Source organism: Melanerpes formicivorus, unplaced genomic scaffold (genome assembly GCF_026170545.1).
Source record: "Melanerpes formicivorus ecotype bairdi unplaced genomic scaffold, bMelFor1.0.p_v2 SCAF_72, whole genome shotgun sequence".
Lineage (NCBI taxonomy): Eukaryota > Metazoa > Chordata > Aves > Piciformes > Picidae > Melanerpes > Melanerpes formicivorus.
Window position 1 is genome coordinate 1,084,076 of NW_027142424.1, and position 257,382 is coordinate 1,341,457.

Here is a 257,382-nt window from a genome sequence, read left to right on the forward strand (position 1 = left end):
ACCCCATTCTGTAGCACTGCCTGGGGTTGTTGTGGCTGATGTGCAGCACCTGGCACTTGGATGTGTTCAGTCTCATGCCCTTGGACTCTGTCCATCTGTCCAGCCTGGCAAGGTCCCTCTGCAGAGCTCTGCTACCCTCTAACAGATCAACTCCTGCCCCCAGCTTGGTGTCATGTGCAAATTTACTGATGCTGGACTCAATCCCCTCATCCAGATCATCAATAAAGATATTGAACAGGATGGGGCCCAGCACTGATCCCTGGCTGCCAGCTGGATGTGGCACCATTCACCATCTCTGGGCTCAGCCCTCCAGCCAGTTCCTAACCCAGTTTTTTAACCAGTTTTGAACAACCCCTCACAAAGCCACCACAGAGACACTCTTCTGGCTGGAATCCTTTATCTGCACAGGCAGAGGGAAGGCAGGAGCAGTGCAGGAGCACCCCTCCTGTCCCATTCCTCCAGGCATGCTGTGCATCCCCACATGGGATCCAGGAGCACATTGCCATCTAGAGAAACATTGAAGAAATGTCCTTTGTGATCATCCAGTCCAATCATCAACCCAACACCACCATGGCCATTAAAGCATGTCCCAAAGTGCCATGGCCACAGGTTTCTTGAACACCTCCAGGGGTGGGGACTCCACCACCTGCCTGGGCAGCCAGGAGAACATTTGCGCACCCAAATGCACATGGATGTGCAGGTACCCTCTCAGAAGGCTCAGCTTGGAGGTTTCCACCTACCCCATGAAGTGCCTCCAACAATGCTCACACCCAACCTAGGCACCCAGAAGGATGGGGAGTGTCTGGAGAACACCAGCCCCATGCTCACCACCTCACCCAGCCCAACCACACTGTTGTCTTGCCATGCATGACAATCCATGCTCCGTGCTGCATCCCTGTCCTGTGCCAACCACAGCTGTGACCAGGTGACAGTGCAGGGACAGAGGAGAAGCAGCAAAACGAGAGCAGCAGCAGCAGCCATGAGGCAGTGTGAGCACCTGGGCAGTCTGGCTGCAGAGCGAGGTTTGTGTTGGAAGGAACATTCTGAATACCCTAAGCACTTCCCACCCCATCCTTCAGCAAGCCAAAAATCACTCTGATGGAGCAACTTCTGCCCCAGCTCTTGCTGCTGTCACACCAAGTGCTCAGGTACACCTCCTCCTGGGGGGCTGCCACTGAGCCTGTTATCAGGGGGTTTCATGCAGCTGCACAACAAGTTGGACAGGATGATCTTTAAAGGTCCCTTCCCAACACAAAGAGGGCAAGATGGGGACACTTGCTGCTCCAAGAAGCACCCACAGATGCACCCCAGTTTTTAGCAGCAAGGTCCCTGAGGAGTGCACCCACGTAGAACATCCCAAGCCAGGGCAATGCTTGCACCACCCAACCCCACAGCCCCTACCTCATGCCAGCGGTGGGCTCCGACTGGGCAGTCGTGGTAGGGGGCTCAGTGCTGGTGCCCCCTGCCCCGGCCAGGCTGCTGCGCCTGCTGCCCACCCTGATGGCTGTGGCCACCAGCTCATCGTCGGAGGAGTTGTCCTCAAAGGAGCCCAGCACGAACTTGGCCAGCGACGGCCGGCGGAGGGCGGCAGGGTTGTAGACAGCGATCAGCTCCTGCTGCACCCCCAGGGACCTGCCCGCCCGGAGCGGGCTGCTGGGGGCCGGGGGCCTTGGACAGGCCGGGGTCTTGGTTACAGCGTCGGCTGCTGGCTGCTCCCCTGGGGGCTGCTCCAGCTTCGCCTCCTTTTTAGGCTGAGGGTTGGACATTTTGGCACAGACCAGCAGCAGCAGGAGCAGCAGGAGCGGGATGGCCAGCAGCATTCACCTGCCCTGGGGAGAGGTGGGGAGATGCTCGGTCAGGGAGGACCCAGAATCAGCTGGGACCACAGGAGCAGCCCCCCCAAGCCCCAAGAGCCTTGCTCTACTGGTGTGTGTTCCCCAGCACACCAAGCCAGGCCCTCCCAGGTTCGACTCCAGGCTCAGCCAAGCCTATTTTTACTCCTCAAAACAGGAGCAGCTCTGGCAGGAGGAACTATGGTTTCACTCTGCCGTCACGCAGACCAACACAGCACACACACACACACACACAGAGCACCTCCCCAGCTGCTCACAGCGTCCCAAAGATGGCAGCAAAGCCACCCCCTGAGCCCCCTCACCAAGTGGGGTACCTCAAAACCCACCCCCCCAAATCTCTACAAGCAGTTAAAGCTGGGGATGGTCCTGAAGGAAACTCACCACAGCCTCCCATGCTCCTTTAGCCCTGGCCACTCACCATGAGTGCAGAGCCCTGTGGGTCTCCCCCTTCTCTGTCCCAGCTGTGCCTTGCCCAGTCCAGGGCCGGTCACGCTGCTCTCAGTCACTCCATCCCCCCCAGCACGGTGCCAGAGGCCGGGGTGACGGCCACATGGTGGGGGTGCACATGTCCCAGTGTCCCCAGTGTCCCCTCACTGGTAGCTGCCTGAGGGTTGCATCCTCACACGTGATGGTGACGTCAAGCAGAAGTCTTTCCCTCCTAACATGCCTGGCAAGCCTCTGCTGGAGGCAAGGGTTCAGCATGGCCAGCCAAGACACCCGATCCTTGGGGGACAAAGGTGCCCTGGCTGCATGCCTGGTCACGGGATGAAGAGAGGGACAAGCTCCTGCGGCTGTGCCTCCCCTAGGGGGAAGCCCCGGGGAAGAGAGCAGGGACCTCCCACCCCCACCAGCAGCCAGGGTGTCAGCCCCTGGGCTGTTCCCAGGGCTGGAAGAGGACAGCACAAGGTAAACAAAGTCAGTTTTATTTAAAAACCCATGAAGTAGGGAGAGAGAAAACAAACCAACCAACCAACCAAGCCCAGACACAGCAAGTGTCCCTTGCACCAGTGTCACCCACGGAGCCAACGCCAGGGAAAGCTTTACAGGGGTCACTCTACACAGCCTGATGTAGTTTCCAAACAAAGAAGGCACTTGAGGTCCATGGCAGGAATTACCACGTCAAAAATGGGGCTGGAATCCCCACAAGTGTGAAGTCCAACCTTGCCTCCAACCTGGAAGCACCAAAGGTTCTTTACCACAGTGGCCCAGAGGCCTTGGTTTGCTCCTGGGAAGGCAAAGCACAAAGCTTCTCCTCATTAAGAGCTTCAATAATTTGCAACCATTGACCCATCAGCTGGTTGATCTTGGTGAACAAAGCTTCACTGCTGCCACCAGCAAGGTCCCATGAAGTTCATGGGCATCCCACCTCAGCTGTCAACCAAGGGATTAACACAGCCACTGAGACTCTCAAAAACTGAGCTTTGGGGTTTTCCTGTCTGAAATGCCAACAAAAACCTCAGAGCATGACCAGAGCTTTGGTCACTGCCCACTCTTGGTGGGGAGGGTGAGATTTAGCCTGAAATGAGGAGGGGATGGAGACCCCAGGTACCACTTACCCTGAAATGGTGAGGGTATGGACACCCCAAGGGCCACTCCTGACAGTGTATGGTCCCAAGAGGCCAGAGTCTGACAAATCCAAGCTAAACCCCAAAAGCAACTCCCTTTTCTCCTGCAAAATCAGCTCCAGAGCCATAAATAGGAGATCTGGATTTGCAAAGGAGGTAAAAAGGGAGGAGGCTCAGCAGGATGTGGACAAAATCCCAGCTCCTAGAACTGCCATTCCCTCCATGAGAGCCTGGAAAGATATTCCCAGTACAGCAACAAACACAACATACAGCTCTTGTTTCTTGGCTGCCAACTAAGCTGAGACCTGTTCAAAGAGCAGAGAAGATCCTCACACTCCAACCTGCTCTTCAAAACAACCAAAAAACCCCCCAAAAAACAGTCAATAAAAGAGAAGATCTCTGAAAGTTTGGTGGCTGCTTCCTTGATCCACATCCCAAGAGCAACCCTCAGGTCAGCAAAACTGGTTCAGAACCGAGACAACCCCCCAAGCCAGGGGCTGGTTTCAACCCATGAGCCCCCCACCAAGCAGGTCCTGCAGGGAAGTTCAGAGGGCTCTCCAGTCAATGGGCTTCTTCCCAGCCTTCTTCAGCAGCTCATTTGTCTTTGAGAAGTGCCTACAGCCAAAGAAGCCTCTGTTGACAGAGAGGGGTGAGGGATGGACCGTCTGCAGGACGTGGTGGCGTTTCTGGGAAGCAGGAGAGGAGACCACGTTAGACTTAGCTGCTCAAGAAATGTCTGGACATGGCAACCTGGGGACATGCTTTAGTGGCCACAGTGGCCTGAGGTCGATGGCTGGACCTGAGGATCTTAAGAAGGCTTTTCCCACCCAAGCCATGAGTCTGTGATTTGCATCCTTTCAGCCCTATGGGCATGGCTGGCTGCTCTGCCTCACCATGCAGCTGGAGTTTCTTCTCTCCACCTCCTCAGCCACAAGCCTGAGGACCCCAGACAACCAGCCCTGAGGACCCCAGACAACCAGCCCTGAGGACCCCAGACAACCAGCCCTGAGGACCCCAGACAACCAGCCCTGAGGACCCCAGACAACCAGCCCTGAGGACCCCAGACTTTTATCCCAGTGAGGAGAAGTGGGTGGACCACATGAACCAGCAGTAACAGCCTGGCCCTCTTTCAACTGCTGGAATCCCAGCAGCAAGCTTTATGCTTATCCATGAGGCTTTTCCTGGAAGAAAAGGCAGTTCTGTCCTCATCCGGACACTCCTCCAACAGCAGAAGGCTACACTTGGTCCACTTTGGTTGCCTAATTGTGCCAAAGGCTCAGCTGGAACACAACACAAACCTGCCCCACAGAGCTCAAGCAGGGAGAAAAGCCCAATCCTGCCTGGGAAGTGCCCTCTAGTGTCCACCCAACTGGCGAAAAATAGGAGGGAGAGAGAAGAGAGGAGGAGCGACCCATACCCGGTCTATGGAGCTGCCTTTCTTCTGGGCATAGGCTCCCCACAGCATGAAGACCACCCCGTGCAAGTTCTTGTTGAGCCAGGACACCACCACGTCAGTGAACTGCTCCCAGCCTCTCTCCTTGTGGGAGGTGGCCTGGTGAGCTCGCACCGTGAGGACGGCGTTGAGCAGCAGCACTCCTGGCAAACAGAGCAGCAACACAGAGCATGGAACCACAAACGGGGCTGAGACACTGGAACAGGCTGCCCAGGGAGGTTGGGGATGCCCCAGAGGTGTTTAAGGCCAGGCTGGAAGGGGCCTTGAGCAACCTGGGCTAGTGGAAGGTGTCGCTGCCCACAGCAGGGTGGGTGGAACTAGGTGATCTCTAAGGCCCTTTCCAACCCAAACCATGCTATGACTCCTGCTCCCCCTGGGAAAACAGGAGTGCAGCCCTAAGGTTATCAAGCACTCACAACTGATTCTCTCCTTCACAGATGGACTCTTTCCAACCATGGGTCTGCTTTCTAGATGGGCTTTTGAATGACATACAGGAGGTGCTGGAACATGTCTAGAGAAGGGCCATGAGGATGAGCAGAGGGCTGGAGCTGCTCTCCTGTGAGGACAGACTGAGGGAGTTGGGGCTGTTCAGTCTGGAGAGAAGGCTCCAAGGAGACCTAATTGTGGCCTTCCAGTATCTGAAGGGGGCTGCAATAAAGCTGGGGAGGGACTTTTTAGGCTGCCAGGGAGTGACAGGACTGGGGGGAATGGAGCAAAACTAGCAATGGGTAGATTCAGACTGGATGTCAGGAAGAAGTTCTTCCCCGTGAGGGTGGTGAGAGCCTGGCACAGGTTGCCCAGGGAGGTGGTGGAAGCCTCATCCCTGGAGGTGTTTGCAGCCAGGCTGGATGTGGCTGTGAGCAACCTGCTGTAGTGTGAGGTGTCCCTGCCCATGGCAGTGGGGGTGGAACTGGCTGATCCTTGAGGTCCCTTCAAACCCTACCAATTCTATGGTTCTATGACATGTTACTAGAGCATCTATTAACCCACCTTGCTTGGCCCAGCCAGTCAGATCACCATGACCAGGGTGGGTGAAGCCCTCGATATCTGTGGACAGCTCTTTGTAGATGTTTTCTAAACTGCAAACACAAACACCAGAAGATTTGAAATAAACACAGTTAAAGGCAAGAGCAAACAACTGTGGCTCCTACACCAGGCAAGGAGAGCACTGACCTTACTCCTGTCTTTTAAGAAACAGGGTAACAAGGACCTACCTTCTTGTGTCTGGTTGGAATCACAGAATCATTCAGGCTGGAAAAGATCTTTAAGATCATCAAATCCAGCTGTTAACCTGTGAGGTCACCACTAAACCATGGCCCTCAGCACAGCATCTCCATGGCTTTAACACCCCTCCAGGGATGGGGAGTCCACCACTGCCCTGGGCAGCCTGGGCCAGGCCTTGACAACCCTCAAGGGGAAGAAACTGCTCCTCGTGCCCAACCTAAACCTCTCCTGGTGCAACTTGAGGCCACTTCCTCCTGCCCCCAACCATTTGTAAACAAAAGAGGCTTTGCCAGCTGAGTGATGTCATACCTGGGAGGAGGTGGAACAGGCTTCTGAACACTGAAACAGAGCCCATGAGCTTGATTAGGTCCATGATATGGATCTTGTCCCAAAATGACAACCTTTACCTGGAAGCAGACCTTTGTTAGCACTCAGTTTTAATCAGTATTAGTCAGAAGAGAGAAAAAAACCTCTATCACCATCAAGTCAAACCATCAGCCTGAGGCATTAAACCATGTGCCAAAGTGGCAATGGGGACCACCTGCACCACTGGTTTGGTTTGCATTATGGTTCATTACAAATCAATTCAACAAAAATCCCCAAACAAAACCACCAAGAGATGTGTGGGATCCAAAATTCCAGCACTCTGTTACCCTGGAAATGAGATCAAAAGTCCAGGTGAAGTTCAAAAGGAAATTCTGTACCCAGTGAGGGCAATAAAGCAATAAATCCCTGGTTCCTTATCAGAGATGAAAGGGAAAGCTGGGATTTAGGAGTTACTTGAGAGAAACAATGGCTCCCACACCCCACAGGACTGCTGCTTACAAGGCTGCATGTCAAATAAACATGTTTGTGCATCCAACCTGATCCAAATGCACCAACAGCTGCAGAGATCTCCCCCAGATGTCCTGATCTGAGCTACAAAAGGAGTATTTCTGATCAGTGCTGTGAGTTCCCAGCTCAGTGAGGCAATTGCTGCAGTTCAGGGCAGGGCTGCACAGCCAGGAGCTGAGTCTAGCAATGAGGAGCTGATGGGGAGAGCAGAAAGGCTCTGGCTGAGACTTGCTCCTGGGCACACCAAGGGCACTGTCACATTTCATGTCCCACCTAGGGGGCAGGAAGTCAGAGGTGGCACCTGTGGGGAGGACTGGACAAGACCCTAAACTGACCAACAAGGGATTCCATCCTATGAACAGCATCTTTAGGAGAAAGCTAAGGGATCCCCAGGGTCAAGCCTCCTCTTCAATTGCCAGTGTCCAAGAAGGACTCTCTCTGTTCTGCCTTCAATCCCAATTCCTGAACCCATGTCCAGAATCCAGCTTCTGAACTTAGCTCTCATCTGCTGCTGACTCCAGTCTGGGCCTTCCCCACCATCAGTGGTGCTGTGATTGCCATCAGGAGTTATTGGCTTGCATCCAGTTGTACATGGTTATTTATTAAGCTGGGTTAGTTTCTTTCCCAACCCATCAGCCTCTCTCCCTTATCCCCTTTCTGTTGCCCTTGGGAAAGAAGAAGGCTTCATAAGCAGCATCTATCACTCCTCTGTGTCCAGCCCAGCCCAGCCCTGACCATTGCCACCCATCCTTCCCCAGCATCTCTACTCACATCTCTGATGTCACACATCTGCGTCCAGGTGAAGACCTGCTCGGGGGGCGGATAAACCGTGTGGCGCGTCCTCTCCTCTGCCACAAACTTCATCAGCTGAAGCACAGAACAGGGGGGTTGGAAGGGACCTCTGGAGATCATCCAGTCCAACCCCCCCTTCTAACACAGATTCACCCAGATCAGGTTTCACAAACGACTCCACAACCTCTCTGGGCAGCCTGCTCCAGGCCTCCAGCACCCTCACATCAAACAAGTTTCTCTTCCTGTTCAGGTGGAACCTCCTGGGTTCCAGTTTGTGCCCTTTGTACTGTCACTGGGCACCACTGACAAGAGTCTAACCCCATCCTCTTGCCCCCCACAGGTCCTTCAGCTTTTAATGAGTGCTGAGCAGATCCCCTCTGGGGCTGCTCTTCGCCAGGCTAAACAGCCTCAGGTTTCTCAGCCCTTCCTCCTCACAAAGATGCCGCAGGCCCCACAGCACCTTTACAGCTTCTGCTGGTCTCTTAGGGGGCATGAAGGAGAGTAGGGCTAGCAGGCTGAGGGAGGTTCTAGTGCCACTCTGTTCTGTGCTGGTGAGGCCTTCTTTGCCACGTGGGCACACTGCTGGCTCACGGACAACTTGTCGTTCACCTGCACTCCCAGGTCCTTCTCTGCAAAGCTGCTTTCCAGCAGAGCACCCTTTCACCTGTACTGGTGCAGGGGGCTGTTCCTCCCGTGAAGGAAAGTACAAGGTGAGAATTCAGCCCAGAGCCAACCCTCCCTGCTCACCTCTACGAAGTAGGGCTTGGAGAACTCCCCGGCAAGCTGCCTCCGCCAGCTCTCCCCAAAGCCCGGCGGCACGTTCCGTTCGGCCAGACGCTGTCTCGCCGCCTCCTTGTTCCTGCGGATCCGCTCCTGCTGCTCCGAGCTCAGCTGCACGGCGGGGCTTGCCTCATCCCCCGCCACTTTCGCCTTCTTGACAGCGCTGACCTGGAAACGGCGGATGAAGAGGCGGCTGCAAAACGACCAGGGGGCAGCAAGGCCTAGCCGAGGGCGGAGGAGGCACGGCCGCAGACCGAACGGCAGCAGGACACCAACGGCCGCCATACCCCAACCTCGCTCCACCCTCCGGGGGCGGCCGCAACACACGCGGCTATTTCGCGGCAAAACAACGTCAGCCCCAGCCCCATTGGCCGCCGCGCAGCACAGGTCCCCGCCCACAGGGGATAGCCCTCTCTCTATTGGCCAGCGGGAAAGGGCCCGCTGCTCCCTATTGGCTTGACCGAGAATGCGAAGAACCTCTCAGCCCAGCACCCTCTGACGCAGAGGCAAGCTCTCAGCGCCCATTGGGCAACGGCGGAGGAGCGTGGCCTCGACTGGCAGCTCAGCCAAGCGTGGAGAGAGCGCGGGAGTTTGGAAGGGGCCGCTCGGTCTCCCTACAAACCCAACGGCCGCCGTCCCCCGACTCAGCCGCCTCCCGCCACCTCTCTCCACCTCACAACTGCGTCCCGCAGCCTGTCCCCACCCCACAGTCTCGACAGCCAGCCGCCCCTCCCCGCTCCGCTCCCGCAACCAGCCTCCCGCTCTCTACCTCAGCATCGCCGCCGGGCTGCGGGGAGCGGCTGCGCTTCTTGGCAGGCGCGGCGCTGAAGAAGGAGTGCAGCGTCTTCTGTCCGATCATGGCGGAGGGGGCGGCAGAGCGGGCGAGGGGCGGCAGTAGCAGCAGCGGCTCGCTTTAGCGGGGGTTAGGCGGCAGAGCGATTTGGCGCCAAAACCGCGCGCGTGCGCGGGGGCGGGGCCTTAAGGATAGAGGGGCGTGGTCGGAGGCCGCTGGGCCGCGTCCGCGCATGCGCAGTGGCTTCCTCGCCATCCCCGAGCAGGCGTCTGCCCGTTCCCGCCCCCGCTCCCCCCTCAGAGGGTCGTGCGCGGCCCCGCCTGGTTCCCGCAGGCTATTTCTGCCGCTCTCAGTGGCCCTGGACCGGTGTTGATGGACAAGTACGTGGTGAAGCGTCCCCCCCGGGAGGTGGGGAGCGGCAGCGGTGGGAAGAGGCCGCGCCCCGCGGAGCCGGGCCCCGCCTCCGCGCAGCCCCTCTGGCGGGAGATCCGCGCTGAGGGGCTGGACTGCGATTACCGGCTGCTCTTCGGTAAGGCTGAGGCTGACGAGATTTTCCAGCAGCTGGAAGAGGAGGTGGAGTACTTCGAAGGTAACGGCCCTCGGCAGTGCAGCTTCCAGTCCCCAGGCTCGGCCTGCTGCAGGGTGTCCCTGCCCTGGGCTGCCGAGGCCTGGGCAGAGCTGGCGGGAGGTGGAGAGGACTCTGCAGGCGCCTGGCGGTGCCAAAGCTTGGGCCTGAGAAGTGAAGAACAAGCAGAGGGATCATAGAAGCAATAAGGTTGGGAGAGACCTCAGAGATCATCAACCTGTCACCCAACACCTGACTGCTAAACCACGGCACCAGGTGCCACATCCAGTCCCCTCCTGAACACCTCCAGGCATGGGGACTCCACCGCCTCCCTGGGGCAGGGTTGATTCTAACAGGCTGGAAGTGAGCCTCAAGTGGTGTCATTCCCATTTGGAGAGAAGTGGGGTACTCCAGGAGGGGTGGCACAAGTTTGTTGTGGATGTATCACAGCATGCTAGGGGTTGGAAGGGACCCCTGGAGGTCATCCAGTCCAGACCCGCTGCTAAAGCAGAGTCACACACAGCAGCTTCTCCAGGATCACGATATTCAGGGGGGTTTGGAAGCTCTCCAGAGAAGGAGGTTCCACAACTCTCTCCTTGAGCAGCCTGCTCCAGGGCTCCAGTAGCTTCACACCAAAGAAGTTTCTCCTCCTGTTCAGATGGAACCTCCTGGATTCCAGATTGTGCCCACTGCCCTTTGTCCTGTCACTGCACACCTGTGACAAAGAGTCTGGCCCCATCCTCCTGCCCCCCACAGGTCCTTTATCGCTCACTGAGCACTGATCAGCTCCCCTCTGGGGCTGTTCTTCTCCAGGCTTAACAGTCCCATGTCTTAGCCTTTCCTCCTCACAGAGATGCTCCAAGCCCCTCAGCATCTTTGGAGCCTCCTTTGGACTCACTCCAGTAGTTCCCTGTCTCTTTTGAGCTGGGGAGCTCAGAACTGGACCCAGTTCTCTAGCTGTAGTCTCACTGGGGCAGAAGGAGAAACTGTCAACCTGCTGGCCATGCTTGTCTCCATGCACACCCCAGGAGAGCCTTGGCCACAAGAGCACATTGCTGGCTCATGGAGTGTATGAGAGATGCCCAGTCACATAATTCACCAGCAGTATGCTGGGGGTGCTCATATTCAAGGGCAAGAGTAAAGCAGTGTCAAGCTTGAGAGTTAAGTGTTCTGTTGGAACAGCAGCACTTGAGAACAGGTGATGAGGGAGCTGGGGTTGCTTAGCCTGGAGAAGAGGAGGCCCAGAGGAGACCTCCTTGCTCTCTACAACTCCCTGAAGGGAGGTTGTAGCCAGGTGGGGGCTGGTCTCTTCTCCCAGGCAAGCAGCACCAGAACAAGAGGACATGGTCTCAAGCTGTGCCAGGGGAAGTTCAGGCTGGAGGGGAGGAGAAAGTTCTTCCCAGAGAGAGTTATTTGCCATTGGCCAATGTGCTGCCCAGGGAGGTGGTGGAGTCACCATCCTTGGAGGTGTTTAGAAAGAGACTGGATGGGGTGCTTGGTGCCATGGTTTAGTTGGTTAGATGGTGTTGGGTGATAGGTTGGACTTGATGATCTCTGAGGTCTTCTCCAACCTGGTCTGGTCTATTCTATTCCATTCCATTCCTATTCCATTCCCATTCCTATTCCATTCTATTCCTATTCCATTCCCATTCCATTCTATTCTATCCTATCCTGTCCTATTCCATTCTATTCCATTGTATTCCATTCTATTCCAGTCTCACTGAGGATGATGTAGGACCTCCTAGGACCTCCTGGCTCTCTATAACTCCCTGAAAGGAGGTTGGAGTGAGACAGGGGTTGGTCTCTTCTAGTATTGAGGGATAGGACAAGAGGAAATGGGCTCAGGTTGCACCAGGGGAGGGTTAGGTTGGACACAAAGAAGGATTTCTTTGCTGCAGGAGTGGTCAGGCATTGGAACAGGCTATTCTTTCTATTCTATTCCATTCCCTTCCAATTCTATTCCATTCCCTTCTAATTCCATTCCATTCCCTTCTTTTGTGTTGTCATCCTCCTCATTTCCCACTGCAGCTTTCCCAGAAGCTCCAAACCGAGGAGGTTGTTGACACTGAAGTTCAGAGGTCGTCGTGAGGTGGTGTTGAGCCTTCTCCTTTCTTCTTTAAACAGGTGAAATGACAAAACTGCATGTCTTTGGCAAGTGGCACAACATTCCAAGGAAGCAGGTCACTTATGGAGACCCTGAGTTAACCTACACATACTCAGGTGTTACCTTCTCTCCTAAGCCATGGATCCCCGTTCTGGAGCGCATCCGAGACCGCCTCGCTCTGGACACAGGACATAGCTTTAACTTTGTGCTAATTAACAGGTGTGTCTGCTTCCCAGCTGCACCAAGCACCTTGGGCAAGTGACAGATTGCTTGTGGGAAACTATTGACAGGTCGTTGAGAGGTTGTTTTCCATGGATTGTGTAATCATAGACCTTCTTGCTGTCTCCAACTCCCTGAAGGGAGGTTGTAGCCAGGTGGGGGTTGGTCTCTTCTCCCAGGCACCCAGCAGCAGAACAAGAGGACACAGTCTCAAGCTGTGCCAGGGGAGGTTTAGGCTGGAGGTGAGGAGAAAATTCTTCCCAGAGAGAGTTGTTAGCCATTGGGATGTGCTGCCCAGGGAGGTGGTGGAGTCCCCATCCCTGGAGGTGTTCAAGAGGGGATTGGATGTGGCACTTGGTGCCATGGTTTAGTCATGAGGTATTGGGTGACAGGTTGGACTTGATGAGCTTTAAGGTCTCTTCCAACCTTGGTGATTCTGTGAGGGGGTGGTTTGGAACTAGCTGATGAACTTGAAGCTCCCTTGCAATCCAAAGCATTCTGTGGCTGCATGAATTTCATCTGTGCTCTGTGCAGGTACAAGGATGGTGGGGACCACATAGGTGAACATCGCGACGACGAGAGAGAACTGGTTCCCCGCAGCCCTATTGCCTCTGTCTCCTTTGGAGCCTGCAGGGACTTTGTTTTCAGGCACTGTGATTCCAGAGGGAAGAAAGCAACACGCCACATCCAGCCCATCAAGCTGCAGCTAGCCCATGGCAGCCTGCTGATGATGAAGTACCCCACCAACGTGTACTGGTACCACAGCCTGCCCACCCGGAAGGGAGTGCTCGCCCCCAGGATCAACCTCACCTTCCGGAACATGAGGGCTCTAGCCAAGAAGTGAAACATTCCCCAGTCAGGCAGCAGGGCTTTTCTGACTGAAGACAGAAACTTTATTCCCTGACAACTGTCAATGTATGGTTCAAACACTCTCTTTGATGATCTGAGGTCCTGGATGAACAATGTAAGCCAGGAGTGGAGATGCTTGGCAGCATGCTAAGAGAGGTTGTGACTTCTGAGCTGCAGTGCCAAGCATACTTTGTTCTCCAAGGACAGACAATTTGGAGTTGCTGCTTCAAACCCTCTGCCCCTGCCCAGAAGTGCTGTATGAGTGAAGAGCTCCTGCATGAATGCTTCTTAGGCAGAGACTGTGAAGTGCTGTTCCTAGCACATGTACCTGTCTTTGTTTCAGGCCCTTACCACACATCAACAGCTACCTTTTCTGACCAAGTTTTGTTGTGTGTTGTTTTTATTGCTACTGTACAGTTACAAAAATACCCTGAAGTGAAAACACAACCTCAAAGAGCAGTGCAGTGCTTGGACTGGAGTATCACACATTGTTTAAATAAAGCACAACAGAAGACAAGAGTTCAACACAAAGGTGTCGTCTTGGAGGTCAGATCTCAGGGGTTTTAGCTTTTTATTGCCACCTTCTCCACCCTGGAAGCTTGTGAGGCACAAGTACCAGTGTTTGATAAGCCTCAGATGCCCGCACAGAGCCCCAGTGATGGCAGAAGGTGCAGGCTGGGTGGCAAACATCTGCAGAGCTTGATGCTCACAAGAGCTGGGAGTATCTAGCACAGTTCAGGAGCTGGATCAAGGTATTGCTTATTGTTCTATTCTTCACACTGAGGGCTAAGCCAAGAGCATCTCCTGCCTGGCAGGGAAAGCTAGAACAAGTGCTGACTACTCAACCCTCATGTTTCTAGCCTTTGAGGAAGCTTTCAGAGCAAACTTGCAGCTGAGTGAAACTGAGCAGTTTGTCAGTGTTGTCCTCCTCAGACTGGCTCTGTTGGAAAGCAGCTGTATGCAGAAGGAAACCATAATGAACACAGAAGCTTGCAGTAAAACGTGACTTTGTGGCCCTGTCACAAGCTGATAAACTTCAGGCTTAGACCCTTGTTGTGTGCATGTTCTGACCCCACCTCCAGCAGGACTGCTTCCTAAAGTGACCTTTCAGTTGAACTTCCCCCCCCAAAAAAATCAGTTAAAAACTCTGAGGAGGCCCTGCTGAGAACAGGGAGTGAAGAATACACACTGCTGAGAACAGGGAGAGAAGAATACACACTGCTGAGAACAGGGAGTGAAGGATACACACTGCTGAGAACAGGGAGAGAAGAATACACACTGCTGAGAACAGGGAGTGAAGAATGCACACTGCTGAGAACAGGGAGTGAAGAGTACACACTGCTGAGAACAGGGAGTGAAGAATGCACACTGCTGAGAACAGGGAGTGAAGAATACACACTGCTGAGAACAGGGAGTGAAGAATACACACTGCTGAGAACAGGGAGTGAAGGATACACACTGCTGAGAACAGGGAGTGAAGAATACACACTGCTGAGAACAGGGAGTGAAGGATACACACTGCTGAGAACAGGGAGAGAAGAATACACCCTGCTGAGAACAGGGAGTGAGGAATACACACTGCTGAGAACAGGGAGTGAAGAATACACTGCTGAGAACAGGGAGTGAAGAATACACACTGCTGAGAACAGGGAGTGAAGAGTACACACTGCTGAGAACAGGGAGTGAAGGATACACCCTGCTGAGAACAGGGAGTGAAGGATACACCCTGCTGAGAACAGGGAGTGAAGAGTACACACTGCTGAGAACAGGGAGTGAAGAATACACCCTGCTGAGAACAGGGAGTGAAGGATACACCCTGCTGAGAACAGGGAGTGAAGAATACACACTGCTGAGAACAGGGAGTGAAGAATACACCCTGCTGAGAACAGGGAGTGAAGGATACACACTGCTGAGAACAGGGAGTGAAGAATACACACTGCTGAGAACAGGGAGTGAAGGATACACCCTGCTGAGAACAGGGAGTGAAGGATACACCCTGCTGAGAACAGGGAGTGAAGAATACACACTGCTGAGAACAGGGAGTGAAGGATACACACTGCTGAGAACAGGGAGTGAAGGATACACACTGCTGAGAACAGGGAGTGAAGAATACACCCTGCTGAGAACAGGGAGTGAAGGATACACCCTGCTGAGAACAGGGAGTGAAGAATACACACTGCTGAGAACAGGGAGTGAAGGATACACACTGCTGAGAACAGGGAGTGAAGGATACACACTGCTGAGAACAGGGAGTGAAGAATACACACTGCTGAGAACAGGGAGTGAAGGATACACCCTGCTGAGAACAGGGAGTGAAGAATGCACACTGCTGAGAACAGGGAGAGAAGAATGCACACTGCTGAGAACAGGGAGTGAGGAATACACACTGCTGGCAGTGGAAATGCTTGCAACTTCTGAGGTACAGATGCTAGACCTGCTGGAAAGAGATGCTTTGCATGATGCTTTTTTTTCCCTTCAGTGGCACCCAGCATTGCTTCACTGAGCTCCTTCTGCACACCCCTGCTGCCTTTCTGCAACTCAGTTAAGTCTTAGCTCAGTGGCCAGGGCAGCTTTGGCATTTTCCACCCTCCCAGGCTGTATTTTTTATTGTTGGGTTGGTTGTTTTTTTTCTTCAATGGGTTCAAATCAAAAGGTTAAAAGCAAGCCTAGCCCAGGCAGGGAGGCTTCTCAGGAACATGCACATCAGTGGCTTCATACTTTTATGACCTGTGAGCATTGCCTGGAGCAGGAATTGTGCTCCCTGTTCTGCAATGGTAAGTTGTCTAAAAGATTTTTGCATACCCATCCATTACCACTCCAATTCTGGCTGGTCTGGAGCCCTCCCATTAAGGATTTCCCAAGGCCCAGGAGCTCAGGGCAGCAAGATGGATTCAAGAGGTACAAAAACTGCCCTGAAGAGGTTTGTAAACTTCAAAGTGTGGAAACTTTCAGTCTTGCACTGACTGAAAGCTTGTCTGAGGAATGAATCTTTTTCTCCTCCAAGCTTACAAGGACAGAAAAGAGGTTAAAAATAGCCTACAGACTTTACTCTTGGTAACTTAAAGCACTCAAGAGGGGATTTTTTGCTGCTTTCTTCCTCTCTCTGCATTGTTTGGGTTGGTGGTGGGGTTTTTTTGGACACATCAACCAATCCAGAGCAGCAAAAGGTACACCTTGCTTTTATTTACATGGCAGTCTCTGTGCCTCATGCAGGGACACCAACCCTTCTGGGCTGCCCTGCAACTTCACAGGACAACTCAGTGCTCTCCAGTCCTGATTCCTTTGTGTGCATTTGAACCTACCAAGGAGGCTTGGGTTGCTAACACAGCTCAGCTCACAGTCACAAGTGGTCCAAGCTCTGAAGCTCATCTGCAAGGCAGACAGCACCTCTCTGGCTGGCTGATGAGAAATGGCAGTTTTCAGCATTCCAGCAGGAAGGGCAAGTCTGGGTCAGCAATTACAGCAGCCTTGAAATCACAGCATTGAAAGTTGTAGGCAGTGCTCCAAGCCATTTGTAGGCAGCAGTTGTGTAGTGCTGGAGGAAATGAGAATGCCAACACCTCTGCCTCTTCATTTCAGCTGTACTCCAGAGACACACAGCAGTAAATCAGGGGCTTGGCTCTTCACAGATTAAAAACTGTCTCCTGGCAGAAGCAGAATCTTGGATCAATCTTGAAGCCTTGAAGCAAGAGAAGTCCTTCTGTGATGGAGAAAGGTGAGGCAAATGGCATGAGGAGGGGAAGGGCTTTTTGCATCATGGGTGAGCTGTAGAGCTCATCAGCTGGGACACCAAGAGGGGTCTGGTTCCACTAGGAGTTCATCCCAGCACCTTGAGAGGTTGCTCAGAACACAGCAGTGGGGCTCCCAGGATGGTAAGGGGATGCTGTTCAAATGGGCTCAAGGCACTTTTGTTTCTTCAGTCGTTGCCTTTGCTGACAGCAGCTTCCAAAAGGCCTGCAGCGAGACGTAGGAGATGGAAGCAGCTCCCCCTGGCCATCTGACCCAGGTGCCAGAAGGTGGAGCCTGCAGGGCCTGGCACAGCCTGTTGGAAAGGGCTGCTTCAAGAGCTGAGATGTTGACAGAACCACTTTTGGAACACAAGAAATGCTTCTCTGATGCTTTGGGCTGCACCTCTGTGGGCAGCAGCGTTTTGGTAGGAAACACAACTCCCAGCCAGGGAGGAAGGGAGGGAGGGAGGGGGAAATTTAAAGGGCCTGTGGTGGGTTATTTGCATAACAGGAGGTGCAACGAAGATCTGGTCAGAGGAATCCTCTCACTTTGTGTCCTTCTGCTCTCTTCAGTCACTCTTCAGCCCTCTGGTGCTGTAGCCTGGAGTGAACACGCTCGTAGAAGAGCAAGTAAGCGCTGGAGGAGAGGACTTCCTGCAGGCTGGCTCTGCGGACGGTGTCGTCAGAGACCCACAGCCACTGGCTGCTGACCGGCAGGGGGCTCCGGGCCGGCGGCGGCGAGCGGCGGTAAGTCACAAAGTGTCCCGAGTGCATGTCCCCGTGGTGCACCACCACGGCCATCAGGCGGTACAGGTAGGCAGGGGAGCTGGAGGGCACAGAGAAAGGAGAGGTCAGCAGCCCTGTGGGTCACAGGCGCTCCAAGGAGCAGCTCCACTTGAGCTGCCTTGTAGTTGCCTTTTCCTGGCCTGCATCAGGAACAGTGTGGCCAGCAGGAGCAGGGAGGTCATTCTGCCCTGTGCTCAGCACTGGTTAGGCCACACCTTGAGTCCTGTGTCCAGTTCTGGGCCCCCCAGTTTAGGAAAGATGTTGAGATGCTGGAAGGTGTCCAGAGAAGGGCAACAAAGCTGGGGAGGGGTCTGGAGCACAGCCCTGTGAGGAGAGGCTGAGGGAGCTGGGGTTGCTTAGCCTGGAGAAGAGGAGGCTCAGGGGAGACCTTCTTGCTCTCTGCAACTCCCTGAAGGGAGGTTGTAGACAGGCAGAGGTTGGTCTCTTCTCCCAGGCAAGCAGCACCAGAACAAGAGGACACAGTCTCAAGCTGTGCCAGGGGAGGTTTAGGCTTGAGGTGAGGAGAAAGTTCTTCACAGAGAGAGTTGTTGGCCATTGGGATGTGCTGCCCAGGGAGGTGGTGGAGTCACCATTCCTGGAGGTGTTTAGGAAGAGCCTGGATGGGGTGCTTGGTGCCATGGTTTAGTTGATTAGATGGTGTTGGATAATAGGTTGGACTTGATGATCTCTGAGGTCTTTTCCAACCTAGTTAATTCTATTCTATTCTATTCTATTCTATTCTATTCTATTCTATTCTATTCTACTCTACTCTACTCTACTCTACTCTACTCTACTCTACTCTACTGAGAGTGGAAAGATTCATAGCTTGATAGATTCATAGAATGGGTTGGGTAAAGGACCTTGAAGTTATCATCTAGTTCCAACCCCACTGGCATTGGCAGGGACACCTTCCACTAGACCAGAGGTGGTTCTGTAAGAGACACACTGCCTGGCAACTGCTATTCTAGGTAGCAAGTCTTGACTGCAGGGCTGACTTGTTCTATTATCACTGACTCCCAGGATGGTGAGGATTGAAAGGTACCTCTGGAGATCATCCAGTCCAACCACATCCTGCTCAAGCAGGGGCTCCCACAGCAGCTTGCCCAGGAGCACAATGCCATGGGGGGTTTGGAAGCTCTCCAGAGAAGGAGACTCCACAGCCTCTCTGGGCAGCCTGCTCCAGGGCTCCAGCAGCCTCACACCAAGAAGTTCCTCCTGTTCAGATAGAACCTTCTGGGGTCCAGTTAGTGCCTGTTGCCCCTTGTCCTGTCACTGGGCATCACTGACAAGAGTCTGTCCCCATCTTCTTGCCTCCCATAGGTCCTTAGCTCTTGCTGAGCATTGAGCAGATCCCCTCTCAGGCTGCTCCAGGCTCAACGGCCCCAGGGCTCTCTCAGCCTTTCCTCCTCACAGAGATGCTCCAGGCCCTTCAGCATCTTTGGAGCCTCCACTGGACTCTCTCCAGCAGTTCCCTGTCTCTCTTGATTTGAGAAGCCCAGAACTGGACCCAGTACCTCAGTGAGGCAGAATACAGTGGGAGGAGAACCTCCCTCGACCTGCTGGTCAGGCTCTTCTTCCTGCACCCCAGGTTAATGTTTGATTTAACAACTCAAGCCTGTTAAACACAATGTTGGGGGAAAATAGCCTGTAAGAGAACTGTGGATTTCTTGTAATAGGTTTTAAATCAGAGTAAGAGGGGAGAAATGAAAGGAGGGGGGAGAGGAAAACAGCAAGAACAAGGTGGTGGCTGTTCAGGATGATTTCCTGCACCATGAACCAGAGAAAGGAGGTTTAAAGATCTGCCTGTGATATGTTTTGCTCCCTTTTCTAGAGAGAGAAATGGAGCCAGAGACTCCAAATCAGCAAGGAGAAAACCAAAAGATGATTTGAAGTGACTGAAATGCCAAGATAGGGTACAAACCACTAACTCACCTGCACTCAGGGAATGCAGCCAGTGGAAAGGTTCCAGGGGACATTAAAAAGGAAGAGGAGCAGGCACCATTCATGAAGAGTGGTTTAGTGCCAGCTGGCTGTTCTGCATCTGCCAGAGAAAGGAGACAGTACATAAGCACTGCAGTCAGTACTGCCAGCAGCTGTGCTCCTGTTCCTGCAGCACCTTTCACCACACAACAGGTATTTTACTGATCTGCACTGATCCAATCATAGAATTGTTTGGGTTGGAAGAGACCTTCAAGATCACCAAGTCCAACCACTCTTGCTTGCCCAGGATTACAATGGCCAGGTGGGTTTGGAAGCTCTCCAGAGAAGGAGACTCCACCACCTCCCTGGGCAGCACATTCCAACAGCAAACAACTCTCTCTGGGAAGAACTTTCTCCTCACCTCCAGCCTAAACTTCCCCTGGCACAGCTTGAGACTGTGTCCTCTTGTTCTGGTGCTGCTTACCTGGCAGAAGAGACCAACCCCCTCCTGGCTACAGCCTCCCTTCAGGGAGTTGTAGACAGCAAGAAGGGAGCTGGGGTTGCTTAGCCTGGAGAAGAGGAGGTTCGGGGGAGACCTTGCTCAGTCCAACTCCCTGAAGGGAGGTTGTAGCCAGGTGGGGGTTGGTCTCTTCCCCCAGGCACCCAGCACCAGAACAAGAGGACACAGTGTCAAGCTGTGCCAGGGGAGGTTCAGGCTGGATGTTAGGAAGAAGTTCTTCATAGAAAGAGAGATTGGCCATTGGGATGTGCTGCCCAGGGAGGTGGTGGAGTCACCATCACTGGAGGTGTTTAGGAAGAGCCTGGATGGGGTGCTTGGTGCCATGGTTTGGTTGATTAGATGGTGTTGGGTGATAGGTTGGGCTTGATGATCTCAAAGGTCTTTTTCAACCTGGTCTATTCTATTCTATTCTATTCTACTCTCTTCTATTCCACTCTCTTCTATTCCACTCTCTTCTATTCCACTCTCTTCTATTCCACTCTCTTCTATTCCACTTCACTCTATTCCACTCTATTCTATTCCACTTCACTCTATTCCACTCTATTCTATTCCACTCCACTCTATTCCACTCTATTCTATTCCACTCCACTCTATTCCACTCCACTCTATTCCACTCCACTCTATTCCACTCCACTCCACTCCATTCCACTCCATTCCATTCCAAACCAAGCTGCTCAAGTACCTGAAGGTCTTCCTGCTATGCCATCTTTTGTCCCAGGCATTGCCTCCTCAGTTTTCCTCGGGTTGAGCTCCCTGTGGCTGGCTTTGTGCAGAGGGATGTGGTATTTGTAGATGTCCATGGTGAGGAACTCGTTGAACTGCACGTGCTCGTGGCGCTTCAGAGGGGTGCCTTGGTTTGACCAGCTCAGCCTTTGCAGGTGGATGCACAAACACTGAGGCAGCTTCAGCAACATCCCATGGACAAGGAAGAGAGAAAGACATTTTGAATGAAAAGGAAGAGCTGTTCCAAGTGACCAGCCTGCAAATGGAACTGCTAAGCCTGGTGAGTAAGGAAATGCATCACTGAGCTGTGCCCCTTATGTGCTGCTATCTCTGTGTGAGCTTCCTGGCAGTGGTATCCCTAGGACATGACTCAAACTCACAGCTGTCTTTGAGGTTTCTGACCATGCCACTGCTCTCTGGGCTGCAGGGCAGAAAATGGAAGAGAAAACCCATCAAAATCTCACAGTACCACTAAGCTTGGAAGAGACCTCAAAGATCATCCTTACAAACTCACCTGTCCACCTCATCTTGCTGGGTCTGTGAGGTGGAAACAAGGGCTGGGGGTTGTTAAGAGGGAGTTGTTGCAAGGCATTTGCTAATGCTTAGTTGGTAATGGCTTTGCACAGTGAGAGGACCAGGGGAAAAAGCTGCAGTGGTGATACATACCTGGCTTTTCAAGTCCTGCAAGGCTTAACCTCTGTCAGTTATAGTTATTGCTATTCTTGGCAGGTGAGGCTCTTAATTACAGAGCAAAACTGGTAAGAGCTAAGTCATATAAACTCCACCTGATGTTTAGCACCATATCCACTTCCCTGAACCAGAGGTGCTTAGAACATCTCCATCTCCTTGCAGCTGTTAAAGATGCTGCACACACTGTGGAGGTCAATCCCTTCACTTGGCAAGGAAGCCAAGAATTCATGCAACACAGGGAATCCCAGACTGATTTAGGGTGGGAAGGGATCTTTAAATGTCACCTAATCCACCCCCATGCAGCCAGCAGGGACATCTGCAACTAGAGCAGGTTGCTCAGAGCCCCAAACAACCTGAGCTGGAATGGTTCCAGGGATGGGGCATCCACTACCTCTCTGGGCAACCTGGGGCAGGCTCTCACCACCATATGAGCTGTCCTGGAGGCAAACTCACATGTTAAGTGTTTTACTGAGCAACAGTAGAATGCTCACATCCTTGAAGCCACAGAGTTTGCTGTTTTGAGGCCTCAATGCTTGCCAGTATGTGATAAATGAGCTGATTTTTTGAAGTAAACCCTGCAAATAGCCTAATATTAGAGAACAAAGAAAGAAGTGACTGAAAACCAAGATGTAGAGGGTTAGCTGGCCTTACCTTTCCTAACTTCAATTGCTTCACAAATGTTGTTCTCTGGTTTTCTATGCTTTGGCCATTCAGGGTCCCTTCTGCCTGAATCTGAAATCAGAAGGGGGGTGGGGGGAGGAAATGAAGGCATTTGATTACACATAACAGTGCAGGTCTGCACAGTGCAGGCATAGCAATTGTCTAGACAGAACTACTCTCAGTGCTTTAATTACACCAACAGCTTTCCAGGAACTTCCTGGAGGAGTTTTGATCCTAATGGATCAGAATTCTCAATCAAAATGAAGCAGAAACCAGAACAAGCCCAGGCTCCAGGTTTAGGTATGGCCATTTCAGTTGGTTGTCAAACGAGCCACTTAGGTTCACCAGGTCTAATCCTCCCCTGCTATGACCAAAATCATCTTTGTCTTAGCCAGATCCTCCTTCACCATGACCAAACTCTCCTTTGTCTTGGCCAGATCCCCCCTCCTCACCATGACCAAACTCTCCTTTGTCTTGGCCAGATCCTCCCTCCTCACCATAGCCAAACTCTCCTTTGTCTTGGCCAGATCCTCCCTCCTCACCATAGCCAAACTCTCCTTTGTCTTGGCCAGATCCCCCCTCCTCACCATGACCAAACTCTCCTTTGTCTTGGCCAGATCCTCCCTCTTCACCATGACCAAACTCTCCTGTGTCTTGGCCAGATCCCCCCTCCTCACCATGACCAAACTCTCCTTTGTCTTGGCCAGCCCTTCCTTCCTCACCATGACCAAATCCTCCCTCAAAATACTCTAGGAGATAGGAACTCCATTTGAAACAGAAGTCGTCCCTCAGGCTAGTGGCTCTCCTGAAGTCCTGAGGAGAAAACTGAAGGCATCATTCTGTCAGCAGGCATAGAATAAATAGAATTAGAGTAGAATAGAATTAACCAGGTTGGAAAAGACCTCAGAGATCATCAAGTCCAACCTATCACCCAACACCATCTAATCAACTAAACCATGGCACCAAGCACCCCATCCACTCTCTTCCTAAACACCTCCAGTGATGGTGACTCCACCACCTCCCTGGGCAGCACATTCCAAGGCCAATCTCTCTTGCTGGGAAGAACTTCTTCCTAACATCCAGCCTGAACCTCCCCTGGCACAGCTTGAGACTGTTTCCTCTTGTTCTGGTGCTGCTTGCCTGGCAGAAGAGGCCAACCCCCACCTGGCTACAACCTCCCTTCAGGGAGTTGGAGAGAGCAAGAAGGTCTCCCCTGAGCCTCCTCCACTCCAGGCTAAGCAGCCCCAGCTCCCTCAGCCTCTCCTCACAGGGCTGTGCTCCAGACCCCTCCCCAGCTTTGTTGCCCTTCTCTGGACACCTTCCAGCACCTCAACATCTTTCCTAACCTGGACACAGGACTCAAGGTGTGGCCTAACCAGTGCTGAGCACAGGGCAGAATGCCCTCCCTGCTCCTGCTGGCCACACTGCTCCTGCTGCAGGCCAGGATGCCATTGGCCTTCTTGGCCAGCTGGGCACACTGCTGCCTCATGTTCAGCCTACTCTCAACCACTACCCCCAGGTCCCTCTCTGCCTGGCTGCTCTCAGCCGCTCTGTCCCCTGCCTGTAGCACTGCCTGGGGTTGTTGTGGCCAATGTGTAGAACCCTGCAGTTAGATGTGTTCAATCTCAGCCAGAATATAAATCCAAATGACATACTTTAGTGCAGTTGTCACACACCACATCCTTCACAGATTCAGAGGAGATGAAGTGATGGAGGCAGTGGTCCAGTGTTAGAGGACGACCCTGAGTATGGGGGGGAAAAAAAGCAACATTATTTGCAGTCATTTTAGGGTGCAAACCACCTCAGTTTGGGAAAAAGATTTGGCTTTTGCCCCTGATTTCTCCCAGAGAAAGCAGAGAATTTCAGATTTATTCCTGGAGAAAGCACTAAATGGCTTTGAGTCCACAGCACTGGTGATGGAGCTGTGGCAATGAAAACATTGGAGCTTGCACATAAAGAGCAACAGAATCATGAGGAGGAGAGAGGAGGGGGGGAGAGGAGAAGAGGAGGAGAGGAGAGAGGGGGAGAGGAGAGAGGGGGAGAGGAGAGAGGGGGAGAGGAGAGAGGGGGAGAGGAGAGAGGGGGAGAGGAGAGAGGGGGAGAGGAGAGAGGGGGAGAGGAGAGAGGGGGAGAGGAGAGAGGGGGAGAGGAGAGAGGGGGAGAGGAGAGAGGGGGAGAGGAGAGAGGGGGAGAGGAGAGAGGGGGAGAGGAGAGAGGGGGAGAGGAGAGAGGGGGAGAGGAGAGAGGGGGAGAGGAGAGAGGGGGAGAGGAGAGAGGGGGAGAGGAGAGAGGGGGAGAGGAGAGAGGGGGAGAGGAGAGAGGGGGAGAGGAGAGAGGGGGAGAGGAGAGAGGGGGAGAGGAGAGAGGGGGAGAGGAGAGAGGGGGAGAGGAGAGAGGGGGAGAGGAGAGAGGGGGAGAGGAGAGAGGGGGAGAGGAGAGAGGGGGAGAGGAGAGAGGGGGAGAGGAGAGAGGGGGAGAGGAGAGAGGGGGAGAGGAGAGAGGAGAGAGGGAGGGGATTCTATGATACTATGATACAGGAGAGCTGGGGAGGGACTGCTGCCAAGGGATTGTAGTGACAGGATGAGAAGCAGTGGCTTTGAGCTGGGAGAGAGGAGATTTAGACTGGAGATTAGAAAGAAATTCTTTCCAGTGAGGGTTGGGAGACACTGGAACAGGTTGCCCAGGGAGGTTGTGGATGCCCCCACCCTGGAGGTGTTCAAGGCCAGGTTGGATGAGGCCTGGAGCAACCTGGGCTGGTGGAAGTTGTCCCTGCCCACGGCAGGGAGGGTGAAACCAGATGGTCCTCAAGATCCCATCCAAGCCAACCCATTCCACTCTATGATTTCTAGCAGACACTAAGTAGAAAGCTGTAGTTCAAAAACACCCTGCACATTTTGCTCCCCCCTCCCCCCCTAAAAACCTAATGCTTTGTCAGTCAGGGATTTTCAGAGGGCCAAAATGAAACCAAAGCCACTTCCAGTTGGGACGACCTGATCCCAAAGCCTGTAGTGGGTAACTTGTGTCCTAGAGGCACGGGGACAGAGCAGCCCAAGGTCACTTTATTTTCCAGTGACAGCCCTTGGGATCTGATCTGCTCTGTTCAAATTACACAGAAAGGACCAAATCCCCCCCGGGGGAGAAACAGCAAACTCTGCTGGTGTCAGCAAAGTGCTGCTTGTTGAGCTAATTGGCAATTTGCAGCAAGACAATAGTGATGAGGTGTGGGGTTACACAAACAGGGTCACTGTGAAAAGGCACAGAAAACAAACTGCAGCTGCTCAGTTACCCTTGGGCAGCAGCACCTCCAGAAGGCACTGGTGGAAGACAGAGCCATGACACAAGCCCCCCCACTCCCACCCCAGGCAGAGTGGAGCAGGGAGGGGGCAACCTACCCAGACAGCTGCAGGGATGCTCAACGAGAGGCTGTCGAAGGTGTCGTACCTCACAGGGCTCTGCAAGAAAGCAGTGCACAGCTCCAGTGAGCTGGAACTGGGGACAGGCCACAGGAAAAACAGCCCCCCAAACCCAAACAACTCAACCAACCCAACCTCACGAGTCTGAAAAAACCCACAAACCCAACCCAGCTTCACATGAGATGAGTGTGTGCCCTCTGCTGTCCACAGGGAGCTGGTGAGGTAGAGAACAGAATAGAAGAGGAATAGGAATAGAATAGGAATAGGAATAGAAGAGGAATAGGAATAGAAGAGACATTTGAGATCATCCAGTCCAACTTATCACCCAACACCATCTAATCAACTAAACCATGGCACCAAGTGCCTCATCCAGTCTCTTCCTGAACACCTCCAGTGATGGTGACTCCACCACCTCCCTGGGCAGCACATCCCAATGGCCAATCTCTCCTGCTGGGAAGAACTTCTTCCTCACCTCCAGCCTAAACCACCCCTGGCACAGCTTGCGACTGTGTCCTCTTGTTCTGGTGCTGCTTGCCTGGGAGAAGAGACCAACCCCCACCTGGCTACAACCTCCCTTCAGGGAGTTGGAGAGAGCAAGAAGGTCTCCCCTGAGCCTCCTCTTCTCCAGGCTAAGCAACCCCAGCTCCCTCAGCCTCTCCTCACAGGGCTGTGCTCCAGACCCCTCCCCAGCTTTGTTGCCCTTCTCTGGACACCTTCCAGCATCTCAACATCTTTCCTAAACTGAGGAGACCAGAACTGGACACAGGACTCAAGGTGTGGCCTAACCAGTGCTGAGCACAGGGCAGAATGCCCTCCCTGCTCCTGCTGGCCACACTGTTCCTGATGCAGGCCAGGATGCCCTTGGCCTTCTTGGCCACCTGGGCACACTGCTGCCTCATGTTCAGCCAGCAATCAGCACCCCCAGGTCCCTCTCTGCCTGGCTGCTCTCAGCCACTCTACCCCCAGCCTGTAGCTCTGCATGGGGTTGCTGTGGCCAGTATGCAGAACCTGCCACTTGGATGTATTCAATCTCCTGCCCTTGGACTCTGCCCATCTGCCCAGCCTGTCAAGGTCCCTCTGCAGAGCCTCTCTACCCTCTAACAGATCAACTCCTGCCCCCCAGCTTGGTGTCATCTGCAAACTTACTGATGCTGGACTCAATGTCCTCGTCCAGCTCATCAGTAAAGATGTTGAACAGGATGGGGCCCAGCACTGAGCCCTGGGGGACACCACTAGTGACTAGCTGCCAGCTGGCTGTGGTTGGAAGTGATGATCTTAAAGGACTCTTACCAACCTGAACAATTCTGTGGCTCCATCAAACAGGGTCAGAACCCCTCCCCCCACCTTGACAATAGGGTCAGAACCACCAAGAACCCTGCTTGGGAACAGGGTACTCAAAGCACTGCTTAGCCTCTTTCTTCTGAAGCTGCCCCTGCTGACTTTGTCTGCAAGGTGTTGAAAAGTAGAAGCCCTAAACATACTCTTAGTTTGATCTACAGCTTAGAATTACTTCCTGTAGTTTTTCTTTAGCCAGCTTATTTTCAGCTCCCTGCTCTGGGTAACTGGGCTGCAACTGAATGTGGCCTTGCACCTGCAATCTCAAATAGAATCACAGAACTCTTTAGGCTGGAAAAGACCTTTGAGTCCAACTGTTCAACCAGCACTGCCAGATCATCACTAAACCATATACTTCAGCACAAGATCTACACAGCTTTTCAGTCCCTTCAGGGATGGGGACTCCACCACTCCCTGGGCAGCCTGGGCCAGGCCTTGACAACCCTCAAGGGGAAGAAATTGTTCCTCATGGCCAACTCAAAACCTCTCCTGGGGCAACTTGAGGCTGTTCCCTCTTGCCCTGCTGCTTGTTCCTTGTGAGAACAGAGCAGCTCCCTCCTGGCTCCAACTTGCTTTCAGAGAGTTCTAGAGCAATGAGTTCCCCCCTCAGCCTCCTTTCCTCCAGGCTGAACAACCTCAGCTCCCTTAGCTGCTCCTCACCAGCCCTGTTCTCCAGACCCTTCCCTGGACACACCCCAGCACCTCACTATCCTCCTTGGAGTGAAGGGCATGAAGAGTCCTCAGTAGCTCATCCTAAACCACCACCATGTGAGTGGATTTTCAGTCTGTGGTTCTGAGTGCTAACCATGTTAGGGCTGCTGTTGCTCTGTCTCAAATACAGCAACCATCCCCACCAGCTAGACCACATTTCATTATCTCCATGCATAAACATGGTAAGGACCAGCCAGAGGTTCTTGTACCTGGTGCTCACAGTGCTTGCAAACCATGTTGCTGGTCAGCCTTCCATGGAAAGGGTGCTGTGCCTTCCAGTGGTTTGACACAGGGGGAAGGGGCCCTGGAACACAAAGTTGAAATGGGTCTTTTCCTTTGCCTGTTCACCACTGCACTGCCACCTTCTTGGCCCACAGCAGCAAAAGTTACTGCTCTAACATGCAGTCTGTCCCACTGGCAAACAGTGAATGAGCTTTTTACAGGTGAAGAGATGCACTTCAGTCCAACAAGTCAATCAATATTACCCCCTTGATGCAGAAAGCAACTACACTATGGACAGTCACATTTCAGAGTGGAAAAGGCATACCTCTTGTCCTACAGCTTACTTGCTTTGGGGTTATCTCTGGCTGCTACAGAGAAAAAGAAGAGATTTCATTAAGCCTACCTCAGAAACCATTTCATCTCTTCTAACTTCATCCCCAATAAGCTTTTTCTGGCATGAAAAACAATCATGGGAGGTTCAGTGGCTCTTTGTATGTGAGGAAAGCTAAGAAAACTGCTAGGCAGTGAATTCACAATGGACAGAAAAAGAACACTTCTGCTGGTGAAATCAGCAATCAATCTGCAGAATTCTCTGCCTCAGAAGCACTAAAAGTGTTCACAGGTTTTACACATTGTTTGTACACATGGGGCAAGAAGAGGTAAGAAGCTTCCTGTCTGCAGGAAGGAATTGGTGGCTAAATTTCACCTCCGAGTAAGACTGTTCCATAAATGGCCACTTTGCAGCTCTCAGATCTCTTGTGTCAAGCCTTCAAGAGGCAAAAGTGGCTGCTTAAGTGGGCTGTTAGTGCTCTGTGCTTGTGTTTCATTCCCTATATTCCATGGATTTAGGAATGCAGAAGGCCTGATGGAAGTGGAGTCACTCTCAAGTCAAACACTGCCTTTAACCTCGCTCCCCTTTCCTTTAATTATTAGATTGTGGGCTGATTGCTTCCTTCCACTTTCAAGAACAGCTTTGTAGCCAGCCTCAGGTTCTAACCAGGCACTTTGTACTTGACACACTTAGGAACATGGGAACTCCTCCTGACAGTGAAGGAAGAGGAGTCAGGAAGTCACCTCCAGAGCCAGCACATCGAAGAGATGTGTCACACGAGGCTGCCGATCCCGTTCATCCTCCAGGGAAGAGGTAAGGACATGAAACAGCTCATGAGCATCCTGTTAAATAGAAGCAGAAGCTGTAGAAGTGAAGACAAAAAGACATCAACACCCAGAGCACCAGACAGACATGGAACTGTGTCCCTGTGGAAGGAAAAGGTACTGCTTAGAGCCCACCTTTTGGGTCCGTAGCAGTGATTTGTGCTTCTCCTGCAGTTCTGCCCAGGAGCTTTTGCTCTGAAGCTGAGCTGGGTGGCAGCACACAAATCATGGCAAATATCTTGGGCCACATCAACTCAAGAGGTATTAAAATACTTGGGAGGAAAAATACATATCTGAATCCACCAAGCCTGCTTCCCTTGATGGCAGGAAAAGTGTAACTGAAAGCTCTGCTGTTCACTTCAGCTCTGAGCTATGAAAGATTCAGAGTCATAGCAGCACAGAATGGGTTGGGTTGGAAGGGACCTCCAAGATCATCCAGTTCCAACCCCCTGCCATGGGCAGGGACACTTCTCACTAGATCAGGTTGCTCAGGGTCTCATCCAGCCTGGCCTTAAGCATCTCCAGGGAAGGGGTATCCACAACTTCTCTGGACAACCTGTTCCAGTGTCTCACCACCCTCACTGGGAAGAATTTCTTCCTCCTCTCCAGCCTAAGTCTCCCCTCCTCAAGCTTCAGTCCACTGAATCCAAGAACACAGAAACTTATTTTATGAATAGGATAATTGGTCAGGTTCATCAACCAGCTGCACTGAGGGGCTGAAAACACTGAAACCAGCAAAGACCCAGATGTGACTTAAGGCCAGGTTGGATGAGACCCTGAGCAACCTGATCTAGTGGGAGGTGTCCCTGCCCATGGCAGGGGGTTGGAACTAGATGATCTTGAAGGTCCCTTCCAACCCAAACCATTCTGTGATTCTGTGACAATCAGGGCTGTAGGTAGCTTCCATTCTCTGCTGCCCTAGCTCAAGGTTCTGAGGGGTGTGTCAGGCAGTCTGGGTTCTGTAATCACCTGCTCTTCAAAGGAGGAGATCTGCCACCTGTACATCCGTAGAACTTCCAACAGGCAGCTGGCATCCAGGACATCATCTTCTGTCACCTCCTGGCAGGACAAAGCTGGGGACATTGCATGTTAGAACAGAACCATAACATGATGCAATAGTTTTGGTGGGAAGAGACCTTTAAGATCATCAAACATTAACCCAGCACTGCCAGGTCACCACTAAACCATGGCCCTCAGCACCACATCTCCATGGCTGTGAAACCCCTCCAGGGATGGGGACTCCACCACTGCCCTGGGCAGCCTGGGCCAGGCCTTGACAAGTCTTTTGTTGAAGAAATTCTTCCTCCTGTCCAACCCAAACCTTCCCTGGAGCAACTTTAGGCCATTTCCTCTTGTTCTATGACCTGATACTAGGAAGAAGAGACCAACCCCCACCTGGCACCAGCCTCCTTTCAGGAACTTGTAGAGAGCAATGAGGTCTCCTCTCAGCCTCCTCTTCTCTAGACTAAGCAACCTCAGGTCCCTCAGCTTATCATCCCCAGACCTGTTCTCCTGCCCCTCCACCAGCTTTGTTGCCCTTTTCTGGACCTGCTCCAGCCCCTCAATGTCCTTCTTGGAGTGAAGGGCTCACAACTGAACCCAGCACTCCAAGTGTGGCCTCACCCAGTACAAGGGGACAATCCCTGCCCTGGTCCTGCTGGCCACACTGTTGCTGATCCAAGCCAGGGTGCTGTTGGCCTTTTAGGCCACCTGGGTACACAGTAGCTCATCTTCAGGCTGGCTAAATATTCTCTTCTTAGTTTATCAGAACATAACAATGTCCAAGTACCTTTCAGGAGGTGCAGCAAAGTGACTGACAGGTATCGATGCTCAGGGGGTGAGTTCTGCTCTGTCTTGTACTGTGTTGTGAATTCCTCCAGCCACTTGATGAAAGATGGGCAAGAAGATAAGCCTTGCAGCAAGGAGTTCATGAAACAGGTGTTTCCCAAGTTCAGAAGGCCAGGTACAAGCCCTGCAAATAGAAGTGCAAGAGATTGCTCCACAAAGCCTAGGAAAACCTCAGTATTTTAGACACAGAATCCCAGCAGGGTGGGGGCTGGAAAGGACCTCTGAGGATCATCCAGTCCAACCCCACCCTGCTCAAGCAGGGGCACCCACAGCACCTTGCCCAGGAGCACAATGGCCAGGGGGGTTTGGAAGCTCACCAGAGAAGGAGACTCCACAGCCTCTCTGGGCAGCCTGCTCCAGGCCTCCAGCACCCTCACACCAAAGAAGTTTCTCCTCCTCTTCAGATGGAACCTCCTGGGTTCCACTTTGTGCCCACTGCCACTTGTCCTGTCTCTGCACACCACTGGGAAGAGTCTGGCCTCATCCTCTTGCCCCCCACCCTTTATCTCTTGATGAGCATTGATCAGGCCCCCTCTCAGGCTGCTCTTCTCCAGGCTCAACAGCCCCAGGGCTCTCAGCTTTCCCTCCTCACAGAGATGCTCCAGGCCCCTCAGCAACCTTGGAGCCTCTTCTGCATCTTCTCCAGTAGTTCCTTGTCTCTCTTGAACTGAGGAGCCCAGAACTGGAGCCAGGACTCCAGATGTGACCTCACTAAAGCAGAGTAGCTACTTTCAGTTTCTACTTTCAAGTGCTAGGTCTTGACATTAAAACTTAACAATTTCAGTGTACTTGGTACTTGCACCTCATGAAAACCAGAAGACCCTGGGCTCTACCTCCTGTCAAGTGCTTACAGACTTGGTGGTCTCAGATTCACATCAATGGAAAACCTTTGCACCCCAAAATGCCAGATAAAGGGAAATAGAATCAAGCTTTGCACCCCAAAATGCCAGAGAAAGAGAAATAGAATCAAGCTTTGCACCCCAAAATGCCAGAGAAAGAGAATCAGGTTTTGCACCCCAAAATGCCAGATAAAGGGAAATAGAATCAGGTTTTGCACCCCAAAATGCCAGATAAAGGGAAATAGAATCAGGTTTTGCACCCCAAAATGCCAGATAAAGGGAAATAGAATCAGCTTTGCACCCCAAAATGCCAGATAAAGGGAAACAGAATCAGGTTTTGCACCCCAAAATGCCAGATAAAGGGAAATAGACTCAGGTTTTGCACCCCAAAATGCCAGATAAAGGGAAACAGAATCAGGTTTTGCACCCCAAAATGCCAGATAAAGGGAAATAGACTCAGGTTTTGCACCCCAAAATGCCAGATAAAGGGAAACAGAATCAGGTTTTGCACCCCAAAATGCCAGATAAAGGGAAATAAAATTAAGCTTTGCACCCCAAAATGCCAGATAAAGGGAAATAGAATCAGGTTTTGCACCCCAAAATGCCAGATAAAGGGAAATAGAATCAGGTTTTGCACCCCAAAATGCCAGATAAAGGGAAAGAGAATCAGGTTTTGCACCCCAAAATGCCAGATAAAGGGAAAGACAATCAGGTTTTGCACCCCAAAATGCCAGATAAAGGGAAACAGAACCAAGTTTTGCACCCCAAAATGCCTGATAAAGGGAAACAGAATCAGCTTTGCACCCCAAAATGCCAGATAAAGGGAACCAGAATCAGCTTTGCACCCCAAAATGCCAGATAAAGGGAAACAATCAAGTTTTGCACCCCAAAATGCCAGATAAAGGGAAACAATCAAGTTTTGTACCCCAAAATGCCAGATAAAGGGAAAGAGAATCAGGTTTTGCAGCCCAAAATGCCAGATAAAGGGAAACCGAACCAAGTTTTGCACCCCAGAATGCAAAATCAAATTAGATATGGTAATATTTTGCAGCCCAAAATGCAAGATAAAGTGAAATGCAATACTTTGGCATTCCAAAGTGCAAAATGCAGTGTGCTACCTGCAGCAGGTCACTAAGTAACTTGCCACAGGACACAGGATCATGGCTAACGAGTCACTAATTTTTAACAACGCCAATGGGTACAATTAAAACGCTACACAAGGAACTAAAACCCTTTGTTTAATAGATATGATTTAATTGTTTGCACTTCTCGACAGGACAGTGCCCAGAACTGTCACAGAACAATTAGCAGAAGCTGCTAATAACGGACAGAACTGGGTGCCTGTCCCGCTGCTCGGCGAGTGCCCAGGGGAAGCCCGAAGGCCCCCGGAACGCACTTTTGGGCCATTTCCCCGTGGTTTAGGTGCCAGGGCCCGGGCTGCCGGCTCCTGACCCCTGGCTCCCCGTACCTCTCCTGCGCTTCTTCCTCTCGGTGATGGGACCCCACAGCACGTACATCCCCGCGGCCACCGCAGCGGCCACCCCCCCGATGACGCCCCAGTTCTTCATGACTTTAGACCTGAAACGGGGAAAACAAACAAACAAACAACCGGGGGTCGCTTCCTCCGCCTGCAGAGGCCGAGTGGGCACCGGGGAAGGTAGGGCGGGGAGGACGCCCGGGGTGCTCGCACTGCTCCCGCACGCCTGAACCTCCTCCTCCCGCTCCCACTCCCGGCGCTCGGAGCCGGCCGCCGGCCCCTCCACGCCGCCTGCCTGCGGTGCCGATCCCGGCCTCAGCCCGAGCCGTCTCCTTCCACCCCGTCCCCTCCCGTCCTCGCTGACCTGGCCGCCGCTCCGGCCCGCAGGAACCGCCGCACCGCGCCGCTGGGCAACATCTCCCCGGCCCCGGCGCCGGAACCAGGGCCCCGCGGGCAGGCGGCGCGGCGGAGCGGCAGAGCGCTGGGGGGAACGGAAGTGGCGCCGGGGGGAGCGGTTAGCGAACGGACCGCGCCTGGCAACGGCCGCCGAGGCCGCGGGGGGGCGGGGCGGGGCGGGGCGGGCGCACGGCGACCTCTGCCGGGCCGGCCCGGAGCGCTGCAAGTGGCGTGCGCAGGCACTGACCTCCTGCCGCTCTCCTCCTGCCGCTCTCTCCCGGCTCTCCGGAGGGGGCGGCGGCTGTGGGTGCTGGCTCAGAGCTGAGGGTGCTGGCTCAGAGCTGAGGGTGCTGGCTCAGAGCTGAGGGTGCTGGCTCAGAGCTGAGGGTGCTGGCTCAGAGCTGTGGGCAGGAGGAGGGACGCTCAAACGGCACAAGTTAGCCTGGAGAAGAGGAGGCTCAGGGGAAACCTTCTTGCTGTCTACAACTCCCTAAAGGGAGGTTGTAGCCAGGCGGGGGTTGGTCTCTTCTTCCAGGCAACCAACACCAGAGGACACAGTCTCATCTGTGCCAGGGGAGGTTTAGGCTGGATGTTAGGAGGAAGTTTACACAGAGAGAGAGATTTGCCATTGGAATGTGCTGCCCAGGGAGGTGGTGGAGTCACCATCCCTGGAGGTGTTTAGGAGGAGACTTGATGGAGTGCCTGGTGCCATGGTTTAGTTGATTAGGTGGTGTTGGGTGATAGGTTGGATGTGATGATCTCAAAGGTCTCTTCCAACCTGGTCTGGTCTGCTCTACTCTACTCTACGTGGCAGCAGGGTCAGACACGTTAGGGTAAATTTCATTGCTGACAGTGTGGTCAAGCCCCAGAACAGGTTGAGAGTGTTAGAGTCAATACCAATCAAGAGCTAAAGTGTGGGGACCAAGAGGATGGGGGCAGACTCCTTCCAGTGGTGCCCAGCACAGGAGAAGGGGCAATGGGCACAAACTGGAACCCAGGAGGTTCCATCTGAACAGGAGGAGAAACTGGCTTGGTGTGAAGGTGCTGGAGGCCTGGGGCAGGCTGCACAGAGAGGTTGTGGAGTCTCCTTCTCTGCAGAGCTTCCAAACCCCCCTGGCCATTGTGCTCCTGGGCAAGCTGCTGTGGGTACCCCTGCTTGAGCAGGGTGGGATTGGACTGGGTGATCTCCAGAGGTCCTCTCCAGCCCCAGTCATGCTGGGATTCTCAGAGTCACCATCCCTGGAGATAGAATCATAGCACATAAGACCTGCATTTTGTGACATGGTTTAATGATGACCTGGCAGTACTGGGTTAAGGATTGGGTTTGATCTTAAAGATCTTTTCCAGCCAAAATAATTCTCTGATTCTATGAAGCCATCCAAACCCCACAGAGCTAGAACAGCCTTCATTCTCACACAGCACACACCAGCCCTGAGGCTGATCACAGGATGTTAGGGGTTGGAAGAGACCTTCAAAGTTCATCAAGTCCAACCTCCCTGCCAGAGCAGGACCATAGAATCCAGCACAGGCCACACAGGAACACATCCAGGTGGGGCTTGAAAGTCTTCAGAGAAGGAGACTCCACAACCTCCCTGGGCAGCCTGTTCCAGTGCTCTGTGACCCTTACAGTGAAGAAGTTGCTCCTCATGTTGAGGTGGAACCTCCTGTGCTGGAGTTTGCATCCATTATCCCATGGCCTATCACAGGATGCAGCTGAGCAGAGCCTGTCCCCTTCCTCTTGACACTCAGCCCTCAGGTATTTATAAACATTGTTAAATCCCCTCTCAGTCTTCTGCAGACTAAAAAGCCTCAGGGCTCTCAGCCTCTCCTCCAAGGGCAGTGCTCCAGTCCCTTCATCATCCTGGTAGCTCTCCCTTGGACTCCATTGTCACCCTTCTCCTTCCATGCCCAGTATTTGGAAGCCTGACTCTCTTTGCTCTCCACCTGGTTTTGTTAGCCTTTTGTTTTAACTCTTGCCTTTTGGGGTTTTTTTTAGACATCTCATGCCTTTGCTAGAAGAGCAAGAGCTGGGAGCAGACTGACTGACACATGCAGCTTAGGAGAGCACCTGGAGATGGCAGCTGCTGATCCTGTCTATGGGGCTGGCAGGTAACAGGCTTCAGAGCTCCCTTGATTAGTTCTAATGAGCTTTGTTAGCAAAGTGTCTGCTGCAGGCCAGGGGCACCTGACATTGCTCCACATGTGCCAGGAGGCTGCTGGTCAGAGAAGCCTGACTGAAGAGTAGAAAGCAAGATGCTAATTGTGGCCTTCCAGTATCTGAAGGGGGCTACAGGAAGGCTGGGGAGGGACTGCTCAGGATCTCAGGTAATGATAGGACTAGGGGGAATGGAATGAAGCTGGAGGTGGGGAGATTCAGGCTGGAGGTGAGGAGGAAGTTCTTCCCCATGAGAGTGGTGAAGGCCTGGAATGGGTTGTGCGGGGAGGTGGTTGAGGCCCTTGTCCCTGGACCAGGCTGGATGAGGCTCTGGCCAGGCTGATCTAGTGTGGGGTGTCCCTGCTCATGGCAGGGGTGTTGGAACTAGCTGATCCTTGTGGTCCCTTCCAACCCTGACTGATACTATGACACTATGACACTATGCTGAGAGAAACCAGGGGAGTGGCAGGAGAAGGATGTAAAGAGATCATAGAATCAGTGAGGTTGGAAAATACCTCAGAGATCATCAAGTCCAACCAGGCACCCAACAGCTCATGACTAACTAAACCATGGCTTCAAGTGCCATGTCCAGTCACCTCTTGAACACCTCCAGGGATGGGGACTCCACCACCTCCCTGGGCAGCACATTCCAACAGCTAACAACTCTCTCTGGGAAGAACTTTCTCCTCACCTCCAGCCTAAACCTCCCCTGGCACAGCTTGAGACTGTGTCCTCTTGTTCTGCTGCTGGGTGCCTGGGAGAAGAGACCAACCCCCACCTGGCTACAACCTCCCTTCAGGCAGTTGTAGAGAGCAAGAAGGTCTCCCCTGAGCCTCCTCTTCTCCAGGCTAAGCAACCCCAGCTCCCTCAGCCTCTCCTCAAAGGGCTGTGCTCCAGACCCCTCCCCAGCTTTCTTGCCCTTCTCTGGACACCTTCCAGCACCTCAACATCTTTCCTAAACTGAGGGGCCCAGAACTGGACACAGGACTCAAGGTGTGGCCTGAGCAGTGCTGAGCACAGGGCAGAATGACCTCCCTGCTGCTGCTGGCCACACTGTTCCTGCTGCAGGCCAGGATGCCATTGGCCTTCTTGGCCACCTGAGCACCCTGCTGGCTCATGTTCAGCTGCTGTCCACCAGCACCCCCAGGTCCCTCTCTGCCTGGCTGCTCTCCAGACACTCTGCCCCCAGCCTGTAGTTGTCCTGCCAGCTGCAGTCTACATGTGCAGCATCCCCTTCTCCTGGCTGTCCCCTACACATTACAAACAGGGAACAAGGACACCAGTGTGCTTGGAGGACCCCATCTCACACCATTAACTTACTGGGAAGTTGGAGCTTACTTAGTAACCAAAACCAAAACCAAACCAACCTGCTGTGTTCTGAAATGAAAGGTGTTGATTGTGCAAAACTCTGCTTGGAAAGTGCTGGTTTCTAGCAAAAGGCTGGGAGAAGCCCCCCAGAATCTCTATGAACTCGATGTTTCGTGCCCTGAAGCTCCATTCCAGGTTGGACAGTTGGACTTAGATGCTCTTAGAGGTCTTTTTCAACCACAAGAGTTGTATGATTCTGTGATCCCATCAGGCTTCTCTGCTGAGAGTGATGCAGGCCCACAGTGACTGCCTCCTCTGGAAGCCTCAATGCCATGATTCCTCCTGTTGCACTGATTGTATCTACAGCATTTTGCTCACTGAAAGAGAGCAGACTGCTTGGATCTGTGATCTTCAGCTGTAATTGGTTTTTATCACACTTTTAGGGTAGTACTCAGTTGCTTGAGAGAACTGGGACTGATCAGCCTGGAGAAAAGGAGACTGAGGGAGAACCTCATTGCTCTCTACAGCTCCCTGAAAGGAGGTTGGGGGCAGGTGAGGATTGGTCTCCCAGGGCACAAGAGACAGGACAAGGAGAAACAGCCTCAAGTTGCCCTAGGGGAGGTTTAGATTGGACATGAGGAACAATTGCTTCCCCTTGAGGGTTGTCAAGGCCTGGCCCAGGCTGCCCAGGGCAGTGGTGGCAACCCCATCCCTGGAGGGGTTTCAGAGCTGTGGAGCTCAGCCTCGCAGTGCCAAGCTGAGCCTAACTGATCTAAAGCAAGCCAACTAAGCTGAGCTGTGCTGTGCCAAGCCAAGCCTAACCAAACTGAGATTAAATGAGCCTAACTGAATCAAGCTGTGTCTGAACTGAGCCATGCCTAGCATAGGTGAGCTGTGCCAGGCCAAACTGAGCCAAATTTAACCAAGCTGAGGAGAGCTCAGCTGAGCAGAGCCCAGCCAAGCTGAGTCCGGACGAGCCAAGGTGTGCTGAGCACAGCCAAGCTGGGCCAAACTGAGCTGAGTGTAGCTGAGTCCAGCCCAGTCAAGCTGAGCATAGTCAAACCAAACTGAGCCTAGCCTAGCTAAGTCCAGCCCCGTCAAGCTGAGCAGAGTCAAACCAAACTGAGCCTAGCCTAGCTAAGTCCAGCCCCGTCAAGCTGAGCAGAGTCAAACCAAACTGAGCCTAGCCTAGCTAAGTCCAGCCCCGTCAAGCTGAGCAGAGTCAAACCAAGCTGAGCCTAGCCTAGCTAAGTCCAGCCCAGTCAAGCTGAGCAGAGTCAAACCAAGCTGAGCCTAGCCTAGCTAAGTCCAGCCCAGTCAAGCTGAGCAGAGTCAAACCAAACTGAGCCTAGCCTAGCTAAGTCCAGCCCCGTCAAGCTGAGCAGAGTCAAACCAAACTGAGCCTAGCCTAGCTAAGTCCAGCCCCGTCAAGCTGAGCAGAGTCAAACCAAGCTGAGCCTAGCCTAGCTAAGTCCAGCCCAGTCAAGCTGAGCAGAGTCAAACCAAGCTGAGCCTAGCCTAGCTAAGTCCAGCCCAGTCAAGCTGAGCAGAGTCAAACCAAACTGAGCCTAGCCTAGCTAAGTCCAGCCCAGTCAAGCTGAGCAGAGTCAAACCAAACTGAACCAAGCTGAGCCCAGCCTAGCTAAGATGATCAGAGCTGAGCGCAGCTGAACCCGTCTGAGCCGAGCCAAGCTGCCAAGCTGTGCCGAGCCACGTCCAGCCAACCAAACTGAGCCGAGCCCAGCCAATCTGAGTCGAGCCCAGCCAAGCCAACTGGAACCCAGGAGAGCCGAACCGAACCGAGCCGAGCCGATTACTGCCGAGCGCATCCGAGCGGAGCGGAGCCGTGCGGAAGGCAGCCGAGCGCTTCCCGCCGCCGGAGCTGTCCAGCAGCCCGCCCGCAGCCCCTCCGCCGTCCTCACCATGCGAGAGCGATGAGCGCAGCTCCTGCGGACGCAGCCCGGCAATGGAGGATGATTTATTCCAGCTCAGACAGCTGCCGTGAGTAGCGCGGGCAGGGAGCGGGGCTGCCGCCGCCGCTGTCGCCGCCGCCGCCGCTGTCGCTGCCGCCGCCGAGGGCAGGTGCCGGCCGCCGCGGCGGTTGGGTGAGGGGATTGTCGGTGGGAAGTGCCGTAGGCCCCGGGAAGCAGGCAGGCCATTTTCCTTGCCTGCCTCAGCATCCCGGGGGCATGCAGGCAGCCACTCGTTACATAAATTCACCCCGGTGCTTATCTCGCTGCGTGAACTTGGCGGTGGCAGGAGCGGAGGGGGATGTGAAACGAAACCCTGCCCAGAGTGCCCAGAGGTGGCTTTGGAGAGGAAACTACTGCTGTGGTGTTGGCGAGGTGGATCACGTTGGTAAATAACGCTGTGCTGGGGAAGGAAGCACCTTCCTCTGTGCCTTCATCAGTGTCTTCCTCAGCATCTTCCTCACTGCGTGCCTCAGCAGCTTCTTCCACATTACCTTCCTCAGCACCTTCCTCAGTGTATTCCTCAGCAGCTTCCACATTATCTTCCTCATCACCTTCCTCAGTGTATTCCTCAGCAGCTTCTTCCACATTACCTTCCTCAGCACCTTCCTCATCACCCTCCTCAGTGTATTCCTCAGCAGCTTCTTCCACATTATCTTCCTCATCACCTTCCTCAGTGTATTCCTCAGCAGCTTCTTCCACATTACCTTCCTCAGCACCTTCCTCATCACCTTCCTCAGTGTATTCCTCAGCAGCTTCTTCCACATTATCTTCCTCATCACCTTCCTCAGTGTATTCCTTAGCAGCTTCTTCCACATTACCTTCCTCAGCACCTTCCTCATCACCTTCCTCAGTGTATTCCTCAGCAGCTTCTTCCACATTACCTTCCTCAGTGTATTCCTCAGCAGCTTCTTCCACATTATCTTCCTCCAGTGTATTCCTCAGCAGCTTCTTCCACATTATCTTCCTTATCACCTTCCTCAGTGTATTCTTCAGCATGTTTCTCAGCATCTTCCTCAATGTCTTCATCATCATCTTCCTCAGTGTCTTCCTTGCCATCTTCCTCAGTGTTTTCTACATCATCATCCTCAGCACCTTCTTCATTATCTTCCTCAGCATTTTCCTCCTCCATGGCACCAACCCACTGCAGCTCAGAACCTTTTCTAGCAGAGGTGTGTTTGCAGCCAGGGTCACTGCTGTGTGCTGCCTGCACAGTGTGGAGAAGCAAACATTGCTTGCACAGGGAAAATGCTGCTGGTTCTGAGGGGACTCCCTGCTCTTGGGCTGTGGTCATTGAGGTCTGAGTGGAAAAAGTGCTTTACAACACCCAGATTTCCTTTCCTGTTCCTGGTGGCCAAAGGTTTCCTTGGAAAAACAAGTGCATTTCTCCTCCTGCTCCACTGTCAGCTGCCTCAAAACATATTCCCACTCATAAATCATTGACTCTGCAAGGCAGGGGATAGATGCTTAAAGCTGGGTTTAAGTAGGAATGAGCTGATGTCAAAGACAGAGCAAACTGTCCCATAGCACACCTAATAAGCTGGGGGAATGGAGATGAACTCCAGTTGTGGTTTTGAACACACAGCTGGGATGCAGTTCAGCCTGGCAGTAAAACACATCAGGCCTGACTTTCATGAGGGCCATTTCTCCCAATCTTTTTGCTGCTTTGCTTTCAACCCAAACCCAGAAGGATGGTCTCAAGTAGCCCTCAATGCAGGTGGAGTTAGGTTTACTCACTGCTGAGAGACCTGGCAAACTAAATGCAGCTCCCTGAGAACATCTCAGCCAGGAAAGGATTTTGCAGGTGTGGAGCAGTAAAGATCACTTTGTGGTTTTTTTTTTCTTCATTGATGCCAGTTTGCCTCATAGGTTCCTAAGTGAGAAACATGCATTTTTTGTTTCCTGTTTGGCCCCTCAGTTTAGGGAGGATGTTGAGGTGCTGGAAGGTGTCCAGAGAAAGGCAACAAAGCTGGGGAGGGGTCTGGAGCACAGCCCTGTGAGGAGAGGCTGAGGGAGCTGGGGTTGCTTAGCCTGGAGAAGAGGAGGCTCAGGGGAGACCTTCTTGCTCTCTACAACTGCCTGAAGGGAGGTTGTAGCCAGGTGGGGGTTGGTCTCTTCTCCCAGGCAAGCAGCACCACAACAAGAGGACACAGTCTCAAGCTGTGCCAGGGGAAGTTTAGGCTGGAGGTGAGGAGAAAGTTCTTCCCAGCAAGAGAGATTTGCCATTGGAATGTGCTGCCCAGGGAGGTGGTGGAGTCACCATCCCTGGAGGTGTTCAAGAGGGGATTGGATGTGGCACTTGGTGTCATGGCTTAGTCATGAAGTCTGTGGTGCCAGGTTGGACTTGGTGATCTTTGAGGTCTCTTCCAACCTTGGTGATTCTGTGCTGACAGTCTGTGTCTTGCAGGTGGTGTGAGGGTTAGGTCTTCAGTGACAGTATGAACCCCTGACTAATAACTCATTCTGTTTGTCCTGTAGGGTCAGGAAGAGAGAATTCAGACCAGGATAGTTGTCTTGAGATTTAAAACCAATCATAATCCTAATTTCAAGTTGAGTTTCTCAGTGGAACTGAATCTCCACCTGACTTCAGACTGAAGTTTCACTGGTTTGTTTCTCTTCTCTTACACCTGAGTGGAAGATCCTCAGCATACCCCAGAGGAGGGTGGGAGAGAAGCTCCAGTTTTCACTGCACTCAGTACAATGTCCCTGCTCATTTCAAAGAAGTCTGAAGGTTTGTGTCTAAGATCTTCCAGTGCTGTCTTAGGAAACATAACTTGTGGTTCTCTTGTTTGTCTGCCAAGACATAAAGGCCAGAGAAAGCTTTGCCTTTCCTGCCCCAGGTGAGAGCTGGGGTGTTCAGCCTGGAGAAGATGAGACCTTATAGCTGCCCTCCAATACCTGGAGGATTCCACAGGAAGGTGGGAAAGGGACTTCCCATAAGGGTGTCCAGGGACAGGACAAGGGGGAATGGTTTTAAGCTGAGGGAGAGTATGAGGGTGGTGAGACTCTGGAATAGGCTGCCCAGGGAGGTTGTGGATGCCTTCTCCCCAGGGGAGGTTGAAGACAAGGTTGGATGAGGCCTTGAGCAACTGAGTCTAGTTGAGAGGTGTCACTGCTCATGGCAGGGAGGTTGAAGTGGATGATCTTTCTTCCCAGGAAGAGTAATTAGCCACTGGAATGTGCTGCCCAGGGAGGTGGTGGAGTCCCCATCCCTGGAGGTGTTCAAAGAAGGATTGGATGTGGCACTTGAAGCCATGGTTTAGTTAGTCATGAGGTGTTAGGTAATAGGTTGGACTTGATGGTCTCTGAGGTCTTTTCCAACCTGGTTGATTCTATACAGCAGTGCAAAGAATATTTGCCCCAGAGAGATGTTGGAATGCCCCTTTTACCTGGAAAAAACTCCTCCCAAACCACCTGAGCAGCCTGCAGAGCTGCTGTCCTGCAGATGAGTGATAACCTCACAGAGTGGTCACTGTACTTCTCTCTCTCTCTCTCCAGGTCACTGGCAGAACATCAGCAGTGACTGTGTGAAATTCTCCAGCTGGGATGTGCTCAGGGAAATAATATATGTGGCAGGACTGTGAGGGGGAAAATGCTCCTATTCTGTATCCCTCTGCTTTCTGTTTCTAGCACAGTGAAATCCTGAGCTGGACTGAGTGGCAGATTGTGGTCTGGCTGTTCTGCCTTTGTAACAAACCCCATGGGGGACCAAGATGTCTGTTCCTCCATCCTCCTGTCCCCCCCACTGGACCAAAATCCATTTACAGGAGATTTATCCTTCACCTTTCTCTTAAGTATTGCTTCTGTCATCAGCACTTGTAAGAGAAAACAGGAGCTGAGGGCTTGCCAAAGGGGAGGAGTCTTTCAGGTCACCTTTTGGAATGCCTCACATGCATGGCAGCTGCAGCTGTCCAGCATGCTGAGGCTTGAGTTTGCTGACCCTCAAACTGAAGGGTTGCACTGGAGCTCAAGTGGTTCTCTGCTGAACTTTGGAGTAGAATTGAAATGTTCCAATGCAGAAGAGATAGGAGCAAGACTAATTGGATGTATTGAAAAACTAATAATGTTTCACTGAAGCCCAGGGAATTGTCAGTTGCCAAGGTACAAAAGTGGCAGTGATGTTGCAGGGCAAGTGAAGGAAGCTTGAGGAATCTCTTACATTCACTGAATCCCAGCAGGGTGGAGGCTGGAAGGGGCCTCTGGAGATCATCCAGGCCAACCCCTCTGCTAAAGCAGGTTCACCCACAGCAGCTTGCCCAGCATCACAATGCCCAGGTGGGTTTGGAAGCTCTCCAGAGAAGGAGACTCCACAACCTCTCTGGGCAGCCTGCTCCAGGCCTCCAGCAGCCTCACACCAAATAAGTTTCTTCTGTTCAGATGGAACCTCCTGGGTTCCAGTTTTGCCCCTTGTCCTGTCACTGGGCACCACTGACGAGAGTCTGGCCTCCTCCTCTTGTCTCCCACAGGTCCTTTAGCTCTTGCTGAGCACTGCTCAGATCCCCTCTGGGGCTGCTCTTCTCCAGGCTCAACAGCCCCAGGGCTCTCAGCCTTTCCTCCTCTCAGAGATGCTCCAGGCCCTTCAGCATTTATGGAGCCTCCACTGGGCTCTCTCCTGCAGTTTGCTGTCTCTCTGGAACTGGGGATACTCAGAACTGGTCCCAGTACTCCAGATGTGACTTCACCAGGGCAGAGCAGCTGGGGGCAGAACCTCTTTTGACCTGCTGGTCACACTGTTCTGAGTGCACCCCAACACTCTTCTTAATACCAGCAGCCAGGAGCATGACTCTCATGTGACACTCATCATCTCCTATGCCAGGGCTGTACTGGCAGGCAGCTGCACTCTTCACCTTGGCTTGGATTTAAGGAATAAAGAAGTGTCTTTTTGATTAACTCCCTTATTCTTCCCACCTCCTCATCTAAGAGGTTGCAAAGCTGCACAGGTGAAGCAAGTATTGGACATCAAACAGTTTCTTAAAATACAGGTAATAAATTAATTAATTAGAGGATATTAAAGACTTCAGCTGAAGACAAGAGATGAAAGCAATCATAGCCACAGGTTCTTAAGGCCAGGCTGGATGTGGCTCTGAGCAACCTGATCTAGTGGGAGGGGTCCCTGCCCATGGCAAGGGGGTTGGAACTAGATAGAATAGAATAGACCAGGTTGGAAGAGACCTTCAGGATCATCCTGTCCAACCCATCAACCAATCCAACCCACCTAAACAACTAAACCATGGCACCAAGCACCCCATCAAGTCTCCTCCTAAACACCTCCAGTGCTGGTGACTCCACCACCTCCCTGGGCAGCACATCCCAATGGCCAATCTCTCTCTCTGTGTAAACTTCCTCCTAACATCCAGCCTAAACCTCCCCTGGCACAGATGAGACTGTGTCCTCTTGTTCTGCTGCTGGGTGCCTGGAAGAAGAGACCAACCTCTGCCTGTCTACAACCTCCCTTCAGGGAGTTGTAGATAGCAAGAAGGTCTCCCCTGAGTCTCCTCTTCTCCAGGCTAAGCAGCCCCAGCTCCCTCAGCCTCTCCTCACAGGGCTGTGTTCCAAACCCCTCCCCAGCTTTGTTGCCCTTCTCTGGATACCTTCCAGCATCTCAACATCTTTCCTAAGCTGAGGGGTCCAGAACTGGACACAGGACTCAAGGTGTGGCCTAACCAGTGCTGAGCACAGGGCAGAATGACCTCCCTGCTCCTGCTGGCCACACTGTTCCTGATGCAGGCCAGGATGCCCTTGGCCCTCTTGGCTGCCTGGGCACACTGCAGGCTCATGTTCAGCCTACCATCAACCAGCACCCCCAGGTCCCTCTCTGCCTGGCTGCTCTCAGCCACTCTGCCCCCAGCCTGTAGCACTGCCTGGGGTTGTTGTGGCCAATGTGCAGAACCTGGCACTTGGATGTGTTCAATCTCATGCCCTTGGACTCTGCCCATCTGTCCAGCCTGGTAAGGTCCCTTCCAACCCTAGCAATGAATTTATGAATCATCCTCATGATATATCAGTCATTTCATTGTATTATTCTGTGACTCCTTTTAATTGATGTTTGAAAACCTGTCAGGTTCCAGGGCTTCCATTTCTCCTGGGACACAGGACACAGATCACCCATGGGGAAGAGAGGTGGACAAATGAGTTGGGGCTCTTCCTCCAAGGGCAGAGCACCTGGAATTCAAGGGCATGACTAGGTTTAATTCACTCTCCAAACATGATTGCCATTAAATATGAATCATTTCACCCCATTTTTTTGTAACCTGCATGTTTTTAGTCACCCCACTAAGCATCCTTTTTTGTCCCAGGGCACCCTGGAGCTATTTGAAAGCCAGTTGCAGCCACAGTTCCAAGGGCTGGAGCTCCTCTGCTATGAGGGGAGGCTGGCAGAGCAGGGGTTGTTCAGCCTGGAGAGGAGCTTAGAGCTGCCTTCCAATAGCTGAAGGGATCCTACCAGAAGGCTGGAGAGGGACTTTTCATGAGGGTGTCTAGAGACAGGACAAGAGGCAATGGTTTGAGGCTGAGGAAGAGTAGGGTTAGACTGGAGCTTAGGAAGAAGTTCTTCAGTACAAGGGTGGTGAGACTCTGGAATAGGCTGCCCAGGGAGGTGGTGAATGCCTCCTCCCTGTGGGTGTTGAAGGCCAGGTTAGATGAGGCCTTGAGCAGCCAAGTGTAGTTGAAAGGTGTCCCTGCCCATGGCTGGGAGGTTGGAGTAGGTGATCTCTGAGGCCCCTTCCAACCTAAGGCATTCTGTGAGTTCATAAACCATGTCTAAAAGCAGGCACAAACAAAAGCCACAGCATTCCCTGTGGGTGTGAGCTGGGGACAGAAGGATGGGAAGAAACCTGTCTGTTGTTTGACCAAAGAGGGCTTCAAGGCCAAGCAGACCCAGCTTCAACCTGGAGAGGACCCCCCCAAAGTCTTCAGTCTTGTCTCTTGTCTCCTCAGGGTGGTCAAGTTTCGCCGCACCGGGGAGAGCGCGAGGTCGGACGAGGATGGCATCTCGGGAGAGCATGAGATCCAGATTGAGGGGGTTCAGACAGGGCTAGAGCCTGTGGAGCTCGAGGATGGAGCTCCAGTGCCAAAAGAATTTGCCAACCCAACTGATGGTGAGTAGGCTGCTTGGTTTTGCCTGTGAGCAGGGAGGTGTGGCCTCTCCGTGGCAGTCACGCTGCAACCGAGCTGAGTGCATTGGGTTTAGAGGAGTTGAAAGGAGGAAAGCATAACCCAGGCAGATTGCTCCACCTGAAAATCAAGGGTTAGTTGCCTCTGAGGGATGTTTTGTGTGGTTGTTTTTATAATACCAGCAATAGCCCTTGTTAAGGAGCTGTGTGCCCAGTTGTCACCACCTCTCTCTTGCAGGAGGTTTGATTTAGTTCCCTTTACAGCTCCTAAAACCTCACCAAGTTTACAAGAGCTCAGTGGCTCAGCTTCAGGGCTCAGCAGGAAGCTTTTGCAGTGTTCCAGTCTTCTCCTTGCCTACAAGACAAGAGGTACAGGCTGAGTGTATATCCCATCCCATTCCATTCCCTGGCAGGGAGGTGCTGGCTGCCCTGCAGGTAACCCTACTGAGAAGTTGTTGTTGGTTGTCTTAGCACATCTTCTGCCAGGATAACTATTTTCCTAGGGAATGATTTATTATCATACTGATGCACCAAGGAAGCCAAAAGAGCATGGAGTGAGCTCACTGCTTTCCTCAGAGCACACCAGTGAGGGTCAGACCCTCAGAGATCTGTAGAATGTCAGTTGGCACATCTCCCAAAGAAGTCAGTGTGCTGAGCTTTGGTGCCAGCACTGCAGGTATCTGGGTTGAAGTCACCAGCTGAGCTCTTGTGGCATCTCTGCTTCCTTGTGTCAGATTTTGCTTGATTTCCTTTTGGTTTATGGTTTTGCCTTTTGCTCTGTGAGGCATCACAGGATCATTTGGATTGGGCCAAGCCCTTGAGGCTCCTCCAGCCCAACCATTCTCTAGCTCTGCCGAGGCTGCTGCTAAACCATAGCCCTCAGCACCACATCTCTGCCTCTTTGAAAGCCCTGCAGGGATGGGGGTTCAACCACCTCCCTGGGCAGCCTGTTCCAGCCTTTGAGAAGCCTTTCAGTGAGGAATTTTCTTCTGCTGTCCAACCTAAACCTCCCCTGGGGCAACTCGAGGCCATTCCCTCCTGTCCTATTGCGTGTTACCACCTCCCACCTCACTCTTGGCCAGCTCTTAGCTGGATGAAGCTTTGTTGTGGCCAAGCTACCCTTAAAACTGCTGAAAGTGTTAAAACTTGGAGGCTTAAAATTGATTTCAACAGTTTGACTATCCAAATGCATTTTTGTGTGTGTGTGTGTGCTGCCTATCCCATCTTGCTCTGGAGCAGAGGAATCCGAGCTATCTTCAGCCAGAACGAAGTAATGAGGTCATGGCAGTGTGTGGGAAAACAGGAACCATCAGCAGCTTCAACAAGAGCATGTTGGAGGATATGTGTGTCTTGGAACAGATTCTTGATTCCAGTAATTACAGTTTGACTCTGTGCAGCAGAAGATTCTTCTGCAGCTCCCAACACTTGCACAGGGTTGCTGCGGTGAGCAGCTCATGCACCTCCCCCCAGAGGAAGCTGCAGTTCAGAGGTTGGTGGAGTCACTCCCAGTAGGTTGAACATGTGCTGGAGTCACTGGTACTATGTGAATCTTTTGGGGAGCAGCTCTGGGTGGAAGAACCTGGAAGTTCTGGTGGACAGCAGGATGGCCATGGAGCCAGCAACGTGCCCTTGTGGCCCAAAAGGCCATTGGCATCCTGGGGTGCATCCAGAAGAGTGTGGCCAGCATGTCAAGTGAGGTCCTCCTCCTTTACTCTGCTCTGGTGAGGCCACATCTGGACTCGTGGGTCCAGTTCTGGGAGTTCTGGGCTTCCTGGTTCAAGAAGGTCAGGGACTTGCTGGAGAGGGTACAACCAAGGGCTGCCGAGATGCTGAGGGCACTGGACCACCTCTGTGAGGAGGAGAGACTGAGAGAATTGGGGCTTTTTAGGCTGGAAGGGAGCATCCTGAGGGGGGATCTGATCAATGCTGATCAATACTTCAAGGGTGGGTGGCAGGAGGATGGCACCAGGCTTTTGTCAGTGGTGCCCAGGGACAGGACAAGGGCTAACAGGCACAAAGTGGAACATCAGAAGCTCCATCCCAACATGAGGAGGAACTTCTTGAATGTAAGGGTGCTGGAGCCCTGGAGCAGGCTGCCCAGAGAGGTGGTGGAGTCTCCATCTCTGCAGACATTCCAAACCTACCTGGACATGTTCCTGTGTGACCTTCTCTAGGTGCCCCTGCCTTGGCAGGGGGCTTGGACTGGCTGATCTCCAGAGGTCCCTTCCTGCCCCTACCAGGCTGTGATTCTGTGATCTGTGAATGAAGCACTTGAGGAATATTTAGGACTGTGATGGCTTTAGCACAGCTCCCAAAGGAGACAGAGATTTCCCTGAGCAGGGGCTGTGTGAAAGCAGAGCAGCTCTCTGTTAGATTAGTTCAGATCTCAGTTACTAAGTGCTTGCACTCACAGCAAATGTTGTCTCCAGGGATGGATCTTACCAGAAAAGAGCAAACTTCTGGACTGGAATTCCTTTCTTTTCTAGATACTTTCATGGTGGAAGATGCAGTGGAAGCCATTGGCTTTGGAAAGTTCCAGTGGAAGCTCTCCATTATTACTGGATTGGCCTGGGCAAGTAATTGTATCAGGGTCCACCTGCATGCTCACCAGGTAGAGAAGCTGAGTGGTTCCAGAGAATGGAGCCATTCTCTCCCCAAAACAAGTCTCCAAAGAGAGAACTGTCCAGTGAAGAAGGAATTTGACTTGGCATTCTAAACTCATAGTTGTTGGGGGGAGGGGGGCTGGGGGGTGGCTAATGAATTGGTTTCCCTGGCTTTGAGCTTCTCACAAATCATTCTGCTTCCCTGCCTCAAGTGCTTGTTTGGAATAGAAAGGGCACTGCTCCTCCAGGGGCAGAGCTCAGTTGTTCATGAGGTGGTTTTGCCACATCCATCCCATAATCTCTGCTTTCTGTATTAATCAATATTATGGCAGACTCAGTTTCAGGTGAATGGCAGCTGGGTACTTCCAGTGCAGACCCTGACATCCAGCACAGAAAGACAGGCTTTGCTTTCACTCTGCTGCTCTCTCTCATCCACTGGGTATATTTGGGGGGGATGATGACCAGGCTTGTTCAACATCTCTGTGGGTGCCATGGGCAGTGGCACTGAGTGCACCCTCAGCAGGTTTGCTGATGACACCAAGCTGTGTGGTGCAGCAGACAGCTGGAGGGAAGGGATCCATCCAGAGGTACCTGGACAGGCTGGAGAGGTGGGCACAAGCCAACCTCAGGAGCTTCAACAAGACCAAGGGCAGGGTCCTGCAGCTGGGTGGAGGCAACCCCAGGCACAAATCCAGGCTGGGCAGGGACTGGCTGGAAAGCAGCCCTGAGGAGAGAGACTTGGGGGTGCTGGGGGAGGAGAAGCTCACCAGGAGCTCTCAGTGTGCACTTGCAGCCCACAAAGCCAATCAGAGCCTGGGCTGCAGCAGGAGAAGTGTGGCCAGCAGGGCAAGGGAGGTGATTCTCCCCCTCTGCTCAGCTCTGGGGAGACCCCACCTGGAGTACTGCCTCCAGTTCTGGAGCCCCTATGGCAAGAGGGATCTGGAGGTGCTGGAAGGTGTCCAGAGAAGGGCCAGGAGGATGAGCAGAGGGCTGGAGCACCTCTCCTATGTGGACAGACTGAAGGAGTTGGGGCTGTTCAGTCTGGAGAAGAGAAGGCTCCCAGGTGACCTCATTGTGGCCTTCCAGGATCTGAAGGGGGCTACAGGAAGGCTGGGGAGGGACTGCTCAGGATCTCAGGGAGTGATAGGACTAGGGGGAATGGAATGAAGCTGGAGGTGGGGAGATTGAGGCTGGAGGTGAGGAGGAAGTTCTTCCCCATGAGAGTGGTGAAGGCCTGGAATGGGTTGTCCAGGGAGGTGGTTGAGGCCCTGTCCCTGGAGGTGTTTAAGCCCAGGCTGGATGAGGCTCTGGCCAGGCTGATGTAGTGTGGGGTGTCCCTGCCCATGGCAGGGGGGATGGAACTAGATGATCTTATGGTCCCTTCCAACCCTGACTGATACTGTGATACTATGATCTCTGGAGCCTGCATTTGCCAGGTTACAATCTCCTGGTCAGTAAAAGGGAATTTAGATCTACTGCTGATCTATCAATAGAGTCATAGAATGGTGTGGGCTGGAAAAGCCCTGTAAGATCATCAAGTCCAGCTGTCAACCTAGTGCCATGGCCACTAAACCATTTCCCAGAGTGCTGTGTCCAACAGTAGCCTGGTTTGGATCAGGAATAGTGTGGCCAGTAGGAGCTGGGAAGTGATTGGCCCCCTGCACTGGACACTGGGGAGGCCACAACTCCAGGCTCGGGCTCAGTTCTGGGCTCCTCACTCCAAAAAGGGCATTGAAGGGTTGGAGAGGGTCTAGAACAGAGCGTCAATGCTGTTGAAGGGTCTGGAGAACAGGGCTGGGGAGGAGCAGCTGAGGGAACTGGGGTTGTGCAGCCTGGAGAAGAGGAGGCTGAGGGGAGAGCTCATTGCTCTCTGCAACTCCCTGAAAGGAGGTGGCAGTGAGGTGAGGATTGGTCTCTTCCTCCTAGTATCAGATGATAGAAGGAGTGGAAATGGCCTGAAATTGTGCCAGGGGAGGTTTGGGTTGGAGATGAGGGAAAATGTCTTTGCTGCAAGAGTGGTCAGGGACTGGCACAGGCTGCCCAGGGAGGTGGTGGAGCCCCCAGCCCTGGAGGGGTTCATGGTGAGGCTTGGTGGGGCTCTGGGTGACCTGATCTAGTTGAGGGTGTCCCTGCTGACTGCAGAGGGGTTGGACTAGACCTTCAGAGGTCCCTTCTAACCCAGGTGATTCTGTGCTTCTATGATTTTCTGCACTGTGTACCTCCACCACTCCTTGCAAATAGAATAGAATAGAATAGACCAGACCAGACCAGGTTGGAAGAGACCTTCAAGATCATCCAGTCCAACCTATCATCCAACACCACCTAATCAACTAAACCATGCAACCAAGCACCCAATCCAGTCTCCTCCTAAACACCTCCAGTGATGGGGACTCCACCACCTCCCCAGGCAACACATTCCAATGGCCAATCTCTCTCTCTCTCTGTGTAAACTTCCTCCTAACCTCCAGCCTAAACCTCCCCTGGCACAGCTTGAGACTGTGTCCTCTTGTTCTGGTGCTGGTTGCCTGGGAGAAGAGACCAACCTCTGCCTGCCTACAACTCTCCTTCAGGTAGTTGTAGAGAGCAAGAAGGTCTCCCCTGAGCCTCCTCCAGGCTAAGCAACCCCAGCTCCCTCAGCCTCTCCTCCCAGGGCTGTGCTCCAAACCCCTCCCCAGCTTTCTTGCCCTTCTCTGGACACCTTCCAGTATCTCAACCTCTTTCCTAAGCTGAGGAGCCCAGAACTGGACACAGGACTCAAGGTGTGGCCTAACCAGTGCTGAGCACAGGGCAGAATGACCTCCCTGCTCCTGCTGGCCACACTGTTCCTGATGCAGGCCAGGATGCCCTTGGCCTTCCTGGCTGCCTGGGCACCCTGCAGGCTCATGTTCAGCCTACCATCAACCAGCACCCCCAGGTTCCTCTCTGCCTGGCTGCTCTCCAGCCCCTCTGCCCCCAGCTTGTAGCACTGCCTGGGGTTGCTGTGGCCAGTGGGCAGCACCTGGCCCTTGGCTGTGTTTGCTTCGCTTCCGGAGCGCCGCAGAGCAGAGACCAATCGAATCTCGAGAAGGTTTAGTGCCTGCTGTATGAATCTCATTTTCAGGCAGTGACTGATACTTTTTTGTTTGTTTCTTTCTTGTGTTTCTTTTTCCCCACCCTTCTAGATGGCAGATGCTATGGAAATGATGATTTTAAGCATCCTAGCTCCTCAGCTTCACTGTGAGTGGCGATTACCGAGCTGGCAGGTTGCATTGCTCACATCGGTAGGAAAACTAACTGTGACAGCTCCTCTGTTCTGTAAGGGTTTTTTTCCACTCATTGGGCTTCACACACCAGGCTTTCTGTCCCAGGGTGGGGGGAAAGCTGCTCCTGGCCTCTGCCAGATGGCTTTGGACTCGGGAGCATAGGCAAGTCAGAGCTGCAAGAGCCGGAGCTCAAAGGAATGAAATTCAGGGAGCGCTGAGGACGTTTTGCAAGTTCCATGCTCAGGGCTTCGTGGAACTGCCAGGAATACACAGGAGTTGACTCAGACTCCTCCTAAGATTCAAACCATTTGGTTAAGTGGGGGGAAAAAAAGCCCCAAACCACCAAAAAGGTGGTTGAATTCTGCCTAGAGATGGTTGAATGTTGACTATCTCCCTCCCAAATCTTTCTCACCCTACTGAAGAGCTCTTGCACAGAGGCTGGGAGGGGTGAGAAGCAGCAGGCAATTGATGTTTGAGGTGCATCACTCAGAGATCTTTGCAAGCCAAGTACCTCTTAATGTGATTCTTTGATGCTGGAAACGTGCAGTGCCTGTGGGGATGAGGAAACTCGTTTTGCAGCCCTTCCCTCCCCGTCTCTGTCACTGCTGTGTGGCATCTGCTGGCTGGCCTCACATTCCTTTCTCCTTTCTAGCTCTCGATGCCATTGGTGTGTTGTGACTTGGGCAAAGGGCTCAGTGGGTTTAAATCAGCTCAGATCTGATCCTTCCCCCCACCCCCCATTTGAAGGAGGGTCTCATTCCTTCTCTCAGCCCAGTACAATTTTCTCCTTGGTGAGGAAAACCAGAATGAGAAGGGGCCAGTGGACATGAAGCAGAAGCTCTGACAAACAGAGCTGCTTCTTACCCCACTCACTGCTTGTCTGGGAGCTCCTTGCTCAGGCAGGATCCCTGTGGTTTTATGTGCTGATGGGGGGAGATGCTCTTGGGTTTTGCCATCAGCAGGGTTGAGTTTCTCTCTGCATGCACAGAGCTACCTCTGATTTTGGTGTCACCTCAGAAGAGGCCACAATATATTTTCTCTGACACCCCCATCTATTTTCCCAGGCTTTCCTGAAGCTGTAAGGTCTAATTTTCTCTCCATTTGAATTGGAGACAACCTGCTGAGAGTGGCAGCAGGAGCTGGAGGTGAGCAGGCTGAGCAGCACTGGGCTCCTCAGACAGCTGTCTCACCTCAAGCTACACTGATCAGCTGAATCTGTTTGATGGAACTGGGGGTCTCAGCATCTTCCAGGGCTGGGCTGCCAATGTGTGATGCCAAAGTGCACATCCTTGTGTCTGGTTTGCCACTGGATGGATCTTTCAATTGCACAGATGACTTGGGGCTACCTCTTTGCTTCTCCTCTCCACACACAGGCACTTGCTCCTGTGTCCACTTGCCTGACCCCTAGCTAGTGGTGGAAAACTCCCAGTGAATCCTTGCTGTGAGGATACCTTTGTGGGTTGTGGAAACCCTTCAGCAAAAGCCACAAAGCCCAAACCAAGACAATGATTCTCATGTAGTTGCAAATTGTGTTCTCCAGTCACTTCCTAGAATCCATGGAATCACAGAGAGCTGTGTCAGCTGGAAAAGATCATCAGCTCCCACTGTCAAATTAAGATCACCACGGCCCTCAAACCATGTCCCAAAGTGCCATGGCCACATGTTTCTTGAACATCTCCAGGGATGGTGACTCCACCACCCCCACCCACTGGGTGTTCCACCAAGGTCTTCCCTGTATCAAAAGCTCAAAACTCTTCAGCAGCTCAGAGATGAGCAGCTGAGGTGCTGACAGGTAGCCTGGCAGAGATTTGTGGAGGGTTGTGCTGTGTTTAGATCCCTGAGCTGAACAAAAGGAAGGGAAAATGGGCCCACCGCTGGAAGGAGCTGAGAGACCTTGGGTTAAGCAGTCTGCTGACACTCCTCCCCCTTCCTGGGCAAGAGCAAAGTCTTTTCAAGTCAGTGACTTCTGAAAACTCCCACTCTGTGGGGAACTGCCTTTAATAGCCTCTGCTGCAAAGGAACTGCACCCAACCCCCCCTGGCCATTTCACTCTGGTGTTAGAGCTGACATTTTCTGCTGGCACTGTTGTGTTCTTTTTGCTGTCACATGGAAATGGTCACTTCCCTTTGTTGTTAAGAGGAAGATGTTCTTCTGGTGTTTGGCAGGTGGTGTTTGTGGGGATGATGTCCAGCTCCACCCTCTGGGGAAACATTTCAGACCAGTATGGGAGAAAAACAGTAAGTCTTCAGCTCCTGCTGGAAGGTGCTGTGATGTGTCTGCCATCTGCATGCTTCAGTGCATGAAGTTCACAGCTGTCATAGCCCACAGGTGTGAAGCAGAATTCATGGGAGCTCAGGAAGTTCAGCAGGCAAGTGTGGGGGGGCCTGCCCCTGGGGAGGAAGAACCCTTAGCTTAGGCTGGAGGTGAGGAAGAAATCCTTCCCAGCAAGAGAGATTGGCCATTGGAATGTGCTGCCCAGGGAGGTGGTGGAGTCACCATCCCTGGAGGTGTTTAGGAAGAGCCTGGATGAGGCACTTGGTGCCATGGTTTAGTTGATCAGATGGTGTTGGGTGATAGGTTGGACTGGATGATCTCAAGGGTCTCTTCCAACCTGGTTAATTCTGTTCTATTCTGTTCTAAACCCCTGCACCAGTATAGGTGAGGGCCTGACCTGCTGGAAAGCAGCTCTGTGGAGTGCTGGTGAACAAGAGGCAGCAGTGTGGCCAAGAAGGCCAATGGTCTCCTGGTAGCTGTGAAGAAGAGTGTGCCCAGCAGGTTAAGGGAGGTTCTCCTCCCCCTCTGCTCTGCCCTAGTGAGGCCATTTCTGGTGTATTGTGTCATCTTCTGGGCTCCCCAGGTCAAGAGAGACAGGGAACTACTGGAGGGAGTCCAGTGGAAGCTGCCAAAGATGCTGAGGGGCCTGGAGCATCTCTGTGAGGAGGAAAGGCTGAGAGCCCTGGGGCTGTTGAGCCTGGAGAAGAGCAGCCCCAGAGGGGAGCTGATCAGTGCTCAGCAAGAGCTAAAGGACCTGTGAGAGGCAAGAGAATGAATGGGGCCAGACACTTCTCAGTGGTGCCCAAAGACAGGACAAGGGGCAATGGGCACAAAGTGGAGCCAAGGAGGTTCCATCTGAACAGGAGGAGAAAATTCTCTGTTGTGAGGGTGCTGGAGCCCTGGAGCAGGCTGCCCAGAGAGGTTGGGGAGTCTCTTTCTCTGCAGAGCTTCCAACCCCCCCTGGCCATTGTGATCCTGGGCAAGGTGCTGTGCTTGAGCAGGTGGGGTTGGACTGGATGATCTCCAGAGGTCCCTCCCACCCCTACCCTGCTGGGATTGTGTGTGGTGAAGCAGAGGCAGAAGTGACCTCCCATAACCTAACAGGAGCCTGAAGCTCTGCTGGACATTTTGGTTGTGTTACAGCAGAGCCTCCTTTTCCCTCCTGCTTGTTTGTTCACCCAGGGCCTGAAGATCAGCGTGCTGTGGACACTTTACTATGGGATCCTGAGTGGGTTTGCACCTGTGTACAGCTGGATCTTGGTGCTGAGGGGCCTGGTGGGCTTTGGCATTGGAGGAGTGCCTCAGTCGTAAGTAAAGAGTCACAGCTCCAAACTTCCTCTTTTCTCTTTCTCATTTCCAATGCTTATCTCCAATCAAGCCCTTCCTCTCTCCACCTGTCCCCAGCCCCTTTCATTTTAAATGCTTTGGAGCCCAGATCTTGAACCCTGAGCAGGCTTTGAAGGCAGCCAATGCATCCCGGAGGTGATTGGCAGTGACTTCTATCTGCACAAGCTGGGTTCCTCAGTGGATTATGTGCCCTAAGGCCTGCTAAGCTTCTCTCATTCCCTCAGGTAAACCCCAGTGAAAGTGAGAGGCCCAAAGAGCCCACCTGGAAGTGGGTAAAACACAGCAGGCAGCATTTTGGAGCTGTCCTGCCCACTGTGTTGCTGGACTGTCCATAAGGGCTGATGTGGTCTAGCTGTGAAGATGGGTCCCAGAACCAGAGATTCACACTGAATCACAGGGAGGTAGGGGTTGGAAAGGGCTTCTGGACATCAAATCCAACCCCAGTGGATCCTTTAGGCTACAAAAGCCATTTAGGATCAGGTCAAATCATTGTCCCTGCCACTACACCAGGGCCCTCAGCACCACATCTACACAGCTTTGAAATCCTTCCAGGGATGGGGACTCCACCACTGCCCTGGGCAGCCTGGGCCAGGCCTTGACAACCCTCAAGGGGAACAAATTGCTCCTCATGGCCAACCTAAACCTCCCCTGGGGCATGTGGAGGAAATTTTCTCTTGTCTTGTAACTTCCTTGGGAGAAGAGACCAACCCCCACCTCACTGCAACCTCCTTTCAGGGAGTTGCAGGAAGCAGTGAGGCCTCCTCTCAGCCTCCTCTTCTCCGTGCTGAACAACCCCAGCTCCCTCAGCTGCTCCTCCCCAGCCCTGTTCTCCAGCCCCTTCCCCAGCTTTGTTGCCCTCCTCTGGACCTGCTCCAGCACTGCAGGGTCTTTCTTGGAGTGAGGTGCCAAAAACATGGCCTAAACACTTGCATTGAGAGGCAGAGCTGAGCCCTGCCTCTGGGTTGCCAAACTGCAGGTTATTGTTCAGTCAGAGCCTGAAGGCTCACAGCTGAACTTGAGCTGGCATTCCATAACCACACCAACCCGGAGCACTGGAGACTCCTGGATGGCTCAGACACATTTAGCAGGAGGTAGTGTCAAGCCAGTTCATAGTATCACAGTATCAGTCAGGGCTGGAAGGGACCACAAGGATCAGCTAGCTCCAACCCCCCTGCCATGGGCAGGGACACCCCACACTAGATCAGGCTGGCCACAGCCTCATCCAGCCTGGCCTTAAACACCTCCAGGGATGGGGCCTCGACCACCTCCCTGGACAACACATTCCAGGGCTTCACCACTCTCCTGGGGAAGAACTTCCTCCTCCCCTCCAGCCTGAATCTCCCCACCTCCAGCTTCATTCCATTCCCCCTAGTCCTATCACTCCCTGAGATCCTGAGCAGTCCCTCCCCAGCCTTCCTGTAGCCCCCTTCAGATACTGGAAGGCCACAATGAGGTCACCTGGGAGCCTTCTCTTCTCCAGACTGAACAGCCCCAACTCCTTCAGTCTGTCCTCACAGCAGAGCAGCTCCAGCCCTCTGCTCATCCTCCTGGCCCTTCTCTGGACACCTTCCAGCACCTCCAGATGCCTCTTGCAATAGGGGCTCCAGAGCTGGAGGCAGTACTCCAGGTGGGGTCTCCCCAGAGCTGAGCAGAGGGGGAGAATCACCTCCCTTGCCCTGCTGGCCACACTTCTCCTGCTGCAGCCCAGGATCTGATTGGCTTTGTGGGCTGCAAGTGCACACTGAGAGCTCCTGGTGAGCTTCTCCTCCCCCAGCACCCCCAAGCCTCTCTCCTCAGGGCTGCTTTCCAGCCAGTCCCTGCCCAGCCTGGATTTGTGCCTGGGGTTGCCTCCACCCAGCTGCAGGACCCTGCCCTTGGTCTTGTTGAACCTCCTGAGGTTGGCTTGTGCCCACCTCTCCAGCCTGTCCAGGTCCCTCTGGCTGGATCCCTTCCCTCCAGCTGTCTGCTGCACCACACAGCTTGGTGTCATCAGCAAACCTGCTGAGGGTGCACTCAATGCCACTGCCCATGGCACCCACAGAGATGTTGAACAAGCCTGGTCCCAGGACTGATCCCTGAGGGGCTCTGCTTGTCCCTGGCCTCCACTGGGGCCATGGAGCCATTGATAGCCACTCTCTGGGTGCAGCCATCAAGCCAGTTCCTTATCCATCTAGTGGTCACCCATCACACCCATGTGTCACCAGCCTGGGGAGCAGGATGTGGTGCAGGACAGTGTCGAAGGCTTTGCTCAGGGCCAGGTAGACAACATCAGTTCTCCATTACTCTGTCCCTCCACTCACTGAAGAGGAGGAGCACTACATTTCCCACCTGGAATAAATAACTCTGCTGTAGGCTTTTAATTCTAAATGGAGAGAGAAGAGCAGAGCCACTCTCTCTCTCTGTGCAGTCTTTTATCTTTATTAATAATTGATCTATTTTTTGCCTTTTGCCCCATGGAGGTGCTACTTCAGAGCAGGCAGAGTCTACCTCTGATTGATGGCTCCCAGGCTGCTTCACCAGGCAAATCAATATCCTGTCTTTCCTCTTGCCATTCCCAGATCAAAGATTCAGAGCTGAGAGGGAACATCAGAATGTGATTAATTTGCTGCTGCTGCTGCTCCCCTGCCCACCTGCAGGAGCTGCACAGCAGTGTGTGTGAAACAGGAGAGTCCTCAGCCTGCTGTGTGTTGACCAGCAGTGAGGCAGCTTCTGCCAGGCAGCTCCAGCTGAGCACAACTGCAGTGAGGCAGGAGAAGAACAAAGGCCAAGATTCAGGCTTCATAGTGCTCTGCACTGCAGAAGTGTTCATGCTGCTCACCAGGGCCTCATGTGAGATGACTATAGGCCAGCTAGTGGGTAATCCACAGCCTTGGCAAGGCCTGGAGCAGGCTCCCCAGGTTGAATCTCCAGCCCTGGAGGGGTGTAAAGGAGGCAGAGATGTGGTGCTGAGGGACATGTTTGGCACCAGGCTTGGTAGAATAGAATAGAATAGAATAGAATAGAATAGAAAGAATTAACCAGGTTGGAAGAGACCTTTGAGATCACTGAGTCCAACCTCTCACCCAACACCATCTAATCAACTAAACCATGGCACCAAGCACCCCATCCAGTCACTTCCTAAACACCTCCAGGGATGGGGACTCCACCACCTCCCTGGGCAGCACATCCCAATGGCCAATCTCTAACTTCTTCCTAGCACCCAGCCTAAACCTCCCCTGGCATGAACTAGAGCATGGTTGGACTCAACAAGCTGAAAGGCCTTTTCCAGCCTGATTTCTTTCTGAATTCCCCACCTAAAAGGATCCAAGTTATTTCACACCAGAAACAGGAGCAGACCTTGAGAGTAGTCACCTCTGGGAGGTCAATCCAAGGGGTGAATCTAAACCTGCTGGGTTTCTGTTCACCCATCAGGGTAGACTGATGTGGAGTTCTCTGAGCCAGCTGTAGAGCTCTGAAGAAACACTTTACCCAGCAATGTGGACTGCTGGTTTGCTGGCCTTGACCACCTCCAGGGAGGGGGCACCCTGCAGTCAAAGCCATTTGGAGCTCTCTTGTTGTGCTGATGGGGAGTGTGCCTCAGGGTGCTGCCATTTCAGCTCTCTCATTGTCCACTCTTCACAGGGTAACCTTATATGCTGAATTCCTTCCAATGAAAGCCAGAGCAAAATGCATCTTATTAATAGAGGTGAGTGGCATAACTGCATGTGCTGGTCCCTAGAGGGACAGATTCTGCTCTTGGATCCATCCCTTCCATCCTCCTGGCTGGAAATCTCACATGCAGACACAGTCAAAGCTGAGGCTGCCCCCACACCCTGCTACTAGCTCAGGTCCCAAAGCAGCATAAAGCATCCTTGTAATGCTCTCCACTCCTGGTGTTGAGCCTGGAAATGAACTTGCACCCCTAAGTTCCTGCTGTTAGCAGGAGGAGGGAGGACACTTGGGTGTCTCCTCATTTCATGGTGAAAGTCATCTGCAGCTCAGTCATGGCTGGTGGAGAGCTGCCTGCTCAGTAAAGGCAGGGCTAAATCCAGCTCCCTCTGTTCAAGCCAAACACAACAAAGTCACAGAGGGCAGCAGTTTGCCCTCTGAATACTTGGAGGCAATATTCACAGCCCTTGAATGGATGGTTGAAGGGTCAGAGAAGAGCAGAATTGGCTCCATCAGTCAGTTTGGAAGGAACATCCCTGTGCAAAACCCTCATAGATTGATAGCATGGTTTGGGTTGGAAGGGACCTTGAAGATTATACTGACCTGAAACAGCTTCTCAGTGCAGAAACAGTCTCCTGAGATAGACCTGCAGCCACCTGATGAGTCCTTCAGAAGCAGAGGTCAGTAGGTGAATTACTCCTTTCTGTAGCACTTTGGCTCTGCCCCAGTTTGGCTGCCTCTGAGCACCCCAGGGTCAGAAATAACCTTCTGAGTGTTAAATCATCAGCCAAGGTGGGGGCAGAAGCATAGAATGAGAGAATGGTTTGGGTTGGAAGGGACCTAGTTGGAAGCTCATCTAGTTCCAACCCCCACTGCCATGGGCAGGGACACCTTCCACTAGCCCAGGTTGATCAAGGCCTCATCCAAGCTGGCCTTGAACATCTCCAGGGAGGAGGCATCCACAGCTTCCCTGGGCAGCCTGTTCCAGTGTCTCAGCACCCTCATGTAAAGAACTTCTTGCTAATATCCAGTCTAAATCTCCCCTCCTCAAGCCTAGATAACCCAAAGGAGAATCATCCTGTGTGGGTAGGAGGTGCATGAGGAGGCCAGCTCCAGGATTTCCTGAAAAGGTAGCAGTGGCTTCCTTCATCTGGAGGCCAAATCCTGGGGCTTTGGTAGCTTGGAAAGGAAAACAAATAGCACAAATCTCACAGTGGTAGCTGGGGATAACACTCACAGCCAGGTAAATCACAGACTCACAGAATGGTAGGGCTTGAAAGGGACCTCTGGAGATCAGCCAGTCCTACCCCCCCTGCCAAGGCAGGGGCATCTAGAGAAGGTCTCACAGGACCACATCCAGGCAGGACAGTGTGCCCAGGGGGCCAAGAAGGCCAATGGCATCCTGGCCTGCATCAGCAATAGTGTGGCCAGCAGGAGCAGGGAGGTCATTCTGCCCTGTGCTCAGCACTGCTCAGGCCACACCTTGAGTCCTGTCTCCAGTTCTGGGCTCCTCAGTTTAGGAAGGAGGTTGACTTGCTGGAGTGTGTCCAGTGAGGGACAACAAAGTTGGGGAGGGGTCTGGAGCACAGCCCTGTGAGGAGAGGCTGAGGGAGCTGGGGTTGCTTAGCCTGGAGAAGAGGAGGCTCAGGGGAGACCTTCTTGCTCTCTCCAACTCCCTGAAGGGAGGTTGTAGCCAGGTGGGGGTTGGGCTCCCAGGCAAGCAGCACCAGAACAAGAGGACACAGTCTCAAGCTGCACCAGGGGAAGTTTAGGCTGGAGGTGAGGAGAAAGTTCTTCCCAGCAAGAGAGATTGGCCACGGGAATGTGCTGCCCAGGGAGGTGGTGGAGTCCCCATCCCTGGAGGTGTTCAAGAGGGGACTGGATGTGGCACTTGGTGCCATGGTTTAGCAGTCAGGAGGTGCTGGGTGCCAGGTTGGCCTGGATGATCTCTGAGGTCTTTTCCAACCTTGTTGATTCTATGATTCTACCATTTTGCTTAAGAAACACCAGGTGATGAGTCTGCTCCCTAGGAGGAGCTGCCTGCAGTTGAACACAAGTGTCTAGGGTCAGTGCTAGGATTGCAGCAAGGAACCTGTCAGCTGCTGCCACCCTTCAAACCCCTGCCACTGAAACCCCCTGGGACTCCCGGGCTGCGCCCATCCAGTGCTGCAGACCTGCGATGTCTCTCTCCAGCCACCCCTGGAGAGCACAGCTGGGAATGTGAGCAGGAAGACCACCTCCAGAGCACCCTTCACTCTCCTGTGGTGACTCTTCCTTTTCCCTTTGGCAGGTCTTTTGGGCCATTGGGACTGTGTTTGAAGTCCTCCTGGCGGTGTTGGTGATGCCCACTCTCGGCTGGCGGTGGCTGCTCATTCTCTCTGCCCTCCCACTCTTGCTCTTCGCTGCCCTGTGTTTTGTAGGTATTCTTTCAAAGCCAAACCTGTCTCCCACCCACCTGCCACTCCCCTCCCTCCTTCTGAAGCCTGCTTGGAGGAAAGGGTGACAGTGCTCAGCCCTCTGTGGCTGTCTCCTTTAAAGCATCTGCCCCCCCACCCCGTGACAAAAACGCTGCCGTTTCAACAGGGTGCTGGGAGAAAGGTTCCAGTGAGAGCTGGGTTTATGTGACTGTGATTGCTGGAGGACAATGGTGGGCTGGAATTTTGTGAGGCCAAATCAGGCCTGGAAGCCTCTCTCAGTTTAATGACTTTGTTTCAGCTAAGCTCAGTGGAATCAATGTTTAATTAAAAGCTGCTGCTGTTTCCCCGGCTGCTCTGTAGGGTTTGAAATCGTTTTGTCATGGAGTCCCAGGCTGGGAGGGGGTAGGAAGGGAGCTCTGGAGGTCATCCAGTTCAACCCCCACCCTGCTCAAGCAGGGGCACCCCCAGCAGCTTGCCCAGCATCACAATATCCACACAGGTTTGGAATCTCTGCAGAGAAGGAGACTCCACAACCTCTCTGGGCAGCCTGCTCCAGGCCTTCAGCACCCTCACACCAAAGAAATTTCTCCTCCTGTTCAGGTTAAACTTTCTGGGTCCCGGAGGTTGTGCCTGTTGCTACTTGTCCTGTCACTGGGCACCACTGGAAAGAATTTGGCCCCATCCTCTTGCCCCTTCTGCCCCCCTGTAGATGTTACTCACTGAGAAGATCCCCTGCTGCCTAGAGCACCTTGTCATCTCCCTTGGGTGCTTTGCCTCTCCTCTGGAGAGGCTCTGATGTACAGAACCTGCAGAAGTCTTGCCATTTCTCAAGGGTATGCCCACAGTAACAGAAGGGGAAGAGCTTAAACTGGAATTCAGTGGTGCAGGTGGGGGGTTTTGCAGTTTCTCACAGCCTGATGAGGAGTCTGACACCATCCTGTGACCCCCCCTCCGTGTGAGCAGTCTGCTGCAGTCACTGAGACTCCCCACTGCAAATCCCTCCCCCCCCCAGAGAAACTCCCCAGTTTGGTTATTGCTGCGATTTTGACCTCTGTGTGTGTGTGATCTGCCTTTCCTCTCTCAGTGGCTGCCAGAGAGTGCCAGGTATGATGTTTTATCTGGGAATCAGGAGAAGGCAATTGCCACTTTGAAGAGGATAGCGACGGAAAACGGAGCTCCGATGCCTCTGGGGAAATTAATTACTTCCAGGCAGGTAGGTACAGGTTGCAGGCACCTTAATAACGTGGGATACACTGAAACTGGGCTGCATTCCTCAGCCAATCATCAATGGCAAGTTGAAGCTTAATGTCCCAGCCAGCCATAAACAAAGGGGAGATGATCCTGGGTGGGAAGAGTTTGCTTCTCACTTTTGGTGCCTGTGAAAAGGAGCTTTCAAGTGGGCACTGATGGTCCTTAACCTCACTCTGAGACTCTGTTGTTAAGCCTAAATCAAACCTTGGGGCTACTGAAGAGCTCAGATCTCCCAGATCTTGTGAGACAAGGTGGAATTTGGCTCTGGAGCTGTCCTGAAGTTTTAATCTAATCCTGATTGATTCTGGAGTGGGAAACCTGCAGGCTCCTCTTCAGTCCTGGTGCAGGGAGACATCCAGGCTGTCAGTTCTGAGCTGCACGTTGCCATGTGAATTGCATTGGATTTCTTCTCCTTTCAGCTTTGTCTGACCAGCTTTGCAGCACCTCTGTCAGCACCTAAAGCAGCTCTGCATTTACAGAGCAGCCTTTGGTGAGAAAGGAGGTTACAAAGTTAGCCAGCAAGGAAGGACAGCAAAGGGAGGCCTCTAGGTTTGACTAAGGGCAAGATGGTAAAGCTAGGCAGGAGCCTGCTGGTAATGACAGCCTCTGACTACTCAGAGCTGGAGCTTTGATTGTCTAAGGCCTGCATCAGTGAGGATTTCACAGAGTGGCAGGCTGGAAGGGACCCCAAGGATCAACTGGTGCAACCTTTATCATCTGCTCCAACCTGGAGCTCCTTCTGCTCAGCTGCAGTAGTTTTGCTGGGCTGTGCAGGAAGGCTGTCCCAGTTTGGGATGGTTCTGTTTGCAGGGTGGGGTGGGAAAGTATTTTTCCTTAACCACAAGTCTTTGGGCTGAGCCCTCCACTGTCTCTGAGAACCACACAGTTTAAAAGGGGTCTGCTTGCAAGAGGGCTGCTTCTGGCTCCTCAGTGCCTGAGATCAGAAGCCCTGAGGGGCTGCTCTCATCTACAGGAGCTGGCTTTGGGCCACACAACTTCTGTGCCACCTGTGAGCTGGCAAAGTTCTGCTCTACCTCTTTGCAGCCCCACCTTGTTCTGGCAGATCCTCACCTTCCCTGGGGAGGAGGAGTGTGCCCCATGCATGAACTGCTTGTGTTGTCATTGTGCTCCTAGGGAATTCTTTACTTGGGTCCCAGCTCCAGTGTGGCTTCTGCAAGCAGAAGATGTCAAACCTGAGCTGTAGCAGCTGGTCCTGTGTGTGGTGTTAACTAGTGGCTGCAGAGCAGCCAGGCAGAAAGGGACCTGGGGGTAGTGGTTGACAGCCCTGAGCATGAGCCAGCAGTGTGCCCAGGTGCCCAATGGCATCCTGGCCTGCATCAGGAATAGTGTGGCCAGCAGCAGCAGGGAAGTCATTGTGCCCTGTGCTCAGCACTGGTTAGGCCACACAGAATCACCAAGGTTGGAGGAGACCTCAAAGATCATCAAGTCCACACCTTGAGTCCTGTGTCCAGTTCTGGGCCTTTTAATTTAAGAAGGACATTGAGAGACTTGAAGGTGTCCAGAGAAGGGCAACAAAGCTGGGGAGGGGTCTGGAGCACAGCCCTGTGAGGAGAGGCTGAGGGAGCTGGGGTTGCTTAGCCTGGAGGCTCAGGGGAGAACTTCTTGCTCTCTCCAACTCCCTGAAGGGAGGTTGTAGCCAGGTGGGGGTTGGTCTCTTCTCCCAGGCACCCAGCAGCAGAACAAGAGGACACAGTCTCAAGCTGTGCCAGGGGAAGTTTAGGCTGGAGGTGAGGAGAAAGTTCTTCCCAGAGAGAGTTGTTAGCCACTGGAATGTGCTGCCCAGGGAGGTGGTGGAGTCCCCATCCCTGGAGGTGTTCAAGAGAGGATTTGATGTGGCATTTGGTGCCATGGTTTAGTTAGTCATGAGGTGTTGGGTGCCAGGTTGGCCTGGATGATCTCTGAGGTCTTTTCCAGCCTTGGTGGTTCTGTGAAGCCTCCAGCCCAGGAGCTGTGACCATCTGATTCCTTTTGCTTTCCACAGGAAGACCGAGGCAAGCTGCGGGACCTTTTTACCCCCCATTTTAGATGGACCACCTTGTTACTCTGGTTTATATGGTAAGGGGAAACCTCAACGGCTCAGTGGCAGCCGGCTTGTAAATGGTTTTTAATGGAGGCATTTGACAGCATCACTAAAACCCAGCAGCTTTCCCCCCCTCGGAAGAGCCCTGACTTGTATTGACCTGACATTTATTAACCCACCCAACTGCTGCCATTCTGCATCTAATTGCCCCTTCGTTTTCTGAATGCTGATGGGAAATGGCTTTGAGGCCAGCACTTAGTGGGAGTCCTCACACAGCAGGCTCCAGTTTGATTCATGTTGTTTACTATGGCTTTGTCCAGCTGAGCCTCCCTCTCTCCTTTGCTTCCTTGCAGGTTTTCCAATGCTTTTTCATACTATGGGTTAGTTTTATTAACTACAGAATTCTTTCAAGCAGGAGATGTCTGCAGCAGTGAGTATGACTCCCATCTTTGCTTTCCAATGGAGTGCTGGGATAGCTTTAAAGTGCTGGAATATCTCTTTATTACATCACTTTCTGCTCTTGGGTTGGGAAGGACTGTGGCTGCCAGCTTGGATGTGGAGGCTTGCTGGTTAGGAACCTCACTGCTGGATGTGCAGGTGTGTTCCTCATCTCCTGCACAAAGCAAGGAGAGCCTGCAGTGTCTCTGAGCCCAAAGTGTAAACCAGCAAGACAGTCTTCAAGGGAGACCTGTTAGGAAAAGTGTCTGTTCTTGGTGGGTGGGTGGGGGGAAGATGGAATAAATTGAAGCTTCCAGGCCTAATTAGTTCTGAGACAGAGAGAAGTGCTGCTGTGGAACTCCCAGCTTCTCAAGATCAGAGAGTGCTTTACATGGGAAGGAACTTCCAAAGCTCAGCCAGTCCAACCCCCTGCAGGCAGCAGGGACAGCTTCATCTGCAGCAGGTTGCTCCCAAACAAGCTGACCTGGAGTGGTTCCAAGGATGGGGGCATCCATCACCTCTCTGGACAACCTGCTCTCACCACCCTCAGTGTAAGGTGTGAGGGCCTGCTGAGGAAAAAAAGATGATGGTGGGAAAGCCTCAGCCTTTGGGTTGGAGATCTGTGTGTAATAAAAACCCCCAACAAAAGGGCTTTGATCACCAAAAGAAGAGGCTTGAAGAGTTTCCTGTTCAATATCTTCAATATCCTCTCTACCCTCCAGCAGATCAGCTCCTGCCCCCAGCTTGGTGTTGTCAGCAAATGTACTGATGCTGGACTCAATAGGGAGAAGGGAAGTCACAGAGGGAAGTCACAGACTCACAGGCCCCCTGCCACCAAGAAGATGAGCAATGGTGCAGTTGCAGCTGTGTCTTGCAGGTGGAACACACTTGCTGTGGGGCAGGGTCTTTTCAGTGCCTCCCTTCCATCAGTTGCATCAGTTAGAGTGACAAAGGTGAAGCAGGAGTAAAGGAGGCTGAGCAGAGATTACTTGGAAGGTGTGAGATGCTTGGGGTGGGTTGGTTGGTTTTGCTTTCTCTCTCTCCCCACAGTATCCAGTAGGAGGAAAGAAGTCACAGCAAAATGCAGCCTGACCTGTGAGTATCTGACAGAGGAGGACTACACTGATCTGCTCTGGACAACCCTGTCAGAATTCCCTGGTGAGTGGCAGTAAGAATCACAGAATGGGTTGGGTTGGAAGGGACCTTCAAGATCATCCAGTTCCACCCCCCCTGCCATGGGCAGGGACACCTCCCACCAGCCCAGGTTGCTCAGGACCTCATCCAAGCTGGCCTTGAACACCTCCAGGGAGGAGAGAATCCACAACCTCCCTGAGCACCCTGTGCCACTGCCTCCCCACCCTCACTGGAAAGAATTTCCTCCTAACCTCCAGTCTCCCCTCTTCCAGCTCAGAGCCATTGCCCCTCATCCTGTCACTGCTTCCTCACTGCCAGGGGCTTGGTGTGGTTGGAACAGACTCTGGCACAAGGAAATTAGAGTTGGACTCAGTGATCTTAAAGGTCTTTTCCAACCTATTCTATGAAAGAGGCTCTTCCCTCTGGCCTGATGCCAGTGGCTTTCCTGGAGCTCCTTTCTGGGACTGCTTGCCATGTGCAGTACCCACAGGAGCTGTAGCCCTCCTGAGTGTCTGTATCATCAGCACCACAGATAAAATCTGCAGTCATTGCTTTGTGGAGCTGTTAACAGTCCATCTGAGCATGGATCCCTTCCAAGCACTGTATTAGGCATTCAGAGGAGGAGCAGCCCATGAAACCACAGGGGCAGGATCACTTTTAAGCATACATTACTTTCCAGAACTGTTTGTAAAGCATCCTGAGCCCAGCAAATCAGTGGAGGAGCTGCTCCCTGAAGCTGTGTCCGGCCCCAGTCAGGATTTTCTGTCCTTTCCAAGGGGTTGCCATGGTCAGTCTGACACAGGGCAAGCACCATGGTGTGAAGCAGCCATTGCTTCTGCAGGTGTAGATGACCTCTCAGCATTCACCTGTCTGAAATCATAACTGTGGTCAGCTTGTTTGCCACACAATTGGGTTGGAAAAGCCCTCTGAGATCATCCAGTCCAACCTTCAACCCAACACCACCATGGCCACCAAACCATGTCCCACAGTGCCATGGCCACACAGTTCTTGCACACCTCCAGGGGTGGGGACTCCATCACCTCCCTGGGCAGCCTGTGCCAGTCCCTGACCACTCCTGCAGCAAAGACATTTTCCCTCATCTCCAACCTCACCCTCCCCTGGCACAATTTCAGGTCATTTCCACTCCTCCTATCATCTGATACTAGGAAGAAGAGACCAATCCTCACCTCACTGCCACCTCCTTTCAGGGAGTTGCAGAGAGCAATGAGCTCTCCCCTCAGCCTCCTCTTCTCCATGCTGCACAACCCCAGCTCCCTCAGCTGCTCCTCCCCAGCCCTGTTCTCCAGACCCTTCAACAGCTTTGTTGCCCTCCTCTGGACCTGCTCCATCACCTCAATGTCCTTCTTGGGGTGAGGGCCCCAAAACTGAACTCAGGATTCAAAGTGTGGCCTCACCAGTGCTGAGTACAGGGGGACAATCCTTGCTCTGGTCCTGCTGGCCACACTGTTGCTGATCCAAGCCCCAGGCTGCTGTTGGCCTTCTTGGCCACGCTGCTGGCTTCTCTTCAGCCTCCTCAGACAGCCATTAACTATTAATAATAATAATAAACCAGGTTGGAAGAGACCTTCAAGTTCATTGTGTCCAACCCATCAACCAATCCAACCCACCTAACAACTAACCCATGGCACCAAGCACCCCATCAAGTCTCCTCCTGAACACCTCCAGTGATGGTGACTCCACCACCTCCCTGGGCAGCCCATTCCAATGGCCAATCTCTCTCGCTGGGAAGAACTTCCTAACCTCCAACCTAAACCTCCCCTGGCACAGCTTGAGACTGTGTCCTCTTGTTCTGGTGCTGGGTGCCTGGGAGAAGAGACCAACCTCTGCCTGTCTACAACCTCCCTTCAGGGAGTTGTAGAGAGCAAGAAGGTCTCCCCTGAGCCTCCTCTTCTCCAGGGTAAGCAACCCCAGCTCCCTCAGCCTCTCCTCACAGGGCTGTGCTCCAGACCCCTCAACAGCTTTGTTGCCCTTCTCTGGACACCTTCCAGCAAGTCAACCTCCTTCCTAAACTGAGGAGCCCAGAACTGGACACAGGACTCAAGGTGTGGCCTAACCAGTGCAGTGTACAGGGCAGAATGACCTCCCTGCTCCTGCTGGCCACACTGTTCCTGCTGCAGGCCAGGATGCCCTTGGCCTTCTTGGCCGCCTGGGCACACTGCAGGCTCATGTTCAGCAGAACTTCTGTTTTCATCTGGCACCACTGGCTGGGGCAAACCCCTGTCTGATGTCTCTGCCAGAAATGAGAGAGAGCACCCTTTCAGTTCCAGAGAAGCCAGGCTGGTGCTCCAAGCTGGCTGCTGCAGCCTCCCCTTGGGCTCAGCAGTTGCCTCCTCTCCCCCTGCAGGTGTGTTAGTGACACTGTGGATTATAGACCGCATAGGCCGCAAGAAAACCATGGCCCTCTCCTTCCTCGTCTTCTCCTTCTGCAGTCTCCTGCTCTTTCTCTGCGTTGGAAGGTAAGGAAGAGGTGGGGAGCAGCTGGTGTGGCTGCTGCAGCCACAGTCCTCTCTTGGGTATGGCAGGAGAACTGCAACTGGTGGGGTGGAAAGCCACGAGGTGGCCGTGGAGAAAGAGCTAGGGATGGTGTGAGGTTTTCCTGCCAGTTGGGAAGGGAACCAGAGGGGAGCAATCCTTCACTGGAATCCTGCAGACAGAGCAATGCAAAAGGCAAAGAGAGAGCTTATGTCTGAGTGGGAGGTAACCTCTGGGCAGTTTTGAAGTCAGATCTGATGTCCTGAGCTTGGGGAGCTGGTTCACGTGCTGCTCTGCCAGTCATCAGCTCCACCTCCCCTGGCTGACTGTACCAGGGCTGTGCTTCACAACCAGGCCCAGGCTCTACCTCCCATTCTGCTGCTTCAGTGGTCTAGGGGCTCCTGGTGCTCTAATCATAGAATCATGAAGGTTGGCAAAGCCCTCTAAGATCATCAAGTCCAACCTTCTACCCCACAGCTCCATGACCACCTCCCAAAGTGCCACAGCTGCTAATTCTTTGACCATGGCACAACTACATCAGAAGCAGTAGGCACAGGCTGGGACAAGCTCCAGGCTGCACACAGCTGGCTTTCAGCAGAACCTGGCTTCACATTTTGGCATTGTTCAGTCTCTGTCCTTCATGCAGGTTGTCCCAAGAACATCTCAACTGGCAGCCCTGCCCTGGAATCCAAAGCTCCAGCTGAGCTCTGAGGGTCTGCCTGTGTCTGGCCACACAGAGGTGACAACACAGGATCATAGCATCAATAAGGCTGGAAATGACCTCAGAGATCATCCAGTCCAACCTGGCACCCAGCACCTCATGGTTAACTAAACCATGGCACCAAGTGCCACATCCAGTCCCCTCTTGAACACCTCCAGGGATGGGGACTCCACCACCTCCCTGGGCAGCACATCCCAATGGCCAACTCCTCTTTCTGGGAAGAGCTTTCACCTCACCTCCAGCCTTGAGGCTGATGAACAAAGAGGTGACCTGAGAGGCAGGGGAGAACTCTGAATCCAAACCTTTTCTACCTTTTTTAAGGTACAAAACCTTCTGGTACAGGAACCTTGTAAGGAGAAGCCTCACAAAGCTGCCAAGATCCAGGTGCTGGGTGGGGGTTGTGCCTTTGGCACAGGAATGCTGCCCTCTCCTTCCCTCCTCCTCTGCCATGGTTGGGTCTTTTTTGGTCAGCACCACTCATCAGCTGGAACTTTGATCATTTAGATCACCTTAGACATTTCTCTGCTTGTTCCATCAGGCCAGCCAGACTGAATCCACTTAGCAGACTGCTGGGGTTTGGGGGATGCAGCTCTGTTTGGCAAGGTTGATAGAGGAAAAGGCCAGGGGGGAAAAAAATACCAAGGGCTCATTAAACAAAACCCAACAGAGCACAAACCAAAAAGCCAACAACAGCCAGAAGGAAGCAGCAGAAAGGAAATGGTTCTAAGCAGCTGAGCACCCTTTGTTGCAGCACTTGCCTTCAAGTTAAGCAAAGAGATTGTCCAGAACTCTAATCCCCAGCCCTGCTCTCCTTTCTGTCCTCACAGAAATGTTCTTACTGTGCTGCTCTTCATTGCAAGAGCTTTTATTTCAGGAGGATTTCAGGCTGCCTATGTTTACACCCCTGAGGTAAGGAGGTTGCTTTTGTCATGAGGGTGTTTAAAGGGGAGGGAGGACAGGGTGGGGAAAGTCATTGTGTGGGGTTTTTTTTCATGGCCTCCTCACAAGGGACCTTACCCCAGATGAGAGTTGATGATCTCATTGCCATCCCCTGACAGAACTTGCTGTGGTGCCACAAGTTAGTTCCCCTTGGGTTTTATGGCTTTTTTAGTATCATAGTATCAGTCAGGGCTGGAAGGGACCACAAGGATCAGCTAGCTCCAACCCCCTGCCATGGGCAGGGACACCCCACACTAGATCAGCCTGGCCAGAGCCTCATCCAGCCTGGGCTTAAACACCTCCAGGGACGGGGCCTCAACCACCTCCCTGGACAACCCATTCCAGGGCTTCACCACTCTCATGGGGAAGAACTTCCTCCTCACCTCCAGCCTGAATCTCCCCACCTCCAGCTTCATTCCATTCCCCCTAGTCCTATCACTCCCTGAGATCCTGAGCAGTCCCTCCCCAGCCTTCCTGTAGCCCCCTTCAGATACTGGAAGGCCACAATGAGGTCACCTTGGAGCCTTCTCTTCTCCAGACTGAACAGCCCCAACTCCTTCAGTCTGTGCTCACAGGAGAGGTGCTCCAGCCCTCTGCTCATCCTCCTGGCCCTTCTCTGGACACCTTCCAGCACCTCCAGATCCCTCTTGCCATAGGGGCTCCAGAACTGGAGGCAGTACTCCAGGTGGGGTCTCCCCAGAGCTGAGCAGAGGGGGAGAATCACCTCCCTTGCCCTGCTGGCCACACTTCTCCTGCTGCAGCCCAGGATCTGATTGGCTTTCTGGGCTGCAAGTGCACACTGAGAGCTCCTGGTGAGCTTCTCCTCCCCCAGCACCCCCAAGGCTCTCTGCTCAGGGCTGCTTTCCAGCCAGTCCCTGCCCAGCCTGGATTTGTGCTTGGGGTTGCCTCCACCCAGCTGCAGGACCCTGCCCTTGGTCTTGTTGAACCTTTTTAGGAGGCTGGAGAGGAGAGAGAGCTTCCCAGTGGGGGTTAATGAGCTGCTGCTTTGTCCACAGGTTTATCCCACAGCCACACGTGCTTTGGGGCTGGGAACCTGCAGTGGAATGGCCAGAGTGGGAGCCCTCATCACCCCCTTCATTGCACAGGTGAGAAACCTCCTCCTCCTCCTGAGGCTGAAGGCTCAGGAAGGTGATGCAGAGCCTGCTTTTTCTGCTGCAAAGGCCAAACCAAGGGCAGTCTGTCCACAGGGTCTTGCAGCAGGGGTTGATTGCCTGTTGCTTGAGGAGAGTTCAGGTTGGTCTCTGAATTTACCTCTTGCTCCAGGGGGTGGGAGGTGAATAACCAAGAAGCAGGCTGCTGGCTGGATGTAAGGACAGCACCTGTTGGAGTGGAGGCAGAGGAGGCCACAGCAATGAGGGAAGGGCTGGAGGCCCTCTGCTGTGAGACCTGGCTGAGAGAGCTGGGGTTGTTCAGCCTGGGGAAGAGAAGGCTCCAGGGAGACCTTCTGGTGGCCTTTCAGTGCTTGAAGGGGCTGAGCAGAAAGCTGGGGACAGGCTTTTGAGCAGGGCCTGGTGTGACAGGGCAAGGGGTGAGGGTTTGAAACTAAAAGAGGGAGATTCAGAGTGGAGAGAAGGAAGAAATGTTTGACACTGAGGGTGAGGAGAGCCTGGCCCAGGGTGCCCAGAGAGGTAGGAGATGTCCCATCCCTGGCACACTGCAGGTCAGGTTGGTTGGGGCTGTGAGCAGCCTGCTCTAGCTGCAGATGTCCCTGCTGAGTGCAGGGGGGTGGACTGGGTGAGCTTGAAAGGTCCCTTCCCACCTAAGACATTCTAAGGACACCTTGGAAGCCCCCAGCTGGAGCTGGGATCTGAGAGAGGCAGGGAGTTGCTGTGCATGGTGCAGTGCCACCTTTCCCTGGAGATCCCAGGCTGAGCTCCTAGAGGCTACAAACCCTCAGGCTATGTGGAAAGAACCAGCCAGGGAGGCTTGGGGGAGCCAGGCTCTCTGTGGACAGGACTGAGGAGCCTGTCAGAAGCAGTGGTGGCTCTGCAGGGGGTAGAAAACTTGGGGCTTTGCTTCTGTCTGATCCCAAAGGGCAGCAGCACCTCGTGGCCCCTGAAATCCAGGCTCTGGGGAGGTTTTGATCCCTGTGTCAGCACTGAGGAGCATTGACAGGCTTCCCAGGCCTGCTGTTGCAGTTTCTACCCCTGGATCAGGTGTTCTTTTACAGCAGAGGTGCCACATGTGGCTCAGTTGGTAGTGCTTAAGACCCTTAATGGGAAGGTCGTGAGTGCAAGCCTGCAGTGGGCAGTGGTGTCCTCCCTATTCTAGTCCTGATGTCTGTGGTGCCAGGTTGGATCTTTGAGGTCTCTTCCAACCTTAGTGATACTGATTCTGAGTTGTCTCCTGCCTTTTCTCTGCAGGTGATGTTGGAATCCTCAGTCTATTTGACCCTGGTGGTTTACAGTGGCTGCTGCCTGCTGGCTGCTGTGGCTTCCTGCTTCTTGCCCATCGAAACCAAAGGTCGTGGCCTGCAGGAGTCCAGCCACAAGGAATGGGGACAGGAGATGGTTGGGAGAGGATCTCATTCCCCCCCAGGGGTCACCAGGTCAAACTCTGGCTCACAGGAATGAAGGATGCTCCAAGCAAGGTCGCTCAGCACACCTCCAGCCCTGAAGCCTAGGGAGCTGACCGCAGCCTCCCCGCCAGCATCCCCTGGCGCCCTGCAGGAGCTCTGGGGCTGAGCCTAAGCACATGGTGTCTCTGCTGCTCTTTGCTCACACTCATCCAGACTTGTGACTTCTGTGTTGAGGGGCATTTGATCCAGGGGTCATTGTGAAGCCTAGCAGGAAGGCTTTCTCTTCAGCCTGTCGTGCTTGCATGGTCAGCTCTTCAGCTTACACTGTCCCGTGCCAAGCCAATAAGCTCACTGAATGCTCTCATTAAAACAGTGTTCTCCTGATGCCTCAAGTCCCACCCATTCCTATTCATTTGTGTGCCTGGCATAGCACTTGGTGGATTCCACACCCCCCTCCCCCCCAGGCTAGCTTTGCTCACTTAGGTGATGCCTGCCTTGCACTTTTTAGCCAGCCAGCAGCAGCAAGAAGATGTGGTGATGGCAAAGCAAGCCATGCTGCTCTAGGTCCAGCTGCTTCTGGGCTCTGTTCCTTCAGACTTAGCAGGCACTGATTGCCTGGCAATGATTGTCTGAGTGATTCTCCCATCCAGGGCAGGTGGCTTGAGTCAGTGAGGAGAGATGGAACCTTCTCCAAGGAATGTAAACCCTGATGGTTTGGAGCAGGATTGATTTCTCTCTTCTGTCAGCTGTTGGTGTGGACTCCTTCAGCCAGCCTGGTGTCTCACTGTGTGTGGAGGTGCACACTGTGGTTTGCTGCATGGGTCCAGGTATGTTTCTGCTCATTTGGCTGAGTGTAGCCCAAAAGCTGGGAGGAAACTGCCTCAGGCTGAAGAGCTGTGTGAAGCAGTTTGGATGGAGCAGCTTTCAAGTGTCTCCCAGCAAGAGCAGCTTGTGGCTGGCCTCCTGGAATCAGCTGCTGATTGTACACAGGCTGGCACCTCAAGGAATGGGCAAGGAAGAGCCAAAGCCATCCTTAGATGAGAAACTTCACTCCTTCAGCTGTTGCTCCTGCAGGGTGCTGGCCCTGCTCTTGTCAGAGACTGTAGCAGAGTTCAGGTGAGGATGAGCCTGTCATCCTTGGCAGAAATCTGTCCCTCTGCACAAGTGACTCCAGGGAGGTGCAGCCAGGAAAGGCAGCAGGAAGCTGGGAGCTGTATCCCCCACGTCTCAGCTGCTTTCCAGGAGTCCAGGCTGTGGAGCACACCACCACATGTGGGTGCAGTGGCCTGGAGGCTCCTCCCTGGGCTGTGGAGCAATGCATGTGTGGGCTGTGGGGTCACTGGCTCACGTGCACAGGGGTAGATCCTTGCAGAGTGGAGTACTGGAGGTGGTGTGGGAGCCAGGCCTCCTCTCTGTGGGTCACTGAGCCCATCTTGGGGAGCAGTGCAGGTGAGCACAGCTGGGGTTCAGCTTTTTGGAGGTGCTCAAGGCCAGGTTGGATGAGGCCTTGAGCAACCTGGGCTAGTGGAAGGTGTCCCTGCCTATGGCAGGGGGTTGGTCCCTCCCAACCCAAACCATTCTGCAGTCTGTGGTCTGTCACTTGGGGTTTCACAGAACACTCCAGGCCTTGTTGGGCTGTGGTTCATAGCTCTGGAGGAAAAGCAGAAGTGGTTAAGCCCTTCCAGAGAGGGAGGGAACTCAGACTGATTAAAAACCAAAGGCCTAAGAGGTTATTGATGGTTTGTGTGGGTGTCTTCTGCTGAGGACAGCTGAGGCTGGACAAGGCCCCAGAGGTCCCTTCCAGCCCAGAACACTCTCCTGGCCTTTGGGTCAGCTGAGCAGAGGCAGAGAGGTATCATAGTATCAGTCAGGGCTGGAAGGGACCACAAGGATCATCCAGTTCCAACTCCCCTGCCATGGGCAGGGACACCCCACACTAGATCAGGCTGGCCAGAGCCTCATCCAGCCTGGCCTTAAACACCTCCAGGGACAGGGCCTCAACCACCTCCCTGGACAACCCATTCCAGGGCTTCACCACTCTCCTGGGGAAGAACTTCCTCCTCACCTCCAGCCTGAATCTCCCCACCTCCAGCTTCATTCCATTCCCCCTAGTCCTATCACTCCCTGAGATCCTGAGCAGTCCCTCCCCAGCCTTCCTGTAGCCCCCTTCAGATACTGGAAGGCCACAATGAGGTCACCTTGGAGCCTTCTCTTCTGCAGACTGAACAGCCCCAACTCCTTCAGTCTGTCCTCACAGGAGAGGTGCTCCAGCCCTCTGATCATCCTCGTGGTCCTTCTCTGGACACGTTCCAGCACCTCCAGATCCCTCTTGCAATAGGGGCTCCAGAACTGGAGGCAGTACTCCAGGTGGGGTCTCCCCAGAGCTGAGCAGAGGGGGAGAATCACCTCCCTTGCCCTGCTGGCCACACTTCTCCTGCTGCAGCCCAGGATCTGATTGGCTTTCTGGGCTGCAAGTGCACACTGAGAGCTCCTGGTGAGCTTCTCCTCCCCCAGCACCCCCAAGTCTCTCTCCTCAGGGCTGCTTTCCAGCCAGTCCCTGCCCAGCCTGGATTTGTGCCTGGGGTTGCCTCCACCCAGATGCAGGACCCAGGTAGGAGCCACTACAGCTGATCTCACCTCTCTGGAACCAGTGGGAGCCTGTTGGGCAGGGACCAAACTGTGGTTCAGCTTTGGCAGGGGTGTGACTGATGGCAGAAGGATGCTGTGGGTGGTTCACTGACCAAGCACAGCCCAAGCCTTGGGGCTGACACCCAATCCATGGCCTGGAAACAGTCAGCAGCCCTGCTCTGTCAACGTGGCAGCACCACTGATGGAGAGAAGCAGCTTCCAAAGGTTTGTCTGACCCCCTGGCAAGGATTTGTCACTGGGGAAGGGACTTCTGGGGCTCTTTCATTTCACACACTGCAGTGAGACCAAGCTGAGGGCAAACACAGCTCTGGGATCCAGAGATTTGCCAGCTGTCCAGCCTGCCCATGTGCCAAGCTTCTGTGGGAACAAAGTGATTGCCAGGTGTCCTCTGAGGGAATGCTTTATCACTTGCCCAGCAGAGGAGAGCCTGGGGGTGATGGTGGGGAGCCAGCAGTGTGCCCAGGTGGCCAAGGAGACCACCAGCATCTTGGCTTGGATCAGCAATAGTGTGGCCAGCAGGAGCAGGGCAGTGACTGTGCCTCTGGGGAGGCCACACCTTGGATCCTGAGTTCAGTTTTGGGGCCTTCACCCCAGGAAGGATATTGAGGGGCTGGAGCAGATCCAGAGGAGGGCAACAAAGCTGTTGAAGGGTTTGGAGAGCAGGGCAGGAGAGGAGCAGCTGAGGGAGCTGGGGTTGTTCAGCTTGGAGGAAAGGAGGCTGAGGGGAGAGCTCATTGCTCTCTACAGCTCCCTGAAAGGAGGCTGGAGCCAGGTGGTGGTTGGGCTCAATAGGCTCAGGTGACAGAAGGAGAGGAAATGGCCTGAAGTTGTGCCAGGGGAGGGTGAGGTTGGAGATGAGGAACAAATTCTTTGCTGCAAGAGTGGTCAGGGATGGGAACAGACTGCCCAGGGAGGTGGTGGAGTCCCCATCCCTGGAGGTGGTGGCCATGGCACTTGGGGCCATGCTTTGATGGCCAGGGTGGTGTTGGGTTGCTGGTGGGCCTGGATGATCTCAGAGGGCTTTTCCTACCCAAACACCTCCAGGCTTCTCTGCCCCAAGCACTTGCCAGGAGCACACTGAATGTCTCTCCAGGGCTGGATGTAGAGTTTCTAAGCTGGGTACATTTTAATGGTCTCAAATCTCTGTGCATGTGGAGGTCCTTCTGAACTGCTCCTCTTGGTCCTCTCTTCCTGCTGCAGAGCTGGAGAGTTGAAGCCCACACCTGGTACTTTCTGTTCAGCAAATTCAGAGGTGTTTGGGTTGTTTTTTCAATTAAAGCAAAAACAGGAAGAGAAAAAACAAAACTGTTGGCTTTTCTTGGCTTTCACAGAGGGCCAGCAGCTACCTTGCTCTGTCTTGGTGTTAGGAACTGGCTGGAGGGCTGTGCCCAGAGGGTGGTGGTGAATGGTGCCACAGCCAGCTGGCAGCCAGGCACCAGTGGCGTCCCCCAGGGATCAGTGCTGGGCCCTGTGCTCTTTAACATCTTCATTGATGATCTGGATGGGGGGATTGAGTCCAGCATCAGCAAGTTTGCAGACAAACCAAGCTGGGGGCAGGAGTTGATCTGTTAGAGGGTAGGAGAACTCTGCAGAGGGACCTTGACAGATGGGCAGAGTCCAACAGGATGGCATTCAACAAGTCCAAGTGCCAGGGGCTGCACTTTGGCCACAACAGCCCCAGGCAGTGCTACAGGCTGGGGGCAGAGTGGCTGAGAGCAGCCAGGCAGAGAGGGACCTGGGGGTAGTGGTTGATAGTAGGCTGAACATGAGGCTGCAGTGTGCCCAGGTGGCCAAGAAGGCCAATGGCGTCCTGGCCTGCATCAGGAACAGTGTGGCCAGCAGGAGCAGGGAGGTCATTCTGCCCTGTGCTCAGCACTGCTTAGGCCACACCTTGAGTCCTGTGTCCAGTTCTGGGCCAGTCATAGCATTCATGTTCACCTCATCAGCAGTAGCCTCAGATACCAACAGCTAAAGAGTGTTTGCATCCTCCTAAGACCTTTAACTGCTTTTTGCATTTCATTCAGCTGGGACAACTGGAGTTGGGACAATTGGAGGTTCTCCTCTGCCTCTACCTTTCCCCCTTGAGGACACATCTGGAGGGCTGGGTCCAGTTCTGGGCTCCCTGGTTCAAGAGAGACAGGGAAGTGCTGGAGGGAGTCCAGTAGAGGCTCCAAAGATGCTGAGGGGCCTGGAGCATCTCTGTGAGGAGGAAAGGCTGAGAGAGCCCTGGGGCTGTTGAGCCTGGAGAAGAGCAGCCCCAGAGGCGATCTGATCAATGCTCAGCAAGAGGTAAAGGAGAAGAAGAAAGATCACACCCCAGGGATCTGAGTGTTAGCTTTATTGGGCACACAAACTGTGGCCTTCTGGAGAATCAGCACAATTGGAGCACAAAGGAGATCACAGATTGGAGCATTCCTGTTTGTGTCCTGAGAGGCTGTGGCAGAGCAGAGCAGAGCTGCTCCTGCAGGCTCTAAGATCAGAGCAACCAACCTCTTGTGAGCCCCTTTGAAACTGGTTAGGTGGGGTTGGATTTCCAGCAGTGTAAAGGAGAGAGGACCTCTCACATTTGAGGCCTTCCAGGACATGAAGTGAGCTACAGGAAGGCAGGAGGGGGACTTTTCACAAGGGCTTGGAGTCATAGGATGAGGAACAATGGCTTTGAGCTGGAAGAGAGGCAATTGAGACTGGAGATCAGGAAGAAATTCTTCCCAGGGAGGGTACTAAGACATTGGAGCCACCCAGGCTCACAGCCAGAGAGACCAGCACCTGCTCCTGGTGCCTTCAGCAAGCTGTTGCCTTGGCCTCAGGAGCCACAGGCATGAGAATTCTTTAGGAAGTCTTTAGCCTGGAGAAGAGGAGGCTCAGGGGAGACCTTCTTGCTCTCTCCAACTCCCTGAAGGGAGGTTGCAGCCAGTTGGGGGTTGGTCTCTTCTCCCAGGCACCCAGCACCAGAACAAGAGGACACAGTCTGAAGCTGTGCCAGGGGAAGTTTAGGCTGGAGGTGAGGAGAAAGTTCTTCCCAGAGAGAGTTGTTGGCCATTGGGATGTGCTGCCCAGGGAGGTGGTGGAGTCCCCATCCCTGGAGGTGTTCAAGAGGGGATTGGATGTGGCACTTGGAGCCATGGTTTAGTCATGGGGTCTGTGGTGACAGCTTGGACTGGATGAGCTTTGAGGTCTCTTCCAGCCTTGGTGGTTCTGTGAAGAACAACTTTGTTGTGAGGCTGCTGGAGGCCTGGAGCAGGCTGCCCAGAGAGGTTGTGGAGTCTCCTTCTCTGGAGAGCTTCCAACCCCCCCCTGGCCATTGTGCTCCTGGGCAGGCTGCTGTGGGTGCCCCTGCCTGAGCAGGGAGTTGGACTGGGTGATCTCCAGAGGTCCCTTCCAGCTCCCCCCCATGCTGGGATTCTGTGATGCCCATGCAGTGTCCCTGCCAGCACTGCAGGCATCACAGGGGAGGCAAACAACCCCCCTGCACCCTCACAAAAGGAGGAGAGGAAGGGAAGGGGACAGGGCAGTAGCTGCTGAGAAGTTCTGGTGAGAGAAACCATCTCTGCTGCGGGCAGGGGGCAGAGTCTTGGCAGATGCACCCAGCAAGGCCTTCTGTCTGCTCAGGAAGGAGAACACAAGACTCACACAGCATGCAGTGGAAAATGAGGTCACTGGAAGGTCTGCCAGGGCTGTGCTGCCACAGTAACCTCCACAGCACTGCTGAAAGTCAGCCCAGGCTCCTGTGTGCCCACAGGCCAGCAGATGCCCTGTGCAGAGGCCACCTTCCAGCAGCACTGTGCTCAGCACCTCCCACAGAGCAGCTTCCCTTTGCCTGGGTGGAAGTGGAGCAGTGTGCCAGGAGATGGGTCCATGGCCAGGCAGTGGCTCTGGTGCCAGGCTGAGGCCAGGAAGTGTACACTTCCCACGGGGCTGCTTTGAATCCAGGTGCTCAGGAGGCAAAGAGCTCAGCAGCAGCAGCACCCCAGCCTCTCCCCTTTGCTGGGTCAGCTGCCTGCTGCATCACCACCCCAGCTGCAGGAGCTATTCCTGGCCCATGGAGTCAGAGGGAGGGAGAAGCTGCAGCACAGATGAGTAAGACACAGTTGGCTCAGCTGTGGAGGACAGGGAGCCAGGCAGTGTCTGCTGGGCTGAGGACAACCCCTGCCCTTGGGCTGGGGGCTCTCCAACCATTCCCCATGGGAAGGAACTTTGCTTTGAGGGTGGCAGAGCAGTGCAGCAGGCTGCCCAGGGAGGTGGTGGAGTCTCCATCTCTTGAGACTTTCAAGGCCCACCTGGACATGCTTCTGTGGGGCCTGCTTCAGGTGCTCCTGCTCTGGCAGGGGGGGTTGGAGTCAATCTGCAGAGGACCCTTCCAAACCCCTTCCCTTCTGTGACTCAGGACCCTGGCTGGGATGGGTTTGAGGGCAGGAAGGACACATGGCATGGGAAAATCCACCAAACTCTATCTCAGAACAGTTGACTGGATGCCCCAAAGCACCCCTCAGCACCCCAAAAAAAGCCCTGCCTTCCTTGGGAACAGTCCTTAGGGAGGGTCACAACCTGGCTGCTGCTCCAGCCAGACCTGGGGGCTGGAGGACATGAGAAAGAGACAGGCCCAGGGGAGTTTTAGGGCTGAGAAGAGCTATTTGGTGTATGCTGCCTGCTATATATAGAGCCTGGCAAACACACAGGGCTGGGCCATGTTGCTTTTGTTGCTAAAAACATCCTTTGGGAAGCCCATTTTAGGCAGCTGCCTGGGGCCAGATACACTAAGCAGGTGCTGTGGAGCCCTGCTCGCTCCTGGCAGGACAGGGAAGAGAAGCTGTTGGAACTGAAGCTTCCAGAGCTTCCCTGGGAGCTGCAGAGCTGCTTCCTACTAAGGAGCTTTGGCCTCCCTGGCTGGGGGGGGGGCTTGCAAATCTAATTAGACTGCTGGGTGTGGGAGCAGGCAGGGAAGACCTCAGGTGGCACCGGCTCGGTTTCAGATCCTGCCCTGAGGCACAGATGAAGTGCAGGACTGTCCAGATTCCAGCTGAACCCTGCCTGCCCTTTGCAGGCTGATCCCTCAGCCACAAGTGCACTTTGCCACAGATGATCAGGCAGGATAGGATAGGATAGGATAGGATAGGATAGGATAGGATAGGATAGGATAAGAATTAACCAGGTTGGAAAAGACCCTCAAGTCCAACCTATCACCCAGCACCTCATGACAACTAAACCATGGCACCAAGTGCTACATCCAGGCTCTTCCTAAACACCTCCAGGGATGGGGACTCCACCACCTCCCTGGGCAGCACATCCCAATGGCCAATCTCTCTTGCTGGGAAGAATTTCTTCCTAACATCCAGCCTGAACCTCCCCTGGCACAGCTTGAGACTGTGTCCTCTTGTTCTGGTGCTGGGTGCCTGGGAGAAGAGACCAACCCCCACCTGGCTACAACCTCCCTCCAGGGAGCTGGAGAGAGCAAGAAGGTCTCCCCTGAGCCTCCTCTTCTCCAGGCTAAGCAACCCCAGCTCCCTCAGCCTCTCCTCACAGGGCTGTGCTCCAGACCCCTCCCCAGCTTTGTTGCCCTTCTCTGGACACCTTCCAGCAGCTCAGCATCTTTCCTGAACTGAGTGGCCCAGAACTGGACACAGGACTCCAGGTGTGGCCTGAGCAGTGCTGAGCACAGGGCACAATGACTTATTTTCAAGCACTTCCTTCAGGGAGGCTGTGCAAGGTGAAGGTGGAGAGGCAGCATCCATCTGGCAGCCACAGGACAGGCAGTGACCCCAAGACAAGACACAAATCACAGAGCCACAGATGGCTTTGGGTTGGAAGGGACCTCGAAGGGCTGCCCAGGGAGGTGGTGGAGTCCCCATCCCTGGAGGTGTTCAGGAGGGGATTGGATGTGGCACTTGGTGCCATGGTTTAGTAGTCATGAGGTGCTGGGTGCCAGGTTGGACTTGGTGAGCTTTGAGGCCTCTTCCAGCCTTGGTGATTCTCCAAGCCCCCTGCAGTCAGCAGGGACACCTCCAACTTGATCAAGGCTGCCCAGGGCCACTTCAAGTCTGATCTTGAATGTCTCCAGGGCTGGAGCCTCCACCACATCCCTGGGCAAACTGCTCCAGAGTTTCACCACTCTCCTTGTGAAGAGCTTCCTCCCAATGTCCAACCTAAACCTCCTCTGCTTCAGTTTCAAGCCACTGCCCCTTGTCCCATCCCCACAGGCCCTTCTAAGCAGTCCCTCCCCAGCCATCCTGTAGCCCCCTGAAATGCTGCTCTGAGGTCTCCCTGGAGCCTCCACAAGGCTGAACTAACCCCAACCCTCCCAACCTGTGCACTCAGCAGAGGTGCTGCAGCCCTCTGATCCTCCGTTTGGCCTCCTGTGGAGCCACTGCAGCAGGGCTGTGAAGTGGTGCAGGAGCTGGTGGGAGGTTGGAGGGCCCAGGTGTGGCACTGTGCTCTTCCCATCTTTCTGCTGGGGTTTCTGAGCTGCTGCTGTCCCCATGGTGCCAGCTGGGCAGGCAGCTCACAGGTGGGACTGGTGTGGCCTGGCCAGCTTCTCTTGCAGGATGCTCTCAAAGAGCCTGGCTGCTGCCATGGCACAGCCCCAGTGGATGGTGATCCCAAACCCTCCATGCCCATAGTTGTGGATCACCTGTGGGGGAAGAGAAGGGATTAGGGTTGATGTCAATAGTAGGCTGAACATGAGCCAGCAGGGTGCCCAGGTGGCCAAGAAGGCCAATGGCATCCTGGCCTGCAGCAGGAACAGTGTGGCCAGCAGGAGCAGGGAGGTCATTGTGCCCTGTGCTCAGCACTGCTTAGGCCACACCTTGAGTCCTGTGTCCAGTTCTGGGCTCCTCAGTTTAGGAAAGATGTTGAGGTGCTGGAAGGTGTCCAGAGAAGGGCAACAAATCTGGGGAGGGGTTTGGAGCACAGCCCTGTGAGGAGAGGCTGAGAGAGCTGGGGTTGCTTAGCCTGGAGAAGAGGAGGCTCAGGGAAGACCTTCTTGCTCTCTCCAACTCCCTGAAGGGAGGTTGTAGCCAGGTGGGGGTTGGTCTCTTCTGCCAGGCAAGCAGCACCAGAACAAGAGGACACAGTCTCAAGCTGTGCCAGGGGAGGTTCAGGCTGGATGTTAGGAAGAAATTCTTCCCAGCAAGAGAGATTGGCCATTGGAATGTGCTGCCCAGGGAGGTGGTGGAGTCCCCATCCCTGGAGGTGTTTAGGAAGAGCCTGGATGAGGCACTTGGTGCCATGGTTGAGTTGATTAGATGGTGTTGGGTGATAGGTTGGACTGGATGATCTCAAAGGTCTTTCCCAACCTGGTTAATTCTGTTCTGTTCTATCCTACCTGAAAAGGTGCTGTGCTGAGGGTCCAAGAGCAGGTGGCACACTGGAACTGGTGCCAGTCCTGCTCTCCTTTCTCTGACATGATCCTTAGCAGTGCAAGAGGAATTAAACCCTCCCTGCCCAGGGGAAATGTGACACTGGACACCCAGCGTGGGTGGGAGCAGTGAGCTTCTGGGGGGTAGGGAGGCCCTACAGAACGATCTGGGCAGGCTGGGTCAATGGGATCAGGTTCAAGAAGGCCATGTGTAGGGTCACAAGGAGCCCATGAACTGCCCAGGCTTGGGGCAGAGGAGCTGGCAGCTCAGTCTGCTGGTACCTCTGCCTGGAGGTGCCCGTGGCTGAAGGTCTGCCGCTCCAGGCGGACCCGGGGCCGTGTCGGTCTCAAGCCACTCCACTCCTGCACCACCTTTGCTTCCTGAAAGGAGAAGCAGATCAGCACTGGCAGGGTGCTGCTCCAAAACATCCCAGCCCCAAGGGACCCATGAGGTGAGGGCTGGTGGAGAGAGAAGCTGCCCCAGCCCTGCTGCTGCCGCCCCCTCCCAGGAGGCTGCAAGAGAGTTTCAGGGTGCCAGGGCACTGCAGCAGGCTGCCCAGAGAGGTTGTGGAGTCTCCTCCTCTGCAGAGCTTCCAAACCCTCCAGGGCATTGTGCTCCTGGGCAAGCTGCTGTGGGTGCCCCTGCTTGAGCAGGGGGGTTGGACTGGATGATCTGCAGAGGTCCCTTCCCCCCCTCCCCACGCTGGGGTTGTGTGAAAGATGCAGATGTTGTGATTTGTCCTCAGTGCCTGGCCCTATGGCCTCAGCTCTGCCCAAGCACCTGGGCTCTCCATGCCTGTCCCTCCCTCTCCACCTCTCAGGGGTGGGGCTTGGGTTGGGGTCACCCACCTGGAGAGCAGGCAGCAGCCTGCAGCAGCTCTCCCAGATGGTTTTGTGATCCTGGGCACTGTTCTCTTCACTCCAGTTGCCACGCTGATTGATCCCTCCCAAGACTGTGAACTCACTCCTGCACCAGAAGCCAAAGGAGGTAAGTGGTGGTGAGTGTCCCCAGCTGTGCCTTGCTGGGCCACCTCTGGAAGGACTCCACATGTGTGATGATCCTGCTGCATCCTGAGCCTGTCACACCTCCCTGCTGGAGAAGCTCCCACACCACGAGCAGTGCCTGCACCTCTGCTCAGCAGCAGCTCCTTCACTGCACACCCTCAGCATGGAAAGGTTCTTTGTCTGGGCAAACCCCACAGCTAAGGTCACCTTCCATCAAGCAGGTCTGCTCCTGCCTGCCTGGGAAAGAACTGGAAGAAACAAGATGTCTGCAGTGGGAAACAGGAAGGAACAGATTGCTGCTGCTGCCCCAAGCTCCTGTGGATTGACAGAGGATGAGACAAGCTAAGGCTGGGGGGAGCTGGGGGTGGTTGTTCCTGCTGGAGCCTCTTAAGTCATAGAATCACAGAACCACTGGGTAGGAAAGGCCTTTGAGATCATCTGGAGTCCAGCTGTGAACCCAGCACTGCCAGGTTGCCACTAAACCATGGCCCTCAGCACCACAGCTCTGAAACCCCTCCAGGGATGGGGACTCCACCACTGCCCTGGGCAGCTTGGGCCAGGCCTTGACAACCCTCAAGGGGAACTAATTGTTCCTCATGTCCTGGGCAAAAAAAAACCCAACCCCAACCCTCACCTGTTCCCTGAGAAGCACAGAGACCAAAGGGTTGCATGCCAGGGTGTGCAGGAGGCTTGGTACTAACCCAGGGCTGAGCTGCTGCACCAGGGCAGATGGCAGCAGGAATCCTGTCTGAGCTGATGCTTGAGGAGCACCAAGAGCAGAGCCCCACCAGACCCTGTGCCAGCCACTGTCACCTACCCTGGAATGATGTATGGTGAGTTGTAGATGCCACTCTGTGTGCTGTGAGTGATGATGAAATGCTTCACCCACGGGGCCAGGACCTGGGAGATGAAGGGGGGAGGGTGAGGCAGAGCTGGAGGGCAGTGTCCCCAGCTGGGGAGGGACAGGAGCAGCTTGGTGAGTGGGGTCTGCACATGGTGCCCTGCCTGCTGCTCAGGCTCTAGGTGCACCAGGGGGCTGCCTTCCCTCTGGTGCCACCATGGGAAGATGGAGAGGTGAGGGCAGAAAGGCAACCAGAGCAGCTCCTACCTGGCATGAATCTGCCTCCCCAAACCCTCCTCCTCCTCTCCCAAGGATGTGATGTCCTTTTGCTGTCAGCATTGTGGCCCTGGCCTCCTCTTTCCTTCCCTCAACCAAGAAATGGGCTGGAGACCTGGAGCCTCCCCATGGCTGAGCCAGGAAGCAGATCCAGGTTCTCTGCTCTGGTCCCACACAAGGGTTTCCCAGGAGCACTATTTCCTGGGAGTAAGGACCTGATCCCAGTGTGGATCCAGCTCACAAGCCCTTGATTTGCCCAGAGGGCCTCTCCCAGGAGGTGGCTAATGAATGGCTCCTCCAGAAGGCAGAGGGAGGTCACAAGCCCTGCACCCACCTCACCTTTATGATCTGTCCACGGCCAGGCTGGAGCTCTGGGTCAGGCTGCAGCTGCCCAGCACGCATCCCAGTGCAGTTGATCACCACATCCACCCCCTGGGCAAACATCTAATGAGGGACAGACATGGGGGTGAGCAGCACACACAGCAACGTGCCCAGGGGGGCATGAAGCCCCTGAACCAGAGCCAAGCCAAGGACCTGCTCCAACAGCCTGCTAGGGAGTACTCCAGCAGAGACAGACCCAAGGGAGGCCATGAAGATGCTGAGGGGCCTGGAGCATCTCTGTCAGGGGGAAAGGCTGAGGGACCTGGGGCTGTTGAACCTGGGGAAGAGCAGCCCCAGAGGGGATCTGCTCAATGCTCAGCAAGAGCTAAAGGACCTGTGGGGGGCAAGAAGATGGGGCCAGACTCTTGTCAGTGGTACTTGGGACAGGACAAGGGGCATCAGACACAAACTGGAACCCAGGAGGTTCCATCTGAACAGGAGGAGAAAATTTGCTGTGAAGGTGCTGGAGGCCTGGAGCAGGCTGCCCAGAGAGGTTGTGGAGTCTCCTCTGGAGAGATTCCAAACCCAGCTGGACACTGTGATCCTGGGCAAGCTGCTGGGGGTGCCCAGTGGGAGGACAAGGAGTAACAGGCACAAAGTGGAACATCAGAAGTTCCATCCCAACATGAGGAGGAACTTCTTCAATGTAAGGGTGCTGGAGCCCTGAAGCAGGCTGCCCAGAGAGGTGGTGGAGTCTCCTGCTCTGGAGACATTCCAAGCCCACCTTGACATGTTCCTGTGTGACCATCTCTTGGTGCCCCTGCCTTGGCAGGGAGGTTGGAGTGGCTGATCTCCAGAGGTCCCTTCCAACCCCCTCCTTGTTGGGATTCTGTGCTCCTGGAGCAGCAAGTGCCTGCTGGATGCTGCTCCTCCAGAGTGGGAAGGGGCTGTGCCCACCCTGCCCCAACTCCCCATCCAAACTCACCTCCTGGAAAGACTCAACCTTCTGGTGGAAAAACTTCACCCCTCCCTGCATTAACCTGGGAGGAAGGAGCTCGTTGGTTAGGGGCAAATGAGAAGCAAATTAACCTCTGAAATCAGTGCCTGTAATGGAGCCCCAGAGCAGGTGTGGCTTGCTGCTCCTCCTGATAAACAGCCCTGCTCTTCCCAGGGCTTCCTCCTGCTCTCCACTCATTAACTCCCATCCCTAATGACCCAGAGCTACTGACAGCCATCAGTCCTGCAGCAGATCCCAGGTCTTCTGCTTCCCACTCCATGTTGGAAGTGCTAAGAACAAAAGCAAGCCCCAAATGCTTCCCCCAGCTAAAAGGCACCAAGTGCTCAGCTCTCAGCAGCCCCCTGCTTTAGCTTTTATCCTGCAAAATGGAGCTGGTTTCGAGGGGCCTCCCAGCAGGGAGGTTGCTATCCCACTGGGGCAGTGTGCTGGAATTCCAGAGCCTTCTCCCTGTGTGCCAGGGATGCATCCCTGCCTCCCCTTCTCCTTCAGCTCATCCTTGGCTGTTGTGTTTCCAAGCAGGAGGACCTGGGCTGGGCTGCCCAAAATCAGTCAGTGCTGCCTAATCTCAGCCACCAGGCTGGCAGGGGAGAAGGGTCCAGGATGCAAATCCACACCTGCCTCCCATGTCCTGCTGGCCACAGAAGTCAGAGGGAGCAGCAGCCCTCCTGCCCCAGCACAGCCCCAGCCTCATGGCAGCTTCCACACTCACTTGTTGGTGAGCCATGGCAGATAGCTCCTGCCCTCCAGCATCAAGGCTGTGTTGAACCATCCATAGCTGAAACCAGAGGAGGAGAAAAAGCCATAAGGACCTGCAGCAGCTTCACACAAGGAGCCTCCTCCTCCCCTGGAGCTTCCAAAGGCCACTGCAGCTCCAAGACCCCAGTTCCCCCTTGCACAACTGCATGGATTTCCCCCCCCACCACCCTGTTTACAACATAAAGCATCTTCTGCTGGTCTCCTCCCCCCAGCTGGACAATGTCTGGTGAAGTGAGAGAGGGGCTGGGATGGTCTCCAATCACAGAATCATTGTGGTTGGAAGAGACTTTAAGATCACGGAGTCTAACCATGAACCCAGCCCTGCCAGGGCACCACTAAGCCATGGCCCTCAGCTCCACAGCTTGGAAACCCCGACAGGGATGGGGACTCCACCACTGCCTGGGCCAGGCCTTGACAACCCTCAAGGGGAACAAATTGTTCCTCATGGCCAACCTAAACTTCCCCTGGGGCAACTTGAAGCCATTTCCTCTTGTCCTATCACTTGTTTCTTGCACAAAGAGTCCAACCCCCACCTGGCTCCAGTCTCCTTTCAGGGAGTTGTAGAGAGCCAGAAGGTCTCCTTTTAGTTTCCCTTCCTCCAGGCTGAAGAACCCCAGCTCCCTCAGCTCTCCCTCCCCAGACCTGTGCTCTAGGCTCCTCAGATACCCTGGGCTGCTGCTTTTTTGGCTTGTTTGAGATGATTCCTCCTTCATTTAAGGAAGCCAGGTGGCTGTAACAAAACAAGGCCACTTCTGCACCCACTTTCTCACCCTCACTGCCCCTCAGCAGGGACCATCTGTCTGGGACCACCCAGCAATACCCATCCTGCCTGGAGGAAAACATATCACTGACTCTCCAGAAAGCAGAGTGCAGCATACCTGTAACCAGGGAAGAGCTCAAGCTCTTTTGGTGTCAAGTTCCTGAATCCCAGGACAATGTTCTTCCAAGATGGGTCCTGGGAAAAAGATCTGAGCTCATTAATGAACCTGGGTAGAGTAGAGTAGAGTAGAGTAGAATAGAATAGAATAGAATGAATAGAATAGAATTAACCAGGTTGGAAAAGACCTTTGAGATCATCCAGTCCAACCTATCACCCAGCACCATCTAATCAACTAAACCATGGCACCAAGCACCCCATTCAGGCTCTTCCTAAACACCTCCAGGGATGGTGACTCCACCACCTCCCTGGGCAGCACATTCCAATGGCCAGTCTCTCTTGCTGGGAAGGATTTCTTCCTAATCTCCAGCCTAAACCTCCCCTGGCACAGCTTGAGACTGTGTCCTCTTGTTCTGGTGCTGCTTGCCTGGGAGAAGAGACCAACCCCCACCTGGCTACAACCTCCCTTCAGGTAGCTGTAGACAGCAAGAAGGTCTCCCCTGAGCCTCCTCTTCTCCAGGCTAAGCAACCCCCCATCATGGGCCAGAAGCTGTGGAGAAGGACAGGCCCCACACACCAGGGATGGCTTGGCACTGCCAGCTCCCACCCTCAGAGGGCTCAGTCCTGACTTTGTGCCAATATTGCAAAGCCAAGCACCATGTCCCAGGCAAATTGTCACAAGAGAGGTGCTGGAGCCAGGGCAGAGGAGGGCAAGGAAGCTGGGGAAGGGCCTGGAGAATAAATCTGATGAAGAGCAACTGAAGGAGCTGGGGATGGTTAGTTTGGAGAAGAGGAGGCTGAGGAGAGACCTCCTTGCTCTCTACAACTACCTGAAAGGACACTGTAGAGAGGTTGGTGCTGGTCTCTTCTCACAGCTAAGCAGTGATGGAACAAGAGGCAATGGCCTCAAGCTGCCCCTGGGCAGGTTTGGACTGGACAGTAGGAAAAGTTTCATCCCAGCAAGAGTGGTCAGGCACTGGAATGTGCTGCCCAGGGGGGTGGTGGAGTCCCCAAGCCTGGCTGTGTTGAAAGGTGGTTTGGATGTGGTGCTTGGGGCTATGGTTTAGGGGTGAGCCTTGCAGAGCAGGGCTCTGGGTTGGACTTGGTGCTCCTGAGGGTCTGTTCCAACCTGAATGTTTCTGTGATTCTGTGAAGACAAACTTGGAAGGACTGGAAGCATTTGGATTATCTTCTGGGGGGGAAAAAAGCACAACCCTGCTCACCCCCTGGGCAGCCCCTGAGCCAGAGCCCTTCCCAGCCCTGGCTGTCCCTTGCCCCTCACCGGCACTGGCTGTGTGAACAGGTTGTAGCCAGAAATGAGGAACAGTCCCATGTCCTTCGCTGCTGGGGAGCCCAGGTGCCCCAGGAGGTGGTCAAAGGTCTCCTTGTTCCACAGCCTGCAGTGAAAGAAACAGTGTGGTCAGCAGGATTGTCCAGGGCAGGGATTGTCCCCCCTGTACCCAGCATGGGTGAGGCCACACCTCGAATCCTGGGTTCAGTTTTGGGGCCCTCACTCCAAGAAGGGCATTGAGGGGCTGGAGAGGGTCCAGACAAGGACAATGAAGCTGGGGAAGGGTCTGGAGAACAGGGCTGGGGAGGAGCAGCTGGGGAGGGAGCTGGGGTTGTTCAGCCTGCAGAAAAGGAGGCTGAGGGGAGACCCTCTGGCTCTCTACAACTCCCTGAAAGGAGGTTGGAGCCAGGTGGGGGTTGGTCTCTTCACCCAAGGAATAAGTGATAAGACCAGAGGAAATGGCTTCAAGTTGCCCCAGGGGAGGTTTAGGTTGGCTATGAGGAACAATTAGTTCCCTTTGAGGGTTGTCGAGGTTTGTCCCAGGCTGCCCAGGGCAGTGGTGGTGGAGTCCCCATCCCTGTAGGGGTTTCCAGGCTGTGGAGCTGAGGGCCATGGTTTGGTGGTGCCCTGGCAGCGCTGGGTTAGGGGCTGGACTCCCATGGCCTCAGCCTCCCTCTCCTCACTTACGTCTCCTGCAGGTTGCCCTGGTCGCTCAGGTAGGGCTGCCAGAGGCCGGCTGCCCCGTCGCTGGTGGTGTTGGGTGTGTAGCAATCTGCATAGACCTCCAGCTGCAGGGAGGGCAGCAGGCTGTGGCACCGCTGGTGGATGCACAGGGCGGTGGAGAGCCCGATCACCCCGGCCCCGATCACCGCCACGCGCATGGCTCCGGCTCCTGCGGGGGACGAACGTCCAGGGGCACTGCGGGGGCCAGCCAGGGCCTCCGGGGAGACACAGCTTCACATGCAAGGAAGATTGGCATTGTCAGGGTGGTGAGGCACTGGCACAGCTTGCCCAGAGAAGTTGTGGAGGCTCCAAGCCTGGAATTGTTCAAAGCCAGGTTGGATGAGGCTTTGAGCGAGCTGGGCTGGTGTCCCTGCCCATGGCAGGGGGTTGGAACTGCATGATTTTAAAGGCCCCTTCCGACCCATACCATGCTCTGATTCTAGGCTATGATCAGCACTTGCAGTATCCAACCTGCTGGAGCAGAGCTGGGCTGCAGGGAAGGGCCTGAGCTGCTCTTGGTGTATCTGTGTGCTGCCCAAGCCCTCTTCAACACCCGTGCTGCAGTCATGGGTGGAGACTGCATGGCTCAGCATGGTGTCAGGTGCTTCATTGCTTCAGCCCTTGTGCTTGGGGTTGCATCTCTGGCATGGTGTGACCTCTGGCAAACAGTAAAGCTGCAGCTCAGCTGCCCATGGCCGTGCTCCTCTGCCTGGCAGAATGAGCTGTGGCTGCTCTGTGCCCTGTGCAGAGCAGGGCAGAGCATGGTGGAGTGGCACAGCCCCTGGCGTCCTCCTCTCCTTTCCCAGTGTGCCAAGGAGGAGCAGCTGGTGAGAAGTAGTTGCACTCACCCATCACCCATGCACTCCATCTCCCACTAGCTCCATGCCCAACAGTCCAGCCCTGCCCTGTGGAGTTCCTAATTCTCTCCACCCCTGGCACAGGCTGGAGACCAAAGGGGTGGGAATCGATGGATCAATGCCAAGTGCCATATGCAAGGATGGCTCCTCAAGGATTGCTCCTCATGCTGCTCTTGCCCTTGGGGCTGCCTGCACATGAAGGTGGCTGTGCCACCACACCAAAGCCTTCCCAGTACCAAGTTGGGGAACCACTATTTGCAAAGAGGGTCTGCAGCCCCCCGAGGTCTCCTGGCTCTCCCCTTTCCTGCCTTGTAGCCTGGAGAAAGCTCTGTGGTCTGGGCAGAGAGCAGCCAAGGAGTGATTCGAGGAAGGGCCTGGAGGTGCAATGGTGTGGAACACCTCAGGCTGGGTCACATCCTGGGGTGCTCAGCTGCCAGTAGCACTGGTTCTGGGCAGCATGAGTAAATTCCAGCCCATACTTTCACTTGTGCAAAGTGAAGCTCAGCATCTCTGCTGGAAAGGAAGCCCACGGTGGGACTGACATTTGCTGGGATGGAGGAATGAGTCATTGGGATGGCAAAGCCCTGAGGGCAGCAGGAAAGCCATGCTGCTTCCCATCTGCTTTGGTTGTATGAGCCATGGCTGGCAAGAACCGTGGCCACCTCCTCCACCTGCTGCCACCAGGACTCACCTTGGGCTGCCCCCGGGTGGGTATCCACCTCGCTGGTCCGTAAGTAACAGAAAGGCAGGATTTTCACCAGCTTACCTGCAGAATATGTGGTCCCTGGAGCAGCTGCTCAGCTTTCCAGAGCCTTCAACAGAGCCAACCTCCCGTGGGAGCTTGTTTACAGCCCAGCAGTGCAAGGTCTAAGTGCCAAGCGCAGCGTGATCACGGTCCACCCCCCAGCCAAGGGGGACAAAGTCTCTGCTCCGGACCCGAGGAGGTGGAGTCCCCTGTACCAGACCCTGTGTCCTGCTGGCAGCCAGCCACAGAATCACTCCTCTGGAAAACAAAGCAAACGGGGTCACCACAGACCATGGCACAATGCCATTGCTGGCAGGACACCATGGTGACTGCTGGCTGTTCTGGCTGCTCCTGGCGCGTGGGGACACAGGGATGGGACTCCCCAGGCACCGGATTCCTGTGGGATCTGGGAAAACTGGGTTGCACACGTGTCTTTTGAGTGCTGAGCCCAGGGTTTCAGCCACACAGTGCTACCCAGCACAGGCAGTGGGAACTGGGTCCCACAGAGGGCAGTGGATCGGCACAGGCAGGGCTATGGTGCCCGGGGCGGAAGGGTGCTGTGCCCTGAGAGGTCATCAGCGACGGTGTGGGAGGGTTGGCTCTGGGTGTCACAGGGCTGAAGCATCCTTCATAGCATCATAGAATCACAGGCTGTGGGAAAGGAACTTTATTGCCCGTTTAGTCCAACTCCAGTTCTGGGCCCCTCCATTTAAGAAGGATATTGAGACTCCTGAAGGTGTGCAGAGAAGGGCAGCGAGGCTGGGGAGGGGTCTGGAGCACAGCCCTGTGAGGAGAGGCTGAGGGAGCTGGGGTTGCTTAGCCTGGAGAGGAGGAGGCTCAGGGGAGACCTTCTTGCTGTCTGCAACTCCCTGAAGGGAGGTTGTAGCCAGGTGGGGGTTGGTCTCTTCTCCCAGGCAGCCAGCACCAGAACAAGAGGACACAGTCTCAAGCTGTGCCAGGGGAAGTTTAGGCTGGAGGTGTGGAGAAAGTTCTTCCCAGAGAGAGTTGTTAGCCATTGGGATGTGCTGCCCAGGGAGGTGGTGGAGTCCCCATCCCTGGAGGTGTTCAAGAGGGGATTGGATGTGGCACTTGGTGCCATGGTTTAGTAGTCATGAGGTGTTGGGTGACAGGTTGGACTTGATGATCTCTGAGGTCTTTTCCAACCGTATTGATTCTATGATTCTCTGATAATCTTCAGCTGGAACAGGTTGCTCAGAACCCCAACAGCCCTGCCCTGGGATCAGCCCAGGAATGGGGCATCTTCTCTGCACAACCTGGGCTGGGCTCTCACCACCCTCAGGGCAGAGATGATCAGGATCCCGCTTTGGATGCTCTGCAGGACGAGGGTCACCCATGTGCTGCCCCATGGTGGCATCCTGCCAGGGACACGACCAGGAGGAACCCCTGGGGCAGGGGTGACCCAAGCCCCTCTTGCACCCCTCGGGCACAGCTCCCCTTGGCAGGGACCGGGGGGAAAGGCAGCCACCCACCTCCTGAATCGTTACCGGCTTCGCATACCCTCAGCAAAGCCTCTTACACCCATTACCCCATTACTCCTCTGCCTCCTGCTGTTGGCCCCGCTGACCCCTCGCACTTTCCTCGGGCCGCTTTGAGGGATGCTCCCACCTGCTGCACCCCAAACCCGTTTCGGCGGGGATGCTCACACCCTATTGACGCTTGGGGGGGGTGGGGTGGGAACGATGGAGATCGGATCCCCTCCGTGCCACGCGGACGGACCGCCGGTGGGGCAGGCTCTCCGCCTCGCCTCGCCCTGCCCAGCGGTCCCCGGGGGAAGCACCGCCCCGGGGCCGCCGCCGCCGCCGCCTCGCTCCTCCCCGTGGCCGGGACGGCTGCGCAGCAGGCGGGGCGGAGCCGGCGGCCGCTGCTCTGCTTCCCGCGGCCGCCTGTGCCCGCAGCCGCTGCCGTAACCGGGCCCCGCCGCCGCCACCATGGCGCTGGTCACGCTGCAGCGGTCGCCGACCCCCAGCGCAGCCTCCTCGGCCAGCACCAGCGAGGTGAGCCGGGCCGGGATGGCGGGGCGGGGGCAGAGCAGGCCCCGCTGGCGGGGAGGGGGACGGGGACGGGGAAGGGGGCAGGATGAGGCCCCGCGGAGCTTCGCAGGGAGCCCTGCCCGGAGCCGCGGCCCCGGCTGCTGGCAGCTCCCTCGGGCCGCGTCGTGCTGCAGCCCCCCGCGCTCTGCGGTTCCCTGGCGCCCCATGGCTGCTTGCCCCCTGCCTTCATGCCCCCGCCCGCCTCCAGCCCCTGGCTTTTCACAGCCCTCCTCGCCCCACGCCGTCTCCCAGCCCCGGGCCCCTCGCGGTCCTCAGTCCCATCGCCTCTCGCCCCCTGCCTTCATCCCTTCGCAGCCCCCCATGGACCCTCTGTATCCCAGGCCTTGGCTCCATCCCCTCACAGTCCCCAGCCTTGTGGTTCCTTGGCCCATCATAGCCACTTGCCCTCTGCCTTCATCCCCTCACTCCCTCCTGACCTCCCCCATATTCCCAACCCATCCCCTGGCTCCATCTCTTTGCAGCCCCCTGACCCACGACAGCCCTTCCTGTCCGCAGCTCCACATCTCACAGCACCCCTGGCCATCCCATCCCCTTCCCCTTGCAGCCCATCCCTGCTCCTCCTCAGCTCCCAGCCGTGTGCTGCTGCCAGCTGAGTCAGGCCCAGGACGTCCAGCCATGTGCCCACTCTGCCCAGACGACCATCCCCTCCTCCCAGCCCTGTTTTCCCTATGGCTGTGCCCAGCTCTGGCCCACACCTGGATTAGTTTGGGGTAGCTGAACCCCAGGGCAGCCCACTCCCCTCTTCCCTGCCAGGGAAATCCCCAGGCACCAAGCTGAGCCTGCTGGCCCCTTTCGCTCCACGTTCTCCTTCCCGGTGCCCCAGGGATGCTCTGCTCGTCCCACTGCATTACTCCTCTGTCCCTGTGCTGCAGTGGCACTGCCTTTCCCCATGCCTGCTGCAGCTTCTGCCGCACGGGGAGCTTGTTCCAGCCCTTGCCTGAGGCAGCTCCGGTCGGTTGCTTGCCACCAGACCAGCTCCCATCCCACCCCACTCCTGTGCCGTGTCCCCATGCAATGTCCCTGTGCCATGCTGCCCGTGGCCACTCCTCATTGCAGCACAGCCTGCACCATGCTGCTGCCCTCACCTCCTCTCCCAGCTCTGCTGCTCCATGCCACAGACCCCACTGCCTTCCCAGTGCTCTGCTCCCCACGTCCCTGCCCTACCAGGGATGTGCAGGGCAGGCATTGGATGTGTCCCAGCCCCTTCTCCTGCCTCTGCCTGGCCTTGGGCTTCTATCTTCCCTCACTACAGCTCCCCCACACCATCCAAACACAGCTGCACCTTCCAGTTTCTTTTCCTTCCTCCCTGAGTATCACTTTCCTCCCCCCCCAACCCATCTCTTTTGTGACTCTCAAAGCCATGCCTGGTGTTCCTCTGCATCCCCTTCCCCTCCCCACCTCTTCCCTTTGGTGCTGGCTGCCCTTGGCTCCGCTCTGTCCCTGCTCCTGCCAGGTAAACAATCCTATTTGTCACCTGTCAGGTCCCTGTGACTCCCCCGATTAGCTGGGCTGAGGGGGGGTAAGCAGGAGGGGGGACAGTGCTGTGAGGCTCCCAGGGGGGGCCTGAGGGGCTTCCCCTGGCCCTCCTAGAGCTGTGCTGTGTGATTTGGGCTCCTGAGTCTGCAGGGACTCAGTGTTTGGGTTGTGCTCTGCTGAGAAACTTGGAGGCAGGGGTTGGATTTTGCAGAAGGAGTTTTGTTGGCTTCTGGTTTAGACAGAACCTGGTGGCCTCCTGATCCACAGGGGTGCAAGTGAGTGGTAGCCCTGTTGCAGGCAGTGGAATTAGACTGGATTTAACTGGTGCAGATGGAAGAGGAGGGAGAGCAGTGTGACTCTCACTTCCCTGTGTTCAGCTGTGTGGGAGCTGTGTGTTGGTTATTGAAGTGGGGGTGACCATACAGTTCTGCTTTTGCTCTCAAAAATGCTGCTCTCAGCTTGTTCCATGATGCTGTCCACGGCAGGGCCCTTCTGCCACCAGCACCTGGGGCTCCCAGAGGAGGATGCCAGCTCCCCTTTTGTTTTGAGTGGTTCCTTCTGGGATGAAGCACCATAAAACCATCAACCATCCTTGTCCAAATTCATCTTTGCAGAGCTGATGTCAAAGAAGGATCCCACCAGAAAGAGCCAGCTTGCTCCCTGTTCCTTCTTGCAGGGGAAATCAGGGCTTTTAGCTCCAGTGAATGATGGTTAGAAGGCTTGTCCTTTGGCTGGGAAACGATGACCATATGTCCTTGTTGACTGTGAGGTCTCTGCTGCAGCCTCTCTGAACTCCTGAGCCCAAAGGAATCCATAATATGGATGCAGCTGCCTACAAGAGGACCATAAGTCCTTAGGAGGAGGCTTGCAAACTTCCATGCACTTCTTAGCTCCACTGCCATCTCCCTTCCCCTCTTAGGTTCTTCAGCTCAGCCACGCTCAGCACAGTCCCTGGGCTGTGGCTGGTGGAAGCCTGGCCCTGGTGCTGATGTCTGTGCTGTGGTGGGATCCATGGCAGTGGTGAGCAGCTGCAGGCCCCTGGCATCCTGTGTGTGGTGCAGCCTAAAACCTGCCAGCTTGGAGAAGGTGCTCAGACCAAAGCAGAAGCACTCAGCGTGGCAGGTGACAGCCTTGAGGGAGTTCCTTTGATGCTGGGATTTTGTCCAGAAGTGAAGTTGGAGAGAGGGTGTCAGGGAAGTGTGGCTGTGTGAAGATGTTCCTCTTGGAAAGGAGGATGGAGTCAGGTAGCAAGCTCTGTTTGAAGGGGAGGGCCCCAAATTTAAGGGCCAGCTTTGAAGGCTCTAGAGCACAAGTCTCAGGAGCAGCTGATGAGGGAGCTGGGGTGGTTCAGCCTGCAGAAAAGGAGGCTGAGGGGAGACCCTCTGGCTCTCTCCAGCTCCCTGAAAGGAGGCTGGAGCCAGGTGGGGGTTGGTCTCTTCTCTCAAGGAACAAGTGATAAGACCAGAGGAAATGGTCTCAAGTTGCCCCAGGGGAGGTTTAGGTTGGCCATGAGGAACAATTAGTTCCCTTTGAGAGTTGTCAAAGCCTGGCCCAGCTGCCCAGGGCAGGGGTGGAGTCCCCATCCCTGGAGGGGTTTCAGAGCTGTGGTGCTGAGGAGCATGGCTTGGTGGTGCCCTGGCAGTGCTGGGTTCACAGCTGGACTTGATGATCTTGAGGTTCTCTTCCAACCTTCATGGTTCTGTGATTCCATGATCGTGTCACCTCAGCAGCCAGGAGGGCTTCCCACCTCGTTGCTGTCTTCCACCCCGACTGCTTCTGCCTTGTTTTGGCTTTGCTGCAGCTTTTTAACACCAAATAGCAGGGAGAGTCGACCTTGAAAGCCCAGGCAGCTCCTGCAGATGAGCCTGCAGCAGGGCTCAGGGGCTGAGCCTCAGCTGACAACACTCAGGACTCTTTTAATCTTTGTTTAAAGAGAAAAGGGGGGAAAGAAAGTTTTTCTCCTCCTTGTTGCTATGTGACAGACCCAAACAAACACGAGGGTGACCTTCCAAACCTGCCAGACCTTCCCAGAGCTGGGGGGGGGATCTGCTGCTTGAGGGGCTCAGGGTGTTCCTGAAGCTCTGCCTGCTGCCTTGACCAGGCTGGCTCTGTGCAGCCACTGCACAGTGTAAACAGACTAAAAATAGCAGTGGTATGTTCGTGGCCATCAGCTGCAGTCCTCTGGGATGGGCTTTCTGCCTCTCTCCCCCTCCAGCTGATGAGATTTCTGCTGTCTGGCCCCTCCTGTTGTATTTGGTTGGGGTTTTCTTTCCTGGCATTGCTTCTCTCAGGTTGTGAACAGAGCAGGTCCTGTGTCCTCTAGCCTCCTGAATCTGAACTTGAGGATGCAAGGAACAACCCAGGTCCTACACAAGCACAAAGCTTCGAGCCTGAGTGTTTTATGTGCAACTGTTTGCTGGTTCTTAACTCCTACAAGGCCACCTGGAAACAAAGAACCCTTATGGTGGCCCTTCATAGAACCATAGAATGGTTTGGGTTAGAAGAGGCCTTAAAGATCACCTAGTTCCAGCCCTCTGCCATGGGCATGGACACCTCCTACTAGACCAGGTTGCTCAAGGCCCCATCCAACCTGGCTTTGAACACTTCCAGGCTTGGAGCCTCCACAGCTCCTCTGGGCAGCCTGTTCCACAACCTCAACACTCCCATAGGGAAGATCTTCCTAACTGAGCTTCTTCCAGTTTGAAGCCATGAGCCCTATCCTTCTCACTCCCTATCTTGGTTAAAGGTCCCTCTCCAGCAGCCCTCTTCAAACACTGGAAGGCTGCTCTAGGGTCTCCCTGAGGCCTTTTCTCCAGGCTGAAGAACCCCAACTCTCTCATCCTGTCTTGATATGATCAGAGGGCTGCTGCACTTCTGTTTGTGACCTTGTCTGGAGCCATTCTGACAGTTGTGGTGAGAGCTCCAGAGCTGGGCACAGTGCTCCAGGTGATGTCACCTGGCTGGATGTGAAGCAATCTTCCAGTAAAGCTTTTGGAGCACCATTCCCTCAAGGCTTCATGAGGCTCTGGTGTGTTGAAGCTTGAAGGCTCTCCTCTTGCAGGGTGATCTCTAAGGTCCTCACTTCACTTCTTATGTCCAAACCATCTCCCCAGCTTTGTCCTCTGGGAGGATGCTCCAGAGCTTTATCTTCTCCCTGCTTCTGCAGGGCCAAAGGGAGAAAATTGTCTTTGAGGCTTTTTATTTTGGTCAACTTTGGATGCAATTAGCCCCAGCTTTGGGCTGGTTTATTTTAATGTGGAAGTCTGTCCAGATCTGATGGAGAAGCTGAAGAGAGTTGGCTGGAAGGGAGAGCTTTGCAGGAGAGATTTCCTTCTAGGGGGGGACTTTCCACCAGTGTATGAAGCCCTCCAGCAGGGCAAGGGAGGTTCCCCAGCTCCTCTACCCTTTACACCAGTGCCTGGTGGCAGAGTGGCCAGCTGAACACACATCTGCCATCCAAGCAGTGTGTTTTGTCAGCCAGGAAGCAGACATAGGACTTCTTGATGGCTGGGCAACCAGCTGGGCATCATCCTTGCTTCAGGACATGGGGACTTTCAAAACCCCTCTGGATGTGGCTCTGAGCAGCCTGCTCTAGTGTGAGGCGTCCCTGCCCGTGGCAGGGGATTGGAACTGGATGATCCCTTCCAACCCTGACAATTCTATGTGTTGCTACATGATCTGCTTCAGGTGACCCTGCTCTGGCAGGAGGTTGGACTTGCTGATGTTCAGAGCTCCCTTCCAACCCCAACCATTCTGTGCTTCTGTGATTCTTCTGCCAGCATCCAGGTGGAGGTGACCTGATAGGTGGAGGTGGCCTCACTGGTGAGGTGGCAGCTCTGAGAGGGTTGTACCTCTGTGTGCAGTGCCAGGCAGGGCTTTGGGGGCTGGATGCTGAGACCATCCCAGGTGGGCAGTTTTGATGTGTGGGTGCTTCACAGCATTAATGAGTGGCCAGCTGCTAGTTAGCAGCCAGCAGGGGCAGGGCAGGTCCTGCTCTCAGGTGTGTGCAGGGTGGGAGTGATGTGTGTGTGTGTGTGTGTGTGCCTCTGGGTGATCTTCAAACCGCCCTGCGCTCCGGGGCCAGCTTGCAGGATTAGGACCTAAGAGCTTTCAAATCCCCCCTGAGCCCCTTTGTCACCCAGCACCAGGTGCTGCTGGCATCCATGGCTGGGCAGTGTCACTTATCCCTGGCACTGGAAAGAGAAACCCTGGGGGAAACAGCCACCTGAACCTTGTGACTGCCAGGATGGGATGCATGAAGAAGAATGTGGCCAGCAGGTCAAGGGAGGTTCTCCTCCTCCTCTGTTTTGCCCTAGTGAGACCACATCTGGAGTACTGGGTCCAGTTCTGGGTTCTCCTGTTCAAGAGGGACAGGGACATGCTAGAGAGAGTCCAACAGAGGCCTTGAGGGTGATGAAGGGACTGGAACATCTGTCTGAGGAAAGGCTGAGAGACCTGGGGCTGTTTAGCCTGGAGAAGAGCAGCCTGAGAGGGGATCTGATTAATGCTTACAGATGCTCTGAAGGGTGGGGGGCAAGAGGAAGGAGCCAGGCTCTTTTCAGTGATGTACTGAGACAGGACAAGGGATAATGGGTACAAACTGGAGCACAGGAAGGTGCACCTCAATATGAGGAGTGAGGGTGCTGGAGCCCTGGAGCAGGCTGCCCAGAGAGGTTGTGGAGTCTTCTCCTTTGGAGGCTTTCAAGACCCACCTGGATGTGCTCCTGTGTGAGCTGCCCTGGGGGATCCTGCTTTGGCAGAGGGTTGGACTGGATGATCTTCAAAAGCCATGTGATTGTATGAGAAGGCCTGGGGATTGCTTTTGACTGGCAGTGTTGGTGCAAGCAGGGTGTAACTTTCCTCTCTGTCCTTTTCTCCCCTCAGCTGGAGGTTGGCAGCGATGAAGAACGTAAATTAAACGTGAGGTAAGCAGAGCAGTTTGGCTCCAAACATCATTTCCACTGCTGTTAACTGTCTGCCACAGCTCTGAGCCCTGCTCCCACACACAGCCCCAGCCTTGAGCTTGCCTGGGAGGGGACTGTGTGGTCTGCAGGGAGCTAAGTGCTGGGCATGCTCTCCCTTATCAGTTCAGCTTTGAGAAGAGGGTTTAATGAGCTGGAAAACCAAAAGGGGGGCTGTGTTGGTTTTTCTTTTCCTGCTGGGGAGGAGCTGGGAAAATGCTGCTCAGCTGCTGGCCACAGCCCTGAAGTGTTGGCTCAGCTCTGCTGCTCGCTGAGGTTGGGGCTCTGGGTCAGGAGCAACACCTCACCTCCTGGGGTGAGGAGGGGAGAGCTCTGCTCAGTCCTGGGTATCATAGTATCCTTCAGGGTTGGAAGGGACCACAAGGATCAGCTAGTTCCAACCCCCCTGCCATGGGCAGGGACACCCCACACTAGATCAGGCTGGCCAGAGCCTCATCCAGCCTGGCCTTAAACACCTCCAGGGACAGGGCCCCGACCACCTCCCTGGACAACCCATTCCAGGGCTTCACCACTCTCATGGGGAAGAACCTCCTCCTCACCTCCAGCCTGAATCTCCCCACCTCCAGCTTCATTCCATTCCCCCTAGTCCTATCACTCCCTGAGATCCTGAGAAGTCCTTCCCCAGCCTTCCTGTGGGCCCCCTTCAGATACTGGAAGGCCACAATATAAACCATCAGGGTATAAACCATCAGGAATTTGACTCCTTGGATGTCTGGGTGATGTAGAGCTGCTCTTCATGCATGGGGGAGGAAAGGGCTGAGAGATCCTGCTGGAGAAGAGAGAGGCTTTTCTTGGCTACTGTTGTGCAGATATCAGAGGCAGGCCTGATAAAGCTGGCTTGGTGGGACCCTGGCCTGATGGGGCTCTGAGGAATCATGTGGCTTGCTTTCTCTAAACCCAGCTGCTGCAGGCAGCTTCTGCCCTCTCACCCTGTGCACCAGAACCTGAGAGATGAAGTGTGGCAGCAGCCTGAGTCTTTCTCCTTGTCACTACCCCCTACTTTAATTACCTTGGGCTCAGGTAAAAGCAAAGCTGCTCATCCTGTTGCTTGGAGTTTGGCTTGGGGTTTTGCTAACCTGTTCTATGCTTTGAGACCTATTGGCTTTGCTGTCACAGTCTGATGGACAGAGGCTAGGCCAGAGGGGAGCTGATTGGAAGTCTGTGGTTTGAGAAGCAGCAAAACCATCTAGAGTATTAACCATCTTCACCCTGAGAGTGAGATCAGAGAGCAGAAAACCAAAGCTGCTTCTTTACAGAGCAGGAAAGCATCAGCCTTTGCCAGTTCACAGCAGAGCAGAGTGATTCTGCCTCTCTGCCCTGCTTTGGGGAGACCTCACCTGCAGTGCTGTGTCCAGCTCTGGGGCCCCCACCACAAGGATCACTTGGAACTGTTGGAGCAGGTCCAGATGATCAAGAGGGCTGGAGACCATTAGCCATGGGGACAGGCTGAGGGAGTTGGAGTTGTTCAGCCTGGAGAAGAGAAGGCTCCAGGGAGACCTTAGAGCTGCATTTCAGTATCTGAAGAGGACCTACAGGAAGGCTGGGGAGGGCCTGCTTAGAAGGGTCTGTGGGGATAGGGCAAGGGACAATGGTTTGAGACTGGAAGCAGGGGAGATTCAGGTTGGACACTAGGAGGAAGCTCTTCACAAGGAGAGTGGTGAAACACTGGAACAGATGGAATGTGGTTGAAGCTCCATCTCTGGAGACATTCCAGATCAGACTTGAAGTGGCCCTGAGCAACCTGCTCTAGTTGGAGATGTCCCTGCTGACTGCAGGGGATTTGGAGCAGATGACCTTTGATGGTCCCTTCCAACCTGGTGCAGTCTGACTCTCTGACTTGTGTCCTGGGGAGGCATGTCATTGCTGCAGCCCATCTGAGAAGTTTGGTGGCAAGCAGAGGGTCAGAAATGTTGCATGTTTGGTTGCTGTGTGGTCTCCTGTGAGCAGACACTCACTGGCAGTCTGTAACAGCTGTCCTGAGCTTGTTTGCTGGAAAATGCTTTGTTGTGCTGGTTAAAGGAGACCTCAGGGTCCTGGTTGTGCTCCCAGCTTCCTTGGGGGTTTGTTGTACAGCTCAGGGCTCCAGCAGGAGCTGCTGAAGTCCTGGAGACCAACACATCCTTAATTCTGGTGCTTTCTGCACCACTTAGCCAAGCAGCAGAGGAGCTGCTGCTGTTGGGGCTGTGGTTCTGGAGCTTTATCCCTTTTAGAATAGAATAGAATTAACCAGGTTGGAAGAGACCTTCGAGATCATCCAGTCCAACCTATCACCCAACACCATCTGATCAACTAAACCATGGCACCAAGTGCCTCATCCAGGCTCTTCCTAAACAGCTGCAGGGATGGTGACTCCACCACCTCCCACTTAGGGAACATCCTGTCTGCCTTGTAATCCTTTGGACTGCAAACTCCAAGGGGCAAGAGCAGCCCCCTCTGTCCCACATGAGAGAGGCAGAAAAGCTGCAGCTACAGGAGCCTCACACCCAGAGCAGGCGCCAAGGAGCAGGACAGACTGCTCTTGCATGCTCTTGGAGGACTCCTCTTGAGGCTGCACAGGTCAGTCCTCTTCAGAGCAATGCTGTGACCTTGTGACAGGTCCTTCTCCTTGAGAGACTGATGAGACACCAAGCCATGCCTGCAGACCCCCAGAGTCTTACTGCAGATGAGCTCTTTGACAGTGCACAGAGGGATGAGGTGGAGGTTGTTTGGTTTGTGGCCACCTTGGGTCTGCCTGGCCTTTCTGCAAACCCTTACCAGATTAGCTTTGAGATGCTGGAGGAATGAGAAGGAGGGTCTGTGGGGTGCATCCCATCTTGGGCCAGAGCAGCTGTGGGGCTGGATGTGGTGAAAGTGGCCCTCAAGGCTGATGATTTTCTACTGGCCTTGGGAAAAATGCTTCAGTGCTCATTGTAGATACTGAGATCCCAAGAGCTTCCTCTGGCCTTCAGTCTCTTGGGGCTGCTCTTGCATGTCTGACTTGCAGGATAAGAATCTGGCCATGAAATCACTTGATAGACCTCAAGAAGAGGGTGGCTCCTCTGCAGAACCTTGGCTGTGCTCAGGGGGGGAGATGCTGAAGGGAAAGGACTGAAGGAAAGGTGTGGACACAGCAGAGATGATAAATGAAGCTCCTCTCAGGGGAGCAGGGTAGATCCTGTCCCAGATCCTGTGCCCTTAGTGCTGGCAGCTGCTCCCAGTCCCTTCACAGAGACTTTACCCAGTGCCCATGGGGTGGCAGAATTGTTCAACTTCATTGCTGAGCTCCTCAGTTCTGCTTCTCCAGCCAGCTGAGTTCCTTGAAAGAAGCCCCTCAGGCACGGGCTGTGATGATGTTTGTGGTCTTTCCATCCTGGTCTGGCCTTGCTGGGCAGCTGAGGGGACAGCTGTGCTTTGTCACACGTGCCCTGAGGGCTGGGCTCAGCAGCCTACTGCCTGCCTTTGCAGCCCTCCCAGGTCCTGGTGCTTAGAAGGAAGGGATGTGGGAAGCAGACCTCACCTTGCTGCCAGCTCAAACTGTTCACCTGGACAGGATGGATGTGCTGCTACACATTGATGGCAGAACTGCCATATCCTGAGCAGATTATTGTCCTTCATTCCCCCAAATCCCTGGATTCCCATGGGAGACTGTGTGCTTGGATCTGGTCAGTGAGCTGTCTGCTGCTTCTCTTGGAGGAACAGGTTACAAGGCTGCAGGGATGCTGAGGGGACTGGAACATCTCTGATGAGGAAAGGCTGAGGGAATTGAGGTCTGGGGTGACAGGTTGGACTTGATTATCTTTGAGGTCTTTTCCAACCTTGTTGATTGTATTCCATTCTAATTGGGGCTTTCTAGGCTGGAGAAGGGCAGCCTGGGGGGGAGATCTGATCAATGCTGATCAATACTTCAAGGGTGGGTGGCAGGAGGATGGCACCAGGCTTTTTCCAGTGGTGCCCAGTGACAGGGCAAGGGCTAGCAAGCACAAAGTGGAACATCAGAAGTTCCATCCCAACATGAGGAGGAACTTCTTCAATGTAAGGTTGCTGGAGCCCTGGAGCAGGCTGCCCAGAGAGGTGGTGGGGTCTCCTGCTCTGGAGACATTCCAAGCCCACCTGGATGTGTTCCTGTGTGACCATCTCTTGGTGCCCCTGCCTTGGCAGGGGGGTTGGAGTGGCTGATCTCCAGAGGTCCCTTCCAACCCCCTCCTTGTTGGGATTCTGTGCTCCTGGAGCAGCAAGTGCCTGCTGGATGCTGCTCCTCCAGAGTGGGAAGGGGCTGTGCCCACCCTGCCCCAACTGCCCATCCAAACTCACCTCCTGGAAAGACTCAACCTTCTGGTGGAAAAACTTCACCCCTCCCTGCATTAACCTGGGAGGAAGGAGCTCGTTGGTTAGGGGCAAATGAGAAGCAAATTAACCTCTCAAATCAGCTCCCCACCATTCCATGATTCTATCTGAATGCACCCAGGGTTATTTACTGACACCTTGATCTTTCATTTGGGAGGGATTTAGCAACCTGGTTTAGAATAGAATAAGCCAGGTTGGAAGAGACTTTCAAGATCATTGTGTCCAACCCACCTAAACAACTAACCCATGGCACCAAGCACCCCATCAAGTCTCCTCCTGAACACCTCCAGGGATGGGGACTCTACCACCTCCCTGGGCAGCACAGTCCCATGGGCAATCACTCTCTCTGTGTAGAACTTCTTCCTAACATCCAACCTAAACCTCCTCTGGCACAGCCTGAGACTGTGTCCTCTTGTTCTGCTGCTGGGTGCCTGGGAGAAGAGACCAACCCCCACCTGGCTACAACCTCCCTTCAGGGAGTTGGAGAGAGCAAGAAGGTCTCCCCTGAGCCTCCTCTTCTCCAGGCTAAGCAACCCCAGCTCCCTCAGCCTTTCCTCACAGGGCTGTGCTCCAGACCCCTCCCCAGCTTTCTTGCCCTTCTCTGGACACCTTCCAGCACCTCAACATCTTTCCTAAACTGAGGAGCCCAGAACTGGACACAGGACTCCAGGTGTGGCCTGAGCAGTGCTGAGCACAGGGCAGAATGCCCTCCCTGCTCCTGCTGGCCACACTGTTCCTGCTGCAGGCCAGGATGCCATTGGCCCTCTTGGCTGCCTGGGCACACTGCAGGCTCATGTTCAGCCTACCATCCACCAGCACCCCCAGGTCCCTCTCTGCCTGGCTGCTCTCAGCCCCTCTGCCCCCAGGCAGCACTGAGTGCATGGCCTGCCCCCACGTTTGTGATGCTGGCTTGGGGTACACCAGGACAGCCATATTGAGGCTTTCTTGGTGAGGACAGCAGCTCATCACACACCTGAGGAGCCCTCCTGGGTGCAGGGTTGATTGTCTCCCGGTTCTTTGGTGGGAGATCTTGGGGCAGAAGCTGCTGCCTTGATGAACCCTTCAAAACAGGACGTTGAATCACATCCTGGCAGGGCTGCAGCATCCTGCCTTAGCGTGCTCCATACAATGGGGAGGCACATTTCACAGGCTCCTGACCCTCAGGAGCTTTCTGGCTCGGTAGGTGTGGCAGTGGAAGCTGCTGGAGATATAATTAGGGCCTTCCAGGTTTGGGGGTGGGTGGTGTGGGGCTGTTCAAAGGCCAGGGAGCCGGGGAAGCGTGCGTGGAGCTGACACTCAGCTCAGACCTGGCCTTAGCAGGAAGCTGCTGCTGGCTGGGAGCTGAGCAGCACAGGGGCTGGCTTGGCTGGAGGCAGAGCCAGCAGCAGGACAGCTGCCAGGTTGCAGATGGGATCAGATCCTTTTGGAAATTACACAGAAATCTCCTCCTTTTTCCTCCCCCTTTCCCCCCTTCCTTTTTTCCCTCTCCCCCACCTCCTTTCCCCTCCTTTCCTTTATTCCCCTCTCCCCCTCCTTTCCCCTCCTTTCCTTTTCCCCCTCTCCCCCTCCTTTCCCCTCCTTTCCTTTATTCCCCTCTCCCCCTCCTTTCCCCTCCTTTCCTTTTTTCCTCTCCCCCTCCTTTCCCCTCCTTTCCTTTTCTCCCTCTCCCCCTCCTTTCCCCTCCTTTCCTTTTCTCCCTCTCCCCCTCCTTTCCCCTCCTTTCCTTTTCTCCCTCTCCCCCTCCTTTCCCCTCCTTTCCTTTTTTCCTCTCCCCCTCCTTTCCCCTCCTTTCCTTTTTTCCTCTCCCCCTCCTTTCCCCTCCTTTCCTTTTTTCCTCTCCCCTTCCTTTCCCCTCCTTTCCTTTTCCCCCTCTGCCCTTCCTTTCCCCTCCTTTCCTTTTCCCCCTCTCCCCTTCCTTTCCCCTCCTTTCCTTTTCCCCCTCTCCCCCCCCTGCATGAAAAGCTGAAGCCACACCAGCTGCCCTGTTATCAAAGGTACTGGTCCAGCTCCTTTTTGTGCCTCCAGAGGGCCCATGTGGTTGCTGTTTATTTAGGTGGCAGAGCTGGGTCAGAAAAATATTTAGGTTCCAAATGCCTGTTGATTTGTATAAATACCTTAATCCCTGATAATGAGTTGCCAAGATCTGTGAGTCAGGGATTTCTCATACAAATCAGAGCTGTGGTCAGCCTTGACAAGTGCTCAGGGGAGGGTTCTGGAGAGGATGAAATGGTCAGGACACCTTCAAAGCCATGGCTCTCTCTCGTGAGGAAGGCAGTGGGGAGGTTTCTCTTCCCAAGTCTTTGCTCATGGCTCTGGGGCAGTTGGATCTCTGATGCAGAAGCACATTGCTGTTGCAACTGATGTAATTTACCTGGTCCTGAGCAAAGCCTTTGACACTGTCCTGCACCACATCCTGCTCTCCAGGCTGGTGACACATGGGTGTGATGGGTGACCACTAGATGGATAAGGAACTGGCTTGATGGCTGCACCCAGAGAGTGGCTGTCAATGGCTCCATGGCCCAGTGGAGGCCAGGGACAAGCAGAGTCCCTCAGGGATCAGTCCTGGGACCAGGCTTGTTCAACATCTCTGTGGGTGCCATGGGCAGTGGCACTGAGTGCACCCTCAGCAGGTTTGCTGATGACACCAAGCTGTGTGGTGCAGCAGACAGCTGGAGGGAAGGGATCCAGCCAGAGGGACCTGGACAGGCTGGAGAGGTGGGCACAAGCCAACCTCAGGAGCTTCAACAAGAGCAAGGGCAGGGTCCTGCAGCTGGGTGGAGGCAACCCCAGGCACAAACCCAGGCTGGGCAGGGACTGGCTGGAAAGCAGCCCTGAGGAGAGAGACTTGGGGGTGCTGGGGGAGGAGAAGCTCACCAGGAGCTCTCAGTGTGCACTTGCAGCCCACAAAGCCAATCAGATCCTGGGCTGCAGCAGGAGAAGTGTGGCCAGCAGGGCAAGGGAGGTGATTCTCCCCCTCTGCTCAGCTCTGGGGAGACCCCACCTGGAGTACTACCTCCAGTTCTGGAGCCCCTATTCCAAGAGGGATCTGGAGGTGCTGGAAGGTGTCCAGAGAAGGGCCACGAGGATGAGCAGAGGGCTGGAGCTGCTCTGCTGTGAGGACAGACTGAAGGAGTTGGGGCTGTTCAGTCTGGAGAAGAGAAGGCTCTGAGGTGACCTCATTGTGGCCTTCCAGTATCTGAAGGGGGCTACAGGAAGGCTGGGGAGGGACTGCTCAGGATCTCAGGGAGTGATAGGACTAGGGGGGATGGAATGAAGCTGGAGGTGGGGAGATTGAGGCTGGAGGTGAGGAGGAGGTTCTTCCCCAGGAGAGTGGTGAAGCCCTGGAATGGGTTGTCCAGGGAGGTGGTTGAGGCCCCATCCCTGGAGGTGTTTAAGGCCAGGCTGGATGAGGCTCTGGCCAGGCTGATCTAGTGTGGGGTGTCCCTGCCCATGGCAGGGGGGTTGGAGCTAGCTGATCCTTGTGGTCCCTTCCAACCCTGACTGATACTGTGATCCTATGAACTCACAAAAGTCAAAGAGCAGGATCAGCCCAGCCTTGCCTGGATTAGGATGCACACTGCATCTGTTGCTTAGGTTTGTCTAGGATCAGAAGGATTCTTCTCTGCAGAGCTTGCCTCTGCCCTCTGAAAGTTTGAGTTGCCATCCAGACAGGTCAAGGCTCTTAAGGTAAATGTTCCACCTAAACATGTGGAGAAACTTCTTTGGTGTGAGGCTGCTGGAGCCCTGGAGCAGGCTGCCCAGAGCAGGTGTGGAGTCTCCTTCTCTGCAGAGCTTCCAAACCCATCTGGCCATTGTACTCCTGGGCAAGCTGCTGTGGGTGTGCCTGCTTGAGCAGGGGGATTGGATTGGTCATGACCTGCAGAGGTCCCTTCCACCCCCACCATGCTGGGATTCTGTGATGATCATACTCTGGGTCTTTGATTTAGAGACAGAATAGAATAGACCAGACCAGGTTGGAAGAGACCTTCAAGATCATCGTGTCCAACCCATCAACCAATCCAATACCACCTAAACAACTACACCATGGCACCAAGCACCCCATCAAGGCATCAGTGATGCCTGAATTATGATCCAGAGCTCACCAAAGTCTGGGAGAATCTCCCATGGACACTAATGCAGAGGGAGCAACCCCCCCAGCTCACCTGGCTCTTGCAGCAAGGATTTCTTCAAGTGAAGGCAGCTGCTGGGGCATCTGCAGCAATGAGCTGCTCACCACTGGGCAGAAAACCTCTGGGGCTTAGTGTGGGGGACCAAGGCATCCAGAAATGCAGGGAATGGGACAGATGTCCCTGTCAGGTTCTGCTGGGGAGCTGCCAGGTTGCTTGCTTGCCCTGTCTGCCATCCAGGTCACATCCACCACTGGCAGTCAGTCCTCCAGAGACCACTGCCCGTGGAGCTGCTCCTGTGTGGCCATCTCCCTCCCAGGAAATCTTGGACTGCAGGTGTCTGCCTCCCTCTGCAACCCCAACTCTGCTTGTAAAAGATGGGTTTGGAGTAGAGGAGGGAGAAAAAGGAGGATGAGCTTGAGGTTTTCCCCAACAGATTTCCATCTTAAGACAGCTTTGTCTCTGGCTGGCAGCCTCCTGGTTGCTGAGGTGCCCTGTGGGGTGCTGGCTTCCTACCCTGGAGGAGCTGGAAGGCTGGCTGCTGTCTAACCAAGCACTGGAGGGGGTGTTGAGGCTGAGCTGGACCTTTTCTCTCTCTGCTTTTTGCCTGACATGTTTCATCTGGATGGATGTCTCTTTGTTTTTACGTGTTACCCACGTGTCAAGGCCTCCCTGGTCTCTGCTGCCTTTTTTGGAGTGGCTCTGAAACCCAGCAGCTGAGCTGTGCTTTGGGTTGCTGTGCCACCACTGTGCCCATCCAGCTCTCAGTCCTGCTGCTTCTGCTGTTGTCTGTGTCCTGGCTGACCTTGGAAGCTGCTTGCTCAATCCTTGCGACTATTGTTCACCAGCGGCACCCTTGGAGCGCTTCCACTCACTCCTCAGGCCTGTCTCTTGGAGACACCTCTGAGTGGGAGAAGTGAGGTGACTTCATTAAATAGTTGGAAGGATTAGACCAAAGACTTGACAGGAGGAATGCAGGAGGATCTGCCCCATGTGCCAGCAGCTCGGCTGGGGAGGAGGATGGGAGCAGGATCAGCTCCTGCCTGCAAGTGCAGGCAAGGGGCACTGCTTTTGACCACAGAACTGTCAGGGTTGGAAGGGACCTCAGGGATCAGCCACTTCCAACCCCCCTACCATGGGCAGGGACACCTCGCACTACAGCAGGTTGCTCACAGCCACATCCAGCCTGGCTGCAAACACCTCCAGGGATGAGGCTTTCACCACCTCCCTGGGCAACCTGTGCCAGTGTCTCACCACCCTCATGGGAAAGAACTTCTTCCTGACATCCAATCTGAATCTACCCATTTCTAGTTTTGTTCCATTCCCCCCAGTCCTATCACTCCCTGACAGCCTCAAAAGTCCCTCCCCAGCTTTCTTGAGGCCCCCTTCAGATACTAGAAGGCCACAATTAGGTCTCCTCAGAGCCTTCTCTTCTCCAGACTGAACAGCCCCAACTCCCTCACTCTGTCCTCACAGCAGAGCAGCTCCAGCCCTCTGCTCATCCTCCTGGCCCTTCTCTGGACACACTCCAGCACCTCCAGATCCTTCCTGTAATAGAGGCTCCAGAACTGCATGCAGTACTCCAGGTGGGGTCTCCCCAGAGCTGAGCAGAGGGGGAGAATCGCCTCCCTAGCATCCTTCCTCTCCTTTAGCTAGGGTCACAGCTTCAGGATACCTCCCCAGCACTCCCAGACTTACCCTCCTCCCCACCCGTGGTGACAGAACAGCTCTGGCAGCCTCAGCATCTAGAAAAAGTGGCTTGTTGGGGAGAAGAGGGGTTACCTTGGGTGCTTTAGTGCAGGGGCAAAAGGGAGCTGGTGATTTGGGAGCAGCTGACTTACCTTGGACAACAAGGGTGCTGCAGGATGTAGGGTGCATTGAGACTGAAAGGCCAGGTGGTTGTTGCTGATCCCCAGCAAGTGTGGGCAGCAGGTGCAGGGAGGGCATGCTCTGCTGAGACCCCACCTGCAGTGCTGGGCCCAGCTCTGGAGTCCTCAGCACAGGAGACACACAGACGTCTTGGAGTGGGGCCAGGGGAGGCCACAGCAATGACGAGAGGGCTGGAAGCCCTCTGCTCTGAGGCCAGGCTGGGCCTTCTTGGCTACCTGGGCACACTGCCTGTCTCCAAGAGGGACAGAAAGGCTCCTTTATAGCAGCTGGACAGGCAGTGGTGCAGGCTGAGGCTGGGGGGCAGATGTGGCCTCCTGGGACAGCAGCCCTCCCCCAGCTGACGTGGTGTTGCAGGGGGAGCCTCAGCGCTGCTGTGTGCGCTCCAGTCGAGCTCATCGCAGAGCTGGGTGCTCAGCCTCCTGCCTTTCTGAACTCTGCCATTAATGGGATGAGCAGAAAGGATTTCTTCTGCCTTGTGAAACAGTCTCTTATTTGATTTGGCTTTTCACCATCCCAGTGCTGGGGATTCCTGGCACTTTCTTCCCTGGCTGTTTGGGAGCCGTTCTGCTGAGTGATGTTGTACAAGCCGGCTGGAGCGGGGAGGGAGCCTGCTCACTTGCTGCCCTCCCCCTGCCCTTTCTCTTGGATGGCTTCTCCAAAGGTCATGCCCTGCCCTCAGAACTCTGTGGGAATACTCATGGCTGACCCCCTTGTAGAGCTGGGGAAATCACAGAATCATTTTGGTTGGAGAAGACCTTCAAGGTCATCCAATTCAGCCACTCTCTAGATCTACCAAGGCTGCTGCTAACCCATGGCCCTGAGCACCACACCTCTGCCTCTTTGAAATGCCTCCAGCCATGGGGATTCAACCACCTCCCTGGGGACCCTGTTCCAGTGTTTGAGAATCTTTTCAGGGAAGAAATTTTTTTCCCTGAAGAGCCTACCTAAACCTGAAGCTGTTTCCTCTCATCCTATTACTCCTTCCCTAGGAGAGCATAGGAGTATCATAGTATCAGTCAGGGTTGGAAGGGACCACAAGGATCATCTAGTTCCAACCCCCCTGCCATGGGCAGGGACACCCCACGCTAGATCAGCCTGGCCAGAGCCTCGTCCAGCCTGGGCTTAAACACCTCCAGGGATGGGGCCTCAACCACCTCCCTGGACAACCCATTCCAGGCCTTCACCACTCTCATGGGGAAGAACTTCCTCCTCACCTCCAGCCTGAATCTCCCCACCTCCAGCTTCATTCCATTTCCCCTAGTCCTATCACTCCCTGAGATCCTGAGCAGTCCCTCCCCAGCCTTCCTGTAGCCCCCTTCAGATCCTGGAAGGCCACAATGAGGTCACCTCAGAGCCTTCTCTTCTCCAGACTGAACAGCCCCAACTCCTTCAGTCTGTCCTCACAGGAGAGGAGCTCCAGCCCTCTGCTCATCCTCCTGGCCCTTCTCTGGACACCTTCCAGCACCTCCAGATCCCTCTTGTCATAGGGGCTCCAGAAGTGGAGGCAGTACTCCAGGTGGGGTCTCCCCAGAGCTGAGCAGAGGGGGAGGATCACCTCCCTTGCCCTGCTGGCCACACTTCTCCTGATGCAGCCTAGCAACCTCCACCTGGCTCCAAGCTCTTTTCCAGGAGTTGTAAGGGAGCGATGAGGTCTCCCTTCAGCCTCCTTCCCAGTTCCCTCAGCTTCTCCTCCTCAGCCCTGTTCTCCAGACCCTTCCCCACCTTTGTTTGCCCTTCTCTGGACCCCCTCCAGCCCCTCAATGTCCTTCTTGAGGTGATTGCCCCAAACTGGAGCCAGTGGCTGCTCAATGGCATCATGGCTGTGCCACTGTGCAGGAGCAGCTGGAGGCACATCATCAGCAGTCTATTGCTGTGAGGAAATTAGCTTTTGTGGGCTTCATGATTGATTTCAGTTCTGTCTTTGCTCCTCTTTGTGCTGCTGCAGCAGCAGCAGTTGTATCTGCTGCTGTGAATGGCCTGCAGTGTCTCAACCCCTTCTCAGCATTCTTGGGCTGTGGATGTGGCCCACGCCTCTCAGCAGAACAATGCAAGCTCTGACTCCTCTTTTGTTGCTGAGCTGCTAAAACAAGGAGAGCAAAGCCTGTTGGCTCTTCCTGCCTGCCTGGGCATCTTGCTTAGCTCTGAAAGAGGTGGGGACACGTTTGTCCCCTTGGTGAGGCATTGCAAGACCCATCCCTCAGCAGGGGCTGCTGCCTGACCCCCTCACCAGCAACTCCTTTGCCGTGGCATGATGGTGGCTGCTTGAGCAAGGAGAGATGTTCTCTTGTGGGTCTGAAGGGCCATCAGACCTTGCTGTGGTTCGCTGCTTACAAGGTGAGTGAGACACTGGAACAGGTTGCCCAGGGAGGATGTGGATGCCCCTTCCCTGGAGGTGTTCAAAGCAAGGTTGGATGGGACCTGCTCTAGTAGGAGGTGTCTCTGCCCATGGCCAGGAGTTGGAACTGTATGATCTTTAAGGTCCCTTCCAACCCAAACCAGTCTATGACTCAAAGTCCTTTCATTGAAGGCATGAGAAATGACCTGCTGTTGCTGAAGCTCCCAGCTCTTCTCAGGTTGTCCAGTAGCATGCCCAAGGACTGCATGACCTTTAAAGGTCTCTTCCAACCCCAAACATTCTTTTATTCTATGTAAGCCAGTAGCTTTGAAGTCCCTTTTGGTTTTTTTCCCCTGGCTCTGTTTTGTGTCACTCAGACCCCTTCTGCAGGCCTCTCTCTTGCTCAGGAAGTGTTATCTGATGTGCCTCCTCTCCAGCCAAAGCAAGCAGTCAGTCTGCAGCTGCTGCCTGCTCTTCCTGCTCTTTCCCTCCCCACATCTGCCTTTTTATTTGATGCTTCCAGTTTAGCTTGTGTTGCTGTTTCAGTGTGGCTCTGTGACAGCCCTCTGCCTCTTCAAATCCATCCAAGGGCTACTGGGCTGTGGAGCATCCAAGGAAACTGTCTGGGTCCCCATGCTGTGGCACCGTGGCAGGGAGGTGCACCAGGCCCTTCTCCAGGGCTGTGTTCCTGCTTCAATCCCTTGAGAAGGCTGAGGAGAGGGGTGGGGGAAATAAGTTCTCTTCTTCCTTATCAGAGGGGCTGTGGAAAAGTGAAGTGTTTCATTTTGTGGAGCTTGGGTGGCCTGTTTCTTCCTGGAGGTGTTCAAGAGGGGATTGGACTTGGTGCCATGGTTTAGTCATGAGGCCTGTGGTGACAGGTTGGACTCGATGAGCTTTGAGGTCTCTTCCAGCCTTGGTGACTCTGTGGTTCTGCACCTCATCAGTCTGCTTTTCAGCAGCAGATGTCACAAACCTCAAGGAATCCTATCAACCCCTGGTGCTATCTAAATATCTATCCCACCCTTTAGCTCTTGCTGAGCACTGATCAGCTCCCCTCTGGGGCTGCTCTTCTCCAGGCTCCACCGCCCCTGGGCTCTCAGCCTTTCCTCCTCACAGAGGTGCTCCAGGCCCCCCCCAGCATCTTTGGAGCCTCCACTGGACTCTCTCCAGCAGTTCCAGGACTCCAGGGATACCCAACCAGACCAAACACTGATTGTTTTGTGCTTCTTTCAGCTAGATGCTGTTAGTTATTTCTTTCTTGGTCTAGCAGGAGGCTGTTGGATCAACCTCAGGCTTGGCTGTGTCCGCCCAGGGAAAGTGGTTTCTCTCTACCAGCTTCTGTGCATGGCTATTTATTTTGGGATGAGTTATGCAGCCATAAGATGTATTTATAGAGTGTTTTCTGATGTCTCACAGGATGATGATGTGTTATGTGAGATTTCCCATTCAGCTGGGAACCAGGGGACTTGGAGGCATGGAAGGTTCCTTCCTGGGACACCCCGCAGCCTGAGTCACCGCAGTGGCAGAGCGAGCAGCTCAGGGGGGACAAAAGTCATTCTGCAAGTGGCAGCTGCCCTCCAGCTGGCTCTGGCTGTCCAGTAACAGCAGCAGCTCTGCCTCCTCTTCCAAGCTGCAGTATTTTTAACTTGCTGGCATTTGTGGGCCCAGGAGGTGGCATTTTGTAACGACTGGAAAAGCTCTGCCTATTGTCTGCCTCGGCAGCTTGAAACGGGATGGATGTGTGCTGCAGCCACGTTCTTCTGGAGCCTTCCCAAAGGGGAAGAGAGACTTCCTTTGAGAGTTCAGCAGCACAGAGCCAAGAGATCATAGAATGGTTTCTGTTGGAAGAGACCTCCAAGATCATCCAGTCCAAATGTCAACCCAGCACCACCATGGCCATCGAACCATGTCCCCAAGTGCTGTGGCCATGCACTTCTTGAACACCTCCAGGGGTGGTGACTCCATCACCCTCCTGGGCAGCCTGTTCCAATCCCTGACCACTCTTGCAGCAGAGAAATTCTTCCCCAACTGCAACCTACCCCTCCCCTGGCACAATTTCAGGCCACTTCCTCTCATTCTATCACCAGATACTGGGGAGAAGAGACCAACCCCCACCTCACTCCAACCTCCTCTCAGAGAGTTTGTGAGCAATGGGGTCTCCTCTCAGCCTCTTTTTCTCCAGGCTGAACACCCCCAGTTCCAGGATGGAGCAAGGGAAGCAAGAGACATTAGAACCCACTCTCAGCAGCATGGTGGCCATTGAGCACCTTGTCCTTGCCAGCCCTTGGGTGCAGAAACTCAATCACAGAATGGCTTAGGTTGGAAGGGACCTTAGAGATCAGCTTCTCCAACCTCTCTGCCATGGCCAGGGACACCTCTCAGCTTATGTCCTAATGTTGGAACCTCCACTGGACTCCTTCCAGTAGTTCCCTGTCTCTCCTGAAGTGGGGAGCCCAGAATAGGGCTCCAGGAATACCCTGGAGAATACCTCTCAGCTAATATCCTAATGTTGCTTAATGTCCTAGTACCACAGCTGGCTGTACCTTCCTTCTCACACCCCTGGCATTGCCCAGATGCTCATAAGCACCAGTTTTTACCTCCCTTTAGGGCCTTAGTTGCATTAGTTTGGTAAGCTGAGGTTGTGGAGTGGAAGCAGGACTGGTCTCCAGCTCCACTGGAGGAGCAGGGTCCCCCAAAACTTGTGGGCTCTGCCTTTGAGAGCTTGAAGTGACTCCTGTGGAGGATCTGTGGTGGTCAGGATTCCTGGAAGGACATCCAGGGAATGAGTGGGTTCTGTGGTGCATGCCAGGTGAAGACTGAACAGAAGGCTGCTTCTTTTGGCTGGGTTGGTGATGCTGGTGGGAGGTCAGCATGTCATTATGGGTTGTGCCTGGAGAAAGAATTCAGCAGGGGGCTGTAAGAAGTCTCCAGTGAAGAGCCTGCCTGAAGGACTTTCCTGTACAGTAGCAGCTCACTAACTCTGCAAATCAAACCATGGTAGCTGTAGCCTGCCTCCAAGAAGGACATTGAGGGGCTGGAGTGGGTCCAGAGGACAGTAAAGCTGGTGGGGAGTCTGGAGAACCAGTCTGGAGAGCAGGTGTGATGAGGAGCAGCTGAGGGACCTGGGGGAAAAGGAGGATAAAAGGAGACCTTCTGGCTCTCCACAAGTCCCTGAAAGGAGGCTGGAGCCAGGTGGGGGTTGGTCTCTTCTCCCATGGAACAAGTGGTAAGACCAGAGGAAACAGCCTCAAGTTGCCCTCAGGGAGGTTTAGGTTGGACATGAAGAACAATCTCTTCCTCCACAAGGGTTGCCAGGGCCTGTCCCAGGCTGCCCAGGGCAGTGGTGGAGTCCCCATCCCTGGAGGGGGTTTCAAAGCCAGGGAGCTGTGGCGCTGGGGGCCATGGTTTAGTGCTGGGTTAAGGTCGGCCTGGATCTTCAAGATCCCTTCCAACCCAAACAGTTCTGTGAGTCTCTGGCTTCCATCTGCCATCATGCCTGTCACATCCCCCCCAGCGATGGCATGCCACGTTTTGGTGGTGAAGAAGCCACCAGGCAGCAGCTGCTGTGCGGGTTGCTCCCTGCTCCTGTCCCAGCCAGCAGGAGCCGCAGTGGCTGACAGGAGCTGAGCTCCCTTCGGAGCATGCGAGAAGGAAGCAAACAAACAAACAAAGTCTGGAGGAGGGAAACGATTAGACGAGCCTCAGCTGGTTGGGGGTTTATTTTCCCTTCCCCCCTCTTCCTCCTGAATGGCTTTCTTTCATCAGGATGTGTTAGGGAGAAGTGGGTTTGCAAGCCAGGATCTCAGGAGAAGACAGAGCGCTCTGGAAAGCCATCCAGGTCCCGGGTCGCCTCGACAGCCGCGATCGCTCTGCTCAGCCACGGCCACAGCAGAAGCAAACCAAACACACCAAGGGGGAAACAAAAAAAAACCACAAGGGAGAAAGATGTGATTTATTTATTTATTTATTTGTTTCCCCCCCTGTGTCTCTTTGCTGCTCAGTTATGAATCTTTTTGACCTGACTGACTTCTGCCTGACTCTCGGGCCAGCACAATGCTGCTGCTGCTGTTCAAAGGAACCCAGTCCAGATTAGTATGTATGAGCCACTTGGGTTCTGCTTTTCTTCCTGCTGCTGACAAATGCTGCTTGCTAGGGCGCTCAGCACTGCTGCTGAGGGTCAGAAGTTGGGGGTGGGGGGTGTGTGTTGTGTAATGATAGGATTTATATCTGTTTATTCCTTTTTACTGTTCTTTGAAGGCTGGGAGCTTGGTTGGTGACTGCAGCTGCAGGGTTGAAAGAAGCAGTTGGAGTTTTGTGCTTCTTCTACTCCCTCTTCTTCTACTCCCTCTTCTTCTACTCCCTCTTCTTCTACTCCCTCTTCTTCTACTCCCTCTTCTTCTACTCCCTCTTCTTCTACTCCCTCTTCTTCTACTCCCTCTTCTTCTACTCCCTCTTCTTCTACTCCCTCTTCTTCTACTCCCTCTTCTTCTACTCCCTCTTCTTCTACTCCCTCTTCTTCTACTCCCTCTTCTTCTACTCCCTCTTCTTCTACTCCCTCTTCTTCTACTCCCTCTTCTTCTACTCCCTCTTCTTCTACTCCCTCTTCTTCTACTCCCTCTTCTTCTACTCCCTCTTCTTCTACTCCCTCTTCTTCTACTCCCTCTTCTTCTACTCCCTCTTCTTCTACTCCCTCTTCTTCTACTCCCTCTTCTTCTACTCCCTCTTCTTCTACTCCCTCTTCTTCTACTCCCTCTTCTTCTACTCCCTCTTCTTCTACTCCCTCTTCTTCTACTCCCTCTTCTTCTACTCCCTCTTCTTCTACTCCCTCTTCTTCTACTCCCTCTTCTTCTACTCCCTCTTCTTCTACTCCCTCTGGTTGTTGTGGTTCTCCTTCAGCTCAATCTTCAGAGCAGTGACTGAGAGCTGAGAGTCCTCCTCCAGCCGAGATGGGGGACGGTGCTGTGGGTAATGTGGCTGTTTGATGGGATGGAAAAGAGCTTTGCCAAGAGATGCTTGGATGCTTATTTTTTAAAGGAAGTTCTTCCCAGAGAGAGTTGTTAGCCATTGGAATGTGCTGCCCAGGGAGGTGGTGGAGGGAAGGCTGAGACAATTTGGGCTTCAGAAGGTGTAGAAGAGCAGCCTGAGGGGGGGATCTGAGCAATACTCCAAGGGTGGGTGTTAGGAGGACAGGACCAGGTTTCTGACAGTGGTGCCCAGTGACAGGACAAGGGGTGGTGGGCACAAACTGGAACATCAGAAGTTCCATCCCAACATGAGGAGGGATTTCTTGAATGTAAGGGTGCTGGAGCCCTGGAGCAGGCTGCCCAGAGGGGTGGTGGAGTCTCCATCTCTGGAGACATTCCAAACCCCCCTGGATGTGTTCCTGTGTGACCTTCTCTGGGTGACCCTGCCTTGGCAAGGGGGGTTGGACTTAATGATCTCCAGAGGTCCCTTCCAACCCCTGCCACTTGGATTCCATGATTCATTTCCACTCAGATGAGAAAACATTTACTCCCTGGGCTGTCCTCCTGCAATCCCTTTCCGCTCCTGCAGGGCTGCTTTTCCCCTTGCCTGCAGCGGGGAGCATTCTGCTTTGTCCTTCCCTCTTGCAGGCAGGAGATCTTTAACAACATCAGGCAAGGTGAACCCTCAGAGCAGTGAGTATGGTCACAGTGTGAATGGGATATTGAGGGTGAGGAGCCACCAAACTCCAACTCTGAAGCAGTCAATTGAAAGGTTTGGGTGGAAGAGCAGAGGATGTTTTGCCTTCTTGTGTCATTGCGGTGCTGCTCATTGGGTGGGAGGCTGAGGCTGATCAAACCCTTTCCTTCACCTCCAGACAAATGTGGCCTGGGGACTGAGTCACAGGCTGTGGAGATGTGGTGCCTGAGGGACATGGTCTGGTGGTGACCTGGCTGGGCTGGCTTAACAGTTGGACTTGATGATCTTGAAGGTCTCTGCCCACCAAAAGCAGTCTGTGAGTTTCTGATGCCGTGGGAAGCAGCTGTGCCTCTCTCCCAGGTTGGGTTTTTTTCTCCCAGCTGTAGCCACCCCAGCCAGTCTTTTCTATTATGGGATAGCAGAATGTCCTTAGAGATCTCTTCCTTAGAGATTATTTTCCCAAAGAAAATATTTTTCCTCAGCTTCTTGGGCGAGGAGGAGTTGGGGAATTATCTCCTTGGGTGTTAGCTCCCCATTCCCTTCCTTCTGGTGGGGAAAACCAGCTCTGTGTATTTTTCCTTAGCTTCTTGGGCCAGGAGGAGTTGGGGAATTATCTCCTTGGGTGTTAGCTCCCCATTCCCTTCCTCCTGCTGGGGAAAACCAGCTGAGTGTGTGTGTGTGTGTGTGTGTGTGAAGCTGGTGTCCAGCTGAATATCCTATAGGTTGTCTTTGTGTCACTGCTTTGTGTAACTCCTGGCCCCCTTTTTTCCGCTCGCCTGGTGTGCAAAGGAAACAAGGCTCTTCCTGGCTGCCTTATGGAAGGAACCAGATTCCCATTTGCAGGAATCTTTGCCTGTGTGACCAGGCAGAGCTGGTGTTTGGGGCTCAGAAGCAAGCTCTGCGTGGCTCCTGCTCAGACCCAGCTTGCTCGTGGAGGGAGTGGTGAGTGCCGGAGCGCTGGGGGAGGAAGGACTAAAAGCTTGTTGTGGAGCCTGGAATGCAGGGGGGAGAAAAAACATTTAGTTCACCTTTTAAAAGCAGCTGAAAGAAAAGGAAACTCTCAAATTTCAGCCTGACCAGGATGTTTATTGGTGTGGGGTTTTTTATTCCCTGACAGTTTTGCCCCTGGAAGTTTCAGTTGCAAAGTTGAGGAAGCTTTGCCACGGGAACCTCGGTTGTGCTCTCAGAGAAGGGTGGGAAGTGGTGGAGTCCCCATCCCTGGAGGGGTTTCAAAGCTGTGTGTGGTGTTGAGGGACATGGTTTATGGTGGGCTTGGCAGTGCTGAGTTAACAGCTGGGCTTGATCTCAGAGGTCTCTCCAAAGCAAATGGTCCTCTGAAATTCATGTCTGTCCTCACCAAAGCACTAAGGTTAACGGAGCCTTAGTGCTCACATCCACCAAAGGGAAAGACCTCAACCTTCTCTTCTCTCTAGTACCAGATGATGGAAGGAGAGGAAATGGCCTGAAGTTGTGCCAGGGGAGGTTTGGGTTGGAGATGAGGAGAAATGTCTTTGCTGCAGGAGTGGTCAGGGATGGGCACAGGCTGCCCAGGGAGGTGGTGGAGTCCCCATGCCTGGAGGTGTTCCAGGAGATGTGTGGCCATTGCACTGTGGGCCATGGTTTGATGGCCATGGTGGTGTTGGTTGGTGGTTGGTCTGGATGATCTTAGAGGGCTTTCCCACCCCATCCCATGACTCTGAAGCACAGGGTAGGTGAGTGCTGGCAGTCCTCACTGCTGTGGGATCACTTGCTGCAGCATGGGTTAACTCCTGTGTAGCTCACTCCCATCATGGAGCATTTGGATGTAGTAGATGGCAGAGAGTAATTCATGAGGCTCTGTGCTTGGAGGTGTGGGGTGGCAGCCAAGGGGGGTTTGGAAGCAGGGACTGTCTCTTGTGATGGGCTGAGCAGGAGGAAATGCAGTGTAAGCAGTTGCTGTGGCAACTGAAAGGTAGCTGAGCTGCTGCTGATTGTCAGCCGTGTGGGAAATGCTAACTTCTCCCCTCTCATCCCAGAGCTCCTTGGTACCTTGTAATTAGGTTTGTGCTGGTGCTTGCTCTAACTGCTGGTTTGGTTCTCCTCTGTTAGTTGTGTGCTGGGGCCTGTGGTGTCATTTGACTCTGGAAACATCCTTGTGTGTCTGGCTCAGCTCACCACCTGCCCTCTCCTCTGTAGTGTTTTCCAGGATGGCTCTATCCAGCCAGAGCCAAGCAAAAGCTCTTTGCTATTGTGCTGCTTGTTTGTTCCCCTGAGGTTTCAGTGTGGTTTCCTTTTCTCCTGTGATGTGCAGGCTTCATCTGCCCTCCCCTTCCTCTGCAGCTACTGACAGTTGATGGGCTGTGTGTTCTTGGTTTTGCATTCCAAGGGCACCTCAGGAGCTGGGTAGAAACTGATTGACTCAGAACCTGAGCTTCAGCCATGTCACAGGTCTAAGCCTGTGAGAAGTCCTACCTTCCACTGGTTTTGATTGATCAGCAAATGATAGAAGCCATTTCCAGCCTGTGACAAGTCAGGCAACTATCTCCTGCAGTGGCCAAGTCATGGGGTGGTGGTGGAAAATGCCACGGGGATAATCAGTGAATAAGCCTGGAGTCATGCTGTGTGAGTGGCAGGATCAGGCTGGGGGAAAGAGCTCCTGCTGTGTTGTAGTGAGGGGAAGCCCTTCCTTCTCCAGCCACACAGCCCTGAGCACGTGCTTTGAGACTTCCTTTCAGCTGACTTCCTCTTCTTTTCCTTTGTTTTCCAGCCTCAGCGAGAGCTTTTTCATGGTGAAAGGTGCAGCCCTCTTCTTGCAGCAAGGAAACAGCTCCCAGGGCCAGAGAAGTCTCCAGCATCCTCACAAACATGCAGGTAGTGGATGGAAATCACCTCCTGAAATCCCTCTCTTGCTTTGCTGCTCGCCCCATGCACGCAGACAAGGTGTGGGTGGCTGGCTGGCTGGCTGGCTCCTCTGGTTGTCCCTGCTGAGCACAAGCAGGCTCTCAGCCCACTTGATTGGGATGGGAGCAGCTCATTAGGGGTTAATTTTTTTTGTCATTATCTCCCAGCTGTTACTGGAGCAGGGATTTCTTCTCTGCAGGCATGGTGGCATCCTTCAGGCAGGGCAGCCTGCTGAGCCAGAAGGGCTGTGCTGAGTGTCTGACCCTGTTTCCTGCAGCAGCAGATGAAGAAATGTCACTTGGGCTTCACTGATTTGATCTTTGCCTTTCCCTTTGGCCTGTGGGGAGGAAAATGGGATGTGCTGAGTCACAGGGCTCCTGTACCTGCCAGGATCCTGATTTAGCACCTCAGGGACACTCCTCCAGCTGCTCTCCCAGTTCCCATAATCTGAAGCTTGGGACTCTTGGTACCAGCTGGCAGCATGGGGTCTTTTGACATGACCTGGTGCTGAGTTTGTTGAATGAGGAACACAAAAGTGAGGATTTGGGTTCTCTCCTGCTGTCCCCTCTCCTGCTTTCAGGAAAACCCCCTTGTCAGTCAGCTCATCACAACTGGCCCTGTAAAAGTTCATCATGGTTTAAGAGCAGACTCTCCTTCTGCCTCCAGCCCCCTCCAGTGTGCCAGACAGGTGGGAAGAAGTGGAGAAGAGTTCTGTGCTGAATCACTGAATCATAGAATCAGTAAGGTTGGAAAAGACCTCAGAGATCATCCAATCCAACCTATCACCCAACACCTCATGACTGACTAAACCGTGGCACCAAGTGCCTCATCCAGCCTCTTCCTAAACACCTCCAGGGATGGGGACTCCACCACCTCCCTGGGCAGCACATTCCCATGGTCAATAACTCTCTCTGGGAAGAATTTCTTCCTCACCTCCAGCCTAAACCTCCCCTGGCACAGCCTGAGACTGTGTCCTCCTGTTCTGGAGCTGGGTGCCTGGGAGAAGAGACCAACCCTCACCTGGCTACAACCTCCCTTCAGGTAGTTGTAGAGAGCAATGAGGTCTCCCCTGAGCCTTCTCTTCTCCATGCTAAGCAACCCCAGCTCCCTCAGCCTCTCCTCACAGGGCTGTGCTCAAGGCCTCTCCCCAGCCTCATTGCCCTTCTCTGGACACCTTCAAGTGTCTCAATATCCTTCTTAAACTGTGGGGCCCAGAACTGGACACAGTGAACATACAGAAGGGCTGAGAGCAGATAAGGGGCTTCAAGGAAGCAGATTCCACCTCCCCAGTGACTTTTATGCCTTCTGCCTTTGCCAGTTTGGGATAAGCCCTTCCTGGGAAAGAAGAAGTCAGATCATTGAGAGCAGGAGCACGTGGGAAAGGCACAGTGTGGTACTGTGTGTCTGCTGCTTAGTAAACACCCCAAGCACAAAGGGGGTGTTTGAATGCCAAGCCTGGCTTTGGCTTTCTTTCATTGTCAGCAATTTCATATACCCAGCAGACAGCCTACGGAAGGAATGTTATCTGCTGTGGAAAGTTATGAGCACATTGCTGAGCTATTAGATGGCAGCTGGCTTTATTTTCTTGTAGATTCCTTCTTCCTTTCACTTGCTTTCACTGAGCAGGAATGTGCTCCCTGCTCTGGAGCCTAAGGGACCTGTTGCAGAGCAGCCCTTTGGGGTGGAAGGGCTCCCTCACCAAAACAGTCCCTCCTGCAGCCCCCTTTCTCCTCAGGAGGATGCACCCTCAGACACAGCCTCCACAGCCTGTGGGGTTTGTCTGCCTTCAGCACAAGTCAAAGTTTTTCTTCTCTCCTTTGTTCCTCTCCTTTTTTTAATCAGTTGGCCCTCAGTCTCCCTCCCTCCTTCCTTCCCTCCCTCCCTCCTTCCCCTCAGTGCCTCTCCTTCCCTCCCTCCCTCCTTCCCCTCAGTGCCTCTCCTTCCTTCCCTCCCTCCCTCCCTCCCCTCAGTGCCTCTCCTTCCTTCCCTCCCTCCCCTCAGTGCCTCTCCTTCCTTCCCTCCCTCCCCTCAGTGCCTCTCCTTCCTTCCCTCCTTCCCCTCAGTGCCTCTCCTTCCTTCCCTCCCTCCCTCCCTCCTTCCCCTCAGTGCCTCTCCTTCCTTCCTTCCCTCCCTCCTTCCCCTCAGTGCCTCTCCTTCCTTCCCTCCTTCCCTCCCTCCTTCCCCTCAGTGCCTCTCCTTCCTTCCCTCCCTCCTTCCCCTCAGTGCCTCTCCTTCCTCCCCTCCCTCCCTCCTCCCCCTCAGTGCCTCTCCTTGCTTCCCTCCCTCCTTCCCCTCAGTGCCTCTTCTTCCTCCCCTCCCTCCCTCCTCCCCCTCAGTGCCTCTCCTTCCCTCCCTCCCTCCTTCCCCTCTGTGCCTCTCCTTCCTTCCCTCCTTCCCTCCCTCCCTCCCCTCAGTGCCTCTCCTTCCTTCCCTCCCTCCCTCCTTCCCCTCAGTGCCTCTCCTTCCTTCCCTCCCTCCCTCCCTCCTTCCCCTCAGTGCCTCTCCTTCCTTCCTTCCCTCCCTCCCCTCAGCACCTCTCATCTCTCTGCCTCCTCTGAGGTGCTCTGACAGGAGTGTCATCCCCTCTGCCAGTCATGGGTGGGCTCAGTGTGTTTGGTGGCTTCCAAATGCCCTGTGGTTGAGGTCTCAGTGCCAGCTAACTCTCATCCAAGCAGCTCACTTCTGTTGGTCTCCTCCAGGACAGCAAAGTTATTTGGCCTGCCCTAAATGATTTTGTGGTTAATTTTTTAACTTAGAACCATCCCATTTCACTGAAGCTCACAGCCCTGCCCTTTCTTAGTGCAGCAGGAGGCCCTTGCTGATGGTTTGCTTTGCTTTCTCTGCAGGTGATTTGCCCCAGCACCTCCAGGTGATGATCAACCTCCTTCGCTGTGAGGACAGAATCAAGCTGGTAGGGGCAAGATGCAGCCTGGGGCTCTCTCTCTTTCTGCTGGGGGGGTTTGAACCAGGCCTGTAGAGGTTCAGCAGAAGCACAGGCAAATCCTAGGTCTTAGAGGCAGCTTAACTCTGCCAGCTGCCAGTTCTTCTGTGGTTTCCTGTCCACTCCTTTTGCCTTTGTTCAGGAGGTTGCTCTGTCTGCAGTGGGTTTGTTTTGTTGCATTTCATTTCCCAGTCAGCTGGCAGACACCAGCACAGGAGAAGAGACAGGAGCTTGCTGGTGCTAATGGGCACTCTGAAGTCAGTCTTGAAATTGAATAGATTAGAATTTAACCAGGTTAGAAAGGACCTTTGAGGTCATCCAGTCCAGCCTATCACCCAACACCAGCTAAGCAACTAAACCATGGCACCAAGTGCCTCAGCCAGGCTCTTCCTAAACACCTCCAGGGATGGGGACTCCACCACCTCCCTGGGCAGCACATCCCAATGGGCAATCTCTCTTGCTGGGAAGAATTTCTTCCTAACCTCCAGCCTAAACCTCCCCTGGCACAGCTTGAGACTGTGTCCTCTTGTTCTGGTGCTGGGTGCCTGGGAGAAGAGAAGAGACCAACCCCCACCTGGCTACAACCTCCCTTCAGGGAGTTGGAGAGAGCAATGAGGTCTCCCCTGAGCCTCCTCTTCTCCAGGCTAAGCAACCCCAGCTCCCTCAGCCTCTCCTCCCAGGGCTGTGCTCCAGACCCCTCCTCAGCTTTGTTGCCCTTCTCTGGACACCTTCAAGAGTCTCAATGTCCTCCTTAAATTGAGGAGGCCAGAACTGGGCATATCCCTGTCCATGGCAGAGGGGTTGGAACCAGATGTCCTCTAAGGTCCCTTGCACCCCAACCCATTCTAGGATTCTTCTAAAGACATCTGCAGCAGCTCTAAAAATCGATGGAGAGAAGTCAGTTATTCCCCCCAGCATCACTGCCATACTGCAGTGGAGGCCTGGGAGTGAAGAATCCTCTGAGCCTTCCTCTCCCCTCAGGGTAGCCCATGGCCAATGCTTTTACCAACTGTCTAGCTGATCCTCTCCAGGGCAGGACCTGCAGGTGGCATTTGGGAGTAGCTCCCTGACGTGGGGCAGGTAACGTGGGCTTCATCTCCCCGCCTGCTCAGGAGCCGCGCTGCAGGACAGACCTCCTCTCCCTCTCTCACTGCAGCTAAACAAAACCCTTGGGCACAATTACCCCTTCGACCTCAGAGAGCAGGGGAAGGGAAGGATGATCCCAAAGGTGGTTTGCAGAGCTTTGATGCCTTTGTCTTTGCCCCAGGCTGTCCGTTTGGAGAGTGTGTGGACAGACCGAGTGCGCTACATGGTGGTGGTCTACAGCAGCGGGCGGCAGGACACCGAGGAGAACATTCTGCTGGGGGTGGATTTCTCCAGCAAGGAGAGGTATGTCCAAGGCAAGGCTGGGCTTGGGAACCAGGCAGACAGGGTTCTCTTGGAAAGCCTGTCAGCACCAAACTGTCCTCAGGCAGTTTGGTTTCCATCTGTCTGCAGAGTCTAGCAAGAGGAAGGACGCGGCTCGAGCGTTCTCCTCGGCGCGGAGGGCGAGAGGAGGATTTCTGCTCCCTGGAAGCTTTCAGTCAGTTGTGTGGCATCACATGGGAGCCAGCTGTAGGGCTGTGGCATCTCCCTCATCTGTGGCAGTGTGTTGTCTGCTCCCTACAATGTGCTCCTGCAGACACAGCTGCAAAACTGGAGCTTAATCTGTCCTCCAGACTCGAAGCTTGTTGCTGGTATGATGCAATGGAGCCGGCGTGAGGGAGGGGAGCTTGGCTGCCAGATAGCATCCCAACACAATGCTGCAGAAGCACCTCCAAAACCAACAAACAAATGTGTCAGGAATGAGCTGTTGGCTTTTGTCTGCCTGATAAGAGCACATGCTATCTGGAGAGGCAAATAGAATGTTGTGTTATCACAGCCCCTCTCACGTTAGTTCAGCTGGAGGTGAGGAAACCAAGGCAGAAAAGCTCTTGGCCTGGAGAGGCAGGGCTGCTTTGGCAGAGCTGGAGTCAGGGCTTCCAGCTGGTTGTTTCTGCTCTCTGATAGCAGCCTGCCCTGTTGTGCTGGTACAGCCACTGTGACTTTCTGGTTTCTTTTTGGACAACTCTCCTGTTCTAAGTGGAAGTGGGGAGCTTTTGCACTGCAGCATCTCAGGGAGTGATAGGCCTAGGGGGCATGGAATGAAGCTGCAGGTGGGGAGATCCAGGCTGGAGGTGGGGAGGAAGTTCTTTGCCATGGGAGTGGTGAAGCCCTGGAATGGGTTGTCCAGGGAGGTGGTTGAGGCTCCATCCCTGGAGGTGTTTAAGAGCAGGCTGGATGAGGCTCTGGTCACCTGTGGGTTTGGTTCCTTTCACAAGTGTTTAATAAAAGCCCTTTTTCCTCACAAAGCCTTCAAGCCCATGGTGCCCACAGGTGTGTTCAGGCTGGCCTGCCATGTCCTTTGAACCTCTGCCACACCTTGAGTCCTGTGCCCAGTTCTGGGACCCTCCATTTAAGAAGGACTTTGAGACTCTTGAAGGTGTCCAGAGAAGGGCAATGAGGCTGGGGAGAGGTCTGGAGCACAGCCCTGTGAGGAGAGGCTGAGGGGGAGTGGTTGATAGTAGGCTGAACATCAGCTAACAGGGTGCTCAGGTGGCCAAGAAGGCCAATAGCATCCTGGCCTGCAGCAGGAACAGTGTGGCCAGCAGGAGCAGGGAGGTCATTCTGCCCCTGTACTCAGCACTGGTTAGGCCACACCTTGAGTCCTGTGTCCAGATCTGGTCTCCTCAGTTTAGGAAAGATGTTGAGGTGCTGGAAGGTGTCCAGAGAAGGGCAAGAAAGCTGGGGAGGGGTCTGGAGCACAGCCCTGTGAGGAGAGGCTGAGGGAGCTGGGGTTGCTTAGCCTGGAGAAGAGGAGGCTCAGGGGAGACCTTCTTGCTCTCTCCAACTCCCTGAAGGGAGGTTGTAGCCAGTTGGGGGTTGGTCTCTTCTCCCAGGCAAGCAGCACCAGAACAAGAGGACACAGTCTCAAGCTGTGCCAGGGGAGGTTTAGGCTGGAGGTTAGGAGAAAGTTCTTCCCTGAAAGAGAAGTGGCTGAAGGCTTGAAAGAGAACAGCCCAAACCCTGAGATCTTGTTGCTGGGCACATCCCAATCCCCTTTAATATCTCAGTGACTTAATTATTTACTGGTTGAGAGTTTCTGGCCCCATTACAGAGTAGTTTTCTTGCCAGACTGCAATGAAAATGTTCTTTTGGGGTAGGTAAACTCATTAAATCTGGTTTTGTCTTCCTACCAGTCAGAGGGATGAAGTGACAATAAAAGAGAGTCCTTTGAAAGGCCCCCTCCACCCAGGTCCTCTTTGGAAAGGGTGAGTGGCTGCTCTGCCACCTGCCAAGGGTCATTTTCTGCCCTGCTTTAGTGAGCTGGATCTCTGCAGCCACATTGCTGGCATCTGCTTTGCTGTAGTGGGGTCACTGGAACAGGTTGCTCAGAAGCTGTGGAGCCTCCATGCCTGGAAGTGTTGAAAAGCAGACTGGGTGAGGGCTTGAGCATCCTGGTCTAGTAGGAGGTGTTCCTACCCATGGCAGGGGGTTGGAACTGGATGATCTTTAAGGTCCCTTCCAGCCCAAACCTGTCCATGGTTGGGTTCAATGATCCTAGAGGTCTTTTCCAACTGAATGCTTCTGTGATTGTGTGTCCTGTTTGGGAGCTGCCCTTGTGCTGAGCTGATGAGGGTGAGAGAGCAGGAAAGGTGATGGGCTGAGTGCCTCAGTGCTTTCTAGCAGGCTCTGGAGGGGGTGAGAGGAGCTGGTGAATTGAATTCTTGCTTCTGTGATGTTTCTCCAGCCCTCTGGAGCAATCAGTGTGCTAATAGCGGAGCAGACCCTTAGGCTGCAGCTGCCAGCCTGCCTGTCTGTTACAGCTTTGGCCTCAGATATGAGTAGGAATTGCTTAGGGCAGGACTTGAGGCCTTGAAAAATTCAAGAGGATTAATAATTCAGGGTGTTGGCAGGACCAGGTTGTGGCCTATATTTAACATCCTGTCTGACAATCTCTCTTCCAGTAAAAGCTGCACCATAGGAATGGTTCTTCGCCTGTGGAGCGATACCAAGATCCATCTTGATGGGGATGGGTAAGAAAAGCTGGATGTCTGGGGGGAGTGGTTGAGAGTAGGCTGAACATCAGCCAGCAGGGTGCCCAGGGGGCCAAGAAGGCCAATGGCATCCTGGCCTGCATCAGGAACAGTGTGGCCAGCAGGAGCAGGGAGGTTATTCTGCCCTGTGCTCAGCACTGGTCAGGCCACACCTTGAGTCCTGTGTCCAGTTCTGGGCCCCTCAGGTTAGTTGCTGGAAGGTGTCCAGAGAAGGGCAAGAAAGCTGGGGAGGGGTCTGGAGCACAGCCCTGTGAGGAGAGGCTGAGGGAGCTGGGATTGCTTAGCCTGGAGAAGAGGAGGCTCAGGGGAGACCTTCTTGCTCTCTACAGCTCCCTGAAGGGAGGTTGTAGCCAGGCAGAGGTTGGTCTCTTCTGCCAGGCAAGCAGCGCCAGAACAAGAGGACACAGTCTCAAGCTGTGCCAGGGGAGGCTTAGGCTGGATGTTAAGAAGAAGTTCTCCATAGAAAGAGAGATTGGCCATTGGAATGTGCTGCCCAGGGAGGTGGTGGAGTCCCCATCCCTGGAGGTGTTTAGGAAGAGCCTGGATGAGGCACTTGGTGCCATGGTTTATTGCTGTGTGATAGGTTGGACTCAATCTCCAAGGTCTCTTCCAACCTGGTTAATTCTACTCTGTCCTTCCCTGCTTGGGGGCTGCTCTAGGGATGATTTTTCTCCCTTGCCTTGCAAGTGGAACTCCAGTTGTGGATTCCTGGCTGCTGATTCAGACAGTGACAGTTTTGTCTTGCTGCCCTCAGGCTGCTCGGGCGGAAGCTGTGATACCCACTGCGTGTTCTCTGAAATCCCAGTGGAGGAGCTCCCCTTCCTGGCAGCCTGTGCTGGGAAGGTTGCCCACTTGCCATTCTTTTTTTGGGAGCATGTTGGAAAATTTGTGGCAGCAATTCTCAGGCCTGGTTCTTCCTGTCTGCCAGTGCCCCTGTAGCTGCCTGGCAGTAGGCGTGTGTGGAGCGCAGCTTGGGGCGACGCAGAGGAAAGAGCCTTCCCAGAAGGGATTGGAGCAGGCTGCCCAGGGAGGTGGTGGGGTCACCCTCACTGGAGGTATTTGATGCATGGATGTGGTGCTGAGGGACATGGTTTGGTGGTAGTGGCTTAGCAGTGGTGGGGGGGCGGTGAGCTTGAGGTGAGAAGCTGGACTCGATGATCTCCACCTGGTCCAGGGGGAAGTGTCCCTGCCAGTGCTGGAGGGGGTTGGAACTAGATATTCTTTCAGGTCCCTTCCAACCCAAACCACTCTGTGAATGTAGGAAAGGTCTCTTCCAACCTCAGCTGCTCTTTGATTCCTTTCTGACTGGACTTTTCTCTTCTCTCTTAGTGGCTTCAGTGTGAGCACGGCGGGGAGGATGCACATCTTCAAGCCCGTGTCGGTGCAAGCCATGTGGTAGGTGTGCTTCCTTGGCTTGGCTGGCAAAGAGGCTGGCATTTCTGGGCCCAAATCCAACCCAGACACACAACCTTTTGCCATCATTGCTATTTCATCAGCTGCTGCTTCCTTGGGTCAGCAGGTGGCTGTGCTGTACAGGGATTGTGAGAACACTGATCCAAACCCGGGGTCTGCTGCTGCTGGTTGGAGCAGAGAGGTGCTCTTCAGGGTATGGGAAGTGGCAACAGTCAGATGAATAAATATGAAGGAAAAAACAAACCTTCAGCTTGACCTGGACACCTGGAGGAGTGGGGGGTCTGTGTGAACCTCATAAGGTTCAGCAATGCCAAATGCAAGGTCCTGCAGCCTGGGTCAGGGCAATCCTCAGTATTGATCCAGGCTGGAGAGCAGCCCTGTGGAGAAGGACTTGGGGATGAAGAGCTGGACATGAGCTTGGCACTGTGTGCTCCCACCCCTGGCCTGTTCCCCAGCAGTGTGGGCAGCTGTGGAGAGAAGAGATTCTGCCCCTCTGTGTCCTCTGCTCAAACCCCACCTGCAGTCTGGGGCCAGCTGTGGAGTCCTCAGCACAGGAGAGACAGGGGCTAGAGAAGTGGGGCTAGAGGAGGCCACAGCAATGCTGGGAGGGCTGGAAGCCCTCTGCTCTGAGGCCAGGCTGAGAGAGTTGGGGTTGTTCAGCCTGGAGAAGAGAAGCTCCAGGGAGACCTTCTGGTGGCCTTTCAGTGCTTGAAGGGGCTGAGCAGAGAGCTGGGGACAGACCTTTGAGCAGGGCCTGTGGAACTAAAAGAGGGAGATTTAGACTAGAGATGAGGAAGACCTTTTTTTTCACCCTGAGGCTGGTGAGAGCCTGTCCCAGGTTGCCCAGAGAGGTGGTAGCTGCCTCATCTCTGGAACCAGGCCAGGTCAGGTTGTCTGGGGCTCTGAGCAACCTGCTGTAGTTGCAGCTGTCCCTCTTGGCTGCAGGGGGTTGGACTCAGTGACATGGAAAGGTCCCTTCCAACCCAAACCTTTCTGTGAATTCCTGAGTCTCCTCTCTGCATGTTTCTCTGCCTGGCTGCAGGAGGAGTCTCAGGACCTGTTTCCAGGCTCATGGCATTCCCTGTCCTCTGCCTCATGCCTGGGGCCAGGCTGGGGTTCCTGCCTTACAGAAACTTTCCATGCTGCCCTGGGTGCCTGCTCACCTTTCAGCTCCTGCCACCCCTCCCTTCTGCAGGGATTCCAAAACACTGAAGCAGAGGTGGCTGAATCAGCAGTGGCCATGCCAGCAAATTCCTCCCTGAAGAGGCTGCTACCCAGCCCCACACAGAACAAATGCATCTCTTTGGGCTTGGGCACTGTGCTGGCTGCTCTTGGGGCCTCAGAGATCCTTGTCCTTGCAGCAGCTGCTAGGAAAAGATACAGGTCATAGAATCACAGAATGGTTTGGGTTGGAAGGGACCTTCAAGATCATATCATCCCAACCCCCTGCTATGGGCAGGGAGACCTTCCCCTAGCCCAGGTTGCTCAAGGCCTCATCCAGCTTGGCCCTGAACACTTCAGGGAGGGGGAATCCACAGCCTCCCTGTGCAACCTGTTCCAGTGTCTCCCCAGCCTCACTGTCAAGAATTTCTTCCTAATCTCAAGTCTAAATCCTCCTCTCCTGTAGGTTAAAGCCACCCTCCCCTTGTCCTGTCACTACAAGCCCCTTGTAACAAGTCCCTCCCCAGATCTCCTGTAGCCCCCTTCAGGTACTGGAAGGCTGCTCTAAGGTCTCCTTGGAGCCTTCCCTTCTCCAGCTCCCCCAGTCTATCCCCACAGGGGAGCTACTTCAGCCTTCTGATCATCTTCATGGCCTCCTCTAGGCCTGCTCCAGCAGATGTAGGGAATCACAGAATGGTCTGGTGAAAGAAAGAAAGAAAGGAAAAAGTCTTGTTCCTGTCAGTTTGGAACTCTGCCCCTCCTGTTGGCAGCCTCAGACGTGGTGACTGCCTTCAGTACAGTGACAGCAGCAGAGCAGAGCCTTCAAATGAGGGGAAAAAAATGCAAATAGAAAGGGAAAAGGGGAGGGGGGGGGAAGAAAAACCTAAAACTGAGGAGGGAAGGAAAGAAAAAGTCATTCTAGAATCTGCACAAACAAATGACCCAATCTGGGCCTTGTCCCTGGAGCTGTGTCAGGGGCCAAGAATGTTGCTAAATATGCATTTGACTCCTTGCTGAAGGTGGTTTGAAAATTGTCCATGGGCTTTGTTTTCCTTTGGTCTGGCTTTGCTCATTAGCTAATGATTAGATCCCAGAGTGCCTCTTGCCTTCTGCTTGCCTGTTCCTCAGGAGGAGGTTTCAGCCCCTGCCTTGGAATGGCCCTTTTAGGAGGCCTCCAAGTTGCAGTTTGTGCCCTGGGTGAACTCTGGTACACAACAAGAAAGGAAGCCCAAACCCTGCAGCAGCAAACTAAGCAAGTCTGGAGGCTGAGGGGAGACCTCCTTGCTCTCTGCTGCTCCCTGAAAGGAGGTTGCAGGGAGGTGGGGCTTGGTCTCTTCTCCCGAGTCTCAGGTGATAGAAGGGGAGGAAGTGGCCTGAAATTGTGCCAGGGAGGGGTAGGCTGGAGATGAGGAACAATATTTTTGCTGCAAGAGTGGCCAGGGATTGGCACAGGCTGCCCAGGGGGGTGGTGGAGTCCCCAGGCCTGGAGGTGTGCAAGAAAGGTGTGGCCGTGGCACTGCGGGCCACGGTGTGGTGGCCGTGGTGGCGTGGGGCTGATGGTTGGCCAGGAGGATATTCTGTGGTTCTGAACAAAGGGGAAAACCTCTTCTATTTCCCCTCTGTGAAAATCTCTCAGGTCCTGCTGCTCACATCTGCCCAACTTTGTTTTCCAGGTCTGCTCTGCAGATCCTCCACAAAGCCTGCGAGGTGGCCAGGAGGTACAACTACTTCCCGGGGGGGATGGCTTTGGTCTGGGCCACCTACTATGAAAGCTGCATCAGCTCTGACCAGAGCTGCATCAACGAGTGGAATGCCATGCAGGACCTGGAGTCCACCCGCCCTGACTCTCCAGCCCTCTTTGTTGACAAGTCAGTCCTCAATTTGCTTGGGAAGAAGTTGGCTCCTGAGCAGGATTCCCTCTTCTCCCTTTGCTTCCTTCTGCTGCTTCCTTTCTTTACTTTCCATAAATGCCTTCCAATGTTTGTCACCCATTGATCTCCCCAAAGTGGCTTTTCAGTCCCAAGTCTTTCCCACCACCCCTCTCTACTCAGAGGGCATGAGATTGAACACACCTAAGTGCTGGGCTCTACACATTGCCCACAACAACCCCAGGCAGTGCTACAGCCTGGGGGCAGAGTGGCTGAGAGAGCAGCCAGGCAGAGAGGGACCTGGGGATGCTGGTTGATAGTAGGCTGAACATGAGCCAGCAGGATGCCCAGGGGGCCAAGAAGGCCAATGGCATCCTGGCCTGCATCAGGAACAGTGTGGCCAGCAGCAGCAGGGAGGTCATTCTGCCCTGTGCTCAGCACTGCTCAGGCCACACCTTGAGTCCTGTGTCCAGTTCTGGGCTCCTCAGTTTAGGAAAGATGTTAGCTGCTAGAGTGTGTCCAGAGAAGGGCAACAAAGCTGGGGAGGGGTCTGGAGCACAGCCCTGTGAGGAGAGGCTGAGGGAGCTGGGGTTGCTTAGCCTGGAGAAGAGGAGGCTCAGGGGAGACCTTCTTGCTGTCTACAGCTCCCTGCAGGGAGGTTGTAGCCAGGTGGGGGTTGGTCTCTTCTCCCAGGCACCCAGCACCAGAACAAGAGGACACAGTCTCAAGCTGTGCTAGGGGAAGTTTAGGCTGGAGGTTAGGAAGAAGTTCTTCCCAGCAAGAGAGATTGGCCATTGGGATGTGCTGCCCAGGGAGGTGGTGGAGTCACCATCACTGGAGGTGTTTAGGAAGAGCCTGGCTGAGGCACTTGGTGCCATGGTTTGGTTGATTAGATGGTGCTGGTTGATAGGTTGCACTTGATGATCTCCAAGGTCTTTTCCAAGCTGGTTAATTCTATTCTGTTCTGCTCTACTCTGTGGGTTTTTGCCATCTTGGAGACTCTTCTCCTTCCCTCTCCTCAGGCCAACTGAAAGGGAGCGAACAGAGCGGCTCATTAAAGCCAAGCTTCGGAGCATCATGATGAGCAAAGACCTGGAAAATGTGACTTCTAAGGAGGTAACTGCAAAAAAAATCCCTGCTGGCTGCTTCTTCCTGCTAGGCTGTCTTGCCAGAAGGTGCTGCACTGATGAGGAGGCACCATATGACTGGGTGGCACTGGGTTTGGACTGTGTATTTCCAACTTGTTCCATAAAGGCTTCACAACTTGGCTTTCCCCAGCGGGGAAACTGGGCTTGGTACCAGCATCTGAGTGTGTTCTTCAAGAGCTTAGGAAGGAGCATCTGGTTTTCAAGTGCATAGGAGATGGGGCTGGTGAGAAGCAGCTGAGAGAACTGGGGTTGTTCAGCCTGGAGAAAAAGGCTGAGGGGAGACCTGGCTCCCTACAGCTCCCTGAAAGGAGGCTGGAGCCAGGTGGATGTCAGTCTTCTTTCCCAAGGAATGAGTGATAGGATAAGAGGTGTCCTCAAGTTGCCCCAGGGGAGGTTTAGATTGAACATGAGGAATAATTTCTTCCCCTTGACAAAAGTCAAGGCCTGTCCCAGGCTGCCCAGGGTGTGGTGGAGTCCCCAGCCCTGGAGGGGTTTCAAAGCTGGTGAGAGGCCTCAAGCACAAGCCCTGCAAGGAGGGGCTGAGGGAGCTGGAATTGTTTAGCCTGGAGAAGAGGAGGCTCAGGGGAGACCTTCTTGCTGTCTACAACTCCCTGCAGGGAGGTTGTAGCCAGGAGGGGATTGGCCTCTTCTCCCAGGCAACCAGCACCAGAACAAGAGGACACAGTCTCAAGCTGTGCCAGGGGAAGTTTAGGCTGGAGGTGAGGGGAAAGTTCTCCACTGAGAGAGTTGTTAGCCATTGGAATGTGCTACCTAGGGAGGTGGTGGAGTCCCCATCCCTGGAGGTGTTCAAGAGGGGATTGGATGTGGCACTTGGTGCCGTGGTTTAGTCATGAGGTCTGTGGTGACAGGTTGGACTTGATGATCTTTGAGGCCTCTTCCAGCCTTGGTGATTCTGTGGTGCTGAGGGCCATGGTTTAGTGGTGCCCTGGCAGTGCTGGGTTAAGGGTTGGACTTGTTCTGAAAGTCCTCTTCCAGCCAAAATGTTCTATGACTCTGTCCTATGCTAGTGCCTGGCTGTTAGCCAGCCATGTGGCATCAGAGGTGGTGCCTGCATGGCACTTGTTTGGAGCACAAGTAGACATCTCCAAACAATGGCTTTGCAGCCACTTACCTCTCACTGCATCCCTGTGAGCTGCAGAAGCCAAAGCAGCAGCACTCACAAGCTCTGCAGCTTGGTGCCTTTTGAGGCCTCGTGGCTGTGTTAGTTGAGTGTCCTCATCTTTACTTGCTCATGGACAGTGCAGAGCTAAGAGGCTGAAGAAGACAGGCACCAACATTTGAAGGTTATGTTCTCTGTGTTCCTCAGCAAATGTCAGAGGGGCTTGCAAAGAACACTGCACTGGTGAGCTTATGGATGGAAAATCCCAAGTCAAGGCTGAAGCTAAGTTTGGATCCATCCCACAGGCTGGTGGAAAATTCAGAACAGATAGAAATAGTTCTTTTGGAGGGGGCTGTCTGTGTTTCAAGGGAGGCTGCTAACATGCAGGGCTTTGCTTCCTCAAGCTGAGCCCTGCAGGCTGAGGTGCAGTGAGAGGGCTGTAGGTCTGCTGTTGGAAAATGGGAGAGTACTGGGGATCTGTGTTCACCACCACTGCTGCCCCCAGTCACTCTCTGCTTCTAATGCCTTTCACTTCCCCCCCCCCCCCCGTTTTGGGGAAGAAATTGTTCCTCATGTCCACCTTAAACCTCCCCTGGGGGAACTCCAGGCTGTTTCCTCTTCTCCTATCACTTGTAGCTTAGAAGAGACCAACCCCACCTGGCTCCAACCTCATGGCAGGGATTTGGAGAGGAGGAGACCACACCAGACTAGGTTGGAAGAGACCATTGAGATCATTGTGCCCAACCTATCATCCAACACCACCTAATGAATTAAACCATGGCACCAAGCACCCTATCAAGTCTCCTCCTGAACACCTCCAGGGATGGTAACTCCACCACCCCCCTGGGCAGCACATTCCAGTGGTCAATAACTCTTTCTGTGAAGATCTTTCTCCTCACCTCCAGCCTAAACTTCCCCTGGCACAGCTTGAGACTGTGTCCTCTTGTTCTGGTGCTGGCTGCCTGGGAGAAGAGACCAACCTCTGCCTGTCTACAATCTCCCTTCAGGTAGTTGTAGAGAGCAAGAAGGTCTCCTCTGAGCCTCCTCTCCTCCAGGCTAAGCAACCCCAGCTCCCTCAGCCTCTCCTCACAGGGCTGTGCGCCAAACCCCTCACCAACTTTGTTGCCCTTCTCTGGACACCTTCCAGCAAGTCAGGAGGCTGAGGGAAGACCTTCTGGCTCTCTCCAGGTTATTTTTTAAGAAGCAGGTGCCTCCAAATACTGTGATCTGATTTGTATCTTGGTGCTTAGATACATAGAAGCCTGAAGCTTCCTTTGCAGCTCTTCAGCTGGAGGGCCTGGGACGCCTGGCGAAATGCCAGGGAGGGAGTGAGGCTCCCTGGCTCCAAAAGGTCAAATTCCTCTTGCTGTTTTTAATGAAGTGCAGCAGCAGAGTGGTGCAAAGGAGTGCCAGGAAATGATGGGTTTTCCATTCAGCAGGCATCATTCTAGGTGGCATCCCTCTTGTCTTCTGCTCCCCAGATCCGGAACGAGCTGGAGAAGCACATGAACTGCAACCTGAAGGAGTTCAAGGAGTTCATAGACAACGAGATGCTGCTCATCCTGGGTCAGATGGACAAGCCCTCTCTGATCTTTGATCATTTGTATCTGGTAAGCTGCCACCTGAGGAGCTCCACAGCAGCAGGAGGCTCAGAGGGGCTTGGCCTGGCAAGTCAGTGGGGTTTGGGGGAGGCTGGGTTTGGTGTCAGGCTGGCTGGTGCAGCAGGAGCTACAACCACCTTGTGTGTGGCCTTCACTCCAGGACCTGTGTTGCTTGTTGCTGGAGAAGCCCTCACTAGAGAAGCCCTTCTTATTTTCTAGCTCTCTCCTTGTTTCTGGGACTTCATTTAATGGGTCCTTCCTTGCAGGTAGCTCCTGTTGGAGGACATGCCATGGCACAGCTCAAGCTCTCTCTGCACACTCACTTCCTAGCAGAGGAGATTTATGGCAACCCAAAGGGCTAGCTGTGGCTGCTGCCCTTTGTTCTCCCACTCTGATTGTTGTGGTCACTCTTAGCACTTTTCTCATGGAGCTCAAGAAGCTCTGGAGGCCTGGCCACTTTGTGCAGAAGCAAGGAAGGAGGTGTGCTTGGTCTCATCTCTTGCCACTAGATGGTACTCCAGGCACTGCCACCTGGAACAAAGACTTGCTTCAGATGAACACATTTGTACCCCACTATGCTTGGCTCTTTCTGGAGGGAGTTAGAGAAAGGGCTCATCTTTGGGGGCAAAACCTGCTTTTTATAGCCTCTTGAAGTCTGGTCTGCAGCTCTTGGGGTGGTCCAAGATGTAGCCACCCCCACAGCTTTCAGGACCTGCCTCACTTCTGTGTCTCTGCTCCCAGCCATGCCCCACGACCAGTTTTAACCACAACCACTGTGGTTAGAAATCCACAGTGCCCAGGAGTGGTGATTTGGGATGTGCTTAGTCACACACTGGCCTAGGTCTAACTCCTTAGGTGAGGATGTCCTTGTCCCCTCCTCCTCCTTCAGGAGACCCCTGCCTGTTCATGGCAGGGTGCCTCTGCTGAGCTGCAGCCCTGCCTCCCCTGGGGCCACAGTCCTGATTCAGAGGCTGCTGCCAATCTTTCAGTTGGCAGTTAAGGAATCCCCCTGAGGATTCAGGATCCTGCTGTGGCTGGGGGATTGCAGAACCTCAGGAAAAGGGGAGGCTCTGGGGCTCCTCTGACATGTGTTTTGTGGCTGTTGCAGGGGTCTGAGTGGAATGCCTCCAACCTCGAGGAGCTGCAGGGCTCAGGGTGAGTACTGCACCTTCCAAGCACCTTCAGCCTTAGACTGTGAAGCCTCCAGTTACTTGCCTTCAACTTACATTTGGGTCTCTTAGTATGATGTTTGCAGGCTGTAACACTGAGTTTGGGCCCATTCCCAGCCACGTGGATAACTTAACCATCAGGTTCCTGATGGAGAAATCTTTCCCTACCTCATTACTGCCAATAACATGAGAAGTGAAAATGACAAAGCTTACTGTTTGTGAAGGATGTTCAGAGGGCTGGAACACCTCCCCTGTGGGGACAGGCTGAGAGAGTTGGGGCTGTTGAGCCTGGAGAAGTCTCCTGGGAAACCTTAGAGCAGCCTTCCAGTACCTGAAGTACCTACAGGAGAGCTGGGGAGGGACTTGTGACAAGGGATTGTAGTGATAGGATGAGAGGCAATGGCTTTGAGCTGGAAGAGGAGAGATTGAGACTGGAGTTTAGGAAGAAATTATTTCCACTGAGGGTGAGAAGACACTGGAAGAGGTTGCCCAGGGAGGTTATGGATGAAACTTCCCTGGAGGTGTTCAAGGCCAGGCTGGATGGGGCCTTGAGCAGGCTGGTCTAGTGGAAGGTTGCCCATGGCAAGGGGGTTGGAACTAGGTCATCAGGAAGGTCCTTTCCAACCCAAACCATTCTGTGATCAAGTTCTCCAAACCCCCCTGCAGTGTGTAGCAGCTGAGCATGAAAGGGCCATGGGTCTTGTGTCAGGTGCAGCCTGCAGAGGAGCAAACATTCCAGCCCTAAGCTTTGGCCTTGAGTCTAAATGGAGCAGAACTTCCTGGGGTTGAGCCAGCTCCACCTCACCTGCCCAGGCAGGCAGCTGCAGGGCTGCCTTTCACCATGCTCTCACCACTGCACCTCCTCTTGGTTTGATTTCTTTCCATGCTTCTACTTTTTTGGACAAGTAAGAGTGAGGCATCTAAGGATTTGCTGCTTGTCCCAGGCACACAGCAAGCTCAGGGTGAGAAACTGCAAAGTCTTGCTCAACAGAGTGAGGAAAAAGGGTTTCAGTTGGAGTCCTTGGGAACAGATGCCTGAACATCTTTGAACAGGGAGCTCAAGCAGAGCAGCAATGCTGCAGATCTACAGGGAAGGCATCTTGGCATGCAGGCAGCTCCAAGCCCAAGGTGGAGAAATTCTGACATGAATATCCCCTGTCCCTGATCCTGTCTGAGGGACAGGAGGCAATGAATCAGTGCAGGCATTCCTTCTCCACGGGTGCAGTGTCATCCCTGCTGCAATCTTTGGCAGCAAGCAGGAGAGAACCATTTCTCATGTCATGTTTTAGGGTTGGAAATGAGAAATGGAATGGGCTTTAGCTGAAGCTTGCAGGTGACAAATTGTGTTTCCTGGCCCCAGCTCTTGCCCAGATACTGCTTGCAGCTGATGGGCTTTTCTTCTCTCAGCCTCCCAGAAACTGGGAGGAGAAAAGGAGACTCAGGGGAGGCCTTCTGGCTCTCTACACTGCTCTGAAAGGAGGTTGGAGCCAAGTGGGGGGTGGTCCTACTCTCTAATATCAGTTGGAGAGGAAATGGCTTTGAGTTGCTCCTCTGGGTTGGATATTGGCTGGTGAGAGGCCTTGAGCACAAGCCCTATGAGGAGAGGCTGAGGGAGCTGGGATTGTTTAGCCTGGAGAAGAGGAGGCTCAGGGGTGACCTCACTGCCCTCTACAACTACCTGAAGGGAGGTTGTAGCCAGGAAGGGGTTGGTCTCTTCTCCCAGGCAAGCAGCAGCAGAACAAGAGGACACAGTCTCAAGCTGTGCCAGGGGAGGTTTAGGCTGGAGGTGAGGAGAAAGTTCTTCCCAGAGAGAGTCATTCGTCATTGGAATGTGCTGCCCAGAGAGGTGGTGGAGTCCCCATCCCTGGAGGTGTTCAAGAGGGGATTGGATGTGGCACTTGGTGCCATGGTCTAGTCATGGGTCTGTGGTGAGAGGTTGGACTGGATGATCCTCGAGGTCTCTTCCAACCTTGGTGATTCTGTGATTAGGAGAAACTTCTTCTCTGCAAGGGTTCTCAACCTGTAACAGGCTGCCCAGGGTGGTGGTTGAAACCCCATCCCTGGAGAGGTTTAGAAAGGGCATGGTTTAGTTGCTGAGGGACATGGTTTAGCAGCAGAATGGTAGAGTTAGAGAGCACTTGCCCTGGATGATCTGTGAGGTCTTTCCCAACCAAAACTCTCTCCTGTGATTCTGTGAGGAGCTTCTGAGAGGTTACAAAGCCTCAGCAGATGGATCAAAATCCACTTCCCCTTCCTGTGCCCAAGGCCTTTTGGAGGCTTTGAATGGGATATGCAGGTGGTGAGAGATGGGTGAATGGAGATCAGGTGTGAGCTGTGTCACTGGGTGTCCCCAGGGGGGTTGGGAGTAGGGCTGTTGATAAAATCTTACTTGCTGTGTCACATCTCTTGGATTTCATAACAAGACTGGAGTCTCTTTCATGACCAAGGCACCTGAGCTCTGTTTCTCTTCCCATGCTCCCCCAGCATTGACTACATCCTGAATGTCACCAGGGAAATTGACAATTTCTTCCCTGGCTTGTTTGCCTACCACAACATCCGAGTGTACGATGAGGAGACAACTGACCTGCTGGCTCACTGGAACGAGGCCTACCACTTCATCAACAAGGCCAAGTGAGTGGGACTGGGAGGCATGGCCTGGGGGGGACACCACAGCTGACACTGTCCCCTGTGGATGGCATCCAGCATGGGTGTTCTGCAGAGCAGCTCTTAGCAGGAGCAGCTGAGGGAGCTGGGGTGGTTTAGTGTGGAGAAGAGGAGGCTGAGGGCAGACCTCACTGCTCTCTACAGCTCCCTGAAAGGAGGTTGCAGTGGGGTGGGGGTTGGTCTCTTCTCCCAGGCACCCAGCACCAGAACAAGAGGACACAGTCTCAAGCTGTGCCAGGGGAGGTTTAGGCTGGAGGTGAGGAGAAAGTTCTTCCCAGCAAGAGAGACTGGCCATTGAGATGTGCTGCCCAGGGAGGTGCTGGAGTCCCCATCCCTGGAGGTGTTCATGAGGGGATTGGATGTGGCACTTGGTGCCATGGTTTAGTTAGTCATGAGGTGTTGGGTGCCAGGTTGGACTTGATGATCTCTGAGGTCTTTTCCAGCCTTATTGATTCTATGATTCTGAAGAAGGTCTGGAAGTAGTCCCTCAAAGAGCTGTGCTGGGGCATCCCCAGCTGTCTCTGCAGAGAGGAGATGGAGACAAAGCCACTCAGACACTGCTAGGCTGTTATGTTGAGCTTGTTCCTCTTACTCCTGGAAGCACAGTCAGGTGGCTTCATGGTGGCCTCTGAAGTGGCAGCATGGTTGAGGCTGTGCTTCCCTACCTCTCAAAACTGTCTGGAGAGAGATTCTTCTCACTGCCAACCAAACCCAAACCCTTGCTGGCCTCCTGAGGGCGGTCAGGAGAACCGAGCCTCCTCCCACTGTGCCCCGTGGTGACAGCAGGCACCATCACCAGAGAGATGAGCTGGCTTTCTCCTGTCTGTCCTTCTGCAGGAAGAACCACTCCAAGTGCCTGGTGCACTGCAAGATGGGCGTGAGCCGCTCGGCCTCCACCGTCATCGCCTACGCCATGAAGGAGTTCGGCTGGTCCCTGGAGAAGGCCTACAGCTACGTCAAGCAGAAGCGCAGCATCGCCCGGCCCAACGCCGGCTTCATGAGGCAGCTGCTGGAGTACCAGGGCATTTTAGATGCCAGGTGAGGGCAAGGCTGACTGGCAGCCAAGGCAGGAGCTGATGGTGTCCACAGAGAGGCAGCCAAGCTGGTGGAGGGTCTGGAGAGCAGGGCTGGTGAGGAGCGGCCGAGGGAGCTGGGGGTGTTCAGCCTGCAGAAGAGGAGGCTGAGGGGAGACCTCCTGGCGCTCTGCAAGTACCTGAAAAGAGGTTGGAGCCAGGTGGGGGTTGGTCTCTTCTCCCAAGGAATAAATGATAAGGCAAGAGGAAATGTCCTCAAGATGCAGCAGGGGAGGTTTAGGTTGGATATGAGAGACTTCTTCACTCAAGGGGTTCACTAAGACTGGAGCAGGCTCCCTGGGGAGGTGATGGAATCCCCACCCCTGGAGGGGTTTCAAAGAGGCAGAGTTACAGTGCTGAGGGCTGTGGTGAGACACTGGCACAGGTCACCCAGGGAGGTGGTGGAAGCCTCATCCCTGGAGGTTTTTAAGGCCAGGCTGGATGTGGCTGTGAGCAACCTGCTGCAGTGTGAGGTGTCCCTGCCCATGGCAGGGGGGGTGGAACTGGCTGAGCCTTGAGGTCCCTTCCAACCCTAACACTTCTATGATTCTATGGTTTAGCACCAGGCTTGGTAGAGTTAGAGAAGGGTTGGACTCGGTGATCTTGAAGGGCTTTCCAACCCAAACAATTCTGTGATTGTAAGCAACCACTGATGGGTTTTGTGACACAGAAAGATCTGTCCCCCTGGGGTTCTGGTCAGGAGCAGGTTCTTCTGCACCACAGGCACGCGGTGCTCAGACGCTGTCGGAGCATGCACGGTGCTGTGGTCTGAAGGATCCTCCTCAGGAAGGCAGACACAGAAGCCTGGGCTAATTGTGTTTTTTTTCCAAAGCTTTTCCCTGCCAGGCCTCTCCAGATGGAAATTAGCTGTCTTCTGGAGGAATCTGCTCTGGTTTAATTCAGTTAGGACCTCTTCATGCTTGGGAAGCACGTTCCCGTTCCTCAGCAGCCAGCCAGCGCCGCGCAGCAGAGCTTTGTTCCTGCTTTATGAGGCAGAACCCAGCTTGGGCAGCATTGGAGGCCAAGCTTTTGCAGGATGGGTGACCATGCCAGTCACAAGTCCTTGTCTCTGCAAGGGCTGTAGTAGCTAATGAGGGTTTCTGTATGCTCTGCTTGGCCTCTGCTCTGCTAGGAGAAGAGGAGGAAAGCTTTTCGCTCTGCTTCTGCAGGAGCTGTGCCATCCCTAATTAGGTTGGACACTGGAAGGAACTTCTTCCTGACAGGAGTCTCAAAGACAGGCTCCCCAGAGAGGTGGCTGAACCTCCATCCCTGGAGGTGTTTTAGAGCCAGAGCTGTGGTGCTGAGGGACACAGCTTAGCAGCAGACTTGGTCCAGTCCAAGCACTCTCAAACTCTACCATCTTGAAGGTCTTTTCTAAGCAAAATGATTCTGTGATTGTATGAAACCTGCAGAGCTGTTGGTTCTGTGTTTTGCTGTGCTGGGGGCCTCTGTGCCCTTCTGCCCTCATGGGCTCCTCCTGAGGGCTCTTCCATGATGGCTGCAGTGCAGGACACTGCTGTGAGTCTGCTGGGACAGAGGCTGGTCAGAAATCCTGTTGTTAAATCTGGTTTTGTCTAGGTGGGACTGGGAGACCTAAGCCAGTGGTGGTGGAGGGTTCCTGGGCCCAAGCACCCTGCAGTTCATAGATTCAATGAATGGTTTGGGTTGAAAGGACCCTTACAGATCATCCAGTTCCAGCCCCCCTGCTGTGGGCAGGGACATCTTCCACTAGCCCAGGCTGCTCAAGGCCCCATCCCACCTGTCCTTGAACACCTCCAGGGAAGGGACATCCACAGCCTGCCGGGGCAACCTGTTCCAGTGTCTCCCCACCCTCACTGGAAAGACTTTTTCCCTCATCTCCAGTCTAAATCTGCTCTCCTCAAGCTTCATTCCTTTCCCCCTCGTCCTGCCACAAGTACGCTCAGCAGTTCCACAGCTCTCCCTTGTCTCTCTCCTTTCCCCAGCAAGCAGCGCCACAACAAGCTGTGGAAGCAGCAGGCAGAGAGCAACCTACCCCAAAGCACAGATGATCCCACGGGCTCGGGTGACTTCTTGCTGGAGAGCTTGGACATCGACCTGGAGAACCGTCTGGCCGAGCTGGACGCGCCCTCGCAGCCGGCGTTCCTGGACAACCGCGCCGGCACCGAGGGGCCGGGGGGCTTCGGGTACTGCTTCCGCCGCCTCTCGGACACCCTGCTGGAGAACAAGGTCCCCAGGGACAGGGAGGGCTTCTTCCCCATGGAGGAGCTGGAGAGGGACGCTCTGGTGGAGCGAGCTGCCTCGCTGGCGGGGCAAGCTCCGTCCGCACCTCCCGAGGGGAGGAGGCTGCTGGAGGTGGGCAGAGCCCTGGAGCCGGCGGAGCCGCTGGTGGAGCTGGGCAGCTTCACCGAGAAGGAGGTGAAGAGGAAACTGGACTTCAGCCCCCGGAGGGGAAGGATGGTGCTGGGCCCCAGGGACGCAGGGGAGGAGAGCAGCAGGGAGGAGAACCCGGTGGAGAAGTGGAAGCGGCGCTTGTCCATGCACAAGGAGGAGAGCAGGCTGAACAGGGAGAACCTCAACAACAACAACAGCAAGAGGAGCTGCCCCGAGGATTTCGAGGTGCGTATGGCGCCGGAGCCTAGGGGGTTAGCCTGGCTGACCCTGCTGCCAGTGAAACTGCTCTTCTCATCTTCATAGCACAGTTTCATTTGACTTGGATAGAGCCATGATGAGCTGCTTCCTTTTCGAAGTGCTTCTGAGCCTGGCTTTGCTTGGATTTAGCTGCCAGAGGGAGAGGCCTGTGAGTGCCCTGTTAAACTGCTTGGGGCATCTTGCTTGCATGACCATCGCTCGACACGGTAGGTATTCCTCAGGGAAGGTTCTGAGAACACCTGTGGCTTTGGTTCCTGCTGCAGGGCCTGGAGAGCAGTAGAAATGGGCTTTGTTTCACAGAGTTACAGGTTGCACTGGGCTGGAAAGGACCCTCAAAAGGTTATCTTTTCCAAGCCCCCTGCGGTCAGCAGGGACACCTCCAGCTAGAGCAGGCTGCCCAGGGCTACATCGAGTCCAATCTTGAATGTCTCCAGGGATGGGGCCTCAACCACATCCCTGGGCAACCTCTTCCAGTGTTTCAGCATCCTCATTGTGAAGAATTTCCTCCAAGTGTCCAACCTAAGTCTCCCCTACTCCAGTTTCAAACCATTGCTTCTTGACCCATTACCGCGGTCCCTCCCCAGCCTTCCTGTAGGTCCCCTTCAGATACTGAAATGCAGCTCTTAAGGTCTCCCTGGAGCCTTCTCTTCTGCAGGCTGAAGAGCCCCAGCTCTCTCAGCCTGTCCCCCTAGCAGAGGTGCTCCAGCCCTCTGATCATCTTTATGGCCTTCTCTGGACTCACTCCAGCAGGTCCATGTTTCTCCTGTTTGGGGTTCCATAGCTGGATGCAGTACTGCAGGTGAGGTCTCAGCCGAGCAGAATGGCAGAATCCCTTCTCTCCATCTGCTAGCCACGCTTGTGCTTGGCCTGCTCGGCTGGCAGAGTGTCTTGTGGCCTGTGCCTCTCGCTCCCTGCAGGGGAGGTTGGACCAGATGACCTTTAAAGGTCCCTCCCCACCCAAGCCAGGCCGTGGCTGCCAGCCTGTTGTGTGCACGAGTTATCCCTACCTGTTTTCTTCTCTGCAGCACGATGCCGTCTTTGGGATCCTCAGCAAGGTCAAACCTCCCTACCAGTCCTGTGCTGACTGCATGTACTCCTCGGCCAGCTTGTCCCCTGACCCCTTTGGGGAGCAGTGCGAGAAGCTGAACCCCGGCGCCGGGCGGCGCAGCGCCACCATCTGCACTCAGCCAGCCCTCCTCTCCCACCTCAGCTCCAGCCTGGCCGACCACCTGCCCAGCAAGGCACACCCCGAGGAGGCCATCAGGACTAAGCCCAGCGAGGCTCCGCTTCCCCTGCCAGCAGGGCCTGGCCCTTTGGAGGTTGGGGCTTGCAAATCGCTTCATCAACCCTGCAGCCTCTTGGAGAAAGGCAAAGAGGCCCCGAAAAGCCCAGTCAGAACTCTGCTGCCCAGGAGAAACTCCCACTGTGACAAGAGCCTCCTTCACGCTGAGGTGGTGAAAGAAGAGTCCCTGGCTAGGAAAGACAGCAAAGCCACCAAGGACCTGAAGCAGTTGCTGTTCCTCAAGGAGCTGGAGAAGCCAAGCGCCAGCAGCTACCTGACGCAGCACCAGGAGTCCCTGCTGCAGCTGCAGAAGGCAGGCCTGGTCCGCAAGCACACCAAAGAGCTGGAGAGGCTGAAGGGCCTGCCCTCGGACGCCTCGCCGCTGCTCAGAGACAGCCCCCTCGGCAGGGTCGACTCCAGCATCGAGGAGGAGAGCGAGGACTTGCTGCCCCCCCACGGCCTGCTGCCTCTCCTGAGCCCGGCCCCGCCGAGAGCCGAGGAGGCGGAAAACAACGTGGAGAAGCTGGAGGTGAAACGAGCCTTGGAGGGGCTCCCTCCCAAAACCTCCACCCCCGCCGGCTGCCGCCTGGAGCACACCAGCAGCTTCACCAAGGACTTCCTGAAGACCATCTGCTACACCCCCTCGTCCTCCCGCAGCTCCAACCTGACGCGCAGCTCCAGCAGCGACAGCATCCACAGCGTGCGGGGCAAGCCCGGCCTGGTCAAGCAGAGGACTCAGGAGATCGAGACCAGGTTGAGGCTGGCCGGCTTGACTGTGTCCTCCCCGCTCAAGAGGTCCAATTCTCTGGCCAAGCTGGGCTGTCTGAACTTGTCCTCCGAGGACCTGTCCAGCGACATGGACGTGTCAACCCTCACAGGCTCCAAGGAGGCCGTGTCCAGCGAGTCTTCCATGCTCTGCGAGCCACAAAGCCTGCTGAGGAGCGCAGAGCTCAGCCCCAAGCTGGCCGCCACCAAGCCAGCGGTGGGGAGCGGGAAGAGCGCCCTTTGGCTGGGCAAAAGTTGATGCCTTCTGTGGGGGAGGGAGCAGGGGGTGGCTTTGGGGTGGTTTGGGGTTGTTTTTTTACAGCATCTGTTCATTGTAATTTCCTCACCTGAGCTGCAGGAGCTCCTCTGGTGCCACCTCCTCCTCTTCTTCTCCTTGTCCTCCAAATGGGGTGGAAAAATGAGCCCTTAGTGGGTCACAGGGACTGGCACAAGGGAAAATAAAAAGGTGTTGCACGGCTTGGAGAGGTCCCTGTGTGTGACTTGCCTCTGTTGTCCTGCAGGATGCTCTCTCCAGTGCTGTTTGCCAAGGACCAGTGACCTGGGTTTGTGTGTGACAATAGGGCAGGGATTGATCTCTGCTGCTCTGCCCAGACACCGGATGCTGAAATGTGCTCTTCCCAAAACTCAACCAAACCCTTCATCAGGACTCTCTTTGTTACAGAACAAACAGGATGCCAGCTGGGAAGGCACCCCAAGGATCCAGTCACAAGTCTCTGCTTCAAACAGGGTGCTTGTGGAATATCCTTCCAGTCCCACCCCAGCATGGGGTGAGGATTGGAAGGGATCTGTGGGAGACCATCCAGACCAATCCCCCTGCTCAAGCAGGGGCACCCACAGCAGCTTGCCCAGGAGCACAACAGCCAGCTGGGTTTGGAAGCTCTGCAGAGGGGACTCCACACCCGCTCTGGGCAGCCTGCTCCAGTGGTGACATGAACGCTACCTCTGCTCCTCTTTCCATCTTGGTTCCTTGGTTGGTTCCCAAAGGCTTTCTCCCCCAGCATTTCCCATTTTGGAAGGTATTCCCTGATCTGTAAAGGACCATGGAGTCTCGGTGGCTGTACCACTCCAGGTGACCCAGCTGGCAGGTGAAGGAGTCTCCAGCTGTCTTGGTGTTGGCTCTGTGACCTGCTGGTGTTTGTCCTCCTTGTGTGACCCAGGGGAATTGTGTCAGCCCCATGTTGGTGCTGGAGTGGCACCCAAGCCCTGTCATGTGGAGAGGCCTCACTTTCTTTGGGTGTCTGCTGGGAAGTGAGGGGCTCTCCAGCTGTCTTGGTGTTGGCTCTGTGACCTGCTGGTTTGTCCTCGTTGTGTGACCCAGGTGAATTGTGTCAGCCCCATGTTGGTGCTGGAGTGGCACCCAAGCCCTGTCATGTGGAGAGGCCTCACTTTCTTTGGGGTTACTCTCCAGCTGTGTTGGTGTTGGCTCTGTGACCTGCTGGTGTTTGTCCTCCTTGTGTGACCCAGGTGAATTGCCCCAGCCCTGCTTCGGTGCTGGAGTGACACTCAGGCCCTGCCATGTGGAGAGGCCTTGGTGTTCTTTGGGTGTTTTTGCTGTTGTGGTGGTTTGTGATGTCCCAGCTCTGTGATGAGCCTGGCCAGTGACTGTGGGCCCTAGTGAAGCTTTGTGATGCTGTGTTGGTGTCGTGGATCCTGTGGTGGAGACCTTGGTTGGGCTGCTGGTCCGAGGAGGCCAAGGAGGGCCAGGTCTCCTGGTGTCCCATGTGTTAGGTGAACCTGTGTCCCTAATGGTCATTGCTCTTGGTTTTGGTAGAATGGTTCTCGTGTCCTCCCGTTGCCAGCAGCCTGGGAAGCTGTTGGCACAGTCCAGGGGGTTATTTATGGTGGGTGGCAGGAGGCTGGGTGGCCCCAGAGCGAGGAGAGCCCGGGTGTACGTGTCCCAGCTCTCGTAGAGCTGCCCCAGCCTCCTGCCAAGCGTGACACAGGCATAAATCCTGCTCCTGGGAGGTGTGCCTCCTTGGGGTGAGCAGTCAGAGAGAGTTATGGGCTCAGTCCAAAGGGTGTTGAAGGTGGGGGTGAGATCTTGTGGAGGAAAGCTGCTGTGACCCACAGGGAGGAAGCTGAGGGCTGCCTGTGCTCTTCAGCAGGGTGCAGCCAAGGAGCTGTGTCCCTTCCTGGGAGCGGTGCCAGAGCAGGGCCACCATGCACTTCTCTTGCCCTCCTGCTGGGGCAGGTGCTGGAGCAGCTCACCAGTGCTGTAGGAAACTCAACTCTCTTAGAGCATTCTGGGCAGCCAGCAGGCGTAGAGCTGCACCTGTGCAAGGCTTGGCTGAGTCAGGAGGGAAGGGCTTGAGAGGGACATGCTCCAAACCTTGGTGCTCTCCAGGTCTCGTCTGGCTGCTCCTGCCTTCAGGGTGAGATTCTGAAGCAGGCTTGGGGAGGATAACAAACAGACCTCGGGGGTCAGTGATGGCAAGGGGATAGATTTGGTGGTTTAGCAGCCAGGCTGGGAGCTGGAGCTCTCCAGTAGTTTAGGATCTCCATCAAAAGCTATTCCTAGAAGCTCTTTCTGATGGGGGTGGGAGAACAGGGACGCAAGAAACCTTCCTCTGAGGCTGTGAGGAGAACTGCACTGCCCTGAGGAAGGGAGCTGTGGGTTTTGATGTCCTACATCCAGAATTTTACCTGTTTTGGCTTTTTTTTTTTGAACCTTAAGCATAAGCCCTGGAGTCTTCCTGTGGGGTGTGAGGAGCTGGAGGGACTGGCAGACAGGAACTAGATGTCCCTCCTTAAGGTCTTCAACTTGCTGGATGTATTGAGCTGCAGAGGCACACTCCCCACCAAAGCTGGACTGGAGCAAAAGCTGCTGCAGGGGGGAGACGTGGGAAGTGTGTCCAGATCTTTGCTTTTTAGGGCTGAGAACACGCTGGGTTGTGTTCAGAGGGGGACTGAAGTACCCTTGACCTGATGTCTTTGTAGAATCCTCCTCCTAGCATCATTTGGGTTGGAAGGGACCCTCCAAGGTCATCTCGTCCAACCCCCCTGCGGTGCGCAGGGACACCTCCAGCTAGAGCAGGTTGCTCAGGGCCCCATCAGGTTTGACTTCCACTGGGCAGGGATGGGGCCTCCACCACACCCCTGGGCAGCCTGCTCCTGTGTCTCCCCACCCTCAGTGTGACCTGTGGCCACGTCCACTGCCATAAAGCCCCTGTGGTGGTGTCACGTTTACTGTCCTCACTTGCACTCCAATTCTGATTGGGAGGGAGCAGACAGGAGGTCCTGGGGTGGATGGATGCCCACAGGGCTCAGAGCAGCCCCTCTGGGAGCTCTCAGTGCCTCCTGCCCAGCAAATCTCCACCTCATGGCTTGATGCCAGCCCAGCCCCCACCCATCAGGGTCGCTCCCAAGGACCTCTTGTTGGACTTCTCTCTGCTCTGTGTTACACCGACGCCTTCCTGAGCCCTCCAGACTCTTCCCATTGCTGCCCAGCCAGGGGAGGAAGCCCAGGCTGGATCTGGACGGCTTCAGGAGGGTTCTGTTCGCTGGCAGAAGCCAACCCAGATGTTTCCTCCCTGCTTCCCTCAGTGCCTGCCAAGCTCTGCCACGCAACCCCCTGCCCTCCTGGGGCGCATCTCGGCGCTGGCCGCCTTCCCCTTCCATCGCTTGGGCTCAGCTCTCTCTGGACCAGCCCTCACCACCCATGGAGCCTGGGGCCCTGCTGTGTGGTTTAGAGGGGGGTTGGTCTCAAAGCCAAGGTCCTGCCAGAAGCAGCCATGTGCCATGTCCAAGGGTTCTGCAGCCAAAGCCCCGGCGCTGGCAGACTCCTCTCTGGTGTTGCATGAGCAGGTAGATGCTTGTCCCCCGGCGTGCTGTCCTTGTTCCCTTACACCCCAGTGCCTTACTACTAGTTTACAAACACCCTTTACTTCTGCTGGGCTGTTCAACCCCCACCCCTCTGGGCTCTTCTCCTCTTCTCTTGGTGCTGTTGGTGTTTCCGGTGGCAGCGAGACCGTTAAACCTCCGCACCCCACCCTGCTGAGCTCAGCACCGCTTCACCACTTCCCCTCTGCTCTCCCCACGGCAAGACCAAAGGGTTGAGTTTCCACCATGCCTAGCTGCAGCTCCTGCTGCCCCCTCTTCACCTGTGCAGCTGGGGCTGGGGGAGACAGCCTGCAGCTGTGCTGTGCTGGGTGCCCATCCAAGCCTCGTCTCCTCCAGCCAGGGAGCCCCCAGCGCACAGCTCTGGCTCCTCCTTCCCAGCCCAGGCTGTGCTGCGCTGCGTGATAGCAATAGCCACATCCTCCTGGTTGTCCTCTGTGCTTTGGCTTGGTGCTGGCATCACTCTGCCAAGAGCTTCCAGCCTGGGGAGGGGAGGGGTGGAGATCATCCTGGTGAGCAGAGAGCTGGAGAGGAGGAGGCAGGGTGGGGTGGGTGAGGTGGAGCTGTCTCCTCGCTACCAACCTTCTCTGTTTCGTGGTGGTTCTTACTTCTGGGTTTCTTTTGGACTCCCCAGGACCTTTTGTACTGTACACAATTTGGGGGGGGGATGCATCAAGCACTTTTCTTTTTGTTTGTCTGGTTTGGTTTTTACTTTGGTATGTTGAAGAGGTGGAATAAAATCTGTACTGTATATTTCCTGTGCTTCTTGTGAGAGGAACAATAAAGTTTGGGCTTGGTTTTGCCTTTTACAAGTGAGCTTTGCAATGCTTTCTGGAGGTGGGGGAGGGATCAGCCTGGTTGGGGTTGGTGGTGGTCACCTGGCTCCTGCTGTCCTCTGCTCCTTTTTCTCCTGGCTCTGCTCCTCTGGATTGTTTTTTTTTGGGGGGGAGGGTCCTGGCTGCTTTCTGCCACCCCTGAAAGCCAGATCTTGGAGATGGTTTTGTGCCTTGGGCTGCAAAGATGCTGAGGGGGGTGGAGCATCTCTCTGAGGAGGAAAGGCTTGAGGGAGTTGGGGCTTCCTAGGCTGGAGAGGAGCAGCCTGGGGGTGGGGGTGGGGTGTGGAATCTGAGCAATGCTGATCAATACTTCAAGAGTAGTTGGCAGGAGGATGGCACCAGGCTTTTATCAGTGGTGCCCAGGGGCAGGACAAGGGCTAACAGGCACAAAGTGGAACGTGAGAAGTTCCATCTGAACATGAGGAGGAACTCCTTGAATTTAAGGGTGAGGAAGCCCTGGAGCAGGCTGCCCAGAGAGGTGGTGGAGCCTCCATCTCTGGAGACATTCCAAACCCACCTGGATGTGTTCCTGTGTGATCTTCTCCAGGTGCCCCTGCCTTGGCAGAGGGCTTGGACTGGCTGATCTCCAGAGGTCCCTTCCAACCCCTTCCACTCTGATCCTGTATTTCAGCTGCCTTGCTGGGTGGGAATGCTGCAGGAAGACCCCCGAGAGGGGCACAGCCTCACGTAGAGGTTTTTGGGGGCAAAGGGCAATGAAATAGGAACGTGCTGGGTTCCTGGAGGCAGGAGTGGAGGCGGAATCTGTCCCTCTCTGCCGAGCTGCTGCTTGGAGCCTCCAGGCCAGGCTTAAGGAGAAGCTGCCGGTGCTGCTGCAGCTCCCCGGCAGCCGGCGGATGCTGGCAGCTGGAGGTGAAAGCGATGCCTGCGCCCTCCCTGCACGGAAAGGGATCAGCTGCAGGGGGGGCTTGGGAATTCCCGCCCCACAGCCTCCTCCCAAGGGCACATTCCTGATGGGAACGACGAGGAGCTCCATCCTGGGCTGCAGGAGCCGGTCCTGCTGCCCTGCCACCATGCAGCCGAGGTGGGGACCGGCCCTTCCTGGGCACTCACCAAGCTTTGCCTTTAAAGGCAAACAGAGAGCATCTGTGCCGGGTGCCTGCCCGGCGAGGAGCCTGCTTGCTGCTGCCTGGGATTGTTCCTGCTCTCGGAGCCGCTCCAGCGGGGAACATGTTGGTGTTTACCTTGGCAGGGCAGCAAAGAGCGGGCTGGGGATGCTCTCCGGCTGTGGCACGCCGGCTCAGGGGCCTCCAAGAGTCCTTAACCCCCACCAGAAATCTCTGCCGCTTAAGGCTTGCTTTGGAGGGGTTGATTTGGCTGGCGGCTGCCGCCCGTCAGTGCAGCACAGCGAGCGGTGCCCTACCGCCCGTCCTGATGCCCTGCATGCCCCGAGGAGCTGCGGGCCCCTGGCTGGGTCAGCCTGGGCAGGAGCCAGCGCTCGGTGGTGGCGTCCTGCCAGCTCCTCGCAGTCACAGAGCCCCAGCCACAAGCTGCCAGGGGTGAGTTCAGTGACTGTGATCCTCCCATAGCCTCAGCAGAGGCTGGGTTTGGTTCTGGAGGGAGAAGGGGGCAGCACTGTGCCCCGGCAAAGCAAGGGGCTGAGGAACATCTTCCTGGCGCTTTGTGTCCCCCTGGAGCCATGTGGCACTCGCTGGCTGCTGCTGCTGCTGCTTTGTGTCCCCAGCAGGTTTATGAGCTTCACACGGGGGCAGCCTCCATCAGGTGGAACCAGAGCCTGCAGCAGCATGGAGGGCACAACCCCGGGCTGGCTTTGTGAGGCTCTGGGTGGTCTTCTAAAGCCTGAGAGCATCTGTGGTGGGAACGTGGCTCTTGCCCGGCTGCAGGAGCAGGCTGCCGCGCTGCAGGGGCAGGTACCTGCAGTGGGAGCTGCAGCACCAGGAGCTGGAACCAGCATCTGGCAGTGCCCTGATGGAGAAGAGGGACCCTGGGCTGAGGATCCCCAGCACAGAGTGGCTGGCTTTGTGTCAGGTCCTTCCAGGACTCACCCAGGCATGGTCAAGAAGGAATGGATGTGTGTGTGCAGCTTTTATACACCAGGGTTCACTCTGCCCAGCCCTGAGGCTGTTCAGTCTGGAGAAGAGAAGGCTCCCAGGTGACCTCATTGTGGCCTTCCAGTATCTGAAGGGGGCTACAGGAAGGCTGGGGAGGGACTGCTCAGGATCTCAGGGAGTGATAGGACTAGGGGGAATGGAATGAAGCTGGAGGTGGGGAGATTCAGGCTGGAGGTGAGGAGGAGGTTCTTCCCCATGAGAGTGGTGAAGCCCTGGAATGGGTTGTGCAGGGAGGTGGTTGAGGCCCTGTCCCCGGAGGTGTTTAAGGCCAGGCTGGATGAGGCTCTGGCCAGGCTGATCTAGTGTGGGGTGTCCCTGCCCATGGCAGGGGGGTTGGAACTAGCTGATCCTTGTGGTCCCTTCCAACCCTGAATGATTCTATGATACTATGATCCCCACAGCTCTGCTCCAGGGAGCTTCTGAGGTCCTTGGGACAATCTGTCCCTCAGCCAACACCCTTTTGAGGTTGGATGTTTGCTGTTAGTTCACCGAGTTCATGCTTCCCTTGGTTGATTGACAAGACAAAGCTCCTCTTGGCTGCCCAGAGATCTCCCCACACCTCAGGTGGCTGTCAGAAGCTGCACCTTAGAGAGGCACCAGCAGGCAGGAGCAGGAGGTGCGCAGTGCCTGCTGGTGAGTTCAGGGTGGAGGGTTTGTGTTCTTGTAATGATTGGAAGTTGGTTCTGCATGGAGCTGCTCTTGTTGTGACCCAGTGTTACATCCTGTTGTGATGTTGCTATGGGAAAGCCAGGCAACATCTGGAGCAACACAAGTTCTCTCTGATGACCATCAAGAGGGCTTATTTTTAGCCTCACTGGTGAAAGGAGATGCCTAGGCATGATGCCTCTGTGGGCAGATTGTGGGTGGGGGAAGCCTGGCACTGGGTGCCCTCCTGGTTGGCACCTGGGGTGGTGGGAAGACGTGAGGTCTGGCCAAGCTCCTTGTCTCATCTGCCTGGTAGGGGATCCTGCCAGTGGCACTGAGCAGTGGTCAGGAAGCAGCAGGTCTCCTCAGGGGCTTAGAGCAGATCTAGCAGATCACTGGGGCAGCCTCAGCAGGGATCTAAACCTTCCAGTGCCACCAAACAGTATTGTGTCTCTCTGCGTGCTGAGGGTGATGAAAGCCTGGCCCAGGCTGCCCAGAGAGGTGGTTGATGCCCCATCCCTGGCATCACTGCAGGTCAGGTTGTCTGGGGCTCTGAGCAACCTGCTCTGGTAGCAGATGTCCCTGCTGAGTGCAGGGGGTTGGACTGGATGAGCTTGAAAAGTCCCTTCCAGCCTAAACCATTCTGTGATCTATGAAACCCAGAACTTGGCCTTGGCACAGGGGACCAAGGCTGATTGGCACAAGGGGAAGAACCCCAAACTGTCTTTATCATGTCTGAGGTGACCTGGCTCATAACATTCATCACTCCCACAAGTTTCAGTGACTCCTGCTGCAGCATCTCACTGCCCATTGGGATGAGTGCTGTGGGATCCCTCCACTGCTGGTGTCACCCCGGTCCCTGTCCCACTTGGAAGGGGTTGTGTCTGCTCTGGGCAGCCTCAGCAGGGATCTAAACCTTCCAGTGGCACCAAACAGTGTTTTGTCTCTCTGCAGAGCAGCTCTGCAACCTGCACTGATAAAAACTGTCCCTGTGAGGGGGCCTGGATGGCTCCCAGGCTGATAAGGGCTGGGTTAACCCTTGTCCCTTGCTCCTTCCCCCACACGGGGGCTGGAACTCGCTGCTGAGCCAGCTTGTAGAGCAGAGGACAAGGATGAGGTGGTGGTGTCATGGAAGTCCATGGTCCAGACATCATCCATGCAGCCCATGTGAACACATCAGCTCTGCCAGGGTCCCTGGGGGCTCTGGGTGAGGCTCCACCAGGAGCAGCTGAGGGAACTGCGGTGGTTTAGTGTGGGGAAGAGGAGGCTGAAGGGAGACCTCATTGCTCTCTACAGCTTCCTGAAAGGAGGTGGGGGTTGGTGTCCTCTGCCTAGTGTCAGGTGATAAAGGGAGAGGAAATGGCCTGAAATTGTGCCAGGGGAGGGTGAGTTTGGAGATGAGGAAGAATTTCTTTGCTGCAAGAGTGGTCAGGGATTGGAACAGGCTGCCCAGGGAGGTGGCGGAGTCCCCAGCCCTGGAGGTGTGCCAGAAACACGTGGGCATGGCCCTTTGGAACATGGTTCAGTGGCCATGGTGGTGTTGGGTTGATGCTTGGACTGGATGATCTTAGAGGGCTTTTCCAACCCTAACAACTCCATGATTCTATGATTTCCCATCCCATTGGAGCATGGCACCACTGGGCAGGTCACAGGGGGCTGGTTGTAAGCTCTTAGGGATGGTGTTGGGGTAACTCAACCCCATCAGGGTGTCCCTTTAGGCACCTTCTAGGTGTTCTCCTGCATCCCTCCTCGGGATGCTTCCCCAGCTGGGGCTGGAGCAGCCATCACCTCCTGCACCATAAAAGGCAAAGCTCTGGGGAAGAGCTGCTGGGTGGGAGCCGTGGTGGCTGCCTGCAATGCCAGGCATCTCGGCTGTGTACACAGGGATCAGAGCCCTCAGCTCGCCTGCTCCCTCCAGAGAGCTTACAGGGGCCTGTTTGGCAGGAGGGCTGTCCAAGGGAGGACCTTGCTGCTCAGAAGGCTGTTTAGAGAAATGCCCAGAGCATGAATAGGGATTTTTGTTAAGCTATGGTTTGGAGCCTCCAAAGGGAAAGTTGTTTCTGAGGCTGCTGTTGAGCTTCTCTGTTTATCTCCATGGTCTTTTCTTCTGTCCCAGCAACTCCCTTAGCAATAACATGTTCCTGCAGCTGATTCCAGCCCATCCATCTCTGCTGTGTGCAGCCAGCATCTCTCCCTGAAACACTGGGACGCAGACCAAGGCTTGAGTGCCGCTTCCAAGGAAGGAGAGCTTGGGGCAGACGCTCCGCGCCCGGCGGGAGCAGGGCAGGGAGGCAGGGCGGGAGGCACGGGCTGGGGCTTCTCCAAGCTCTCTCTGAAACCCACAGAGGAGCTGAGGGAGGTGAGCCTGCCCTGAGCAGCCACAGCAGATGATGACCTGGCAGTAAACCCCTCTGGGAGCAGCGAAGTCGGAGGGGAGCCAGGCAGGACGGCGGCACAGGAGCGTGGGGAGTCCTTGCTGCAGCAGGCTGGAGGCACAAGAGGAGAGCCCCTGAAGAGACAGGCAGCAAGTCCTGCCTCGTGAAGAGCTCTGGGCCAGCAAATTAGAAGCTGGGAGGTGCTTTGGGAGCTGTTCAGGTGGGATATATTTGGGAAGGGAAGCAGCGTAGCACCAAGCCTGACAGCTGCTGTGCTGGGAGAGAGGCTCCTGCCCTGCTGCAGAGGATGGGCTCCACCACCCCAGCCTGCACGTCCACCTCTGCTGGCCACCAGGCTCCCCAGCGCCGGTTCACATGACCCAGCCACACAGCCTTCCAGGCTGCCTCCCTCCCTGCCAGTAGCCGAGGAAGGGAGAAGGCGGTGCCGAAAGGCTGCCCAGACCCAAGGTGGGAAGCAATCTTGGCTGGCCACTGCCGAAGCTTCTGGACCAGGAACTGGGGTGAGCGAGCTGCCGGCCATGGAAGCCTCCACCTGGCAGCACTACGGATATTTACGGGATGACACGAGGAAGGCGAGGGGCAGAGACTGTGCCTCTTCCCCAGGAGGCTCTGGAGGGTCTTGTGAGGATTGTGCCCAGGAGGGCCTGGGGAGCAGGCTGGAGAGAAGGGGGGACCTCGCCGACCCCAGGAGCGACGGGCAAGCTCCCGCCAAGAAGTCAGAGATGAGCGGCAGCAGGCAGAGAGGGCTGGCAGGGGACCTGTGCTTGGAAGACCACCCCGTGTCAAAAAGAGAGTGCAGGAGAAGGGAGGAGGGAGAAGCCCCTCCAAAGGTGTACGAGCTGGAGGTGGTGCACAGGCGAGCGGGCACGGGCAGGACGGTGAAGCCCGTGGTGTACAGGCTGGAGGAGAGCGAGTACCGGCGCCTGCTGGAGGAGGCAGAAGCAGAACCTGAGGAGGAGGAGGAGGAGGAGGAATGGGAAGTGACCGAGCAGAAGGTACCTGAGATCCAGGAAGACTACCCAGGGGATGGGCAGGTGGCAAGCCCAAGCCTCCACAGGCTCAACTCCTTGCAAGAAGTCCTGAGGAGGCAGCTGAGCCGCTCGGACTCCGAAAGCAGTGCAGACGGCAGGCAAGTGGCCAAGCTGAGCCTCAACTGCCCCTCGGAGGGACACAAGCCCAAGGTCCCCATCCGGTCGGACAGCTTCGAGCGGAACGCACTGCTCATGGATTACCTCCTGCAGTGCAAACAGGAGGCACCGGCAGCTGCTTCCTTCATCCCCAGGGAAAGCAGCAAGGCAGCTGAGAGCTTCAGGCAGGCGCTGAGCTTCGCCGCCCAGCCCGACGGCGTGCCGGACCTCTGCCAGGATGGCCAGGCTGGTGGTGAGCAGGATCTGGCCAGGAAGCTGGAGCCAGGCAAGCAGGGAGCAAAGAGCCTCGAGAGGATGTTCTCTGCGGCTGCAAATTATGCTCCCGCGTCCAGGGACACTGAGAAGCTTTTGAGACAGAGCAGTAGCAGCAGCCAGCTCTTTGAGAGCAGGGAGCAGCTGGAAGGCGAAGCAGATGTGGGGATGCTCGATTCATACATCCCGAAGAAAACCCCCCCAGCCCCTCCTGTCCGGTCCCACAGCAAGGAGAGCCTGGCTTTGAGCATGAGCAAGACGGTGGCAATGACAGAGGCGCTGCTGGAGCCCCTCAGCAGCGCGGCCAAGCCTGCCAAGGAGCAGTGGGCAGCTGGAGGAGAGGAGCAGCTCGCTGGAGGCTGGACTGCAGGAGGAGGGGGCTCGGAGGAGTCTGAGCGGAAGGGGAGGAAGAATCAGGAGGAGGATGAGAAAGTGCTTAAAGTTGCCGACGCCAAGAAGACCTTCGAGAAGAGCAAGGCTGCCGAGGGCAAGGCAGCGGCGGCAGCAGCAGCAGCAGCAGCAGCTTCGGCCGGCGTGGCCAGGAAAGGTGAGCTGGGACCTGAGGGCAGCAGGGAAGCCTCTGGCGCTGTCCTTGCGGGGCTGGGGGAATCTGGAGCAGCCTGCAGCTGAGGGAGGGGTGGGGAGGGAAGGTGGGAATGTGGTGGTCGTGAGGCTTTTCGGAGAATACCTGGCTGGTGTGAGCTGAGGAAGAGGTGGGACGTGCTCGGGGCAGGTTTAGTGGTGTCATGTGTGGGGTGGCAACCAGAGGCTGATTCACATTGAGCGTTCCACCTGCTGGAACTACTTTGTGCAGAGCAACTCCTTGGTGAGAAACCTTTTCTTTGCCTTTTTAAAGGCATAGATAAGCACAATGTGACCCTGCTTAAGTAGAGGGGTTGGACTCGATGATCTCCAGTGGTCCCTTCCAAGCCTCCCCATGCTGGGGTTCTGTCAAGTACAATATCCAGCTCCTCTATACACTGTGCAGAAGTGTCCATATGATGCCTTCTGCCACTGCCCTGTGGGATGATGTAGCTCTGTCTTCTAACCCTGGGTGAGCCAAGATCATTTTATTTTAGTTATGGCATTTAAAAAAACCAAACAAAACAAGAAAGAAAGATAAATAAAGAAAGAAAGAAATAAAAAAATAAAGAAAAAGTGAAAAAGGAAAGATTTTTTTAAAAGAAAGAAAAAGACAGATTAAAAAAAAGAGAAAGAATGAAAGATTAAAAAATAAAGAAGAAAGTTTAAAAAAAGTTTAAAAAGAAAGAAAGAAAAGAGAAAGTTAAAAAAAGAAAGAAAAAAGAGTTAAAAGAATGAAAAAAGAAAGTTAAAAAAAAAAGAAAGAAAAATTGAAGTTAAAAAAAGAAAGAAAACAGAGTTTAAAAAGAAAGATAAAAAAGAAAGAAAAAAGAAAGTTTTAAAAAAAAGAAAGAAAAAAGAGTTTAAAAAGAAAGAAAGATGAAAAAAGAAAGAAAAAAGAATATTAAGAAAGGAAAGAAAAAAGAGTTTTAAAAGAAAGATAAAAAAGAAATAAAGTTAAAAAATAGAAAGAAAAAAAGAGTTAAAAAGGAAAGAAAGATAAAAAAGAAAGTTGAAAGAAGAAAGTTGAAAAAAGAAAGTTAAAAAAAGAAAGAAAAAAGAAAGTTGAAAAAAGAAAGTTAAAAAAGAAAAAAAAAGAGTTAAGAAAGAAAGATAAAAAAGAAAGAAAAATGGAAGTTAAAAAAAGAAAGAAAAAAGTTAAAAAAATAAAGATAAGAAAAGAGAAAAAAGTTTAAAAAAGAAAGAAAGGGTTAAAAAGTTTTTAAAAAAGAAAGAAAAACTGAAAAAAGAAAGAAAGGTTAAAAAAAAAGAAAGAAAAAAGTTAAAAGAAAGGAAAAAGGTTAAAAAAGAGAAAAAAGAGTTTAAAAAGGAAGAAAAAAGGTTAAAAAAAAGAAAAAGAAAGGAAGTTAGAAAAAGAAAGGTGAAAGAAAGAAAAAAAAAGATAAAGAAAGAAAGATAAAAAAGAAAGATAAGAAAATAGAAAGGGAGGAAAACAAAAGAAAGAAAGGAAAAAAGAAAGAAAGGTAAAAAGAAAGGTAAAAAGGAGAAAGAATCTTTGCCTTATGGTGTTTTTCTTACTTGACTGAGTGAAGCTTCCAGGAGGAGGACATCAATTTGGAAACTCATAAACCAAGAGCTACACCAATTTTGCTGCAGTTTGGGTGGCAAACCAGCAGCAACAGGGAGAGGTTAGGGAGGGAGGGGGAAGAAAGAGTTTATTTGAGCGGTCGGATGCTGCCCGGAGGTATCAGCCCCAGCATCTTCTGTTTATTGGCAATCTGTGATTGTGGATTGCCTTATAAGGGAAAATAAATGTGTCAAGGCAGAGGAAATGTGTGCTAGCTTTGAACTGAGGAGAGTGCTTGCTTAAACGCCAGTGTGACTGTCCCTCCAGGCTGGGTGCGTGCTGCCTGTCAGTGGCAGAAGTCACCCAAGGGAGTCAGCATAGGGAGGTTGCCACAGAGGTGGTGCGTGTGTCGGTGGTGACAAAAAGCCTGCAGCGCTCAGGAATAGATCTTGTCCTCTCAGAGGGTTATCTAAATGCCTTTCAGGAGGCATGCCCTCACTCCAAGGAGGGCATTGAGGTGCTGGAGCGGGTCCAGAGAAGGGTCTGGAGAACAGGGCTGGTGAGGAGCAGCAGTTGAGGCAATTGGGGTTGTTCAGCCTGGGGAAAAGGAGGCTGAGGGGAGACCTCATTGCTCTTTACATCTCCCTGAAAGCAGGCTGGAGCCAGGTGGGGGTCAGTCCCATCTCGCAAAGAACAGGTGACAGGACAGGATGAAACAGCCTCAAGTTGCCCCAGGGTGGGTTTAGGTTGGACATTAGAAGAAACTCCAGTGAAAGGGCTCTCAAACACAGGCCCGGGCTGCCCAGGGAGGTGGTGGAATCCCCATCCCTGGAGGGGTTTCAGAGAGGCAGGGATGTGGTACTGAGGGACCACAGCGGACTACAGGCTATAGACTTAGATCAAGGTTGGACTGGATGATCTTAAAGGTCTTTTCCAACCCAAACAATGCTGTGGTTCTCTCGGAAGACACTTCCTCATTCTCACCATGCAGGGAAACAGGGCTGAGAAAGACTTGTCACTGCAGACTCTGTGCCAGGCTCAGACCCTGTGCAGGGAGCAGTGCCACTGCTGGTGCTGTCTCCACAGTCTCTCTGCTCCTCCTCAGGTTGTCTCTGACCCCATGGTGCAGCTGACACATGTTTGCATCAGCCAGAGGGATGCTCTCAGCAGCAGAGGCATGGATCCTCTACAGGGAGATAAAGAGCAGGTGGATGGTCTTACAGAGGATGGGGGTGAGGAGGCACTACAAGAAATCATGCTCTACTCTTAAGGCAACACCAGCTGCAGCTAAACCCCTCCTGACTGATGTTTTCCTACCTGTTCTTCAGGAGAAATAAGGAGGGAGGCTCAGGGCAATCTGTTCCAATGCTGAAGAGTGAAAATGTTGCAGTGAAGAACTCATTCTTGCTCTGTGACACAGTCTGCTTGTGGGGGTTTAACCTCTTCCTGAACCTCTCTCTTCCCAAACCTCACACTGCCTCACTAACCATGAAGAGGAGGCTGAGGGGAGACCTCATTGCTCTCTACAACTCCCTGAAAGGAGGTTGGAGCCAGGTGGGGTTTGGCCTCTTCTCACCCTAGTCTCAGGTGATAGAAGGAGAGGAAATGGCCTGAAATTGTGCCAGGGGAGGGTTAGGCTGGAGATGAGGAACAATTTCTTTGCTGCAAGAGTGGTCAGGGATTGGAACAGGCTGCCCAGGGAAGTGGTGGAGTCCAAGAAACATGTGGGCATGGCTCTTTGGGACATGGTTTGATGGCCATGGTGGCCTTTAGGCTGATGGCTGGACTCCATCCTCCTCCAGGTCTTTTCCAACCCAAGCAATTCTGTGACTCCTATGATTCCATTTACCGCTGTGTGATTCCTTCCTTATACCTCTGATTTTTTCAGCACCTTTGGCCCAACCTTGATCCTAGACAGCAGGGAGAGACAGAGAACAAGATGGCAAAAGGCTTCAGAACTGGTTGGCTAATGAGGAGGAGCCCTAGGCTGGGGGCTGAGCGTAACGTGGAGCGCCACAGGAATCGCGGCGCCGAGCCCCGCGCTGCTGCTGCTGCTGCTCCCAGCGCCTTGCGGGCTGCCTGCCGGGGTTCTGTGCAATGCCAAAGGCTAGGAAGTGTCCATCCCAGGACATTTGTGTTGGAAATAAAATACAGCTTGCTTCCCCCTCCCCCCCCCCATGATTTCCTTTCTTTGTTTTTGGGGGTGTGTGTTCTGCTCTCTGGTCTCCCTCTCCTTACTTCATCAGCTGGCACAGCGGAGGTAGCAACACAGACGACCCCGTCTGTTGCAGCTAATCGCTCCGGTTTGCTTCGGGGTCCCAAGCTTTTCCTGAGGCTCTGGGATCACCTCCCCAGCATCACAAAAAAGGGAGGGGAGAGGGGGAAAGAAAAAACTCAATGTGTTCCTATTCTGTACAGTGATGGAGAGGAAAAATACCTGAAGGAGTAGACTTGCTTGGAATTAGTGTGGAGATTGCCTTTGGCTGTGTCAGCTCTGGGCAGCACCTATTCTTTCCCTTCCTTTCCCCCCCTTCCTTTCCCTTCCTTTCCCCCCCTTCCTTTCCCTTCCTTTCCCCCCCTTCCTTTCCCTTCCTTTCCCCCCCTTCCTTTCCCTTCCTTTCCCCCCCTTCCTTTCCCTTCCTTTCCCCCCCTTCCTTTCCCTTCCTTTCCCCCCCTTCCTTTCCCTTCCTTTCCCCCCCTTCCTTTCCCTTCCTTTCCCCCCCTTCCTTTCCCTTCCTTTCCCCCCCTTCCTTTCCCTTCCTTTCCCCCCCTTCCTTTCCCTTCCTTTCCCCCCCTTCCTTTCCCTTCCTTTCCCCCCCTTCCTTTCCCTTCCTTTCCCCCCCTTCCTTTCCCTTCCTTTCCCCCCCTTCCTTTCCCTTCCTTTCCCCCCCTTCCTTTCCCTTCCTTTCCCCCCCTTCCTTTCCCTTCCTTTCCCCCCCTTCCTTTCCCTTCCTTTCCCCCCCTTCCTTTCCCTTCCTTTCCCCCCCTTCCTTTCCCTTCCTTTCCCCCCCTTCCTTTCCCTTCCTTTCCCCCCCTTCCTTTCCCTTCCTTTCCCCCCCTTCCTCTTCCTTCCTTTCCCCCCCTTCCTCTTCCTTCCTTTCCCCCCTTCCTTTTCCTTCCTTTCCCCCCCTTCCTTTTCCTTCTTTTTTTCCCCTCTTCCTTTTTCCTTCTACCATCTGCCAGCCCAGGAGTTGGGGAAGGATGTTATCAGGAACACCACCTCTGTCTGGGTGCACCCAAGACGCCCAAGTGTGTGTGTGTGTGTGTGTGTGTCTGTGCAGCACTGAGTGTGCTGGATGAAATGCATTGTAAATCATTAATTACAATTGCATAAATAATTAACACCCACCCCGACCTAATGTTCATTATCATCAATCTCCAGCCTCTTCCACCCACTCCCAGCAGCACAGCAGTGATGTCACCACAAGTGCAGCAGGGTTGCCATGACCCTTTGGGGAAGGAGGTTGCGCTGTGATTTCAGGCTCTGAGTGGGGCTGGGGGCAGCGCAGGGACTCTCTCGATGTCACCCAGCAAGGTGGGGCAGAAGGGGGAATAAAACCAAGGGGGTGCTGCCTCCTGACCCCCAAGCTTTCAGCCACATCTTCCTCCATCCTCCCTGCCCACATGCTCTCTGAGCCCCTCTGCTGCCTTCCTGGCTGTCGTTCTCAGGAGCTGATGGAACATATTGCTCTCTTTATCAGTGTTCCATAATTCTACAGCTCCCCTTTCTGGTCAAGGATTGAATAAGGCCAGACCAAAGGGATTTTGCTTGCTCCTTCTCTCCAGACAAACACTTTGCTGGCTCTGAGGAACAGAGCAGCACAGGGCAACACTTCCCTGGGTAGAACACATAATGCTGTCCCAGAGCCAGAACTGATTAGCTGTGATCAGCTGTCGGGTGGTGGCTGTGGGGGACAATTTGGTCCTGGCAACTGCTGCTCAGGGAAAGTGCCCTTCAAAAACAGGTTTGGAAGCAGTTTAATCATGGATTGGGTTGGAAGGGACCTTAAAGACCACCTGTTCCCAACTCCCATGCTAAAGCAGGGACACTTTCCATCAGGTTGCTCAAGGCCACATCCAACCTGGCTTTGAACACTTCCAGGGAGGAGGCAACCACCACCTGCCTGGGCAACCTGTTCCAGTGTCTCACCACTCTCACTGTAAAGGATTTCTTCCTCATCTCCAGGCTAAATTTCCTCTCTAATAAAGCTGCCCTCACCATGTGGTATGTGGCCAAGAGACAGCAAGACAATGAGGCAGAAAGACTAAATCTAATCATCTTCCCTGCACAGAAAATGGCCTTCCCTCCCCTCCCTCCCCTCCCTCCCCTCCCTCCCCTCCCTCCCCTCCCTCCCTTCCCTCCCTTCCCTCCCTTCCCTTCCTTCCCTTCCTTCCCTTCCTTCCCTTCCTTCCCTTCCTTCCCTTCCTTCCCTTCCTTCCCTTCCTTCCCTTCCTTCCCTTCCTTCCCTTCCTTCCCTTCCTTCCCTTCCTTCCCTTCCTTCCCTTCCTTCCCTTCCTTCCCTTCCTTCCCTTCCTTCCCTTCCTTCCCTTCCTTCCCTTCCTTCCCTTCCTTCCCTTCCTTCCCTTCCCTCCCTTCCCTCCCTTCCCTCCCTTCCCTCCCTTCCCTCCCTTCCCTCCCTTCCCTCCCTTCCCTCCCTTCCCTCCCCTCCCTTCCCTCCCTTCCCTCCCTTCCCTCCCTTCCCTTTTCATAGCAATTAGCTTGGATTTCTCTCCATTAAAACCTTGTGACATTCCAATGATGGTAAGTGAAACCTAAGATCCCATCAGAGATCTCAGGGGGAGCAGCTCAATCTGGCCCCAGATTCTTGCACCTAAATCACGAGAGAGGAAGGAGATGCATTCAAATATGCAGCTTTCAGGTGGGAGGAACTAATGCTTCCTGTAAGGCTTCAAGAAATGAATAGAGAAATAGAATCAACAAGGTTGGAAAAGACCTCAGAGATCATCAAGTCCAACCTGTCACCCAACACCTCATGACTACTAAACCATGGCACCAAGTGCCACATCCAATCCCCTCTTGAACACCTCCAGGGATGGGGACTCCACCACCTCCCTGGGCAGCACATTCCAATGGCCAATTGCTCTGTCTGGGAAGAACTTTCTCCTCACCTCCAGCCTAAACTTCCCCTGCTGCAGCTTGAGAATGTGTCTTCTTGTTCTGGTGCCTAAGTAGAGGGTGCAAATGTCCTGCTGAAGTTATGGAACTTGGATAGCTGCAAACTCCAGGCCTGGAACACAAAACTAAAGGAGGGAGGTTTAGAGTAGAAGGAAGAATTTTTGACACTGAGGGTGGTGAGATCTTGTCCCAGGTGGCCCAGAGAGGTGGTTGATGCCCTAGAACCATTGCAGCTCAGGTCACTTGGGGCTCTGAGCAACCTGCTCTAGTTGAAGATGTCCCTGCTCACTGCAGGGGGATTGGGATAAATGACTTTTAAAGGTGCCCTCCAACCCAAAGCATGCCATGATTCTCTGAGCCCTGATGAGTCACCAGAAGGAAAAGCTGATTCAGCCTTTATCAGGTGGCACCCTTGGGAAATACCCAAGTGGGCAGGAAAGCACAGCCAGGGCTGGTGGGGCTGTGCCAGGGACTTATACTCAGGAAGAAGACTTGGAAGCAAGGGTTTGAGAAGAAGGAAGTCCATTAGATCACTGTCTGTGCTGTAAATCTTCACTATGGAACTGGAGAGGTGGTTGATGCCCTATCCTTAGAACGATTGCAGGTCAGGTTGGTTGGGGCTCTCAGCAACCTGCTGTAGTTGCAGATGTCCCTGTTGAGTGCAGGATGTGTGTGTGTGTGTGCTGGATGACATTAAAGTCCCTTCCACCCTGAAGCATTCCCTGGGTCCCCGCTTCGACGTCCATCATATTTTGCGTGACTTAGCTGTTAAGCTGCACAATAACAGGACTTCCTGTTGCTGAGCTCCCTAAGCCCTCCATAAGCCCTTTTTTTTCCCTTCATTCAGCATGTATTTAGCAAGGAGGATTTAGGCAAATGGAGATGTTTGAGGCAAATTCATCCCTCGAGCGACTCGAGGGCTCTGAATGACTGCGTTTGCCGTCGGTCAGAGATCACCCGGAGACTCCCTGAGGAGTTGTGTAAAGGAGTGGCAGTGTTGACCTGCTGGAGGGCAGGAAGGCTCTGCAAAGGGCTCTGGCCAGGCTGGATCCATGGGCCAAGGTCGATGGGATGAGGTTTAACAAAGCCAAGAGCCAGGCCCTGCCCTTGGATCACAACAGCCCAAGGAATGCTCCAGGTTTGGGGCAGAGTGGCCAGAAACTGCCCAGCAGGAAAGGACCTGGGAGTGCTGATTGACAGCAGCTGAAGATGAGCTAGCAGTGTGCTCAGGGAGCTCAGAAGGCCACCAGCATCCTGAGCTGGATCAGGAATGGTGTGGCCAGTAGGAGGAGAGAAGTGGCTGTCCCCCTGTACTGGAGGACTGGTGCTGGTGAGGCCACAACTTGAATACTGCCTTCAGTTTTGGGGCCCTCACCCCAGGAAGGATATTGAGGAGCTGGAGCAGGTCTAGAGAAAGGTGACAAAGCTGGTGAAGAGGTCTGGTGAGTATCAGCTGAGAGCACTGGGGTTGTTTAATCAAGAGAAGAGAAGGCTGAGGGGAGACCTCATTGCTCTCTACAGCTCCCTGAAAGGAGGTTGCAGTGAGGTGGGGGTTGGATTCTTCTCCCTAGTATCAGGTGATAGAAGGAGAGGCAATGACCTGAAATTGTGCCAGGGGAGGGTGAGGTTGGAGAGGAGGAATAAAACTCTTTGCTGCAAGAGTGGTCAGGGATTGGGGGTGGTGGAGATAGCATCCCTGGAGGTGTTCAAGAAAAGTGTGGGCATGGCATTTGGGGCCATGGTTTAGTGCCCATGGGGGAAGGGGGTTGGAGGTTGGACTTGATGACCTTAGAGGCTTTTTTCCAACCAGAATGATTCTATGCTTGTATAATCACCTGGAGGCCGAAGAAGCCACCAAAATTTCTCCCAGGGAGAGGTGCTGCAGGTGTTTGGTCCTTTCTTTCCCTTCTCTCAGTGTCATGGAAGGCTGCGGGGCACAGCAAGCACACGTATTACTTATAAGGCACAGCGAGCTCCAGCCAGGTGATTTATTGCAGTGATGGAATCGATGCATATTTGCAGGCAAGCTAAATTTAGCTGCTGACATAAGTTCCAGAGGTGGAGCCTGCAGGCTGGGTGCTGCTTCCCTAGAAAGGCTGTTGTGGGAGAGGCTGTTTGCAGCGAGCAGGCAGCGATGTAGCAGAGGGTTCAAACCTGTGGGGTGGATAGGGTAGGGTAAGATAGGGTAGGATAGGATATGATATGGTAGGATAGGATAGGATAGGATATGGAAGGATAGGACAGGATATGGTAGGATAGGATAGGATAGGGTAGGGTAGGATAGGGTAGGGTAGGATAGGATAGGATAGGGTAGGATAGGATAGAATAGGATAGGATAGAATAGAATAGAATAGAATAGAATAGAATAGAATAGAATAGAATAGAATAGAATAGAATAGAATAGAATAGAATTAACCAGGTTGGAAAAGACCTTTGAGATCATGAGATTGAACACAGCAAAGTGCCAGGTGCTGCACATTGGCCACAACAATCCCAGGCAGTGCTACAGGCTGGGGTCAGAGCGGCTGAGAGCAGCCAGGCAGAAAGGAACCTGGGGGGAGTGGTTGACAGTAGGCTGAACATGAGCCAGCAGTGTGCCCAGGGGGCCAAGAAGGCCAATGGCATCCTGACCTGCAGCAGGAACAGTGTGGCCAGCAGGAGCAGGGAGGTCATTCTGCCCTGTGCTCAGCACTGGTTAGGCCACACCTTGAGTCCTGTGTCCAGTTCTGGGCTCCTCAGTTTAGGAAAGAGGTTGAGATGCTGGAAGGTGTCCAGAGAAGGGCAACAAAGCTGGGGAGGGGTCTGGAGCACAGCCCTGTGAGGAGAGGCTGAGGGAGCTGGGGTTGCTTAGCCTGGAGAAGAGGAGGCTCAGGGGAGACCTTCTTGCTCTCTCCAACTCCCTGAAGGGAGGTTGTAGCCAGGTGGGGGTTGGTCTCTTCTCCCAGGCAACCAGCAGCAGAACAAGAGGACACAGTCTCCAGCAGTGCCAGGGGAGGTTCAGGCTGGATGTTAGGAAGAAGTTCTTCCCAGAAAGAGTGAGGTAACAGCAGTGTGGTGTGGTTTGGGGAGTCCTGGCTGCCAAATGCAATGATTGGGCATGTTAGTATCGCTAAAGAGGACAGAGAGTTTGTTGTGGGGGTCCTCCTAGCTGGAAGGATGTGGTAATAGGACATTTTCCTTGATCCCAGTGGGGATTGGTGGCATATTTTGGCAAGCTGCTGGGCTTAGTTCACTGCTGCTGTGATTTCAGGGCTGGCTGTTGGGATGATTTGGATGATAGGTAGGGAATGGAACAAAACTAGCAATGGGTAGATTCAGACTGGATGTTAGGAGGAAGTTCTTCCCCAGGAGGGTGGTGAGACCCTGGCACAGGTTGCCCAGGGAGGTGGTGGAAGCCTCATCCCTGGAGGTTTTTGCAGCCAGGCTGGATGTGGCTGTGAGCAACCTGCTGTAGTGTGAGGTGTCCCTGCCCAGGGCAGGGGGGTTGGAACTGCCTGAGCCTTGAGGCCTCTTCCAACCCTAACAATTCTGTGATGCTAATAGGATATTTTCCTTGATCCCAGGGGGGATTGGTGGCATATTTTGGCAAGCTGTTGGGCTTAACATCACTCCAGCTGTGATTTCAGGGCTGGTTGTTGAGATGATTAGGTTCAGCTGAAGTGATGAAGGTTGCTGTTTGCAGTGGGGCTGAAAAGCTGGTGTAAATAAAGCTGGTAGCTGTGGAAGGCTTCAGCTTGAAATTTGGTGAGGGACTTTTGAGGGTGTCAGGGAGTGATAGGACTGGGGGGGATGGAGCAAAACTGGAAGTGGGTAGATTCAGAGTGGATGTTAGGAGGAAGTTCTTCCCCAGGAGGGTGGTGAGAGACTGGCACAGGTTGCCTAGGGAGGTGGTGGAGGCCACCCTGGAGGTTTTTGCAGCCAGGCTGGATGTGGCTGTGAGCAAGCTGCTGTAGTGTGAGGTGTCCTTGCTCATGGTAGGGAGGTTGGAACTGGCTGAGCCTTGAGGTTCCCTTCCAACCCTAACAATTCTATGATTCTATAACTCTACATTCATTTCTTCCTCCAGCTGTATGATGAGGTGTTGTCATCTAAATGGCTTGATCATCCAGCTGAGGATCCAGGTGACCTTTGGGGCTTTTCCACCAACAGGTTAAGGAAGCATGAGTGAAAATTCAAGTATTTCATTAGCAAAAAATGGGGTATGGCTTTGTTCCCAGCCCATCTGAGTGACTCTTCCAGCACTAGATCCAGTTCTGGTGTCCCCCAACACAAGAAGAACATGGAACTGTTGGAGCAGGTCCAGAGAGAGCCAGAAAGATGATCAGAGGCTGGAGCACCTCTCCTATGGAGACAGGCTGGGAGAGTTGGGGCTGTTCAGCCTGGAGAAAAGAAGGCTCTAGGGGACACCTTATAACAGCATTCCAGTACCTAAAGGAGGCTGCAGGAGAGCTGGGGAGGGACTTTTTACAAGGCCTTGTAGTGACAGGAGGAGGGACAATGGCTTTGAGCTGGAAGAGAGGAGATTTAGACTGGAGATTAGGAAGCAATGCTTTCCAGTGAGGGTGGTGGGACACTGGAACAGGTTGCACAGGGAGGTTAGGGATGAATCTTCCCTGGAGGTGTTCAAGACCAGGTTGGATGTGGCCTTGAGCAGCCTGGGCTAGTGGAAGGTGTCCCTGCAGGGCAGTTGGAACTAGATTTTGAACCTCCCTTCCCTACCAAAACCATTCTGTGATGCTATGGGGAGCAATCTGTGCTGCAAGGGTACCCAGCATGATGTGCAGGTACTGAGGGTTCAGTTGGATTGCTCAGGACCAGTTTCACACTGTGTGCTTTGTGCATCTCTCCCTCTTTCTTTGGCTGCTGAAAACTCCTCCTTGTTTGTTTGTTTGGGCTTTTTTTTTGTCTGAGCTGTTGGCTACTGCTGCCCTCACCCTTGTTTTTCAGTCCAGGGCAAATCACCACCTGGTACATGACTTAAATACCATTGCAGGCTCAGCCCCTGCTTTTAGCTAGAAGGAACTGTCCCTGTATTTTTTAACTACCATTTTGTCTGCTTGCATTGCTAGGGTTTGGGGTTTTTTTTTCCCCCTTGATATTAAGCCACACACACCCAGATTCAAGCCTCTCAATGAATTAATGGCCATGGGTCTGGCAGTCAAGGAGCTCAGCTCTCCCCCTGAGTCATTGTGTGACCTTCAGCAAGGCATGTACCCAGGTGGAAAACCATGAATCACCACCACAAACCCACCAGAGCGCAGAGCACCTGCAGGCCTCCTCTCAGCCTGCCCAAACTGCTTCCATTTTCTTCCTCTGTAGCCTTTTAAAGAGCCTGTCTGAGGGAGTAGGTGTGCTGGGCTGGCTTTCAGGAGGGAAATACTGACCTGGTGGGTGGTGGGGACGGAGGATTGCAGCCCTGCTCATTGGGTGCAGGGTTTTGTTAGGAGAGAGGCTCTGCTGCCTGCGTGGTTCAACTGCTGTCAAAGTTTAACAAGCCTTGGATAAGGTTGGTTTGTTTCATCTCTAGCTGCTGTGGCATCTGGTGTTGAAGTCCCCAGCACAGGTGTGACAAATGGATCCCTGGGAGGCTTTCTGCACACCTCAGCAGCCAGCTATCCCCTAACGGGGGGCAGGTCACGGTGCCGCCGCAGTTGCATGGGGGAGGAGGAGGAATTGTGGAACCAGAGGATGGGTTGGGTGGGAAGGGACCTTCAGGATCATCCAGCTCCACCTCCCCCTCCTGCCATGGCCAGGGATACCTCCCACTAGCCCAGGCTGCTCAAGGCCCCATCCAACCTGGCCCTGAACACCTCCAGGGAGGAGGCATCCACAGCCTCCCTGGGTAACCTGTTCCAGACTCTCACTGCCCTCACTGTAAATAATTTCTTCCTAATCTCCAGTCTAAATCTCCCCTCTTCCAGCTCAAGGCCACCCCCCCTTGTCCAGTCATTCGTCAAAAGTCCCTCCCCAGCTCTCCTGCAGTCTCCTACAGGTGCTATAAGGTCTCCCTGGAGCCTTTTCTTCTCCAGGCTGAGCAGTCCCAGCTTTTGCAGCCTGTCCCCATGGAGGAGGGGCTCAAGCCCTCTGATCATCTTTGTGGCCTCCTCTGGCCCCTCTCCAACTGTTTGATGACCTTCTGATGGTTGGGGCACCAGAACTGGATGCAGCACTCCAGGTGGGGTCTCATGAGAGCAGAGCAGATGGGGAGAATCCCCTCCCTCATCCTGCTGGTCACAGAGCTTTTGCTGCAGCCAGGCACACTGCTGCCTTCTGGGCTGCAAGCACCCATTGCCAGCTCACTTGGAGCTTTTCATCAGCCAGCACCCCCAGGTCCTTCTCCTCAAGTCTGCTCTCGAGCCACATCCTTCACCCAGCCTGTATTGTGAGGGGAGTGCTCAGCTCATCTCAGCTCATCAGGACAGGCTTATTTTTCTCTAAAGCCCGAGATACCAATGTGTCAGTGCCCTGAGAAAATCAGGCCCCTTAAGCACCTAACCGCATGCAAATGAATGTGCAGATCCTGGCCCAAAGAGAGGAGGAAGCTAGACTAGCTTTTGGTTTTGGCCATGTATGGTAAACACTGCACAGTGTGGGCACTGCTCTAGCATCATTCATCCGCTCTTTGAGCTGCCTGGAGGAACAGAAACAGGCAGCCTGGGAGGCTGGTATCACCCTGTGTGCCTGGAGGGCTTTGCTGCCCAGGTACTCAGCCTCTCACTGATTATTGTAGCGATCACCATCAGCCTCTCTCATCCAGCTGTGGAGATAAGAAAACCCCCACCTCTTTTCAGCCCCATTAAGCCAGCATCCCCCCAAAGCAGCTTTGCTTTCAGTGTAGAAAACCTTCAGTTTCAAGCCACTATCCTGGGTGGGTTTGGGTTGTTTCTCCCCAATAAGCTGTGGTTTTTAGCAGGGGCTGAAACTCTGCTTTTGTCACCACCTTGCTGGCAGTGCCCCTTTCCCACAGCAGCTGCAGGTCCCAGCAAGTCAGGATGACAAAATGAGGCAGTGTGGTTGTTTTTGTTGCAGAAGTCTTGGTTTGCTTTCCTTTGCTGAGCTGCTGAGTCTCCTCAGTGCTGCTGAGTCTCCTCAGTGCTGCTGTGGGTGACAGCAGGCTCTAGCTGCACCTTGCTTGCCTCAGGAGAACCACATTAGTGGGGCTGAGTCTGGAGAAGAGGAGGCTAAGGGGAGACCTCATTGCTCCCTCCAGAGCCTAAAAGGTTGGAGCCAGGTGGGGTTTGGTCTCTTCTCCCCAGCATCAGGTGATAGAAGGAGAGGAAATGGCCTGAAGTTGTGCCAGGGGAGGGTTAGGTTGGAGATGAGGAAAAATGTCTTTGCTGCAAGGAGGGTCAGGGATTGGCACAGGCTGCTCGGGGAGGTGGTGGAGTCCCCAGCCCTGGAGGTGTGCAAGAAACCTGTGGCACTTTGGGACAGGGTTTAGTGGGCATAATGGCCTTAGGTTGAAGGCTGCACTGGATGGTCTTAGAGGGCTTTTCCAACCCGAACAGTTCTATGATTTTATCGGTGCTCACCATCTCTTGGGTTTGTTGCTGTCGTGCCCTAAACCCTTCCCTCCTGGCAGCACAGCCCCACCTCTGCTGGCCGAGTGTGTGAAGCAGGGGACCAGAGTGCCGTGCCACAGGGTGCTGCAGGGGGGCCTGGGAGCAGCCTAAGGCAGGCTGGGGAGCAGCGAGGGCCAGCGCTGGGCACCGACCCATGGCCAAGAGACGGAGTGCTTGAGACCTGGGCTGTGCAGGGGCCTGGGGCATGCTGAGGCGTGTGGGGGTACCAAAGCAGCTCAGTGCCAGAGGGGAACCGGTCTGCGAAGCAAGAGGGCTGAGGCAGGGTGGCAGGCAGCGGGGGTACCAGCCTGGCGCGGTGCCGGAGGGAGACTGGGCTGCGGAGGAAGGAGCCTGAGGCAGGGCGAGGAGCAGCAAGGGCGACCGCTCGGCACCGACCTGTGGCCAGGAGGCTGAGTGCTCGAGGGGAACAAGCCTGAGGCAGGCTCAGGGATCCCGGGGGAAACAACCCAGGACGGGCAGCCCGGTGCCCTCCCGCAGGCTCCCACCGGGCCGGTCCCCGAGGAAGGACCGGCGGCACCGGCGCGGGGGAGGAAGAGAACGGGAGCCCGACCACGCGTGGCCGCGAACTCATCATCGCCATTGGTTAAGCGAGCCGCCACTCATCGCACAGTCCCCGCCCTTCGTGGGGCGAGGCGGGCCCGGGGAGCGCGCGGCGGCAGGGCGGGGCCTTCAAGGAGGAGGCGTGTCCTAGTCCCAGAGTGAGGCGTGGTTACAAGGGGGCGTGACCAATAGGGGGCGTGGGTTGGCGGCGGCCCTGCCCGCCCCCGCCCCGCGGCGTTCAGTCGGGCGGCGGCGGCGGCAGCGGCAGCGGCGGTGGCGGCTCCGCCGGGCTGAGGAGCGGACGCGGGGAGGCGGCTCGGGATCGCGGTGCGCGGCATGGACGAGGGGGAGGGGGGCAGGAAGCGGGGGAGAGGGGCAGCTGGTGGGGCGGGAGGGCGGCCGTGGTGGTGGTGCCCGCGGGGAGGGACGGGGCAGGGCGGGTTTTGGGGTCCGGCCGGGCGGGCTCTTCCTGCCCCGCTGAGCCCTTCCTGAGGCGGCGGCCGCTGTCAGCGCACGGGCCTGGGGGGAGGAAGCGCCTTCCCCACGCTGTGCTCAGCCCGGGTTTTTTTTTCCCGGCTCTTCTCCTCCTTATTAGGCAGCGGAGCGGGGTCGCGGCCGGTTCCGGTATCCGGCCGGGGCTCGCAGGTTGCCGCAGGGCATGGCCCGGGCGGGGCGGCCCCGGGGCCGAGCTCTCCCGCCGTAGCCCACCGCAACACCTGATGCCCGCTGCCAGCTCCAGCTGCCTCCTGCGTGGCGAGAACGAGGATTTGGGGGGGTTTTCCCATTTTGTTCGGCAGGTTTTGCCCCTTTTGCCTTTATTTTCCCCATTTTCTTCGTTCATGGCGATGCAGCCGCAGCTCGGTGGCACCGACGTGCCGCGTCCCTGCTGCCACCCTGTAACGTTGCGGAGGACAAAAGATGACCAGAGGGCTCAATTCTGTTGGGTTTTTTTTCTTGCCTGGGTACATATCACGCTGTTATTGTTGGTTCTTCTGAGGGTGTTCGGGAGATGTGTCAAGCCCTGGGTTGTGTGACATGTTCCTGGGCTTTGTTTTCCTTTGCCGAAAGCCACATTGTTTTCATAGCGATATGTCAAAAGCCAGGATTGAAAGGTTAGTCCTTGCTTATGCTGGGTGAAATCCGATGTTTCTTTGCTCAGGATCCGGGGGAAGGCATCAGCGAGCAACCACGCAACGTTCCACCGTGGTACCTAGGACAATGTGATGCTGCCCAGAGAGACTGAGCTGGGGGGGGGGGGGGGGGAGGAGAATAAATCCAAAAGGGACTGAAAGCTGGCTGGAAACAAAAGTAAAACTGATTGATGCAGTTTTATTGTTGATCTGCATTAGCGGTGTGGAGGTTTTTGTAGCTGTGGTTGTGGTCTTGTGCCTGTTTGTTTGAGCCGGGTCCATTCAAGGCTATTCAGGCAGATGCGTGTGGGGATCAGGGCAAGCAAGACCAAGGATGTTGGAGCCGTAATGAGGGAGTGACATGTTGGATACAGGCAGCTCTGGCTGCTTTTTCAGTCTGCTGGTAGCTCTTCTGGTTGAATTTTAGGCCAGGCTGCATCCAGGTTTCCTGACACACTCTCTCTCTCTCTTTTCATGTGCTGCTCCAAGCACAGGCGGGAGAGATGCTTCAGTGTGGGGGAACCGGCACAGCCCAGCCTGCATGAAGCCTCTCTGAGTGTGTGATGGCTGGAGAAGGCAGTGCATAGCTGGTGTGTGAGGCAGGAGGGCATCTTGGCAGGCTGTGGATGCCCCCTCCCTGGAACTGTTTTAAGATCAGGTTGGATGAGGCTTTGAGCAGCCTGGTGGAGTGGAAGGTGTCCCTGCCCATGGTGGTGAGGGGTGATTAGAGGTAGATGAGCTTTAAGGTCCATTCCAGCCCAAACCATTCTGTGATCTACATGGTTTTCATTTGAATAGCAAGCATTGAGTCACTTCTTTTTTAGCTGAAAGGGGAGAAGACAGATGGCTGTGTGCTCCTGGAGCTGTTTGACTGCAGCTAATAGTCCTATTTGCTAAAGGCTGCGTACACAAAGGTAGATCAAACACTGTTGTGATAAAGTCAATGTGTGTTTGGTTTGGGTATGTCACAGAATCACAGAATGGTTTGGCTTGGAAGGGACCCTAAAGATCATCCAGTCCCATGGGCAGGGACACCTTCCACTAGACCAGGTTGCTCAAAGCCCCTTCCAACCTGCCTATGAACGCTTCCAGGGCATCCACAACCTGCCTGGGCAACCTGTTCCAGTGTCTCACCAGCCTCACAGGGAAGAAGTCCTTCCTCATCTCTGTGGGTACACTTACATTGTTTTCAGGAGTTGTTGGTAGCCACCTGCTGCACTCAGGTAGGTGTCAGGGGGAGTCTGCTCTGTGTTTTGTTGCACTCCAGCACTCGAGGACAGTGGGGTTGCTTTTTGTTTCGGTGGTCACTTGTAGCCTTTGATTACAGATTGCTTTAATCAGCAGTTGTGTGTCTGCTGGCATGACTCTGTCCTTTAGTGAGCTGCCTTTTCAGCCATCATTGGCTTTTTTCAAGTGAAATCTTCATGCTTATTGCATCTGTCACTTCTGGGACGCACTCCAAGCGAGAGGCAGAGAGATTCAGTACAATGGCACTGGGAAGGAATGCACAGAAGGGTAAAATATCAGCTGGGTTTCTGCTTCTGCTGTCATTGCCTGAGTGATGCAGCGAGGGATCGCCGGGATCCTGCCCTCGCTAACTGCGCCCTGCATCATCTCCAGGATGAATATCAGGCTCTAATGATGGCTTCATGAAGTGGCTCATTAAAGCCCGGCGTGGCATTACGCTTGGAGGAGGATTTATGCCCTTGGTTAGGGTCTGCTGATCGATTCTCAGCCGTGTGCCAGCCTCCTCTTCTGAAGCCATTGAGCAAAGCACTTCCTGGCCCGCGTCTGCAGCTTGGTGAGGTCATCAAAGCACCACTCCCAGGGCTAGGAATGTCCTCTCAGGCACACTCACAGGGCACATTTTTCGCTTGACTTTTGCAGAAGTGTGGGCTGGTTTGTTTTGGGGGTTTGTTTTACGGAGGCTTTTGGGATAATCTCAGGCCTCCTCGCAGGATCTGCTGGAACAGGAACTCACTGAGGAGTTGCAGTGCCCCAGTTTAAGCCTTTGCAGGGCACAGGAACAGGAATGCAATGTCTGTGCTCTCCTCCAGCTCTTTCCCTGTAGTCATCCCCACCTCAGCTTTGTCGTCTTTGCTCTGCTTAGGTTCTGGTTGTTAACTCCTGAAGTGAGTCTGATCACAAACTGCTTCCAGCTTCAGTTGGCAGTCACCCTGGGCATGGGAAGAGTCACAGTATCACAGTATCACCAAGGTTGGAAGAGACCTCAAAGATCACCAAGTCCAACCTGTCACCACAGACCTCATGACTAAGCCATGGCACCGAGTGCCACGTCCAGTCCCCTCTTGAACACCTCCAGGGATGGTCATAGAATCATAGAATTGTCAGAGTTGGAAGGGACCTCAAGGATCAGCCAGTTCCAACCCCCCTGCCATGGCCAGGGACACCTCACACTGGATCAGGTTGCCCAGAGCCACATCCAGCCTGGCCTTAAAAACCTCCAGGGCTGAGGCTTCCACCACCTCCCTGGGCGACCTGTGCCAGTCTCTCACCACCCTCATGGGAAAGAACTTCCTAACATCCAATCTGAATCTACCCATTTCTAGTTTTGTTCCATTCCCCTCAGTCCTATCACTCCCTGACACCCTCAAAAGTCCCTCCCCAGCTTTCCTGTAGCCCCCTTGAGATACTGGAAGGCCACAATAAGCTCTCCTTGGAGCCTTCTCTTCTCCAGGCTGAACACAGCCCCAACTCCCTCAGTCTGTCCTCATAGGAGAGGAGCTCCAGCCCTCTGCTCATCCTCGTGGTCCTTCTCTGGAGATGCAGGTGATGGTGACCTTGCTGGGGTGAACACCAGGTCACAGTTGTGGCTTAGGCTAGCTGAAGTGTCTCAGGAAATCTAGCAGTGAAGGCTGATGGATTTCTGGATGTGTTGGGTGTACCAGTATGGCTGGGAAACAGTTCCTGGGCTCTTTCTCTCCATTAGCTCATAGGATGGTGCTGTTCTGGTTTTCCTCATGTGAGCAGCTGTACCAAAAATGGATTATTTGCTGCTTTTTGGAGGTTGTCATCGTTCAGTCCTTGGCTTTGTGTGCCTAATGCTATCATCTGAAAACACATAGAGTACCAGGGTGACCCTGGCATTACTCAGCCTCTTGGCACTGCTGTGGCAAGCCCAGGACGTCCCAGCATCAGGTCTGGCTTGGTGCTGGAGGACTCTTGATACTGGATCTGGTGGTCCCTCAGAGAAGCAAACTGTCTGGAGAGGTTCCTCATGGAGGATATCAAGCATTATTAGCTCTGTGTGTGTCTGTGGCTTTGGGTAGTGAGTATAAATCTGATCAGAATTAATGGCTGGCTGTAGATGGAGGTGGTGATGTAGGTATCGAGTAGAAGGTGGCGGTTGGGCACTGCTGCACACCTCTTCACACAGATGATTTTCCTTCACACATCTCCCATGCAGTTCTTCATGCCAGCAAGGCAGATGTCATCTTTTTGCAGCAGACATCTTGGTAACAAGTCACAAAGTGTTCCTGAAATGGAAGAGGTTTTCGTGATGGAACACCAGGAAAGCTTTAAAACCCCCACTCTGGAGAGCAGGAACTTGACAGAGAAGGAATGCAAATGGTATCTGCTGCTGCCTCTGAGAGGAGGGGGGAAAAAAAGCCCTACACTGTTCTTTTGAAGGCTGTCAGCCTGCTGATGCTCTCATGGTGTCCATCAAGAGAGGTCTCCTAGGTTTAGAGGTGACAAAGTAGGACATGGACTCCTTGGCCATTTTTCCTCCTTTGCTTTTCTTCTTTGTTGTGAGTTAGATGCCAAGGTGGGATCACCTGCATCCTTTTGAGGATGGCATTCCTTCAGCAGCAGCACTTTGCTGTTCCAACCTTACTCCTTTTGTCTTAGCCCAGGCTTGGGGGTGATCAGATCACTGATAAATAATAAGCTCTTTGCTCTGAGCATGGAATGACTCTTGAGGTCTGGCTCTCAGTGGGAGAAGCTGGCTGTGGTTGGATCAGTTAGAGTGACTCTGTTTGACATTGAGCTGGGGCCTCTCAGTCCATCATAATTAGGTTGTTCTTGTTTTGCCTTTTTAATAATTGAATTTGAAGAGGCCATGGCAGTGCAAGAGTGGTGGGAGCTTGAGTTAACATGATTAAGGTTCAGGCTGATGGGGGGCAGGCACGCTGAGATGAGCTCCCAGCTTTCATCTGGAGCCTTCCTGAGCTGCTTCAGGCCAAACCTTCCCCTTTAGGAAATGTAGAGTGATAGAATTATTGGGGTCAGGAAAGACCTCTGAGACCACTGAGTCCAACCACCAACCCAACACCACCATGGCCATCAAACCATGTCCCTAAGTGCCATGGCCACAGGTTTCTTGGACACCTCCAGGGATGGGGACTCCACCACCTCCCTGGGCAGCCTGTTCCAATGCCACTCTTGCAGCAAAAGGAAAGCCATGGAAGGACCATGGTCTCCTTGGGGCTCTCCAAGCCTTGGCTGGCTGTAGCATCTTTGTCTGCAATCTCTGTGTGTACAAGCAGATAGGTCATGCATGTGCTTTGTCTTCTAAGCTGGATATTAAGGGCCACCATTTCTGCACTCTTATCAAGTAGCACATCCTTAAAGGTTGGAAAAGGCCTCTTCAGACCATCAAGTCTAAGCAGCTGATGAGCAGAGCTCATAAAACCAGTGGAGAGTGGGGTGCCTAAACCCACACCACCTTTGCACCCCTGTATGCACCTGGGCGATACATTTCACCTGCAGCTCCTGGCATAAGGAGTGCCTAGGAAATGGACCTTAAATGCTCCAACCAGAGTGATGGGGAAGTGTGGGAACTCCCCCTCCTTCTGCATATAGTTGCCATAGAGACTGTGCTCTGGAGTCCTTGAGAATCCATCGTGTGTCTCCTAAAAATGTAGAAACCTGGTGGACTGAGGCATCATGCTTTGAAGCATAGAATCAGAGCATCATTGAATTGTTTGGGTTGGAAAAGCCTTCTAAGATCATCCAGTCCAACCATCAAGCCAACACCACTGTGGCCATCAAACCATGGCCCACAGTGCCGTGGCCACAGGTTTCTTGAACACCTCCAAGGATGGGGACTCCGTCACCTCCCTGGGCAGCCTGTGCCCAGCCCTGACCACTCTTGCAGCAAAGAATTTGTTCCTCATCTCCAACCTAACCCTCCCCTGGCACAATTTCAGGCCATTTCCTCTCCTATCACCTGATACCAGGGCGAGAAGACCAACTCCCACCTGGCTCCAGCCTCCTTTCAGGGAGTTGCAGAGAGCAGTGAGCTCTCCCCTCAGCCTCCTTCGAACTGAACAACCCCAGCTCCCTCAGCTGCTCCTCCCTAGCCCTGTTCTCCAGACCCTTCCCCAGCTTTGTTGCCCTTCTCTGGCCCTACTCCAACCCCTTGATGTCCTTCTTGTAGTGAGGGACCCAAAGCTGAGCCCAGCTTTGTGTCCATCCCCTCCCCACGCTAACCCTGTCGGGAGTTGACATCCTGCGGTCCTGCACGTTGGACCTGCGTCAGGCACAATCATCTGGGCTGATAATGAGTGCAATTAGCACCACCAGGGAGTAGCAGGCAGTAGCAGATTCAAGCTGTAGTAAGCACTCTGTCCCTTGGGAACTGGGCAGACTGGCAGTGCTGGGCAGATGATCACTTGATATGGCAGATAGTCATCAGCAGAGGCTCGATGGGGAGGCACTCAGCCCAGTGTTGGTGTTGCCTCTTGAAATTGGCTTTTTTCCCCTCACTCCTTTCACTTTAAATACTGAAAAACCTCACAGTTTGTTGGTTCATGCTGGAATCCTGAGCATCCAGCTGACTCTGGGTACACACTTGGCATTGACTTGCCATTTTTCCTTACATGGGGGCCTGTCAGCCGCTCTTCTTCCAGCTGCCTGTATGGAACGTGGCCAAGAAGGCCAACAGCAGCCTGGCTTGGAGCAGCAATGGTGTGGCCAGCAGGACCAGAGCAGGGATTGTCCCCCTGTCCTCAGCACTGGTGAGGCCACACCTTGAGGACTGAGTTCAGTTTTGGGGCCCTCACTCCAAGGAGGACATTGAGGTGATGGAGCAGGTCCAGAGAAGGGCAACAAAGCTGGGCAAGGGTCTGGAGAAACAGGGCTGGGGAGGAGCAGCTGAGGGAGCTGGGGTTGTTCAGCTTGGAGAATGGGAGGTTCAGGGGAGACCTCATTGCTCTCTACCACTCCCTGAAAGGAGGCTGGAGCTAGATGGAGGTTGGCCTCTTCTCCCAAGGAACAAGTGGTAGGATGAGAGGAAATGGCTTCATGTTGCACCAGAGGAAGTTTAGGCTGGACACGAGGAACAATTTCTTCACTGTAAGAGTGGTTAAGCCCTGTCCCAGGCTGCCAAGGGCAGTGGTGGAGCCCACATCCCTGGTGGTGGCGTCTCAGAGCCTTGGAGATGTGGTGCTGAGGGCCAGCAGAGCTGGTGGGACATGTGTCCAGGGGGTGAAATGACCATGAGCTGCTCAACTCTTCATTCCCCACTGCAGTACTTTAATTAGAGTGCAAGTTGGAGGCTGGAGTAAATAGGCACCAAGCTGTCTTGCTCACAACAGGAGGTGGATCCAAGGGGTTTGGAGTTTTCAGTGAATACATTTAAGGTCTATTTTCATTTTTCTTTTGGATGATGCTGAGATTGATTTGCAAGGCAGGAAGAAAACCCAGAGCCAGCTGAGACAGACAGGAGTTGCCAGACGTACTTCAGCAGTATATTCTTTGTGCTTGAGCACCGTGGGAAGTGTAGGCACAAGAGAAGAGTCCTCCCAGCTGAGCCTCCTTGTGCCTCCCAGCATTTTTCCCCTGCCCACTGTGGCTTTTTGGAAGCCATCTGGGAAAGTTCTGCTTGGCTTTAAGGTGTCTAAAGGTGAGCTGCCCTGCCTTGACCCCCTGTTTTCCCATGGATGTGTCTTATCTCAATTCTCTTTGGTGTCAAGGGATGGAAGGGGAGGAAATGGCCTGAAATTGTGCCAGGAGAGGTCTAGGTTGGGGATGAGGAAAAATGTCTTTGCTGGAAGAGTGGTCAGGGATTGGAACAGGCTGCCCAGGGAGGTGGTGGAGTCACTGTGCCTGGAGGTGTTCAAAACCTGTGTCCATGGCACTATGGGGCATGGTTTGATGGCTGTGGTGGTGTTAGGTTGAAGGCTGGACTTGATGATGGTCTTGGAGGACTTTTCCAACCCAAACAGTTCTATGATTCAATCCTTTTCTCTTTGCTCCCTGACATTTCTTTGGGGGTAAAGGTTATCTTCTTGTTCTTTGCATGCATTGCTTGCCATGTTGATCTTCTGGTCTGCCAGGGAGATTCTTGAGCACTAGGTAAGGTCACAGCTGGAGCTTATCTTGCTGTAATTCTTCCTGTTGTTTTGGCTGGTGTCCTCCAGAACTGCTGTAAAAGCCACAGGGAGTCTCAAAGGGCTGGAGTGTGGGTGGCACAGGCAGTGACACGACTGTCAAACCAACAGGTAAGTAAAGCTTAAAGGTCAGCAAGCACAGGCTGTGATTCTTCCTGGCTCTCCCTGAAAACAAGCTCCTCAGCTGAGAGCAGCCAGCTGCAGGTCCTTGCCCCAAGACATCAGCTTTTTGCCCAGTGTGGTTCTCCCAGTCAGGCAGGAGAGAGCTGGGATGTGCTGGGGACAGCAGCTGTGCCCCTTGTCCTTGGCACAGGGAGCTGGTGGGTCGAGGGAGGAGTTCTTCCTTCTTGCACCTGAAATCTTCCCTCAAAGACCTAAATGTGCTTTCCTGGCTCAGTTTATTTTTTTCCTGCCTGTCTGGAAAGGTGGGGAAGGTACTTGGTGTTGCTCTCATGGTTGGACACCAGCTCCCCCAGATTCTTAGCCATGGTGGTTAAGGGCAGGCCAAGCAGCCTTGGTGTGGAATGGGACCAGCGACAGAGGACATCTGTAGGGCAGGGGAAGTGTGCTGGAGCTTGGCACCCTTTGCTAAAACAGATGTTGGAGGGGCTGTAATTGGTACCATGAGATAGGGATTTCAAATCAAGCTGGCAGATTGAACTCTGCAGAGTTGAGTGGTAGCCTCCTGCAGGCTCTGCCTCCCTCCCTCCCTCCCTCCTTCCCCCAGCCCTGATTTCAAATTGCACGTTTCGGAAAGGGGACAGAATGACAATGGTACCCTTTGAATTACAGGCTTGCTTGGCCAGAGGAGCTGGCAGGCCAGCAAGTGGAAATCTGGAGGAGCACAGCCCAGTTCCAACTGGGAGAGCTGAGATTCAGTTTTGCAGCTTGTTTGTCCAGCATTGAAGTGGGAGAGGCGTTTGTGTTGTCCAGCCTGAGCCTTCTGCTGCCTTCTGGCTTGAGGATGTTGTCTTGTCTGTGACAGCTCACCATTATGAGAGCATCAGAAGTTCACCACGAGGGCCTCACCTCTTGGATGGGTGTTACTGAGTGCCTTGAGAGGTGGAGGGCCCCAACTGTGGCTCTGCTTCAGCTGGTGTTTGGGTGAAGGTGTCCCTCAGGGTATGCTAACCGAGCCCGTGGCTCCTTTTGATGGGCCACGCTGGGCTGTGCTGGAATCCAGGCTCACCATGACATTGCCCACTTCTCTGGCCCCTCAGAACAAGAGGACACAGTCTCAAACTGTGCCAGGGGAAGTTTAGGCTGGAGGTGAGGAGGAAGTTCTTCCCAGAGAGAGTTGTTTAGCCATTGGAATGTGCTGCCCAGGGAGGTGGTGGAGTCGCCGTCCCTGGAGGTGTTCAAGAGGGGATTGGATGTGGCACTTGGTGCCATGGTGTAGTAGTCATGAGGTGTCGGGTGCCAGGTTGGACTTGATGATCTCTGAGGTCTTTTTCAACCTTGATTCCATGATTCTATGTTGGCTGGAAACAAACTCCAGACACCACAGCAACAGCGTGTGGCTGCAGTGCTGGTCCCAGAGGAGCTACCATTACATTTGGCCATCCTGCTCCCCTTTCATCATGTCCCTCAAGGCAGGGGTGCCTTTTCAGCTGGGTCCTGGGAGGCTGGGGTGCTGAGCTCCATCCAGCAGACCAGTGGAGCCTTTGTGGTCAGGCAGGGCCATCTGGAGAATGCTGCATCCTCGCTTGGTCAGTCTGACTCACACTTGGCTGCTCTGCTTGGGACCTGGGTTGTGCTGAGCTCTTGTTTCTGCTTTCTCTCGAAGCTGGGAGGAATTTGTGTCCCAGCTCACTTTGGTGTTTATCACAGAGGGCTTTCTGAGGTCTTTTTTCACGGTGGTGGCTCTCAGGCTGTAGTGCTGCAGGGCTTTTATCTCCTTGGAACATCTGTGGCATTCAAGTTTCTTCCTGTGGATACCACAACATGTTAGACTTGAGGAGGAGGAGTAGAAAACAGTTTCTCAGGTCCTTTGGAGATTCTTCCTTTTGATGACCCTTCTTACCATGTGTTTTTCAAAAGGAATGTTAACTGGGGGCAAGAAGCAGCAGTCTGGGGTTTCCAGTGATGTCTGAAAGCCCTGGGACTTCAGCAGGAGATGTGCCTGCCTTAGAAAACACCTGGTTAGTCAAATTAGCTTCATGGCTGCAGCTCTTCCTGGACTTGTGCAGAGTGGGAAGTCCTGCACACGTTAGTCCTTCAGGCCTTGAGGCTCCCAGCAGCTGGGTACTGCTGCCTGCTTGGCTTCCAGCTTCAGCTCCTCCCTGAAGAGTTGTTTCAGGTCTAGTGGGTACCAGTGAGCTCCTCGGTCACATAGAGCTGTGTTTGCCCTTCCTTTCATTGGGCCTGGACTGACTGAGTGGAGTGGTGAGAGGAAAGAGAGTTCTCTTCTGCTGTGTTAGCAAACAGTGCTTGTGCCTTAGCTGCTTAGGTGGGAAAAGTGGGACCGACCTTGGGGTGTATGAAGAAGAGTGTGGCCAGCAGGTCAAGGCAGTTTCTCCTCTCCTCTGCCCCTAGGAAGGCTACAGCTGGAGTACCAGGTCCAGTGTTGGGCTCCCCAGTCCAAGAGAGACAGGGAACTACTGGAGGGAGTCCAGTGGAGGATACAAAGATGCTGAGGGGCCTGGAGCATCTCTGTCAGAAGGAAAGGCTGAGAGGCCTGGGGCTGTTGAGCCTGGAGAGGAGCAGCCTGAAAGGGGATCTGAGAATGCTCAGCAACAGCAAAAGGACCTGTGGGGGGCAAGAGGATGGGACCTGACTCTTGTCAGTGGTGCCCAGTGACAGGACAAGGGGCAAAACTGGAACCCAGAACAGGAGAAGAAACTTGTTTGGTGTGAGGGTGCTGGAGGCCTGGAGCAGAGGTTGTGGAGTCTCCTTCTCTGGAGAGCTTCCAAACCCAGCTGGCCATTGTGCTCCTGGGCAAGCTGCTGTGGGTGCCCCTGCTTGAGCAGGGGAGTGGGACTGGGTGCTCTCCAGAGCTCCCTTCCAACCCCACTGTGCTGGGATTCTGTGGCCTGGTGGTGATTTGGTGGGAGATGCAAGAAGCTGCGGTGGGAAGAGCTCTTTCTCCCTTTGTAACCACTGCTTTTAAACTTTTGCCCCAAACCAGGTTAAGAAAACCCCAACAACCCAAAGCTTGTGATGTGTCTGAGGGCTATGATCTGGAAGAAGCTTGTGTGTAACCTTCAGGAGAGCAGAAGAATGCAGCCCATTGGGCTGGCAGGCTCTGAACGGCTTGGTACTTCCTCGTTAGCTCAGTCGCACTGATAAGAGAAGTAGGTCAGCTCTGGAGAAGGCATTTTATCTGCATTCTTCTCCTCACTGGAATCCTGCTTCTTGGCTGTGGCAGGAGGCTTTGCTGACTCCCAGCTCTGCCTGGGGGGCTGTGCTCTCCACCTTGTGCTTGCCTGGGGGTCAAAGTGTGGGCTGAAGCCCTTTGTGGTTTTCCTCTCGGTAGCGTGTGCCGCTTTCACCGGCGGGGAGGTGATGCAGGCAGTCCTCGTGGTGCAAGAAGCATCTTCCACCATGCTGGTGTAATGTCCCTGGGTGAAGTTCAGAGGGCTCTTGCCCAGCTCTGGAAGGCTTTGCTGTGTCTCTTGGCAGTGCTTGAGGACACAGTGCGTGAAGAAGCAGAGGTGTGGTGCTGAGGGGAGATGGTTCAGCACCAGACTTGGTAGTTAGGTCATAAAACTGTCTGGCTGGGGAAGACCTGAAGGTCATTGAGTCCAACCATAACCTACCACAGATTGATAGATTGGCTTGGTTTGGAAGGGACCTTGAAGATCATCTAGTTCCAGCATCCCCTGCCGTGGGCAGGGACACCTTCCACTAGACCAAGTTGTTCAAGGCCTCATCCAGCCTGGCCTTGAACACCTCCAGCATCTCCCTGTGCACAGCTGTTAGACCAGGTAGTGGTTGGACTCTTATCTTAAAGGTCTCTTTGAACCCATATGACTCTATGATTTTGTTCTGTGAGCATCTCTGCTGTTTGCTCCAATGGGAAAGGGGAGGAGAAGGAAAGCTCTTGGAGAGGAGCATATGAAAGGCTATGGCCTTCTATGGTCAGCAGTGTCAGAAGGTGGGAATCTGTCTACTCCAGTGCAAGGAGTAGAGAGGAAGTGGCCTCAAGTTACTCAGGCTGGACATGAGAGGAAGCTTCTTGAGTGAAAGGGTTCTCAAAGACTGGAACAGTCTCCCCATGGAGGTGGTTGAATCCCCATCCCTGGAGGTGTTTAAAAGCCACGGGGATGTAGTGCTGAGCACCGTGGTTTAGCAGCAGCCTTGGCAGAGTTAGAGAATAGCTGGGCTGGATGATCTCAAATAATTCTGTAGGGATTCCCTTTCCTTACCTGGTAAAGCTGGTTCAGTGGCCAGCAGCTAGATCACTGTCCCTGGTGGAAGCCAAAATGCAAGAGACAGACTCAGGGATCTGGGATGCTTCATCCACAGGTACCTTGTTCTCTTTTCCCCATGTATTCAGGATGTTCCTTACCTCTGAGGTTCAGGTCTGGCTTTCAGGCTTTGGATGTTGTTTTTTTCCCTCCTCTTTGCTCTCTTCTGTCTTTGTTTTTATTTTTTCCTGACCTTTTTGGCCCAGCTAAATTGTCACCATCCAAATACAATCATAGAATTGATAGGGTTGGAAGGGACCTCAAGGATCAGCCAGTTCCAACCCCCCTGACATGGGCAGGGACACCTCACACTAGAGCAGGTTGCTCACAGCCACATTCAGCCTGGCTGCAAAAACCTCCAGGGATGAGGCTTCCACCACCTCCCTGGGCAACCTGTGCCAGTGTCTCATCTCCCTCATGGGGAAGAACTTCTTCCTAACATCCAATCTGAATCTACCCATTTCTAGTTTTGTTCCATTCCCCCCAGTCCTATCACTCCCTGACATCCTAAAAACTCCCTCCCCAGCTTTCTTGAAGCCCCCTTCAGATACTGGAAGGCCACAATGAGGTCACCTCAGAGCCTTCTCTTCTCCAGACTGAACAGCCCCAACTCCTTCAGTCTGTCCTCACAGCAGAGCAGCTCCAGCCCTCTGCTCATCCTCCTGGCCCTTCTCTGGACACCTTCCAGCACCTCCAGATCCATCCTGCAATAGGGGCTCCAGGATGTATCTCAAATGTATCACACCTTGCTGCCTAGACCAGCTGATTTAATGGAAGGTGTCCCTGCCCATGGCAGGGGGTTTGGAACTAGGTAATCTTCAAGGTGCCTTCCAACCCAAATCATTCTGAGAGTCTTCAAAGCTAAACCCAAAAGAGGAGGTTGCTGTGGCACCTGCTCCTCAGCTGCCTCACTACTGCAGATCCAGGGTGTAACTGCTCCAGTGATTCTCTTTGCTGGTTGCCCATCCCATTGTGGCCTCCTGACAAGTTGGTCTGTCTAATGATTTTTGTGTGCACTCACTGCCTGAGCTTCACAGTAGATGACACAGATTAAATGAAGCCAGGCACTGCTCTCTCTTCAGGGTAATGACTTTCAGCTGTGGTGTCCTTTTGTCCCTGTAAACTGGGGGAAATGATGTCATGTTAGACCAAGCTGCAAAGTGGAATGGAGTAGGAAGATCCTCCAAGAAGTTGAATTGCATACCTGGAAATCTTGATGGTGACAGGAAAGGAGCATCAGCCAGAGCATGGGGGATGTGCACCTGACAGGAGCAGAGGGTTAAATACTCAGGAAGTGAGATGCAGTGGTGCTGGGGCTTCCACAGATCCTGTAGCTCTTGCTGATCATTGTCAGATCCCCTTTCAGGCTGCTCCTCTCCAGGCTCAACAGCCCCAGGCCTCTCAGCCTTTCCTCCTCACAGAGATGCTCCAGGCCCCTCAGCATCATTGTATCCTCCACTGGACTTCCTCCAGTAGTTCCCTGTCTCTCTTGGACTGGGGAGCCCAACACTGGACCTGGCTGGGTGTTAGGAAGGAGTTCTTCCCAGCAAGAGAGATTGGCCACTGGAATGTGCTGCCCAGGGAGGTGGTGGAGTCACCATCACTGGAAGTGTTTAAAGAGAGGCTGGATGAGGCACTTGGTGCCATGGTTTAGTTGATTAGATGGTGCTGGGTGATAGGTTGGGCTGGATGATCTTGAAGGTCTTTTCCAACCTGGTCCATTCCATTCCATTCCATTCCATTCCATTCCATTCCATTCCATTCCATTCCATTCCATTCCATTCCATTCCATTCCATTCCATTCCATTCCATTCCATTCCATTCCATTCCATTCCATTCCATTCTTCTACATTCTGTACTTCTTGGTGATGCCCAGAAGGCTTAGACATTGTAGAATCACAGAATTGTTTGGGTTGGAAAAGAGCTTTAAGATCATTGAGTTCCAACCATTATCAGCACTTCAGAGTTCTTGACAACTCAGGGTTGTGCCCCCCTGTACTCAGCACTGCTGAGGTCATACCATGAGTACTGTGTTCAGGTGTGGAGCATCACTCCAAGAAGGACACAGAGGGGCTGGAGCAGGTCTAGAGAAGGGTAGCAAAGGTAGGGAAGGGCCTGGAGAACAGAGCTGGTGAGGAGCAGCTGAGGGAACTGGGGGTGTTTAGCCTGGAGAAGAGAAGGCTGAGGGCAGACCTCATTGCTCTCTATAGCTCCCTGAAAGGAGGCTGGAGCCAGGTGGCGGTTGGTCTCTTTTACCTAGTATCAGGTGATAGGAAATAGCCTGAAACTGCACCACAGCAGGTTTAGGTTGGACATTAGGAGAACCTTTTTCACTGAAAGGATTGTCAAACACTGGAACCAGGAGGGGGTTGAATCCCAATCTCTAGAGCTGTTTCAAAGAGGCAGAGATGTGGTGCTGAGGGCCACGGCTTGGCATTGGGCTTGGCAGAGGTAGAGAATGGTTGGGCTGGATGATCTCTTTGGTCTTTTCTAACCCAAACTCTTCTGTGATATCATAACAGTCTTAGTGTGATTGTGTGAGGGGCTCAGAGTCATCTCAAGTGTTTCACAGGTCAGAACCAACTCCTTGCACTTTGGCCAGGAGAACAGTTCCAGATTATTTTAAGTTGGGCTTGTGTTACCTTCTCGAGCGTGCTGGGCTCCCCACTTGAGATCTAATCAAATCCCCTGGTAGTTTGTGGTTTAGGTTCCCATCCCAAAACAGAGCCTCACCAGTGGTGGATAACAGCTGGAAATTTCAGTATTAAGTTCATAGTCCAGCTTTTTGTCTTTCCAATGAAGTGAAATCAGATGGCAGAGGCTTGCTCCACTTAGACAAGAGGTAACCAAAGACTCTACACCGTCTGTGCACAAAGCTGATGGCTTTTGGAACGGTGACCAGCTGTAGGGCTGCTCCCCCTTGGCTTACAGGGCTCTGAGCAGCTGAAAACACAAGTTCTGTCAGCAGTGGGCTTCAGGGGAATGGTTTGAAATGGTGCTGCCATGGAAGCCATGGGGTTGTGTTTAAAGAAGGCTGCCCCAAGGTGTCGGCAGCTGCTCCGTTTTCTTCTGTGCCAAAGGCTTCCTGTGAAGCTGTAGGGAGAGCCTGTGTGGAGCAGGAGGTGTGCTGGGGTGGTGGTCTTCATGGTTTGAAAGCCTCTGAGTGCTTCAATCCCCTGTTCCATGCGTGGCTCTGTGCCTTACCTACCATATGATGTGCTCTGAGGAGTGAGTTACCAGATTGATGGTGGGCTTTCCTCTGGTGCTTATCTCCACCATGGCCAACTGTGGCTGAGCACTGTGGTGAGGGAGGGGGTTTCCTCCATGCTGGGGGCACTTAGAGCCCCATCCCTGGCCTGGTTATTGCTTTAGGATTATCAAATACTTGGTATTATTTCACTAAACAAAGATTTCAGCTCTGAGCACTCTGTGCTCTGCAGATGAGGCCCCAGCACCTCAGCCCAGGTGTTCAGGGAGACCTTGGGCTCCACAGTGTGTTGGGTCCTGAGAGACCTCTGTGCTTCCCTGCATCAAGTGGTGTGGGCTGCCTGGTCTTACAGCATCACTGGTGGGACTGTCCCCTCTCCCTGCCTCCCCAGCGCCATGACAAAGCAAGCAGGTGTCCCCACTGTCAGCTGTCATCTACAACTGCCACTGGTGACACTGTCTATAATGTATGGTGGATGTGACCTCTGGGCTCCCCAGTTCCAGAGAGACAGGGAACTACCAGAGAGAGTCCAGCAGAGGCTCCAAAGATGCTGAGGGGCCTGGAGCATCTCTGTCAGGAGGAAAGGCTGAGAGAGCCCTGGGGCTGTTGAGCCTGGAGGAGAGCAGCCCCAGAGGGGATCTGATCAATGCTCAGCAAGAGCTGAAGGACCTGTGGGGGGCAAGAGGATGTGGCCAGACTTGTCAATGGTGCTTCGGACAGGAGAAGGGACAAGAGGCAAAAACAGGAACCCAGGAGGTTCCATCTGAACAGGAGGAGAAACTTGCTTGGTGTGAGAGTTGTTAGCCATTGGAATGTGCTGCCCAGGGAGGTGGTGGAGTCCCCATCCCTGGAGGTGTTCAAGAGGGGATTGGGTGTGGCACTTGGTGCCATGGTTTAGTCATGAGGTGTTGGGTGACAGGTTGGACTTGATGATCTTTGAGGTGTCTTCCAACCTTATTGATTCTGTGAGGGTGCTGGAGCCCTGGAGCAGGCTGCCCAGAGAGGTTGTGGAGTCTCCTTCCCTGGAAAGATTCCAAACTCACCTGGCCATTGTGCTCCTGGGCAAGCTGCTGTGGGTTCCCCTGCTTGAGCAGGGGGGTTGGACTCACCAGAGCTTCCTTCCAACCCCACCATGCTGGGATTCTGTAGCATGGTTATTTTTGCCGCCTTGTTTCTCAGCAGTTGTCTGACACTGGGCATTGATTCCAAAGCTGCCACTGAAGCTTACACCACCTCTCCTTCTGGTTTTGGGGGGCTCACCATCCACACATGGGCTTCTCCATTGACACATGGGGTTCACCATCCACACAGGAGCTCATCTTGACAGTTTCCACTTAAGGAAGAGCCCTTTCCAGTCCCAAGGACCAGCCCTCCCCTAAGTGCTGCTCCCCCTCTCCAATGGATCTGTATCTCCTCGCCCCATTTAACAGCAGCCTCCGGCTGGCTGTGACTTAAACTGCCCTTTTATTTCCAGTGTCTCCCACTCCAGCAGGGATCACAATCACATGGGCAGAGCAGGATTTTGCCATTAGTGGGGGGTTTTCCTGTAAGTGTTCCCTAGCAGGATGCATTTCCTCTTGCATAAGCAGGCTGCAAACCCTCCAAAGCCACAGCGATACATCTGCTGGCTTCCCGAGACAGATAAATCCTTTATAGAGAGGGGAAAATGGGCCAACTCATGGCAACTCTTGTGACACATCGTGATGGGGGGGGGATCAGAGAGAAGTGGAATGAAAAGTAGCACTGTGTGGGCACGGCTGATGGGGTAGCCTGACTCTCTGAAAGTCCTTTGAGATGCAGAAGTGGGAGATGGAAGTCAGTCGCTGGGGGGAAATTCAGCTGGGAGTCACTTGACATTGGAGGAGGGGGTTGGGGCAAGGGAAAAAGGAGTTCTGAAGGCTCTTCCCTCTTGTCCTCACCAGGTCATGTAAGATGCTTGTGAGCCATGGAGCTGGATCCAGGAGATCAGTGTGGTTGTAGATCTGTCAGCACTTCCTTTGTCGCGGCCTTTGCAGGGTGGCCAACGCTTCTGGTTTGATTTTGCTGAGGCTTGTGACTCTGGCAGCACTGAAACTCCTTTCAGCTCCCGGTTGTGAGGCTGGGAAGCCTCCAAATTTGGGCATGAGGGCTGCTGGTTGGACTTGATGACCTTTGAGGTCCTTTTGCAGCCCTCATGATTTGTGTGTCTCTGATCAAAGAACAATGAAGTTGTATTTTTCCAAGGAATAATCAAAGAAAAGAAAATATTTCCTCTCCAGCAAGTGCAGGGAGGTTGTTCCAGCTCCTTAGTGAAGATTTACAGCACAGACAGTGATCTAATGGACTTCCTTCTTCTCAAACCCTTGCTTCCAAGTCTCCTTCCTGAGTGTAAGTCCCTGGCACAGCCCCACCAGCCCTGGCTGTGCTTTCCTGCCCACTTGGGTATTTCCCAAGGGTGCCACCTGATAAAGGCTGAATCAGCTTTTCCTTCTGGTGACTCATCAGGGCTCAGAGAATCATGGCATGCTTTGGGTTGGAAGGGACCTTTAAAAAGTCGTTTATCCCAATCCCCCTGCAGTGAGCAGGGACATCTTCAACTAGAGCAGGTTGCCCAGAGCCCCAAATGTCCTGACCTGGGAGGGTTCCAGGCATGGGGCATCTCCCACCTCTCTGGGCCACCTGGGCCAGGCTCTCACCACCCTCAGCATCAAAAGTTTCTCCCTTCTCTCCAGCCTGAATCTCCTTCTCTCCAGCCTGAGTCTCCTTCTCTCCAGCCTGAGTCTCCTTCTCTCCAGCCTGAGTCTCCTTCTCTCCAGCCTGAATCTCCCTCTTTCAGTTTAAACCCTCACCCCTCGTTCCTCTCACAAGAGGCCCTGCTCAAAAGTCTGTCCCCAGCTTTCTTATCACCCCCTTTAGGTCCTAAAATACTGGTGGTATCTCAGCTGATAACTCTACAAGTGGCCAAGCTGGGATTCCTTGCCTGCACATGGCTCTGGAGGGAGAACCTGTGGCAGCCACCCTCGGCTGTGGCTTCCCTGCAGACGGTGGAGGAGGGGATGGATCCTTCCCACTGCAGTATTGAGAACTAAATGAGGCTGCTAAATACCCTTCGTGGCTTAACCTGAGGCTAGGGAGAAGATGACTGGGGGTGGGGTGGGTTTTTTTTTGGGTGCTCAGCATGAAGCTTTACCCTATTCTGGTTTTCACCTGCTTGCTTTCTGTGCTGAAAGATCCACAGCGGCTGCTCCTTCGAACTGCACATTTTCCTCCCCTCCCCAACACCCTCCCCTCTTCTCTTTGGAGAGCAGCCAGATCAAAATGGCTGTGATCCAAGGAGCCGAGGCTCACTCCCTTTGCTATGGAAATGAGGGCTTGGAGGCTGCTCACCATGTGTTGATCAGAGAGTTCCTGCTAAGGAGGATGAGCTGTAGGTGGGGAAGAGGGCAGGGAAGGTGTGCTCCAGCAGATCCGTGCAGAACAAATTGAGGCTTATTTCGGGATTCATCTGACTCTTTGCATTTTTCAAATGTCATTTGGAGGAAACCAAAAATTCCTCTTCTTCTTTTTTTGCTTTTTTCCCTTCCTTTCCATCAGGTGGTTAAAAAAGGAAGGGAATGGAGTGGTAGAATTTGAGACTCATTAAGATCGGAGAAGACATTTAGGGTTATCGAGCCCAACACCACCATGGACACCAAACCATGGCCCAAAGGGCCATGGCCACCTGGGCATCCTTTATCCCATGGTAGACAAGAAGGCCAATGGCATCCAGGCCTGCATCAGGAACAGTGTGGCCAGCAGGAGCAGGGAGGTCATTCTGCCCTGTGCTCAGCACTGGTTAGGCCACACCTGGAGTCCTGTGTCCAGTTCTGGGCACGATCAATGGTGCAGAACCATTAGGATTCTAATGAATCCCATTAGGGATTCATGAGGGGATGGATTCCCCTCATCCATGAGGGGCTGGATTGAACTAATCTAAACAGATTATCTAGTTCCAACCCCTGTGCCATGGGTAGGGATTATTTATTGATTTTGTTAATAAGATTAATAGTTTCTTGTTCTTAAGGGGAGCCAGGTTTTGATGGATGTGTGAAATCTCAGTTTAAGAAGGATATTGAGACACTTGAAGGTGTCCAGAGAAGGGCAACAAAGCTGGGGAGGGGTCTGGAGCACAGCCCTGTGAGGAGAGGCTGAGGGGAGCTGGGGTTGCTTAGCCTGGAGGTGGCTCAGGGGAGACCTTCTTGCTCTCTCCAACTCCCTGAAGGGAGGTTGTAGTCAGGTGGGGGTTGGTCTCTTCTCCCAGGCACCCAGCAGCAGAACAAGAGGACACAGTCTCAAGCTGTGCCAGGGGAAGTTTAGGCTGGAGGTGAGGAGAAAGTTCTTCCCAGAGACAGTTGTTAGCCATTGGGATGTGCTGCCCAGGGAGGTGGTGGAGTCACTGTCCCTGGAGGTGTTCAAGAGGGGATTGGATGTGGCACTTGGTGCCATGGTTTAGTAGTCATAAGGTGTTGGGTGCCAGGTTGGCCTTGATGATCTCTGAGGTCTTTTCCAACCTTATTGATTCTGTGATGTTTCTCTTCTGTTGGAGCAGAAGGGGTGGCAGACCTCCCACTCTCTGAGATAAGCAGGTGTGGGGTTGGTTTGTGGTGCTCTGGTATTGATGAAGCAACATCATCCTCCTCCTCCTTGGCTATCACAGCCATGCTCCCAGCATTTAAGTGCACAAATTGCAAAACCCCTGGCATTGGAATAGGCTGCTCAGGAAGGTGGTGGAGTCCCCATCCCTGGAGGTGTTCAGGAAACCTGTGGCCATGGCACTTGGGGCAGTGCTTTGATGGCTGTGGTGGTCTCAGGTTTGTGACTGGACTTGATGATCTCCTGACCAAAACATTTCTGTGATGGGTTGACACTGGGCAATGTGCTCAGTGGCAGCTCAGCAAGGCAGGGTTAAGCCCTCATTTACCTCCTCCTAAACCATCAGGTTTTAATCTTGATGCACAGTGGGGTGGGAACGTTGCCAGTGGGTGAACAGTCAAGGAAAAGCTGTCCACAAAGCAGGGGACTTCTCCCTTCTCCAAGAGCAGCTACACACCCTGAGCAAGGAGGGGGTTGCTGCTTTTTGCAAGCTTCCCATGGTGTTGCAGCATGCTGGGCTTTGCAGGAGCATCCCTGGCTTCTTCAGGGTGGCCTGGTGTCACCTCATGAGGGCTGAAGGTGGCAGGGAGGGAGGGGATGCTGCTGCTCTCCTCTAGGGCTTGCTGCAGGACTCAGCAGCATCGAAGTGGTGGATGCAGAAGCTGGGGCAGCAGAGCCCTGAACAGTGTGGGACTGGGAGGAGCTTTCTGGGGGTGGGAATGTCTGACAGGTCTCCAAATGAGTCTGCAGCTATGAGTTAGTAACTGGGTGTGGAGCTGCATTTTTTAATGATGCCTCTTCAGTGGCCCCCGGGCAGGTTGATAGCTCAGAGCTTCTTGTCTTTTGGGGATCCTGCAGTTGAAATTCACCTTTGTCTGTGGTTTGGTGGGGCTGGGATGGTGCTCAGGGAGTGGGGCTGGTGGCCCTGGATGGAGCTGTGCCCTGACTCATCCACCCACCCTCCCTCTGTGGTGCAGACAGCCACGCGTGAGTCCCACTGAGCTTCCCACGCTGGAAGCACCATGCACCATCTGCTTCAGCAGAGCTGCTTCCATCCATTTGGGATAAAATCATCTCTTCCTTTGCCTGGAAACAAAACCAAACCCCACATAGAATCACAGAATTGTTAGGGTTGGAAAGGACCCCAAGGATCAGCCAGTTCCAGCCCCCCTGCCATGGGCAGGGACACCTCACACTACAGCAGGTTGCTCACAGCCACATCCAGCCTGGCTGCAAACACCTCCAGGGCTGAGGCTTCCACCACCTCCCTGGGCAACCTGTGCCAGGCTCTCACCACCCTCATGGGGGAGAACTTCTTCCTAACATCCAATCTGAATCTTCCCACTTCTAGTTTTGCTCCATCCCCCCAGTCCTATCACTCCCTGACACCCTAAAAGTCCCTCCCCAGCTTTCCTGGAGCCCCCTTCAGATACTGGAAGGCCACAATTAGGTCTCCTCAGAGCCTTCCCTTCTCCAGACTGAACATCACAAAGGAGGTTGGAGTGAGGTGGGGCTTGGCCTCTTCTCCCAAGGAGCAAGAGATAGGACAAGGGGAAATGTCCTAAAGATTGCATCAGGGGAGATTGAGGTTGGATATCAGGAGCAATTTCTTTGCTGCAAGAGTGGTCAGGGACTGGAAGAGGCTGCTCAGGGAGGTGGTGGAGTCCCCATCCCTGGAGGTGTTCATCAAACCTGTACACATGGCACTTTGGGGGGTGGTTTAGTGGGTGTGGTGGTGGAGGGTTGGACTTGGTGACCTCAGAGGGCTTTCCAAGCTTAATGGTCCTGTGGTTGTAGCCTGTGATTGTGAAAGCCACGTAGATGTGGTGCTGAGGGACACAGGCTAGTGGTGACTTGGCAGTGCTGGGTTAATGCTTGGACTGGATCATCTTAGAGGTCTCTTTCTGCCAGGCTATCAGTGAGTTGAGGTGATCAATGGCTGGACACCCTTCATGCCAGCTCTTGGAGAGTCCAGCTCGCTGGTGGCTGGAAGCCATTGCCATCTGCTTGGCCTCTGTCAAGGCACTTAGTGTCCTCCACCCCTTGTTTGGGGACAGATGTCCCAAAACCCACCCTCCCAACTGGTGCATTCATTATCCATGTCTGCAGAGGAGCTGCTGAGGCTCTTCCCAGCCAGCTGCCTGGGCTGCCCCACGGTCTGGGCTTTGCTCTTACACCATCACACCAAAGACCCTGGTGGCGCTTGGGTCCGCGTCGGCAGCTGCTGCCTCGAGTGAGAATGGAGCTGCTGGGCAGGTGGCCAGGGCCATTCCCAAAGGCTTCATCTGGACATGTTGGGTGGGAGCTGGAGGGAAGCACTCTGATTATTTGTCCTTATCTGAGAGGAAAGGGGAGTATTTCACTCACTGGCTGCCACATTCATTGCAACATTTTGCTGCTCTTCAGACGCTCTGACTGCCGCTTTCCCAGCTCTGATGAGCACTTTCTCTGCCTTACTCAGGTTTTTTTTTTGTTGCTGTTTAATTTTTTTCTGTTCACCTCAGAGAGTACAAAACAGGGATCATTACACTCTTACATGAAGCCTTTGCAGACAGCCCTACAAGCTTTTATCACGTCTGCTGCAGACAGGCTGCGCGGGGGGAGTCGTGCTGGAGCTGCCTGACGAGGCTCTCGCTGGAGAGCATCATGGAATCAGACAATCCAAGCACTGGAACAGGCTGCCCAGGGAGGTGGTGGAGTCACCAGCCCTGGAGGTGTCCAAGAAACCTGTGGAGATGGCACCTGGGGACATGGTTTGATGGCCAAGGTGGTCTTCGGTTGATGGTTGGAGGCAATGGTTTCAGAGGTCTCTTCCAACCCAAACAAGCCTGGGATTCTGTGATTCTAATCACAGCATGGTGAGGGTTGGAAGGGGCCTCTGGAGATCTCTTGAGTCCAACCCCACTGCCAAAGCAAGATCACACAGGGCAGGTCACACAGGAACACATCCAGATGGGTCTTGAAAGCCTCTAAAGAAGGAGGCTCCACAACCCCTCTGTGCAGCCTGCTCCAGGGCTCCAGCACCCTCACTGTACAGAAGTTTCTCCTCATGTTGAGCTGGAGCTTCCTGGGTTCCAGTTTGTATTCATAGCCCCTTGTCCTGCCACAGGACACCACTGAAAAGAGCCTGGCCCCTTCTTTCTCCCCAGCCTTCAGATGTAAATATTCATAAGATCCCCTCTCAGGCTGCTCTTCTCCAGGCTCAACAGCCCCAGGTCTCTCAGCCTTTCCTCCTCAGACAGATGTTCCAATCCCTTCATCATCCTCCTTTGGACACTCTCTAGTACACACAGTGCTCTTGAACTGGGGAGCCCAGAACTGGACTCAGTACTCCAGATGTGGTCTCACTAGGGCAGAGTAGAGGGGTAGGAGAACCTATCCTGGCCACACTCTTCTTCATGTACCCCAGGAGACCATTGGCCTTCTTGGCCACAAGGGCACATTGCTGTCCCAAGGAGAACCTACTGTCCCCCAGGCTCCATGGGGCTGCTTTCCAGCAGGTTAACCCCTAACCTGTACTGGTGCATGGCATTGTTCCTCCCCAGGTGAGAGACTCCACACTTATCCTTGTGGAACCTCATGAGGTTCCCCTTTGCCCAGCTCTCCAGCCTGTCCACTGCTTGCTGAACTGCTGCACAGCCTTCCAGTGTGGCAGCAGCAGCCTGGTGGGGCTGGAGCAAGATGCTCTGGGAAGCTGAGTGATTTTTTTCCCAGCCTCTCCATGTGCTTTGGGACCTACTGGGAAGTGAGATAGGAGGTGAACTCTGCTGAGTTCTGATCTTTATTTTTTTAACATATTTCAGTTTGCTTTCTCTGGGGACTGGGGCAGAAACATTTTTCTCATATGTAAAAACAAGATGCTTTGTGGAGGCTCTTCCTTCTGTGAGCACTGAGGGAGAGAATCTGAGAATCATAGAATAGAATAGAATAGAATTAACCAGGTTGGAAAAGAACTTTGAGATCATCCAGTCCAACCCAACACCACCTAATCAACTAAACCATAGTACCAAGCACCCCATCCAGGCTCTTCCTAAACACCTCCAGGGATAGTGACTCCACCACCTCCCTGGGCAGCACATCCCAATGGCCAATCTCTCTTGCTGGGAAGAATTTCTTCCTAACATCCAGCCTGAACCTCCCCTGGTGCAGCTTGAGACTGTGTCCTCTTGTTCTGATGCTGCTTGCCTGGCAGAAGAGACCAACCCCACCTGGCTACAACCTCCCTGCAGGGAGTGAGAGCGAGCAAGAAGGTCTCCCCTGAGCCTCCTCTTCTCCAGGCTAAGCAACCCCAGCTCCCTCAGCCTCTCCTCACAGGGCTGTGCTCCAGACCCCTCCCCAGCTTTGTTGCCCTTCTCTGGCCACGTTGCAGTGTCCAGAGTTGGAAAGGACCTGAAAGATCATCCAAGTCCAACCATCAACTCATGTCCACAAACCCATGTCCCAGAGTTCAGTGTCTATGTGTTGCTGTTTTTTAACACCTCCAGGGATGGTGACTCCACCACCTCCCTGGGCAGCCTGACCACTCTTGCAGCAAAGACATTTTTTCCTCATCTCCAACCTAAATCTCCCCTGCTGCAACTTGAGGCCAGTTCCTCTTGTCCTATCCAGACAGGTCCTGAAAGCCTCCAGAGAAGGAGACTCCACCAGCTCCCTGGCTAAGCCTGGAGGCTTAGAACAGCCACTGGCTGCCAGGCTTGGTGTTCACATGCAGCTGTGTGCCCATGTCTTCTTCCAGAGCTGGAATTTTCCATGCCAGTCCTTTTCCTTCTCTTTCTAACTCAAACCTTCTTGAAAAGGATTTTCCTGAAGAGAAGGAGAAGCGCTATAGACACACCGAGTTAATTTGAGTCATTAGCTTCTTTCCATTACTCCTTTCTGCCTAGGAAACCACTTTTATGATTTTTTTTTTTTGGGGGGGGGGGTGGTGGGTTTTTTTTTGGTGTATTTTTTGTTTCTAAGTGAGATTTTGGAGTTAGAAGAAAGAGAGGGAAAGGCAGGGAACATGTGGAACCACTTCACAGGAACACCGGATTTTGAGAGCTTGCATTTTTATTTACATCTTCTGGACCCTGTCTGACTTGAAAGTAAACAAGTTCAATCTGAGACCAGATTTATCCTCCAAAATATGTGGAGACTTGTCTAAGAAACTGCTTCCAGGATTAGGCACTTCCTTTGCTGCACAGAGAGCAGGCATTTGCAGCAGGAATTCCAACCGATGCCTAACCGGCAAATTCTTTCTGTCAGACGTCCCTGGGAGCGCAGAGGAGTTGTGTTTGGGGCAAGGGAGCCTGACAGGTCATGTAAAAACATCCCCCCTCACCCCAAAATAAGGGGGAAAGTGGATGAGGACTTGGCAGGTTTTAGAGCAAGGTGCTGGGATAATGGCTTAGTTATACTGTGATACTGTGAGTGATGCTGTGGTCCTGTTTGCTGGAAGCTCTGAGATGGTGTGGGTGAAGGGTCCTGTGGAGGTTCTTAGCATCTTCAGGGCAAGCAAGGAAGCCATAGAATGCTCATGGAACTGTAGAATCATAGAACTATTGAGGCTGGAAGAGACCCTTGAGATCATCAAGTCCAGCTGCTCACCTGGAGCTCACAACCTCACCACTGCCACTAACCCATGTGCCTAAGCACCACATCCACAGGTCGTCTAAATATCTCCAGCAATGGGGACTCCACCACCTTCCTGGGCAGCCTGTTCCAGGGCTTGGAGAAATTGTTCCTAATACCAAACCTGAACCTCCAATGGCACAGCTTGAGGTTATTTCCTCTCATCCTATCACTTGTTCCTTAGGAGAAGAGACCAACCCCTGCCCACCTGGCTCCAGCCTCTTTTCAGGGAGCTGTAGAGAGCAATGAGGTTTCCCCTCAGCCTTCTCTTCTCCAGGCTAAACACCCCCAGTTCCCTCAGCTGCTCCTCACCAGCTCTGTTCTCCAGGCCCTTCCCCACCTTTGCTACCCTTCTCTGGACCTGCTCCAGCCCCTCTGTGTCCTTCTTGGAGTGATGCTCCAAACCTGAACACAGTACTCAAGGTATGACCTCAGCAGTGCTGAGTACAGGGGGGCACAACCCTGAGTTGTCAAGAACCCTGAAGTGCTGATAATGGTTGGAACTCAATGATCTTAAAGCTCTTTTCCAACCCAAACAATTCTGTGATTCTACAATGTTTAAGTCTTCTGGGCATCACCAAGAAGTACAGAATATAGAGTAGAATAGAGTAGAATAGAGTAGAATAGAGTAGAATAGAATAGAATAGAATAGAATAGAATAGAATAGAATAGAATAGAATAGAATAGAATAGAATAGAATAGTATTAATCAGCTAAACCATGGCACTAAGTGCTTCATCCAGCCCCTTTTTAAACACTTCCAGTGATGGTGACTCCACCACCTCCCTGGGCAGCACATTCCCATGGCCAATCTCTCTTTCTGGGAAGAACTCCTTCCTAACATCCAGCCTAAACCTCCCCTGGAAGCCCCAGCACCACTGCATCTCACTTCCTGAGTATTTAACCCTCTGCTCCTGTCAGGTGCACATCCCCCATGCTCTGGCTGATGCTCCTTTCCTGTCACCATCAAGATTTCCAGGTATGCCATTCATCTCAGAGGATCTTCCTACTCGTTCTGTTTTGTAGCTCTTTTCCAACCCACAAAGCTTCTGTTCAAGACCCTTGACCAGCTCTATTGCTTTTCTTTGGACCCGCTCCAGCCCCTCGATGCCTTTCTTGGCTCGAGGGGCCCAAAACTGAACTCTGGTACTCAAAGTGTGGCCTCCCCAGAGCTGGGCAGAGGGGGACAACCCCCATCCTTGGGGCAGCTTGGCTCTGCTCTTCCACTTCTGCTGGCAGCTCTCTCTATGAGGATAGGCTGAGGGAGCTGGGATTGTTTAGCCTGGAGGAGGCTCAGGGAAGACCTTCTTGCTGTCTACAACTCCCTGCAGGGAGGTTGTAGCCAGGTGGGGGTTGGTCTCTTCTCCCAGGCAACCAGCATCAGAACAAGAGGACACAGTCTCAAGCTGTGCCAGGGGAAGTTTAGGCTGGAGGTGAGGAGAAAGTTCTTCCCAGAGAGAGTTGTTAGCCATTGGGATGTGCTGCCCAGGGAGGTGGTAGAGTCCCCATCCCTGGAGGTGTTCAAGAGGGGATTGGACTTGGCGTTGGGTGCCATGGTTTAGTTAGCCATGAGGTGTTGGGTGCCAGGTTGGACTGGATGACCTCTGAGGTCTTTTCCAACCTGATTGATTCTATGATTCTGTGAGTCTCTGATTGCATGGCTGTGTGGTGTGAGCTCTCGCTGTCGCCCTCCGCAGACACGATGAGGCGCGTGGTTCGGCAGAGCAAGTTCCGGCACGTCTTCGGGCAGGCGGTGAAGAACGACCAGTGCTACGACGACATCCGCGTGTCCCGCGTCACCTGGGACAGCTCCTTCTGCGCCGTCAACCCTCGCTTCGTCGCCATCATCGTCGATGCCAGCGGCGGGGGAGCCTTCCTGGTGCTGCCCTTGCACAAGGTAAGTGCAGCTCTTGGAGTTTCCTCACACACACTTCGCCTGGAAGCGGAGAGGGGGTTTGGGTTGGAAGGGGACCTCTGAAGGTCGTCTTGTCCAGCCCCCCCTGCAGGCAGCAAGGGACATCCTTTATTAGAATAAACCAAACCAGGTTGGAAGAGACCTTCAAGATCATCATGTCCAACCCATCAACCAATCCAACCCACCTAAACAACTAACCCATGGCACCAAGCACCCCATCAAGTCTCCTCCTGAACACCTCCAATGATGGCAACTCCACCACCTCCCCAGGCAGCACATTCCAATGGGCAATCACTCTCTCTGTATAGAACTTCTTCCTAACATCCAACCTGAACCTCCCCTGGCACAGCCTGAGACTGTGTCCTCTTGTTCTGGTACTGGGTGCCTGGGAGAAGAGACCATCATCAGCCTGTCTACAACCTCCCTTCAGGTAGTTGTAGAGAGTGATAAGGTCACCCCTGAGTCTCCTCTTCTCCAGGCTGAGCAACCCCAGCTCCCTCAGTCTTTCCTCATAGGGCTTGTGTTCCAAACCCCTCCCCAGCTTTGTTGCCCTTCTCTGGACTCGTTCCAGCAAGTCAACCTCCTTCCTAAACTGAGGGGCCCAGAACTGGACACAGTACTCGAGGTGTGGCCTAACCAGTGCAGTGTACAGGGGCAGAATGACCTCCCTGCTCCCTGTGATCCTCTGCTGGATCACAGAATCAGCCAGGTTGGAAGAGGCCTCCAAGGTGATCAAGTCCAACCGATCACCCAGCCCTGACTAATCAACCAGGTCGTGGCACTAAGTGTCTCATCCAGGCTTTTCTTAAACACCTCCAGGAATGTTGACCTCACCACCTCCCTGGGCAGCCCATTCCAGTGGCCAGTCTCTCTTTCTGTGAAGAACTTCTTTCTAAGGTCAAGCCTAAATTTCCCCCTGCAATCCCTCTTTCTGGAAGAACTTCTTTCTAAGGTCAAGCCTAAACTTCCCCCTGGCACAGCTTGAGACTGTGTCCTCTTGTTCTGCTGCTTGGTGCCTGGGAGAGGAGACCAACCCCCACCTGGCTACAGCCTCCCTTCAGGGAGTTGCAGAGAGGAATAAGGTCTTCCCTGAGCCTCCTCTTCTCCAGGCTAAACAGCCCTAGATCAGGTGGCCCAGCGCCCTGTTGAGCCTGAACTTAAATATCTCCAAGGATGGGGCCTCAACCACCTCACTGGGCACCCTGTCCCAGTGTTCCACCACCCTCATGGTAAAGAACTTCCTCTTAATGTCCAACCTAAATCTCCTCTAAGTTCAAACCATTGCTCCTTGGCCTATCACTGCAGGCCCTTGTAAACAGTCCCTCTGCAGCCTTCTTGCAGGTCCCCTTCAGGTACTGGAAGGCCACCATTAGGTCTCTACAGAGTCTTCTCCAGGCTGAACAACCTCAGCTCCCCAGCCTGTCCTCACAGGAGAGATGCTGCAGCCCCTTTGATCATTTTTGTGGCCCTGCTGTGGACCCTCTGTGTTCTTCTTGTGTTGAGGACACCAGAGCTGAACGCGGTGCTCCAGGTGAGGTCTCACCAAAGCAGAGCACCTCTCTGGATCTGTGTTGTCAGTTCAGCACTTGTTTGTGAGGAACATCAAGGCTGAGCTGTGTGTGGTGACAAATGTTGCCCAGTGGTGCACATGGGAGCAGTCCATGTGATGCCTCTGTAATCAGTGTGGTGATTCCTGCACGTTAAACACAGTAAATAAGTGGTTTGCTTGGCTCACCTGAGCCAGGTCTTTATGGCAGAAGCTTCCATGTGGAATCATCCTCCTAATGAAGGCTCTTTATGTGTGACAGCAGTCTGTCAGGTTCTTCCACTCTCATGGCTCAGCATTTTCAGCTCTCTGAGTATCACTTAATTCAGGAATGTTCTGAACCAAAGTGCTCCCTGCAGCCCTACATCAGAGGGATGTGAAGGAGAGAGCTGGTGGACCTGGCGCCTGAGCTGGTCCATGCTGCTGCCAAGCCCCTTTGGTTGCTCCTCCTCTAGATGGTATAAGACAAGAATAATCTTGGGAAGAAAACAGCTCCTCCAAGGACCATCACAGCTGTCCTGCAGCTCTCCAGGTTGTGTCCAGGCTTTATTATGCTTCAGCCAGATCTTCTTATCCCATGAGATACCAAAGAAGGCCTTTGTCTGATCTGGGGCAAAGAGACACCCCTCAAGTTCTGAGGGTTCAGCTTTGATCTTGGGCAAGGAGACACCCCTCATGTTCTGAGGGTTCATCTTTGCCTGATCTAGGGCAGAGACACCCCTCATGTTCTGAGGGTTCAGCTTTGATCTTGGGCAAAGAGACACCCCTCATGTTCTGAGGGTTCAGCTTTGTCTGATCTTGGGCAGAGACACCCCTCATGTTCTGAGGGTTCAGCTTTGCCTGATCTTGGACAAAGAGACACCCTTTATGTTCTGAGGGTTCTGCTGCTTGAGTGTCCAATCAATCATCTCTCAGAGAGCCTGTAGATACACTCTGCTTCTTTCCCTTATACTTTAAATTGATTTGTAGAACCTCAGGGGTGTGCTTTGCAGAATCAGAGAGTGGCTTGGCTGACCTTAAGATCTTCAAGTCCAGCCATAACCTAACATCTTCCTGTACACAGCTGTTAGGCCATGTCCCTAAGCTCCTCATCCAAACATCTTTTTAACACCTCCAGGGATGGGGACTCCACCATCTTTCTGGGCAGCCTGTGCCAATGCCTGACCACTCTTGCAGACATTTTTCCTTGTCTCCAGCCTAACCCTCCCCTGGCACCATTTCAGGCCACTTCTCATTTTATTACCTGATACCAGGCAGAAGAGACCAACCCCCACCTGTCTCCAACCTCCTTTCAGGGAGCTGTGGAGAGCAATGAGGTCTCTCCTCAGCCTCCTCTTCTCCAGGCTAAACAGCCCCACTTCCCTCAGCTGCTCCTCATAGGGTTTGTATTCAAGACCCCTCAGAACATACAGAGAAGTTGGATTCCTGTCCATCAGCCTGAGAAGGGCTGCATCAGAGGTTTGGAGGGAAGCTGAAAAGATGGGTAGAGAAGTCTTTGAAAGCACACAGATGAGCAAGAGCAGTGTCTCAGATTGAAATGAATTCCACTTTCTCTCTGATACTGCATGGAAAAAAACTGCAGAGCATCTTTTTTCTACCCTTGCTGAAAAGCAATGATCTCTCCCTTCCTGGGATGCTCTGTCTTCAGTTCTAGGCTCCCCAGTTCGAGAAGGGCAGGAAACTGCTGGAGAGGGTACAGCATAGAGCTACAGAGATGCTGAGGGGACTGGAACATCTCTGAGGAGGAGAGGCTGAGAGAATTGGGGCTTTTTAGACTGGAAAAGAGCAGATTGAGGGGAGAATTTCATCAATGCTGATCAATACTTCCAGGGTGGGTATCAGGAGGATGGCACTAGGCTTCTTTTCAGTGGTGCCCAGTGACAGGATGAGGGGTAATGGGCACCAACTGGAACATCAGAAGTCCCAGCTAAACATGAAGAGAAACTTCTTCAATTTAAGGGTGCTGGAGCCCTGGAGCAGGCTGCCCAGAGAGGTGGTGGAGTCTCCATCTCTGGAGACACTCCAAATCCACCTGGACATGTTCCTCTGACTGTCTTTAGGTGACCCTGAGGGCAGGGGGTTGGAGTGGATGATCTGCAGCGGTCCCTTCCAGCCCCTACCATGCTGTGATCCTCTGATGCTTAACCAGCAAATTCCAGTGACGAAAAGCCTTTTCCTGTCGCATTATCTTCCCTGTGACCCCCAAGCTTCTCTCTTTAAGATGTCCTCAGTCTGTCACCAGCCCTATCCTTTTTCTCTCGAGCTCCCTTTGCAGATCTGCCCTGTTTATATATAGCAATAGTGACCAGACTTGAATATAGCATCCCACACGGCGAGCGCGTTGCAGGAACACCGCAGCCGGTCCCCACTTGTGCCTCGGTTGTGCTGAGGCAGAACGAGCCAAACCCCCAGCCTCCTTAAATAGCTCTCCCATTTCCCTCATATACTTTCCAGCCTTTCTTTGCAAGCATTCTGGTTTCTGCTCATCTTCAGGCCACGTGTCCTGCTCTTGCCCACACGGTGGCAGAGATCTCAGTCAGGAATTCCTTGCTCAACACAGGACGCAGTTGCATTCCTGTTGCATCACAGCTGATGGCAGAAGATGCACACCCCTCTTCTCCTCTCTTCCTTCCCAAGGTTTTTCACAATGACAGTGGTAAAATACTGAAACAGGTTGACCAGAGATGTGGCTGAAGCCCCATCCCTGGAGCCATTCAAGATCAGACTTGATGTGGCCCTGGGCAGCCTGATCGAGTTGGAGATGTCCCTGCTGACTTGCAGGGGGGTTGCACAAGATGACCTTTGAGGGTCCCTTCCAACCCAGTGCAATCTGTGAATCTGTTTCCTCAGTCCCTGGGCAGAAATTCCTGCTAGCTCTGAGTGCCAAGACCTTAAGGGCCATCTAGTTTGGGTTTTATTTTATCCTTCCCACCCTTCTCTAGATTTTGTCCTTGCCTTTGTGCCCTGAGTGATGCTCATGTCATGTCCATTTTACACTCACCTAGAAGATGTTGGAGGTGAATGGTTTAAATGGAGATGAGTGTCTTACAGTACTGAAAGAACCAAAGCTGTTAGCAAAAGTGATTCTAGCATGGATGTCTGCAAGTGTGACTGGAAAGTTCAATGACAAGGTTCACTCTGTTAATTACTGTGTGGCATGAACACAGAAAGGTTGGAATCAGGTTGGAGTGCTTTAAACAGGGACTGGCAGAAATAATTGACATGTTTCATGTGAAGCTGGAGGAATTCTGTTCCTAAACCCCCCACCCTGACATGTTCTTTTGCAATGCAGCACAGCATTGGCTTTGCTCTAACCAGTTCCTGTCTTCCTCAGTTATTTTGGTCGCCTCTGCTGATGAAATTGTTCCTTTTAACACCCAAACATTTCGATTTCTATGTGAGCCCCTTAGGTGGAGGCATTCATTGAGCTCCCACAGCAAGGTCCTTGCTGTTATACATAAGGGGGGAAAAAATAGAAGAAGGGGGTCTAATTTAAACCATAATTTTGGTATGGCTTTAAAATTGAGCCATAAAAATACACTTGCTGCATTTCAGAGCCTTCAGGAGGCTGCAGGGAAATGGCCCTACTAGAGCTTAATTGCATCATACCCAGGGTTACTGTGAATTACTGCAGATGTGGCTTGACCTTCTTTGAGAGGTGAGCCCAGCCTGTCATTGGAGGATCTGTGCAATCCCAAAAAAGGGGGGGTTTGCCCATTAAAAAAGAGGGTTTACCCATTTAGATGTATTTTTTGCTCATTTAAATGTATTTTTCACTCATTTATTTTTCCTTTCAGTTCTCATGTTGGGGGTGGGGTGGGGTTTTATTGCTGCGGTGGCTTTTTGCAGCCGAGCGGGCAGCTGCCAGCTCCCTCCCCAGCTGTGGCCAGGGGCCGGGGGCCTGCTCATTGGAGCATCCAGCCCCCATGTGCAGGGCAGGGGGACGCGGGGGTGTGGCCGGGCGGCCCCGCTGGCTCCGCCCCCCACCCTCCTGCCCCTCCCCGCCCCCGCGCGCCCGCCCGCCCGCTTGCGCCGCAGCGGCACTGCGGCGGCCGCGGCTTTTTACCTAATATGGTCATGGCAGCGCTCGCGGCCGCCGCGCTGATTGGCGGGGGCGGGGCGCGGCAAGGCAAGCGCGCCGCCATTGTAACCCCTGCGCGCCCGCCGCGCCGCTGCCGCCGCTGCTGGCGCCGCCATTAACCCTCTTGTGCGCAGCCCTTCCGCCTCACCCGCCCCCCCGTGCGGGTACCTTTAGGGATGGGAGACCCAAGGGGCTGCCTCCTGCACCTTCCCGCAGTGCTCTAGGCTTGGGACAGAGTGGGTGGAAAGCCGCCCTGCAGAAAAAGGACGTGAGGATGCTCGTTGATAATCGCTTAGTACGAGCCGGCGTGCAGCCAGGTAGCCGAGGCGGCCAGCGGCACCCGGGGCTGCTTCGGCGAGGCTGTGGGCAGCGGCACCAGGGCAGGGATCGCCAGCCTGTACTGGGCACTGGCGAGGCCACACCTTGAGCACTGAGCTCCGTTCTGGAGCCTCACTCCAAGGAGGACACAGCGAGGGGCTGGAGTGGGCGCAGAGGAGGGCAGCCAGGCTGGGGAAGGGTCTGGAGAGGAGCAGCTGAGGGAGCCCGCAGAAAAGGAGGCTGAGGGGAGACCTCCTGCCTTTCTGCAGCTCCCTGGAAGGAGGTTGGAGTGAGGCGGGGGTTGGTCTCCCAAGGAACAAGAGGGAATGGCCCTGGGTTGGGGGGGATTAGTTTGGACACGAGGAGCAATTTGTTCCCCAAAAGGGTTGTCAAGGCTCCATCTTCAGGCCGCCCAGGGCAGCGGTGGAGTCCCCATCCCTGCAGGGGTTTCAAGGCCATGGAGATGTGGTGCTGGTTTGGTGGTTCCCTGGCAGTGCTGGGCTAAGGGCTGGGCTTGATCTTCAAGGTAATGGTTCAGTGGTTCTATCCTCCCCTATCCATTCCTCACCCCCTGGGGCTGCCTGCAGCCCGGGGCAGAGCAGCAGCCAGGGCTGGTGCAGCTGAGCTGTGGAAATGCTTTGTCTGAGCTTCCTGTTTTCTTGCATGCACATGTGCAGGGGGCTCTGCCAGGAAAACTCTTCCCCATTCCCATGCTCCAGCCAGAGCTGTGGCTGGCTTGCTGAAGATTGCAGTTCCCACAGGTTGGTTGGCTGGTTGGTCTGCAGGGAGATGGTCTCTGCTGGACTGAGCTATGTCTTTGTTCAAGGCTGTCATTTGTATCACTTAATGGCCTGTAGGTGATAGGAGCTGAGCTAATCAGCACTGACTCTGCACACCAGGGACAAAACACTGAGATCTTGCTGCTTGTTCTGGGCTGTGGGTGCCTGGGCCTGAGCAAAGTGCTAGTGTGGAATATCCCCATGGAACTGGGCACTTGCAGGCTTTGGGAGCTTATTTGCTTTGAGCCTCATCCCAGGCAAAACAGTGGGTGCAGAGATGGGGGGGAGGGATCTCAGGATCTAGCTTGGCAGCAAGTGGTGTGTGCCTCAGCCTTCCTTGCTAGATGAGATGGAGGTCATCTGTAGCATGGGAGGAGGAAAGGATGGGGAAAAAACTTCCTTGCTGTGAGGATGGCTGAGCCCTGGAGCAGATTGCACAGAGAGGTGGTGGAGTCTTCTTCTCTGGAGAGCTTCCAAGTCCACCAGGCCATTGTGCTCCTGGGCAGGCTGCTGTGGGTGCCCCTGCTTGAGCAGGGGAGTTGGACTGGATGATCTCCAGAGGTCCCTTCCAGCCCCACCATGTTGGGACCCAGGAATTGGCTGTAGCCCCCCCTGTTGAGGAACTGAGGAGCTGGGCATGGAAGGCAAGAAGCTGTGCTCCAGTTTCCATCCCTCAGAGCTCTCCAGTGTGAGCAGGATGGGTGTGTGCTCAGCTGGCAGGTTGGCAGCTTTCACAACAGTGTTGTGCAAGTACCAGGCTGGTCCTCCTGCCTTCCTCCAGGCTCATCCTGGATGGGTGGCTTGCTTGCTGTTCTGGTGGGGGGCTTCTCTTCCTCATAGAATCTTAGAATGCACTGGTTGGAAGGGACCTCTAGAGGTCATCTAGTCCAACCCCCCTGCAGGAAACAGGGACATCCCAACTAGATCAGCTGTCTCAGAGCCCCATCAAGCCTGACCTTGAATGTCTCCAGAGATGGGGCCCCCATCACCTCCCTGGACACCCTCACAGTAAAAAGCTGCTTTCTTCCTGACATCCAGTCTAAATCTGCCCTTCTCTAGTTTCAAGCCATTGCCCCTTGTCATACTGCTGTGTGCCCTTGTAAACAGTCCCTGCCCAGATTTCTTGTAGGCTTCCTTCAGATACTGGAAAGCTGCACTAAGGTTTCCCCAGAGCCTTCTCTTCCCCAGGCTGAACAACCCCAACTCTCTGTCTTTGTAAGAAAGGTGCAGCAGCCCTCTGATTAATTTTGTGGCCCTCCCCTGGACCCTCTCTATCAGGTCCATGTCATTCTTGTACTGAGGGGCCCAGAGCTGGACGCAGTAGTGCAGGTGAGGCCTCACCAGAGAAGAGCTGCTTTTGTTGCAGCCCACAGTGCCATTGGCCTTCTGGGCTGCAAGTGGACATTGCTGGCTCATATCCAGCTCCATGTTATTCCTGGCAGAATGAACCCAGGACTGCAGGTTGTCCTCTGGGATGCTGTTGGGAAGGGCTGTGCCCCTCGCTGTGCACTGCTCAATGCACTCAATCTCCCATCAGGTGCCAGCTGAAACAGCCTCTGCTCACAAAGGAGAGGGCTTGAGGGGGGATCTGCTTGTCCAGCTTGAGGGGGGAATGGCCTGAAATCGTGCCAGGGAAGGTTTGGGTGAATTTCTTTGCTGCAAGGGTGGTCAGGCACTGGAAGAGGCTGCCCAGGGAGCACCATCCCTGGAGGCACTGAAGAGAAGTGTGGACCTGGCCTGTTGGGCCCTGGTTTGCTGAGCATGGTGGGGTTGGGTTGGTGGACTCAATGATCTCAGAGGGCTTCTCCAGCCCCCACAATCCCTATGAATGATCCTATTTTACAGCCCAGGGGGAGATTTTGTGGCTTGCCTGATGCTCTTGAGGAGTCTTTGCCAGCACCCTGGGTTTTGTGCATGCTCCTGGTGCTGCTCTCTACATTGCAACAGAAGTTGGTTACCAATTTTCTTTCCTCCCCCCTCCTCCTCTTTTCAGAACCTCTTTGCCATTTTATATCTTGCGAGTGAAAAACCTGCCTCAAAAGCCTTCCTTTTTGTTTCACTTCCTCTAGGAAGATGCCTTCAGCTGCAAGTTGTGTTATGTAAGGCCTTTAGAAGAGGCTTTTGTTTTCCCCCACCCCCCTTTGGTGATACCTTTCATGAGCTGTTCCACTGGTGTGCTTGCAGGAGCTTCCACAGGCAGCCTCCCTGCAGGAGCTGCCCTCAGCTGGGTGCCCTGAGAGGCGGTTAGCATGTGGGTGGGTGAGAGCCACACACCTCAGGAATGATCTTCTTGAAGGAATATGTTGTTCTGCAAGTGACATGCCTCACTGCTCACCCCGGGGCACAGGCAGGCTGCTCACCAGCTGGGCCACATTTGCATTCCTGCAGGGAGCAGTGGGAAGCAAAGAAAATCCTCCTCTTCATTCATGGAAGGTGTGAAAGGAGAAGCAGGAGGTGCAGCTCTGCTGGGTTCATCAGGCCCATCCAGCAAGCTGGGATGGGAGGATGTGAGGTAGAATGAGTTCTGTGTCAGGAAAGCAGGAGGTGCAGCTCTGCTGGGTTCATCAGCAAGCTGGGATGGGAGGATGTGAGGTAGAATGAATTCAGGAGCAGGGAGGACATTCTGCCCTGTGCTCAGCACTGGTTAGGCCACACCTGGAGTCCTGTGTCCAGTTCTGGGCTCCTCAGTTTAGGAAAGATGTTGAGTTGCTGGAAGGTGTCCAGAGAAGGGCAACAAAGCTGGGGAGGGGTCTGGAGCACAGCCCTGTGAGGAGAGGCTGAGGGAGCTGGGGTTGCTTAGTCTGGAGAAGAGGAGGCTCAGGGGAGACCTTCTTGCTCTCTCCAACTCCCTGAAGGGAGGTTGTAGACAGGCAGAGGCAGCAAGCAGCACCAGAACAAGAGGACACAGTCTCAAGCTGTGCCAGGGGAGGTTTAGGCTGGAGGTGAGGAAGAAGTTCTTCCCAGCAAGAGAGATTGGCCATTGGAATGTGCTGCCCAGGGAGGTGGTGGAGTCACCATCCCTGGAGGTGTTCAGGAGGAGACTTGATGGGGTGCTTGGTGCCATGGGTTAGTTGTTAGGTGGGTTGGATTGGTTGATGGGCTGGACACAATGATCTTGAAGGTCTCTTCCAAGCTGGTTTGGTTTATTATTCTAGATCAGGCTGGCCAGAGCCTCATCCAGCCTGGGCTTAAACACCTCCATTCCTTCCTTTTCACCTTGGATTGGGCCCTGATTGGGATTCCCTTTGTTTATTCCACCTTGGGTTGTTGCCTGAAGCTGCTGTTAGGAGCTGGAGAGCATTACACCTGCTCCACTTCTGCCTTCCTGTGCTTCCCACAGAGTGCAAGGAGTGGAGTGAAGCCTCTTTAAGCTGTGGTTTTGTCCAGTGTTCAGATGGATGGCAGCATGCCATGGCTTTGTAGCCAGGAGGTGTTGGCTGCCAGGTTGGACTTGATGGTCTCTGAGGTCTTTTCCAACCTTATTGATCCTATGGATTTGTGAGTTGCTGTCTCCATGGCATAATGGTTTGTGTGGGCTACACCTGGGCAGAGGCACTCTTGGGGCAGGGTTGAGGTGGGTCTGAAGTGGAGGGTGAAATCCTGCCCTGCCTTAGCTGGTCAAAGCTTCCAGCTCAACTGAGTTCAGCAGAAAGAGTTCAAATAGAAGGGCCTTCTTCCCTGGGATCTGTGCAGCCTTTCTTCTGCCTCCTTCCCCATCTGCACCTTTTTTTGACTGCTCCCAGTTTCCCTCTGGCTAGCCCTGGAGGCCTGGGTTGCCTGGTGCCAGCTCTTGGGGCTCATAGCAGCACAGGGGTGGGAAGGGACCTCTGAAGACCATCAAGCTCAATTCTCCTCCCTGCCAGGAGGCTGTTGTTCCTGTGGATCCTTTCTGAGTGCTGTCTCCTTGCTCAGCACCTCTCCAGATGGGGAGGCTCACAGGATATTAGGGGTTGGAAGGGACCCCTGGAGATCATTGAGTCCAACCCCCCTTCCAGAGCAGGACCATGGAATCCAGCACAGGTCACACAGTGCTCATCTTCCACCACCCCACCCCCCCGAGCTGCAGTGGGGTTTCACCCCTTTATCCCACAAGCCTAAACTTGTAGGCCCAGGGAGTAGTTTCCCCTGCTCCTGTTGGGCTAACAGGGGAATGAACTACTTGTGGAATCATACTTCAGGGACAGAAGAAAAGAGCTCCTCTTGATCTGGTCACTTGTGAAGTCATTTCTGGCCAGCAGGTCTCTTTCTTTGGAACCTCAGCATCTTCTGCCCCAAGGGCTTCCTCAGCTTCCTCCTGCCCCCACCTCCCTCCTCCTCCTGCCCCCACCTCCCTCCTCCTCCTGCCCCCACCTCCCTCCTCCTGCCCCCACCTCCCAACTGTGATGCCAAGTCTTCAGGGGCTGCCCAGTGCCATGGTTTCTGCAGCCTTGCTCTCCCTGCTCAGGGCAGGGTTGGCTTTGTGCAGGACCCCTGCCTGGCCCTGTGTTTTTCTCCCCTCTCTGTGCATCCCCTGGGGTCTGGGCACTCCAGAACAAGGACCTTTGTCTTTGCTCTCTAGCAGGCTGCAATGTCTCCTGTAATGTCCCAGCCCCTGCAGCTGTCAAGGTGCTAAAAGGAGATCAGGAGCATGCTGAGGAATGTCTGGAGGGCAGAAGGAATGCTGAGGGTGGCCTGGTTTGGGAGCAGTTACATGGTTAGGAAGGCTTTAAAGCCTCCTGTGGCCTGACACTGCAGTGAGACCTTTGGGGAGCCACACTGTTTGCAGTCTTCTGCATTAGTTCTGGATGCCTTGCTTGGTTCCCTGGGTGACTAAGGTCTGTTTGTCATGCTCACAAGAGGGCAGTGCCCCTTCCTGACACCCTCCTGCCCCAGCTGCTGCAGCCAGTGCTGGAGGCTCAGTGGCCAGGGCATGGCACCCTTCCCTCAGCTGGACTCTCTGTGGGACTTGGAGGACAGCAGCACTGCTTAGCTCTGAAAGAGAGAAGAGCTCCCAGCCAGTTTGTGCTTCAGGCTGCAGTTGTGACCTGATTTCCTTCCTCAAACTTCTGCAGAGTGAGGGCTGGGGGGTGGGGGGGAGTTGCTTTTCTGCTTGTGCAACTCGATGCCACTTCCCTCTTTTAAAGGGAGGCTTTAAGGAGTGCAGGCCTGGCTTTGGGGGGAGAGAAGCAGCTGCTCTCCATGATGCTTTTACCATAATCCATTAGCTGCTTCCTGCAACCCATTGCCCTTTTCTGGCAGAGAAGTGCCCGTGGGGCAGGCAGGTTAATCCATGAGGTGACCACTTGCAGGAGCAGTTTGCCTCTGCCACTTTGCTGCCCCTTCTGAATTGAGGTTGGGTGGTGGTGGTGGGGGTTTGGTTTTGTATTCTCATCATCTCTCTTGGGTTTTTGTTCCTTTTCCTCTTGTTTCTACTGATCTGGGTTGCTTGAAAGCACTCAGGTGTTCCAGAGGGGATTGGACATGGCACTTGGAGCCATGGTTTAGTCAATGGGGTCTGTGGTGCCAGGGTGGACTGGATGAGCTTTGAGGTCTCTTCCAACCTTGGGGGTTGTGTGGATTTCTGTGCTGAGGGCAGCTTCCCCCCCCCCCCCCCCTGCACACAGTCACAGGGTGGTAAGGGTTAAAAGGGACCTCTGGAGATCATCCACTCCAACCCCCCTGCTCAAGCAGGGGCTCCCACAGCAGCTTGCCCAGGAGCACAATGGCCGGGGGGGTTTGGAAGCTCTGCAGAGGAATGGAGTGGAGTGGAGTGGAATGGAGTGGAGTGGAATGGAATGGACCAGGTTGGAAGAGACTTTCAAGATCATCCAGTCCAACCTATCACCCAACACCATCTAATCAACTAAACCATGGCACCAAGCACCCCATCCAGTCTCCTCCTAAACACCTCCAGTGATGGTGACTCCACCACCTCCCTGGGCAGCACATTCCCATGGCCAGTCTGTCTTTCTGGGAAGAACTGGAATGGGTTGTCTAGGGAGGCTGTGGCTGCCTCCTCCCTGGGAGTGTCCAAGGCCAGGCTGGATGAGGCCTTGAGCAGCTAAGTCTAGTTGAGAGGTGTCCCTGCCCGTGGCTGGGAGGTTGGAGTAGGTGATCTCTGAGGTCCTTTCCAACCTAAGGCATTCTGTGCTGCTGTGAAAGGGGATGCCTTGCTCTGGAGAGGGGAAATGCTGCTGGGAAGAGGAAGCAGGCTGTGCTGTAGTCTGCGTGGATGGGGTTTGCAGAGCTGCCTTAGACAGGGGTGAAGTGACACATCCCAGTGACACCCCACTTGTTTCTCACCCTGCAGGGGGGGCTGGGGGGCAGTGTTCTGGGGCAGGGCCTGGGGTGGGGGCACAGGTGGTTGGCCTCTGTGAAGGGTCACACATTCTAACAATGTGTTGGGGTGGTTTTGAAGCAGAGCAGATGAGGAGCATGTAGAAGCCTTGCTGAGGGGAGCTCTGGCTCTTGATGTGTTCAGCAAAGCTCTGTGGCTTCCTCTGCCCTGCAAAGACAGTTGTGTCTCTGACCACAAGTCAGTAGCTTCTCTGAAAGTGCCAGCTCCTTGCTCAACTGCAGCTTGCAGCAGCTCTGCAGCTTTTGAATCATAGAAGCAATAAGGTTGGAAAAGAGCTCAGAGATCACCAAGCCCAACCTGTCACCCAACACCTCATGACTACTAAACCATGGCACCAAGTACCACACCCAGTCCCCTCTTGAACACCTCCAGGGATGGGGACTCCACCACCTCCCTGGGCAGCACATTCCAATGGCTAACAACTCTCTCTGGGAAGAACTTTCTCCTCACCTCCAGCCTAAACCTCCCCTGGCACAGCTTGAGACTGTGTCCTCTTGTTCTGGTGCTGCTTGCCTGGGAGAAGAGACCAACCCCCACCTGGCTACAACCTCCCTTCATTTAGTTGTAGAGAGCAAGAAGGTCTCCCCTGAGCCTCCTCTTCTCCAGGCTAAGCAACCCCAGCTCCCTCAGCCTCTCCTCACAGGGCTGTGCTCCAGGCCCCTCCCCAGCTTTGTTGCCCTTCTCTGGACACGCTAGGGGGCCTCACTCTTTGTGGGAGCTGGAAGCCCATGGCTGGGCCCATCAGGAGGCTCACACAGAGGCTCTGTTGCCTCTTCCCCTCGTTGCCCTGAGAGCTGTTTAGTGAGCTGCTGGAAGCACAAGATGGGCTGTTGCAGACAGGAGCTGCCCTGGAGGTGATCAAAAGCAGAGCCTGGGCTTGCCCTGCTCCCTGGGGGTCAGCTGCCTGTCACAGGCAGTCTGCTGCTGCTGGGGCTGCTCAGGTTCACCCTGATCAAAACTGAAAGGTGAAGTTCCAGGTTTAATTGGTGCAAATTGAATTTAGTTTGGACTTCTTTTTCTTTGTTGTTGCTGTTGTTGCCTCCTTCCAGTAATCAATTACTGCCCAAACCTCTAAACTGAAGTGACAGGCACTTGTGCAGCCTGCAAATCATCAGCCTGCCTGCCTCTTAGAGGGTTACTCTCAGCCCTGCTGAGCAGCCAGAGCAGGTAGTCACTGACTTCTCACATTATTAATCATATTCCTCTTCCCCCCCACTCCTTTTGTGTTTCTTTTTAGGCCTCTGTTTGTATTTAGCCTGTGCTGAGCCTCCTGAGATCCATGCACCACAATGCCCTGCATGACTCTCTTCTAATCAGCTCAGTTTCAAGTGGCAAGTTGGGTGGATTCAGAAGTCTTTGGGTTTAATCCTATTCCCCATCCAAGAGGGATTACAGAGACTTTTTTAATGCCTGCTTTATGGCTTTTCAGCCACCACTCTTTCACTTGTAATAACTGCAGGAGCATTTGATTCACTGAGACAGCTTGTTTAGCCCTTCCCCTCCCCTCTTTCCTCCTCACTTTGCCCACTTGGGAAGTGGTTGTTTGGTTGCTGTAACTCAGCCTGGTGGGATCCATGTCTTGCTTGGTGGCTGGTAGAGGTCTTCAGGTCAGTAGGCCCTCCAAAGCCAGGGTCCAGCATTCTTTGTGGAGCCTTTTGTACCTCAGGCAGTGTTGAATAGGGTCAGCCTTCCCCATGGAGCTGGGTGGGAGGCATGCATTAGGAGAGGGAGCCTCCAAGGTTGGGGAGTGGCAGGGGTGAAATGCCAGCCATTTTTCTGCATCTTTAGACACAAAAGAAGAAGACCTCATCCCAGACCTCTTCCTCCTGCCTCTCTGCTCCCATAGATCTTGAAAAGGCCACAGCAGCATTCCCAGGAAGCAAAACTTCTTGGAGCAAGAGCCCTGGAAGTGCAGGTGTCTCCTGCTCCCCCTGCTTCTACTGCCCTGGGCCTTCAGGGGTTTAGGTGTTGCTTCTGTGATCATCTATGCCAAAAATGATCACAGGATCAATAAGGTTGGAAAAGACCTCAGAGATGATCAAGTCCAACCTGTCACCCAGCACCTCATGGCTAACTAAACTATGGCACCAAGTGCCACATCCAATCCCCTCTTGAACACCTCCAGGGATGGTGACTCCACCACCTCCCTGGGCAGCACATTCCAATGGCCAATCTCTCTCGCTGGGAAGAACTTTCTCCTCACCTCCAGCCTAAACCTCCCCTGGCACAGCTTGAGACTGTGTCCTCTTGTTCTGCTGCAGGTTGCCTGGGAGAAGAGACCAACCCCCACCTGGCTACAACCTCTGCTAGAGGGATTTTGTGTCCTTGCTCAGGGAGGAAGCTGAAGTTTCGGGTGCCTCAGCAGTCTGGGCATGGTCAGGTGCTTAGGATGTTAAGGGGCTCCATCAGCAAAGTGCAGACCCAAGTGGCACAGTTGGTGTCTTGGCAGCATCTGGGTGGCATCACTGGATGTGTCTCTGCTCAGATGGGCACTGGATGTGTCCCTGCTCAGATGGGAAGATCTCATTGGCTTGTTCTCCTGTCTGCGTGGTGAGCCTGGCTTTGGCAGCATGCTGGTGGCCTTGCTCCTGCTGCCGTAGAGAGGCTCCCATCAGGAGTGGGTGGCTGTGCCTGGCTGTGTCTACAGAATTGACTCCTGAAGTCAGTGTTTCCCTCTGCATAACTCTGTCCTCAAAAGTCTCCATCCAGGTTAATCATAGAATTGTCAGGGTTGGAAGGGACCTCAAGGCTCAGCCAGTCCCAACCCCCCTGCCCTGGGCAGGGACACCTCACACTACAGCAGGTTGCTCACAGCCACATCCAGCCTGGCTGCAAACACCTCCAGGGATGAGGCTTCCACCACCTCCCTTGGCAACCTGTGCCAGTCTCTCACCAACCTCCTGGGGAAGAACTTCCTCCTAACATCCAATCTGAATCCACCCTTCTGGTTTTTTTCCGTCCCCCCCAGTCCTATCCCTCCCTGACTCCCTCAAAAGTCCCTCCCCGGCTTTCTTGTAGCCCCCTTCAGATACTGCAAGGCCACAATTAGGTCTCCTTGGAGCCTTCTCCTCTCCAGACTGAACAGCCCCAACTCCCTCAGTCTGACCTCACAGGAGAGGAGCTCCAGCCCTCTGCTCATCCTCATGGCCCTTAGGTCCTTCAGTGATGGAAACAAGCAGGCTTGGTGAGCTCAGTGACCACCAGCTCCATGTAAAATCCTAGCTTGGTTATCTTCAGCTGTCCCTCAGCACTGCTCTGAAGCCCAGACTAAGCCAGAGCTTCAGTGGTGGGGCAGAGCCCTCTTCCCATGGCACTGGGGGTGGCCAGAGGGAAGATGTCACAGCAGATGCTGAGATACAGGCAGCAGAGTCCTGCTTTGCTTGAGCCTTCAACCCTTTTCTTGGGCCATCAGGAGCCTCCAGCCAGTTGGTGCTGGAGAGGAGAGGTGCTGGCTTGCTTCCTCCTGCCCATCCATGAGGTGGTTGCAGTTTGGTGAACTTCTGAATACTGAAGGAGTTGATGGAGGACTAATTAAGGAAAGAGTTCCTGGGTGAGGGGGAATGGATGGAGACTGGGGGAAGGGGGATGGAGGCTGGAGGAAGGGGGATGGAGGCTGGAGATTAGGAAGGAGTTCTTTGTAGTGAGGGTGGTGAGACACTGGCACAGGTGGCCCAGGCAGGTTGTGGATGCCCCCTCCCTGGAGGTGTTGTGGGCAGGCTGGCTGAGGCCCTGAGCAGCCTGGGCTGGTGGGAGGTGGCCCTGCCCGTGGCCAGGGGTTGGGAGTGGACGATCTGGAAGGTGCCTTCCAACCCAACCCCTTCTGTGGATCTACCATGGGGAAGCAGCCTCCTCTACCCTGAGATGTGCTCTGTGGGCTGATTGCAGCTCTCTTCTCTTGTTTCCTCCCTCCAGACAGGCAGGATTGACAAGTCCTACCCCACAGTGTGTGGCCACACAGGACCAGTGCTGGACATAGACTGGTGTCCTCACAACGACCAGGTGATCGCCAGCGGCTCCGAGGACTGCACTGTCATGGTGAGTGGCTTCCCTTTGCTCAGAGTGCTGCTGCAGCTGCACAGGGCACTTCTCTTGGTGCCAGAAGAGATGTTCTTCAGCCCCAGTAGAGTCGTGGAGGTGTGAGAGGTGTTCTGCACATCTCCTCTCAGCTGAGTGAATGATGCTGTCTGGGCTGCAGGACTGTGGTGGGTTGAAAATCTGCTCCCCCTCCTCCCTCCCCGACATCCAATTTGCCAGAGCAGCTCAGCTGGAGGCAGATGGAAGCTGTGTTTACAAGAAAGCCTACAACCTGCAATGAATATGTACAAAATGTACAGTGTTTACAGGTAATAAACAGAACAAGGACCCCCCCATGGCTAAGGGCCAGGGGAAGCTACTGGCTTCTGCCCCCTTGCCTCCCCCTTACTCCCCTGTACAAAAGGGACAAGGGAGCAGAGAGAAGTTAGGCTTAGCCCCAACAATGCAGCCAAGGTCAAGCAGAAGCCAGCAGAAGCACAAAGTTGGCATCTCCCAGCCCAAGGAAGCAAGAAGAGAGCAGAATTGTTTGGGGAGTGAAATCTTCAGGCAGCTCTCTCTCCAGTGGGACTGTTCAGAATGATCTTTAGTTCCCTTTTTTGCACCCAGCAGTGATTTCTTTGCATTGTACTGCAGATTTTCTGAAGGCATAGCTAAAAACTGGAGCAGGGATAGCAGTGAGCTTTGGCAGCTGCATAGCAGCAGAAGTTGGGCTCTCATCATTGGCACTTTCTTCTCATGTTGGGAAGGTGCAGCCTCAGGCTTCTGAGAAGTTTGGGAGACCTTCTGGTGACCTGTCAAGGCTTAAAGGGCCCAAGAAGAGAGCTTGGGGCCAGAGTTTTTAGCAGTGCCTGTTGTGGCAGGACAGGAATTGAGGGTTTAAACTAAAAGAGGGAGGTTACAGTATCACAGTATAACTAAGGTTGGAAGAGACCTCGAGGATCAAGTCCAACCTATCAACACAGACCTCATGACTAGACCATGGCACCAAGTGCCACATCCAATCCCCTCTTGAACACCTCCAGAGATGGGGACTCCACCATCTCCCTGGGCAGCACATTCCAATGGCCAATGACTCTCTCTGTGAAGAACTCTCTCCTCACCTCGAGTCTAAACCTCCCCTGGCACAGCTTGAGACTGTGTCCTCTTGTTCTGGTGCAGGTTGCCTGGGAGAAGAGACCAACCTCTTCCTGGCTACAGCCTCCCTTCAGGTAGTTGTAGAGGGCAATGAGGTCACCCCTGAGCCTCCTCTTCTCCAGGCTAAGCAACCCCAGCTCCCTCAGCCTCTCCTCACAGGGCTGTGCTCCAGACCCCTCCCCAGCTTTGTTGCCCTTCTCTGGACACCTTCAAGTGTCTCAATGTCCTTCCTAAACTGAGGAGCCCAGAACTGGACACAGGACTCAAGGTGTGGCCTAACCAGTGCAGAGTACAGAGTGGTTCAAAGTGGTTCAGAGTGGAGAGGAGGGAGGAATGTTTGAGGGTGGTGAAAGCCTGGCCCAGGTTACCCAGAGAGGTGGGAGGTGTCCCATCCCTGGCACCACTGCAGGTCAGGTTGTCTGGGGCTGGGAGCAACCTGCTCTAGCTGCAGATGTCCCTCCTGTCTGGCTGACCTTGAAAGGTTTGTTCCCACCCACATCATTCCATGATTCCACTGAGGTGGAACTTTGTGTCATGGACTCTCCCTGTGTCTTTCCTGGCTTTGGCTTCCACTGCTGTTGCATTTCTCCTGCCCCTGGGGGTTTGCCTGATGTTTGGGAAGAGGAAAGATGAGGAAGTGCTGGCCAGTGGGGAGGTGTTCTGCTTGGCACAGCTTTTGCAGGAGTCTGAGGTGGTTCCTTGCCTCAACTTCCTTGTGTGGGGGGGGAGAAGTGGAGGCTGGAGGGGAGCAAGCCCATCAGGTTTCAGAACTGCTTCAGCCCTTGGTTTGAAGGTGATGCTTGAATTGCTTCCTGTATCCCCAGGCTGTGGGGAAGTGCCAGAAGGACATCTTTGGGTTGTTTTATAAATCAATAAAGCCCAATCCAGATTCTGCACCTGCCAACCTTGGTGCTGAGGCCTCTTTTCCCCTTGGTGAAAGCCCCCTGAAGGCCTTGCTCTGGGATGGATGTGGAACCCTGTGGGTGGAAAGAGGGCAGGAAACAAAAAGGGTGAAAGGAAATCCTTGGGAGATGAAAGAATGCCAAATAACTTCAGGGATCCTTAGCCATATTTAGCAATGCTGGAGGCTGAGTGTTATATTGAAACCTTATTATAGATCTTGGCAGATAAATTCCTTTGCTTCTGTTCATCCTTCAAATGTTTGGGAGGGGATTTCATCCCCAGAGGCTTCTCCTGGGACAGCTCTTGGCCTGTGAGCTCGCAGTCTTGGAAGCTGAAGCATGTTACCAAGGTGGCCTATATTTAATGCTAACCAAAACAACAAGCTTCTGTGTTTGAAACTTTCACTGCTGGGCTAGAACCAGGCTGTGGAGGATGCAGGAAGGTCCCTCCAGAAGCTAGGATCCAGGGAAGGGCTCTCTTGAAACATGAGCACCAACAGAAGCAGGCCAAGCTGAGGTCCAGAGCTGCCTTCTTGGAGGCAGAGTGAGTCTCTAATCCAAGTGCCATGAGAAATATGTTGTGAGGCTCCAGAGGGATTGAGTGATGTAGAAAATCCAAGAGGGTTCAATTGGTGAATGGTGCCACAGCCAGCTGGCAGCCAGGCACCAGTGGCGTCCCCCAGGCATCAGTGCTGGGCCCCCTCCTCTTTACCATCTTCATTGATGATCTGGATGAGGGGATTGAGTCAGTCATCAGCAAGTTTGCAGATGACACCAAGTTAGGAGCAGATGTTGGTCAGATAGAGGGTAGAAAGGCTCTGCAGAGGGACCTGGACAGGCTGGACAGATGGGCAGAGTCCAACAGGATGGCATTCAACAAGTCCAAGTGCCAGGAGCTGCACTTTGGCCACAGCAACCCCATGCAGAGCTACAGGCTGGGGGCAGAGTGGCTGAGAGCTCCCAGACAGAGAGGGACCTGGGGGTGCTGATTGACAGCTGCCTAAACACGAGCCAGCAGTGTGCCCAGGGGGCCAAGAAGGCCAATGGCATCCTGGCCTGCATTAGGAATAGTGTGGCCAGCAGGAGCAGGGAGGTCATTGTGCCACTGGACTCAACACTGGTCAGGCCACACCTTGAGTCCTGTGTCCAGTTCTGGGCCCCTCAGTTTAAGAAGGACATTGAGAGACTTGAAGGTGTCCAGAGAAGGGCAACAAGGCTAGGGAGAGGCCTTGAGCACAGCCCTGTGAGGAGAGGCTGAGGGAGCTGGGGTTGCTTAGCCTGGAGAAGAGGAGGCTCAGGGGAGACCTCATTGCCCTCTACAACTACCTGGAGGGAGGTTGTAGCTGGGAGGGGGTTGGTCTCTTCTCCCAGGCAAGCAGCACCAGAACAAGAGGACACAGTCTCAAGCTGTGCCAGGGGAGGTTTAGACTTGAGGTGAGGAGAAAGTTCTTCCCAGAGAGAGTCGTTAGCCATTGGAATGTGCTGCCCAGGGAGGTGGTGGAGTCCCCATCCCTGGAGGTGTTCAAGAGGGGATTGGATGTGGCACTTGGTGCCATGGTCTAGTCATGAGGTCTGTGTTGATAGGCTGGACTCGATGATCCTCGAGGTCTCTTCCAACCTTAGTGATACTGTGATACTGTGATACAAGCTGTCCAGAGGCTCCTAACCTAGACACAAAGTGTCTGTGAGGCTCAGAGCCTACAACTGTGCAGGAGAAACTCCCTGGGGCGTGGGGTTGTGGTGGGCTGTCTGCTCACCTGCACACACTGCAGAGGAAGAGGAGCTTCCCTCCATCCCTGGGGACATCATGTGTGGGACAGGCACTGTGGTGTAGCTGGTGTGAGTCTGCATGCTTCTGTTTGTGTGTGGTACCTGTTGGCATGACTGTCTTGAGAGGCAGGCACTGAGCAGCTGGAGAGGTTGCCCAGGGAGGTTGGGGATGCCCCCTCCCTGGAGGTGTTCAAAGCCAGCTTGGAACCTTGAGTGGTCTGGTCTAGTGGAAGGTGGTGGGGTTGGAACTATGAGGACAGACTGAAGGAATTGGGGCTGTTCAGTCTGGAGAAGAGAAGGCTCTGAGGTGACCTCATTGTGGCCTTCCAGGATCTGAAGGGGGCTACAGGAAGGCTGGGGAGGGACTGCTCAGGATCTCAGGGAGTGATAGGACTAGGGGGAATGGAATGAAGCTGGAGGTGGGGAGATTCAGGCTGGAGGTGAGGAGGAAGTTCTTCCCCATGAGAGTGGTGAAGCCCTGGAATGGGTTGTCCAGGGAGGTGGTTGAGGCCCCATCCCTGGAGGTGTTAGAGCCCAGGCTGGATGAGGCTCTGGCCAGCCTGCTCTAGTGTGGGGTGTCCCTGCCCATGGCAGGGGGGTTGGAACTAGATGATCCTTGTGGTCCCTTCCAACCCTGAATGATACTATGACACTATGATCTTTAAGGTCCCTGCCAACCCAAAGCATGCTGTGAATGATGGTGTTCCTGCTGTGCCTCAAGGAGCAACCACCCCCAGCTCACGGTCTGGAAGATGTTAGGTGTGTGTCAGCTGGAGGTTTAAATCATCTTGAAGCTTAGTGCCAGCTGCCAGCATAGCAGTGAAGAGAGCAAAGAGAACTGAAGGCTTAAGCTGACTCTGCTGTGAAGTGTTGCATAACCTCTGGTGGGAAATGATGTATCCCAAATCACTTGGGAGAGTTGTTAGCTGGGCTGGACAGAGCTAGAGTGTGTGAAGAGCAGCCCTGGCCTGGCCTGTTTGGAAACAAAAGTGGATGAGCTAATGAGCCTTCCCACTTTTAATCACTCTTGTGTCCTGGCACAGCTAATTCAGCATCCTGTTTGCTTTGCTTGTCTTCACTGGGGGGGTTTGGAGTCCTGCTTCCTGAGGACAGCCTGTCACTGAGTAAACTCCTCTGACTCTCAAGTGGTTGTTCATCAGCTCAGAGCTCTCCAGTAGCCCAAGTGAAAGGAGAAAAGGTTGAAGTGGTAGAGGAGGCCTTGGGGCTTTCTGCATGAGTGGCAGCTGCTTTGAAAACCAATCACTGGGTGTTTCTGAAGCCCTTCTGTGCCTTGTCACTCAAGGGTTTGGGATCTTACCCTGTGCCCCAACATCTCTCATCAATGCCAAGTAGACATTTGCTGAAGGGAGGGAGCATGGCTTTGAGATGCTATCTCACCAGTGTCTCTGGGTTGAAGAGGGTTGATTCCCTCCAGCCATCATTTTGAACTGTCTGCAGCCTTTGTGTTGGTTAACTTGGCTCTGCTCAGTGCTAGAAGCATCTCCCTGTAAACAAAACCTCAGATTTATAGGAGGTGGAAATACCCTGAGAGCTGCAGGTATGGTGCTGGAGATCCTTAGGCTAGGGGTTGAAATAAAGGATGGAGGAAGAAGTCTTGCCCTGCTCCTCCTGCTGCTGCTCTTGCCCTGCTCCTCCTGCTGCTGCTCTTGCCCTGCTCCTGCTGCTGCTGCTCTTGCCCTGCTCCTGCTGCTGCTGCTCTTGCCCTGCTCCTGCTGCTGCTGCTCTTGCCCTGCTCCTGCTGCTGCTCTTGCCCTGCTCCTCCTGCTGCTGCTCTTGCCCTGCTCCTCCTGCTGCTGCTCTTGCCCTGCTCCTGCTGCTGCTCTTGCCCTGCTCCTGCTGCTGCTCTTGCCCTGCTCCTGCTGCTGCTCTTGCCCTGCTCCTCCTGCTGCTTCTGCCCTGCTGCTGCTGGGCTTTGTAGCTTGGGCAGCTTGAGAGATTTAACTTTGTAGCAGCCCCAAGGTTCTCCTGATGAAAGGCCCTTGGCAGGGGTGATCTGGCAGGTTCAGGTGGTGCACATTACTTTTGCTGTCACTGATGCATTCAGAGATTATTTGGAGGTAGAGCAGAAGAAGGTGATGGGGAGGGCAATGCTTAGGACAGAGAGCCCCTTTGTGCAGGTCATGGTGCCAGTGGGCTATGAGCACCCCACTGTCATAGAGCCATAGAGTGGTAGGGGTTGGGAGGGACCTCTGGAGATCATCAAGACCAACCCCACAGCCAGAGTATGATCATCCAGGGCAGGTCACACAGGAACACATTCAGATGGGTCTTGAAGGTCTCTGCAGAAGGAGGCTCCACAACTTCTCCGGCCAGCCTGCTCCAGAGCTCCAGCATGCTCACACCAAAGTGTGTCCATTGCCCCCTGTCCTATCACAGGACACCAGTGAAAAGAGACTGGACCCTTCTTGACACTCACCCTTCAGGTATGTGTAAACATTGATCACATCCCCTCTCAGTCTTCTCCAGGCTAAACAGCCCCATGTCTCTCAGCCATTCCTCAGCAGACAGGTGTTTCGGTCCCTTCACCATCCTCATGGCTTCCATTGCACACTCTTCAGCATGTCCCTGTTCCTCTTCAACTGGGGAGCCCAGAACTGGACCCAGTGCTCCAGATGTGGCCTCACTAGGGCAGAGTAGAGGGGTAGGAGAATCTCCCTCTTCTTTCAAGCACCCCAGGAGACCATTGGCCCTTTTGCCTGATCCTGGTGTGGGGAAAAGAGGGAAAAGTTTGGCTCCTCCAAAGCCCTGCCTGCTTTCTCCTTGGTGGGAGTGGAGAAGTGCAGACTCTTCTTTCATCCCACACTGGGTATTCCTTGGGGCATGCCTTGGCCTCCATCCCTTCTTTGCCTTTGCCAGTTGGAGTGTGAAGCCAACAGATTCCTTTGGAGCTGGCAAACAGAACTTCCTTGAAGTGGTTTTGAGATATAATGGAATGCTTGTAGTCTGCAAGTGGTGGAGTACTTCCTCTCTCTGCCTTGTGCTCCAGAGCATGGCTTGTTTCAGGCATCCAGGTCACACAAGAGCCTTAGCAAGCCACCTGACACCATGCAGGCAGCAGCAGTGACCTCTGGCTTTCTGGCCAGACTTCTCCCTTCTTTTGCAGGAGAGCTGGCTGGGGACTCTCCATCTCCTCAGCTCTGAGCTGCTCTCAGCAAGGCTTCCTTGAAAACACACACATACCTTCTGTTGGCCTCTTCTGGTGTTGCCTTTGAAGAGTGATCCTCTTGTGCCAGCAAATAGGGAATTGCTTAAATGTTCATGCCTGGGTGAGGGTAATGCACTGCAGGCTTTTGAATCCAGCTGGGAGATGTGGGATGCTGGAAGGGCTTGTAGGTGGTGTCAAAGGGTCAGAGGAAATGTGGGATGCTGGAAGGGCTTGTAGGTGGTGTCAAAGGGTCAGAGGAAATGTGGGATGCTGGAAGGGCTTGTAGGTGGTGTCAAAGGGGTCTTTCTGACCCTTTGGATGGCAAGTTTGGAAGTATGGAAAGTTTGCTTCATGAGGAGGGGGAGTTTGCAGGCCATGGTCAGAGTGGAGTGAGCAGCTGAGTCAGCAGCTGGCTTTAGAAGTTGACCAGTGCCAGGAAGGACCCTGGGACACCAACCTGGCAGCAGGCAGTCAAGATGTGATACCAGGACAAGGTGAAGCAAGAGCAGAGCTCCAAAATGTGGAGGCCCCAAGTGCCTTTTCCTTGCAGTGACACCAGAGCAGCAATGGGGCTGAAAGCCAGGGCTCTTCACTCAGACTCACAGAGTGCAGCAGCTTGGAAGGGACCCTCAAAGGTCATCTTGTCCAACCCACCTGCAGGCAGCAGGGACATCTCCAAGTAGATCAGGCTGCCCAGGGCCACATCAAACCTGATCTTGGCTTGGATGGGAGCACACTGCAATGGGTTAGGAATTGGCTGGAGGCTGAGCCCAGAGAGTGGTGGTGAATGGTGCCACAGCCAGCTGGCAGCCAGGCACCAGTGGAGTCCCCCAGGGATCAGTGCTGGGCCCCATCCTCTTTAACATCTTCATTGATGATCTGGATGAGGGGGTTGAGTTGATCATCAGTAAATTTGCAGATGACACCAAGCTGGGGACAGGAGTTGATCTGCTGGAGGGTGGAGAGGCTCTGCAGAAGGACCTGGACAGGCTGGACAGATGGGCAGAGTCCAAGGGCAGGAGATTGAACACATCCAAGTGCCAGGTTCTGCACATTGGCCACAGCAACCCCATGCAGTGCTACAGGCTGGGGTCAGAGTGGCTGAGAGCAGCCAGGTGGAGAGGGACCTGGGGGTAGTGGTCGATGGTAGGCTGAACATGAGCCAGCAGTGTGCCCAGGCGGCCAAGAAGGCCAAGGGCATCCTGGCCTGCATCAGGAACAGTGTGGCCAGCAGGAGCAGGGAGGTCATTCTGCCCTGTGCTCAGCACTGGTTAGGCCACAACTTGAGTCCTGTGTCCAGTTCTGGGCCACTCAGTTTAGAAAGGAGGTTGACTTACTGGAACGAGTCCAGAGAAGGGCAACGAAGTTGGTGAGGGGCTTGGAGCACAGCCCTGTGAGGAGAGGCTGAGGGAGCTGGGGTTGCATAGCCTGGAGAAGAGGAGACTCAGGGGAGACCTTCTTGCTGTCTACAACTCCCTGAAGGGAGGTTGTAGCCAGGCAGAGGTTGGTCTCTTCTCCCAGGCAGCCAGCACCAGAACAAGAGGACACAGTCTCAGGCTGCGCCAGGGGAAGTTCAGGCTGGAGGTCAGGAGGAAGTTTTACAGAGAGAGAGAGATTGGCCATTGGAATGTGCTGCCTGGGGAGGTGGTGGAGTCACCATCCCTGGAGGTGTTCAGGAGGAGACTTGAGAGGGTTCTTGGTGCCATGGTTTAGTTGATTAGGTGGTGTTGGGTGATAGTTTGGACTCGATGATCTTGAAGGTCTCTTCCAACCTGGTCTGGTCTGGTCTATTCTATTCTATTCTATTCTATTCTATTCTATTCTATAGTGAGGGACAGGGCTTCAACCACATCCCTGGGCAACCTGCTGCAGTATTTTACCACTCCCATTGCCAGGGAAACTCACTGGTTCCTTCCCAAAATGTGGCTGGAGGAATTGCTGATCTTTCTAGGCTAGAAACTGATCTCAGCTTCTCCTCAGGTTGCTGCAGAGTTGTGGTTCCCTTTAAAGGGCACTTGAGAAAACCAGAGGTGCTGATGAAATGTGCTTTGTTTGCTTTCTCACATGCTCTTGGTGCAAAACCTTTGCTCCTCTGAGACCCAAACCTCTGCCCATGACTTCACTTCCTCCATCACAAACAAACCTGCCAGGTTAATGCTAAAAATACAGCCCCACAAACCCCAACCCACCCCCAGAACCCCTTCAAGTGGGAGCCCTGACAAACTGCTGCTGCTGTCCTGTTCCCCTTGCAGTGGATCCTGAGTCCTCACCAGCAGCAGGTTGCAGAGGTCCTTGAGCAACCTGGGCTGGTGGGAGGTCCCCCTGCCCATGGCAGGAGGGTTGGAACTGGATGATCTTGAAGGTCCCTTCCAACCCAAAGCATTCTAGGATTCAGCAGGCTGGTTCCTGCACCCAGAAGGAAAGTTCCTTCATTTGTCCTGGGGATCTCATTCCACCCAACACTGAAGATGGGCACACCCCACCCTGTGCAGGCATGAGTGGGCTCAGTCCCTTGGGAGCACTCCCTGACCTTTCACACTCCCAGGTGGCTGGCTGGTGGGTTGATAGGGGTTTGTTGCAGTCCCCAGCAGGATTAGTAGGTTAATAGTTGGTGTAATCTGCCAGGGATTACACTGCTCTGCAGCTGCTGCAAACTCTAGGGGCTTTCCCTTGGAGGGGACAAAGAATTCTCCAGAGGCTTTGCAAAACTCCTTTCCTGTGGGATTTTTACCTCCCTTTCCTCTCCCCCCTCCCTGCTGGCTCACATTTAGACATGGTCCTGGAGTTTCCTGGCACAGGAGTTTGCTCTGAAGATGGGCTTGCACATGATCACAGGATCACAGCATGGTAGGGGGTGGGAGGGAGCTCTGGAGATCAGCCAGTCCCACCCTCCTGCCAAGGCAGGGGCACCTAGGGAAGGTCACATAGGAGTACATCCAGGTGGGGTTTGGATGTGTCCAGAGATGGAGACTTCAGCACTTCTTTGGGCAGTCCACCACCTCTCTGGGTCCAGCACTGGAACAGGCTGCCTGCAGAGGGCAGAGAGGCTGCCTGCAGAGGGCTGAGAGGTTGCCTGAAGAGAGCTGAGAGGCTGCCTGCAGAGGGCTGAGAGGCTGCCTGCAGAGGGCTGAGAGGCTGCCTGCAGAGGGCTGAGAGGCTGCCTGCAGAGGGCAGAGAGGCTGCCTGCAGAGGGCAGAGAGGCTGCCTGCAGAGGGCTGAGAGGCTGCCTGCAGAGGGCTGAGAGATTGCCTGCAGAGGGCAGAGAGATTGCCTGCAGAGGGCAGAGAGATTGCCTGCAGAGGGCTGAGAGATTGCCTGCAGAGGGCAGAGAGGCTGCCTGCAGAGGGCTGAGAGGCTGCCTGCAGAGGGCTGAGAGATTGCCTGCAGAGGGCTGAGAGGCTGCCTGCAGAGGGCTGAGAGATTGCCTGCAGAGGGCAGAGAGGCTGCCTGCAGAGGGCAGAGAGGCTGCCTGCAGAGGGCAGAGAGGCTGCCTGCAGAGGGCAGAGAGATTGCCTATAGAGGGCAGAGAGGCTGCCTGCAGAGGGCAGAGAGGCTGCCTGCAGAGGGCTGAGAGATTGCCTATAGAGGGCTGAGAGGCTGCCTGCAGAGGGCTGAGAGGCTGCCTGCAGAGGGCTGAGAGATTGCCTATAGAGGGCAGAGAGGCTGCCTGCAGAGGGCAGAGAGATTGCCTATAGAGGGCAGAGAGGCTGCCTGCAGAGGGCAGAGAGGCTGCCTGCAGAAGGCTGAGAGGCTGCCTGCAGAGGGCTGAGAGATTGCCTATAGAGGGCTGAGAGGCTGCCTGCAGAGGGCTGAGAGATTGCCTGCAGAGGGCAGAGAGGCTGCCTGCAGAGGGCTGAGAGGCTGCCTGCAGAGGGCTGAGAGATTGCCTGCAGAGGGCTGAGAGGTTGCTTGCAGAGGGCTGAGAGATTGCCTATAGAGGGCAGAGAGGCTGCCTGCAGAAGGCTGAGAGGCTGCCTGCAGAGGGCTGAGAGATTGCTGATAGAGGTTGTGTGCCCATCACAGCTCTGTTCTTCTTGGATGCTGAAGCTGCTGGGAGTAAGGGTGAGCCAAGGGCTGCAAAGGTGCTGAGGGGCCTGGAGCATCTCTCTGATGAGGAAAGGCTGAGAGAATTGGGGCTTTCTAGGCTGGAAAAGAACAGACTGAGGTGGGATCTGATCAGTGCTGATCGATACTTCAAGGGTGGATGTCAGGAGGATGGCACCAGGCTTTTATCAGTGGTGCCCAGTGAGAGGACAAGGGCTAGCAGGCACAGAGTAGAACATCAGTTCCATCTGAACATGAGGAGGAACTCCTTGACTTGAAGAGTGCTGGAGGCCTGGAGCAGGCTGCCCAGAGAGGTGGTGGAGTCTCCATCTCTGGACACATTCCAAACCCACCTGTGTGACCATCTCTGGGTGCCCCTGCCTTGGCAGGGGGGCTGGTCTGGGTGCCCTGCAGAGGTCCCTGCCCATCCCTGCCGTTCTGTGATGTCCCCAGGAGCCCTGTCAGTGGGAGGTGACATCGTGTGAGGCTTAGGGCTGAGCTGGCACCCTCTGAGATTTTCTGCACCCCGAGGGGGGCTTGCTTTGAGCAGCAGCCACCACTGGGAGAAGGGGGAGACTGGGGTTAGCTCCAAAAGCCATCTCCCCCTCCTGCATGTCTGTCTGTCTGTCTGTCTGCCTGGCTACTCAAATCCCCTCTGCTCGCGTCTGCTGGCTGCCCCAGCTTGCCTGGGCTCGGTGGGCAGGGTCTGGCCAGCCCTGCTCTCCAGCTCCAGAGCCGGCAAACAATAGAAGGAGAAGCAAAAGTGCTCTGATGCTGCCATCTACCTGCAGGGAGCTACAATGGCTCTCTGCTGGCTTCTTCTGGGTTTCACATGCACTGCATCTAGGTCAAACCCAGTTCAAAGCAGACTGTCCAGGGCTGAATTGCAGGAATAGTTTTGGTGGGGCTGATCCTGCCCCTGGGGCATGGGGTGATGGGTTTTGTTTATCCCACCTCTGGACCTTGCCAGTTGGAGAAGCTGCATAAACCTGCACTGAGCCCACAGCTGGAATTGCTCTGATCCTTGGGGGGGGTCTGTTCCTCCTCCTGATGGTGCTTCCCTGAAGCAACAACAGAAGGAAAGAAGCAAACAGGCAGTTTGCTGCAGTCCCTTAAAGCAAAAAGTAAACCTGTCTGTCCTCTGGAGGCTTTTGAAAGCTCCTTTTCATTTCTGTTTCCCTCTGATACCTCCCTCTCCTCTCAAGGGGTGGCTGCTCTGACACTGGCTTGGGCAGCTGTGACCTTTGCCAGGGCCAAACTGCTCTTGCCCAGTTAAATGGCAGTGGAATGGAGTGGAATGGGATGGGATGGAGTGGGATGGGATGGAATGGAGTGGAGTGGAATGGGATGGGATGGAATGGGATGGATTGGAATGGACCAGGTTGGAAGAGGCCTTCAAGATCATCACATCCAACCCATCGTCCAACACCACCTAATCAACTAAACCAAGCACCCCATCAAGTCTCCTCCTAAACACCTCCAGGGATGGTGACTCCACCACCTCCCCAGGCAGCCCATTCCAATGGCAAATCACTCTCTCTCTTGTGTAGAATTTCTTCCTAACAGCCAGCCTAAACCTCCTCTGGCACAGCTTGAGACTGTGTCCTCCTGTTCTGGTGCTGGTTGCTTGGGAGAGACCAATCCCCACCTGGCTACAACCTCCCTTCAGGGAGTTGGAGAGAGCAAGGAGGTCTCCCCTGAGCCTCCTCTTCTCCAGGCTAAGCAACCCCAGCTCCCTCAGCCTCTCCTCACAGGGCTGTGCTCCAGACCCCTCTCCAACTTTGTTGCCCTTCTCTGGACACCTTCCAGCAAGTCAGAGGAGGCTCTGAACAAACCAATTCAGAGCTGTATTTATAAAGAGATGGAAAGTAAGCACCACCATAGTTGTAGCAGCTTCCCTCAGAGGATCAGGGGTCACTTTTGGCCCCTCACTCCAAGAAGGGCATTGAGGGGCTGGAGTGTATCCAGAGAAGGGCAACCAAGCTGGGGAAGGGTCTGGAGAACAGGGCTGGGGAGAGGCAGCTGAGGAGCTGGGGGTGTTTAGTCTGGAGAAGAGGAAGCTGAAGGGAGACCTCTCTGAAAGGAGGTTGGAGACAGGTGGGGGTTGGTCTCTTCTCCCTGGTATCAGGTAATAAAATGAGAAGTGGCCTGAAATGGTGCCAGGCTGGAGACAAGGAAAAATGTCTTTGCTGCAAGAGTGGTCAGGGATGGGAACAGGCTGCCCAGGGAGGTGGTGGAGTCCCCATCCCTGGAGCTGTTTAAAAGATGTTTGGATGAGGAGCTTAGGGACATGGCCTAACAGCTGTGTACAGGAAGATGTTAGGTTATGGCTGGACTTGAAGGCCTTAAGGTCAGCCAGGCCACTGTCTGATTCTGCAAAGCACAGCCCTGAGGTTCTACAAATCAATTTGAAGTGTGAGGGAAAGGAGCAGAGTGGAGTCACCATCACTGGAGGTGTTTAGGAAGAGCCTGGATGGGGTGCTTGGTGCCATGGTTGAGTTGTTAGGATGGTGTTGGGTGAGAGGTTGGACTGGATGATCTCAAAGGTCTTTTCCAACCTGGTCTGGTCCTCTCCCCTCCCTCTCCCCTCCCTCTCCCCTCCCTCTCCCCTCCCTCTCCCCTCCCTCTCCCCTCCCTCTCCCCTCCCTCTCCCCTCCCTCTCCCCTCCCTCTCCCCTCCCTCTCCCCTCCCTCTCCCCTCCCTCTCCCCTCCCTCTCCTCTCCCTCTCCCCTCCCTCTCCCCTCCCTCTCCCCTCCCTCTCCCCTCCCTCTCCCCTCCCTCTCCCCTCCCTCTCCCCTCCCTCTCCCCTCCCTCTCCCCTCCCTCTCCCCTCCCTCTCCTCTCCCTCTCCTCTCCTCGATGGGTTGCTGCTTGGACTTGATGACCTTTGAGTGCTTTTCCAACCCACCCAGTTCTATTTTAGGAAGCAGATGAGTACCCCACTGCTCAGGGGGGGCCAGCCCTGGGCTAACCATCTCTGCTTTGCCCTTTGCAGGTGTGGCAGATCCCCGAGAACGGCCTGACCCTGTCTCTGACGGAGCCGGTGGTGGTGCTGGAGGGTCATTCCAAGCGGGTTGGCATTGTGGCCTGGCACCCGACGGCTCGCAACGTGCTGCTCAGCGCAGGTCTGTGCCCCCACGAGCCCCTCACTGCCTCTAGCTGCTTGCACACCAGCAGGAGAGCTCCTTGACTCCTTGTCCTTCTCTCCTTTCCCAGCTTCAGGCTGGTGAATCACCAGGCTAAGAGCTAGGACCACCAGGATGCGTGGCTCGCAGCCCCTTCCTTCTCTCGGCCTTTCCTTATCTCCAGGGACGAAGGTCAGGAGGTTGTCTGGAGGAATGAATTCCAGGGTTGAAATTGTCCCATGCTTGATTGGATCTGCAGCTTTCATCTGGGATAGCTATTTCCTCCTGCACTCTGCTCATGCCCCTTTTCATGCACCTCTGCAGAAGGCCAAACTATTTCTCCTTTTCACTGCTCCCTGCCAGGTATCCCAGAATCTGGCTCCTCATCATTACATTATCCATTGGCACAGGCTTTTCAGGAGTCATTATCCATTAGCACAGGCTTTTCAGGAGTCATTATCCATTAGCACAGGCTTTTCAGGGAGTTTTAGAGAGAAATCGTTCCTCATGTCCCATCTAAACCACCCCTGGGGCAACTTGAGGCCATCTCCTCTCATCCTGCCTCTTGTTCCTTGGGGAAACAGACTGACTCCCACCTAGCTCCCACCTCCTTTCAGGGAGCTGTAGAGAGCCAGAAGGTCTCCATCAGCCTCCTCTTCTCCAGGCTGAAAACCCCCAGCTGCTCCTCACCAGCCCTGTTTCTCCAGACCCTGCACCAGCTTTGTTGCCCTTCTCCAGACCTGCCCCAGCCCCTCAGTGCCCTTCTTGCAGTGGAGGGGCTCAAAACTGAACCCAGTAGTCAAGTTGTGGCCTCACCAGTGCCCAGTACAGGGACATGATCAGTTCCCATCTCCTGCTGGCCACACTATTGCTGATCCAGGACAGGATGCTGGTGGCCTTCTTGGACACCTGGGCACACCCTGGCTCATCTTCAGCTGCTGTTAGCCAGCACCCCCAGGTCCTTTTCTGCTGGGCAGTTTCTGGCCATTCTGCCCCAAGCCTGAAGCCTTCATGACCTAGTTGTGACCCAAGTGCAGGACCCAGCTCTTGGCCTTGTTGAAGCTCATCCCACTGACCTCAGCCTATCCATCCAGCCCAGCCAGATCCCTTTGCAGAGCCTTCCTACCCTCCAGCAGGTCAACACTGCCACCTAATGTAGTGTCATCTGCAAACTTAGCTCAGGGTGCACTCAGTTCCCTCATCCAGATCACTGATAAAGATGTTAGAATCATAGAATCAATAAGGCTGGAAAAGACCTCAGAGATCACCAAGGCCAACCTGTCACCCAACACCTCATGACTACTAAACCATGGCACCAAGTGCCACATCCAGTCCTTTTTTAACTCCTCCAGGGATGGGGACTCCACCACCTCCCTGGGCAGCACATTCCAGTGGCCAATCTCTCTTGCTGGGAAGAACTTTCTCCTCACCTCCAGCCTAAACTTCCCCTGGCACAGCTTGAGACTCTGTCCTCTTGTTATGGTGCTGCTTGCCTGGGAGAAGAGACCAACCCCCACCTGGCTACAGCCTCCATTCAGGGAGTTGTAGAGGGCAAGAAGGTCTCCCCTGAGCCTCTTCTTCTCCAGGCTAAGCAACCCCAGCTCCCTCAGCCTCTCCTCACAGGGCTGTGCTCAAGGCCTCTCCCCAGCCTCATTGCCCTTCTCTGAGTCTTCAAGAGTCTTAATGTCCTTCTTAAACTGAGGAGCCCAGAACTGGACACAGGACTCAAGGTGTGGCCTAACCAGTGCTGAGTGCTGTTGAAGGGACCTGGCCCCATGTGTTTGAGAGTCACCACCTGAGGCTCTGGAGCTGCAGCAGCTTCCATTCCTCGTTCTGGGACTGCTTTGCTGTCCGCCACAGTGTTGTGACTTCAGCTGCTGTTCTGTCTTGCAGGCTGTGACAATGCAATCATCATCTGGAATGTGGGCACAGGGGAAGCCCTGATCAACCTGGATGACATGCACGTGGACATGATCTACAACGTGAGCTGGAACCGCAACGGCAGCCTGATCTGCACCGCCTCCAAAGACAAGAAGGTCCGAGTCATCGACCCCCGCAAGCAGGAGATCGTGGCTGTAAGTTGCCCTCAGCAGAGACTCAGCCAGCCAGCTTGGGAAAGGCCTCACAGATCATCAAGCCCAACCTGTTACCCAATACCTCACACCTCCTGACAACTAAACCATGACTCCAAGTGCCACATCCAATCCTTTTGTGAATGCCTCCAGGGACAGGGACTCCACCACCTCCCTGGGCAGCACATTCCAATGGCTAACAACTCTCTCTGGGAAGAACTTTCTCCTCACCTCCCACTCAAACTTTCCCTGGCACAGCTTGAGAGTGTGTCCTCCTGTTCTGGTGCTGGTTGCCTGGGAGAAGAGACCAACCCCCACCTGGCTACAACCTCCCTTCAGGGAGTTGTAGACAGCAAGAAGGTCTCCCCTGAGCCTCCTCTTCTCCAGGCTCAACAGCCCCAGCTCCCTCAGCCTCTCCTCACAGGGCTGTGCTCCAGACCCCTCCCCAGCCTCATTGCTCTTCTCTGGACATGTTCAAGTGTCTTAATGTCCTCCTTAAGTTGAGGAGCCCAGAACTGGACACAGTACAATGATGCACACAATACAGTGATGGTCACAGGAGCAGCTGGCTTTCACTCCAGCAGAGAAGTAGCAGGAGCATAGAGAGGATTCACAGAATCATAGAATGGCCTGGGTTGGAAGGGACCTCCAAAGGTCATCCAGTCCAGCCCCCTCTGCAGTCAGCAGGGACATCCTCAGCTAGATCAGGCTACCCACAGCCCTGTTGAGCCCCACTTTGAGATGAAGCCCCAGCCACCTCCCTGGGCAACCTGTTCCAGTGTTCCACCACCCTCATAGTGAAGAACCTGTTCCTAATACCCATCTAAATCTGCTCTTCTGTAGTTTGAGGCCACTGCCCCTCGTCCTGGCCCTGCAGGCCTTTGTAAACAGTCTATCTCCATCCTTCATGTAGCCCCCTTCAGGTCCTGGCAGGCAGCTCTGAGGTCCCCCTGGGGGCTCCTCTTCTCCAGGCTGAACACCCCCAGCTCTCTCAGCCTGTCCTCATAGCAGAGGTGCTGCAACCCCCTGAGCATTTTCATGGCCCTCCTCTGGACCCTCTCCCTCAGGTCCATGTCCTCCCTGTATTGAGGGCTCCAGACCTGTACACAGTGCTCCAGGTGAAGTCTCACCAGAGCAGAGCAAAGTGGCAGAATCACCTCTCTGGATCTGCAGGCAGCACATCTTTTGATGCAGCTCAGGATGTGATTTGCCTTCTGTGCTGCAAGCTTGCCTGCTCCTATCCAGCTTCTCATCCACCAGCACCCCCAAGTCCTTTCCCACAGGGCTGCTTTCTATCACCTCATCCCCCAGCCTGTGTTGATAGTGAGGATTGTTCCAGCCCAGGTACAGAGCCCTGCACTTGCTCTTTTTGAAGCCTCATGAGGTTCCCCTGGGCACCACCTCTCCAGCTTGTCCAGGTTCCTCTGGATGCCATCCTGTGCCTCTGGTGTATCAACAGCACCAGGCAGCTTGGTGTCCACCTGCAAAGCTGCTGATGGTACACTCCATCCCAGTTTAAAAGAGAGGCCAAAATAAACCATGGACTTCCCTGCTTGGTGTGTCCCATCTCCCAGTCTGTGGTTTTGCTCAAAGGGAGGAAGCAATTTGAGGAGGGCCAGCAGCAGTGGAAGGATTTGTCTGGCTTTGCTGGGATTAGTGTTTGAACTCGGATTTTAGGGCTCAGGTTTAAAACCTGCAGGAGTTGTAATTCCACCTCTAATCCTTTGGTGTAATTACACCAAGCAAAGTTCTGGAAGCAGAGCAGAAGCTCAGCAGCCTGCCTGTGTGTTGTAGCTTGCAGAGGAGTCTTCCTTCAGCCTGGAAGCTGAAAGGAGCCAGGAGTGACCACTTTGGGTTTTGGGGCTTTAGGAATTGGTTTCTTCCCTCAAGCACTCAGCAAAGGTAGTTGGATGTTGCTGCAGGGAGAAGGCAACCTACATGGAGCAGCAGCACATCCTACAGCCAGATGAGAAGCTGAGAAGCCACCTCCAGCTGGGCTTCCTGTTCCTCACTAGAAGCTAACTAAACTGGAGACTGGGTAGACTTCTTTCCAGAGAGGCTGGGGAGGCACTGGAACAGGTTGGCCAGGGAGACACTGGAACAGGTTGGCCAGGGAGACACTGGAACAGGTTGGCCAGGGAGACACTGGAACAGGTTGCCCAGGGTGGCAGTGGAACAGGTTGCCCAGAGAGGCAGTGGAACAGGTTGCCCAGGGAGGCAGTGGAACAGGTTGCCAAGGGAGGCAGTGGAACAGGTTGCCCAGGGAGGCAGTGGAACAGGTTGCCCAGGGAGACACTGGAACAGGTTGCCCAGGGAGGCAGTGGAACAGGTTGGCCAGAGAGGCAGTGGAACAGGTTGCCCAGGGAGGCAGTGGAACAGGTTGCCCAGGGAGACACTGGAACAGGTTGCCCAGGGAGACACTGGAACAGGTTGTTCAGAGAGGCACTGGAACAGGTTGCCCAGGGAGGCAGTGGAACAGGTTGGCCAGAGAGGCAGTGGAACAGGTTGCCCAGGGAGGCAGTGGAACAGGTTGCCCAGGGAAGCACTGGAACAGGTTGCCCAGGGAGGCTGTGGATGCCTGGAGGTGTTCAAGGCCAGGCTGGATGAGCCCTTGAGCAACTTGAGCTAGTGAAGGTGTCCCTGCTATGGCCAGGGGGGATGGAACTAGATGATCTTGAAGGTTCCTTCCAAGCCAAAGCTTTCCCTGCTGCTAACCTCTCCATCTCTTCCAGGAGAAAGACAAAGCCCACGAGGGAGCCCGGCCCATGCGAGCCATTTTCCTTGCCGATGGCAACATCTTCACCACCGGCTTCAGCCGCATGAGCGAGCGGCAGCTCGCCCTCTGGAATCCAGTAGGTTCCTGTCCCTGTGCTGCCTGCCTCTTGCAGTGTCCCCTCACTTCCTAGCCCAGACCTGCAGTCACCTGCTGAAGTCAGGATTGTAGTCCCTCTCCCACCTACTGCCTGCACCTGCACAGGCTTCCCGTGCCGGATTCCCAGCATGGCAGGATGGGAAGTGACCGCTGGAGAGCTTCCAGTCCAGCCCCACTGCTCAGGCAGGGTCACCCACAGCAGCCTGCCCAGGATCACAGTGTCCAGCTGGGTTTGGAAGCCCTCCAGAGGAGGAGACTCCACAACTTCTCTGGGCTTCCTGAAGGTATTGCTGTTCTTTAGGCTGGGTGTTCACTCAGTAAAGTTCTCCTGTCAATTCCTGCCTCACCAAGAGGAGCCTTGAAGATGGGAGCTGCACATTTGAAGTGTCTGGAATGTACCCAGAAGGGTTGTGTGAATGTCACTGGGTGTGCCCTTCACACCAGCAGGGTGTGCATTGGTCAGCTGGACACAAGGCCACTGGCTGTGCCCTTCCCCCCCAGCAGGGTGTGCATTGGTCAGCTGGACACAAGGCCACTGGCTGTGCCCTTCCCCCCCAGCAGGGTGTGCATTGGTCAGCTGGACACAAGGCCACTGGCTGTGCCCTTCCCCCCAGCAGGGTGTGCACAGCACAGGGTGTGCACAGCACTGGCTGTGCCCTTCCCCCCCAGCAGGGTGTGCATTGGTCAGCTGGACACAAGGCCACTGGCTATGCTCTTCACACCAGCAGGGTGTGCACAGCACAGGGTGTGCACAGCACTGGCTATGCCCTTCCCCCCAGCAGGGTGTGCACAGCACTGTCTGTGCCCTTCCCCCCCAGCAGGGTGTGCCCAGCACTGGCTGTGCCCTGCCCCCCAGCAGGGTGTGCACAGCACTGGCTGTGCAGAGCACTCCAGCGACAATCCCATCCCACGGGCACCAGACCCTTGCTGGCATGACTGTCACCTGTTTCCCCTGACTGAATTTTCCTGGGTCTTGTTTTTCCTGCATTCCTGTGCTCAAAATGTCCTCAGGGCAGGAGAAGCTTGTGACCATTGACAGCTTTAGTGGTTGGGACACACACAGGCCCTCCAGGGGTTGGAGCCACCTCTGCATGTTCGCTGGCTAGGAAGAGCTGAGGGTAGCTGAGGTCCTGGATGAGCTTTCCCATTCTTCATCACCATCATTTTTCTTTCCAGAAAAACATGGAGGAGCCCATAGCCCTTCATGAGATGGACACCAGCAACGGGGTCCTGCTGCCCTTCTATGATCCAGACACCAACATCATTTACTTGTGTGGCAAGGTAAAGAAGAAGCTGTGGGAACCGCTGGGTGTGTTTAGGGGGACGCTGCTGCTGAGTGAAATTGCTCCCCAAGGGCCTTGGTGGAGAAGGGTGGAACCAAAAAGTTAGCCCTGCAGAGCTGCAGACCATTCAGGCTGCTCTGAAATGGGTTTGGTCCTTGCTGCAGGACCATGCAGAGAGCTTGTGAGTGTCTGGTCTCTGAACTGGAGCTTTCTCTGAGGTGGTTTTACTTGGGTGAAGCTGCTCTTAATGCAAAAAGTGAGATACCATCACCAAAACACCTTGTGGGTGTTGACTTGGAAGGATTGGAGAGGGCCCTTTTGCAAGCCATGAAGTGACAGGATGAGGGAAGATGGTTTCAAACTGGAAGAAGCTTGATTGAGATGAGGCATTAGGAAAGAATTCTTCCCCATGAGGGTGGTGAGACACCAGAACAGGTTGCCCAAAGCAGTTGTGGAGGCACCAAGCCTGGAAATGCTCAAGGCCAGGTTGGATGGGGCCTTGAGCAATCTGGTCTAGCAGGAGGTGTCCCTACCCATGGCAGGGGGGTTGGGAGCAGATGGTTTCTAAGATCCTTTCAACCCAAAGCACTTTGTGATTGTACATTAGTGTGGGAGGAAGGAGCAGGTAGCAGCACTCACTGTCATCCTGTGGGTTCAACACTGGAAAACTGCAGCCACTGCCCCCTGCTGAAGGCAACTTGTAGGCATTAAGTGCTCTGAAGTCCTCACTTCAGATGGCACAGCTTTGGCCTTCCTGCAAACAGGAGCCAAAGACAAGATGTGAGTGCAAAGGAGGATCCATGCAGTTGGGTTCAGGAATCCCATCTCTGTAAGCACCTAATGAGAAACACAGAATCATAGAATTGTCAGGGTTGGAAGAGCCCTCAAGGCTCAGCCAGTTCCAACCCTCTGCCCTGGGCAGGGACACCTCACACTACAGCAGGTTGCTCACAGCTACATCCAGCCTGGCTGCAAAACCTCCAGGGATGAGTCCTCCACCACCCCCCTGAGCAGCCTGTGCCAGTCTCTCACCACCCTCCTGGGGAAGAACTTCTTCCTGACATCCAGTCTGAATCTCCCCATTTCTAGTTTTGTTCCATCCCCCCCAGTCCTATCATTCCCTGACAGCCTCAAAACTCCCTCCCCAAATACCAGGTTGGAAGGGACCCCAAGGATCATCTAGTCCAGCCTTTCTAGGTGATACTTGCTTTAGATCTGCTGCTTCAGAGGTGCTGGTGTAGTAGAAATGACTGGAACCAAGGAGAAACTGGTGTAAAGCCTTTCTGCCAGGCTGGGACCAGGAGTTTAGCTTTTCCACATGAGGAGATGTGGAAGGTGACAGCTCCAGGCTTGCAGCAGGAGCTCAGGTCACTGCACCACAGCATTTTCACTGGAGGTGTTTAGGAAGAGCCTGGATGGGGTGCTTGGTGCCATGGTTGAGTTGATCAGATGGTGTTGGGTGATAGGTTGGACTGGGTGATCTCAAAGGTCTCTTCTCTTCTCTCTTCTCTTCTCTTCTCTTCTCTTCTCTTCTCTTCTCTTCTCTTCTCTTCTCTTCTCTTCTCTTCTCTTCTCTTCTCTTCTCTTCTCTTCTCTTCTCTTCTCTTCTCTTCTCTTCTCTTCTCTTCTCTTCTCTTCTCTTCTCTTCTCTTCTCTTCTCTTCTCTTCTCTTCTCTTCTCTCTTCTCTTCTCTTCCTCCTTCCCTTCCTTCCTCCCTCCCTCCTTCCCTTCCTTCCTCCCTCCCTCCTTCCCTTCCTTCCTCCCTCCCTCCTTCCCTTCCTTCCTCCCTCCCTCCCTCCCTTTTCCTTTCCTTTTCTGTTCTGAGAGCATTTTGAGTGTTTATTGCTGAGCAAGTGTTCAGCTGCTGTAGGGGGGGCTTGCAGCAGGGATCTTCTTCAGGGGTGCTCAGCTGATACTGCAGAGGTGAGACTGGGCAGCAGTGGAGGTTTTAGCCTGGAAACCTAGCTGTGAGCTGGGGCCTTGAGCAGCCTGGGCTAGCAGGAGGTGTCCCTGCCCAGGGCAGGGGGGGCGGCACTGGATGGTCTCTAAGGTCCCTTCCGACCCAAAGCACTCTGTGAATCGAGGAGACCACGCACGGCCCTGGGGGGCTGCTCCTGGCAGGAGGAGCAGCTGGGTGGGAGCAGTGGCTGGCCAGGAGCAGGCTGTGGAGGTGGTGCCTGCTGGCCTGTCTTGCAGGGCGACAGCAGCATTCGCTACTTCGAGATCACGGACGAGTCCCCCTACGTTCACTACCTCAACACCTTCAGCAGCAAGGAGCCGCAGCGGGGCATGGGCTTCATGCCCAAGCGGGGCCTCGACGTCAACAAGTGTGAGATTGCCAGGTAAGCTGCCCAGGCCTGCCTCCTGCCCCCTTAGCAAGCTCCCTCAGCCTCTCCTCACAGGGCTGTGCTCCAGACCCCTCCCCAGCCTTGTTGCCCTTCTCTGGACACCTTCCAGCAGCTCAACATCTTTCCTAAACTGAGGAGCCCAGAACTGGACACAGGACTCAAGGTGTGGCCTGAGCAGTGCTGAGCACAGGGCAGGATGACCTCCCTGCTCCTGCTGGCCACACTCTTCCTGCTGCAGGAAATTTCCCATTGCCTGTGCCTCCCTGTAGAGCAGCAGCCTGGAGGCCTCCTGTGCTCCATGCTGGCTGTCCTCAGGTCCTGACCCTGCTCTCTCTCTCTGGAAGGTTCTTCAAGCTGCACGAGCGGAAGTGCGAGCCCATCATCATGACGGTTCCCCGGAAGGTGAGCACCTCACAGCCACACAGCCACACAACCTATCAGGTTGGAACAGCCCCTCAGGGTCACCAAGTCCAGCCCAGAACCCTGCTCTGCAAAGTTCACCCCTAAACCATAGCCCCAAGCCACCTTTAAGCACATCCAAACCACCTTTCAACACCTCCAGGCTTGGTGACTCCACCACCCCCCTGGGCAGCACATTCCAGTGCCTGACCACTCTTGCTGGGGAAAGTGTTTCCTACTGTCCAGTCTAAACCTGCCCAGGGGCAGCTTGAGGCCATTGCCTCTTGTTCTATCACTGATTAGCTGTGAGAAGTGACCAGCACCAACCTCTCTACAGTGTCCTTTCAGGTAGTTGTAGAGAGCAAGGAGGTCTCTTCCTCAGCCTCCTCTTCTCCAAACTAACCATCCCCAGCTCCTTCAGTCACTCCTCATGAGGTTTATTCTCCAGGCCCTTCCCCAGCTTCCTTGCCCTCCTCTGCCCTGGCTCCAGCACCTCCACATCTCTCTTGTGTTGAGGTGCCCAAAACTGGACACCATACTGGAGGTGAAGCCTCCCCAGAGCTGAGTACCAGGGGGCAATCAGCTCCCTGCTCCTGCTGGACACAGCATTTCTGATCCCAGCCAGGATGCTTGTGTGCTTTGAAACCATCCCATGCCTCCCAGCCCCAAAGGCCTTGACCTGCTCATCTCTTCTGGCTTGCAGTCGGACCTCTTCCAGGATGATCTGTACCCTGACACAGCTGGCCCAGAAGCAGCTCTGGAGGCAGAGGAGTGGTTTGAGGGGAAGAATGCCGACCCCCTCCTCATCTCCTTGAAGCATGGGTACATTCCAGGCAAGAACAGGGATCTCAAGGTGGTCAAGAAGAACATACTGGACAACAAGCCTGCTGCAAACAAGAAGAGTGATCTCATAAATGCTCCAAAGAAAGCAGCTGATGCCTCAAACCCTGTGAGTAAAATCCACAAGCTTTTGGGGGCTGGTGGCCTGAGGTGTGGTTACCAGGGTGCTGCCCTGCAGGAGGGCTCAGCACAAAGCTCAGGCAGGTGTGATTTGAGTGCCCTGGGGCTGGGTGCCAGTGGGTCACCTGGAGTTGAGGTGGTACAGGAGTAGTGGTGTTGCAGGCAGGGTTTCTGCAGCTGTAGAGCTGCTGGGAATTGTGACACAAAGGGAAGCTTGGCTTGGTGGTCCAGACCCCTAGCTGTCTGGCAGAGCTGCTGTGCAGCTCTTTGTGTGTGTAAAACCCAGCACAGACAGCAGGACAAATGAAGCTCAGCCTGGGCAGTTCCTGCACTGCCAGGTCACCACTAAACCATGGCCCTCAGCACCACAGCTCCATGGCTTTGGAACCCCTCCAGGGATGGGGTCTCCACCACTGCCCTGGGCAGCCAGGGACAGGCCTTGACAACACCCAAGGGGAAGAAATTGTTCCTCATGTCCAACCTAAGCCTCCCCTAGGACAACTTGAGGCCATTTCCTCTTGCACTGTCACTGCATTTGAGAAGAGACCAAGCCCCACCTGGCTCCAGCCTCCTCTCAGGGAGCTGTAGGAAGCAATGAGGTCTTCTCTCAGCCTCCTCTCCCTCATGCTGAACAACCCCAGTTCCCGCAGCTGACCCTCACCAGCCCTGTTCTCCAGACCCTTCACCAGCTTCATTTCCCTTCTCTGGACCTGCCCCAGCACCTCAATGTCCTTCTTGGAGTGAAGGGCCCAAAACTGAACCCAGTCCTCAAGGTGTGGCCTCACCAGTGCCCAAGACAGTAGGACAATCCCTGCCCTGGTCCTGCTGGCCATTCCATTGCTGATCCAAGCCAGGCTGCTGTTGGCCACCTTGGCCTACACTGGCTCATCTTCAGCCAGCTGTCAACCAGGCCCCTTAGGTACTTTTTTGCTGGGCAGCTTTCCAGCTGTGGTCCATGCCCTGAGCACCACAGCTGCTGCAGTGTCCCTGGGAGGTGGGCAGGATGTGCTCCCCTGGCACGCTTACGGCTCACAGGAACCCTGGTGGAGGAGGCTCTTGCTTTGGGACCTCCTGTCTGCAGCACATACCCCACCTGCTCTAACCAACACCCCTTGCCCCTCCTCTGCCCCTTGCCCCTCCTCTCCCCCTTGCCCTCCTCTCCCCCTTGCCCTCCTCTCCCCCTTGCCCTCCTCTCCCCCTTGCCTTCCTCTCCCCCTTGCCTTCCTCTCCCCTCGTCTCCCCTCCTCTCTCTCCCCTCGTCTCCCCTCCTCTCCTCTCTCTCCCCTCGTCTCCCCTCCTCTCGCTCTCCTCGTCTCCCCTGCTCCCTCTCCTCTCCTCTCCTCCAGCAAAACGAAGCCAAATTGGACGAGATTTTGAAAGAGCTGAAGTGCATCAAGGACACGATCACCAGCCAGGACGAGCGCATTTCCAAGCTGGAGCAGCAGATGGCCAAATTCGCGGACTGAGCGGGGCGCGCCCCCTGCCGCCGGCCCAGGCACATTCCAGTTCCCCCCAGTTCGGCAAGCAGCAGCCTGCAGCATTCCAGTACGAGCTTTCCTCTTCTCCTAAATTCACCTCAACGAGAGCTGATGATTAAAAGCCAAGCTTTTTAGTGAAAGGGTTATTTTTTATTGGGTTTGGGGGAGGGGGGTTTGGTTTGGGTTTTGTTTTCCTCCTGATGTTTTTCATGAGTTTTATGTGACTGTGGCAAACAAGTCCAAAAGAATTCAGTGCTACTTTTACAGTCTTTGTTATTATTATTATTATTATTCCCTCCTCTCCCCCCTCCCTCCAGATGTTACAAATTCTTCAGCACAAACCCATTCTGACTCTTCAGTGTTGTTGTGCCCAAATGGAAGGGTTTTGGGGTTATTTTTTATGCCTAGATTTAGGGACCAATACCAAGTTGTTCTTAGCCATCCCTTTGGTTTTGTTGGGTTTAAAGTTGCCAAAAAAAAAAAAAAGAGAAAAGAATAAAAAAGAAAGAAAGAAAGAAAAAAGGCTAAAAAAGGAAGAATAAAAAGAAAGAAAGAAAGAAAGGAAAAAGAATAAAAAAGAAAGGGGAAAAAAAAGGAATAAAAAAGAAAGGAAAAAAATGAATAAAAAAAAAAAAGGAATAGAAAAGGAAAAAAAAAAGAAGGAATAAAAAAGAAAGGAAAAAATAAAAAAGAAAGGGGAAAAAAGGAATAAAAAAGAAAGAAAAGAAGGAAGAAAAAAAAGGAATAAAAAAGGAAAAAAAAGAAGGAATAAAAAAGAAAGGATAAAAAAAGGAAGAATAAAAAAGAAAAAGGAATAAAAAAGAAAGGAAAGAAGGCATAGAAAAAAAAGAAAAAAGGATAAAATAAGGAAGAATAAAGAAGAAAAAAAAGGAATAGAAAGAAAGAAAAAAAAAGGAATAGAAAAAAGGAATAGAAAGGAAAAAAATGAATAAAAAAGAAAGAAAAAAGGAATAAAAAAGAAAAAGGAATAAAAAAGAAAAAAGGAATTAAAAAAAGAAAAAGGAATAAAGAAAGAAAGAAAAAATAAAAAAGACAGAAGGAATGAAAAAAGGAATAAAAAAAGAAAGAAAAAAGGAATAAAAAAGAAAGAAGGAATGAAAAAAAGGAATAAGAAAGAAGGAATGAAAAAAGAAAGAAAAAGAAAGAAAAAAGGAATAAAAAAGAAAAAAAGGAATAGAAAAGAAAGAACAAAGAGATAAAAAAAAAGAAAGAAAAAGGAATAGAAAGAAAAAAAGGAATAGAAAGAAAGAAAGGAATGAAAAAGAAAGGAAAAAAGGATAAAAAGGAAGAGTTAAAAAGAAAGAAAAAAGGATTAAAAAGGAAGAATAAAAAAGAAAGAAAAAAGGATTAAAAAGGAAGAATAAAAAAGGATTAACAAAGAGGAATAAAAAAGAAAAAGAAAGAAAAAAATGATAAAAAAAGGAAGGGAAAAAAGGATAAAAAAGGAAGAATAAAAAAGAAAAAAATAATAAAGACTAAAGCAAAAATGATTAAAAAAAGGATAAAAAGGAAGAATAAGAAAGAAAGCAAAAAAGAAAGGATAAAAAAGGAAGAAAAAAGATAAAAAGGAAAGGATAAAGGAAGAAAAAAAAGGATAAAAGAAGCAAAAAAGGATAAAGGAAGAATGAAAAAGAAAGAAAATAAGAATAAAAAAAATAAAAAAGGAAGAAAGAAAAAAGAGTAAAAAAAAATAATAAAGAAAAAAGAGAAAGAGAAAAAAAATAGGAAAAAAGGAAAAAAAAGCCTTTTTTTTTTTTGCCCTTCTTTGCCACTTTGCAGTATTTGTGTTTGAGCTGTAAAGGCACAGTGCTGGGGGGGGGCAGTGTGTGTGGCTGTGTGCCTGGTGGATCTTCACAACCCTTCAGAGAACACAAAACCCAGTCCTGAAGGGAGTTTTGCTGTAGGATTCCTTCCTTCCCATCAGCCAGCTGCAGGGGGGACTGCTGCTGAGCCCCCCTCAGCCATCCCCCAAGCTGCCCTTCTGGGTGGTTTTCCACCCCCCATCGCCCTTGGAAAGAGCTCAGAATGAGGTGGGGTCCATCCTCTTGATTTTTCCACCTCCACACCAGGCCCCTGCTGCCCTTTGGCAGGCAGCCCCACAGCTTGGATTCTTTCAGCCACGGCCCTGGGGCCACCTTTTCCTTGCCCTTTCTTGTTGTGCTGAGGCAGAGGTGGGTTATGTGCCCATCCATGCTCTGAGGTGTGCCACAGGCCCCTGGCAGTCCCCAGGTCCTCCATGCTGCTCCTTGCAGCTCTCACCTTGCTGTGGTTTGTGCCCTGGAGCTGCCCCACCACGCTCAGGCTGCTCGACTCGAGGGGTTTCTGAAGTCCATGAGCCTGCAATTCTCTGCCCCTCACACGAGTTAGGATCTTAGAGCTGCTTCCAGAGTGGGAGGTGACTTCCCCACCTCAGGTCTGCAGAAATCAAACACCTCTGGTATGTTTCTGATAGCATTTGGTTTTCCTTGCCATCAGTCCTGCCTCACCAACGCTCCCCCACCCCCTCCCCAGGCTGCAAAGCCCTGCAGGAAATTCCCTGTTCCCAGCTCAGGTGAGTGACCTCCAACCCCATCTCCCTGCACTCCCAGCCCTTCACAGGGGGAGGGACTGGGGAGGGTGGTCCTGAGCCCAGTTTGGAGAACTGGTTTCTCCTTTGAGAGCCTTGGAGGAGAGACCCCATGAGCACAGCAGGCTCTTGAGCTCCTCCTGGAGTGTCTCACATGTTTCAGTCCAGCAAAGCTCTGCTCAGGTGGAGTCTGCCCTGCAAGCGGAGGTGGCTGTGTTCCTGGGGTGAGCTGTGCCAGGCTGGGCTGGCACTGCCCATCCCATCCCAGCCTGTCCTTGCTGTGCTGGGGGAATGTAAGCAGCTCCTGTCGAATCCAGAGGTGGGCAAAGAGCCATGGGCTGAGAAGCCTCAGTGCCCATCCCAGGTGAGGATGGATGCCTGGAGCAGCTCCCTGCACCCCTCTGTGTGTGTGTGTGTGTCTCTGCTCTGGGGAACCCCAGCAGGGGAGGTGTCCCTTGGTGCAGGCTCAAGCCAGTTTTTGGTAGGTTTATTTTCCCCCCCATGAGATTAGCTGGAAATCCTCAAATCCTTTTTTTTTTGGGTGGTTTTGGGACCCATCATTTGCATGTTCAGAGCTCCCAGCTCCAGCCTTGTATGGTGGAGGGACGTCTGTCTGTCTGTGTGTGTGTGTGTGTGTGTGGAGCTGAAACCACGCCGTGGGGACAGCCCAGGCCGTGTAGCTGGAGAGAGGTGAGGAGGAGACAGAAGGGGAGGTAGAATTCCATAGCATGAGAGCTTCCTGAGGGTGGGATTTCCGTGGTTCTGAGCAGTGGGCACAGCAGCAGGACCAGGTGTCCCCTAGCCCTCTGCCTGCTGTCACTGCTCCTCCCTGCCCCGTCCAGTATCTCCCGGTGCTTTTGCCTGTGGGGTGAGGTTTGTGTTGCACTCGGTGGCTGAGATGAGGCCGTGCCACCATGTTTGTCAGTCACCTTTCATCTTTTTGTGGAGAATTAACCCCAAACATCCTCCCCTCCCTCCCCTCCCCTCCCTCCTCTCCCCTCCCTCCTCTCCCCTCCCTCCTCTCCCCTCCCTCCTCTTTCTCCCTCTCCTCATCTTTCTCTCCCACCTCCTTTTTCTCCCCCTCCCCTTCCCCCCACCCCCCAACCGGTGATATCTGTGTCAATCCCTACGTGTGACTTCAGGGTTGTGTGCTTGGGGACCTTTGGGGTCGAGTTTAGTTTGGGGTTGTTTTTGTTAATTACTAATTCTAATCAGAAGGAAATCAAAAGTGTGTTGGGAGAGAGACGCCGGAGGATGGGAAACGCCCCGGGGGGGGGTGGTGGGGGTGGTGTCGGGGTGCGGTAGAAGAAGGGCCGAGGAGGAGGGCGGAGGAAAGGCTGCCGCGGTGGTGTTTGTGTTTGTTGAGTTCCGAAGCCTGTGTTCTTATTTAAATGAACTGATGCCTCGCCAGGCTCAACCGGAGTCAGTGCCTGAAGCTTTTTTGTAGCCGTGATAATCCCAGGAGAGAACCAGCCGAGTCCTGCAAGATGCGCTCTTATAGAGCGGCCATCCTTACCTGTCCGAATATTTGCTTCCATTTTCAAAAGATTAAAAAGAGTTCATTGATTATAAAAGCTGCCTCTGCTCTGCCTCCTCCTTCCTCGCCTCCCCCTGCTCCCTGCGCCGCGGCTCTGATCGCTGACCCTGCTGGCACCGCCCCCACCCACCCACCCCCAGCCGTGGGAGTCCCGGCAGCTCCTCCGGGATTCCTCCGCTCCCCTCGGCTCTGTACCGCCCCCGGGATCACACCTTGGGGATTGCTCTCTACAGATCCCTGCAAGGTTGGTGTGAGGTGGGGTTGGGCTCTCTCTAGCTCCCTGCAAGGTTGGAGTGAGGTGGGGTCAGGCTCTTCCCCAGCTCCCTGCAAGGTTGGAGTGAGGTGAGGTCAGGCTCTTCCCCAGCTCCCTGCAAGGTTGGAGTGAGGTGGGGTCAGGTTCTTCTCCATCTCCCTGCAAGGTTGGAGTGAGGTGGGGTCAGGCTCTTCTCCATCTCCCTGCAAGGCTGGAGTGAGGTGGGGTCAGGCTCTTCCCCAGCTCCCTGCAAGGTTGGAGTGAGGTGGGATCAGGCTCCTGTCCAGCTCCCTGCAGGGCTGGAGTGAGGTGAGGTCAGGCTCTTCTCCATCTCCCTGCAAGGCTGGAGTGAGGTGGGGTCAGGCTCCTGTCCAGCTCCCTGCAGGGCTGGAGTGAGGTGAGATCAGGCTCTTTTCCATCTCCCTGCAAGACTGGAGTGAGGTGGGGTCAGGCTCCTGTCCAGCTCCCTGCAAGGTTTGGGTGAGGTGGGGTCAGGCTCCTCTCCAGCTCCCTGCAAGGTGGGGTCAGGCTCTTCTCCCTGCTATTAGGTGATAGAAGGAGAGGAAGTGGCCTGAAATTGTGCCAGGGAAGGGTTAGGTTGGAGCTTAGAAGGAACTTTTTTACTGAAAGGGTTCTCAGCCACTGGAACAGGCTGCCCAGGGAGGTGGTGGAGTCACCATCCCTAGAATGTTGCAGAAAGGTGTGGCCATGGCATCCTGGGACATGGTTTGATGGCCATGGTGGTCTTAGGCTGATGGTTGGGCTTTGAGGGCTTTTCTGACTCGAGCAGGTCTATGACTCTGTAGGACTTGATGGTCTGGGTAGCTGAGATCAGGGTGAGGTGGTCTCCAGAATGAACTCCACCACTGGAGACTGCCCTGGAGCTGGTGTGGGGCTTGTTCTGCTCTTTCCCAGCTGAAACCTGCTTCAAGGGTGCAGGGCAACCTGGAGCAACAGAAAAAGCCCAGGCTGGAAGGCATCACTCAGTCCCTGGGGCTGCAGTGTCTCACCCTGCATGGGGGCACCTGCTGCCCTGTCAGTGCTTGAAGAGGCCAACCAAAGCTGGGGACAGACTTCTGAGCAGGACCTGTTGTGACAGGGCAAGGGGTGAGGGTTCAAACTGAAAGAGGGAGATTCAGACTGGAGAGAAGGAAGAAATGTTTGGCACTGAGGGTGGTGAGAGCTTGGCCCAGGGTGCCCAGAGAGTTGGGAGATGGCCCATGCCTGGCACCATTCTAGGTCAGGCTGTCTGGGGCTGTGAGCAACCTGCTCTAGTTGCAGAGTGCAGGGGGGTGGACTGGGTGAGCTTCAAAGGTCCCTTCCCACCCAACCCAGTCTGTGGTTCTATGACTTCTCCACCACCTTCATCTGCCTCTGATACCTCCTGACCCAACCCAAAGGCCAGGCTGTGCCTGGAGATGGGTCAGGGCTGCCCTCAGAGGGGTGATGCTCCCTAGCTACCCTGCCACACCGTGGTCTCATCCCAGGAGATGCTCATCCCCCTGCTCCCACTGACCTGAACACCCTCTCCTGGGCCTGTTTTCCCACAAGCGCTCTAGGGGCAGCAGGAGCTGGGACCCTCGCCCAGCCCTCGTGGGCAGGAGGCTCTGGGGAGGGTTGGGGTGGGTGCAGGCCGTGGCAGGGGGTGGGGGCAGGGATGCCGCCCGGGGGTGGGGGCTGTTTACAGCCCCGGCAGCAGCCGCAGGGCGTTTGCAGCGGATGTGCTCTTGCAGCATCCTTCCTGCAGCTGCACCTCCTGCCTGTGGTTAGGGTGGGGTGAGCCCTGCAGAGCTATGTGGCCAGGACCATGCCTGGTGCCCCCCAGAGCCCCCCAAGAGCTCCTCACCTACAGGCTGCCACCTGAGGACATCGGTGCCAAGAGACAGTTCCCGGTGTGAGGGTTCTGCAACTACACTGAGCCAGGCCCTTGCCCTCCTCCTCCTCCTCCTCCTCCTCCTTGCATATGAAGCCATTTCATGGCGTTGAGCTACCTCCATGTCCCATGACCTCCTCCCTCCCCGCTGTCTGTGCCCACCCCGTGCCCGGGGGGGCTGTCTGGCAGCCCTGGCACCAGGTTTCCCATCACTTCTGCTTTTGGGGCCGCGCAAACCTTGGCAGGCAGCTCAGCGGCCCCACTGCTGGAGCTGGGCCGCTCTGGGGGCTTCCAGAGGGGTGGGAGCCCCCTTTTTGGGTCTGCACCCCCACACCCTGGGTGCCCACGGCCCCCATCCTTTGGTGGCCTCGCTGCTGGCGTGACGTCCTTCCCCCTCTCAGCTCTGAAACCACAGCAGCTCTTCCGTCCCTGCCTTCCCGCGCAGGCAGAGGGCAGCCCACGACGCCCCGAGGCCGCCCCGGTGCCCGCTGTGCTGGCACAGCCGGGAGGTGCCAGCCGGTGCTGCAGCTCAGGGTCCCATGGTGCCCCCCTGCAAAGGTGAGTCCCAGCGTGGGGGGGGTCCGGATCGTGTGGATGCTGTGGGTGCAAAGAGGATGCTTGGGGAGTCCCCCCCTGGGACACGTGTGGGTGCCCAAGGGGGTGCCACCCTTCTGCAGTGCTGGTCCCTGGTGGGGGTTGGGACACGGGTGGGGGATGTGGGGACCTCCTGGGGACCTCCTGGGGATGCTGTTGGGTGCGGGGAGCTCCCTGGCTTCCACCTACCGGAGCTGCCATGGGGGGGTTGGTGACCAAAGGAGGTGATACAGGTGGGTTTGGGGTGGGTTTGTCTCTCCTCCTGCTCTGCTGCAGAGGGTGCCTCGGCCCCAGAGCCCCTCACCAGCCTGGCCAGTGGAGGGGGAGGAGGATGAGCCCCACGGTGGGGACAGTCACAATGTGTGTGTGTGTGAGGTCCAGGGGGGTTTCATTTCTGCATGGGGAACTCATCCTGCAACTGCCCTCCTGCAGCAGCCACCTCCACCAGCACTGCTCATTTCCCATTTCCAGGCATTCAGCTTCCTCCTCAAAACTTTCTTCTGGGCTGAGCTCCTGCAGGTGGAGGGAGCACAGCTTTGCTGCCCACGGCTGGAGGAGCTCAGTGGTCACATCCTCCAGCCCTGCCAAAGACAGGGTCCCCTCTCCAGGAAGAACAAAGCTGGGGAAGGGTCTGGAGAACAGGGCTGAGGGAGCTGGGGTTGCTCAGCCTGCAGAAGAGGAAGCTGAGGGGAGACCTTATGGCTCTCTGCAGCTCCCTGAAAGGAAGTTGGAGCCAGGTGGGGCTTGGTCTTCGTAGTATTGAATGATAGAATGAGAGGAAATGGCCTCAGGCTGTACCAGGGGAGGCTTAAGTTGGACATGAGGAACAATTCTTTCCCAAAAGGGTTGTCAAGCCCTGGCCCAGGCTGCCCAGGGCAGTGGTGGAGTCCCCATCCCTGGAGGGGTTTCAGAGCCATGTAGATGTGGTGCTGAGGGCCATGGTTTGGTGGTGCCCTGGCAGTGCTGGCTCAGGGGTTGGACTGGCCTTGATCTGAAAGGTCTCTTCCAACCTAAATCATTCCATGACTCTGTGTGATCCCTCCCTGGGGCTGTTTCCAGCCTGACCAACGGAGCTCAGCCTCCTCCCAGCCCTATTTCATTCCTGCTCTGTTCCCCCTGCAGGTCCCATGGCCCTGGGCCGGGCTGTGCTGGTGCTGCTGGTGCTGAGCACCCTGTGGGCGTGCAGGGCCGTGCCACCACTGGAGCCAGGCCGGCAGCGTGGCGTGCAGTGGGTCTGGGGGGCGGCCAAGCAGCCCCAGGCTGAGCCCCTGCCACTCTCCCGCAGGAGAAGGGACGATGGTGGGCAGCAGCCCCCTGCCACCGTGCCAGGGCCCAGCCACGCTGCCACCACTCCAGGGCCCAGCCATGCTGCCGCCACTCCAGGGCACAGCCATGCTGCCACCGTGCCAGGGCACAGCCATGCTGCCACCACACTGCCCAGCAGCACTCAGACTGATTCCCTTGAGCCCAAGCTGCCGCTGGGCTCTGTGCCACCACCAGCTCCTGCCACCAACGCCAGCCTGCAGCGGGGGCTCGTTGTGCCAACCACAAGGGGCCTGCAGGATGAGACAGATTCTCCTGAGCCTGGCCTGCTGCTGAGCTCCGTGCCACCAGCGGCACCCAGCACCAATGCCACTCTGCACTGGGCACTGGTGGTGCCAGCCACAACAGATCCACAGGATGAAACCCATTCCCCGGAGCCTGAGCTGACGCTGGGCTCTGTGCCACCGTCACTGCCTGCCGCCACTGCCAGCCTGCGGCAGGGGCTCGCCGTGCCAGCCACCACGGATCCAGAGGACGAGACAGATTCCCCTGATCCTGGCCTGCTGCTGGGCTCTGTGCCACCCCCAGCACCCAGCACCCAGGCAGCCCCCCGGAGGAGCTTCACCACCGTCCTTGGGCTCTCGCTGCCCAGCAAGGAGGGGACGGCAGGCGGTGACAGGGACAGCAGCTCGATGACGTCCCCAGCCCTCGGCACCGCCACCACGGGCGACAAGGTGAAGAAGCCCGGCGCTCCAGCCACGCCAACTCCTTCAGCCCCTTGGCACACGAAGCCCCAGGGGACCACAGGGCCGCCCCCCTGGGCGCCCGGCAGGGTGGTGAGCACATGCCTGCTGGCCGTGCTGCTGCTGGCACTGGCGGCTGCCACCTTCATGGTGTGCACGGGGGTGCTGGGCGCCCTGCTGTGGCGCCGGGCGCGGACGGCACGGCGCCAGATCAGCCACACCGAGATGATTTGCATCTCCTCCCTGCTGCCCGACAGCGAGGTGCCCGCCAACGGCACCGGGGCTGCCCGGCGCCCCAAGACGCTGCTCGACCCTGGCTCCGAGCTGGATGGTGACAACCTGACTCTCAGCAGCTTCCTGCCGGACCACTCTTGAGCGGCGTGAGTGGGAACTGCAGCCCAGAGCGCCGAGGGGACGAGCCCGGGCACGGTGCCCGCTCTGCCGTGGGCGGGGGACCCCTGTCTCCTTGGATTCGTGGTTTGTAACTTGGACTGGTGTGATGAGGAGCTGCTCAGCCCTTGACGCCACCCATTAAAGTGTTACCTGGGCATGATGGTCTTTTCCTGGTGGGGATGGCACCCACCAGCTCCCCCCCGCCCCCCCATCCCCATGCCCGCTCCGCTGCCTGCCCACATCCTCCGCCACGATTTCACTTCTCCCTCCTCCTCCCACAGCAGCAGCCACAGCCCCCCCTGGAGGGAACGTAAACAAAACTTGCGGCCGCTGCCTGCTGAGCTGAGGGTCCAACCCCAGGGCACTGGGGACCACAGCCCCCAGGACCCCCTGCCAGCGCAGAGCTTGGCCCAGTGCCGCGGTGTGGGAGCGGGAAGGGTGGCGGTGCCAGGGCGGAGGTGTGGGCAGGGGCACGGGGTGCTGGAGGCTGATGGTGTAACTGTTCCTGCCCTGCCAGGGGACACCTTGGGGACCATCACTGCCTGTTGGGATGGTGTCTGTGTGTCCAGGGCTTGTGCCTGCTGGCCAAAGAGGCGGTGGCAGACTCAGGCTCCTGGCCTCGAAGGGTGGCATTGGCCAGGGCTGTGCCTGCCTGGGTGTGGCCAGGGCTGGGAGGGATGAGAAGAGCAAAGCCATCAAGGGTACCACCATCCTGTGGGGACCCAGGGGCTGCAAGAGGCTCAGCTTTGCTCCCAGGTCCCACCTCCCCCCAGCACACAGGTGTTGGTCACTCCTCAAGCTGACAGCCTGACCCCTTCCTTGTGACTGGCCCTGAGGGAGCCACTCAAGGGAGCAGAAATGGCCCAGGACTGTCCCTGCCCCACCAGGCTCAGCATCCCCATCCCCATATCCCCATCCCTGCCCTAGTGGGTCCCAGTGTCCCCATCCCTGATTTGACAGGATCAAGGTCCCCATCCTTCTATCTTCATCCCTCCCCCTGCCAGATTCAGCATCCCCCTCTCCACATCCAGTCCCTGCTCCACCTGAACTCAGCATCCCCATTTCTCCATCCTCATGCCTGCCACATTCAACAGAGGATCTCCAAATCCCAGCAGGGTGGGGGCTGGAAGGGACCTCTGGATATCATCCAGGCAACCCTCCTGCTCCAGCAGGGGCACCCACAGCAGCTTGCCCAGGATCACCACGTCCAGGTGAGTTTGGAAGCTCTGCAGAGAAGGAGACTCCACAACCTCTCTGGGCAGCCTGCTCCAGGCCTCCAGCAGCCTCACACCTTCTGTTCAGATGGAACCTCCTGGGTTCCAGTGTGTGTCTGTTGCTCCTTGTCCTGTCACTGGGCACCACTGACAAGAGTCTGCCCTCATCCTCTTGCTTCCCACAGCTCCTTTAGCTCTTGCTGAGCACTGATCAGATCCCCTCTGGGGCTGCTCTTCTCCAGGCTCAACAGCCCCAGGGCTCTCAGCCTCTCCTCCTCACAGCGACGCTCCAGGCCCCCCCAGCATCTTCATGGCCTCCACTGGACCTCCCCATCCCCACCCCACTGGGCACCTTGTGCCACCCTCAATCTCTGCAGCTCACACTGGGACATTTTGGGAGGCTCTGGAGCCACCTCTGTACCACCCCATCCCCAAGCTGAGCCCTGGGCGTGCAGCCGCCTTAAGGACCACCCTGTTGGTGGCCGTCCCATGGGTGGGTTGGCAGCACAGCAGCTCACCTGCCCCCTGCCCTCCCCCAGCTCCCCCAGATGTTTACATTCATGCTGTGCTTGGGATATTTTCCATCTGGGACAGAGCAGCTTGGCTGGCCCCACTCCTGCTCCAAATGTAAATGTTTATGGTGAGTCAGCGTGGGCCAGGGGGACCTGCAGCTGCTGCTGCTGCTGCTGGCGGCTCCCTGCGTGGGACATCCTGGGTGCGGGTTCCTTGGTGATGCCACCCTGCTCTGCCTCCTCTGCATCCCCTCCCGTGTGGATGCCAGCAGCTGGCTGTGCCAAAGAGCAGCTCACAGCAGAGGAATCTGCAGGAAGCCAGCGGGGTGGCACAACAGGGTCCGGGGGGCACATCACCCCAGCAGGCGTGCAGGGCAGGGGGCTGGGGGCGGCACGGGGCCAGGGTATGACTCTGTGCATGGTGCTGTGTGTGATGGTGGCATGGTGCTGGGCATGGGGCTCTGCAAGGTGCAGTGTAGGACGCTGTCCTTGATGGTGGCACGATGCTGTCCATGAGGGTGGCACCATGCTGTCCGCGACGGTGCCACGATGCTGCGCAGGGTGCCGTGCGTGGCACGGTGCTGGGCAGGGTGCTGTGCGTGGCACAGTGCTCCAGCTCTGCAGGATCGGCCGTGCCATACGTCCTCTCTGTGTCTGTGTGTCCCGGTATTTCGCTGTCACAGCAGGGCACAGCCCAGGGAAGCCGATGCCGAGCCGGGCAGGGCCAGCACGCCCCAAATTGCAGGTTTGCTCCCCGAGCCCTGCGGGTTCCTGCTGCCCCAAATTACAAAGCGGGGCCCGGGTGGCACCGCCCTGCCCAGCGCCGCGGGGCTGAGCCCTCCCCGGCCGCAAGCAAAAACGGCATCGTAATGGCCGGGCGGCGCTGGCACCGGGGGCTGCCCGGCCCCGAGCCCACACCGCCCCGGGGCCAGCCCAGGGCAGGGGTGGGGATGCTGGATGGGGGAGTGGGAACCACAGCTGGGGAAGGGTGGGGACCCTGGGCAGGGAGGGATGGGGATCCTGGAGGAAGAGGGATGGGGATCCTGGATACGGAGGAATGGGGACAGGGGGCAGGAATGGATGAGGACCCTGGAGAAGGAGAGATGGGGATGCTGGACAAGGAGAAATGAGGACACAGAACAAGGAGGGATGAGGACCCTGGAGGAGGAGGAGGGTCTGGGGCCCGGGACAAGGAGGAATGGGGAGAGGAATGGGGACACTGGACACAGAAGGAGGGGGACCCTGCACGAGGAGGAGTGGGGACTCTGGGCAGGGAACAGAGTAGACCTCAGACAAGGAGGGACTGCGACACGGATGAGGAGGGATGGGGACCTTGGCCAGGGAGGGATGGGGACCTTGGCCAGGGTGGGATGGGGGTCCCCGAGCAATGAGTCTGCCCCAGCGCTGCATTGCTGGGCACACAGGAGGGAATCACAGCCCCATCCCCACTCTGGCTGCCACTTGCCTTCCTCCAGCCCTGCTCTCCTCTCCCTCACACCCCACGGCTCCCCCTCACCATTCCCCTTCCCCTCTAGGATTCCAGCAGGGATTGTTTAAGGCCGGGAAAAGCCACCCCAGCAGCTGCGGGGAGCCGCCGGCTGCAGACAGACGGACGGTCGGTCGGTCACGGTATTTCTGGGAGGCACGACAAAGCTCGGCGACGCCGGGAGAAACCCTAACGGCAGCAGCTGCCCTTTGGCTTCCCGGTGCCAGTGGCGATGGCAGGGGGTGTGTGTGTGTGTGTGTGTGTGTCTGGCCCCCAGCCCCAGGGTGGTCCTAGCCCCCAGGCACCGGTGCTGGTTTTTCAGGGGGGATCTGGCTGGGTCCCCAGGGAGGCAAAGAGGCAAATAGCAAGGGGATGAGGTCACCCACTGCCGGCTGCAGCCTCTTGAGCAACTTCAGCCCAGGCGGGGGGGTTGGCAGGGTGCTGCTGGAGCTGGGGGGAGCCAGGGCATGCCCCCAGGCTGGAAACCATGCCCTGGGGAGCTGTGTGTCTCCTGTGTTGGCCTGGGGAACTGCAGGGGTGGGCTTCTGCACCCCAAGGCAGAGGTGTCTGTGCTGGAGCATGGCCAGGCTGGGACGTTTAGGACATCTACAATCAGGGAGGGGGACCTGGGATGAGGAGGGATGGGGACTCTGGATGAGGAGGGATGGGGACCCTAAACAAGAAAGAATGGAGACCCTGGGCATGGCAGGGAGGGAATGTGGCCCCTGAACAAGCAGGCCCTGTTTGCTCCCATGCCACACCACCAATCCTCAATAGTGCCTAGGCATGGAGCCCCAAACCCTCCCCATCTCCCTCAGAGCCTGGGCTGGGGTCTTGAGGGGCCCAGGAGCACAGTGGAAGGGACTGGGTGGGGGCCATGGCTGCTCTCACCAGCACAACAACAGCAGGAGATGTTTTGGGGGTGCCAGCACC

General features: G+C 54.4%; 9 protein-coding genes across 13 annotated transcripts in view; 5 read left to right on the forward strand and 4 right to left on the reverse strand.

Annotated features, from left to right (window-relative positions):
- The window catches only part of ACACB (acetyl-CoA carboxylase beta), a 43,763-nt gene extending 41,309 nt beyond the window's left edge, over positions 1-2,454 (reverse strand). Inside the window, exons 1-2 of the mRNA XM_068163332.1 lie at positions 2,272-2,454; positions 1,402-1,824 (exon numbers count right to left, since the gene is read on the reverse strand). Coding sequence (XP_068019433.1) covers positions 1,402-1,820 — 419 coding nt within the window. The 5' untranslated portion in view covers positions 1,821-1,824; positions 2,272-2,454. The remainder of the gene's footprint in view (positions 1-1,401; positions 1,825-2,271) is intronic.
- A 305-nt stretch (positions 2,455-2,759) lies between these two features.
- Positions 2,760-9,437, reverse strand: UNG (uracil DNA glycosylase). 2 transcript variants are annotated; one of them, XM_068163335.1, is made up of 7 exons: positions 9,271-9,437; positions 8,469-8,669; positions 7,701-7,796; positions 6,405-6,502; positions 5,862-5,950; positions 4,836-5,014; positions 2,760-4,104 (listed from the first exon to the last, which is right to left on the reverse strand). In XM_068163335.1, the coding sequence occupies exons 1-7, from the start codon at positions 9,358-9,360 to the stop codon at positions 3,964-3,966; spliced, it is 894 nt and encodes a 297-aa protein (XP_068019436.1). In that variant the 5' UTR covers positions 9,361-9,437; the 3' UTR covers positions 2,760-3,963. The 2 variants fall into 2 exon arrangements, with proteins under 2 accessions (XP_068019436.1, XP_068019435.1); XM_068163334.1 differs by lacking the exon at positions 9,271-9,437 and having other exon boundaries at positions 8,469-8,796.
- A 134-nt stretch (positions 9,438-9,571) lies between these two features.
- On the forward strand, positions 9,572-14,292 carry ALKBH2 (alkB homolog 2, alpha-ketoglutarate dependent dioxygenase). The gene is made up of 3 exons (XM_068163338.1): positions 9,572-9,883; positions 11,984-12,182; positions 12,717-14,292. The coding sequence occupies exons 1-3, from the start codon at positions 9,667-9,669 to the stop codon at positions 13,024-13,026; spliced, it is 726 nt and encodes a 241-aa protein (XP_068019439.1). The 5' UTR covers positions 9,572-9,666; the 3' UTR covers positions 13,027-14,292.
- Positions 14,293-16,194: 1,902 nt separating this feature from the next.
- USP30 (ubiquitin specific peptidase 30) lies at positions 16,195-33,553 on the reverse strand. Of its 2 annotated transcripts, none has more exons than XM_068163337.1 (13): positions 33,423-33,553; positions 33,050-33,159; positions 30,684-30,866; positions 29,864-29,967; positions 28,814-28,912; positions 28,065-28,104; positions 27,727-27,821; positions 25,451-25,510; positions 23,714-23,800; positions 22,050-22,130; positions 20,668-20,887; positions 19,478-19,586; positions 16,195-17,585 (listed from the first exon to the last, which is right to left on the reverse strand). In XM_068163337.1, exons 1-13 carry the CDS (start codon positions 33,473-33,475, stop codon positions 17,333-17,335), a joined length of 1,494 nt encoding a protein of 497 aa, XP_068019438.1. In that variant the 5' UTR covers positions 33,476-33,553; the 3' UTR covers positions 16,195-17,332. The 2 variants fall into 2 exon arrangements, with proteins under 2 accessions (XP_068019438.1, XP_068019437.1); XM_068163336.1 differs by having other exon boundaries at positions 28,065-28,107.
- A 1,925-nt stretch (positions 33,554-35,478) lies between these two features.
- SVOP (SV2 related protein) lies at positions 35,479-74,928 on the forward strand. Of its 2 annotated transcripts, none has more exons than XM_068163341.1 (16): positions 35,479-35,563; positions 45,824-45,984; positions 48,486-48,571; positions 51,764-51,862; positions 54,010-54,081; positions 55,301-55,425; positions 59,087-59,150; positions 61,404-61,529; positions 62,615-62,743; positions 64,784-64,857; positions 65,176-65,252; positions 66,311-66,418; positions 68,760-68,871; positions 70,436-70,517; positions 71,564-71,653; positions 72,932-74,928. In XM_068163341.1, exons 1-16 carry the CDS (start codon positions 35,529-35,531, stop codon positions 73,139-73,141), a joined length of 1,650 nt encoding a protein of 549 aa, XP_068019442.1. In that variant the 5' UTR covers positions 35,479-35,528; the 3' UTR covers positions 73,142-74,928. The 2 variants fall into 2 exon arrangements, with proteins under 2 accessions (XP_068019442.1, XP_068019441.1); XM_068163340.1 differs by lacking the exon at positions 35,479-35,563 and adding an exon at positions 38,350-38,918 and having other exon boundaries at positions 72,932-74,927.
- A 6,201-nt stretch (positions 74,929-81,129) lies between these two features.
- DAO (D-amino acid oxidase) lies at positions 81,130-91,917 on the reverse strand. Its single transcript, XM_068163260.1, has 11 exons — positions 91,818-91,917; positions 90,159-90,425; positions 89,463-89,577; positions 88,182-88,258; positions 87,257-87,322; positions 86,515-86,569; positions 85,548-85,652; positions 84,909-84,991; positions 83,936-84,053; positions 83,369-83,467; positions 81,130-82,360 (listed from the first exon to the last, which is right to left on the reverse strand). Exons 2-11 carry the CDS (start codon positions 90,350-90,352, stop codon positions 82,232-82,234), a joined length of 1,041 nt encoding a protein of 346 aa, XP_068019361.1. The 5' UTR covers positions 90,353-90,425; positions 91,818-91,917; the 3' UTR covers positions 81,130-82,231.
- Positions 91,918-93,689: 1,772 nt separating this feature from the next.
- On the forward strand, positions 93,690-151,184 carry SSH1 (slingshot protein phosphatase 1). The gene is made up of 15 exons (XM_068163342.1): positions 93,690-93,811; positions 100,229-100,269; positions 121,409-121,512; positions 124,389-124,453; positions 125,751-125,872; positions 128,530-128,598; positions 129,949-130,014; positions 132,867-133,061; positions 134,084-134,177; positions 136,811-136,939; positions 138,039-138,085; positions 140,584-140,730; positions 141,601-141,801; positions 143,801-144,434; positions 145,493-151,184. Exons 1-15 carry the CDS (start codon positions 93,746-93,748, stop codon positions 146,771-146,773), a joined length of 3,261 nt encoding a protein of 1,086 aa, XP_068019443.1. The 5' UTR covers positions 93,690-93,745; the 3' UTR covers positions 146,774-151,184.
- Positions 151,185-156,444: 5,260 nt separating this feature from the next.
- On the forward strand, positions 156,445-244,260 carry CORO1C (coronin 1C). 2 transcript variants are annotated; one of them, XM_068163343.1, is made up of 11 exons: positions 156,445-158,286; positions 201,129-201,328; positions 218,320-218,442; positions 232,453-232,582; positions 234,476-234,657; positions 237,387-237,506; positions 238,703-238,807; positions 241,006-241,151; positions 241,502-241,559; positions 242,260-242,505; positions 243,863-244,260. In XM_068163343.1, the coding sequence occupies exons 1-11, from the start codon at positions 156,858-156,860 to the stop codon at positions 243,980-243,982; spliced, it is 2,859 nt and encodes a 952-aa protein (XP_068019444.1). In that variant the 5' UTR covers positions 156,445-156,857; the 3' UTR covers positions 243,983-244,260. The 2 variants fall into 2 exon arrangements, with proteins under 2 accessions (XP_068019444.1, XP_068019446.1); XM_068163345.1 differs by lacking the exon at positions 156,445-158,286 and adding an exon at positions 173,336-173,436.
- Positions 244,261-250,578: 6,318 nt separating this feature from the next.
- SELPLG (selectin P ligand) lies at positions 250,579-253,392 on the forward strand. The gene is made up of 2 exons (XM_068163346.1): positions 250,579-250,802; positions 251,961-253,392. The coding sequence occupies exons 1-2, from the start codon at positions 250,784-250,786 to the stop codon at positions 253,217-253,219; spliced, it is 1,278 nt and encodes a 425-aa protein (XP_068019447.1). The 5' UTR covers positions 250,579-250,783; the 3' UTR covers positions 253,220-253,392.
- Positions 253,393-257,382: the final 3,990 nt, after the last annotated feature.

Bases quoted from the DNA above. Each gene is read 5' to 3' on its own strand.
- UNG (XM_068163334.1), bottom strand. From the start codon at position 8,786: ATGGCGGCCGTTGGTGTCCTGCTGCCGTTCGGTCTGCGGCCGTGCCTC. The intron at 6,503-7,700 runs GTGAGTAGAGAT...GTCTGCTTCCAG, and splicing joins AGATGTGTGACATCAGAGAT to GTAAAGGTTGTCATTTTGGG. The intron at 5,015-5,861 runs GTGGGTTAATAG...TCTGTTTGCCAG, and splicing joins GACTGGCTGGGCCAAGCAAG to GAGTGCTGCTGCTCAACGCC.
- ALKBH2 (XM_068163338.1), top strand. From the start codon at position 9,667: ATGGACAAGTACGTGGTGAAGCGTCCCCCCCGGGAGGTGGGGAGCGGC. The intron at 9,884-11,983 runs GTAACGGCCCTC...TTCTTTAAACAG, and splicing joins GGAGGTGGAGTACTTCGAAG to GTGAAATGACAAAACTGCAT. The intron at 12,183-12,716 runs GTGTGTCTGCTT...TGCTCTGTGCAG, and splicing joins AACTTTGTGCTAATTAACAG to GTACAAGGATGGTGGGGACC.
- USP30 (XM_068163336.1), bottom strand. From the start codon at position 33,475: ATGTTGCCCAGCGGCGCGGTGCGGCGGTTCCTGCGGGCCGGAGCGGCG. The intron at 29,968-30,683 runs GTACTTGGACAT...CAATGTCCCCAG, and splicing joins TTTGCTGCACCTCCTGAAAG to CTTTGTCCTGCCAGGAGGTG. The intron at 22,131-23,713 runs GTATGTCATTTG...TTCTGATTTCAG, and splicing joins TGTGTGACAACTGCACTAAA to ATTCAGGCAGAAGGGACCCT.
- SVOP (XM_068163341.1), top strand. From the start codon at position 35,529: ATGGCAGCTGCTGATCCTGTCTATGGGGCTGGCAG. The intron at 45,985-48,485 runs GTGAGTAGGCTG...TTTCTTTTCTAG, and splicing joins ATTTGCCAACCCAACTGATG to ATACTTTCATGGTGGAAGAT. The intron at 61,530-62,614 runs GTAGGTATTCTT...TTCCTCTCTCAG, and splicing joins TCTTCGCTGCCCTGTGTTTT to TGGCTGCCAGAGAGTGCCAG.
- DAO (XM_068163260.1), bottom strand. From the start codon at position 90,352: ATGCGCGTGGCGGTGATCGGGGCCGGGGTGATCGGGCTCTCCACCGCC. The intron at 87,323-88,181 runs GTATGCTGCACT...CTCTGGTTTCAG, and splicing joins GAGCTCTTCCCTGGTTACAG to CTATGGATGGTTCAACACAG. The intron at 84,992-85,547 runs GTGAGGTGGGTG...TTCATCTCCCAG, and splicing joins GCCGTGGACAGATCATAAAG to GTCCTGGCCCCGTGGGTGAA.
- SSH1 (XM_068163342.1), top strand. From the start codon at position 93,746: ATGGCGCTGGTCACGCTGCAGCGGTCGCCGACCCCCAGCGCAGCCTCC. The intron at 100,270-121,408 runs GTAAGCAGAGCA...TTTGTTTTCCAG, and splicing joins GAACGTAAATTAAACGTGAG to CCTCAGCGAGAGCTTTTTCA. The intron at 144,435-145,492 runs GTGCGTATGGCG...TCTTCTCTGCAG, and splicing joins GCTGCCCCGAGGATTTCGAG to CACGATGCCGTCTTTGGGAT.
- CORO1C (XM_068163343.1), top strand. From the start codon at position 156,858: ATGGAAGCCTCCACCTGGCAGCACTACGGATATTTACGGGATGACACG. The intron at 158,287-201,128 runs GTGAGCTGGGAC...CGCCCTCCGCAG, and splicing joins GGCCGGCGTGGCCAGGAAAG to ACACGATGAGGCGCGTGGTT. The intron at 234,658-237,386 runs GTAAGTTGCCCT...CATCTCTTCCAG, and splicing joins GCAAGCAGGAGATCGTGGCT to GAGAAAGACAAAGCCCACGA.